Consider the following 262,522-nt stretch of genomic DNA (forward strand, 5'->3'; position numbering starts at 1 on the left):
ATGATTGTCAAAAAACTGCATGTACTAGAGGTATTAATCCATATTAGTCCTGCTGGCAAGGGCAGAGCACCACATCGTTCATCATCCTCTGATTATTGGTAAGAACAATTTGATTATATTGTTCCCTCTATTACCAATGTTCAGAGGTGAGCATCGGTACTGATGAAGCCAAAGTAGCACCATCTGTTCACAATGGGGAGATACCAGCAGGCTTGAAGAAACATCAAGGTTTGCAGAAGTACAAAAAAAAGTATTTTAAGAGGGAAGGGAAACTCCATTAGCCCTAATAGAGTTCCCCCCTTTTTTAGTCCCTGTGGGGGGCATATTGGGGGGGGAAAGCTGGGTGGAAAGATTTAAACCTTCCCCACCTATGCATAATGGTCCCAATCTGGATCAGGGGCCTGTGTGCTTTGTTGTTGTTGTTCAGTCGTTCAGTCGTGTTCGACTCTTCGTGACCCCATGGACCATAGCACGCCAGAATGTAAGAGCCATATTGGATCAGACCAAGGGTCCATCTAGTCTAGCATACTGTTTCCACAGTGGCCAACCAGACACCTGCGGGAAACCCACAAGGAGGACATGAGTGTGATGGCACCTTCCCACTCATGTTCCCCAGCAACTGGTAAACAGAGGCACTCCAATACTGGAGGTAGCATATAGCCAACGTAACTAGTAGCCATTGATAACCTTGTCCTCTATGAATTTGTCTAATCCCCTTTTGAAGCCATCCAAGTTGGTGGTTATCATTACAAGTTATGGTAGTGAATTCCATAGTTTAAATACGTGTTATTTGTTTAATTTGATTTTGGATATATTAGTAATGCTAGAGGGATCTGCAACAAAAAGTTGCAGTGTGGAATGTTCAGGGTTCCAGGGTTCCAGCCAACCATTCCCTCTTGCAGTTGTTCCATTCTGGTCCCCCTTGCCCCTCCCTGATGTTTTGTTATTCCACCCCCACCCCGCCAACAGGCAGTAAGCATTTTGTGTCCACTGGGTATGGTCAATCCTCATTGTCTCTTTTGAGGGATCTGCTCCAGACTGTCAGGAGAATTGCTTGGAGAAATAAACCCAGCAACATATGACCAAAATGTGCCCCAGTGTCATTTTAGCCAGTAGCTGCTGATGACATTTCAGTAATCACATTCATAAAACATATACAAAGCTGCCTTAAACAAAATCAGAGCATTGGTCTATCAAACCCAGTACTGTGTCCTCTGACTAGCAGCAATTATCCAGTCTCCTGTCATTTTCCCTCTCTAGTCTTGCTGTCAAAGACCTTTTTAACAAGAAATGCCAGTGTTTGAACCTGGTACATTTTGCTTGCAAAGCATGTGCTCTACCACTGATCTGTAGGCCCTCCCCAAAGTAATTTAACCCCCATGAACTCAGAGGTACTGCCCAAGAGAATGCACTGAGCTTAACACAGAGCCAGGCCTTCAGGCACAATAGCATACTTGTCCAGGCTATAGAAAATCCAGTATTTCTTCTTCATGGTCTCTGTGCATCACATATATGGGCTCTTTGCCTGCACAGAGCCTCAATTTGGGAAACTTCTATAGTTGAGGAATTTTAGTAGGAATGCCTCCCCACTGTCCCAGTGCGCATGTCCCTAGTGGGTTCCCGCTTATTCCCTCAGTTCTTCCTCATCCACCATTGTGGTAGCCTCGTGAGGGAACTTCCCCATGCTCAGCTTGGCTGAAAATGTCTTTTATTGTGCTGAGGTTTTGTTCTTTCACTGTGATCCAGTGATCGCCCAAGGGCACATGGCCCTCAGGGCACCATTTCGTAAGTATGTCTGTTGCAGGAGCAAGTTACCACTTATGGATGGACATTCACTCTGACTCTTTTGCCTGGAAGAGGGCACGTCATAGAATCTTGCCTGCATTGCTAGACATTTACAAAATGGGTTGGCAAAATTGGTTGGATCACCTAAGAGCCGTCTTCTGGAGGAGGTGCTGGAGGCTGTAGAGGAACCTAAAAAAAAACAATGGTTTAGCCCTCCCATATTCCTACTGAGGACATTTACATATGTTGAGCCAAAGCCTGTACAACTGTTGGGGTTGGAGCCCCCTCAGCATCTTGCTCAAATTTCGAGACATGAGCATCTGAGTGGACAGGACCCTCCCACACCAAGGTGGCCACTGACACTTTCATTGGCTAAAAAGCTCACCAAAAAGGCCTAAAACCTTGCCTCTGTCCCTTCTTCTGAACCTAAAAAGAAGAACCAGAGGAGTTCAAAAAAGTTGGTTTAGCACAGGCTTGATTGCAATCACTGGTTTCGATCACACCACCAACTCCTCCACCAATCCATGACCATTTCTCCTGATTGCAACTCCCGCTCTTCCACCAATGCTACTTTCTACAATACAGATGGCCATTTGGGTTCTGATGCAGAACATGGTTCTGATCGCATTGACATTGGAGGGTGAGAGCCAGGATGTCTCCCCAGTTGAGCCACCCACTTTGCTACCTCGTACAATCTCCATGGTATGGAAGATCCCAACACAGATGTCATGATTCACCAGACTCGGTCTTCTTGGTGGCTTCAGTTAGGAGGGGGCATGCCCCTAGACAGTATGAGCAGCCCTGGTGCTGCTCTAGATCCCCTTTCTCCAATTGGGATAGATATTCAGACTGGGAAATGCCATACAGGAGAGTTTGAAATTGGGAAAAGGATTGTACCGATCCGTATAGTTGTCACCAGTATTACCATTGGGCGGACTCCTATGATCAGGAGGCTCATTGATACCACCAACAGCCTTCGGCTACAGTGCCAAGACCACTGGATGAGGAGGGCACTTCCTTGCTCCTCTGACTATTACTTCCCAAGTCCTGCATCTATCTCTGGTGGCCCAAATGCTGCTACCATCTTCAACTCAAATACCTTCCTATCCAATTATAACTTCCCAACCTCCTCCAATGACAACAAAAACTCTGCTGCTGCCAGTCTCATCTGAACAGCAGCTGGTTCCACGACCTCTGCCAGTTCACTGAATGACTAAAGCCCCTTCTCCTTTAGTGGGCTCTTCACACTGGATGGGAGTGAGGGGAGAAGGGCCAACGTCCATCCGTTCTTCCAGGAGCATCCCTGTTCTCTGGTGCTGATGGTTATCAGTCAGACTTGACATCTCAGTCCTCTTTATACCCTTCTATTTTGTCTCTGGACACTGCAGTTGGGTCCCATGATGCAATTTATCTGTTGGAGGATCTCAGTGCTTTCTCGGACCAGATCATGTGGATAGCCCAGTCATTGGGGCTTGAAACACAACAATCACTGCCTAGTATTCAGGATCCTAGGTCTAATCAGTCACCCTAATTAGTTGAACCTAGTCCTGGCCCTGGGCACTGCAGCTGCTTTGAGCTAGCACATTTACAGGTGGTTACATCACGATGTGCCAACCAGGCTAAGTCCTTTACGATTAGTATTCATGCTTTGAAGGAAAATGACTTCTATAATTTAATTATTTTCTGTTGCAGATTAATTACCAGATGATGGATGATTACCACCCCAGGACAATCATACAATTGCAGCTATAATAACAGGAAGTATTATCATTGTGGCATATATTCTGCAAGTCTATAAAACTCCGATAGAAAGCATTTTGAAAAGGAAACTAAGAGGAAACAAAGTGGCATCAGTATCTGCACTTGTACTTGCTACAGTTTCTGAAAGTAGTGAAAAGTGACCATCAACAGCAATAACTATGTTTCATTTCATTTCATGTATTTAATTTCTATACCTCCCAATAGCTAAAGCAATCTGGATGGTTTACAAAGATTAAAACCCTTAAAAATACAATATTGCATGTAATATTGTATTTTTAAGAGAGCTTCATCTATTGGGAGGTATAAAAACGTAATAAATAAATAATATAAAAACCATTGATATAGAAACATATAAATAGACAGCAGACACACACATATAGCTAAACAATTTTAACAATCAACACTATGAAATCCCAGAACCTGATTAAAAACCTTATTGCACCCTGCTAAATGCCTGAGAGTGGAGGAAGGTCTTAATCTGGCACTGAAAAGAGAACAATGTTGGCACCAGGTGGGCCTCATTGGGGAGAGCATTCCATAATCGGGGGGCCACCACTGAGAAGGCCCTCTCCCTTGTCACCTTCTGAGCTTTCCTCGGAGGAGGCATCCAGAGAAGGACCTTAAATCACAAGCATAATATACAGGTAGATTCATGCTGGGAGAGGCATTTCACCAGGTACTGTGGTCCTGACTCATGTAAGGCTTTATAGGTCAAAACCAGCACCTTGACTCGGGCTTGGAAACATACAGGCAGCCAGTGGAAGCAGGTCAGAAATCAGTGTTATATGTTCAGACATTCTGGACTCTGCTGTCAATTGGGCCACTGCATTTTGTCCAAGCTGCAGCTTCTGAACCATCTTCAAAGGCAGCCCCATTATATTGCAGTAATCTAACTTGGAGGTTACTGGAGCATGGACAACTGAAGCCAGGTTATCCCTGTCCAGATAGGGGCACAGCTGGTCCACCAACTGAAGGTGGCAGAAGCCACTCTGTGGTACTGCAGCCACTTGAGCCTCAAGTGACAAAGATGGCTCCAGGGGAACCCACACACTAAGAACCTGCTCCTACATGGGGAGTGCAACCCCATTCAGAACAGGTTGAGCACCCTCCATCTGGTCAGAAGAACCACCCACTAACAGCATCTTGGTTTCGTCTGGATTGAGCTTCAGTTTATCAACCCTCATCCAGTCCATTGTCACAGACAGGCACCAATCTAGCACATCCACAGCCTCACCTCATGAAGATGAGAAGGAGAAATAAAGCTGTGTGCCATCAGCATACTGATGACAATGCACTCCAAAACTCCAGATGACCACACTCAACAGTTTCATGTACATATTAAATAGCATGGTGTCAAAACTGACCCCTGCAGAACCCCATACTGGAGAATCCATGGGGCTTAGCAATATCCCCCAAGCACCACCTTTTAGAGCTGACCATCCAAGTAAGGGTGAAACCACTGTAATGCACTCCCAATCCTCCCACTTCCAACTCAAACAATTGTCCCAGAAGGATACCATCTTTGATGGTATCGAAAGCCACCAAGAGATCAAGAAAAATCAACAAGGTCACAGTCCCTGTCTCCCTCCCTATATAGGTCATCATACAGGGTGACCAAGGCTGTTTCCATGCCAAAACCCAGCCTGAACCCTGACTGAAATGGATCCACATAATCATTCTCATCCTGAAGTGTCTGGAGCTAGTAAGCAACCACTTGCTCAATGGCTTCACCTTGGAAAGGAACATTTGCCACTGGCTTAAAGTTATTGAGATTTTCCAGGTCCAAGGAGAGTTTCTTCAGGAGTAATCTCACCACTCCTTCCTTCAGGTTGCCATGGAGACCATGAAATCCTGAGCTGTCCTGGACAAGGTGCACTTGGCATGAATGCTGACATCCTCAGAGCCAACAATCTGGAGGGACCTCAACAGCACAACAGACCACCTTCGTCAGCTCAGGTAGGGAGACTGTTGAGCAGCAGGGTGGGTGGTACACCAACAGAATCCCCAATCTGTCCCACTGGCCCAAGGTGCAAATACTCCAGACCAGTAGCCAGATGGACAGGGAGCCTGCAGAGGGAGATGGAATTCCAATAGATCACAGTAACCCCCCTCCCTTCCCGGCCCTCACATCTACCCTGACATTGAACCAAGTACCAAGTCTAACTCCTCTCTGCTCACCCACCCATGTCTCAGTTATGCATGCCAGATCAGTCACCTCATCCTATATTAAATCATGAATGAGAGAGGTCTTACATTGAACTGATCTGACATTTAAGAGCAGCATACGGGGCCCCAAGGGCAGGCTGATAAGGTGAACCACCAAATTTGTAGGTGGGGCTGGAACACAGCACAGCCATTAACTCTCTGGGCCATGTTCCCCTAACTTGGCTAGCTCTCTTCCCAAAGCCATACCTTCCTCTACCCATAAGCACACTAATTGGGGCCCCCATATCCTCACTCCCAGGTACATGACTGGATTTTAAACAGGGAAGACCTGCCCACCCATCAATCCGGTGTTAGAGGGGTGGCGGTAGCCCTGGCATCCCTCCCAAAGCAGCTCCCTGCAAAGGGCCTGGCAGATAAGAGCCTTCCTGGGAGACATATACAGCTGGCTCAAATCAGCAAGCAATCACTCAGGGAGAGTTTTTTCTCTCTTTTCCTTCAGCTCCAGCCAGGGGGTAACTTTTCTCAGGCAGCTAAACATAGTCCCTAGCAAGGTCAGTAAGATGGCAAGTTGGTTCACCTGCTGTGGAGAATATCCCGGCTGCTTTCCTCTGTTGGTCCAAGGCATGTTCCACTTTAGTTAGCAGTAATTTTATATACCAATATATGGGCAGCTCTTCCATCTTTACTTAACCAAAAATATTTGTAACCCTTTTGATAGAAAAATTGTTTTTCAGAAGATGTTAAGAAGTTTGCATGTCAGTGCAATTGTGCATGTTTATTCAGAAGTAAGTTTCTGTGGTTAATGAGGTGTACTCCCAGGGACCTCTTCATGGATCACTGCCTTGTTGTGGTGAAGGGGCTTGCGTAACTCAGTGAAGCCATAACCTATGCTGTGCAGGGCCACCCAAGACGGACAGGTCATGGCGGAGAGTTCTGACAAAATGTGGTCCACTGGAGAAGGAAATGGCAACCCACTCCAGTATTCTGGCCAAGAAAACCCCATGGAACGTATCACAAGGCTAAAAGAGATGACGCCGGAAGATGAGCCCCTCAGGTCGGAAGGTGTCCAATGTACTACTGGGGAAGAGCAGAGGGAATTTCCAAGTAGCGCCAGAAAGAGTGAAGTGGCTGGGCCAAAGCCGAAAGGACACTCAGCTGTGGATGTGTCTGGTGGTGAAAAGAAAATCCGATGCTGTAAAGAACAATATTCTTTAGGAACCTGGAATGTAAGATCAATGAAGCTGGAGGTGGTCAAACATGAGATGGCAAGATTGAACATCGGCATCTTGGGAATCAGCGAACTAAAATGGACAAGCATGGGTGAATTTAATTCAAGTGACCATTATATCTACTACTGTGGGCAAGAATCCCTTAGAAGAAATGGAGTAGCACTCATAGCCAATAAAAGGGTGGGAAAAGCAGTACTGGGGTACAATCTCAAAAATGATAGAATGATCTCAGTATGAATCCAAGGCAAACCATTCAACATCACAGTAATTCCAGTCTATGCCCCAACCACTGAGGCCAAAGAAGCTGAGGTTGATCGGTTCTATGAAGACTTACAACACCTGCTAGAACTAACACTAAAAAAAGATGTCCTTTTCATCATAGGGGATTGGAATGCCAAAGTAGGAAGTCAAGAAATAACTGGGATAACAGGCAAGCATGGCCTTGGTGTACAAAATGAAGCAGGACAAAAGCTAATAGAATTTTGCCAAGAGAACACGCTGATCATAGCAAACACTCTTTTCCAACAGCACAAGAGGCGACTCTACACATCGACATCACCAGATGGTCAGTATCGAAATCAGATTGATTATGTACTTTGCAGCCAAGGTTGGAGAAGCTCTATACAGTCAGCAAAAACAAGACCTGGAGCTGACTGTGGCTCAGATCATGAGCTTCTTATTGCAAAATTTTGGCTTAAATTGAAGAACATAGGGAAAACCACTAAACCATTCAGGTATGACCTAAATCATATCCCTTATGAATATACAGTGGAGGTGAGGAATAGATTTAAGGGATTAGACCTGATAGACAGAGTGCCTGAGGAACTATGGACGGAGGTCCATAACATTGTTCAGGAGGCAGCAACAAAATCCATCCCAAAGAAAAAGAAATGCAAGAAAGCCAAGTGGCTGTCTGATGAGGCTTTACAAGTAGCTCACGAAAGAAGGGAAGCGAAAAGCAAGGGAGAAAGGGGAAGATCTATCCAACTGAATGCAGAGTTCCAGAGAATAGCAAGGAGAGACAAGAAGGCCTTCTTAAATGAACAATGCAAAGAAATCGAGGAAAACAATAGAATGGGAAAGACTAGAGATCTCTTCAAGAAAATCGGAGATCTCAAGGGAACGTTTTGTGCAAAGACGGGCATGATAAAGGACAAAGAAGGCAGGGACCTAACAGAAGCAGATGAAATTAAGAAGAGGTGGAAAGAATATACAGAAGAACTATACAGGAAAGACCGTAATGTCCCTGATAGCCATGATAGTGCACTCACTGAACTTGAGCCGGAGAGTGAAGTCAAGTGGGCCTTAGGAAGCATTACTAACAACAAAGCTAGTGGAGATGACAGTATTCCAGCTGAGCTATTTAAAATCCTAGAAGATGATGCTGTTAAAGTGCTGCACTCAATATGCCAACAAATTTGGAACACTCAACAGTGGCCGCAAGACTAGAAAAGGTCAGTTTACATTCCAATTCCAAAGAAGGGCAATGCCAAAGAGTGTTCATACTACCGTACAATTGCGCTCATTTCACATGCCAGCAAGGTGATGCTCAAAATCCTACAAGCTAGGCTTGTATTGTTCACAGTATGTGAACCGAGAACTACTGGAAGTACAAGCTGGGTTTCAAAGAGGCAGAGGAACTAGAGATCAAATCGCCAACATTCAGTGGATCATGGAGAAAGCAAGAGAATTCCAGAAAAATGTCTATTTCTGCTTCATTGATTATGCTAAAGCCTTTGATTGTGTGGATCACAACAAACTGTGGCAAATTCTGAAAGAGATGGGAGTACGAGACCACCTTACCTGTCTCCTGAGAAACCTGTACGAGGGTCAAGAAGCAACAGTAAGAACCGGACATGGAACAACTGATTGGTTCAAAATTGTGAAAGGAGTACGACAAGGCTGTATATTGTTGCCCTGCTTATTTAACTTATATGCAGAGTACATCATGAAAAACGCCAGGCTGGATGAATCACAGGTCAGAATTAAGATTGCTGGGAGAATGATCAACAACCTCAGATACGCAGATGATACCACCCTAATGGCAGAAAGTGAAGAGGATCTAAAGAGCCTCTTGTTCAGGGTGAAAGAGGAGAGTGCAAAAGCTGGTTTGAAACGCAACATTAAAAAAATGAAGATCATGGCATCTGGCCCCATCACTTCCTGGCATATAGAAGGGGAAGAAATGGAAGCAGTGACAGATTTTACTTTCTTGGGCTCCAAGATCACCGCAGACGGTGACTGTAGCCATGAAATTAAAAGACGCTTGCTCCTTGGGAGGAAAGCTATGGCAACCCTAGACAGCATAGTAAGAAGCAGAGACATCACCTTGCCGACAAAGGTTCAGATAATCAAAGCTATGGTTTTCCCATTAGTAACATATGGCCGTGAGAGCTGGACTATAAGGAAGGCTAAGTGCCGAAGAATGGATGCTTTCAAATTCTGGTGCTGGAGAAGACTCTTACGAGTCCCCTGGACTGCAAGGAGGTCCAATCAGTCCATCCTAAAGGAAATCAACCCTGACTGCTCATTGGAAGGACAGATCCTGAAGCTGAAGCTCAAATATTTTGGCCACCTAATGCGAAGAGAAAACTCCCTGGAAAAGACCCTGATGTTGGGAAAGATTGAAGGCAAAAGGAGAAGGGGACGGCAGAGGATGAGATGGCTAGATAGCATCACCAATGCAATTAATATGAACCTGAGCACACTCCGGGAGAGAATGGAGGACAGGAAGGCCTGGCATGCTGTGGTCCATGGGGTCACGAAGAGTCGGACACGACTGAACAACAACAACAACTCCCAGTGAAGAGTGGAAAGGATTGCAGCCTTACAGTGAAATCCTATGCAAGTTTACTCAGATGTAAATCCCTCTGAATTCAATGGGGCTTACTCCCAGGTATGTAGATAAAGGATTGGATGAGGAATGCTGAGAGTTGTAGTTTTTAAAAATTATATTTATTTATTTTTATTTATTGCATTTCTATACCGCCCCATAGCCAAAGCTCTGGATGGTTTACAAAAACATTAAATACAATATAAAAAGTTTAAAAGCCATTTACAAAAAAGCACACAAAAGCACACAAACAATATACACAAACAACAAATAATTTTTGTTTAAGCATGCATAGGATTGTGCCCTTAGTCATGGTTAATCATCTTAAGTAGAACTTTATCTGGGTAGGATTGTAAAGTATTAATAAATATATGCCTATTTCTACCTTTATCTTTTATATGCTGGTTATTTCTCAATAAAAGGTTCTGCAGCATATTAAGACAAAATGCAAAAATGAATTTTCTTCTGTTAAAGTGCTGGAGAAAGCCACAAAGGTGACGGTGTTGTTGTTTTGTAATGTTTAATAGTGCTGCCGTTAAGTTGTAATTGAAGTCTTTACATTTTATCTTCATGGGAGGCAAGTGGACAGGGCCCTTTAAATCTCTGCCTAGAACTTTGCACATTTACACAGGTGGTGCTTCTAATGATCAGAAGGCATTTGTGCACCTTTTCTTCTTTAATGGATTTTCTGAGGTAAGAAAAAAGACAGAAGAAGTGGTGTGAAAACATAGCATGGTTGGCTGGATAATGTTGTGAGTTGTAGGACTTTTTTCTGTCTAAACGTGCATAGGATTGCGCCCCAAGTTCATCATGCATTTTAAGGTAACACCTTCAAGTGTTTTTCTGACTTGACTGAGATCTTAAAGCAGAGAAGAATGCATATCTAAAAAGGGCATGCCAGGTCTGAAAGACAACTTTCAATCATACAAGCATTTTCAAAATGTTGAGCCTTGGAGTACACTGCACACTGGACACTATACAGATATGATAGATGCAATGAATATTTTATACATTGCAAACCAGGCAGTGTTTGCTTTATTGATCAAGAAAAGTTACCAGGAAAATTGTTTTCTTCCAGGAAAGTGTATGTAGTACAATCTACAGGTAGTGGATTAGGACTGAAATCCTGATTCAAACTGATGGTTATGTCTGGGGGACTTGCTTGATTCAGTTCATTGCTGATAAAGGCCTACAGCCCAGATAAATAAATAATAATAATAATAATAATAATAATAATAATTGCTGATAAAGGCCTACAGCCCAGATAAATAAAACTATGGCAACAACCCTGCCAGAGTATGAAACTGATAAGGCCATTCAGAATCTTAGCCATTAGTATTCCTGGAAAAAGTTTTAGCAGATTTACACAAGATCTAAAAGAAGGCCCCTGCTGTTGTCCTGGTTTGTATGTAATTTTTAGAGCTATTCCCATTATAAGCTTGGCAGCTAACTACTGTGCAGGAGCCAAGCCATAGCCTTAGATAACTTGATAAGTCATGAAAAGGCATTATTTTATGTATATAGGGAAGGGTGGATAAAAATATACGATTTTAAAAATTAATTCAATTACAAAAATCAATTTCTTTTTAAAATAAAAGCTGAGTAATGTAAGTAAACATACTAAAACTTACACAATGAACTGGATCCAGAGATCCCATGAATGTGATTCTGCTCACAGAGTACTCCCACTCATTGAAGGGGGAGGGTATTTTTGTCAGGCCCCCTTTTCCTCTGCACCAACAAAAATCTCCTCCAAAGGACTGAAGGACCAGTACAGTATAGGACGTTACATGGTAGCTGTAAGGGAAATGGACAAAAACTGCTGGAGTGTCAGTGGATTGTAGCCTGTTCTGCAAACTCTGGTGTACCAGCACTCTAACACAGTCTTCTTCAACCTGGTGGCCTCCTCATGTGCTAGACTACAGCTCCTACCATTCCCCTCAGAAGAGCATGCTGGCTGGAGATAATGGGAGTTGTTATCCAACAAGCCATTACATATTATTTCACTTACTGCAGAATTTAACAAGAAATATAATTTGGTTAAAGCACTTAAGGCCAAAGGCAGAAGGCAGCTGAGAGGCTATAAAGATGACCCGCCATGCAGTGAGGGCAGGTTCAAGCAGAGGCATTTTGTATTCCGAGATTTCCACGAGATCTGTAAATGGCAGCAGAATATTTATTTATTTGTAGTATTTATACACTGCTGAATATAATGAAATATCTCAGTGGTTCACAGTATTAAAATGCAATATTAAAAACACAACGGTAAAACATAGCATTAAAAACACTACCAGCTACAGTAAAAAAAAAACAAGGAGCCGTAAAATGGAGTGACATAATTAATTTACAGCCCAAAGAAAGCCTGGGTGAAAAAGTGTGTTTTCAGGGGGCATTTAGAAGATGTTTTTAATAGGGAGAGTTTTTCAGATGGCAGGTGCCTCTACAAAGAAGGCCCACGCTCTGGGTACTTCATGGTGACATTCCGTTTGTTTTGGAATGATGAGCAAGGCCTCCTCTGCTGATCTTAAAGATCACCTGGGTATGTATAAGGGAAGGTGGCCTGCTAGGTATCCTGGTCCCAGGTTCTTTATAAGAGGGTTGAGTGAGAGAGGCCTATTGTATGCTGCACCACCCACCAAAGGAGGGTGCCATTTCAAGGCCACAAAAATGAGAGATGCTGCAAGGCTGGCTGTCAGAGATCTGTCCTTACACGTAGGCAGTAAGCATGAGCAGGGTTAGTTCCATCTTTCCAGGTTAGGAGGAGAGCATGTGACTGGAACATAAAACCACTAAGTTCGAGAAAAACCTTTTCTGCTTTCCCCCCAAAGTGAAACATTAAGTAGCTGGGAGGGAGTTCTTCTCTCTGCCCTATATGTCTATGGCAAGGGTGCACAACCTTTTTGGCCCTCAGGGCTGCATGTGATGCTGGCTCATGGGCCACATGCACACGCATCTGTGTGTACACATTTATACTTACAAACAGATGCATGCACCCCACATGTATGAGGATATCTGGGGGAGGGAGTAGAAAGTACAGGTGGCAGGGATTTTGATGGCAGTGGGGCATCTGGGGGGAGGGGACGGCACATGTTGTATACCCCTGGTCTATGATTTCTGAAGAGTGCATGTTCAGCACACAGTTTGATTATTTTTGAATCCTAGTACTCATCTTACTGAACAGCCACTATCCCAACCATGAATGATATTGTCAAAACATTTTCTGGAATGTTCCATGGCAAAAGTGGCCACAACTAGTGTTTTGTCAGAAATGCACTTTGGGGGTGGGGGGTATTTGTTAGAGTTGTGCTGAATAACCCAAACAGGCAGAGAGAGAGAGAGGGCAAAGGCATTTTGGTCTAAAACAAACAAAAGTATCCCAAAACAGTAACTATATAATTGCCTTCCTCCTATCACTGTGTTCGAACACTGATACATTTTTAGTATGAGACACGCTTCTCTGACCTCTGAGACCTAAAATTGCTCTTCTGTAACAGTCTCGAGGCACCTTAAAGACTAACGTATTTATTCTGGCATCTAGTCCATGAAAGCTTATGTCAGAATAAATTTGTTAGTCTATAAGGTGCCACAAGAGTTCTTGTTGTTTTTGCTGCCACAGATTAACATAACTACTGTCTGGATATTGCACTTTAGGAGAGTGTGTTAGTTAGAGATTACGGCGCAATCCTATGGCCACTAGACAGCAGCTAGATGGCCATAGGATTGTTCGGTTTCTGGGAACCGACCTTGGAGCCCACACTCAGAGGTCAGTTTCCAGAAAACCACCTCCCCTCCCCCTCCCCCGCTGCCTTGTAGGCAGTGTGGATTGTCCCCAGACTCCGTGCTCGGATGAGCAGCATGCAGTGGGGCAAAAAGAGGCGTTCCTGGGGGCAGGGAGTGCGGAAGTGCCAGTATGACACTTCCTATGCATTGTCTGGCCTCTTCCCCCCACTCCACTAAGGAGTCCCATGGCTAGACAGCTGAAATTGGCTGTCTAGCCACAAGTGCAGGGTGGCCAGACCGCAGAGGAGAAGGTCCCCTCCATGTTCTGCCCGCCCTGCATTGGATAGGCAGTTGCCTCCTTGTTCAGAGGTGGCTGTCAGGAGCGCCCTGGCAGCCTCTTTCAGTCTACTCCAATAGCTAACTCAAGACACAGACAAAAGGATTCTTTTCAAGGCTTTAATCCTTTTACAACTTAATGACTCTTTCAGATGCCAATCACCAGCGACTAAGCAAGGAACAGCAGAGTAGCCTATGCTCCAGGTTAGGCAGTTGGTCCCCGTTTGAAGGAGAAGCACGGGAAGATCCTGAACTTATGGGCTAGAGAGAGTTCCTCCCTCTTTCCCTTGGGTCCTCAGGACGCGACTGTTGCTTGCGTGCGAAACAAGCGCTACACCTCCTTTCCGCGCCCTCCAGCTGTCGTCGCTCCCAGTGTCGGCGTCCAGCAAGCCCCCCCACACACACTCTCTCGCTGCCAGGGTCACTATCTCAGGAATGCTGGCAGGAGGAATCTCTGCCAGCTGCTGCGCCTGTGAGAGATGACCGCGCTCCTCTCCCATGGATTGCTGTTCCTCCTCAGAATCAGAACTGCTCTGGGGTTCTATCGGCTCGGTTTCCACCCTGACAGCGGCCACCTATCTGACAGAATTGCTCCCTCTGATGTTGTTGCACAGAACATGCTACTCTTGCTTCCTCAGAGGATTCTCCAAGGGCCCTTCACATGTTTTGAATACATCGGTGCAAAGGGGGAAGTGTGCACATCATCATATACCAACACGCAGTTGTTTTATTTTATCATGTGTAGATGCTGGTAAAATAGGAACCTTTTAACCTATGTGGCAGCCAGACTTTTACCTCAGCCAGGGATATCCTTTGGCTGGTGTGCCTGGGGCTGTGCTTATTGTGTGAAAACAAAAACCAGCTGTTGAAATTGCAAGGCTACTACAGAATTGTGACTGAATGCTGAAACCTCAAGTGATCAAATGACTTGTTCAAACTGAGGCAGTGGGACTAAAGTTCAGTTTGGGTACCACAGCCTGAAGGGACCGTCTTGTCAATACACTTTTGGTAAGCAAGAACTGGCAGCAAGTCCCTGCCGCATGGACATATGGTAAAATAGACCCATCTGTGTTTTTTACACAACACTGTACTTGGTTTTTCACTACTTCTGTATACCACAAATGCCATGCGTGAAGTGTTCCTGATGGCTGAAATGGAAAATAAATGCTGAGGAGGGAACGTCATCTGTCCCCTTCATGGAACTCGGACTAGGTTCTCTGTTAAGAATTTCCAGAGGGGTAACCGCGTTAGGGCGTCTCTAAACCTCCAGTTTATTGCACATTCATGATTGGCCACTCACTGAATTATGTGGGTCCATTACATGACGCTGTCATCATCCAGTCATTATCCCACCATTTCCACCAACCTATCCCATGTTTTCCTCAAACAGAAAAAATGTGGTATTTTTCCAAATATATGCAAATGGAGTGCCGTGACCTCCCCAGGTATTTCTCCCCTAGCATGAATGAACTGCTGTGTGTTGGTGGCTGTTTTGGGTTGTTGGAGGTGTGGTCACGATGGTGAAGGTGATGACAACGGACTGCGGGGTGTCGCCTTCCCGTGCCTGCACCACTTTGGGTCCTTGCCATTTTCGGCCTGCAGTATTCTGAACAACGCAGCAAGTCAGCAGAGCGGCAGGTCGGCAGAGCAGTGTGTCAGCCTTCCGACCTGCCAGGATGCCCCCTGGGGTGCATTCCCAGCAAGTAAACAGCTGAGTAAATGGAAGAGATTGTCAAAAACACTGAACGGGGGGCAGGGAGATTGATGGGGGGACTGTCTGCGTGTCAGTCCCCATCCACCAGTAACGTACAAGGGGAGGGAAAGGGGCAGAAACCAGGGGAGCTGTTGCTATACCCCAAGTGCGTGTAATGCTTTTTTGTGGAAATGTGGCGATGCCTCTGAGCGGCATTACCACCCCCGTGAGAAGGAAAGAAATGAAAAATAACATGACCAGGACAGCCATCTAAAGAGAATGACCCAGTCCTGCAATGATACTGGATGGGGAAAGCACTAGGACTGATGTGGAATTCTCCGCCTGTGTGATGGAGCCCTTAGTCTGTTACAGCAAACCAACAGAAACCTGTGGTACCTTAAAGACCAAGGTTGCAATCCTATGCACGTTTAGACAGGAAAAGTCCTACAACTCCCAGCATTTCCCAGCTAGCCACGCAAGCTGGGGCATACTGGGAGTTGTAGGGCTTTTTTCTGTTTAAACATGCATAGCATTGCACCCTAACACATTCATTCTGGCATAAGCTTTCGTGGACACAGTCTACTTCAGATACATGAAGTGTTACCTCAAGTTGAGGTTATCTGCATCTGATGAAGTTGAGTGTCTAAAGGTGCGATCCTGTGCCCGCTAGTCAGCGGCTCGACGGCCAGAGGATAGGTCGGTTCCCGGGAACCGACCTTGGAGCCCACGATCCCAGGTTAGTTCCCCGAGAACCCGCCGCGGGCAGCGTGGATTGGCCCCATGCTCGTAAGAGCAGCGTGGAGCGGTGAAAACAGGGCATTCCCGGGGCCGGGCCAGGGAGGTTGGAAATGCCGTTATGACACATCCTATGTGCTGTCCGGACGCTGCTTCCATGCTCCAAGGCCCTGCGGCTAGATAGCCGAAATCGGCTGTCTATCCATGACAGCAGGGTGGGGGGAGCGAGGAGATCCGCTCCTCGCTGCTCCTTCCGCCCTGGACTGGATAGACGGTCACCCCCGGGGTCGGAGGTGACCGTCGATCTGCATACGATTGTTCCCTACGAACACTTACGCCAGAATAAACATGTTCGTGTTTTAAGTGCCACAAGACTCTTAAGGCACCATCCTATGTATGTTCAGACAGAGAAAAAGCCGTACAACTCCTAGCACGCCCCAGCCAGCACGGGAGTTGTAGGCCTTTTCCTCTGTCTAAGCATGATTGCGCGCTTGGGTGCTTCAGGCCCTCTGCAGACGGCCTCAGAAATGGCTCTTCCCCCGCGTGGAAGTGTTTTGTCCCCCCGCTGGAAAAGCGTCCCGCGCTTCCTCCCTAGCAGTCAGACAGGCGCGACGCGCGCCTTTTTGCACAGCTCCGAGGCGGCCGCCAGCCCAACCGGGCTGCTGGCCCTTTAAATGTGCGCGGCCGGCCCGTGCCGCCTTCGGCTGGGAGACCCCGCGCCCACCGTGAGAGGTGAAACCAAGATGGCGGCCGCGCAGTGACTGAGGCAGGGACGGAAGGACGCGAGCGGCCGGCGCGTCGGCCACCCAGCCCGCCCACGGAAGGGCCCCGCTCCTGGCCCGGTGCGCGGACGGGAGCCGGCGACGCGGAGCGGACGAGGGAGCTTGGGCTGAGCCTCAGCTGCGGCAAGAGGAGCGGGCGCAGGAAGAACATGGCGGCAGCGGAGTCGGGCTGGGAGTGCGGCCGTCGCTGCGCGTGAGGGGAGCTCATGGGGGAGACGGGGCGCTGAGACCGCCTGCGCGCCCGCCCCACAGAGCCCCGTCGCCTCTCCCCGCCCCCGCCCGAGCGGGCTGCGGCGGCGGCAGCGGCAGCGTCCCCCGCCCCCGGCTTAGGCCGCGGCCTTCTCTGGGAAGAAGGGGCGGCTCCGTCTCGGTCCCTTAGTCTGACCCGCGGAGAGCGACAGAAGAAGCGGCTTCGGGCCTGGCAGCTACTTGCACAATAGGGCCGGGTAGAGGACGAGCCGATCCCCTCTTCTTGTGGCTACCTCTGTCACCTTCGCTATCCCCATCTCCTCCTGTCACCCCTGATTTTCCCTCGGATTTTTCATTCACTTGGCAGTTTCACTTCTCATTTGGGGTGGGTGGTATTGATGTAACTAGCTATCCTTTCCACTTACCTTTCCTGTCACTGCACTATCTGCCGCTTTCTTTCCCCGGAGTACCCTGATCTGCCCCCTTATTCGTGCCAGTCTTCCTCAGTGGTGAATTCGGTCGTCCATTCTTTTTGCTTTTTGTCACCTATGTAAGTAGGCCTCTCTTTAGTTGCTCTGTCCCATTTTTACTCTATTCCCTCCCGTCTGCCCTCGTTGTTCTGTTGCTTTTTCTACAACTCTAGTATCGCTGCTTCCTGTTCTCTCGCATTCTGCGAAGCTGCTGCTACTGCTTCCCTGAAAAAGTTATCTGCTCCCATAGTACCATTGCTCCCATTTTGCATTGGCCCCCTTTTAGCAGTGGCAATAAAGAGAACTCTTTGGGGTATTGTGTGGGATTCTTACTCCCTTTTCTGCTCCCCCTTATTGAGGGGGGCAAAGCCCCCCATCACATCTCCGCTCGATCAACGATTATAGACATTTGTGGTGTGGCAAGAGGCAGGATGACTGATACCCGGAGGAGGGTGAAGGTTTATACTCTGAATGAAGATAGACAGTGGGACGATCGTGGCACTGGACATGTGTCCTCTGGCTATGTGGAAAGGCTGAAGGGCATGTCCCTGCTAGTCAGGGCAGAGAGTGATGGTAAGCATGTCTGAATGGGTGAACACGTGTACATCAGAGGTATTGAAATTTCAAGTTGTATAATAGGGTGTGTGGTGGTAGTTGCATCCAATAATTTATTTGAGAGTCTGAAGTCAGGTAAGGATTATTCTCCATGTGTTTTGTTGGCTGACAGGAGAGAACATTCCCACCATGTGCTGATGTTAGTTAAATAACAGTATTACGTTGTAAGTTCTGTCAGAATAACATAGTCCATAGATGGACATTGTTTTGATCACAGTCTCTTTGGATGTAATATCCAGGCTAGAGAAAATAGTGTTAATGACTGTATTTTGCATATAAACATATTTAAACATCTTAAGGTTTGTCCTACAAAATTTGTTTAGATGACTTCATAGGCTTAATTAATTTTGTAGCATTGTTGTCAAGTGTTCATATTGAGCATTAAAATGCAGGTTAGAAGGCCACGCCAAATAAATATTTCAGGAGTACTTCAAATTGATTGTGTCTCAGGCTTGCAACTTTCTACAAATTACTTTAAATAACTTAGGATGCCTTTCATATGTCATGGAAGACAACTGCAAAACTTTCATTAATTTTAATGAATGTAGATACAATCCTCTAGAATTAATCCTTGAGTTGTCTCACTCATCCTCATATTTTAACAGATGGTGAGTGTGGGAAGGCTATTTATTCACTTTCAATTTTTTGTCAGCATCCATTCTCTCTGTATATAATAGAGGAGATCAATAGTTTTAGCCTGTCAAACACATGTCAAATTACATTTACAAGCACATCTGTTTTAACATAAAACTTCTTCCATGACTGCCACAGTGACATACTTTGTGAAACTGCCATATGAAGTTGCTTTGGCTCTTGCAAATTAAACTTCAAGCTGACTTGTACAGTTAATACTGTCATTTGTCAAGATCTTTCTTTGATCTTTAACCATATAGCTATGTGTTTTATTATCATATTTCCAGTACTGGTTTAAACTTCACAGTGACCTTGTTTTAGGTTGCTGTGTAAAAACTTATTTTCCCTCTTCTTAAACCTACATACATACATACATAAAAATAAATGAAAGTTAGTTGTCTAGGTGACAAGAGATCAAACAACAAATCAGCAGAGCTGATTTATAGCCTGATCTCGCGCCTGTTTACTTGAAAGTAAGTTCTACTGGCATTAGGGAGACTTGCTTCTAAATGTGTGTACAAGATTTCAGTCTTACAGCCTGATCCTAACCATATTAACTCTGAATTAAAACCCATGGAGGGAGCAATCCTGTGGCCCCTAGACAGCATCGGAGGGCCATAGAATATTCCAGATTGCTTGATCTGAGGCCGGAGAGAGAAATTGGAGATCTGGCCCCCCTCCCCCTCACAGCCAGGGCCGAAAGAACCATGTTGGTTGGCCTCCGAGATCGACAACTCAACCTTGGAGAGGAGAGAAAGAGGGATGTTCGGGGGGAGGGGAGGAGACTGGGGAGGCGAGGGTACAAACTATCCTGAGCCTTTGCTAGCCTCCTTTCCTCCCTCTCTGAAATGCTGTTGCTCAACAGGCAAAAAAGCCCATCTAGTGAAAAATGCAGGGTGAGAGGATGGGGAGGCGAAGATTGCCTCCACTGCTCCTCCTCCTCTATATAGGATGCTCATAAGCCTCCGGATTTGGGGGCTTACAATGATCAAGGGCACAACCCATGGGATTGTGCCCTAATTTACTTCCAGGTAAACAGGCATAGGCTCATAGTGTTAACTGAGGGTGTTTAGCATTTGAATGGAACTTAATATTTTAGTAGAAGAATGCAGTTGGTGATGTGTTACTTGCACTGTCTGAATTTCTAAGTCCTTTTACCAAACTTTTAAAAGGTAGTAAAAACTAATTTATTTTTAAACTTCAAGCTTGTTAGTATAGAAATGTCAATGAAATGTCAATAGTTCTATGGAACACCTAACATTGTGGACGTTTTACTGATAGTATGTAAGTCAGGGCTTGTAACCTACCAAGATAAATACAGTCCATTAGCTGTATCTTGGATTGCGAGCTGCTTGACAACCCCTGGCAAGCAGCAGAAATAGGAAGCCCATTATGCCCCTGGTCAGATGCCATACATGGCTGGTGGGCTGAGGTTGGTTGGATGGCCATCAGTTGTACTCCTGACATTAGCATTCTGGAGTAGGCACATTGAAAACATCTGCCATAGATTAGATAGAGCTTTTCCAACTTGAAGGCGGATCCAACTTCAGATTTGCTTTATCTTTTGTGTTGCTGTTTTAATGTGTTATTGTACATCACCTTGAGTGTCATCAGTCAAAGAAGTGATAAATAACTTTAATAAATAAGTAGTCTTTGGTACTGGTATCTGCTTCTGTAGGGGGTAAAGACAAGCATACCACAAGGTATACTGGACCCAAGTGGGTCCTAAAAGAGGCAGACTTCCAAAACATGAATAAATACATTGTTTTCTGTATTTTGTAGCCATACTCTTTCTTTTTATTTTTTTAATCCATAGACCTTTATTCCTTCAGTTTAGGCTATTATGTTTGATAGTTTACATTGAGGAACAAATTGTTGAAACAGTGATTCTGTTCTACCTAAGAAAGGCATAGATTTAATATGTTGAATTTAATATGTTATTTTTGAGGGAGCAAAGGGCATAGGGTGCCCTTTGGGCAAGGATCCTGTGATGTTAAAGAACCCTTCTTTCTCGTATGCGTGCTCACATGCATATGCACCATGGTGCAAAAGCTGTTGTCATTCCACACTCCTGAGGAGTATGTAGGTACACTCCAACTGTGTGGGTGGAGCCAATTTCATAGGTCTTTTCTAAACAGTCTGCGTCTTTATGGGAAGTCACCAATCAGGTGGGAAAGATCCATGCAAACAGCCTCAGGCACAAAGTTGGAAAAGTCAGGCACTCCCCAGCAGCATGGGATTCACCATGTTGAATTGATTACCATAGTGCTGGCAAAGGGGTGATGAGGAGGAAAGGGTCTCATCTAGCTTTTATATATTAGCTAGAGGCTTAGTGGGCTTTAGAAATAACATAGTGCTAGCCATAATAGATCAGCCCAATAGCCATATGTTTGTATATATGTTTTGATATTGGCCAGAGCCAACTATTGCAAAGCGTGTTTAAAATGTATAGCCCAGACAAAGAAAGGCATTTGGCACTCTCCTCTGCAAGGATGGCCAGTTGATTCTTTGGGGGTGGGGAAACAGAACTGTCTGATTCTCCCCAACACAGAGACACAGATAGTTAGACTATAATAAAATTGGCATTAAGAAAAAAAACTGTTTTTCTATTGCCTTTTTCTACTGTGATACTCTGCCCATTTATAGCAATTTACAATGCAATCCTATACACATCTACTCAGAACTAAGTCCTGTTGAGTTCAGTGAAGCTTATTCCCAGGTAGGTGGGTACCGGATCACTGCCTAAGAGTATCACGGATACTGCTCCAGTCCCGTATATTTGAAATATATTCAATGGCAATTACTTTTACAGATTGTTGGGGCAGGGGTTCTCTCTGGTTAGGGAAAATAACATATTTCTTGGCTGCTTTTAAGCTGTTTGTTTCATTGTTCTTGTATTAAAAGAAGATAATAAAACATGTCTCTAACATAAGCCTATTTTTAATCTCTAGTGAAAATCTGTCAATTTCCCTAAATTTCAATGAACCTCCTTTATCTTTGTGCATTAAAGCAGCAGCCTTAGTGCACAGAACACAACTAAATACAATCTCACTGGTGAGGGTGTTAATTATTTGACCATTAACTTAGTGACATTTTCAGTATTTAATACTGAAAAACCTCCTACTAGTTGAGGTTTGGGAAAGAGATGAATTTAAAAGGTGCTTTTAGGTACCACATCAGTCTGTTCATTTGTTCAATGACTTAATCCTGGAAAATATTTCTGTCTACATGTGAATTCTTCACTGATATTGTAGAATGTGTTTTGCACAAGATAATAAAAAAGAGACTTCAAGTATATGTGATTGTGGGGAACAAAAACTGGGAAGCCTAACTTTTAAAAAATGTATCAAAGAAAAAGTTGGAGCCATACACTGCTTTCACAAAACGTAATAATGCTGTCCCATCTCCCACTCTCAAAGGTAATACCCCTATTCAAGATGTTTCAAGACCGTTGAACATTAAAATGTTTTTTCTCTTCAGCTTGTCCTAGGGGGTTTGTTTTCCCTGGCTTAACCCAATCACCTCTTCTTCCTAGTTGCTCAGCTCTCCAATTCCTTAGGTTGACCCACTGGTTTGATCAATTATAGATCTGTGCTGATGGGCAGGACAGAGTCTTATGGGGACAGTCTATTTCCCAAACTAGAACTGCTCATATTATCCATGTTATTTACCTAACTAGTCCATTCAAGCCCAAATCAGTGCCTTTAACTGAACGGGGTGGGGTGGGATTTCAGTGCCTTGTTGCATAAAAGCCTGGAAGCTTGATATTGGCACCTAGAAATTTGGCTAGGGATTAGAAATAGTTTTCCAGCCCTAATGTCCTGTACAAAATTGCCTTATCTCTGTAACAGTGGCTGGCTGGTTACCACAGTACAAAATGTTGGCATCTTTTCTGTTATCCCTCCTGAAGGCTTTAGAGGAGGCATGTTTTGTATATGTTGCTTTCACTTCTGGGATGTTTTTCACAGCATTTAATACCTTGAAACCTTTGTGTGGGGAAGTAAGTCTTCAGAATATTAACCTAGCAAAGGTTGCTTCACACATTCTAACCTTCAAAAAATCAATAGAACATTAACTTAGTACTTTAACTGATATAAAATGTTACATGATTTCAATACTTGACATCCCTAGAATACTATTTGCAGAATCAGTAGTGACTTTCTAAATTATTCTTCATAAACTCTTTCCTCCTCCTTTTCAGGTTCTCTTCTTCTGGAGTCCAAAATCAATCCAAATACTGCATACCAGAAGCAACAGGTAACAATCTATAATCAGTTATATTTCCCTGTGTAAGTAAGATTTTTGATGGAAAATTTAAGACATCGGGCCTTGTTCCTATGAGTACATCAGTTTCAAGGTGCTTTCAAGCTGACACTGCTTAAGCTCTTGCAACCTGGGTTGTGAACTGCTACTATGACCCCGCAAGTGTGTTTGTTTATGCTTCACTGGTTACGTTGTAACAATAACATGGTAATTGTTCACATCACCAGCTTAATTTCTCATGGTTTTGATACCACTATGGTTCTGATACCATAGAATCTTTTCATATGTAAAGATTTTAAAGGTCTTAGTCATCTGTACAATAGATGACTTGTGAGTTAGGTGCACTGCAGTGTAAATAGTTACAATGAAGTCTAGTGATGTTCACCAGAAACTTACCAGATCAATTGCCAATGGGCAGAATCCAACTACTTTCCCTCTGCTGACAGATGGCTTCCATCAGCAAAATGGGGAGGGCACAATTTTTAGCAATTCCCCCCCACCCCCAATCTGCTCCAGAGCATTTGGACTGTAGTTTGTTCTGACAAGGATGAGAAGAGCTTTGGCTATTGGGCGGTATCGAAATGTAAGTAAGAAATAAATAATAAATTGGTCTTAGTTAAACGTGAGGGGGAGAAAATACATCTTTGAATGCAAGGGGTGGAAGCTTAAAGTTTTCATTTGCAGTTTGAAAAAACTGCAATTTCCCATTGCATTGAAATAAGGGAAACTGGGCAGCTCCAGCCATAGTTAGTTCAAACAAATCAGTATTGCAGTTCTTTCCTGGTTTGTTTGAACCATAGTTTCCTGTATTTAGATGTAATGAGAAATTGCAGTTTGTTCAAAATTGTGACCAAAAGCTTGGAACGTCTTCCTCTTGCACATGAAGGAGGAGGGAAGGGTGGGGGGAGCATGCAAGTCAGAGGTTTTCATCTGCTCATCCTCATCACAACAAACCATGGTTTTAGCATGATGTCTAAACCAGGCCTGAGTGTTCATTCAGGCTATGGAAAAGTCCGATCCTGAGAAAAGTCCCAGAAACGCTTTAGAGAAAGGGAATTGTCTTCCTAATTACCTTCCTAATTAACGGATGGGGACTGAGTGTGGCATTGGATATCCAATCCTCTTCCAGAGTGGCAAAAGTATCTTTTAGTTAGCCTTTCTTGTGGTACTAGACAGAAACTGTGCTGGTTCCTTCAGCTATTCTTTGGTAAAGATCAATGCAGAGGGCATGCTGCAGTAAGTTCTTGGCCTTCCCTAGTCACTTATGATGAGGAGAATTATAATGCCATTACCCAAGTCTGTGATGTACACATTTGGAATATTGTATGCAGTACATTCACATACAAATTGTACAGCTTATTAGTGATATGGAAAAATGAATAAGGAAAAAAATGATAACCACTTGTCAAAATGGATATACAGCAGGTTTGACAACTATTATGTAGCATAATTTCCTATAAACCATGATATAACACAGAGACTGGGCTTGTACGATGGTGGAAGGAAAGTAAGTCATCATAGCTTGTTTTCACCCTGCGCATGCCAGTTGTATGCCATGTCATTACCATAATTACCCTCACCTGGCGCAGTTTGACATGTTTAAACCCAGTGAGGTTGCACAGCGGGTGGGTTTACAAACCACCCCACAACCCATGGCTTGTTCTAGGGTTGTGGAGTGGTTTATAACCCACCCCCATCACACAACTTCACTGGTGTCGGACTACATGGCAAACTGCACCCAGTGTGGGTAATTATGGTAATGACACGGCACACAACTGGCATGTGTGGGGTGGGAAAACGAGCACGGAGTGGGAAAATAAGCTATGATGGCTTATTTTCCTTCCCCAATCGTGCGAACCCAGTCAGAATTACCCTATGAAATTAATCGACTTGCCACAAAATGTTGTGATGGCATTGGTATAAATGACCTTTTTATATACAGGAACCATAGTTTGATCAGCAGCAACTGGATGCTACAAGTTAGAATTGTATGGGCATTGCCATTGTGCCATGCATGTGAATTTCCCTGCACCAACTTGTTAGATACTGACAATAGAGTATGGGAATTCTTAGGTTATGTTGTTTTGTTGATACCTCAAATGTAATCTAATATGCAGGTGAAACATTTTACTTTTTTCTCTGATTTTTTTGCATCAAGAAATTCATCTTCAGAATGTTCTAAAATGTTAAATATAGCTCAACTAAATATAACTTTGAACCTTTCAAGGACACGCTGATTGTGTGGTCTGAAGCAGAGAACTATGATTTGGCACTTAGCTTTCAAGAAAAGGCTGGATGTGATGAAATATGGGAAAAAATATGTCAGGTACGTTTTTTCTCTTGAATGTTTAAGCATAGTTCATGCTTGTTACTTTTCTCAAAAGTTTTGAACTTATTTAAGGAGCAATCCTATGCATGTTTAGACTGAAAAAAGTTCTAAACTCCCAGCATTCTCCAACCAGTCATGTGGCTGCGGAATACTGGGAGTTGTAGGACTTTTTTCTGTCTAAATATGCGTAGCATTGGGCCCTTAGTTTATGTAATGCATCTTCAGTGTTTGATGAAACTGAAAAATGTAATTGGATAAACTAAACAGGAGAGCAAGACATCTAAAACTCTTGCTTATAGAAAGTATGAAAAGAAAATAGTCCACTGTTATACATCACCGGACAGTAAGATAGTATTTTACTTATTTCTTTATTACATTTATATCCCACCTTCTTCCATCATGGAACTCAAGGTGGCTATATGTGGTTCCCAGGTAGTCTCCCCTCCAAGCACTGACCAGACCCAAACCTGCTTAGCTTCAGCAAGGTGGCTGCCTCATATGCCTTCAAACCATGCCATGGGACTTACAAGGCAGGAAGTGCTAAGAGAGCAATAGTAAAAAATATACACTTCACTTTTCAGTACCAAGATTATTTTCTTAGCTGTTTCCATATATGAATGGGGGACAGGGGCTGGGAAGATGGCCCAGTTCAGCTTGGAATGGAAGACATGATCAGAATGTGGGCAACTGTAAGCAGATGCCTGGGGTGGCTGTTTATTTTTTTTTTAATGTTAATATACCACATATCACCAGGATGGCTTCTAGGATGATTTACAAAAATTAAAACTAATACTCAAATAGAAATACAAAACATTCATAAGCAAACAGTAGGTAAAAAAAATAAAGCAATACTAAAAATGCTAAGAGCAGCATGTCTACAAAATGTTCTGGCACTACATAGTATTAGTGGCTGCACAGCAAAAGGCACGATTTAACTTTCAGTCTAGGGCAGTCTTCCCCAACCTAGTGTCCTCCAGATGTTTTGTGTTTCATCTTCCATTAGCCCTACCGCCATGGCTAATGATCAGGAATGCTGGTAGTTGTAGTCCAAAATATCTGGAGGTTGGGGAATGGCTGGTCTAGAGTAACAATGTCTGAAGATAACCCTGGTGCTTCTTGCATTGAGATGCTTAGCTGCCATAGTGTGGCTTTGTCTGTAGCTGAACACCCCACCCCACCCCATCATCCTCTTGCAGAAGTTTCTAATAACTGATAGTACGCAAACCTTAATCTTTGGTCCTGCCAATTCCCATGAATTAGTACAATTATTTTTTCTTGGTTTACAATTTTTGAGGCAAGTTTATGATAAAAATGCTCATACTTTTTTCATGGCTGAGTGTCTATATGGTAGTAGCCATCTGGCAGTTAAAGTCGAAGACGTACCTTCTAGTTTTTTCTCACTTTAATAGGTTCAAGGGAAAGACCCTTCAGTGGACATTACTCAGGATCTGGTGGATGAATCTGAAGAGGAACGCTTTGATGATATGTCATCCCCAGGTCTAGAGTTGCCATCTTGTGAATTAAGTCGACTAGAGGAAATAGCGGAACTTGTGGCATCTTCGCTGCCTTCCCCGTTGCGGCGTGAAAAACTTGCTCTAGCACTGGAAAATGAGGGCTACATTAAAAAGCTCCTAGAAATTTTTCATGTGTGTGAGGACTTGGAGAACATTGAAGGACTACACCATTTGTATGAAATTATTAAGGGAATCTTCCTTTTAAATAGAACTGCACTTTTTGAAGTCATGTTTTCTGAAGAATGTATAATGGATGTAATTGGATGCCTAGAATATGATCCTTCTTTATCACAGTCACGGAAACACAGGGAATTTCTGACAAAAACTGCAAAATTTAAAGAAGTTATTCCAATATCTGATCCGGAGCTAAAACAAAAGATACATCAGACATACAGAGTGCAATATATTCAAGATATGGTTCTTCCTACTCCTTCAGTATTTGAGGAAAACATGTTATCAACTCTTCATTCATTCATCTTCTTTAATAAAGTGGAAATAGTTGGTATGTTACAGGTAAGTCTAGGATTTTTTTCTTTAATCTGGGATGTTGTGAACATAGAATGTTGTCTCTAATTGGAGGTCCTTGTTTGGAGCCTTACTGTCAAACATAATAGAGTACTTCATGTGCCTGGAGAGCTTGGGATGCTGGGTCATAAGTGATTGTGGGTTCAAATAGAAATTGCTGTTATCAGTTACCCAGCGTAAAGGTTTCCATACAGAGGCTGACATGTCTTAAGGGATGCTCCCTGGGTACTCGTAAGCCTCCGCACTTGGAGGCTTACAAGTATCCAGTGCAGCGTGGGAGGCACCTTGTGCCTCCTGCTCTGCATTTAAGCTAGACAGGCATTTCTGCTGGTCTAGTAGAGGCTTCGGGGAGGGGGAGGGAAGGATGCTGGGGCGGCCATAGGATTTCTTGTATGGCTGCTGCCCTGGTCGCCTCCCGTCCCCAGGAACACCTCCTTTTCTCTATCTCCACTCTCCGTTTCGCAAGTGTGGAGAGGTATCCGGAGTGGGTCTCTCCATGTCGGCTATGAGGGGACAGGGAGAGAAGCACCGTTTCCCAGCTCCAAGCTTGGAGCCCTGTCGGAGCCAGGAAATCGAGCAAACCTATGTCCCCACAGATGCTGTCTAGGGGACATTGGATTACTCCCTAACCTACTTTGAAGTGTTTAGTGTGGTTCATACATACTGTATTCCATCTAATTTCCATGATTCCGGACTCTGCTTCTTGCAGGAATACATATGACATATGCTTCACAGTGGTGTCTTTTTGCAATCTGTAGTAAGAGGTACCAAATCTCCCCACAAAAGGAATTTTCCAAGGTTTTCCTTACTTTACTGCTCTCCACAAAATGGCCTTACTCCATACATATATTGTCTAAAACTACGTCATGCTATATTCTTTCACATGCCTCCCCATATTTCTAGACATGTGGCTATAATGAATGGGCTTCATAGTTTTTATCTTGGAGTCTCTGTGCATCACATTGATAGCTAAATTATTTGCTACAGTCTAAAAGGCCCATGCTTGTCAGTTAATTAAAACTATTTATATCCCACTTTTCAAAACAAACTTCAAAGCGGCTGAAGCACTATATGGTAAACTATATGATTTGTGCTGTTTGTTAAGCACATAATCACAACTTTCAAAAGTTAACAAGGAAAGTCACATGAGCATTTGTGAATGGTTCATCTGCTACCATCAGTAGATGTTGAAGACTGTATGGCCCAAGAAGCTAAAAGGAGGCAACTTCTTCCTTAGAAAGAATGGCAAATTTTTAATTGTTTTTGTGGCTTTTCTTAGTAAAAAGTAACGAAGTCCCTGTCATAGCAAGGGCAAGTATTCTTGCCGTGTCAGGAAAACCAACTATATGCCAAAGATTATGTTGTCTTTGCCTTATGCTGATCAGTACCAAGTCAGACAATTCCTAATCTAGATTTAGATTGGGGTTTTTAATTGTTTTGTAGTTTTGCAAAGGGCAATATAGTGTGGGGAAAGTATGGCTAATGGGTGAAAACTGACTGGATACTATGAGTGTGGAGTAGCTGGTCACATAGGATATTGAAGCTGTATTCCATAAATACTGGAGGCTTTTGAGGGTCATAGAATCATAGAATCATAGAATAGTAGGGTTGGAAGGGGCCTACAAGGCCATCGAGTCCAACCCCCTGCTCAATGCAGGAATCCAAGTCAGAGCATCCCTGACAAATGGCTGTCCAGCCTCGTCTTAAAGGCCTCCAGTGTGGGAGAGCCCACCACCTCCCCAGGTAATTGGTTCCATTGCCGTATTGCTCTGACACTCAGGAAGTTTTTCCTGATGTTCAGCCGGAATCTGGCTTCCTGTAACTTGAGCCCATTATTCCGTGTCCTGCACTCTGGGATGATCAAGAAGAGATCCTGGCCTTCCCCTCTGGGACAACCTTTCAAGTACTTGAAGAGTGCTATCATATCTCCCCTCAGTCTTCTCTTCTCAAGGCTAAACATGCCCAGTTCTTTCAGTCTCTCTTCATAGGGCTTTGTTTCCAGTCCCCTGATCATCTTTGTTGCCCTCCTTTGAACCCTCTCCAGCTTGTCTGCATCCTTCTTAAAGTGTGGTGCCCAGAACTGGACACAGTACTCCAGATGAGGCCTAACCAGTGCTGAGTAGAGGGGAACTAGTACTTCCCGGGATTTGGAAGCGATGCTTCTATTAATGCAGCCCAAAATAGCATTTGCCTTTTTTGCAGCCACATCACATTGTTGGCTCATATTCAGCTTGTGATCGACGACAATTCCAAGATCCTTCTCGCTCGTAGTGTGGTTGAGCCACGTATCCCCCATCTTGTAACTGTGCATTTGCATTTGGGTCTGTTGCATGTTTTCAAAATACTTAAGTAATCATATGGTTTAGGATAGGGACATTGCTAAGTCTTTAAAAGATATGGGGCCCAGGCCCATAGGCTTAATTGCCATGCGCAGGGGGCAGGATTTGAGGGGGAGTTACAGTGCCCAGGGAGGGTAGGGTTAACCCTTCCCTCCCTAACTGCAATCCCCCAGGAAATCCCCCTGGATTGGTAATTAAACATAGAAAAAACCTCCCATTGGCTTCAATGGAAGCACTTTTTTCTAAGCTTAATTGCCATGTGAGGGGGTTGGGGGTTGGGTGTGTGTGTGTTGTGGTATGTAGGGAGAGGAGAGTTAAGCCTTCCATTTCAAGCTGGAATTCCCTTTGAAAATCACCTCCTGTATGGCAATTAAACTGAGAAAAAAACCTTCCATTGGCACAAATGGACACCCAGGGCTCTGTGGAATAAACCCTTGGAAAATAGATTTGGGTCCAGGCCTAGGAAATGCCCCTGGTTTAGGAACTTGCTTTCTTTTTTACTTTAAATCTGTGATTCTTAGAATTTCACAAGAGCTGTCATTCTGCCAAATTCCATGCAAAATTCTGTGAGTATACAACCAGCCCTGAACATAGATAAGTTCAGACTGTCATTGTGAAACTTTGTGTAGAAAATTGGAAGTGGATCACCTGGCAAATGGGGTCTTGCCAATATTCTGTATTGAATCATAACTTCTATCATTTCTTAATACATGATTTATGGCATCTTCATTAACTTGATTGTGCTTTCTTTCTGATAGTGTAGAAAACTGGTATGGTATTGGGGGAAAAAAGCAATAAAACATACAGTGGAGTGTTTTATTTATCCAGCCATATGATTCAGTAGCAGGTTATTTGGAAATACTTTTGCTAGAGCATGGTTCTAAGAAACTTTTTCCATTAAGCTTAAATATGTTATATTGTATGGACTGATCCAGCTATTGTGTGCGTGTGATATATTCACACGCAGACACCCTCCTCCCAACAGTCTCTCTCCCTCTGTCCCTCCCTCTCTTTTACTTTCTCTGATTGGGTAACACAAGGGTATATCGGTACACTGTCCCATGAGATAGGCGCACCCTAATAGTAAGTTGTCTTTACAGTTCCTACTGTGCTCCTTATACTTGCCAGGGGTTGGCTAAGAGGAAGGAGCTAGCCAGATTGGCACTCTTTGTCCTCCATATATATAACCATGAGTACACTGCTGCATCGAGTACCTATCTTCTCCCTCCCAGTGCAGGAAGTAACAAATGTGTGTGGGGTGTTGGGATACTTCCTCTTCCTCCCCTTAGTACTGCTCCATGGCTAGTGTGCAGTGATGCAGCTGGTCTGGGATGACAGTGGTGCAGCCCTAGGCACATAAAACCTGGGAGCAGATGCAGGTACAAGCAGCAGGTACAGCTAGCTATTGTGTACACAGAGACCTCTGAATCTTGCCTTTTCACACACCTAACTGAGGACTGGATCCATGTGTGTCGGTGTGTGTGCCCTAGTTACTATGGTAATTTGCAGTAATGAAAAGGGGGAGAGTGTTAAATAAATTTTTGGGTATTGGAGAATCTTAACTAATGTATGACAGATGTTACAATATAACCAGCTGTCTTAAATTAGCCCCTAAACCTGCCTGTTTATCTTGGTGTGATTTAAAAATTATACCTCCAGCTCATGAACTATATCAAGTTAAAATAACTAGCAAGATTAATTACTTGGGAGACTTTTTTAGAAAGGTAGGATGTTTGGCCCTCAAATAATTTGGACTTAGTAACTTTTGGGGTTGTAGTGGATCCTTGCTCATTGTGGCTAGTAAAAGCATCCAGGGTAGGTTTAAATACCTGAACTTTGAGGATGTAAATGCCTCCTTGAGAGAAGTTGTGGTTCCTGCTTTCCTTAAGGAAACAGTAGCATGGTCCTTATTAAACCAACTTTAGACCCTCAGAACTTGGACTACTCTCTGGGCTCTAACCTGGTCTTTCTTGGGTAGTGGCATCTCCGCTCCAGGTGATTCTGAAGGAAAGTGATTACCTAGATTCATTCCAAACTGGATTCTGCCCTAGGTGTGGGAAGGAAAGAGCCTTGGTCACACTGGTGGATTACTTAAGTTGGGACTGGATGATGGGAGTCTTGGTCATACTCTTTGGGTTGCATTTGATCCCATTGATCATTATATCCTCCTATCCCAATTCTCTGGCCCGGGGTTTGGAAGCACAGTACTCAGTGGTTCTGCTCCTTCCTAGATGATTAGAAGGTAGTAGTGGGTAATTTCTGTCTTGCCCCATGGCCTTTGGATTATATGGTGCTACAGGGTTCCATCTTATCCCCAGCTACAGGGTTCCATCCCCAACATCTTTATGAGGCCACTAGGAGAAGTCTTCTAAAGGTTCAGGTTTCAATTTCATCAATATGCTGATGACACGCAGCTCTACTCTCTTTTCCATCCAAGGATTCCAGGGAGGCTGCGGAGTTCTTGAACAGGTGCCTGGAGTTAGTTCTGTAGTGGATAAGGGAGCCCAAGCTGAAACCTAATCCAGTAAGGCCATAGGGTTAGATGCTCTCTCCCCATTAGGGATGCACGCACACCTGTCCAATGTCTAATGAATATAAACCCTGCTTACCACTAGAGATGTAAAATTTCCAGAAATTTTGAAGCCATGGAAAAAGATGGAATTAGAGGGCGGGGGGAATAAGCAATACTTATTTTTTTTTAGCTCTCTCTATGGATCAGAAGTCACTTTGTTGCTTTGGTGCCCTCCAGATATTTTGGACTTCAGCTCCCATCAGCCTCAGGGAGCATGGCCAAGAGTTGGCAATGCTGGGCACTGTAGTCAGGAGCATCTGGAGGGCACCAGGTTGTGGGAGGTTGCTTTCAAAACATAAAGCAGCCTTTATGTTCCTAAAGTTACGTTATGTATAATTTGGTTTGCTGAAACATCATTATATTTAAAAACTTTTAATAGTAAACTCAGTTAGTAAATGTGTAATTATTGTCTGAATAAAATATACTTTAAAATTTAATATACCAAACATGATAATTTTATGAGCAAACCAAGTTATACACAGCATAGTTTAGGTTCCTCTTTTATGTCTGAGCAGAGGGAGCTTCAGCAAGTAGTCCCTGAAATGTATGAATCATCCTAGAAGCCAGAAGAAGCAGGAAGAACTGGCGACAGAGGAAGACTTGTGCATAGCATCTATTCCTGTTTGTAGGGACGTTTAAGGAAATTCTTAAACCTGTTCCTGTTTGTGGGATGGAGCTTAGGGAAATCTGATCTGAAGGGAAAGTTATTGAGATTTTATTTAGCTTGGAAAGATTTGGCGTAGGCATGGTAAGTAACCACATTTCATTTAAGAACCTTTAAACAACCTCAGCCTATTATTTGAAGAATGACATTTTATTCACGTTTGTAAATAATCTCCATTAATGAACATCTTTTTTTTTTTCATTTTGAAAGGTTGTCTCTCGTGGTAGTGTCAATCCCTTGCCTATTCCATAGGATCCAGGTTACTGAATTTATTTTAGGTAGAGATGGTTTATTCTAGTGGTAGAATTAAAAGGTTTTATAGCTGAAAGCATTCACTAGTGGTGATGTCTAATTGAGAATTTTATTAAAAGCTGTGGTAGTAAGTTCTATAGACCCAAGCCTCAAAGTTAATTAAAAAAAAAGAAAAGAAACCTAGGTGGGATAACCCACATACTGTTCCATCGCACCTGGTGATAGTGGTGGGATGACCTGCAGTGTTTTTTTCACATGTGGGTTTTAGATTAGAACTACATAAATTGGCTGCTACAGCATCTAACCAGAACAAGCCCAGAAACACAGGACTCTCTGGCACAAAACTCAAACTATCAAGAATGCACATTTTCTTCCATATTATGATATGGTGATTCTATTCACATGCTGGGAAACTGAGCATGTCTTGGAGCATCCCTAAATGGCTATCAGTAAAAGATACATTAGCGCAAGCATTGAAATAAGCAATGGAAGAAATAACTATGTTAGGAATCTTGTTGTTGTTCAGTCGTTCAGTCGTGTCCGACTCTTCGTGACCCCATGGACCATAGCACGCCAGGCCTTCCTGTCCTGCGCTCTCTCCCGGAGCGTGCTCAAGTTCATATTCATAGGAATCTTACAAAAAGCTAAAAAAAAAAAAATCCCCCCATGGCTTCATTATTTCCAGGCATTTTACATCTCTAGTCTTTTTATAAAAGTCTAGTTATTACATAGTTTTTAGAATTCATTTGTGGGGAGTAAAGGCTGTCTAACTATATAAACACCTTGTCTTAAATTCTAAAAGAAAATATTTCATAATCCAGAGCTGTTCAATTTTTCCAGTCGTTCAGAAAAAAACAAATGGTGCTTGAAAAAACAACAATGGGAAAAATGTCGTCCCCCCCCCCCCCGCCGCCTTTTTTCATTTTCCAGGGCCTTCACATCTCTACTTACCACATAAATGGGGGTGGGGAGGATTTCAGAACTAACATTCAGAACAGATGGAGTGAAAGGAGCAGGTACCTCACTAGAAATTATCTTGGTGATTATTGCAGAAGGTTTGTCTGGCAAGTAGAGCCAGTATTTGATACTAATATAAGTATCAAATACTGGGAGACTATAACTAGTTTTACTAGGGTGCTCAGGAAATAGCATGAGAATAAATATTGCTACACCATATGTTGAAAATAGCCATTTTCAAAACACTTCCGTATTTTGGGATTAATGAATGCAAGTAACAGAATAATTTTTAAAAAAATACTTCAGAAGTGTTTGTTATTATGAAACTTGTAGGTTTTTTAAAGTTCAACACATCACCATAACATTTTGTAATGTTACAAAAAACCAAGATTCAAATAAGATTCAATAAAACCAAGATTCATAATTTAAAAAAGAACAAGTGTATGATTCCTTTTAATCAAGAGTATGGTTCCTTTTAATCAAGAGTATGATTCCTTTTAATCAAAGGGGATATATGATTTTTCACATGTTGCAAAGGTTGGAATAAATAAATGGCACATTATAAGAAACCTACCAAAAGCTAAACTTGCTCTTTGAAAAAATTCAGAATGTAATGAATGACCTGTCTTTCCAGCCTGATAACAATCCTTGTAGAACTGCATGTGGGTGTGGTTCTTTTCATCACCTTCATTATTGCCTTCAATAATGTTGGAGATAATAATGTGATTATATTTACTAGAATAGGTGAAACATTCAAAATGGCCTCAAACAGGAGAGTTGATCAGGTAATGAAATATAATTTAACAAGGCCTGATGTAAAGTTTTATGCATGAGAAAGAATGAAATGCTGAGATTATAGTACAAAATGGGCAGGACAATCCTACTTGTAAATTCAGAGTGCTCCTATCTTGGAGCCTCTGATATAGCTTAAGCCCCAATTGGCTCATGCTGACAGGGCTGTCTTCTTGTTTGTGGGGTGTGGTTAACCTATTTCCCTCCCATTGCAAGCAATGGGAGGGAAAGTATTTACACCAGCTCCAGGGCTGGCATAAATAGCCTCCAAGTTGGGGACACCCCTGATCTATCAGCTTTTAACCTTTCCTGATGTTGGAACTCTGACATTGGTGAGGTAAGTGATGTGGAAATTTCTGTGTGCTGGATGGAGTATCTTCAGTCAGATCTCCTCTGAGGGAATCTCTCTCCCTCTCTTTCTCTCTCTGCCCTAGGAGGGGGAGATCCAGTATAACCCATTGCCTCCTAGGATGCCTTCCAGGGGCCATAGGATTACAACCAAGCTTAACTTCTTTTTTAAACAGAAGCTAGGACAAATATTTTAAATAAATGAACCTGTCGGTATGTGGTACTATGGTTCATGAGAGCCAAAGGTTTTTGCAGCTGTATTAATTGGAACATCACACTCATGGCTTGTGATGCAACATACAATTCAAGATTGGTATGGCTGCATTTGGAATAATGCAATTTTTGTGTGTACATTTCAAGGAATTATTTGGAAGACACCTGCAAAGATATGTACAGAAAGCAGATCATATTCCAAAAATATGAATATGTGAGCATAGCTATCCTAAAGGAAGTTAGAGGAAGTGTACTGATTGTTTTGCTAACATAAAAATATGTGAATAAACTTACAATCATATCCTCTTGACTGGCTACTTCCTAACTGTAACATGTATCTCCCCTGGTCCGTGTCTCATTTGGGACAGGCTTTTGATGTCTAGAGCTAAGCTGTGTAGTAACTGGTTTTATTATGATTCAGCATGATTTTAATTGATACGTTTTGTAAATATTGAGCCACTCAGTGTTAGGGGTGAGGGACAGGATAGGTTCAGAGGAGGATGTAAATACCTTGGTGGCAGAGACTTCTATGGTTGCTGTCTGTGGCTGTTCAGGTGAAAAAGTGTTCTTTATTTGTAAAACATGAACATTAAGTAAATAATTCCCAGTAACTTTCATTAGTACATGTTGCAGTATTGAACATTAAATCTACAAGGCATGTTAAGTGAGCAAGAAATTGTGAAATCACAGGGAAGAGGAATCATTTAGCATGACATGATTTCTGTGTTCGTTTCTGCAGGGCTTTTAACCTAGACTATGTAAATGCTTAGTTTGGGTGCTTGAAATATAGTGCAATGGATGACTTAAAATGTCTCAGTTGTGAGATATTTACTTAAACTGCTGCAGTTGAGCATTTTCATTTTTAAAATATTATCCTAGTGGCCAACTTAGCAGTATACTTGTATGATCTTGTGTTACTTTACTCATGTTTTTGACATGCAGTGATGATGATCTCTATATACGAAAGCGCGTATGTCACACAAATTGTGGTATGCATGCCTTTCTGTGCCACGAATACATGGATGGAGAAACTTATCCATGCAGTGGCTGCCTATCTGCACTCTTTCAGTGGAAAGGTAAGGGAGTTGTTGCACTGCACTTTAGACAGAGTGGTGTACATGCGTTTTCTACAAGAGATTTGTGAGAAGCAGTGCTATTCATATGTACCTGAAGTTGCCTAGAATTATGTGTGTCAGAAGAGTGGAATCGCAGTCCCTGGGCCTCCCAGGCCTACCCTTCTTCCATGTGTTGTATCTAAAGTTGGAGTGTGGTCTAGGAACACCGGAAGTGAACTTCCATAGTCCAAAATACATCGTGTGTTCCAAAATTACATCCAGAGTATGAACATAAGGAGAGAGGGAAAGGAGTGTGATCTCTCTTCCTGTTACACACTTTTATGCTTTTCTGCAGAGGTTATAAGATTTGTTACATAGGGTAATGGCTAGCCTCTGCATAGCCCTGTACATAGAACAGGAATTGATAAAACTCATAGAACCATTTTTTCCCTAGCTTTGACTTGATTTTAACTTGGTATTGATAGTTGAGCTTAAGGTAACATAGTTCTGAGGGATGGGCTAGGAAAAAGTGGTTTTAGATGGGAAACGTTATCAAAAGTGCATTTGCTGTTAAACTATGTAGATTTTTCAGATTGGCCATCAAGGCAATTCTTTCTGTGTAGTTTGCGAGTAAGTAGGTAAGTGAAATGTTGCTGATTGTGGGTGATAGCTCTGGCATCTAAAGTCAGTGGGAATTTGCACTTAAAGTGAGGCAAGATTTGCTTTATCATTGTTAAATACAGTGCATACCTGTGATGTACATCTTTGTCCCTTCAGCTGTTCCCATTTGCAATTGGAGCGTGAGTTGTAGAGGATATATTACAGATCTTTAGCTTTAATTTGTAGTTCTAAACAAAACGTGGGTGTTCTTTTTAATAGGAAGATGAAAGATTTTTGACAGACCTGTTTGCACAACTAACAGATGAAGCTACAGATGAGGAGAAAAGGCAAGAATTGGTAAGAATGTTTTAAAATGTGCTTTGTAAGGCAGTTGCTGCATTCTGTTTCTTGATAAATACAGCCCTTTTTCTGTGTTTCAGGTAAACTTCCTTAAAGAGTTTTGTGCATTTTCCCAAACATTACAACCCCAAAACAGAGATGCTTTTTTCAAAACGTTGTCTAATATGGGCATTCTTCCAGCACTAGAAGTCATCCTAGTAAGTTTCCAGAGTTTATTTTGAAACTTGCTCTGTTCAGCTTTCTATGGGTCCTCAGTATTCTAGTGATTAAATATTTGCAACTTTTTAATGTATCATTTTGGTCTAGTACTTTAGCTGCAGAAAATGTTTGATTACTTTTTTGGCTGATCATAGTCCAAGCAGGGAAATGGAAGAGGGTAGCACCTAAATACAGGAAAATAAAAACTGAGGCAAAGCCTCAAAAATGGTACAAAGATATGTAGGGAACTTTAATCACAGATTCAAAATACCCACTGCTTTTTAGTTTCAACCTTCCTCAGGCAAAGAATACAACTGAATAGAGTACTTCAGTAAGACATTTCACTAAAAGGTGAAACAATGAAATGTAGGTTTTAGACTGTGCTTTCCCACTATAGATACACAGTGTGTTTTTGTTTGACTTCAGGGTATGGATGATGCACAAGTGCGAAGTGCAGCTACTGATATATTCTCATATTTGGTTGAATATAATCCATCTATGGTACGAGAATTTGTCATGCAGGAAGCTCAGCAGAATGATGATGTAAGTAGGGGGCCTTTCATGCTCTTTTAAATTATATTTCCATTAATAATGAGTAACAAACGTCTTGTTGTACAAAATTGTTTTTAATTACTGAGGCATAGGGCAACACTAATGGCTGTGGAATTGTATAAATTTATGCCTTCCATTATTTTTACGTAACCTACAATTTTACCTAAATCACCTGCTGCAAACCGCAGTTTTCACACCAGGAGCTAGCCTTGGGAAAATATAGTCCCTCCCCCTCCCCTGCACACATTTTCCTCTTCCTTCCTTTATCAGCCTTAACTGTGGTTCATTGTTACATCAACACTGGCACTAACCATTGTTAATACTAACCAGGCTTTCTCTTCATCAATATTTGCAAATCCTATCTCTTAATTCCTGGTTAATTTGGGAATCCTACTTACCATTGACTGTCATTAGCATTGGCATGAATATAACACTAAAACAGTTTTGTAAATAAACCTGCAAAATTGTTTTAAAGAGGTTGTCAGAGGGGGAATACAGTACTCCTTTCCTCCTCCCCCTTTTATGAGTGAAAAGTGGGCTAGTAAAAATTTGCCTCCACGCCCAATATAGGGCTGCCAGAGGTATAGATGAAGTGCTCCATCCCTTCCTTTAGCAGTCTCCTTGGTTTCTGTGCTGGGTGTGGAGGAGGCAAAGCACCCTGCTCCATATCCAGCATAGATACACAAGGGACTGCCACAGAGAGATCTGTCTCTTCCACAGCTCATAGTCCATTCACATGTATATAATTCCTTGCTGGCTGTGGTGACCATGTGTGTGGTAAAATACAAGGCTGTACTAAAATAACATTAAAGCAATCAAGGGAGGGGGAGTCATCCCAGAGGAAGAGAGAGAAAGCCAGTATTACGTCAACACTGGACCATTGTCTTAGGACTGGTTCACATAGTTATTTGCCACCAATTATCCCTTTACATGATAAAGAAATAACTGCAAAATACGTCCTTAGCTACAGTTTGTGTGAAGAAATAAAGAGTGCAGTTTTTCTGTAACATGCAGTTCGGAGCATATTGTACTAGCAATTGTCTCATATCAACACAAATGGGCTTGTTCCAGTCTCTTACTCATTTTATTTTTATTTTACTTACTGCATTTCTATACTGTCCAATAGTCAAAAACTTCTGGGCAGTTCACCCAAAATATACAATATAAAAACAAAGCAATGTAAAACCCTTAACATTTAAAACAACAAAATAAAATCAGAGTAAAACAGTAGAAAGAACCAGCAGTGCAAAATCTAAAAAGCATTAACACTGTTTTAAAAAGCTAAAAAGCTGACTAAAAAGTTTGGGAGCATAAAAAGGTTTTCACCTGGCACTGAGCAGAGTACAATATAGACACCGAGTGAGCCTCTCTGGGGAGGGTATTTCAGAACTGGGGTGCCACCAGTGAAAAGGCCCTCTTAGTAGTCACTTCATTTTTTGGGTGCTCCTGGAGGAGGGCCACTGAAGATCATAGAATTATAGAATAGTAGGGTTGGAAGGGGCCTATAAGACCATCAAGTCCAACCCCATGCTCAGATTATTTTAGGGTTCATGCAGGTATATATGGGAGGAGATGATCCTTCAGGTACTCTGGCCCTGAGTTGTTTAGGGGTTTAAAGCTTAATTACCAGCACTTTGAATTGGGCCCAGAAGTGGACTGGAAGCCAGTGGCACTGGCATAATATGATTGTATAGGCCAGTTCCTGTTAACAGTCTTGCTGCCCTATTTTGTACCAGCTGACGTTTCCAGATCATTTTCAAAGGCAGCCTCACATATAACTCACTGCAGTAATCCAGTGAGATGTTATCATTGAATAACTGTCACTAGGCTACCTCTATCCAGAAAATTCTTAGTTGGTGTATCAGCCTAAACTGATAAAAGGTGCTCTGCGTGACCGAGACCACCTGTGCCTCCAGTGACAATACTGGATCCAAAAGCTTGTCTGGATTGAGTCTCAGCTTATATGCCCTCACTCCAGGCAGTAATTCAGAACATTCACTGCCTCACCTGGATTTGATGAAAAGTGGGGAGGGAGTTGGGTGTAATCTCAGGCCACATCTCCAGACAACCTCTCCCAGCGATTTCATGTAGATCGTGTTAAACAAGGGGATAAAACAGAGTTTTGTGGAACGACATAGCACAACTGCCAAGAGACAAAGTAATGATCACCCAACGACATCTTCTGGAAATGGCCATCTAACCATAACTGCTGCAGTGCAGTATCTCCAGCACCCAGCCCAGATGGCTTATCCAGAAGGATGCCATGGTTGGTGGTATCAAAAGCCACTGAAAGCTCCAAGGGAATCAACAGGGTTCTCATGACATGTTATGATAAGACATACGACACAACTGGGGTAAGGGTTAGGGTCAATAATGTAGTTACACCAAAGCATTCATTTTTATTTAAACCCAATTTTAGCAGTTTTATTTAAACCAAATTTTATCACTAATATGGGGCTGTCTCCAAAGGTGTGGAAACGTCCTTCCAGTCATGTAAAGTGGTCCCCAGAATTCTACTGACTTCCCCATCCCACTGAAGCCCCTGACCGCATCCTATGCTGCTCTAGAAGGTCCTCTGACTCTTGAGCTGGGGTTATTTTCCCCCGGGGTGGCTGAAGGGAGAAGAAAAGTCGCATGTTGCTTCTCTGGATTCAACGACTTATCTGTGCCTAAGCTTATAATAAATACTGGAATTTTAATACCTTGCCATTTTTACAAAATCAAATGTAAAACACTTTTCTATTTATTTCACCACCACCACCGCCACCCCAATTTTAGTGTATATCGCTTGTAATGGAGCTTCAGTGCATGACTTGGGTTCTGCACTTAATTAAGTGATTGTGGATCATCTGTCATGGCACTGCATGGTTTGATCTTCTCCATGTGCATGTCCCTCTTGCCTCCTTCACAGAGCAAGTACTGGAGAGAAACTATTGCAGCTGTTGCTCGGAACCTTGTCCTCTCTATTCTCTGAATGGGAGAAGGCGAGGAAACTTCATGCCAGGCCAGTGATGCTCCTATTAAGAACATCCTGCTAGTTTGTGCTCAGCAACAGGATGATGCAGAATATCTCTGCCTTTTTCGGAGTTGGATTTGTTGAGAAAATGCAGAGAAACTTGATGTATTATAACCTCGCTTACCTCTTCATAAGTAGGCAGCACTCTGGCAGTTCCCTACTCCTCAAGGGTAGTGATGTGTGCATTGGAATTTAAAAAATACAGTTACCCTATCTTTAAGTCTTTTGCCAGTATCCACATAGCTGCTTCAGATATACCCAAGGATGTGTATGTATCCTATGGGATTTTAGATATCCCATCCCCCCTCGGACAGCAGACTGTCCTGTGTCTTTTGAAATCCCCCCTCCCCCAGTTTCAGAAGTGCTTTACTATGCATCATGAGTGCCTGCTGTTACAGAAATACAAGTCCACAGCTCCATCTGATGCACAAATCCAAGCCTTTATCTGGAATTGCCTATTGGTGCATTGCCTCTTAATTGTGACTAACCTTTTTGGTGTTTTAATTCTATTTTTAAACCAGGATATCTTACTCATTAACCTCATCATAGAACACATGATTTGTGATACAGATCCTGAACTTGGAGGAGCAGTCCAGTTGATGGGTCTCTTGCGCACCTTGGTGGATCCAGAAAATATGCTAGCTACTGCCAATGTAAGCAAACATTTGTAGTTATATATATTTTCTGTTGTTAAAGCACTTAGGTTAATATGCATTAAGTATGATTTCACTTCTTTTTATTCCATAGAAAACAGAAAAGACAGAATTCTTGGGGTTCTTTTACAAACATTGTATGCATGTCCTGACTGCACCTTTATTGGCCAATACTACAGAAGAAAAACCTAGCAAAGGTGAGTGTTGCAGAATCTCTTGCACTGTGAGTTCATAACTAGAAAAATGACAGGTGGAACCTGTGTACAAGAAGGAGTTCTGTATCGCAAGGTCTGCTGCGGGCACATCACCCTGTTGCATCCCTATCAATAAAATCCAGATCACTTATTTTACGGGATGACGGGCAGGTTTTATCTTAACCACATAGGTGTTTCAAGTACAGCACTTTTTATCCCCCCATAATGGTGAATGACAATTATTCAGGTATATGTGGAAATTAAAAGGCTGTACTTAGGGACATAAATGGTATCTGGGCTTGCTCTGCTCCCTGCTGATGAGCTTTATTCCAGCCACTGGGAATCATCCCTTTACCTAAGTGCATAGCCCTGCTTCTAGAAAATGTGGTCTGGGCACAAGGCAGGTGGGAGGTCACTGGATGCTTGCATGGAAGGCACTTAAGTGTATGTGTCTTACTGTGCTATGGCTGATGATACAGCTACACAGCTTGCCTTCCATATGCACAAATGAGGTTGGATTTTTCTGTATTCATGTATATGCTCCTTGTAAAAGGCACCAAGCACTACAAGTATATCTTTCTCCACTAGTAAAAGAACTAAAGACATTCATGGAAAGAAAAACGTTAAAAGCTAAGTAGTGATTTATCTGTGGTAGTAGATTCAGCTGGCATGTCTACTTTGTATGCTCAACAAACAAGAGAAAATTAAATAGCTCAACCTGGCATTTCTTTTTATTATTTATGCTTGACTGTTGCAGGAAGTAAATTGGAAAATACATAAAAAGTGTATATTTGTGTTTATCAAAAACCATAAATAAAATGTGCATCAGCAAATATATTAATTGTTTTATTTTTAGATGACTTTCAGACAGCCCAGCTATTGGCCTTGATATTGGAGTTACTAACTTTCTGTGTAGAACATCATACGTATCATATAAAGAACTACATTATTAACAAGGATATCCTTCGAAGAGTGCTAGTTCTGATGGCTTCAAAGCATGCTTTCTTGGCCCTATGTGAGTATGACACAGTATCAAGATGTCTCATGAGATTTTTGCAGACCTAGCCACCCCTTTTTAAATTATGAAATAAAATATGAAAAAGCATGACCCGTTAGAAGCCTTATCTTGACCACCTTAATCTCCATGCTACCACTCTTTACTAAAGCAGAATGTTCTACAGAAGAAGAAGAAAAGTGTTGTAGAGTATTTTTAGATCTTCTGTCATCCTAGGTGGGCATTGACAGTAGTGCTTTGTTAAGCAGCAGTTCAAGCCATGCTGCAAAAAAAAAATAAAAATCAGTGTGAATATAAAAGGTTGAATACAATGAAATTTCCAGGAATGTACAGGAATTGGGTGTTTACCTGTAAACAGACAATATAGAGACTTACCTGGTGCTTCTGCGTGAGGCAGGCCTGGTAATGGGCTAAGCTCAGCCCTGCACATTCCTAAGGTGGTTATGTGGAGCTGCTGTCTGTCTGAACCAAGACATCTGACTTTTTTACTACTGTAATCTGTAATACAGTCACTTCTCTCTTTTTTATAATGTGTTATTGAGTGCTGCATCTTCTGCATAATACTGTGGTCATCCTTCATTGGTATATTCCCGGTTCTGACACATCTTCACTATCGCTGTTTCCTTTTTGATATGTTCTTGCATTGATTGAAATCAAATTGTGTCATCAAATGATTGGATTCCCCCTCCCACCTGCAGGCCCTTTGCCCTCCCAAAATTGCTCTGGAGGGTTGGGTGACTCTCCAGAGCAGATTTTAGGGGTGCATGGAGGGCTGCATGGTGGTGGAGAAGACAGGAAAATTCTGCTTACACAATGTTGAATGTTGCCCATTATATATATTTTTTTCTCATTCATGAGTTGTGAGAAACTTCAGGGATCATGACCCATGGACTGTTCTGTTAAAGTTGAAATCTTGAAGGTGTTTGTTTTTCAAAAGCAATGTGAAAATAGTTTTTAAATAATATTTTTTCTTCATTAGGTGCCCTGCGTTTTAAAAGAAAGATAATTGGTTTGAAAGATGAATTCTACAACCGCTATATAATGAAAAGTTTTTTGTTTGAACCGGTGGTCAAAGCATTTCTCAACAATGGATCCCGCTATAATCTGATGAACTCTGCTATTATAGAGATGTTTGAATTCATTAGAGTGGTGAGTGCCTCTTTCTAGAAAGAGGGTTGAAGCTGACACTGGCGGGGATGCCAAAGTGTCGAAACAGTATATTAAATCTGGGAGTATACAAGAAAGAGTTAAAAATACACATCTAAGTACCTTCTTAGAAAGAAATGGATAAAGAAACAAGAAAGAAGGTTTACAGAGCAAGATGAGAGGAAGCTCTGTACCTGTTCTTGGACATACTGAGTTGTAGGTAGTGATCCATCCAGGCAAAAATGAATACTGCTAGTAAGAGTTGATGGGTGTTTCCATCATAGTGATGGAATCATGAGAAGAGATACTGATCCTTATGGGGAGGAATTCATGGACAGTCTTACTCAGAATTAGGATTTAAGTAGGTCTATCCAGTAATACCTCACTAATACAGTGTGTCAGGATACTGAGATATTATTTTTGAATTTATAAATATATAAGGATGGAAAAATGGAAATCCACAAATTTTACAGGGAGCAGAAGGTTGTATCCAGTCCCCTACCACAAAATAGGATCCCCCAAACAATCCAAATCTAGATTGTGGGGTAAATAAGATGCAGCACATAGACATTAGTTTCAGTGAACACAGAAGAAAACCCTTCCCTGACATCCTGTAACAGTGTTTCTGTAACAGTGGACCACTGCTGAACAATAAGGAGAAAACTTTTTGGAGATGGAAACGTGCCCTGGAACTTGGCGCAACTTTTTTTAATGCAAACTTATAATCATTTTTTTAAAATGTAGCAACAGTTCTGAAACAGAAGTGTTTTGAGCAGAAGTGAAATTAACATGTTCTGGCTACTGTATTTGACTGGGCATCCTGCTCAAAGAGTAGAAGAGTATTTAACTGTGAGCTGATTCTGACAGTACACCACTGGCAATCTTTCACATGCACACACAATTCCTGATCACACAAGTGATCGCACAAGCTCACATGGGTAGCATGTCCCATCAAAATGAGATCACAGCACGTCTTCCATGAAATATAAAATTGCAAGTTGCAACTTTCAGTTCATGGAACAAAAGTGGCAATATTACAAGAGTTATAGAGCAAACATGCTTACCTTGGACTAAGACCACTGAACTTAGTGGGGTTGCTTCTACATAGACATGTATAGGATTGCACTTTTGCTTTTGTGTATCATCAGAACCAATTGAATTATAGGCCTTGCTCTGGCTTGGACCTACAGAATTTAAATGACATTTTCAGAACAATGTTCACACAAAGATTTTGTTCAAATAATAACTTTTCAGTCTGTTTACTATTTCTGTAACTACTAATAGCATTTAGCATTAACAGCACATCAGGGACTGACAGAAACATGTTCCTTCCTAAAAATAATTATTTTGACTTCCACTTACTGCATTTTCTGTTGTGACAGCCATATTTAACCTCATGGTGCTTAGCTAGGTGTATGAATGAAAGACTGACTGATCACTGAACAAACTAGATTAAATCCCTTACACTTTTGAGAATAAATCTTTATGGCTTTTCTATGCGTTTACCTTTTAACATTTTTAACTGGGAAAAATAACTTTATTTTCTAGGAAGACATAAAATCCTTAACAGCTCATGTAATTGAGAATTACTGGAAAGCACTAGAAGATGTAGATTATGTGCAGACATTCAAAGGTTTGAAATTGCGTTATGAACAACAAAGAGAAAGACAAGATAATCCCAAACTTGACAGGTTAGTGTACACTGAAATTGTTATTGGCTCTCTCATAAACAGTTTTCCTCTTGAGGAGAAACTAGTGGGGGAAAAATGAACAGTACAGTTTGGTTCTGTTGCTCAGATGTCTGCTTTTAATGGTCAGCTGACTTTTTTTTTTTTTTTAACGAAGAGCATAAGTGGGGCTGTAACAGCCATTGTACTTGGAAGGATCCTTTAATTTAAAAAGCACATTGGGATTATACATCGAATACACATTTCCATACAGTTGACGCAAATAAATTTTCTAAATGGATGTCTGTAACACAAATACGCATTTCCCAATGCCAAAAAAGCCATAAAGCCCTGGAACCTATTCTGTAATTCAGTGCTAGGTAGGGCTAAAATAGTGTACTATCGGCTTACAAGCTGGATAATGCAGGTGTAAGTTGTATCTGTATCAAAGTTGTCAGATCACCTGGAAGATTTTCTCTTGCATCCTTGATACTGCAGCTAAGACTCAGCAAGGGCAATGGGACTGCTTGTGAGTAAGTTTGTATAACTGCACCCCCATCAACTGTTAAGCACAACATCTTGACCAACTTCATTCTCATGAAGAATTCATTCTTTCAGACTGGTTCTGTTGATATCTCCAAGTCTAACTTCTGTGAAGAGGGCAACATCCCCACCCCTCACCACAGAAACAACAGCAACCAAGCATATGCATTGATACTTGGTATTTGTCCAAATATATACATGAATTCTTGCATTCATCCCTTTTGGTCATTGGTTAATGTTGGCCGAGAGGGTGTGCTTATGTTTGAAGGAGATGCTCACAATGGCACACAAGGTATCTGTGATAATAATGCCATCAATGAAGGAGCATGTCTAGCCTGTGCATCAAGGATTTATTGGAAACATGTTAAAATATCTCAAGTTTTTATTTTTTAAAAAATCTGAAATGTACATTGGGCCTGTTCGTACAACATGACAGCCCACCATGGCTTATTTAACCCACAGTGAGGCTGCAGGGTGTGTGCACCTGCCGTTTTGAATATGCAAGGGCTCAGTGGTTCTCATGGCATGCAAACCTGGTGAGCGTGGATTGTGTGAGGGTTAAACAACCCTCATAAAGTCCATGGTCTGTGTTAAGGTTATGCAAGGGTTGTTTAATCCTCGTGTAACCCATGCTCACCAGGTTTGCACAACACTACAACCCCCGAGTGGGGGCTGGATATGTAACTTCCTGCCCACGGGCACCACAGCTCATAATGGGTTAAATAACCCATGACAAGCTGCAGTGTGTTGTCCAAACCTAGTCATTGTGAAGCTCCATGTACTCTTATATTTTCTGCAATTAAATATTTTAAAAGGTGTAGTTTATTTTTTTTATTTATTACACTTCTATACTGCCAGACAGTTGTACTGATTTTCTCAGAAGTAGTCCCATTAACCTCAGTGTGTCTTAGGTGCTCTTTGTAGGCTGTGAAACAGTGTTCCTTGGGTGATTTGCAAACTTTGATATGCCTACAAATTTCACCTACAATATGCAGCTAGTGACCGGAAGTGCATTTATTTTTGCATGAATCTCCTGCACTAGGAAATCAGATCAGAGAGGAGAGAAATAAAAAGGCACAGAAACAGTGTCAGGCACATACATATATGCACACTCTTCATCTCATCTTGATGTACATGCGGTTTTAGCGTAATATTAAAACACGTACATATATAGTTATTTTTCTAGTGTGTTGCATTCTAAAAAAAACCCTTCCTTTTGGGGATTATATTATGTAGATGTGTGTGAGAAATCCAAGGGTTTCACTGCTTTTCTCTTTGTTTTTAAGCTCCCACCTTTTAAACAGTGTACACTTATAACCTACTTGAAAAAAATCCTTTTCCATAGCATGCGTTCCATCTTGAGAAATCATAGATATAGGAGGGACGCAAGGACCTTGGAAGACGAGGAAGAGATGTGGTTTAACACTGATGAAGATGATATAGAAGATGGAGAAGCAGTGGTGCCACCCTCTGACAAAAGTAAAAATGATGAAGACATTATGGATCCTATAAGTAAATTTATGGAAAGAAAAAAATGTAAGTAACTGAAAGAACACATTTCAAGTTTAAGAAGATTTACAGAGCAATCCTAACCAACAGATCTGGCTGGTGGGAGTTAGGATGGGGTGGACAAGCCCCTCCTCTGGTGTAGGGGACCTCCATCAGCAGAGAGAAGCATGTCCACCTGAGAGACCCAGTTGCATCCATGGAAAGCTTTCAACAGGAGGGAAACTGAAAATAAATCCAATACCACAGACAGGAAAACATTAAGTCTGACCTGGTTGGCGTGAGCCGGCAGGCTTTGGAAGCAGTAGAAGAGCCACTGCTCCACTCCACCCAACCATGACTCCATTTAGGATTGCTCTCTTAAGTCCAGTATTGGGGTAGCTTTCAATGCATACACATCTAGGTTTTAGATCAAAGGCCAGTGCAGAACTAACACTCATGATCTGTACCCATGATTAAGAGACTAGGCCATAGGATTTTTTCTCCAGAACAAATCCGTTCTTGTCCTCCTTTTGGCTTTTACCCTAGCTGTTGCTTACATTGGCACTACATTTAGTTATGATTAATGCTAACCTGGCTTTGTTGTTATAGCTTTAAACCCTACTTGAGAGAGTTGTGGCAGAGCAAATGCAGGTGCTCCTGGAGAATACTAGTTATCTAGATCCATTCCAGTCTGGGTTTCAATCTGATTATGGTACTTGGTCGCCCTGATGGATGACCTTTATCGAGGGAGGAATAGAGGGAGTGCAACCCTGTTAATAGAGGGAGGGAGGAATAGAGGGAGTGTTAACCCTGGTAACTATTCCTCGACCCCTTGGCAGTTAAGCTATGGGGTGCAGCAGGGTACCATCTCGTTCCCAATGTTGTTTAACAGCTATATGAAGCTGCTAGAGCAGTTATTAGGGGATTTGGAGCTAAATGCCATCACTGTGCTGATGATATGCAGCTCTGTCTCCCTGTGACATCTCAGGAGAGGATGTGCAAGTCCTGGATCATTGCCTAGACTCAGTAATGGGCTGGATGAGGGCCAGTAAAATGAAGCTGAATCCTGGCAAGATGGAAGCCCTGTGGGTGAGTGGTTTCCCAGGTCCGGGAGATAGGCTCATAGCCTGTTCTGGATGGGGTTGCACTCCTCCTGAGAGATCAGGTCCATAGTCTGGGGGTACTCCTAGACCCATCATTGTCGCTGGAGGCCCAAGTGGCCATGGTGGCTAGGTATGCCTTTTACCAGCTTCAGCTGGCTCGCCAGCTATGGCCTCTCCTGGGCAGGGATAGCTTGACCACGGTGGTACAGGCATTAGCAACCTCAAGACTGGATTACTGCAATGTGCTCTATGTGGGGCTGCCCTGAAAGCTGGAGCTAGTGCAGAATGCAGCAGCTTGGCTGTTGTCAGGAGCTGCCCCTTTCAGCATGTAACTCCTTTGCTGAGGGAACTGCTGTCTGTTCAATACTGGGCCAGGTTTAAGGGTCAATCCATCTTGCCCTTGGTCGGCCCCTGTTCCTTTTGCCTTCCACTTTCCCTAGCATCAGTATTTTCTCCAGGGTATCCTGTCTTCTCATTAGGTGGCCAAGGTACTTCAGTTTTGCCTTTAATATCATTCCCTCAAGTGAGCAGTCTGGTTTTATTTCCTGGAGTATGGACTGGTTTGCAGTCCAAGGCACTCTCAGAATTTTCTTCCAGCACCACAGTTCAAAAGCATCTATCTTCCTTCTCTCAGCCTTCCTTATGGTTCAGCTCTTGCAGCCATAGGTTACTACGAGGAATACCATTGCTTTAACTATGCGGACCTTTGTTGTCAGTGTGACGTCTCTGCTCTTCACTATTTTATCAAGATTTGTCATTGCTCTCCTCCCAAGAAGTAAACGTCTTCTGATTTCCTGGCTGAAGTCAGCATCTGCAGTAATCTTTGCACCTAGAAAGACAAAAGTCTGTCACCGCCTCCATGTTTTATCCCTCTATTTGCCAGTTATCAATCAAGCTGGTTGCCATAATGTTAGTTTTTTTTAGGTTTAACTGCAACCTAGCTTTTGCACGTTCTTCTTTCACCTTCATCATGAGGTTCCTCAGCTCCTCCTCGCTTTCAGCCATCAAAGTGGTATCATCTGCACATCTGAGATTGTTAATGTTTCTTCCAGTGATTTTAACTCCAGCCTTGGCTTCATCAAGCCCAGCACATCGCATGATGTGTTCTGCGTACAGGTTCAATAGGTAGGGTGAGAGTATACAGCCCTGCCGTACTCCTTTCCCAATCTTAAACCAGTCCGTTGTTCCGTGGTCTGTTCTTCCCGTTGCTACTTGGTCGTTATACAGTTTCCTCAGGAGGCAGACGAGATGACTTGGTATCCCCATACCACCAAGAACTTGCCACAATTTGTTACGATCCACACAAAAATTAACACAATTTGTTACGATCCATCTAAGTCAAAGGCTTTAGAATAGTCCATAAAACAGAAATAGATGTTTTTCTGAAACTCCCTGGCTTTCTCCATTATCCAGCGGATATTGGCAATTTGGTCTCTAGTTCCTCTGCCTTTTCTAAACTCAGCTTGTACATCTGGCAATTCTCGATCCATGAATTGCTGGAGTCTGCCTTGCAAGATCTTGAGCATTACCTTACTGGCATGTGAAATAATTGCCACTGTTCGATAGTTTGAACATTCTTTGGTGCTTCCCTTCTTTGGTATGGGGGTATAAGTTGATTTTTTCCAATCTGTTGGCCATTCTTGTGTTTTCCAAATTTGCTGGCATATGGCATGCATCACCTTGACAGCATCATCTTGCAAGATTTTAAACAGTTCAGCTGGGATACCGTCATCTCCTGCTGCCTTGTTATTAGCAATGCTTCTTAAGGCCCATTCAACCTCACTCTTCAGGATGTCTGGCTCTAGCTCACTGACCACACCGTCAAATCTATCCCTGATATTATTATCCTTCCTACACAGATCTTCCATATCTTCTTGCCACCTTTTCTTGACCTCTTCTGCTTCTGTTAGGTACTTGCCATCTTTGTTTTTGATCATACCCATTTTTGCCTGGAATTTACCTCCGATGTTTCTAATTTTCTGGAAGAGGTCTCTTCTCCTTCCTATTCTATTATCTTCTTCCGCTTCCGCGCATTGCTTGTTTAAAAATAATTCCTTATCTCTTCTGGCTAACTTCTGGAATGTTGCATTTAATTGGGCATATTTCCCCCTATCACTGTTGCCTTTTGCTTGCCTTCTTTCTTGGGCTGCTTCCAGTGTCTCAGCAGACAGCCATGTTGCCTTCTTGGTTGTCTTTTTCTTTAGGACGTTTTTTGTTGCCGCCTCCTGAACAACGTTGCGAACTTCTGTCCATAGTTCTTCCGGGACCCTATCTACTAAACCTAGTCCCTTAAATCTATTCTTTACCTCCACTGCATATTCATGAGGAATATTAGATCATATCTAACTGATCTGTGGGTCTTCCCTATTCTCTTTAGTCTGATTCTAAATTGTGCAATAAGAAGTTCGTGATCTGAACTACAGTCAGCTCTAGGTCTTGTTTTTACCGACTGCATAGATGTCCGCCACCTTTGGCTACAAAGGATGTAGTCGATCTGATTTCGGTGTCGACCGTCTGGTGAAGTCCATGTATAAAGTCATCTCTTAGGTTGTTGGAAGAGAGTGTTTGTTATGCACAGTGAGTTGCCTTGGCAAAATTCTATCAGCCTATGTCCTGCTTCATTTTGTTCTCCCAGACCACACTTGCCTGTAATTCCAGGTGTCGTTTGACTACCCACCTTAGCATTCCAGTCTCCTGTAATGAAAATAACATCTTATTTTGGTGTACTATCCAGTAGGTGCTGCAGATCCTCATAGAACTGATCTACTTCTGCTTCTTCAGCGTCTGTGGTTGGGGTGTATATTTGGATCACTGTGATGTTAAATGGCTTACCCTGAATTCGAATTGAGATCATTCTGTCATTTTTTGGATTGTATCCAAGCACTGCTTTAGCCACTTTATTATTACTTATGAAGGCTACTCCATTTCTTCTGTGGTCCTCTTGTCCACAGTAGTAGATCTGGTGGTCATTTGATGTGAAGTGGCCCATTCCAGTCCATTTCAGTTCACTGACACCCACAATGTCTATATTTAATCTTGACATCTCCCCAATAACCACATCCAATTTGCCCTGGCTCATAGATCTTACATTCCAGGTTCCTATGGTGCGTTGATCTTTAGAACATCGGATTTGTCATTCACCACCAGCACCGTTGGCCGCTAGCCCTCCTTTCGGCTTTGAGCTAGCTGCGTCATCACATCTGGGGCTAGTTGAACTTATCCTCTGTTCCTCCCCAATAGCATTTTGACCATCTTCCAACCTGGGAGTTCCATCTTCCGATGGTATACCGACATATCTCTGGTTGTACTGATCCATTTAGTTTTCATGGCAAGAATACTGGGGTGGGTTGCGTTTCCTTCCCCAGGGATCGTATTTAGTCTGACCTCTCTGCCATGACCTTCAAAGCCCTAAACAATTTGGGACTAGGATACCTGAGACAGCACCTTCTTCCTTACCAACCTGCCCGGTCACACTGAGGTCATCAGATGGCATGTCCTTGGTGGTTCCACATGGACCCACAGCCCGACTGGAGTCCACCAGGAAAAGAACCTTCAGTATGGTGGTCCCTTCCTGTGGAACTGCCTTTGGAGGTCAGGCAGGCACCAGAATTGTGTTGCTTCCGGGGCCTCCTGAAGACATTATTATTTCAAGAAGCCTTCATTGAGTGACCAGCTGCGGTTTATTAAATTCAGAATTTGTTTCTTTTAAAATGTTTTAATAGTTTTAATATGCTGTTTTATTCTTTTATCTCTGTTGTTCACCGCTTTGAAATCTTGTTATGTGGAGTGGTATATAAATACTGTAAATTAAAAAAAAAACATTAAAAAGTACTTTAAAATCCAGATGAACAGCAAACTATAAAGTGATAAAAGATTTCTATTGAAGCCAAAGTAAATGTGTCAATTTCCTTAAGGCAATTCAGTGAGGAAAACGTGGCAAGACTATTTGTTGTCCCTTTCGAATATTTGGGAAATAGCTAACACTACTAGGGTGCATAATGAAAGACGGTGAACCCAGCAGGATTGTAGAAGAGCGCCTGCAAAATTAATGCATGGTGCCTTGTGCATCAATTTGTGCATGGGTATTTGTAACTGTTATTAGACCTGGATTCAGTTGTCTTGTTTGTGTAAGCATTTATTTTCAGTATTTGTAAATAGTGTTTTCTGGGTGGCCTACAACAGTAAATCATTCAGATATGATATCAGTCAACAATCAAAACAATAAAAAGCATTGTCGATGGCCTTGTAGGCCCCTTCCAACCCAACTATTCTATGAAGCAATTAACAATTTCAGCAGCAGTGAATAACACAGTATAATATACAACAGCATCACTAGAAGTGCACAGATCTAAAAAGCCTGGTAAAATTTAAAAGGACTTCATGACGTCATCTGACACTGAAAAGTGTTTTAAAAAGATGTCAGGAAAGGTCTTCTGGGGAGGGCATTCCATAACCGGTGTGCTACCACCAAGAAGTCCTTTTCCCCAGTAGCGTGCATAGATTTGGACTGGCTTATGTGCTGTACAACTAACATAGGTACAGTAGCTGTCACCTTCATTTTCTTGTTGTTGTTCAGTCGTTCAGTCGTGTCCGACTCTTCATGACCCCATGGACCATAGCATGCCAGGCCTTCCTGTCCTGCGCTCTCTCCCGGAGTGTGCTCAGCCTTAGGTTCATATTCATTGCATCGGTGATGCTATGTAGCCATCTCATCCTCTGCCGTCCCCTTCTCCTTTTGCCTTCAGTCTTTCCCAGCATCAGGGTCTTTTCCAGAGAGTTTTCTCTTCGCATTAGGTGGCCAAAATATTGGAGCTTCAGCTTCAGGATCTGTCCTTCCAATGAGCACTCAGGGTTGATTTCCTTTAGGATGGACTGATTTGACCTCCTTGCAGTCCAGGGGACTCGTAAGAGTCTTCTCCAGCACCACAGTTCGAAAGCATCCATTCTTCGGCGCTCAGCCTTCCTTATAGTCCGGCTCTCACAGGCATACATTACTACAGGGAAAACCATAGCTTTGATTATACGGACCTTTGTCGGCAAGGTGATGTCTCTGCTTCTTACTATGCTGTCTAGGTTTGCCATAGCTTTCCTCCCAAGGAGCAAACGTCTTTTAATTTCATGGCTACAGTCACCGTCTGCGGTGATCTTGGAGCCCAAGAAAGTAAAATCTGTCACTGCTTCCATTTCTTCCCCTTCTATATGCCAGGAAGTGATGGGGCCAGATGCCATGATCTTAGTTTTTTTATTGTTGAGTTTCAAACCAGCTTTTGCACTCTCCTCTTTCACCCTCAACAAGAGGCTCTTGAGATCCTCTTCGCTTTCTGCCATTAGGGTGGTATCGTCTGCATATTGGAGGTTGTTGATAATTCTCCTGGCAATCTTAATTCCGACCTGTGATTCATCCAACCCGGCGTTTCTCATGATGTACTCTGCATATAAGTTAAATAAGCAGGGCGACAATATGCAGCCTTGTCATACTCCTTTCCCAATTTTGAACCACTCAGTTGTTCCATGTCTGGTTCTTACTGTCGCTTCTTGACCCTCGTACAGGTTTCTCAGGAGACAGGTAAGGTGGTCTGGTATTCCCATCACTTTAAGAATTTGCCACAGTTTGTTGTGATCCACACAATCAAAGGCTTTAGCATAGTCAATGAAGCAGAAATAGACGTTTTTCTGGAATTCTCTTGCTTTCTCCATGATGCAGCGAAAGTTGGCGATTTGATCTCTAGTTCCTCTGCCTCTTCGAAACCCAGCTTGTACTTCCGGTAGTTCTCGGTTCGCATACTGCTGAAGCCTAGCTTGTAGGATTTTGAGCATCACCTTGCTGGCATGTGAAATGAGCGCAATTGTACGGTAGTTTGAACACTCTTTGGCGTTGCCCTTCTTTGGAATTGGAATGTAAACTGACCTTTGCCAGTCTTGTGGCCATTGTTGAGTGTTCCAAATTTGTTGGCATATTGAGTGCAGCACTTCAACAGCATCATCTTTTAGGATTTTAAATAGCTCAGCTGGAAGACTGTCATCTCCGCTAGCTTTGTTGTTACTAATGTTTCCTAAGGCCCACTTGACTTCACTCTCGAGGATGTCCAGCTCAAGTTCAGTGACCGCACTATCATGGCTATCAGGGACATTAAGATCTTTCCTGTATAGTTCTTCTGTGTATTCTTTCCACCTCTTCTTAATCTCATCTGCTTCTGTTAGGTCCCTGCCTTCTTTGTCCTTTATCATGCCCGTCTTTGCACAAAACGTTCCCTTGAGATCTCCAATTTTCTTGAAGAGATCTCTAGTCTTTCCCATTCTATTGTTTTCCTCGATTTCTTTGCATTGTTCATTTAACAAGGCCTTCTTGTCTCTCCTTGCTATTCTCTGGAACTCTGCATTCAGTTGGATATATCTTCCCCTTCCTCCCTTGCTTTTCGCTTCCCTTCTTTCGTGAGCTACTTGTAAAGCCTCATCAGACAGCCACTTGGCTTTCTTGCACTTCTTTTTCTTTGGGATGGACTGAGTTGCTGCCTCCTGAACAATGTTACGGACCTCCATCCATAGTTCCTCAGGAACTCTGTCTATCAGGTCAAATCCCTTAAATCTATTCCACACCTCCACTGTATATTCATAAGGGATATGATTTAGGTCATCCCTGAATGGTTTAGTGGTTTGCCCTACGTTCTTCAATTTAAGCCGAAATTTTGCAACAAGAAGCTCATGATCTGAGCCACAGTCAGTTCCAGGTCTTGTTTTTACTGACTGTATAGAGCTTCTCCATCTTTGGCTGCAAAGGACATAATCAATCTGGTTTCGATATTGACCATCTGGTGATGTCCATGTGTAGAGTCGTCTCTTGTGCTGTTGGAAAAGAGTGTTTGCTATGATCAGCGTGTTCTCTTGGCAAAACTCTATTAGCTTTTGTCCTGCTTCATTTTGTACACCAAGGCCATGCCTGCCTGTTACCCCAGTGATTTCTTGACTTCCTACTTTAGCATTCCAATCCCCTATGATGAAGAGGACATCTTTTTTTAGTGTTAGTTCTAGAAGGTGTTGTAGGTCTTCATAGAACCGATCAACCTCAGCTTCTTCGGCATCAGTGGTTGGGGCATAGACTTGAATTACTGTGATGTTGAATGGTTTGCTTTGGATTCGTACTGAGATCATTCTATCGTTTTTAAGATTGTACCCCAGTACTGCTTTTCCCACCCTTTTGTTGACTATGAGCGCTACTCCATTTCTTCTAAGGGATTCTTGCCCACAGTAGTAGATATGATGGTCACCTGAATTAAATTCGCCCATGCCTGTCCATTTGAGTTCGCTGATTCCCAAGATGTCGATGTTCAATCTTGCCATCTCATGTTTGACCACCTCCAGCTTACCTTGATTCATTGATCTTACATTCCAGGTTCCTAAACAATATTGTTCTTTACAGCATTGGATTTTCTTTTCACCACCAGACACATCCACAGCTGAGTGTCCTTTCGGCTTTGGCCCAGCCGCTTCACTCTTTCTGGCGCTACTTGGAAATACCCTCTGTTCTTCCCCAGTAGCATATTGGACACCTTCCAACCTGAGGGGCTCATCTTCCGGCATCATCTCTTTTAGCCTTGTGATACGTTCCATGGGGTTTTCTTGGCCAGAATACTGGAGTGGGTTGCCATTTCCTTCTCCAGTGGACCACATTTTGTCAGAACTCTCTGCCATGACCTGTCCGTCTTGGGTGGCCCTGCACGGCATAGCTTATGGCTTCACTGAGTTACGCAAGCCCCTTCGCCACAACAAGGCAGTGATCCATGAAGGGGGAGTTTTCATTTTCTAGGAAGCAATAATAAAATGCCACTATAAAAAGCAGTAGTATGATAAGGTTAAACTTGCTTTTTGTGTCTTGAGCCTGCTGCTTTTACAGTAGAACTTTATTACATCAGTATTTGTTTTAAATTCCAGTTAAAGAAAGTGAAGAAAAGGAGGTCCTTCTGAAAACTAATATTTCAGGTCGCCAGAGCCCAAGTTTTAAACTTTCCTTCTCTAGTGGTACAAAGGCTAACCTCACCAGCCAGTCAACTGCAAGTAATTTGCCTGGGTCTCCTGGATCTCCAGGATCACCTGGGTCACCGGGATCTCCTGGATCAGTTTCTAAAAGCACATCACAGATGGCAGCTATAACTACCAAGGTACTGATTTCTCCTGAATCAAATCATGCTGTTATATCAAAACTGTATACCAGACAACCCATCCCTGAATTTGCCATAGGGATGACACAACAACCCACCCTGTGAATAAGCTACATGATATGGGTTGTTCGTGGAATAACCCGTAGTGTGCCTGACAGATGATTGGGCTCACAGAAGGTTGTTCTCCCCCTCCTTCCCTGTTGGTTGTCCAGCTGGTGTATCCCAGGGTCCTGCATGGTAGAACCCGTCTTGTCTGCCCATCCTGTCCCGTCCCCCTCCCTGCTCCGATTGCAACTCTTTTTCATTCAGCTTTTTAATGTTATTTTTGGGGGACCCTGAAATTTGCACAGATGGTGCCGTTACATTTTGTTTTGTTGGCCCCAGGAATTTGCACAAGTGGGGGCCGTATTTTTTTTGTCGGGTTTTCACACTTGCGCAAGTATACACTTAGGCTGTCAAATATATATAGCCTTGGTGTGTCAATGCCCTTGCATGTTTCAGCTGTCAAAAGCAGCAAAGTGCAGTATGAAACGTGCAAGGAAATTGACAAGATGAGACTGCAAACAGGCTAATTTGACAGCCGTTGACAGTGACAGTTTGGGACAAGGAGACCAGATCACCCACTTAGCAAGGTGATCCCCAAGGTTTTAAGTGTTGAACTGACACTTGTGGGTGCCCTGCTTCCATTCCACATTTCCCTCAGTCTCTAGCAAGTCCTTTTAAGAGAGATCTGCCCCCCTCTTTTCACCGTTCCCCTCTCTGCCATGGTTACTGCAAATGGGAGCTTGGCTGCCATCAAGCAAATGCTGCTATAATTTCAACACCAGGTTAAACTTATTCATTTGCCCAAGCATTTTAAAGTGTTTTGCCAATTTCTTTAGTTTGCTTTGCAATGTTTATGCATTTGATTTGATTTTCTGAGATACTGGTTTACAATTCTATTGTATTGTATTGCGGAATATTTTAGTGTTTAGGCCTTTTGTATGCTGTCGCATTATCCTAGGATGAAAGGCAGAATAAAATTACTTTTAATTAATTAATAAAGTTCCTGTGTGTTCCTTCAGATGTATTGTGCAAGCACAGCTGTTGTTCTTAAGCTGTTGGTGATAATTTAGTGTAGGTGGAGCATGGTAGAGTTGTGGGTGCTCATAATCTCAAAAACACCATGCTCCTTAATAGTTGATAATTCACCTAAATATCTCTTCATTGTAGTCACAATAAAAACATTTTGCACAATACAGGAGAAGAGACAACTTCATTAAATTATCATGACTTGATAATTCACTTTGAAAGACAAAACTCTCAAATAGCTACTGTTTGTAAATCTTTCTTTTTCTTTCATTTTTAGGGAGGACTAGTGGGGCTTGTAGATTATCCTGACGACGATGATGAGGATGATGAAGAAAGCCTACCTTTGTCACAGAAAGCAAAGCTAGAATCCTCATAATGACAGCTCTGAATATCAGTATCGGTTAGGTGATAAACTAGGTTTCCAGAGGGGGGGAAGTCCATAATTAAAAACTGAAATCTCTAGTGGATTACTGTGTATAACACAGATCAGTTTAAAAACATGTATTTCTGCTAATCAAGTGCCAATTTGAAGGAGCAGAAGAAGAGGAAATACTACACTTTATGGAAAAGACATGCCTTTGACCTCTCCAGCTTGGACCACGCATTGCCCTTTTCTCAGGGAAGGAAACGGAAAATATAAAGCCAACAGGGCAGGAGTTTTGGTAGTGGAATTCTGGATTGGCTGTTCAGTTATTACAATCAGAATGCTTTCTTGGACCATATACAAGACTTTGAAGAAAAGGCTCTTCTGCCATAATTCTTCACTAGCTAAGAATGCCAGCAGTTTCTTTGTATAAAGAGACCTGCCTTTGAAACCATACATTCTGAACATTTTAGTCAAGCTACAACAGGTTTTAAAAAAAGAAACTCGTTGGGGGAGGGCTGAACATAAGTTTCCTCTTTTTTTAATCTGTTCCCTTTTGCCCTATAAACTGCAGATTTTTGTTTGAAGGTGAGGGATTTGTTCATCCCTTGATTTAAAAAGATTGAATGGAATTCTAGATGTCACTTTTGTGTCATAATTTTATTTTTATTTTGCCCCGAGTGTATGCTTAGTTGTTGAGTATATATTTGGGACCATTAAAATTTTTTGATGTAATATAATCTCACTCTTGTGCTGGTACCTGTTTCACCTGTGTAATTCTGTTCTACATCACAATTCTTAATAAGTTTAGGATTTTATGGGAGATGGTATAGTTTTTATTGAAAAAGAACAAATTAATCTTGCCACAATGTGCATACAAAAGCAATACTATTTTGTGACTAAATATTTTATATTAAACTTTACATCATCAACTGTATTGAAACAATTCAGGGAAATAGGTTGGTTGTTTTTTAAAAAAATACTTTTAAGTAACCTATAAATATGAAATTAGTATTCCAAAGAGATTTTGAAATTTCTTAACTGGGAACTATGCTGGTACGTTTAAACCAAATTTGAAGTGGTTATTTAAGAATACAAATATACTGACACATTTGAGTTTTGAAAATAAAAAAAAATAAAGATGAAAGAATTACTGCATTAGTGGTATTTTTTAAAACTTCTGACTCCCTTTGGAATACCAGTTTTACTGTTGCAGATTATGCCGGGATTATGATATTTTTATGAGAATTCAGGTCATCAATCTAGTTCTTGAGAGAAAAATAGTCAGATATTCTACTGGTATAACAGTAGCTATCCTTTTGTCTGCTCAGTGTGAACTGGACTTATTTTAGTTCCCATAAAGTAAAGATTTTCCAGATATTTTTATTAGACGTGTGCAGAGAGGAAGACTACCCAGAATCTGATCCCTTATTTAATTTCCAGGGAGTCTTCTCAACCTAGTACAATTCTTTGGTTCAAATGTACCTCTCCTCCTTGCTGCAAGGAGAAAGGAACAAGTAGAGCAAGTTGTACAGCATTTATTTGAATTGCATTTATCCTGACCATCAAACCAAAATACCATCCTCTTTTCAGGGAAAGAGCAGCCTTCAAACCAGGGTTATAACCCAGTTCACTCATTACTTCTCTCCGTAGAGATGGAGACAGATGCTCTGGAGCCCAAGGTCCTTGGTGCTGAGACTTCTCCCCAGAAAGTTACAAATGTATTTTGTTATACCATTTCAGTTCTCAAGCACAGCTTGCATTGCATAAAACACTGTCCACGTTTAGGTTTTTAAAATTTACTAGTTGCTCACTTTGCTGGGTGTATCTGCTGTTCATTATAGAGATCTCTAATTATTCTACACCGTTTTAATTTCTTTTGTTTTTTTAAACACACTCCGCCTCAGTCAATAAAGGAAAAGTATAATGGGGGGAATGTAGGATGCCTTCAGTATAAAGTCAAACCTTTTTTTAGGCATTGTATAGCTGTCTATACTGCAATGAGAGCACAAGGATGTGTTAGGTTGCAACTGTCCTTTCTGTGCCACTAATAGCAGTGTCCTGTGTAGGAGACATCTGGATATGCTGCTACACAGCATCCATTTGATCCTAGTGTTATAATTCTTAGAACCTTACATGTTTCTCAAGTCTTCTTGGGAGAAATTACAACATCTTCAGTTATTCAAAACTGGTTTATGTTAGTAGTAATAGCCTGTCACTTTGCCGTGGGCATCCAGTGATTTTATATCCAAGCAGCACTTTCAGCCTAGCTTTCCAAGGTCCAAGTCCAGTGTTCTGCCTATCATGTTGCACTTTTCCTCTCAGCACTGCAGGCTTCTACAATGCCTACCCCAGTTGGCACCAATAGACGTTACAGCACTGTATACCATGGCTTAAGATTTGGTGGGGAAGAAAGGTAGATACTAGGAAAAACTTCCTGAGTTATGTAGCTCGGCATGGTGCAGGCTGCCAAGGGATGTAGTGGAATGGTTTTCCTTGGATATAAGGATTCAAGGAAAGAGGCTGGCATCTGGGAAATGCTGTAGGACTGACGTACAGGATGGAATTTGAATAGATGATATTGGTTAGCTAGGAGCCCACAATAAATTGGATATAGATCCACCTTCGTTTGAGATGGGTGAAGGTGTGGAGGACTTAAATCACATTAAATCAGTTCCTTAGGTGCATTATAGATACTCAGAATCTGAACTGAATTTCAACAAATGTCGTCCAGCATTGGTTGCACATGTATCCATCCTGGGAGGGTATGAGTCCTTATAGAAGAGCGTCTATAGGTAACGGGGAAATAGTTAAAATTTTGACTTCGAGAAGGGTTTGAGTGTGCCTGTTGCTACTCCGAGGGGGAATGCACATCCATCTGTTCCAGTGTTGAGACCACCCACCTACAAAAAGTGGAGCTGGGAAACTTACAGGTATGACCAAGCTATATTTTCCCTTTTTCATACCCTCAGAGATGGAGAATGAAGAACACTCTTGTTGAGATTACAAGTGTCAGTGAATTTGTTTTGTCTTACAATTTCCTGAAGACAATTGAATCAATTATATCTGTTAGATGCAGAGCTGGGTAGCTAAGAACCCAGGATGAAATCCTATGCTTCTGAAAATCTTGATGAAATTCAGCAGCTGTTATATCTCCATTATTAGGGCAACAGTCTAATTATATTTACTGTTTGTTTAATGGTAGTACAAGTACAACATGAAAACTCTGGTGGATGTGTTTGGCAGAGCAGTTCTATTACCTTCTTGACATTGGTTTGATGGATGGGTAGGAATAATTTTTTTCCTTGTGGTATGGCTCTGCGGTACAAGTTTTCAGCCAACTTTTTCCTCTGAGAATAACTGTGTGTGTGTGTGTGTGTGTGTGTGTGTGTGTAACCACTTGGTAACCTGGTATTGTTTGGCAAGTAGTGAGGACAATCCTACTACTCTACCAAACTTTCAGGATGAGCTCAGTCACCTGTATCACCATGCCACATGGTGAATAAAATCTATACCATACATCAGGTGTGGCTGTAAGGTCAAATTTATTTTACTTTAGAAAATGTCTACCCTGCCTTTTTCCCTCACAAAAGACCCCCAAGGCAGCTTTCAGATAAATATAAGTGCAATATAAAAGGGATGGAGGGAATAATCCTGTGGCCCCTAGACAGCATCTGAGGGGCCATAGGTATTTTGGATTTCCTGATCTGGAGTCTGAGACAGCGCTCTGTCCTCTGAGGGGGGAATTGGAGCTCGGCCCCCGCCTTTCTCCTTGCCTGCTGTTCTCTTGAGGTTGAGAGCTTGACCTCTGAGAAGGGGCTGTTTTGGTAGGTGGAAAGGGGAGGAGACCAGAGATGCCAGGATACAAGTTCTTCGTGATCCCTGTGCATCACACATATGGGCTTTGTGCCTGCATGGAGCCTCAATTTGGGGAAAAACTTCTATAGCTTAGGCATTTTAGGTGGGAACCCTGCCCTATCATCTCCTGCACATGGCCTTGTGGGTTCCTGCCTATTCCGTTAGTTCTCTTGACCATGGCAGCCTCGTTAGGGAGCTTCTCGTTGATCAGCTTATCTGATTGTTTTTTGGCATTTTGTTCTGTCTTACCTGACTTGCATATTTCTCTCTTGTCTTATTTTTATCACGATCTTCTGATCACCTGCAAGGGCATATGGCCCTCAGGGCTCCCGTCAGGAAGTGTGTGCAGTGCCTCTCCAGACTCCTTCCCTCACTCTTTGACACGCCCCAACTACATGGGCAAAAAAGCCCATCCAGCAAAAAATGCAGGGCGGAAGGATGGGGAGGCAAAGATCACCTTCGCTACTTCTCCCAACCTGCATAGGAGGGAGTTCAGGGGCTTACAACCATCAAGGCGCAACCCATAGGATTATGCCCTAAACTAAGTACAAATATGTTGAAAACTGGCCTGAAACTACTCAGTTTTCTGATCAAGTGCCGAAGTAGATGAATTTTTTTTTCTTCATTAATTGGCAGGGCAATACTGAATACCAGCTTGCCCAGTAGTTACCACCATGGTAAGTTACCACTTCATCATCTGTCTGAACTCACCATCTGCTGCTTTTGGGGTGTAATATTCCAGGATTCCTGAGAATTTTCATCTCCATTTTTATTAATTCACACATTTTAGGTGATCATGTATTGGAAGTTGTAATACTTTTGTTAACTTTTGTTCTATTAACTACACAAACCTTCAAGCTTGATTTTAAAAAATCTCAGTAAAATTACAATGTAGCCTCTACAGTTGATGATGTGGAGTTGTTTTTTTGTAGAGCTGCTCTAGTGACTAATATAAATATATTTCAAAATAAATAAATATAGTTTCTATAGCTTTTCCCTCCTTGTGAATAACCAAAGAACGAAATTTTTAATTCTCCTTCTGAGCATTGAAAATGGCATTGCTTGCCATCCTTCTACCTTTTCTTTGTCCTATCATTCTGTAAAGCCAGCCTATTCCTACCTTTCAAGAACTAACACTTTTAGACAACACATGAATGGAGGCACTTTGTTGATGGCTGGAACCGTTGCTGGGAGACAGTAGGAGAGAGAAGAATCACTCTGTTTACAGTTACAAAGTATATTTGAAAATGCCTTCACTTGGGACATTCCTCCCTCCCTCCAGTTTGTTTCAGAGTCGTTGCAAGATGGCAACAAGACGCCTGAGGAAATAGCAATATCAAGACATCTGTCTCTTCAAGTCTGAGTTGAAACTGCTTGGCTGAATCTTGCATGAAAGGAGTTTTTTCTTTAAAAAAAAATATTCGGGGCAATCCATTAGGTTGATTTTAATTCCAAAAATGTAAGGGAGGACTCTGCTGTTGTATTTTTAATTTATAGTTTTCACCAAACTAGAGAGACATTGCAACAATAAAACATAATCCTATACTTGTCTACTCAGAAAGAATCCCCCTTGTGTTTAAGTGGAACTTACTTCCAGGTATGTATGTGGAGGATTGCAGGCTAAGGCAAGAGGTAAATCCCAGTGAAGAAAGTGGGACTTAACTTCTGCCTAAACACGTTGCTTAACTAAGTCTCATGGTCCAGTTGGCACTGGCAGATGCCCTAGTGCAGCCTTCCTCAACATGGTGCTCTCCAGATGTGTTAGCTGTAACTCCCATAATCTCCAGCCAACACTGCCAAATACTGTGTATGGGGATGGCAGAAGTTGTAGTCCAACACATCTGGAAGGCACCAGGTTGTGGAAGGCTGTCCTAACAATGGAATGTTTGGTCCCCTGGTTTGTGAGCACCTCTCTCTCTCTCTGATTATATGGATCCATTGTTCGTAGCTTACATCATCTCTTTGTGTGTGTTGTGTGTTTCTTATATTTGTTTAAAGTATTTTTATCCTGCTTTTCAGGCAAAAACACCCCCCTGCCCCGAATGGCTTCCAATCAGTCAGCAAAAAAGACAGTCCCTGCCTGCAGGCTTATGTTCTTGATGGGTCCTGCATGATAGTTTGCTGTTGCATCCAGCTGAGCAGAGTTAGGTTCTTATATCTTTTAGGGCACAATCCTATGCACGTTTAGACAGAGAAAAGGCCTACAACTCCCAGCATGCCCCAGCCAGCTATGTTGGGTAGGCCTTTTCTAGGATCATAGGATTAAATTAATTAAAATTAATAAATGATCATTTGTTTCCCATGTTGCCCAACAATGTTAAAAACACAGAACAAAAGAGGAACTAAAATGGACAATAACAAAATAAAAATGAACAGCTAGCTGAAAACAGACAACACACAGTAGTGTAATGGGGCAAGAATCCAGCCACAGAATCAGCTGAAGGTTTGCCAAAACAAAAAGAAGCGTTGGCCTTTCTAGTCACAGTTTCCAAGAAATGCCTGCTTTTCAGCGGTGCCATTGCAGTAATTTCCATATCAGTTGTGCTAACTACATGTACATTTTGTTCTAAAACAAACTTCCAATTTGCCATGATCACCAGAGTTGATTTTCTTACTGTTCAATTTGTTGCAATATTTGAATAGCCACTAGGTGATGCAAACATTCTTAGATTGCAATATCAGTCATGATCAGTCACTGCACACACTTTTTCTGGCATTTGCCTCTCATAAGACAAATTACAGTGTTCAAAGTCTCATACTATCAGGCCTGTACAAACTGTACATATGTTAGAACTATACTTAACAGGAACATTGGGAAATGGTGTTATCTATCTAGTATATGCACTGAAAAAAAGGGGTATGGTCTAAAATTAAAGTAGGAAATAACGTAATGTTTAAAGAAGTTGCCAGGTGCAATACATAAATTGGGGGCAGTGTTAACTTGCAGTTGATTTACTCTTCCAGTGTCCTGCAAGTAGGTACCATTAGATGTTTTATAGTTCAAATTGTACCCTGTGAAGAGGAACAAACGTTTGTGCTAAACATTTTCCTACTATTCTGCTCTCCAATTCCTTTCTTCTGACGCATTGTCTACTAGAAGCACAAAAATTCATGCTAGGTTGATAGGAACTATTTGTTGGTATTGTATTAACTTGCAGAAGTGTGGACACTTCATTTCTCCATGAATTGTATTTAATTGCACTTTTCCATGAGGCTATATATAGGTTTCAGACAAAACACTCATCGGAGAGTAGCAAATAATTTCAAAATAAAAAATAATGGACATGCCTTGGTGCCTGGGGTAGCTCTTGAGAGTGTACTGATAACTTCCAAGCCATTATGAAAAATCAACACTTAAATTAGGACAAGGCCTGTTGGCCAAGTGCTCAACTGCAGTTTAAACAAGCATTTACAGCCCAGCCCTATTAATATTTCCTTGGAACTGTCAGTGTGTTCAGAAGAAAACATACATAGGATGCAACCTTCATCCTCTTGAAACTACATCACCTGAAGTCCAAGCACTCTGACATAACTGGTTCATGAAGGGGTGGAACTAGTGTTTAATAGTTTGAACTACCAATAGTCAACAAGTCATGTTACAGCATTTAGTGTTTTAGAGTGTAAAGCTATGCATGACTACTCAGAAGTAAGTTTCATTGTGTTCAGTGGGACTTACTTCTAGGTAACTGTGTTTAGGATTTCAGCCTTAGTATATTAAAATAACCTAGGGAGGTAGTGGGCTCTCCCACACTGGAGGCATTCAAGACAAGGCTGGACAGCCATCTGTCAGGGATGCTCTGACTTGGATTCCTGCATTGAGCAGGGGGTTGGACTCTATGGCCTTGTAGGCCCCTTCCAACCCGACTATTCTATGATTCTATAACTCCCCTCTTAATTGCTTCTCCCAGGGTTGTAGAAGATCAATTTATTAAGGTATACAGAAGAAAGGACAGAGGGTCACCCTTTAAGAAAGATAAGTTTTTCCAGTCGAATCTGTGGAGAATCTTGAAAAAGAGCCAGCAACTATTTTTTTTAAGCATGTCTAGAAGCATGAACTTAAGAAACATTTCACAATACATCATCACTATGCAATTTTATGTGCATCTCATAATTCTCCCAAGTATAAACTGTCCTGAGGTATGCATAAGTATAGAGGTGTATCTGAAATGCTGAGTCTGGCTGGCTCATCTTGGATTGTAGCAAAATGCTAAACTTGTTAACAATGGAGAACAGTGGAGATTCATATTTCCAGCAGTGTTGACTTAGTGAATTGTGTACACAGCCAAGACTATATAAACAGGAAGTGCTGGCATAAGACTTTAAGAGACTGATGAATAAAACTCTCCTGTTTCCGTAACAAATCGCCACCTGTTCAGGTACAGCTTTTTCATTCAGTTCAATTGGGTTGTAAGTGCCAAAGAGAGACAGAGAGAACCCATTTAGTACCACGTCATCAAAAACATAGTTTCTCTATTCAAGATCCACATGAATTTGAGTCTTTTTAACAGCACCTTTAAAAAAATTATAATTTAAACTGAATGACTGATACCACTGTTACGCTGATACGTATCTATTACCTGCCAGTATTGCTGTAACAATAAAAGCAACAATTTCAGATCCATTTTAATTTGCAGAGCTTGGTCACAGTAGTAAAGTCTGTAAATACTTGTAAAAGTCGGACTTAAGAAAATCCACAGGGGCTATCATATCTATTCAGGATAGGCTGATAAAGAAGGCTGCAAAAAGCAATAGCTTATAGAAAAGTAAGAAAAGCAGTTATGACAGAACAGGGGGGCTTTCAGACAGAAGGCTCCTATTGCTACCAAGCAGAAGGCATAGTACTGTGTAGCAATTCCATCCTTGTTTCCTTAATGGATTTCTGTGGTAAGAAAAAAGATGGTAGAAACAGTGGGAAAACATGGGAGGGTTATGAGTGGGAGGCCATATCTGGACCTCCTGTAAAATTCTGTGAATGAGGCAGGGCAATGGCAGTATAAAAACCCCTTCAGGAAGTACCCAAGGACGTTTCATCACAGAATAGTAAGGTTGGAAGAGGCCTACTCTTCTTCTGCTTTCCAGTTCCTTTCTTCTGATACATTGTCTACTAGAAGTCCCATTAGAAAACAAAGTACTGTGTATGATGGAAGACTGAGAATTGCAACCTAATTCTCTTGCAGAATTTCTTGCTTTGCAACAGTTTACACACACGTAGAGCTTTTCTGCACAAGGCATTTATTGTGCACTCATGATTCCTTAGTCATGACTCTTTACGGGTTCTTTAGATGATGTTATGATCCTCCAGTTTTGCTTCCATTTTTTAAGAGCACTTTCCTGGGGGCCTTTTAGAGCAGGGTAAGTGGGGTATTTCTGAAAGTAAAAAAAGAAGGTAGTTTCCTACTTGTATATTTGCACTATTCCAGTATAACACATTGCCAGCTAGAGGTTATGTAGCAGAGAAGCATGGAAGGAAAAGATCGTTGTGTAGAACTTAGATTGCATCTCTGTGACAAAACTGAAAGTAGATACAACATTTAACAGCTTCGTGTAGAAAAGCTCTTATTTATGAGAATGTCTACAAAGATGATTAACTTACCCCAGTGTGAGCTTTCACCCTGAGATAGCTTGGCCATCTGTTTTGCCTGCCAGTGATTAAGGATACCCTTCAGGTACAGATGTGTGATAAAATGATTGTCTAAAATCACTCTTAACAGCCACGTCCTACAGATGTTTACTTGGAAACTAGTTCCACTATGTTCAGTGGGGCTTTCTCCCTATGAAGGGTATTTAGGATTGCACTCTGAGGCTGCACTCCATCCTATGCATACTCTCTGGGTGTGTTCAATCCCTACTGAATTCACTGGGATTTACTTTCCAGTAAGCATGCATAGGATTTGATTGCATTTCACAACGATTTTAGTGCAACCTGCTTTTGGGCAAGTATGTTTTAGGCTTGCAGCCCTCAGGACAAAATACAATTTGATCCTCAATATTGGAGTTGTCAAAGGGTAAATTTACATGGCAACGGGATATCTATCATACTTTACAGATGTTATTTTGGTGCTGGAATTATATGAACTGCTCCTGAATGAGGTATAAGTGACCAGATAACTATAGACTACTTACAGACAGACAACTATAATCATAAAATGTCAGCCCTCATGGTGAGATTTCAACAAAGTGCACAACAGAAGAGCAAAATAACCAATAATCCTCTCTTTAGCAAGGTCTCTGAAATGGGCTCATGATTGATAGGCGATTTCGCAAACCAAAAGTACACGTGGCATTCTAGGAAGAACTTGAATAAACTACTTCTGGGGGTAGTAATTCCCTTTTTTCTTTTAAAAAAATCTCTTCTTGAAAACAAATTGAACTTTCAGCAGAACTGCTTGAGACTTGCATTGGAGGACAGGGTAGGAACTCATTTTCATCCACCATAATTTATGACTCTGAATTAGGAGTTGATTCAAATCCTGAGCTGTCATACAGAAATTCCCTTATCTCCCATAAGATACAGTCTACAGCTGTGTGTTCTTTCTTCAGTTGTTCGAAGTTTTGTATATTTTATTTGTTTGAGGTCTTCTTGTATCTATATACTTGAACAAAGAATAAATGTTTTTTAATGAACCCTAACAAAATTATTCCGTCGATTGGTTTTAGTTTTCTCATGTACAGATGAGGATACCTGGATACAGCGATAGTGCTTGAGTGCCCTGGGCCCCATTAGCTACTGATTTAAAATACTAAGGGGGCCGGGTTCCCTCCCCTCACCACTACTCAAGTTCCTCACTGCTGCATGGTTCTCTCTAGCATGGATGAGGATCGGCTGGTCTCCAATCTTCATTGCTTTGTTTACTCAAGCTGTCCATCCAGATCCACCCACGTTCAGTACTTGAATGGGGGGAGGGAAGCATGCCCCCCTTTTGCAATGGTCGCCATGGCTACTGTTTTTTAGAAGGCTACAGGACGGTGATTTGGTTTAAAACGGGAGGAGTCATGGGACGGGATCAGTTGCTTTCAGTAAGGGCTCCCCTCCCCCGCTCCACAATAATTTGAGCACTGGTTGAACATCCTCTGTTGAGGCTACCTTGATATGCTTACCAAGGTTGAATGACTCAGTTACAGGGGAGGAGGGACAGGAAGCCCTTTCGAAGTTTCTGAACAACAGTTTGTATGCACTGCAGCAGGTGCTGCTTTGCTTCTCCAATCTGAAAGTTTACCACACATTGCTAGTGTATCACTGTAATTAAGAGAATGTGCTATGAGATGGAAGGAAGTCCCTGGTTAGACTCAGTTAACTCATTAACTTGCTGGGTGGCTTTAGGCATGCTACAGTTTCTTGGCTCCACTCTCCCCACCTGTAGCACTGGGATAGAACAATAATAATAATCACTTACCTTATCTTGCAGGGAAGAGCAAGAAAATACGTTAAATGCTTTGAACACGCTCTAGCACTGGGGCAAGCAAAAGGTGCAGGGATCCTATCAAGCTCTTTAGAAGAGTCCTCTAATGCGGCTTTTGGCACCACTACAACCAAAGTATTGATGGCTTGGTACTGAATCCAGCTGGAACTCACGCTTCTCAATGGAAGGACTGCCTGTTTGAGTTTCCAAGGGGGTCACTGTCTTAGGGTGTTTCCAGATGAGGCTTTTATGCTACTATTGCCCTTCCTCAATCCTGGAATTTTATGAGAGGTCCAGCCAATGTCTTCCACTCAAAACCCTCCCATGGTTGCCCACTGTCTTTTTCAGTCTTTCTTCTTACCCAGAAAATCTGGCAAGCGGAAGAAGACTGAAGAGGTGCATAATGCCTTCTAATTGGTAGCACCAGGAACCCTCCATCTGGAAGCACCCTTAGGGGACAATCCTATGCACGTTTAGACAGGAAAAAAAGCCTACAACTCCCAGCATTCCTCAGCCAGCCATGCTGGCTGGGGAATGCTGGGAGTTGTAAGCTTTTTCTCTGTCTAAACATGGATAGGATTGCCCCCTTAGTCTGCTGCAGCCAAAACAACTGAAGGCACAGCCCTATAGGTTCTGTCCATGCAAAGTGGAAGCCCCCTGAACTTGGAGGCTTTCACATATCCAATGCCCTGCCAGGCTGAAGCCAGCAGGGCAGGAGGAACGGCAGGGGCAAACTTTGCCTCGACATCCTCCACTCATTGCTCTTTTTGCTAGATGGGCTTTTTTGCCCGCCTGGAGATGGTGCTTCAGAGGGGAAAGGGAAAGAGGCAGGAAGAGGCTCAGGACAGGTTGTATCCTGGCCTCTGTGGCCTCCTCCCCTCCCTGCCCACTGGGACACCCTCTTTCCCCTCTCTCTAAGGTCAATTTTCCGACCTTGGAGGCCAGCTGGTGCGGTTCTTTCCACGCTGGCTGTGAGGGGTTGGTGGGTCAGGTCTCCGACTCCTCCTTCCAAGGTCAGAGTACTGTCTCTGATCTCAGAAGGGGGATCCCCACTATCCTATGCGCCCCTCAGAAAATGTCTAGGGGCCGGAGGATTGCTGCCTTAATTCTGTGGTACTTTAAGGCCTAACAAAGGAATGACGGCATAAGCTTTTGTGGACTAGAGTCTACTTCAATCGGATGGAAGTCTGGTTCGAGCTTGGGTCTGACCCTTGTGTTAAGACCTACTATATAAGCGCAACCATTTATTTTTATTTAATTCACTGTTAGGATATAAACTGCGCATGTTGTTAGCTCTTGTTCGATAGCAAAAAATGCCTTGTTGGTCTTAAGCGATTGGAGAACGCCAGTGTGAACGGCAAAAGCAAAACAAGGGAAGAAAGCTTCTCCAAAGCGGCGGAGTTGTACTCTGCCTCCCCTCTCGTCCTTACTGAATTCCCATGACCCTGCGGGCTTTAATCCTGTATGAAGGGTCGCTTGCCCGGTCCCCTTTCTGCTTCGGATGTTTTTGGCACGAATTCATATTTAAACACAACAGGCAAAGCCGAATGCTGCAGTCATGCTAGCAAAGGCCATTAGCGCAGAAGACAAACATCTCGTGCAGCTCAAAAGACCCCCCCCCCCTTTCTGGGGACCTTCATCCGACTCGACTGTTTCTTTGCTCTGAAAACCAGGGCCCGCCGTTTCTCCGCCTCGCGCCAACTGAAGCAGCCTGCCCGGAATGTGCCCTTTCCTCCTCCTCTCGCCGTCCAGGAGCTTATCTGGACGGGTCGCCCCCCCGCCCTCTGGGGGTTGAGCGCCAGCCGAGCGTCGCGGTGAGCGCGATTTGCGCGCCAGGACTACGCTCGACACAGCCACACAGCTCTTCTCGGTTCAGACAGAGATCTCCCTAGCCGGCTTCCGCGCGTACTTGTGCGGAAGGAAAGACCCGCTTCCAACGGGACGGACTTCGCAAGGCGCCGCGTGCAGGGTCGCGTTTCCCGACCACGCGGGGCTCTCTCGGCTTCGCCAGCGCCGAACAAGTAATACCTTCGCAGCCCGATTAGGCCAGAGGCCACTTCCATTGGTCAGTTGCAACCCTTTCCCCCAGACACTCATTCGCAATCGGCGACGTCGATCAACGCGCCTGGGTGTTTTCTAGCGCCCCGCTCCGCTCCTCCTGCCTCCTCCCCCCCCCCGCCGGCGTCTGGCTCCAGCGTACGAGGGAGGGGCCCTTCCTGCTACAGGTAGCAGGGGTTGCACCGCCCGGGACTTCGCGGGGCTTTCGCGGAGGCGGCCTGAGCGCCCCACAGCCACCCGGCGGAGCTGGGGGCGCTGCGCGTGTCGCTGCCCCGAGCTTTGCTTCCGGGAAGGCAGAACACTTTCCGCGGCTCTTCTCCAAAGAGCCCCCCTTCGGGTCTGCCAAGCAGCTGCCAAGCTCCGAGAGAGGCGGCGGCGGCGGCGGCGGCGCCCGCTACAATCCGAGGGCAAGCAGACGGCCGGCCGCTCGAGTCGGATACCGCCGCCCCGTTGCTACCCATCAGCAGGTTGCTGGCGGGGGCGCGCGGGCCTCGAGGGCGCGGCGGCGGCGAGCGAGCGGAGCGCGCGGCCCGGGCGCAGCTGCGCGTCTCTCCGTCCCTCCCCACGCCAGCCTAGGGGAGGGGAAAGAGATGAGCCTCGCGCTGTTCCCCTGCTAGGCGACTCCTCGCGGGCCATGGGCTCCTCGCCTTTGTTCCCCGCGTGAGCCAGCCAGCCCTTGCCGAGCGCCCCCTTCTCGCCACCCGAGGCCAAGAGGAGCCTGCCCGGGGCAGCATGGATGTGACCATTTCCGAACTCCTGGAGCTCTTTCTGCAGAGCCCCTTGGTGACCTGGGTGAGTGCGCAAAGCGGCCGCGCGTTGTTGTCCCAGTTGCTGGGGACGGGGGGGGGGGGAGGCGGGCGGCTACCGAGCGCCTCGCTTGGGGAGGCAGTCGCGGGGGCGGGGAGGGAGAGCGAGCCCCCGGCGGGCTGCGCCTCGCGGAGCACCTGGAGGTCCCCCGGGAAAGGCGTGTTGTGTCGGGGGAGAGGCGCGGCGCGCGGGTTAGCAGGAGCTCCTGGGACGACAGGCAGCGCAAGGGTGCGCTTATGCCTTTGTCGGCGTCGCTTCGCTCTCGGCTTCCGCGTGGAGACGAGTTGGTGGAGTTGAATTGTGTGCGACGTGTTTGGGGAGAGGTATCTTCAGCGGAAGCCACTTAGAATAGATTTCTTGAAATCATACGTTGCAACAAGCGTGCCTGTTGCTAGGTTCGCCAGATCGAAATGTAAAAAAACCGCACACCAAACACACACACGCGCGCGCGCGCGCACACACACGCTGGCAACTCTGCTCTTGTTAGAAATGGTACGTCCATTCATTGTGTGTTGTGGAAAGGAGACATTTAGTATACGAGCTGTTGGCCTTCAGGAATGAAGATTCTCTTCTCTTTGAAAGGACGTGGCATCTTGATCCCAGCAAGGTGTCAGAAGTTGCTTAACGGAGTGAGGTGGGGGTGGGACATTCGTCCTTTAAATTAAAAGTGTATGTGCCCTGTAACTATTGAAGCTGCTTCAAAGATAACACTTGCCACACAGATGCTTCTGTGTAAGAAAAAAGTGTTCAAACCACATGTGGATCATGCATAACATTGGGTTACCATGGGTTACACACACACACACACACACACACACACCTCTTTTGCTTCAGTAAACACACTCTAGAAAGCCCTAATCTGCCATGGCTTTCTTCCCAGCTCATCCTGTACAGTCTGTGTCCACATGGTGAAATGGATGCATGTGTGTTATCGCCAAGCATGTGGTGATTTTCTTGTGGTTTGTGTGCGCCTTCCTATGCAGAAGTGCTATTCATGTGAGAAATTTTTTGCACTGTACACAGGTACAATTCCCAATACATATTCTTATCTGGGACAGGAATTTCCTAACAAAAGGCTAAGAAGATTCTGCTTATGTTGCAAGTTACCTTTTCTGAGGTTTGAAAGAACAAGTGGACCTTGTATCCAGAAGAGGAAAAGTTTCTGAGGTCGCCCTCAGGACCTATTTTTGTGTGTGTTTTTAAGACAAAAATTATATCCTGGCAAAACATTGCTCAAAATGGGAGGAGTTTGCAGAAATAACTGCAAAGAAAGGCAGTTGTTTTTTGTTTAATACACTTTAACAAGTGTTGTACGAAGAGTGCTCTTTTTTCCTTTCTTGCAACCTGGCATTAGCCATATGTTTGACTCCTGCTGAAATCAGTGGGACTAAAAAGTGCTTAACCTGGACCGGATTGTGCCACCATGTTTACAGTGTGGAAGGAAATGAAAGATAATCTAATGCGCCTTTCTGTCTTGAACAATATTTGTATCCAGATTTGTATCCAGATTAACCTAGGCTGGGTTTGCACATGCAACAGAATAAGGTGATAGACTATACTGTACTGCACTGCATCAGGCTGCAGGTGGGAGATCTGAATTTTTTAATGCTCCCCTAAATAAATTCCCTGTAAACAGAAAACTAGCACAGCAGGGAGAAGGCTAGATTAGAACTTCCCCTGATGCGTTGTTTACATGCAGTGAGTATTTACATAGAGCAAGATTCAGAAGTGATCTCTGACTATGTCATCATTCTCTTGTCTCATTCTGCTGCATGTATAGTTCAGGCCTCCATACCATCTGGAACGCAACCAGAAAGTAATAGGAGCAAGCCAAGCTTATTTATCATGGCTGTAGAAGGAGGACAACTTTTTGGTAATCTGGTGTTGTTTTGCTTATAGTGGCCAACAAGATTCTCAAGATTTAAAAACAACAACAACCCATATCCTTTAAAAACAAAACAGTGGGCAGCCTGGTGCCCTCCAGATGTTTTGGACTATAATTCCCATAATCCCTGGCCACTGGCATCCTGGCTATGGCTGTGGTCCAAAACATACGGAGGCACCAGGTTACCCAGCCTTAGATGTTGTCAGGCTTGCATGGAGAATCAAAATGGGGTTAAGTAAGGCCTTGGAAGAAGTCTAGATCTGTCCCAAATGCTTTTGAGATGGATTTATAGGAGAAAGGATGGTGGGTATTCTTCTTTAAAGTTAATGGACACTTTTTCACAGATCTTAATATAGTTTACTGGTATGATCGCAGGTGTCTTGGGCGAAGTAGGAAACTGTTTGTGTGTTTCATTTTTGAGTTCATTTTCTAAAATAGCTCTTTTTTCTGGCAGGTGAAAACATTTGGACCATTAGGGAATGGTAATGAAGAAAAGCTCGCACTGTACATGGATCTAGTAGATGGAGTCTTCCTGAACAAAATAATGTTGCAAGTGTGAGTTACAATTAAAGGAACAATTGGGGAAAATGAGTTGGTGTTATGTTATGCATGTAGATGTGGTAGAGTGAAAGTATTTGTACTGGAAATCAATGGCATTGACTGGATACCCTAGTTTCCAAGCTGGGTGGTGGTCATCTTAAGACAGGCCGCTTAACAAGATCAGCCTCGGATGGCCTTCTCTCTGTCCCATCAGCCAGGACAGCTAGACTGGTGGGGACGAGGGAGAGGGCCTTTTCTGTGGTGGCCCCCACTCTGTGGAACTCCCTCCCTAGGGAACTCCGTCATGCCCCCTCTTTAATGAGCTTCCGTCGTGCATTAAAAACGTGGTTGTTCAGGCAGGCATTTGGGGTGGGTTAGGGTATTTTAGAAAATGTTTTTATTGTAGAATTTTATTGTTTTAAATTGTTTTATTGTATGTTGTACATCGCCCAGAGTGGTGGGTGACCAGCCAGACGGGCGATTAATAAATTTAATCATCATCATCATCATCATCATCATTATCATCATCTTTTCCTCCTTTGAAAATGTAATCTTGGTTCAGCTCTGCCTCATGATTGTCACAGAAACAACCTTCCTTCTTTGCTGCTATTGACAGATTTTCAAAGCGTATGTTGAGGGTGCAATCCTATACATGTTGAGACAGAAAAAAATCCTACAGCGTTGGGAGTTCTGGGAACTTTTTCTGGCTCAACATGCATAGGATTGCACCGTAAATGTATTTTGGCCAAATCAAAAAGGAAATAGTATGTTGCAAATCCCACATTCTTGCATACTGATGGGTCTGAGGGGCACTTCCTTAAAAAAAAGTCAAGACAAGAAAAATTGATTCCATTGCTTAGCAGTAGAGTACTTGCTTTCATGCACATGGTCCCAGGTTCAAATCCTGCCACCTCCAGTGAAAGGATCTCAAGGAGCAGGGCTGGGAAAAATCTCTGCCTGAGACCTTGGAATTACCAATTGGTGTAGGCCCGCTTTACCTCAACCTGGGTCCCTCTAGGTGTTTTCGACTCCAACTCCCACCATTCCTGACTATTGGTCGTAGTGGCTGGGCTGATATGAATTAAAGGCCAAAACGTCTGGAAGGACCCAAGTTGGGGAAGGTCTGTGCAGACAGTACTACACTAGAAGGACCAGTGTTTGGTGTAAAGCAGTTTCCTAAATACATAAGACCAAAGAGATGCTTAGATGTTGAGAGTGGGGTGAGGTTGCCTTTAAAAAAAAATACTTTTTTTAATAATTCAGTTTAGGCACAGCACAACTCTTTTCTTTTTAAATGTGAAACTTTAATGTACTGTGTGTGCATTACTAGAAGCTGCACATGATAAATCTATGTACAAATTGAACTAAATCGGACAATTTTAGTGGCATATAGTTTATAAGCCATTCCAAACATGGAAGCCTCCAGAAAACAAGTTAACCTAAAATGATAATGGAGAGGAGGAGGGAGGAAACAGTGGTGTCTATGGGAAATTTTAATTTGTGCATAAGTAATCTCCCCCACTCTTCTTTTTTGAGCTCAGTTAAGCCTGACTTTGACCACATCCCTTCCCGTAGCAGAGTTTGTGACATGATGAAACAGACCTGTTTCATGTGTGCTTAATTTGAAACAAGACACATTTCAGAGAGGTCATCAAGGTAGAATACTTAGTTTTCTGAGGCTTGTGTTTCAAAAACATATAAAGTTGTCTTTATGCTCCTGCTATCATCCAACGTAATCGGGTGTAAATGTTCACAGATTTCCACAGATACAAAATTAGACAAATGTGAAGTGTTATAAAAGCAGTGACTGTTGGAGCGCCTCAGTAGAGCTAGTTTTCTTTTTTCCTTTATAGGGGCTTTCTTTTTCTTTATAGGCTACGTTGGCGATGTGCCAAGTTGTGCCTCAGGATCAGTGAAACTAAAACCTTTCTCCAGAAAGGATGGGTCTATTTAACAAACTAGAACGGTGGCATTTGTGTACATCCAGCCTAGCCTTGCACAAAGGTGGTCATGGCTACTGCCTGTGACCTCCCACTTTTCTGACTAGCTGTGTAGATTCTGCAAAGTATTTAGTGGTTGCAGAACCACTAAATGCTTTGCACTAAAAAATCACAGAAAGTTTCCCCCCCCACACTGTTGTTTTTGGCTTCACGGAGCTTTCAAAGGAGAAGAATGCAAATGTGTTTCCAATGCAGACTCATCAATTCTTCAGGCCTGGTGTAAAACTGTCCTTTAAGTGTTTGGCTCGGTACCTTCTTCTGCTGACTCTTGCCGAATCTGATCATATATTTTCTGACTTGTTGAGTTAATATAGGTTCCCTTGGCAGTTGATCACTCTCCTTACTTCCTGCTTCGAGCACTGATGCATTAAATAGCAAAGCCCCTTCTGTTAAATTGTCTGAATGCTTTTATATATTTTTCTTGCCAATCTTACATGATATTAAGTCTTCCCATTGTCCTGTTCAATGGAACTGGTAGAATGCAAATCACATGTTCATGTGACTTTACACCTAGATGCCATCTGGATGGGTGGATTTGGATTTTTATGTTTCCCTGTGATTGCAGTTAACTTCAAGATGCAGCAAAACTGTTTTACCAAAAACAGGATATAGAGAAGGTGATATTATTAGTAACGCTACTGTTATTGCTTTGCATAATGGCTGGTGCACTTTGGGTCTTGAAATTGGGTTCAGAAACTGCCTCTGCCATTGAGCAAGCTGTGCTTTCTTTTCATGGCTTCCCTCTCTGTAATATAGTTACAGAGTTCATCTGTAACTATAGTTCATTCATACTATACTGGGAAGTATTAAATTGGTTCCTGGTTTACCATTTTGGTTGGAAAGAGCCTAACAGAGTGACTGTGCTTGGACCTCTTGATGAGGTCTACAACTGTACATGGCTTGAACCAAGGTATCTTGGGTACTGAACCAAGGTATCTTGGGTACTGAACCAAGATATTGGCCTGATTCACACATAATGTTAACCCATGGTTTATTTAACCTGTGGTTTGTCACCTTACCCAGGGTTCGCCTGGCAGACAAACAAACTGTGGTTCTTGGGTTCTCTTTTTCCATCCTCTTCCTTCAGCCGTTCCCTCCCTGTATCCCAAATGCCTTTGGAATGATAACCCATTTAAATGATAACCCATTTAAACCCATGGTATAAACAACCCTGAGTTCATGACTCAACAACAAACCATGGGTTCTCTTTCTGGGTTGTTTGTGGTTAGCAATTCATGGTTTGTTAGCATGGCTGCGTTCAATAATCACATCTCAGAATTCAGCAACCCATACCATGGGTTAGCATTATTTGTGAACCAGGCCACTGGCTCTCAAGCTAAAATGGAATAAATGTTTTGATGGATGATCCAAATGTTGAGTATGTATCTCATTATGTTCTTTAAGTTGTTGTGTTACATAGGATTTAAGGTTGTACTTTATGTTTAAAAAAGCACAGTAGATGGCTTGTGCAGCATGAATTAATCTGGTAACCTTAGATCCTTGGGCTGTGGGTGGGTGGCAGAGCTGTGACTTGGTAGTTAGACAACTGGGCTGCTTGTCTGAAGATAGTGTGGATCTGATTGATGGACGTCTTTCCCTGCAGTACTCATAGCTTTTGTTATTTATGTTTTGAAATGTTGTGATTGATTGCTTTATTACAGCGATAGTCTGACTTTCCTTGAAGGAGCCTAAGGCTGTGTACATGATCATCTTCCTCTCCATTTTATTCTCACAACAACCCTGTGAGGTAGGTCAGGCTGAGAATCAGTGACTGGCCTAAAGTCACCCAGTAAGTTTAATGGCCAAATGGGGATTTGAACCCCAATCTCCTGAGTATCAGTCCAACACTCTTAACTGCATTATTGGAAGCCCCCTTAAGAGGGTTGCCATTAAACGCAGCCTATAGAAGTTTAAAATAAAAAGAGGTGGCTAGTTAGATGAGTTTCTTGTGTAAGCTCTAGGACAGGGGTGGGCAATTTGCAGGCCAAAATATCTGGAGGGACACAACTCCCATAAGCCCCCTAGCCAGCATAGCCAGTGTTGATGGATGATGGGAGTTATAGGCCAAAACATCCGGGGTGGGTGAGAAGTTGCTCATCCCTTCAATAGGAAAGCCTTCCTCAACCTTGGGTCTCCAGATGGACTACAACTCCCATCATCCCTAACCATTGGCCATGCTAACTGGGGTGATGGGAAGTGAAGTCCAAAAGCATTTGTATTTGCATCTGAAGACCCAAGACTGGAGAAGGCTTCCATAGGGATTGAGTAAACCTCAGTACCTCTGATGACCCCAGTAGCTCTAATGTACTTTGAGCAGAATGGAGGTGAGGAAGACGTAGCTGGTAGATACAGATTTAAAGTAATGTCTGTTTTGTCCCACACTTGAATATCTTTATCTCTTGCAGTTAGCTTAGGGAGTTATTTTAGCTCATTGATCTAACCTGCCAGAATCATTTTCTTCTGTACCAGAAGTTAACAGTTTTTTGTCCCTTTCCCCTTTGAGATGATTTTATGGGCTGGTTAGATAGGAGTGCAAATCATGGTTGGTCATGAGGTGCAGAAATTCTGTAATAATACTGAGCATGAGCTGGGCTTTTCCTGTGGATTGCCAAACTTTGACAATTGTTGCCCAGACTCCTGTCATCACATCTGAGCTTTTCGTTGATTTATGGTTGTTTTAATGTCCTACGAATTGGCTGAGTATAGTGGTTTTATGCTATATTTTTAGTTTGCTGTGATGGTTTATGTGGGGTTTTAAATGCTTGTAAATGATTAGGATTATTTATTTCTTAGGAAAAGTAGTTAATACATTTTATAATAACTATGGATTATTATTGGAGATAAATTCCAGGCAAAAATGGGTATGAGCAAAAACAAAGATGGCAAGGACCTAACAGAAGCAGAAGAGAGCAAGAAAAGGTGGCAAGAATATACGGAAGATCTGTACAGGAAGGATAATATCGGGGATAGATTTGATGGTGTGGTCAGTGAGCTGGAGCCAGACATTCTGAAGAATGAGGTTGAATGGGCCTTAAGAAGCATTGCTAATAACAAGGCAGCAGGAGATGACGGTATCCCAGCTGAACTGTTTAAAATCTTGCAAGATAATGCTGTCAAGGTGATGCATGCCATATGCCAGCAAATTTGGAAAACACAAGAATGGGCATCAGATTGGAAAAAAATCAACTTATGTCCCTATACCAAAAAAGGGAAACACTAAAGAATGTTCAAACTATCGAACAGTGGCACTTATTTCACATGCCAGTAAGGTAATGCTCAAGATCTTGCAAGATAGACTCCAGCAATTCATGGAACGAGAATTGCCAGATGTACAAGCTGGGTTTCGAAAAGGCAGAGGAACTAGAGACCAAATTGCCAATATCCGCTGGATAATGGAGAAAGCCAGGGAGTTTGATAAAAACATCTATTTCTATTTTATTGACTATTCTAAAGCCTTTAACTGTGTGGATCATAACAAATTGTGGCAAGTTCTTGGTGGTATGGGGATACCAAGTCATCTTGTCTGCCTCCTGAGGAATCTGTATAACGACCAAGTAGCAATGGTAAGAACAGACCACAGAACAACGGACTGGTTTAAGATTGGGAAAGGAGTACGGCAGGGCTGTATACTCTCACCCTACCTATTGAACCTGTACGCAGAACACATCATGCGATGTGCTGGGCTTGATGAAGCCAAGGCTGGAGTTAAAATCACTGGAAGAAACATTAACAATCTCAGATACGCAGATGATACCATGAGGAGGAGCTGAGGAACCTTATGACAAAGGTGAAAGAAGAAAGTGCAAAAGCTGGGTTGCAGTTAAACCTCAAAAAACCCAAGATTATGGCAACCAGCTTGATTGTTCACTGGCAAATGGAGGGAGAAAACGTGGAGGCGGTGACAGACTTTTGTCTTTCTAGGCGCAAAGATTACTGCAGACGCTGACTGCAGCCAGGAAATCAGAAGACGTTTACTTCTTGGGAGGAGAGCAATGACAAATCTTGATAAAATAGTTAAGAGCAGAGATATCACACTGACAACAAAGTGATCATTTTTGCATAGTGAAAGCAATGGTCTTCCCCGTAGTAACCTATGGCTGCGAGTGCTGGACCATAAGGAAGGCTGAGCGAAGGAAGATAGATGCTTTTGAACTGTGGTGCTGGAGGAAAATTCTGAGAGTGCCTTGGACTGCCAGAAGATCAAACCAGTCCATACTCCAGGAAATACAGCCAGACTGCTCACTTGAGGGAATGATGTTAAAGGCAAAACTGAAGTACTTTGGCCACATGAGAAGACAGGATACCCTGGAGAAGATGCTGATGCTAGGGAAAGTGGAAGGCAAAAGGAAGAGGGGCCGACCAAGGGCAAGATGGATGGATGATATTCTGGAGGTGATGGACTCGACCTTGGGGGAGCTGGGGTGGCAATGGCTGACAGGAAGCTCTGGTGTGGGCTGGTCCATGAAGTCACGAAGAGTTGGAAGCGACTGAACGAATAAACAACAAACATGGATTATTAAGCATATTTATCTAGCAAATAAATCTACTGAAATACCTGGCTCCGAGTAGATAAATAGGTGGAAGCAAACCTCCAGTTAGCCCCCATGATCTGCATTTGTTGTTGTTCAGTCGTGTCCGACTCTTCGTGACCCCATGGACCATAGCATGCCAGGCCTTCCTGTCCTCCGCTCTCTCCCGGAGCGTGCTCAAATCCATATTCATTGCATCAGTGATGCTATCTAGCCATCTCATCCTCTGCCGTCCCCTTCTCCTTTTGTCTTCAGTCTTTCCCAGCATCAGGGTCTTTTTCAGTGAGTTTTCTCTTCGCATTAGGTGGCCAAAATATGACCTGCACAATTAACATTAAAATTAGCTGGTTTGTTTCAGCAGACAATTCTCTAACCCTAGCTCAAATTCAAATTTATTTGCTGTTTTAGACTAGCCTTCCTCAACCTGGTTACCTCCGGATGTGTTGGACTGCAACATTCATCATCACCAGCCAGCATGGCTATTGGCTGTGCTTGCTGGGTGTGATAGGGGTTGTAGTACAATGCATCTGGGTAAAGCCTTTCAACATAAACAGACAAATATGTAGACAACACATTCTTACAGTATCTGTGCCAGGTAATACACAACCTTAGACTAATATCTTTATAGCAGAGTACATTAATCTGACAATTTTGATTTTAATAATATGGAACCTGTAACTCATATGAACCCATATGATGAATATTAGCCACATCTGTGATGTTGCACAAATAACTCTTCTACCTTCTGGTTAATCAGCAAGAGCCAGCGTAGTGTAGCGGTTGGAGTGTTGGACTAGGACTCGGGAGATCTAGGTTCTAGTCCCCAGTCAGCCATGAAGCTCGCTGGGTGACTCTGGGCCAGTCACTGACTCTCAGCCTAAACTACCTCACAGGGTTGTTGTGAATATAAAGTGGAGAGGACAAGGACCATATAAACTACTTTGGGTTTCTTGCAAGAGGAAAAAAGGTGGGATAGAAATATAATAATTAATGTAATAATAAATACTGTTGGGGATTGATATTAGCCATTTCCATTTATTTCATATCTCTTACTCCTTTCCTCAAGATGCAAGCAATTGCTGGCAACGCTTACATGGAAGCCACTATTCTGTTGTAGTCTATACACCTTTTCTGAGTACCATGGGTCTACTTTACTTGGCAGCAACCTATGTTGTCCATTTAAGATCAAACATTTTGCATTGTGTTCCTTCAGCATTGGTTGGAAATTCACACCTGTGCTGTAAAAACAAAACCTTCCTTTCTCTTACCTTTCCTCAATGTTGTATGTAGTTCAGTAAACAAGATTCTCAAGTTACTGGTGACAGCTTTGTCCTTCTTGCTTTATGCCTTGGAACAGCCTTCCCCAACCTGGTACTCACCAGATGTGTTGGACTGCTACTTCCATAGTTCCCAGCCAGCAATGGCCATGCTGGCTGGGAATGATGGGAGTTGCACTCCAATGCATCTGGAGGACACCAGGTTGGGGAAGGCAGCCTTAGAATTCCAAAGCACCAAGTGGGATTTCATGCTGAACTACTCTTAGAGTCTTTGTCTGCTCCCTCAAAATATTTCATCAAACCTGAAGATGAATTTGTGGCCCAGGAACTGAGGTGACTGTCGGTTAACATGGCTGGGAAATGATAGGTGTTTGTATATGGAGAAGTTATTCTTTTTCCTAAAACAGTAGAACTCATGGCCTCATGCTGAAACTGACTTCCAGTAGATTCAGAACAAGGAAAAGAAAGTTGTTCTTTACACCAGGCCTGGCATCAGCACAATGGAGCATTTGTTGGGGCCGTGCTCTCCAGCACGGCCCACCAGGGCTGACACCTTGTTGGTCCCATGCACGGCACCTGCTCCTACCTGGGCTTCCGGTGCTACTTAGAAACATAATAAGAGCCATGTGGGATCAGACCAAGGGTCCATCTAGTCCAGCATTCTGTTTACACAGTGGGCAACCAGCTGCCGAAGGGAAACCCACAAGCAGGGCATGAGTGCAGCAGCACCTTCTCGGCCATGTTCCCTAGCAACTGGTGTACACAGGCTTACTGCCTCTGATACTGGAGGCAGCACAGAGCCAACAGGACTAGTAGTCATTGATAGCCTTCTCTTCCATGAATTTGTCTAACTCCCTTTTAAAGCCATCCAGATTGGTGGCCATGCCTATGTCTTGTGGTAGCGAATTCCATAGTTCCAAGTACCTCATTGTGTGACGAAGTCTTTCCTTTTATCTGTCCTGAATCTCCCACCAATCATCTACATAGGATGACCGCAGGTTCTATTATTTGAGAAAAATGTATCCCTATCCACATTCTCCACTCCATGCATAATTTTGTACACCTCTATTATGTCTCCCCTTACTCAAAAGAAAATAGAGAGATTAGAGAAAAAACGTTAATTGGGTTTTTGCTGACAGCCGTGAGGCAATTAATTGCAAGTATTTGGAAGACAGCCCAGATTATGACAATACCCTTGTGGAGAAAGAAAATTTGGGACATAGCAATACATGAAAAGTTGACACAGAAGTTAAGAGTGCACAGAGGAACAAAGAAAGGAGACACCTTCAAGAAGGATTGTCAAAAATATATAGATTTTATGAAAAAATATTCAAATAGAATAACCTTGGTAGAAGCTTATAGAAATTTGTGAGACTCATGAGAAGATAATAAAGGAATGAAACAGGATGAATTAATAGATTACCTTGGAATAGAAATAGAAAATAAAGGAGGGGAGAAGAATAATCCCAAAACTGTTCAAGCTGGGGGAGGGATTTTGAATCAATATTGATGTGTTTTTGTAATTTTTTTTGAAAAATAAAAAAAATACCAAAAAAATATGTCTCCTCTTACTCTCCTTTTTTCCAAGCTAAACAATCCCAGCTGTTCTACCTTTCCTCATAGGAGAGTTGCTCCAGCCCCTTGATCATTTTAGTTGCCCTCGTCTGCACTTTTTCCAGCTCTACAATATCTTTCTTTTTTAGGTGCAGTGACCAGCGCTTTACACAGTATTCCAAGTGCGGTCGCACCTGCCAGCCATCCTCCTTCACTTGCTCACTCACCAGCTTACCCAGCAGTGGACTGTTAAAGCATCACTCCCAGGCGAGCCTGCAAGCACAAGGTTGGGAGCTGACCCCACGCCCTCATCCTTGCTTGTGGGCTTACCCATCAGCACTGCTGTACAGTTAGGTCATTTGTGGGAGCGACAGGGTGCCCAAGTGGCAGCACTGGAAGGTCAGCTGAGGGTAGCCTTCTCAGAGCCCCTCCCCCCCCCCCACAAAACCTGGGACTGCTTCACACAGTGCATAAATTAACCTGGAATTGGTAGCCGCAGGATGTGGTACTGAGCCACTAGCCTGGATGGCTTTAAAAGGATTTTGACAAATTCATGGGGGATGGGTGTGTGAAGGAGTGTTGTTAAAATGAGGCCTACCTGGGCATGGGCCACGGATCTTTTTGAGCTGTGCCCTGGTTCTTTTGAGCTGTCCTTATTGCCATTTTTTAACATTTTCCCATTGACTTGCATTGGAAAACAGAATCGGACATAACTTTCAGAGTTAGTATGATAAATACATGAAATCTGGAGAACTGGTAGCCCCTCTGGAGCTGATTGAACCTGCCCAATTTTGGGCAGTTAGGCCCAGTGGCTTTTGTGCTAGTCATAGGTAAAATTTGCTATTTTCAAGAAAGTCTGTCAAAGCAAAGAGCTATAATTTTTTTGTGCTTCCGTATAAACGTATAGCTTTTGGAGACCTGGCAGCCCCTATGGAGCTGACTGAACCTGCTAAATTTCGGGCAGTTGGGTCCAGTGGCTTTTGTGCTAGCCATGCATTCAGTTTCCTTTTCTCGAAGACTAAAAAAGTAAAAACACAGGGGATTAGAGATCCTAATCAGAAGGTGCTTAAGGTGAACATTAGGAGGTCACTATCCCTAATCTCTGGTGTAAGTTTTTTTAGGTTTAAAAAACTTCTCTCCCGCCACTTTTCTCTTCTTACATGCTCACTGTTGGGAGCTTGCTTGCAATGAAATTTTGAAGAGGGAGAAGGAAGGGAAGAAAGCGCTCCATGTGAAATACTGTTATTTCACACAGCATCTGATTTTACTGCCCCAAACTGGAACCTTTGCCTTCTGCAGAAGTTTAGTAACTTCAGTACAGCAGAGGATCCAGTCAGCCTCCACAAACTTCTTTTTCCCCTTCCCCTTTAATTTCTCCTAAATAGCTGTAGGATTCAAATTATTCCAAAAGGAGGATTATGTGGCATCATGATCGAGGACCTGCTGAGGCTTTTAAATAGGTTCTACAGTTTCAAAAAGCTCGAAGAAGCCCTCAGCCACCTCACCAAGTTAATTTAAGGATGTGCAGTACTTACAAACCCTCCACAGCCTCCTAAATTCCTCTGAAGTACTACCTCTCTGAAAGGAGCTACTTGGCTTAGCGGAGTCTCTCTACCCCCCCCCCCGAACATTTCCAATCACCAGTCTTCTTTTCTCTCTCCCTGCCCCCCTATCCTTTGTGTCTTTTCTTTATTCCACCAAGAGCATATCTTGGGGAATTCTTAAAGAGAATTCTCTTCGGTGGGAAAGAGAAGTTCTGAACTGTATTTGACTTTATACAAACAGACGAGGGCTTGTTTTTCTCCTTCTCACTCAAGCCTTTGAGAAAAGTGGGTTCACATGGTTGCAGAAGAAACAAATCTGGGGCTGTTTTGTTTTTCAGTTGCCATTAACCAGCAATAGGAAGGTCTGTAGCTCAGTGGTAGAGCACATGCTTGGTATGCAGAAGATCCCAGGTTCAATCCCCAGCATCTCCAGGTAGGACTACGAAAGAATCCTGCCTCAAACTCTGGAGAGCCACTGCTGCCAGTCAGTGTCAACGATACTTCGCTAAATGGATCCAGGGTCTGATTCAGCATAAGGCAGCTTCCTATGTTCCTATAAACAGAAAGCTTTAATAAAAATAAGAGTTTTTTGGTTTATTTTTTAAGTGGAGGGGAAATAAATATTGCTAATTTATTCAGTTCTTTGTATGCTTTCTCAGAGGTCCCATTATGTTTAATGAAGTTTACTCTCAGGAAAGTGTGCATAGGGTTCCTTTTTGCAGGGAGGTTTGCACCTTAATGTTCTGCATGTTTATTTAGTCCTGAGTTGTGAGCATGGTACTGCAAGCTTAATACAGTGCCCACCCAATTCCGTCTAATGAATTGACTACCCTTTCAGCTCAGTCTTGTGCATGTTTTGTCATTTATGGGTTTGTTTTTTTTGCATGAACTCTAGCTTCAGTGGTGAGGGAAAGGCACTTAGTATATGCTCAGAGTTTCTTCATAACTTAGTCCTAGTTTTGAAAACAGATTCATTGGCTGAATTCTGGCACAAATGAAGTTATGGGGAGGAAGATACAACGAGAGCTTGTGCATAACGAGGAGGTGGAGTTGCACAAAACAAGACATCTGTTTTTATGAAGAGTTGCTGGAGGATGGTAAGATGAGGAAGGGTGGTTTCATGGAGGTGAATAGAATTGGTAGGAGGAGAGTGTAAGTTCTCAGTGGTGAAAGAAAAGCATTCTGCACATGCTCAGAGGCACTCTATAATTAAGAACATAAGAGCTGTGCTGCATCAGGCCAAGGTTCATCTAGTCCAGCATTCTGTTCACACAATGGCCAACCAGATGCCCACAGGAAACCCATAAGCAGGACATGAGTGCAATAGCCCCTTCCCACCCATGGTCCCCTGCTACTAACATTGGTGAAATGTAAATAAGTTCTAGTCATTCTAAATTTGCATGCATGTATATCCTTCAGAAACTTTGCAGGTTTCTTGCCTGGGGGACACCTCTAATGACCTGCGCATTTTCATACAAATTTACCCAAAAGCTATTGAGGAAGAGGTGAATGGAAGGGAAAGCAAATCACTCCCTCCCCCAAATCGGAGAACTCCCCTTCCACATGAACCGCAGCACCTGTATTTCTGAAACTTTGCTGGTTTCTTACCTAGGGATAACTGTAGGCGGTCTGTAATTTTCAGAACAATGGGCCACAAGGAACATAGGGAAATAAGTATGTCCTCTTTTGGAGACCTCAAAATGTCAAGGCCACCTTTGCATAAAAACCCTTGTGGCGATCATTCTGAAATTTGGCAGACATGATCTCCTCTGATGGGGCAATGAATCCTGAAATTTTTATCCAATTCTTCCAACTAATAAAAATGTTGTTGGCAGTTCCCTTTAAAAGAAAATCAAAATATAAACCCTGCACCTATTTTTCAGACATTGGGCAGGTGGAATCCCCTTCTAGGGAGCTACTATGCCTGAAATTATCATCCAGTTCAGACCAAGAGAAAAAAGTTAGTTTTTTTTCTTAATTTCCCATGGTAGTCAATAGGAAGCATAAAGACTCATTTTTCCAAACATTGACTCAAGTTTGGTGATGAGCTGAAGTGGTCCGACTACACATTGGCCAGAGCAGAAGCGGGATGTTTTCCAAAACGCTGAATTGGGGTCTGAACTGACGTGTGTGTATGTCGTATATATGTAATCTATACGCATAACACACGCACACCCCACACGCATGTGTGCACACACACACACACACACACACTTATATATATTAGAGGTGCGCTTAGACTCGGATATATATATATATATATATATATATGCATGCATGCATGCATGCATGCATGCAAATCTGTGTTATGGGCCTGTGACCCAGATGTTTTAAGAACCTAGCAAGGCCCCTGGGTGTGTGAACTCTTATTAAGCATAATAGCAGAGAGTCATACTTCTTACAAAGAGGCATTGGTGTCCTCGTAGCAACCTGACTTCAGCTTTGTTTAGAAGCCATGAAGTTTAGTCATTTATCTCCAGTTGTCCTTGTTATGTGAGACCTACGTGGTTATTACTGGTTCTACCAGAAGAAGAAATTAACATATTTTGCCCATGCCAGAAACACAGGTATTGTTTGGGAACAGTTCCATCAACCCTGGGGAAAGGGAAATATTTATATGGTCACTCTAACCAATGAATGCCTTATGTCAGCCTTTCCCAACTGGGTTCTCTTCAGATGTATTAGACTGCAACTCCCATTATCCCCACCCAGCATGGTGGGAGGTGTAGTCCAACATGTCTGGAGGGTGCCAGGTTGCCAAAGGCTGGCATTATAACCTTTGTATGTGGTGGAGGAGGAAATGTAAGAATAGTTGTGAATCTTTGATGCTCTCTTACCTACAAGCAAAGGTCTGCAGGCAAAAGTATTAGTCTACAAGCAAAGGTATTAGCCATCTCTCCACTATCCTCTGGCTGTGCATTTCCCAGAGGTCTCTGTCTAGATGGTGTAAGAGAGAGTGTGCTGGATTTTTCTTTGGTCTGAGCTAGCCAGGCAATTGTTACGTACTCATCTGAGGTATATGGTTATCCAGCTCAGCCTGAACTAAAGAACAGCAGGCAAATAGATGCCTGTAAGGCAATCTGCTTCTATCCCTTCTGTATTTCATCGTCATGTCTCTTTTGTTAGTATCTGTCCTTAATATTTTATAAATAGCTCCCAGGTGGCAGGCTGGAAAGCCAAGCCTCCTTTATTGTTTCAGGGGAAGGGGCTGTCGTACTCTCCTGGTATAACAAGTTCAATTGTTTGTTTTTAGGAACTCTGTGTTTCTTTGATGTTGTTCACATGTAATGATGGTAAATCATGGGTTAATTAATTAATCCATTATTTGGAGCGATGTGTGCTGTGTGCAAACTGCTTCTGGTTTCCAGCAACATCCTATAAATGCCATATTAACCTGCAAACAACCCAAAGTGCCTGGGTTTCATTTCATTTATTATATTTCTACACCACCACATAGCTGAAGCTCTCTGGGGTTCAGTTGTCACTTGTCACGGCATTTGTAGGTTCACAGCTCACGGACAACACACATTCCCAGAATTCATCAACATTATGTGCAAACAGCCCCATAGCCTCCTTATTGGTCTTGTTAGACCAGTGAAATAGTTGTGAACTAATTAGAAGATGGGTGGTTATTGGCAAACACTGGTGAAAGTGAATGGGATGGCATCAAACATGCACAGCCATTCTTGCATTCCTTTGCCACTGCTCCCTGTATAAATTTCCTATGCGACTCTCTGGCTGGAGTGGCCATGGAAATGTTTTTCCATGATAATACTGGGAGTTTCATGTAACACCTGTTGTGTGGTATGGGTGATATGTATTAATTTATTCTCTGCTAGAGACAACAATAGCCATGTAGGTCCCACTTAACAAGGACAACTGGAGAGCAATGACTCAATGGTATAGCCTCTAAATAAGGCTGAAAGGAAGATACTATGTGGTCACCAGCTGCTCATCACCAGGTGAGAGAGACATATTTTCAGTGGCCCAAGACCAAACCACCATGAGTACAATATTACAGGCCAGACCTCAAACCACTCTTGCGGTTGGCACAATATGGCTTAACTGTTGCTACTCAATAAACGTACAGAAGAAGAAATTCTGAAATGGGTAAGATGATAAGCAAAGTATAATTTGAAAATACTGGGGTAGGTCGCTGTGTTAAGTGTTCTGGAGTTCCTAATGCAATAGAACAGCCTCCTCCAATCTAGTGCCCTCCAGATCTTTTGGACTACAACTCCCATCAGCATAGCCAATAGTTAGGGGTGATGGGAACTGTATTTCTGAAACGTATAAACTGCGCTTCATCCAAAAGGGGGATCCCAGGGTGGGGGTACACAACATTAAAAACAAACAAATCCATTATAAAAACTATAGAACTGCATATTAAATGCCAATTTAAACAGCAAATTAAAACAGCAACTCTTGAACCAGCAAACAAAACAAAAACACCACAATCAATTCAGTTTAAAGGTAAAATAAATGTTAAATTTGCAAAATTCTAAAACAATGAAATGCTTGGACAAAAAGAAATTTTTTAATTTGGCATCAAAAAGAAAGCAAAGCTTGAGCTGATATCTCCTCTGGGAAGGCATTTCAAAGTCAGGGCACCACTACAGAGAAGGCCCTCTCCTTTGTCATGCATAGTGTATGTCTCCCACTGATGGAATTCTGGGAACGGTCTCTTCTTAGTGCACAAGTAGGATAGTATGGGAGGAGGTGGTCCTTCAGTATTTAGGCCCCAAGCTGTTTAGGGCTTCAAACGTGATAATCAATAGTAAATAGGGAGTCAATGTAATTTCTTAAGGATCAGAGTAATATGGCTTTGTTGAAATGAACCAGTCACAATCCTAGTTCAATACATCTGGGGGGCACCAATGCAGTAGAATGTTGTTTCTCTGGGGAACCCAGAGGTTCCTTGGAAGCTTATCAGGGTTTCTCAGTGTGAAAATCGGTAACAGTGGACAAGCTGGTCTAATACTAGTGCTCCTCTCCCCCAGCAGTATGCAGCTACAGGACAGTATTGGGTTTGTTCTAGGTCCCACCTTGGTTCATGCGAGGCAGTGGTGGGAACAAAGAGTTACCGTTACTGCCCTGCATGAACTGAATTTGTGCCCTGTTTATTTTATTTTCTGTAGGATACTTACATCCTGCCTCTCAAATGCAAGTTCTCAAGATGGTTAGAACATGCACTGGAATCCTATATTCCACAGCTTTGGCTAAGGGGCGGTATAGAAATGCAATTAATAATAATAATAATAATAATAATAATAATAATAATAATAATGATGATGATGATGTTCCAGCCTTCCTCAGCAGATGGGTCAATGTGTGGAAAGGGTCCCCCGAAATAGCGTACAGACCTACTTGGAAGCTTACTGAAGCCTGGGTAGAAGCTTGTTGAACAAAAAACATTGCCGTATCTGTTTGATATTTCAGTTAATCTCTGCATTTTTAGCATAAAGTTGAGACATGGGCTTGTTTTTCCATCATATTCTTTCCAGGACTTTGCACTCTGATATAATTACAAGCAGTAGAACATCAGCCATAGGAAGTCATTTATCTTTCATGGTGGTAGTGTATCTGCAGTAGGTGCCAAACATTCTAAATCAGTAATTTTTTTTCCATTCCCCCCCTCCCTCTGACTCAGGGCAGTGAGTTAATGGGTGCTGGCTCTGTTTAATAGCCAAAAGAGCCCATTGATGCGCACACAATCTGGAAATGTGAATAACTCTTTGAAACATATTCTTTGCTTATCCAGCATTCCCCAGGTTTAGACCCTTCTTTTCGGCTTCTAGAATTCCAAGAGCGTACCTGACACACAACACAACAGGCTTCTAACCCTGAAGGTTTAGGTTGGGTTGAGTTTGTTGCTCAGAGTTCGGCAGGCAGACAGGCTGGGAGATAAATACCTGAAGTTCCGGTCTTCTAAAGTTGAGAGAAATGTGCGTGGCCTAATATTGTAGTCCACCAAGCACATGGCTATGTTTGTAAATTGCCAGAGGGTGTGTTCACATATCATTTGCACATGTGCAAATGGTGGTAAGTGGGCATTTTTATAAAAAATAGGCGTGAATACAAAGCTACCACACTTTCTCCTGTATTGATAGATTAGCACAGCCTCCCCAACCTGGGTCCCTCCAGATGTTTTGGTCTGCAAGTCCATTAATTCCCAGCCAGTCCAACACATCTGGATGGAACTAGACTGTGGAAGGTTGCATTAGCAGAAGCTATTAGTTATTTTCTGCTGTGGTGCAATGGCGGAACAAGTTGCCAGGTTAATTTCCCCCCAGAAGCAGTATAAGGCAACGGGAGGTCTTTCCCCCCTGGATCCCTGCCCTCATCTCTCCTTGTCTGCATCAGTGTTGCTTGCACTTTTTCCAGCATAACCTAGAGGTGGTTAATCCAGGGCAATCTCCTTTTCTCCCAGCCTGAGCAACTTTTCTATGCCAGACAAGAATGAAGCAGACAGGAACATATCCCACATCTGGCTTGCTGGTAAAGCCCTTTCTTTTCTCTCAGAAATAGGTCATCTTTAAGGTACAGGAAACAGGTTTACATTACACAGGTGCAGTTTCCCCCATCACTTTGATGGGAGAAACAACACCTGTGCAGCTCCTTCATTCCTGAGTATTTCTAAAAGGAACCATAGCCTGATATAATGTCAGTTCTAACAGCCTCAGGGCATCCTTTAGTGATCACCGCGTTTTCATTTATTTATTTATTTATTTATTTATTTACTTATTTAATATCCCACTTTTCCAGCAAAAATGACTAACAATCCAGATTAAAAACAGAATCTTGATTAAAACACAGTACAACAGCAAATAAATTGAAACACATCATGAAAAGAAATAAACAGTGCTAACCAATTTAAACATCCCTTCAGCAACAAACCAGTTTATATGCCAAAAGTCTGCCTGAATAAAAATATTTTTGCCTGCTGGTGGAAAGACAACAGAGAAGGGGCCAACCTAGACTCCCCAGCAGGGAGTTCTAGACACTGAGAGCGGCTGCCAAGAAGGCCCGTTCTTGCATCCACACCAAATGTGCCTCTGATGGTGGTGGGACCAAATTAGGCCTTGCCCCACTCATCTATGGCAACTGCCTCTCCATCCCTCTTCCTCCCCCCCCCGGCCCCCATCAAACTTGCCCAGAGTTAATAAAGCTACTATATCTGAGTGAAAAGGGAAGCTGCAAACTCTGAGCAGATGAGAATCAAGAGTCTAATTCTCTTGCTTCAAGGCCGAACCATGCCTTTTGTGACAGAGCCAATTTATCAGGCCGCAGGTCTCACAACCTAGAATCAAAACCCTTTTGGTAGTAATCTTTCCCAGACATCTTTGGAAGCCTCAAGCGTTTGCTTTTGCAGTCACCTGCTGTAATTTTACAAATTATTATTATGCATCTGATCTCTGGCTTGCAGTTGAATTGGATTAATCTTCTTGTAATGAGAGCTTTTCTTTTGTTTGTGAGCAGCTGAGTGGGCTTCTTGCTCAGTGTCTGCATACCTAACACATGCTGTTGAGGCGCTGTGCTGGGGAAGGGCAGTGGGCAAATTCCATTAGGTGGCAGACCAGGCCACAGCTGGCATTCTTCCCCTCCCTACACCTCAATTATGGACATGGCTTCTGAGCATATCTATGATCACTTGGTCCGCATACCCATGAAGAAAGCTGGAACTGTTTGTGTGGATGGAAAATGTGTTGTGTAAAAAAAAAAAAAAATGTGTAAATCAGCCCTAAATTGATAATTTGATTCTTGTGTGCTGGAATTGATGGACTTGGTGAGTAGCTTAGGGCAAGAAACTTCCTGATGTACAACTGAAGATAAGTGATCTCTCTTACTGCAGCCTTATGCAATTGAGGCTGTAAATACAGTAGAACAGCTTGCTAGTTCGCTTTAAGGTAAAAATGATTCCATGACTTAATTAAGACATATTTAAGTGGAGACTACTTAGGTGTCTGCCATTGTGACACCCTTCTGTGTCAGTACCTTTATTACATAACTGCTACTGCCATTCAGTGTTGTGCATAGTACATATAATTAGCTGGGGGCTGTACAGAACAGACAGTTTCCGCCTGGTCTACGCAGGAAGGAGAAAGAACCTTCCAGTAGAAGAATGGACTGTCCTCCCTGAAAGTGGGACACTAGCATGATTCTTATGTCCTATATTTGCGGCGCGGGGGTGGGGGGTGGGTTAGGAGTAGCAGGGAATTATTTGGTTGGTTGCTGATTTAAAAATAGCAGGCTAAACGAGTACAGTCCACACTAACAGCTCATTCTCCTGCACATGAAGACCCGGCCTTGCTGAGGAACATGAGCGGGATGGATTTATTTATATCCCACCTTTCTTCCATCATGGAACTCATTGTGGCTACATGCGGTTCCTAGGTGGTCTCCTCTTCAAGCACTGACCAGACCCAGACCTGCTTAGCTTCAGCAAGGTGGCTGTCTCGTGCCTTCAGACCATGCCTGGGACTGATGCAAGAGTTATTGCACTCATGTCCTGTTTGTGGGTTTTTCGTGGGCAGCTGGTTGGCCACTGTGTGAACAGAATGCTGGACTAGATGGACCTTTGATTTGATCCAGCAGGGCTCTTCTTATGTTACTAGCTTGGGTGACATAAGGGCCATCGTACAAGTTACGCAGAACTAAATGGTCAAATTTTGGACCATAAGACTTCAGTCTGCAGGTGGGAGGTTGCATTTTGGAATATCCCCTGTACATAGTGAAACTACCACCTTTTAGTCAGATATTTTAGTTCTCTGCATGCATGTGTGTAATATATATCTCTGAGGGGGAATATTTAGAAAATGCAATTCTGACCCCACAGTCTGAAGCAGAAGCCAGAATTCTAGCATTTCATTCTGTGCAACTTGTAGAATGACTTTGTGAGGGTGGAAGGAATTTATGGCAAGCTTTCAGAGTGAGATAGGGCATATTAAGTGGGAGCAAAGGAGATTTGAGGGGGTGCTCAGGAAAGAGCATGTTCCATTGGAGAATTCCTAAATCCCTTTAGCTTTTCTAAAACTCTGGTCTTCTTCTTATAGAGATCCACGGCCAACGAACCAGCGTGTCAATGAACATGTCAACAATGATATCAACCTCCGGATTCAGAACCTCACTATCCTGGTCAGAAATATCAAGACCTATTATCAGGTATATCTTTTGTACTTTTTATATTGGAGATACTAAAGCATATCAATTAGTGTGTGTGTGTGTGAGAGAGAGAGAGAGAGAGAGAGAGAGAGAGAGAGGCTTGCCACAAGAAATAAAGAAGCTGTATTTGCTGAAATATTTTAGTGAATGCTCTGTTCCTTGAAGTATGTTAGAGGTGTATGTATGTTTTAAGGGGAAGGTATATTTAATTCTATAAAACTGATCAAATTCCTATACACCACCTGTAGGAATAATGTTGGGTAGATTGTGCAAACTGTCTGTAGATAACAATGGAAATTACAGTGAATGTGCTGAAGTAAAAGTTACCTTCAAGCTATGCCTTTTGTGTGAAAAACGGTTGCCAGCAACATTGACGTATTGGCTTACTAAAGCCAAAGAATTCCATATCTTAGCATCCAGCGTTCATCAATAAGAAGTGATTTCCTGTGACACACTCTTCCTAGTTACATTACTTTCTCTGACTTGCATTCAGTGTGCAGTGCACATGAAACTGTACATAGGTGGGAGAAGAAATGCATTAATAGTAACTCAAGAACATGATCAGCCATGTGTGTCCTTAATGAAGCCTTTTGCTTTGTATAACTGGGTTACTGCTTCTCTTGAAAGACACATTCAAAATGAAGGTCATTCCTAAGCTTATGTTTAAAAAGAACGTATGGTTCCTATTCTGCAAGAATGCTTTGACAAAATAGATAATCTTTCAGATGTTTTCTATCAGAACTGAATGTCAAGCCTAAAATAAAATATATACAAGTAGCTTCTTCTAGTTGAAGGTGGCTTTGGCATACTAAAGTTAATAGTGCATCATCATGACATTTTCTTACTAAGTAGTGGGAAGCACTGGTCCTTACCTAACATTTTCCATCTACCTGAATGGGCACATCTAGAACTAGCAAGGTTATTTCATGGTTGGGCAGTTTTAGGCTCCCAGCACTTAAATTATCCAACAACATATAGTCGCATGAAACTGCTTCGAAAGGCATGGTTGGCTACTGCAATTCCATTTAATTTCATGTTGATCAATACTAGCACACAGACCTAAACTTGTGGGGAAATCCTGATTTTTCTATTGTCTGAAATAAAATCTAGTGGAAAACATGAACTGATTTGTGGAAGGTTAAATTGGTTTTAGTTCCAGTTATGACGTTTACTCCTTTGAGGATTTCTGACAGGTCTCTATGTTACCTGATTCAGCAGAATCTCAATACAATTGGAAACGGTTACAAATTTTTGCAGACGTTCGGCCAAGATGTGCAAGCTGCCTCTTACCTTCCAACAATACTAAACTTATGAAAGCTTTTGTTATTTTTTTAAGGCCCTGCTGTACTTTTATGTGAATTAATTTGATGGCCACAAAGGTGACATTGAATATAAATGGATTTGTGATTTGAGGCACAACGCTAGTCAGTTGCCATTAAAAGCTGTCCTCCAATCATTAACCTTGTTTATCTGTTGGACCGTAGGCTAAATCAGCAAAAAATAATGTATACTGTAGTCTGCAGAATTGATATGGCATTTTTAAAATATATATCAGCGCCTTAAAAAAGTTGCTGGAGATTCAAACATTCAAGTGATTAGTTCACAAAGGATCTCAAATCTACATCATTTGGAAATCTAATATTGTGCTCTATTATGTCCTTTTGGAAGGATTCCAGTGGCAGTGTTGATATGGGGCAGTGACTAACATTGTCATTTTGGTAACGCAAATTATGTTGCCTTAGCATTAGGGGCCACTAGTACAATGCCAATAGCATTATATAACAGGATTCCCTGGAAAACGTGTCATACAAATTAATGCTACTGGTGTTACACCAGAGGCCCCTTACACTAGTGCAATGTGATTTGCATTAGCAGAATGACATAGTTGAATATTGCCCTTAGCATTGTTCTTATAACTTTCATTTAAGTGCCATATTTTGGGTGTCATTTCTGCAGTCCACTGGCTTTCCAAACCTGCCATATTCTGGTTTGCCAGAACATTGTTTTTGGCAACGTGTATTATTTTACAGTTCTAGAAATCATGTCCTGTGCCTACAATTAAAACTTGGGTTGAAGGCCTTTTAGACGTGACAATTCAAGAATGGATTGTGTATTATAGGAGAGGCAAACAAAATAAACTTGATATAACTGGGAAGCCTTTTCTAGAATTGTTCTCTGCTTTAGTTTCACCCATGCACAAGAACTCCAGTTTTTCTTACCTTTTAATGTTTTAACATTATGTTAAAACTCTGTTTTTCTCAAAACTGATTTGTATTTTACTGAGGAATGATGATTGGGTAGGGGGATATAGAAGCATGCTTGCTAAATTGAAACATCTCAAAATTGTTCTATTCTCTTGTCTCTACTATCAAAGCTTTTGTTAATCTCCTGTTTAATATTCAGTGCAATACTATGAAATGGATAATATTATATGGTGGAAAAATTCAGTTGCAAATAGTGTTTGAAAAAATTATTGAATAAATTCTTTTTTTCAACAAACCAGTGAGCCAATCAACCTGCAGCTATTGATAGGCAAACAATAGGATGTTTTTAAAAAAACATTTGTGGTATACGTGATATGTTGAAGGCTTAATTTCTGAGTATTCTCAGCGATAATGCTTGAGTGTTCCATCAATGCAATAATTAGAGCAGCTTTGCTTGTGAAGTGCTTCCATTGTGTAGTGTCTGGGAACTAGCCTTTATTGTTCATCTGCAGTTTGCATATGTTGTAAATGTTCCCATACAACAGCAGAGGTTGGTTAGTTGATGTTCCTCTTGGAGATTCCCAGTAGACTATGCTCTCAGTTGAGTATAAATTAATTCTGGCTATTCAGTTGTGTTTTACTAGAAAGGTCAGACATGTTTCATTATTTCTTAGGTTGAGTAATTGAGAAAACAGGGGTAGATGCATGTGTTGTATCTACTCCTGAATCACACATGCTTTGTATTCACCGAGATATGCAAAAAAGAGGGTTTTTCCCTCCAGCACTTTACATGTGCCAAACAACAGTGGGTGTCCATGTTCATCATGAAGTAGAATAAATAGTCCACCTTAGAAGAGCAAGTATAGTGGGGTGGTACAGTCACAATGGCTATTTTTGCAGTGTAGATTACTGCAGAACTAATGTACCCTAAAGATATCAATATTTAGATCAAATGCAGAAGCTGTAACTTTTACCCAAGGTCATTCCTAACTGTTGTATGCCCACACTGACTATGGTACAGTTTGCATGTAATGGCAAATACTGGGTTAATTAATCATGCACAATTTGTCATGCATGAGCCGGAGTGAGCAAGCACACTGCTTCCCACATGCTCCTCTCCTCCATTTTTAATAATCTACGATCGGCCAGGTCGTAGGTTGTTAGCATGATATGCGAACCTAGAGGTTAACCCAGCAACACACCATGGGTTAACTGCTCAGTTGTTTAGACCCTGAACAACCCAGTGCTCCAACCCACATGTCACACTCACAGCTTGTGACCTGGCCAATCGTAGATTGCTGATCAAAAGCAGAGCTGAAGAGTGCGCGGGAGGCAGCGTGCTCATGCACGTGCGGACTGGGTCTGTGCCTGGCATGTTACATTCACGTTGGAGAAATGCTACAAGCGATATGCTATGTAAAAGTTTTTGGCAATTAATCACTGACCATCTCAGTAATTGCCTCCCTGCTTTTGAGGTAGATTACTACAGAGCCAAAGAGTTTGGAAGTTGCTGAAGGAAGGAGAAATAACTCTAAATCAGGCAGCCAACCTGTTCCAGCATCTCACCAGTTGCAGGCCGCTGAATTTATTTTTTATAGTCTCATAAATTCAGTTGTTGCTGTAAAGCAAATAGTAGACATCTTTATTTCATAAACGTAGGAGACCTAATAGCAAGACTGAGCATGTTTTTGTTTCTTTACATTCCCCTGTCTGTCTCCAAATGTTTAATTATGTTCCTGCTTTGTCAAGGTGGTGCTTTTGTCTCTGGAATAAGTTATATTCTCTCAGAGTGCAAATGAGGTCACTATCCAAAACAAATGTGTGTGTGTGTTGAGCAATATGGGTTTAGGAAGACCTGAAAAATGCTTCAGTTTGTGGTGAAACTAAACATAATTTTGTGCAGCATGTAAAACAGTTGTGCCATCTGGTCATTCTTGGAGAAATTACTTTGAAACCTCCTCTTTGGTCTTTAGTGGGTTTAAAAACAACAGCAACTCAAAGCTTTGGGAATGATATATTTTAAGCAATATCTCTAATAACAGGAGGTAGCCAGGTTACCAAGCAAAAATGTGATTGATTTAAATTGCAGCCTGGAAATGGGAAGGGAGGCTCCTGGAAAACAATAGAAATGGGGTTTGCTGCTTCCGCAAGGGAAGTGTGTGAAAATCAGAATACCACATTTTAGTGGTGGTGCATTTCCTTTATCCAGTTTGTTGCTAAATCACTGTTTTCTTGCAAGATTGTGTCTTGGAAAAAGCAAGTGTGGCACGTTTTAACTTTATTATTCTTTAGCAAATGAAATTGCAAAGGAGTCACTTCTTAGAATCGTCCTTTATTTTATCATCCTTATGCTTGTGCTCCTTAAGGGAACAGTATTAGTAAACTTCTGATTCCCCCCCTCACCCTGTCCGTCTAAAAATCAGATATTAATATATTCTGTAATAATCTTAGAGTATTTTCAAGATGCCAGGAGGACCAGCTGCTTTCTGCAGAGTTGGAGGCTAAAATTTAGGATACCTTTTTAAATATAGCACCCATAGGTATGGGGGATAATTTTTTACAGTTCACATTTTAATGCAAACTTACCTAATTTCACACTTCTGAACTGTTGGGCAAACCGAAATTCAGTTATCCTTTGAAATGTGCTCTTCTTTGAATTTTTCAATAGAGCTCTCAAATAAAAGAAGACTACAAAAATACATATATTAGTGAAAATAATTTTCAAAAATGCACTATATTAGGAAAATTGCTTGTAAAAATGTGTATATTAGGCAAAATTGTATGCAGAAATGCACATATTAGGAGAAATGTGCACAAAAATGCATATGAATTTTCAATAGAACATTTTTTAAAAGTACTGAAAGTTTAGGACAAACGGAACTTAAGACTGGAAAAATGGGTAATTGAGAGAGACTGAATTTGACAGACTCTTCCATCGCTACCCATATGCTTTGGTTATTCCTATGTGTGTTGGTCTTCACTATTGAGTTCTGTGGCCTGAAATTGTAATTTAGCTGTACTTTAACCTTCCAGGGATCTTGTGTGTGTGAGTGGGGGGAAGCTATCTGGTGGGGCGACCTCTTGGTACTGAGAGTTATAAGTGTTAAAACTAGATGTACGGTGCAGATAACTGTACCATGGTCTCAGACAAGAAACAAACATACAGTGTATAAAATGAGTGGCTTAAGCATTGTGGTCTCCCAGCAACCCTTATCTCATTAAAGACAGCTAATCTATTAACACTTAAGCGTGTGGTACAAAGAATACCAGTGAAGGATTAAAAAAGTTCGAACCCTTCTGCTTAGGGCAGGGGTATAAACTTCAATAAAAGCTTATTTATCTGTTTGGCTGTTGCTTGTAAGCCATTTTGAAGACTGTTGTGTGGAAGAGTGGTGCATACACTGTAAATATTTATTTTTATACAGAGCAATATTATCCAGATAATAGAAAGAGCTGATAGTCCAGGGATATAGACTTGGAATGCTAGTGCTTTATTTGTGCACAGGAGGAAAGGGGAGACAAAGAAGTAATATCCTTCCATGTTGGTTTCTAATGGTGCAGTCCTAAACACAACAGGAAGTTCCATTGTAGGCATGCACAGAATTGCACTGTAAATGAAGCCTAGGAATGTCTCCCACACTGGAGGCATTCAAGACGAGGCTAGACAGCCATCTGTCAGGGATGCTCTGACTTGGATTCCTGCATTGAGCAGGGGGTTGGACTCGATAGCCTTGTAGGCCCCTTCCAACCCTACTATTCTATGATTCTATGTTCTAGTTCTGACTGGGGCAGAAAGTCTGTGCCTGGACAGTAACATTCTAGATAGTGGTGGAAGCACTCATGACTGACTGTTCCTTTCATACACAAATATTCCCTACATTGAACACAAGATGTCATGGAGATTTCTAGGCTAGCCTTCTTGATATACCACCTTTCTATGTGGAAGGATATTTTTGTGTGTGTGGAAGAATGTTCAGTCATGAGCGCTCACCTACAGTTTGGAGTGGAACAATCCAGGCAGAGGTTTAGCGTCTCAACGAGAACTAAGCTGTTGATGCAAGCTCTGTAGTTTTGACCAAAAGTTTATCAGAAGATTCTTTTAGTGTCATTTCACTCTCGGTCTCAAAAAATGGTTAAGAGTAGTGCCTGTCCTCATAACCATTACAGTGCATGGTAGTGCAATAAAACCTAGTCCATGCTGAGTTGCTGCTGCTGCCTCAGCACATGTATTGAATTGCTTATGTCCATGTGCTGGATTTGGTTTTTGGTATACCACTGAGTAGGCTGTGGTTATGTTCCAAAAATTGAATCTAGCATGTGGATGCGTGGGTTGGATCCAGATTTAGTCATACTTAGAGTAGACCTATTGAAATCAATACAACAGCTAAATCATTACTAACTTCCCTTTGATTTCAATGAGTCTACTCTAAGTATGAGTAAGTCTGGATCCAACCCCATAAGTTTTTAATTCACTGGTGCAACATGGACTGAAGCGGCTTGATGTTGCCACAGGGCAGACTTTTTCTGCAGTTGCCACACAAGAGATCTTCATGAGAGTAGGCCCTATCAGTGTTAGTGAAATGACTATTTTGTGGGGTAAATGTCTTTCTTGAGTGTCTTTCTAGCTGCATATACACAGATTAGGATGCTATTTCATAATTGTGAGCTGAATTGCAGTGTATACATTCAAAGTTTTAAGGAGACTATTTTGATATGACCTGGGAGATCCTCATATTAGAAGATATGAGGATATGGAGTACCTGGTTTAGCTAATCTTGTTCCATGATATCTTGCCAATTGTTGATTGATTCCTAATACATATAGTGGACATTAGAAGTTCAAGAAATTATGTTACCAGGTGGTCCAGAAAAGTCAAATTTTAGTACAGAGTGTCTTGGTTTGAGCTGACCAAGCCAAGCAGCTGCTTGGATGGATTCAGATACCAATTTTTTCCCCTGGTCAATGACATTCTACTTAAGTTGTGTTTTAGAATTTGTTGGAAAAGACACTAGATACATTATGTGATTTGCAGTTAACATTGTGGGTGTTTACAGTTATTTATTTAAAGTGTTTTTATCCCATTCAGTCAAAAGGTTTCCCTGAGCAGCTTAAATGCAATCAGTAGAATAAGACAGTCCCTGCCCACAATCTAAAAAGACATGACCCATGAGGAAAATGTCATGAGGAGGGAAGAGGAATTATATTATATTTTCATGTAATTTACAGCACTGTGTGTTTTTAATGTGGCTCTGAAGTGGATGACACTCTTAAACTGTGTATTGGCAGTTCTTTAAAAACTTCATTTTTTTCCCAAGTGACTATATTAGGGAGGTAATATAGATCTACCTTACAGAGTTGTTATTGTTAGGACTGCAAAGATAACATGAACATTTTAAAATGTTGAACATTTTGAGCAAATGTTGAGCATTTGAACATTTTAAAAAGCTACATGCATTCTAAGTAATATTGTTTGCATGTATTTTTCTTACCCAACACATAGCTTTGTAATGGGGGAAGTTGAGCCATTAAATTTAGCCATGCCTTAACCTGGCTAATAATGAATTTATTCAACAGACCAAAATGGTTTCTGTGGAGCTATCACTGTCTGTCAGAGTTGCTGAATATGAGGTAATGCAATTTAATTGCAGCGAAGCACAGAAACAATATAAAAATAAACAACCTTCAGTCATCCATAGTTGAAACAAATGTGGATTAATGCATCAAAGATTGCCGTAGCGTCACTGGGAGTGGGCACAGCCTCCAATCTGTCATTACCAAGAGTCCTGTAGTGCTGAGACTATTTTGACACTCATTGGGTTAGAGGAAGGAAAAAGTCAGTTTGGGGTTAATGCTTGGGTTATTTGGAACAGCTGTGTTGTCATAAGACTTAAAAGGCTGTGCTCCCTTGGGAACCACAAGAATCCTTAACTAGAAAATGGAAGCAGGTGAATCTCTCTCTTATAGGAACCTGTTGGCTTATGGAAGCATAACATATCTGGCATATTCCAGATTTAAACAGCTCTTAAAAATCACCATACAAAATTAAGGTTAAAGTTGTTTGATCAAATAAAAGTTATTCCTATCCATACTGCGGTGGTGGGTGTTGGGCCCTAATTAGATCTTAATTTGCCCCAGAAATTAAACCTGGGGTCTGAATGAGAGGTTGCCTTTGGGTTGATGTTCTTCCTTCCCCTGTCCACCCCAAATGCTATAGGCAGAAGATTAGGGATTTCCCATATTCCTTTTGTACGTGAGATACCTGTTAGATGTTGCCAGAGAATAGCAACGTTCTAAAGATGGAATTCGGTCTGCAATCTGCTCATGTGGCTGGACTAGACGATTTTGATACAATACAAGCAAACTACTTTCTAACAAATGCATTTCTCAGAATATAAAAAGCTGCTTGTTTGCTCAAGCTGTTGTGGGATGTCCTGCTGAGGAAGAACATGGAGATGGAACTGTATGTATGCATGGATCTGTTTGCTCTTATGCTTGACTAGTACCCTAGGGCTCTGTGTGGTCCTCTAATCTTTTCATTGTGTTACACAGACACTTGCATCCAGAGGTGTGGCCCCTGATTTGTATGTGAAGCAGGTACAGAGGACAGTTGGTCCATGAAGCCCTGTTAGGTTTCTTCTTGCCTTGTGAAGAGGGCAGAGCCATGAATGACCGGAAAATGTGGATGAACCTGACTTGGCCATGATACTTGACATGGCACTGGAGAAGTGTGGCTTCCTTTCCAGAGACTTCCCAGTCTATTCCAAGGTTGAGCTAAGCTCCAGGAAAAGTGTAGGATGGGATGGGATCCAGATTGCATGAATACAAGAACTACAGTGTCAAAGAAACAATAATGAAGAGTCTTGTGGCACCTTAAAGACTAACACATTTTTTCTTTACGTTTAATTTAGTCCTTAAGGTGCCACAAGACTTTTTTGCTTTTGCTGCAACAGACTGACAGGGCTACTCAACTGGAAAGGGTCAAATCATTTATTTCCTGAATGTGTGAAAAGCACAGACTGTGGGTTTTAAGCTGTTGTCTAAGAGACTAGAGTCATGATTTGTAGCTATGGTTTATCTGAATGGTGCATGTGAATATCTCTGGCTTTTAGAAACAGAAGGTGAGGCTGATAGGAGACTTAAGACAAAGGGCTCTTCCTAGAAGGGCTGCTTGCACCTTTGTGTCTAATTTTTACCTTCCAATTTCAGAGACATTGGGGATGGGGGAATGGTTTTCTTAACTCGCTGTGGTTTCTTGTGCTGCTTCAAGTAGTAAGCTGTGTGATCACAGAGGCATCACAGGCCTTTTAGGCATCACTGCTGTCAATTTACCAGGAATTTATCATAATGCAGAGGATTTGAAGCTCTTAATAAATTCCTAAGTTCATGCTGCTTTGCTGAGACAGTTCTGAAAACCTACTCCAAACCTACCCCTCTTTCTCCTGCACGGAAGATTTCTGACAAAATGCTTGAAATGCGGCCAGTTTAGAGTGACAAAAAGCAAACATGGAGATGCCATATATTTTGTTGATGTATGACTTCTCTACATTTTAATCCAAATGTAGAAACACTCTATAAATGTTGTAACAATGAAGAACCAATCCAGAAGCAAACTACCTCTAGTCAGGGACGCTGCTGCAATGGCAGAAGGGGGCAGCCTCTCTCACCCCCGCAACCTGAGCCACCAGGCCTCTGTTCGGGTTTATTTTAAAATAAGTCTCCAGCCCTGTACATGGAGAGATTAAGAAAAATTACAGGCAGCATTGTACTCCATGGTTCAGTAAGAATGAAAAGTGTTACCACTTGGCAGGCAGCTGTGCTGATAATTTTAGTAATGTTACCAAAGATAATTAGGCTACTTGTATTTAGTTTTTTGTTGTTTTGAATAGTCTTATGATGATCCCAAAGAAAGGTACAATGAAAAATATCATTATAAACTACTATCACCACCACCACCATCATAAAACCTCTGGAGAAAGGCCTGGTCTGGGATGTTTTATAAAAACACAAAACCACCACCTAAAACTGGGTTTTCATTCTTCATACATCATCCTTCACCTAAAAGCAAATTGCATGCTTCTGAAATTGAGATCAAATTGAGATGGAGAGGTATAAGTTCTACCATCTAATGGTCACTGCATATATTCTATGAAATTAGTTGATGAACCATGTGGGTTGAATCCAATGTTAGTCTAAATTTAAGTTCTATCCTTGCAGTGGCCCTACTCTAGGTTTGACTAACTTTGGATACAACCCTCTATATCCACAGAGGAAGACTTGTGGTGTTTAACCCTGTGTATCCACCATTGGTACTAACTTTCCATAGGCATGGCTGACAAAGGCAAAGTTTATTCCACTTGTGTTAGGCTGTACACAGGATGCACTGCTGATTTCACAGCATGTGAAGTGGCCCTAACCTGGACATGCAGAATCCAGTATTTTGTCTTTCTGCATTTATCCTCTTTACCTGGAAGCCTGGTCATGCAAGGTGCCTCTTGAGCTCAACTCCTTCAGTTGCTTTGCTGCCAAGGGAGTTGAAGTGCAAAACTTAGTTGCTGAAACCTTTGCATAATTGATCTATTGTGTTCTTTGTGGTTGTATTGAGCAATTCCTGCTTTCTCCATCACCATTTGCTTTGGCTCTTTCACTTGACAGCCTGTTGAAGATTGCAATAGCATGTGAGTAACCCATCACAGATTATCAAAGCATTTGTTTTTAGTAACAAATTAAAAACCATCCTCATTGACTTATTCCGCTGGAGGTATCATGTGTGTCCTTTTTTGGTTGTTCTTCAGTCAAACAAACTCTACTTCTGATGAAAATATATTTGCATGTCATAATTGCTTGTAGTTACTAAGAGAGAGCTCCAAAATGATCTCTCCAAATGGGCATCCAAATGGCAAATAGGGTTCGATGTAAGCAAGCGTAAAGTGATACACGTGGAGAGGAAAAAATCCCAACCAAGTATAACCTGATGGGATCTGAGCTACAGGTGACTGATCAAGAAAGAGATCTTGGGGTTGTGGTGGACAGCTTGATGAAAATGTCAACTCATTGTGTGGCCACTGTAAAACTCCATGTTAGAAAAGGAATTGAGAATAAAACTGCCAATATCATACTGCCCTTATACAAATCTATGGTGTGACCACACTTGGAATACTGTGTACAGTTCTGGTCACCACAACTAAAAAAAAGATACTGTAGAGCTGGAAAAAGTGCAGAAAGGGCAACTAAAATGATCAAGGGGCTGGAGCATCTCCCCTATGAGAGAAGGTTACACCAGCTGGGGTTTTTTAGCTTGGAAAAAGGAGGGTAAGGGAGACATGATAGAGGCGTACAGAATTATGTATGGTGTGGAGAATGTGGATAGGAAGTCTTTTTTCTCCCTCTGACATAATACTAGAACCCAAGGTCACCCCATAAAGCTGATTGGTGGGAGATTCAGGACAGATAAAAGGATGTACTTCACACAGCACATAGTAAAACTATGGAATTCACTACCACAGGATGTAGTGATGGCCACCAACTTGGATTGCTTTAAAAGGGGGTTAGACAAATTCCTGGGGGGAAAGTCTATCAATGGCTTCTAGACTTGAGGGCCTTGTGCTTCCTCCAGTACCAGAGGCAGTATGCCTATGTACACCAGTTGTGGGGAACATGGGCAGGAGGGTACTGTTGCACTCGTGTCCTGCTTGTGGTTTCCTGAGCGACAGCTGGCTAGCCACTGTGTGAACAGAATGCTGGACTAGATGTACTCTTGGTCTGATCCAGCATGAATCATAGAATCATAGAACAGTAGGGTTGGAAGGGGCCTACAAGGCCATCAAGTCCAACCCCCTGCTCAATGCAGGAATCCAGGTCAGAGGATCCCTGACAGATGGCTGTCCAGCCTTGTCTTGAATGCCTCAGTGTGGGAGAACCCACTACTTCCTTAGGCAGCATGGTTCTTATGTTCTTAAGAAGAGTTGCCAATTTCCTACAAAAGTTAAGACATGGCGCTGAATTCATTCCTAGTCAGAATTCAGGCCTGATATCCTGGGTTGTCATTGAGGGAGATGGGTTTCCAGACTGGACACAAGATCCATTGGTTTTATACACCCAGAATGGCTTTCTGGTCTGGCCTGGAAACAGCATGGAAGGCAGAATCTTGTGAAACCTATAGAGGTCAACAGCCCAAGCAAGGTCTCTCTAGGCCTGCATAGAAGCCTCTTACATGGTGCTCAGTTGTTGGTATTGTTGGGCATGTCTGGAGGTTTCTGGAATCCATTCTCAATCTAGCCTAGATTTTTTTGGTTGATTAGAGGCTTAAGCTCCCCTTTCATTCCCCACTCCCGATATTCGGCATTAAGCTCAGTCCTTTATTTGTCGAACTAATGATCATGTGGACCAGAATGTCAATAAATACTTAAAAGGCACAGTGCTGTGTCAAAGCGTCTTTAATGAATTAATGCAATATACTACGTAGCTGTCATTTTTGCTGCCTTACATATTAGAGTAAATGACCCAATGCAAAAGAGCAGCTGTGCTGATGATAGGCATAATATAGAGTGACATAAAATATTCAGTAATGGTAGAGGGGCCCATCTTCTTGTTTGTGTGTTTATAAGAGCTCATTAAGCAGAAAATTGTTATCTACCACTTTATGATAGCCCCTGAGAAGGCCACAATAAAGCAGTAACAGCAGTTTCTCCCCTGTGTTTTGTATTTCAAAAGCGAATCCTTTTAGAAGATTTATTCAAAGCAGGTCTGTTCAAGTTGCTGTCCTAAAATGTGTGGCACAGGCCCTAAAGGCAAATAGGCAGAGGTATGGGAGGCAATGTGTATCTACTCTGAATAAACAACCATGCATTATCCTCATTAAGGAGGGCTTTTTTGTGTGTGTTGCACATGCGTGGGAGACATCCTGCTTGCGGTTAACAAAAGAATCCTCCCCCGCTGTGCATATTTCATGCTGCCTGTCATTGCCCTGCACGCAGGAAATTCAGAACCTGGTGGCCCTTGAAATAGTAACTTCAGCATTTGATGGGCATTTTAGCCAAGACAAAATGGTTTGTTTGTTTGTTTATGTGTTTAATGCACTACAGTTTATGCTGTAGCACCATAGTCATATTTCCTAAGTGGTTGAGCATCATCAGGGCCAATTCCAGTACACTCCCCTTAAGACTATACTGGTTTAGGGATGTGAAGGCTTGGGGGGGAAAGCAGATTAAATGTGTGGGAGGGAAGCTGAAAAATTCTAGAAAAGGCTTTTTTCCCTTCAAATTCTCCAAAAATCTTTAGAAAAAATATGTGTGGGAGGGATTGTTTGTTTGTTTTTCTAGGGTTTTGCCCATTTTTCCAGGCCCCCCCCCAGTGTTTACATCTCTACATTGACACTCTAATAACATGTATCTCTCACTAATGGAGGAAATATTAAGTATACAGATGAAACTTACAGCGGTGAATAACTTGAATTAAATAACTTTAAAACTTCTACTCATAGCCTGTGTCAATTTAATTTTTATTGATTCTCTGCTCCCCCCACTTTTATATGTCATCTTTCTGCCAGGACACACAAGGCACTGTATTGAAGTCTAATACACTCATACATCTGAAGGGCTGACACGCAGATGATGGAGAAAAATTATTTTGCTCCAAAGGGTAGGACAGAAACCAAATTTCAAGAAAATGAATTTACACTAAATGTTAGGAAAACATTGCTGGAAGTATGAGCTGTTCAACTGTGGAAGAGGTGCCTTGGAGGATGGTGGACTCCTTCCTTGCTTTGCTGGAGGTGTTAAAGCAGAGGCTGGGTGGCCACTTATCAGGGATGCTATAGTAATGGATCTCCTGCTTTGGCAGGGGGTTGGACTAGATGGCCTTTGCGGTTTCTTCCAACTCAGTGACTGGGTTCAGATAAGCCAAGGTGTCTGCGGACACCAGGTTGCATATACAAGCCCTGCTTGGAAGTTGTCATGTGCATACCTGGTGAGTGTGCGTTATGCAAGGGTTAAACAACCCTTGCATAACCTTAAAACACACCATGGGTTGGTTATGCAAAGGTTACTTAACCCTCACATAACCCATACCTGCCAGATTTGCATGATGCAACATCCACCAAATGGGGTTTACATATTCAAAATGGCGGTTGCACGTGGTGTGGCCTCATTGTGGGTTAAATGACCCACAGTGGGCTGCTGTGTTGTACAAACAGTCCCTATAATTCAAGGCATTGAATATTTTACCATTGAAATTAATGACATATCTATCTAATAGAGACAATACAAAAGAGATGGGGAAGGAAGAGAAAAATGAGCAAGTTCAGTTACCAATTCTTACCTAATGTTCCATAGCTGTTGTTATGACCAGGTCACATGGCCAATGAGGGAAACTATTCTGGAAGGGAAAGACCCCAATCGCATTTGGTTCCAGGTAGATGGAAGAGGACTCTTTGTCACCTCCCTCATATGCATTTAGGTGAAATATTTCGGAAGGCATGTGGTATGTTTGGTGAATCGGGCCTCTCTGAAAGGAAGCGCTTGGCAACCATGCTGGTGACTTACAGGCTAGTGCTGTGAGTGTTTCCTTGCAAGCAAATCTCACTAAATTCAGTGGTATTTACTTTCAAGTAAGTCCACATAGGATTGCAGCCTTCAGTAGCAAAATGGAAGCTGACTAAGGGTGCAATCCTATGCATGTTTAGACAGGAAAAGTAGGACTTTTTCTGTCTATTCATGCATAAGATTGCACCCTAATTTATTACGAGTGCTGAATTATTCCCCTCTCCTTGCAGTTGGTGGGAGCTCTCTGATATGTCTGTCACCAAAAGATTATTTTCATAGTGTTTTATGCTTTGTTAACCTCTGAATTGGGAGATGTCCTTTTTGTCCTACGTACGTAGAATGGCATTGCATGTTCGACCCACTTTGGTTTGAGAATATGGTCTTCTATATTAACATTGGGTGAGAATATAAGAAGAGTCATGCTGGATCAGACCAAGGCTCTATCTACCCTTCTAATACATGAATGATCAGATGGAAGTCTGATGCAGGTGAATGGTGGAGCAGTTTTTCTGTATGCAGAAGTCCACATTTCACTTGAGATGGAGCTGCTGCCCACAGGGACATCTTCACGTCAAATTGTAAGAACATAAGAAGAGCCATGCTGGATCATACCAAGTGTCCATCTAGTCCAGCATTCTGTTCACACAGTGGCCAATCAGCTGCCCAAGGGAAACCCACAAGAAGGACATGAGTGCAACAGCACCCTCCCACCCATGTTCCCCATCAACTGGTGTACATAGGTATACTGCCTCTGATACTGGAGGTAGCACAGAGCCATCAGGACTAATAGCCATTGATGGACTTCTCCTCCATGACTTTGTCCTATCCCCTTTAAATGACATGCAAATTGGTGGCCATCACTACATCTTGTGGTAGGAAATTCCATAGTTTGACTATGCGCTGTGTGAAGAAGTCTTTCCTTTTATCTGTCCTGAATCTCCCACCAGTCAGCTTCATGGGATGACCCCGGGTTCTAGTATTATGTCAGAGCGAGAAAAATGTCTCCCTATCCACTTTCTCCACACCATGCATAATTTTGTAAACCTCTGTCATATCTCCACTTACTTGCCTTTTTTCTAAGCTAAACAATCCCAGCTGTTGTAACTTTTCCTCATAGGGGAGTTGCTCCAGCCCCTTGATCATTTTGGTTGCGCTTTTCCCAACTCTACAGTATCCTTTTTTAGGTGTGGTGACCAGAGCTGTACACAGTATTCCAAGTGTGGTTGCACCATAGATTTGTATAAGGGCAGTATGATATTGGCAGTTTTATTCTCAATTCCTTTTCCTAATTATGCCTAACTCATTTAAAACATGTGATGGCTTCCTGCAGAATTTGCTTTTGTAATGGAATGAGCTAATTCCTATAGTTCTCTAGTTTCCCATCAACCTTTCATTAGAATCAACTAGTTCATGGCATTATCTGTGAAAGAACAGGTTTGACAAGGTAAAGTGACACCTTGGCCATGGTTATTCTTACTAAGTAATGCAGACAGACTTTATTAAAGTGATGTGAAGATCCTAAATAAAACCATCCCCTGTTCAAACATCTTAACTTAGCAGAGTTTCTTGAAACTTTTTCATACTGCAAGAAGGGTAGAGTGGTAGACTGTCTTAATTTAATATTTTCTGCCTTTTGACATATCTAAAATGCATGTGCTTTTCTGAACCTCCTGGTATAGTAGAGTGTTTTGATTTCTCTTTGAAAGTACCAGAGTTGCTCCCAATAAAGACTTAAAGTGACACATGTTGGTCAGGGCATTATCTTATTCTTATGTACACCTTTTGAGGCAATCTCCTGTTTTATGCCCACATTTCTTGCTTTCCTTCCTTTCCTCTGCTACTTGCATCTTTGCGTGTGTTTTTCCTTCTTAAATTCTGTATCTTTCAAAACTTCTATACGAAATAAAACTTGACTGGCATCATTCAAAAGGTGAAAATACTTTCGTAATAACAAAAAAAACTTTTAGGCATCATACGTTCAGCAAAATCGAGAGAGCTGGTAATGCTGCAAGTACAATACTTGGAAGCCTCAAAAACTGGCCTGGCAGGAGTATTCTGTTAATCTTTTGTGAATGTTAATGATTATATAGGGACACAGCCTGCCTCTGCGTCTGTGACAGACGGTGGGATGAAAGGATCTTACAGGTCTGAGCTGCACCTGTTAATATTTTTCTTGTCTTTTCATGGAAATTCCCAGATGTAGTATTAAATATCTGATGATTTCTAAGGTGTGTTAATGAAGAGATGCCCAGGAGGGGAGAATAATGGGTTCCTCCTCAGCAACCAAAATGTGTGTGTGTGGGGGGGAGGGGTTGAAGCCACAAACGCTTGATTGGTTTATTGGTTCTTATTGTGGGAAATGTTGGTACTAGTACATCAACAAGTATTTCTGTAATATAGGGCCACATGGGGGGGGGGAGAATAAAGCTCTGCAAGTTAGTTCATGTTAACTGAATTAGTTACATGTAAGATGCACGATAGGTTAAATAGATTACTTTAAATTGGGGTAATTGGTTGTGCTCACTACTCTCAGATTCTTAAGGGTTTGTGGCTTGGTGATGGCGTTTGAAAGCATCAAACCAGGGCCAGTGCTAAGAGTCGGCATCGTGGGGCACCTGTCACAGCTCAGCAGGAGGGCCCGCTGTCAGCGCCTCGAACCCTCTGGCTCTCGTGCTGCTCACCATCGCTGTTGCTGCCTGCTCACCTGCCCTCTTTGAGTGAGTGGGCAGTGTCAGTAGCAAGAGGAGAGAGAGGACCAGCCGCTCCCACTCAATGTACACTATCCCTCTGGCTGGCCATTCACACTGGGCCCAAATGAAGAAGGAAAATGAATGGGCAGCAGCAAGGAGGAGGGGGCCAATTCAGGAAGGAGGCCCTACTGAGGGCATGAGGTGCCCCCCCCAAACCTGAAGCCAACACAAATATTACTCTACTTATGCAAGTATCTGTCTATTAATTTCACACACGCACACACACATACACATACACATATTCTCTTCGTAGGTAGACAGGACGCTGCTCCAAGAAGTTTATAATCTGTATTGGAAGAGTTTGTTTTTGCAGACATATAGCATGTCAATTTTGCCATTAAGCCATCCACCGGTAAGGAGGTGGTTTTATTGGCTTCTTTATATTTTTTCTTATTTATGTATTATTGGCTCTTAAGATATTACAAAAATTAGGCTATTGTGTAAGCCATTTTGGGCTGCTTTTATTGGAAGAATTTGGGTATCAGCCCTTTAAATAAATTTAAATAACCATTATATTCATTATTAATGGTGCAATCCTATACATGTTTAGACCAAAAAAAAGCCTACAACTCCCAGCATTCCCCAGCCAGCCATGCTATTCTATCCCCCATGCTGTTCAACATCTATATGAAACTGCTGGGAGAGGTTATCCAGAGTTGTGGGCTGAGGTATCATCAATATGTGGATGACACCCAGCTCTGTCTCCCCTTTTCATCAAATCCTGGTGAGACAGTGGCAGTTCTGAATTGGTGTTTGGGCATAATAATGGGCTGGATGAGGGTCAATAAACTGAGACTCAATCCAGACAAGACAGAGGTACTGTTAGGGGGTGGTTCATCTGCCCAGCTAAGTGATGTTCACCCTGTTCTGGAGGGGGTTGCACTCCACCTAAACAATCAGGTTCATAGTTGGGGGTGCTCTTGGATCCAGTATTGTCACTAGAGGTGCAGGTGGACTCGGTGGCATGGAGCACCTTTTATCAACTTAGGCTGAAATGCCAACTATGTCCTTATCTAGACAGAGATAGCCTAGCTGCAGTTATCCATGCTCTGGTAACCTCTTGTCTGGATTACTGCAATGCATTATACTATGTGGGGCTGCCTTTGAAAATGGTCCGGAAAAGTCGGCTGGTCCAAAATAGGGCAGTGCGATTGTTAACGGGGGCTGGCCAATGCTATCATATTACACCAGTACTGTTCCATCTGTACTTTCTCCCAGTCCATTTCGGTCCTGATTCATAGTATTTGTATTAATAATCAAACCCTTAAACTGCTTGGGGCCAGGTTACCTGAAAGATCATTTCCTCCCTTGTATACCTGCTTGGACCCTAAGATCATCTTCAGCAGTCCTTCTCTGGGAGCCCCCGCCAAAGGAAGTAAGGTGGATGGCTGCTAAGAAGAGGGCCTTTTTTGTGGCACCCCGGTTGTGGAATGACCTTCCCAGAGTGGCTCACCTGGTACCTACATTTTGCTAGTTTCAGCACCAAGTGAAGACCTTATTTTCCCAGGGAATCCACAATCACCCAGGGATTTTAGTTTTTCAGTTTCTGTTGTTTTAAATCTGTTACTGTATTTTAAGTCTTTGCACTGCTCCTAGATTTTATTTTGGTTTTTATTTTTACTTTATACTCTCGGATTAAGCTTTTATAATGTATTTTATCATGCTGTGGGTTATGGTTTTAATTGTTGTGAACTGCCTAGAGAACTTCAGCTATTGGGTGGTATAGAAATGTAATAAGTAAAATAAATACATAAAATAGGAATGATGAGCTTTGTTTAAACAAGGAGCCTTGTATAATGCCAGCTTTGGGTGAATATATTACTTGCCATCTGATGTGTAGCACATCTAGTTTTCCCTCCAGTATACATGTGGGCCTTTGAGACTCAGGCACTCAAAGTGTGTTGAACAGATGGATTGAATTTTTAGTTGTCTGTCTGTAGTATTAAGTGACAGCCCTTTAGCATACCACACTTTTTATTGTTACCAGCCACTACAGAGAAACCACCGCTGACTGTTCGGAAGTAAAATCAAATACCAATCTAGAGTAATTTGTCTGGAGAGCGATATAAACATGAAGAGTTGCTCACACATGCTTGTGTGAGTGAGATGTTTAGGATAAATCAATACACTTCTTTTTAAAAATTTATTTCCAGCCAGTGATTAATTAGTAAAAGATGCTGCTGGCAATAAAAGTAGCAAGCTTGTGCTTTCACAATTGGATTTGTCTTTGTAGAACAGCAGATATCTGATTCAATGACATTTGGCAATGGGGTTTGGGAAAACAGGTAGATGTTTAAATGAAATTCTGGATTTGTAGAAGGTTTTGGCTTTAAGTTTGTATTTGTGTTTGCACGCCAAAGTGGAAAACCGTGAGTGCTTATCACATTTCAGAATTGATTTTCTTAGATTGATCTATAGAGGGGCTGTGGCTTGCATATGGTTTGCATGCAAAAGGTTCCAGGTTCAATCCCTGTCATGTCCAGGTAGGGCTAGGAAAGAATCCTATCTGGAAAGCTTCTGTCAGCCAGTGTCGACAATACTGGGTTAGATGGACTCAATGGCCTTATACTAAGGCAGCGTCCTATGTTCCTAGATAATGTGCAAATTTTAATTATGAAAATATATGGCATTGACTGCTAACATCTGAAGGTCTGTATCAGGATGTGTTTGTGTGTTGTTGTAACTTAAGAGCTTCTTACCTTGCAGCAGGGTGTAATCCTAAGGTGGTGCTTTAGCTGTATGTAAAACTTCAAGGAACATAGGAAAAGAAATGCACATTGCAGTTGCTTGCTGCATGGCCCATTTTAATAATAATAATGCTTTTTAATAGCACATTTCAAATATTCAGATCTGTCCACATTGAATATCTCTGTATCTGGTAAAATAGGCCGATTACTATTATTATCCCTACATTGTGGGCAGAGGGATGATAGGTGGGCCATAGCTCAGAGGTAGAGCACATGCTTTGCATGCAGAAGGTCCCAGGTTCAATCCCCGGCATCTCCAGGTAGGGCTGGGAAAGACCCCAGTTTGAATCTTTGGAGAGCTCTGCCGCCTGTTAGGGTAGACATTAGTTAGATGGACTGAATTAGTTGTCAAGGGCTCCTTGGAGGCCTCTCTCAGTCTAATCCAGTAGCCAAGTCCAGACACAGACAAAGGGATTCCTTTCAAAGCTTTATTCTTCTTTTACAACTTAACAACTCTACAGGTAGCAACTAGATCTGAGCAGCAGAGTACCTATGCCCTAAGTTGAAACAGTTGGTCCCCGTTTGAAAGGGAATTACTGGCAGACCCCTGAACTTAAGGACTAGGGAGAGTCCCTTCCCTTTTCCCTTGGATCCTCGGGGTGCAGCCGTTGTTTGCGCGCCAACCGGGCACTGCGCCTCCTTTCTGCGCCCTCCATCTTTCTGCGTCTGCGTCGCGCATCCACCAAGTCTGCTATCTCTGCTCGGTCACTCCCTGGACTGCTTTCTAATCTAGGAATGCTGGTGGGAGGAATCTCCGTCCGCTGTGGGCCCTGGGAAAGAGGAGCACGCTCCTCTCCCAGGAGCGACTGCTCTTCCTCAGAATCAGAACCACTCTGGGATTCTATGGGCTCAGTGTCCACCCTGACATCATCCCTGCTCCCATGAGGCCCTCCCTCCTGCTCCTCCCCTGGGGCCCCGGGCTTGTGGGGGTACAGCTGGTGGAAGTGCCTCAGCAGCAACGGAGCATGCACATTTTCTGCGGGTTCCCAGGATCGCTCATCAGGCCCGTACCCCTTCCAGTCCACCAGATATTGCAAGCGGCCACGAGAAAGGCGGGAGTCCAGAACCTCCGCGATCTCAAACTCCTCCTCCCCCTCCACCAGCACTGGCGGTGTGGGGGAGCCGACTGAGCGATGAGGGTCGCCAGAAACCAGGGGGGACAGCAAGGACCGATGAAAAACAGGATGGATCTTCATGGAGGGGGGGAGAGCCAGGCGAAAAGCAACAGGGTTAATCTGGGCCGTAACCTGGAAAGGCCCCGTGCGGCGAGGCGCGAGCTTCCTTGCGGGCGAGTGAGAGGGGAGGTATTGGGTGGACAACCAAACCCAGTCCCCCGGTTGCAGAGACGGACCCGGCTGGTGCCGCCGGTCTGCAGAGGCCTTGTAGGCTGTCTTGGCTTGCTCGAGGGAGTCCCGTAAGAGGTGGTGTACCGCTCGCAACTCCTCTAAAAAGTCCTGGGTCGCTGGCACCAAAGAGGGAGCTAGGGTGGACGGGAAGGCCTTGGGGGTGGTAACCAAAATTGGCAAAAAATGGAGTTTGGCGGGTGGAAGCATGGCAGGCATTGTTATAAGCAAATTCTGTGAGAGGCAGCAAGGAAAACCAGTCATCTTGCTGGTAATAGACGTAACAGCGCAGATATTGCTCCAGAGTCGCATTGGTGCGCTTGGTCTGACCGTCCATCTGTGGATGGTGGGCGGAGGAAAGACGGAGTGTCACATGGAGTAACGCCAGTAGCTCCCTCCAGAAATGGGCAGTGAATTGGGCCCCCCTATCGGAAATGAGATCCTCGGGCCATCCATGGAGGCGGAAAACATGCGCCACGAACAGCTCTGCCGTCTCCCTGGCTGTGGGCAACCCAGAGCAGGGGATGAAATGGGCCATCTTAGAAAACAAATCCACCACCACCAGAATAGTGGTCTTACCGTGTGAGGGAGGCAAGTCAGTGATGAAGTCAAGGGAGAGCAGTTTCCAAGGTCCTGAGGGGGTAGGCAGGGGGTGAAGCAAGCCTGTGGGCTTGCCTGAGGGGGCCTTCGCCCGCTGGCAGGTTGGGCAGGAGGCAACATAGGACTTGACGTCCTGACACACACGAGGCCACCAAAAATCCCTCGTCACTCCATGCAGGGTCTTGGAGACGCCAAAATGCCCAGCTGTGGGGGAGTCGTGGCACTGATGGAGGACCCTCTCGCGGAGGGGTCTAGAAGGCACATAGACCCGGCCGGAATGGTAAAGCAGGCCACCTCGCAAAGAGAAGGGGGTAGAGTGGGGGGGGCAGAGGCTAGCCCCAATTCCTCCACCTTTGTGCGAACAAAGGCATCCTGAGCCTGTGCAGAGAGAAGGAGCTCCTCCCAAGAATGAAGCATTGCAGCTGCCGCCAGGCCTTGGGGGGGAAGCCGGTCAGCCTCCTTCTTGTCAAACACATCCTGAAAAGCTGCATACTTCTCTGGGGGGATGATGGTAGCTGAGGGACTGCCAGAAGCAGAGAAGGAGGGGGGGAAGGGTTAATGCCTGGGCTGGGACTAGCACCTCCTCCGTGAGGCAATATGCTCCCGGCAGTAGGGAGATGCAAACTCCACTTGCCGAAGCCCCCAAGAAATCTGAGGGTTGTGCTTAGAGAGCCAGCAAAAACACAGCACGACTGGGTATAAGGGAACCTTAGCTAAGTGAAATTGAATCTGCTCAACGTGGGACTGGGTGCGCAGAGTGAGCAGAACTGTAATATGGGTCACCTCGCCTGAAGAGAGAGGACGCCCATCAGTGGTCTGCACTGAGAAGGGGGCAGGAAGGGGCAGGGTAGGAATCCTGTGGAAGCGGGCGAAGGTCTCATCCATGAAACTAGTCGTAGCCCCCGAGTCCACTAAAGCTAGGGCCTCCACCCCACCCCGCTGTGAGGAGCAGAGGTGAACATGCAACAGCAGATGGGAGGGGGGGTTGGGGAAGGCACCGGTGGGGAGCTGACCCCCACACTGGAGGCCCCCAACAAGCTTGGGGGGCAGTCTAGTCAAGCCTGGGGACGAGAAGGAGGAGGAGGGGGAAGGAGAGGAGGAGGAGGCAGCGGAGCCGTGGATTTAACTCGGCAGGTCTTGGCGAAATGCCCCAGGTTTCCACATCGAAAACATCGGCGCTCAGCTCACCGGCACTCAAGTTCCTCTGGCGGCAGTGAGACTCGTATAGCCCCCAGCTGCATCGGGGTCTCCTCCACCCCCAGCGCTGGAGTGGGGGGTGGGGGAGGAGGCAGGAAACATGGGGGAATGGGAGGAGGGAAATCCTGGCCCCCGGCGCCCCGCCGGGTCTGCCGGCGCCCCTCCAGCCGACTATCTATCTGAAGGCAGGTCTGGATGAGCTCCTCCAAAGTAGGCGGGCTGGGCATGCGCACCAACTCATCTAAGATCTCGTCATTCAAACCATCCAAAAACTGAGCCAGTAGCGCGGCATCATTCCATTGTAAATCCTGCATCAGCAAGCGAAAGGTTGTTGCGTAGCTGGAAACCGAGTCCTTGCCCTGCCGGAGGCGGCGAATCTCCTGAGAAGCCGTCTGCATGCGCAGGGGGTCACTGAAAAAACGTGACATGGCTGTCATGAAACCTTGATAGTCCCCGAGCAGGGAGTCATTAGCGAGCAGGAGTCCCGAAGCCCATTTAGCTGCCATGCATGACAGTAGGTTAATGATGAAACCCACACGAACCTGTTCCGTTTGGAAATCCTCAGGTCTAAGACGCATGTACAGCTCTGATTGGGCTCTGAAAATCTGAAAAAGTCCTTTCTCACCAGAAAACCTCTCTGGCAATGCCACCGGGCACTTGCGGCGTGGGGGAATCGGAGGTGGGGGGGTTGAAACGCTGCCTGTAGATTCTGCACGGCAGCCGTCAGTTGAGCCATCTGATCAGGGAGCATCTGGTTCTCTTGCGCCAGAGCTTGCAGCGCTGGGTTCTCGGCACCCTCCATAAGGCAATAGGAGAAGAGAGAGAGAGAGGAGAGAGAAAAAAAGAGGAAAGGGGACCAAGCTGTCAAGGGCTCCTTGGAGGCCTCTCTCAGTCTAATCCAGTAGCCAAGTCCAGACACAGACAAAGGGATACCTTTCAAAGCTTTATTCTTCTTTTACAACTTAACAACTCTACAGGTAGCAACTAGATCTGAGCAGCAGAGTACCTATGCCCTAAGTTGAAACAGTTGGTCCCCGTTTGAAAGGGAATTACTGGCAGACCCCTGAACTTAAGGACTAGGGAGAGTCCCTCCCCCTTTCCCTTGGATCCTCGGGGCGCAGCCATTGTTTGCGCGCCAACCGGGCACTGCGCCTCCTTTCTGCGCCCTCCATCTGGCGCCGCTCTCTGTGTCTGCGTCGCGCATCCACCAAGTCTGCTATCTCTGCTCGGTCACTCCCTGGACTGCTTTCTAATCTAGGAATGCTGGTGGGAGGAATCTCCGTCAGCTGTGGGCCCTGGGAAAGAGGAGCACGCTCCTCTCCCAGGAGCGACTGCTCTTCCTCAGAATCAGAACTACTCTGGGATTCTATGGGCTCAGTGTCCACCCTGACATTAGTATAGCAGCTTCCTACAATCCTGTGGTACTGAAACTGAGAAGCTTGCCTTCATATATTTTTTTCTAGGCACAATTAAAAATGGAAGTTTTGTCAAGTTTTTAGAAGTGGGGTGGGGGAGCATCTTGAAAGGGATTGTTTTCGTAGAAAATCTGCTGGAAGGGATTTCCCTTCTAGTGGATAGAGAGGGAACCCACTAGGGCATGTGAGTCTACTGCAAATCGCAGCCTCTAAACTGCACTTTGTTTAAAAAACCAAAAGACACATTGGTCTGGTTCACACAATCACCGTGGGCTAAACAAGCCATGATGTGTGCCGGGCGTCATTTGCCTAATCACCCACCCAGGCGCAGCTTGTTAGGTTGTTCGAACTTGGGTGGCATGGTTTATTGGAGTGGGAAACAACCCTCAAATAACCCAACAACATCCCATAGATTATTTGAGGGTTGTTTCCCCTTCCAACAAGCCAGGCTGCCCGGGTTCAGATGATACGACAAGCTGCGCCTGGACAGGCGATTAGTCAAATGCTGTCCGGCATGTGCCATGGCTTAAACAAACTGGTATGGCTTGTTTAACCCACAGTGATTGTGCGAACCAGGTCATTGTGTAGGATTACAGGTATGTTTTGTGTGGCCTCATGAACCTTATGATTTACAAGTACATCACATTAGACAGGACATAATTAAATTGATATATGCTGCCTCTATCGTATTTGCAGAGTGCTGTTCCAGGTTGCTGTTCCAAGTGGTCCAGAGCCTGGTTGGTCCAGTGGCTCTGGAACCGCTGGAGCGTTCTAAGGCCTCCTGTGAGGCCTTGGCAAGGCACTTTGCAGATAAAATTGATCAGATTAGGAGTGTTATTCTGTGCGCTGTGGATACAGTTAGCGAGCGAGAGGCGGTCTGTGGCAAACTGGTTTTGTGGGATCGGTTCCAGCTTCTTCCTTCTGATGAAGTGGACAAGGTGCTTTCATCTGTAAGGCTGACCACCTGCTTACTTGATCCTTGCCCATCTTGGCTCATTATGAGCTGCAGGGAGAGTCTGGGCGAGCGGATCAGGGTGGTGGTGAATGCCTCCCGGAGGAGGGAGTGATGTCATCAGCTCTCAAGGAGGCAGTGATAAGACCGCTCTTAAAGAAGCCCTCCTTGGATCTCCAAGTTTTGAACAACTTTCGCCCAGTTTCGAATCTGCCATTTTGGGGCAAGGTGATTGAGCAGGTGGTGGCGATGCAGTTGAAGGCACCAATTATCTAGATCCATTTCAGTCAGACTTCAGGCCTGGGCATGGGACAGAAATGGCCTTGGTCGCCTTGGTGGATGATATGAGGAGGGCTTTGGATAGGGGCGAATGCTCCTTCCTTGTTCTTTTCGACCTCTCAGCAGCTTTTGATACCGTTGCCCACGGTATCCTCCTGGGCCGCCTGGAAGGGTTGGGCATTGGAGACACCGTATTATGATGGTTCCATCAAGACTAGACAACTAGTCTCATCTAGACTACTGTAATGCATTCTACATGGGGTTACCCTTGAAGATGGTTCGGAAGCTGCAGCTGCTACAGAATGTGGCGGCTCGCCTGATTAAAGGCAGCCACTGGAGTGATGCTGAAGGAGTTGCACTGGTTACCGGTTGTTTTCCGATCCAAATTCAAGGTGTTGGTTTTGACCTTTAAAACCTTATATGGTTCCAGCCCAGCCTATCTCAAGGAGCGCCTCCAGCAGCACCAGACAGGCTGTTTAACAAGATCAGCCTCGGATGGCCTTCTCTCTGTTCCATCAGCCAGGACAGCTAGGCTGGTGAGGATGAAGGAGAGGGCCTTCTCTGTAGTGGCCCCCACTCTGTGGAACTCCCTCCCTAGGGAACTCCGCCATGCCCCCTCTTTAATGAGCTTCCACCATGCATTAAAAACGTGGTTGTTCAGGCAGGCTTTTGGGGTGGGTTAGGGTATTTTTAGAAATATGATGTTTTAATGTAAAATTGTATTGTTTTAAAACTGTTTGTATTGATGTACATCGCCCAGAGTGGCTGGGTGACCAGCCAGATGGGCGATTAAGAAATTTAATAAATAATAATAAAAAATATATAAGTGAAATAATTTATGGTCTACATGAAATAATTTATGGTAGAATAACTTCTTACACTTTGCTTTCTCCTCATTATGCCATTACTATATTTGTTGTTTTACAGTAATGTAAGGAAATAAGACAGGTTCCTGCCCCAAGGACTTATAGGAATGAAGACATAAATAAAAGGGAGAGGCTAGGGAATACGTTCAGCGTAACCTTAACCAGCGTACTTACTAACCCAGTTATTCATTGCATGCTTGAGCTTTTTGAATAAAGTGCAAAGATATAACCTGTTAGGTTTTTTAAACCACTTTCCTCCTTTAAAAAAAACTATGTTTGTATGTAGGTTTTGGGGTAGGGTGCTCATATTTAGCCAAGTAAGTAATGCCTGTCTGGAATTCTAACATCTGCTAGTATTTACACTTTTAGTGGTTTGCACACCACCACCTAAGACATTTTAACATCTTCATTTCTACTATTTCTAGCCTAGCCTTCCTCAACCTGGTGTCCTCCAGATGTTTTGGACCACAGCTCCCAAAATTCTTGACCATTGTCAATGCTGTCTGAGGCTGGTGGGAATTGCTGGGGGAGGGGGGGGGGAATACAGCATCTAGTCCTGCAAATATAGTGATGTTAAGAATAGTAGGGTAACATATGATTAGAGGTATAAGATAATTGGCCCTGCACTGGATTTCAGGAGCCATAGCTTAATGATAGAGCACATACTTTGTATGTTGAAGGCTGTAGGTTCAATCACAGCATCTACAAAGATCTCTGGGTTGAGCTAGATGAAATGTTGGGGAGCTATGATCCGATATAAGATTGTTTTCAAAAGAAGCTGCAGGAGAGGTGTGTGAATTTGATCAGAATGTGACACTTGAACAGTTTCCCCAGTATAATCCCCCTCCCCCGAAGCAGCTGTATCCCTTTTAAGGGAAAAGGTGCAAAAGTAAGTGCTTTCAGCTTCCCTCTTCTGCTTTTATGGTCCCAATAGCTTCGTCCATTGAGCAGTATAGAGATGTACTAAATAAATAAATGCAATTCTCCCCCATAGTTACTTTTTAAAAAAGCATAAAAATTAAAAAGGAAACCCGATCATGGATCTTCAATACCTCATCTCGATACATGGCTTGGGACCGCAGCATTTGATGGCGTGCCTCTCACATCATGAACCTACCCATATACTACATCATCTAAGGCCCTCATCTAGGTGCCTCCTCCGAGGGCAACAAGGGAGAGGGCCTTCTCAGTGGTGCCCCCCCAATTATGGAATGATTTCCCCGATGATTCCTGCCTGAGACCAACATTGTTATCTTTTTGGCACCAGGTTAAGGCCTTCCTGTTTTCTCAGGCATTTGGCAGCAGATGATGAGGTTTTAATCACGTCCTGGATTTTTCTTATTGTTGATTGTTTAAAAATGTCTTGGATACATGTGTGTGTCTATGTGTGCTGTTTGTTTATATGTTTGTATGTAAATGGTTTTTATAATGTATTTCTAATGGTTTTAATCTTTGTAAACCGCCCAGAGAGCATTGGCTATCGGGCAATATAGAAATATAATAAATGAAATCACATTTGGCCCTGAGATCTTTGTAGAAGGCCCTGGATTCAATCCCTGGCTCCAGCATACAAATATCTCTGTCTTGTTAGGCCCTAGAGTAGCAGGGCTGGGAAAGACCTGTGCATGAGATGCTGGAGAGATGTTAAGAGCCCTGCCAAAGGCCTATTCAGCATTCTGTTCCACAGTGGCTAACCGGGTGCCTATGGGAAGCCGACATGTAGGACATGAATACAAGAGCCTGCACTGAGCAGGGGGTTGGACTCGGTGGCCTTGTAGGGCCCTTCCAACCCTACTATTCTGCTTCTATGAGCCCCCTGTTGTGCCACATGTAATGGACAGTAGTGAATCAGATGGAATAATATTCCAAGATATAAGGCAGTCTTTATATCCTGTATATATGCAATTAAAATGTTAATTTTGAAACCAAAACTGATTCCACCCTATCAACAGCAGTTTCATCTTGTTGTTGTTGTTCAGTTGTTAAGTCGTGTCCAACGCTTCGTGACCCCATGGACCATAGCACGCCAGGCCTTCCTGTCCTCCGTTCTCTCCCGGAGCGTGCTCAAGTCCATATTCATTGCATCGGTGATGCTATCGAGCCATCTCATCCTCTGCCGTCCCCTTCTCCTTTTGCCTTCAATCTTTCCCAGCATCAGGGTCTTTTCCAGAGAGTTTTCTCTTTGCATTAGGTGGCCAAAATATTTGCGCTTCAGCTTCAGTATCTGTCCTTCCAATGAGCAGTCAGGGTTAATTTCCTTTAGGAAATTGACTGATTTGACCTCCTTGCAGTCCAGGGGACTCGTAAGAGTCTTCTCCAGCACCACAGTTCGAAAGCATCCATTCTTCGGCGCTCAGCCTTCCTTATAGTCCCGCTCTCACAGCCATACATTACTACTGGGAAAACTATAGCTTTGATTAGACGGACCTTTGTCAGCAAGGTGATGTCTCTGCTTCTTACTATGCTGTCTACGTTGGCCATAGCTTTCCTTCCAAGGAGCAAGCGTCTTTTAATTTCATGGCTACAGTCACCGTCTGCGGTGATCTTGGAGCCCAAGAAAGTAAAATCTGTCACTGCTTCCATTTCTTCCCCTTCTATATGCCAGGAAGTGATGGGGCCAGATGCCATGATCTTCGTTTTCTTAATGTTGAGTTTCAAATCAGCTTTTGCACTCTCCACTTTCACCTTCAACAAGAGGCTCTTGAGATCCTCTTCGCTTTCTGTCATTAGGGTGATATCGTTGGCGTATCTGAGGTTGTTGATAATTCTCCCGGCAATCTTAATTCCGACCTGTGATTCATCCAACCCGGCGTTTCTCATGATGTACTCTGCATATAAGTTAAATAAGCAGGTCGACAATATGCAGCCTTGTTATACTCCTTTCCCAATTTTGAACCAATCGGTTGTTCCATGTCTGGTTCTTACTGTTGCTTCTTGACCCTCGTACAGGTTTCTCAGGGGACAGGTAAGGTGGTCTGGTACCCCCATCTCTTTCAGAGTTTGCCAGAGTTTGTTGTGATCCACACCATCAAAGGCTTTAGCGTAGTCAATGAAGCAGAAATAGACGTTTTTCTGGAATTCTCTTGCTTTCTCCATGATCCAGCGAATGTTGGCGATTTGATCTCTAGTTCCTCTGCCTCTTCGAAACCCAGCTTGTACTTCCAGTAGTTCTCAGTTCACATACTGCTGAAGCCTAGCTTGTAGGATTTTGAGCATCACCTTGCTGGCATGTGAAATGAGCGCAATTGTACGGTAGTTTGAACACTCTTTGGCGTTGCCCTTCTTTGGAATTGGAATGTAAACTGACCTTTTCCAGTCTTGTGGCCACTGTTGAGTGTTCCAAATTTGCTGGCATATTGAGTGCAGCACTTTAACAGCATCATCTTTTAGGATTTTAAATCGCTCAGCTGGAATACTGTCATCTTCGCTAGCTTTGTTGTTAGTAATGCTTCCTAAGGCCCACTTGACTTCACACTCGAGGATGTCCGGCTCAAGTTCAGTGAGCGCACTATCATGGCTATCAGGGACATTAAGATCTTTCCTGTGTAGTTCTTCTGTGTATTCTTTCCACCTCTTCTTCATCTCATCTGCTTTTGTTAGGTCCCTGCCTTCTTTGTCCTTTATCATGCCCGTCTTTGCACATAGCGTTCCCTTGATATCTCCAATTTTCTTGAAAAGATCTCTAGTCTTTCCCATTCTATTGTTTTCCTCGATTTCTTTGCATTGTTCATTTAAGAAGGCCTTCTTGTCTCTCCTTGCTATTCTCTGGAACTCTGCATTCAGTTGGATATATCTTCCCCTTTCTCCCTTGCTTTTCGCTTCCCTTCTTTCCTCAGCTACTTGTAAAGCCTCATCAGACAGCCACTTGGCTTTCTTGCATTTCTTTTTCTTTGGGATGGATTTTGTTGCTGCCTCCTGAACAATGTTATGGACCTCCGTCCATAGTTCCTCAGGCACTCTGTCTATCAGGTCTAATCCCTGAAATCTATTCCTCACCTCCACTGTATATTCATAAGGAATATGATTTAGGTGATACCTGAATGGTTTAGTGGTTTTCCCGACGTTCTTCAATTTAAGCCGAAATTTTGCAAGAAGCAGCTCATGATCTGAGCCACAGTCAACTCCAGGTCTTGTTCTGACTGACTGTATAGAGCTTGTCCATCTTTGGCTGCAAAGTACATAATCAATCTGATTTTGATATTGACCATCTGGTGATGTCCATGTGTAGAGTCGCCTCTTGTGCTGTTGGAAAAGAGTGCTATGATCAGCATGTTCTCTTGGCAAAACTCTATTAGCCTTTGTCCTGCTTCATTTTGTACACCAAGGCTATGCTTGCCTGTTATCCCGGTTATTTCTTGACTTCCTACTTTGGCATTCCAATCCCCTGTGATGAAGAGGACCTCTTTTTTTAGTGTTAGTTCTACAAGGTGTTGTAGGTCTTGATAGAACCAATCAACCTCAGCTTCTTCGGCCTCAGTGGTTGGGGCATAGACTTGAATTACTTTGATGTTGAATGGTTTGCCTTGGATTTGTACTGAGATCATTCTATCATGTTTGAGATTGTACCCCAGTACTGCTTTTCCCACCCTTTTATTGACTATGAGTGCTACTCCATTTCTTCTAAGGGATTCTTGCCCACAGTAGTAGATATGATGGTCACCTGAATTAAATTCGCCCATGCTTGTCCATTTTAGTTCACTGATTCCCAAGATGTCGATGTTCAATCTTGCCATCTCATGTTTGACCACCTCCAGCTTACCTTGATTCATTGATCTGACATTCCAGGTTCCTAAACAATATTGTTCTTTACAGCTTTGGATTTTCTTTTCTCCACCATACACATTGACAGCTGAGTGTCCTTTTGGCTTTGACCCAGCCGCTTCACTCTTTCTGGCGCTACTTGGAAATTCCCTCTGCTCTTCCCCAGTAATATATTGGACACCTTCCGACCTGAGGGGCTCATCTTCTGGCATCATCTCTTTTAGCCTTGTGATACGTTCCATGGGGTTTTCTTGGCAAGAATACTGGAGTGGGTTGCCATTTCCTTCTCCAGTGGACCACATTTTGTCAGAACTCTCCACCATGACCTGTCCGTCTTGGGTGGCCCTGCATGGCATAGCTAATGGCTTCCCTGAGTTACGCAAGCCCCTTCGCCACAACAAGGCAGTGATCCACGAAGGGGAGTTTCATCTTACTACTGCAAAAACTAGCGATCTCATTCCCACCATTAATTACATGTGAGTAGCAAAAGACTGCTTGGCAATGTCAGCTGGGCAATTAACAAATGGAATTAAGTTGGCTAAGGCATTGAATTACAGTAGATAGCATCCTGTGAATTATTTATTTTGGACCCTTTATGTTGGCACAGGGTTGAAATGTAACTTTTATGCTTATTTTATGGTTTAAAAGGATACATTCTCAAAACTAACAGAAGACTTTGGGCTCTAATGTAATACAGGATGATACTGCATGTGTTATGTAGCTTTAAGGAATCAAGGTGGGGTTACTTGGATCTTGATAACTATGGTTAAAGTGTGAAGCTGAAATAAAGTGCATGTTTGTGGGTTTATGTCAGTGTTGCTTTTCAAGCTTTTTCTGCAGACTCAGTTGCTTCTGGATAACCAAATAGACTTGAAAATGAGTAGGGAGTTTATTTGCAACAGATGCCCGTGTAAAACATGATTGTGGTTTGGCTGCATATTCTTAAACTGACTTCTAGAATGCTGTAAGCAGGCTACATCTGAATAGAAGAATAAATGTTGGCATATAGGAGTAAGAGGACAACCCCTTTTTGATAACCTTTTAGAATCTTGGTGACTTCAGTGATAGCCATGGAGTGGGCTAAGGAAGCAGTGTGTGTGATTCTAAATAACCAGATGCATGTGTGGGTTTAAAAACACCAAATATGGATGTAATGCAGAACCAAATGGTGTGTAGTGAGAACATGTCCAATAATCCTTGGTTGAGGCCCTGAGGTATACAGTGAAATTTGTTAATGAATTATAACTCTGCGGTGTAATTATGCTCTAATTGTCTTTAGATAGCTCTCTTGTTTGGTATAGATACCTCAGGGCAGATACGGAGTTTCTGGACAGGCTTGTTGTTGCATATTCAGTTTTACTTAAATGTATGCCCACTTGCTCTCTTACATAGGAGTGTAAAGTAAATAAATGAGATGCAACAAAACAGGGCCTGCTGTAGGATTTTGTGGGCACTTGAACACCAGGACCGAGTTTGCATGTCACACTGCAATTCCAGAGTTGTTTACAACTTAGAGTTAGTTTTGCTGTTTTAAATCTGTGTTTTAAATTCCTGCACTGCTGCTAGGTTTTATTGTGGTTGTATTGTTATATTGTGATTTTAATGTTCTATATATTTTAAATTGTTTTATTGTGTGCCATTTGGTTTTAATTTTTGTGAACCACCCAGAGGGCTTCGGCTATTGGGTGGTATAGAAATGAAATAAATAAATAAAATAACCCAACAACAAATTGTGGGCAGTTGTTGGGTTAACCCTGGGTTGTTTAACCCACAAACAACCCAGAGTTTTCAGGTTTGTATGTCACGAAACAACCTAGGAATGGGTCATTCCTAGGTTGTTAATTGAAAACGGAAACAACAAGCGAACAGGAGGCAGTGCACTCATTGCTTCGCTCGTCCCTGGCAATTCCTGGGTTAAACAATTCAGGAATCACAGTGTGACTTGCACACCAGGTCAGGATGTCCATGACTCTTCCCCCAATCATGACTTCTGTGCCCCTTTCAATCTGTGGGTTCCTTTCAACTCTCTCACCATGTTTCCCCTGGGGAGACCAATGTGTGACTCTCTTGCATTCCTACTGATTATTTATTTACATTTTGTTTGGATGCTTACATCTCAGCTTTTAGGGAAAAGTCCTCAATGGCTTACAAGAATAAACATGAAAATCCCAGTCAATCACAATATACAAAGTTTAAGCCACATACTAATTTTCTTTTAAGGATGAATATAAGTTCGTGGTCATGAGATTAATGAAGTGCTGTACAGAACACACAAGAAAACAGGTCCAACCTGAATAGGCTTATGATATGAGACAGACAATAAGAGCAAAATTTGGAATACATTAAACTGTGTAAAGATAAGGGAAATATGAAAAAACTATAACCGCAACAATTTAAGCCATTGCCTGGCTTAAAACAACAAAGTCTTGTGGCTAGGGATGTATGAGAATTTAGTTTTCGCTAACAAAACATAAGAGCATGCCCTGTTTGAAGCCCTGAACACAATCGCAAGTATGTGTCCACTGAAAAGGTTGGCAGATTGCCAGATATGTGCTTGCATTTGATTTGTGCAACACTCCCCAGTTCGATTTTGTGCAAATTTCCCAATTTGTGCAAATTTCCCCAGCAGACTGAAAGCCCCGCTTCATACTTTGGAGCAAAGTGGCGCAAATTTGAGGAGGTTTGGGGAAATTTCCCATTCGATTGGTGCTCGATTTATGTAATTTTCCCATTCACACAGAGTGAGCAGTGATCACAAACGCAAACAGGACATGAGCTGAGCAGCGAGATAGCGTTTGGAGGATCCTAGCAATCTCTAACATTGCTTTTTCGCCCATCTCTGCTTGTGGCACTGTAAAGACCACCATAAACATTTAAGCTTATGCCATCATCCTATATACTGATTGCAAACTCATTATCTGAGTGTGGATCCTTTATGTAGCCAAAACGGCACTATGCATGTGCAAGAGGGGAGTATCGGCAGGCATGGGGAATTAATAATTAAAAAAATAAGGGAAATAACTCTGTGGGGTGGGGGAACCAAAAAACAACTCTGTGAGGACTGAGCATGCTCAATGGTCATGAGGTGGTGACTGGTGGACAGAAAATGGAGTGAGGGGAAGGAAAGGAATATCCTGGAAGATGGCACAGCTTGCTGGGATCCTGAACAGGAGCATTTCACACCGCTGGGTTGTTTTAATGTCCCACTTGCAGTTGCAAATGTATCTTTAAGGTGCCCTGTGACTCTGTTGATTTTCCTACAGCAGACTAACATGGCTACCTCTCTGGAGACTTAATTAGCATAAAAAGCTTGTGCTTACGGTTACATGTGGTCTCTAACTTTGGATGTGTTTTATGATAAAAATCTTTAAAAGTGATTTATGAATTGCTGTTAGTAGTGACTTTAATAGTTGTGATGGGAAGTTGATTAACACTAATTTTTGAATAGGTTAAGGAAGATTGTTACCATGTGTTGCCAATAAATAAACCACATTTATGGTTTAATCCATCATTTTGTGTTAATGATGTTTAACACATCCTTCAGGATGTAAGACCAGCGTTTTATGTAGTCCACTTTGCACCACATCAGCATAAGGAACTGCAACCAATTTGCATAGCTTTTCTTCCACCCTCTCTCCCAGCCCCCTCCCTCTTCCTAGAGCTAGTGCAAACAAACTCCCTTGCATACCACAATGGTTTTGTGCAGGGTGTGGGGGAAATAAACCCTGCAGTCCCTTTTTATGAGGCCTCTGATTACTGTTAACAGCCTTAATTGTTTGTAAGTCAAGGATTTCCTGTTCTTGCAGGTAACTGCAGAGTTCTCAGCAATGAATAGAAGCTAAACTCAGTGGGCCAGACAATGTAGCCGATTGGTGGCACTCCTATATGCTGTAGACGTTTTATCACTGACGGTGTACAAATGATTTTGGTAAAAAACAGACAATCTCCCATAATAACTTGAGTTATTTGCCAGTTACTGATGTGGTGCTCAATTTATGTATATTTCTGACTGGAATTATGTTGGTGGAATGCAAACAATATTCCAAGCACAGATTTATTTTTATTAAATCTTACTTTTTCTACATGTAAATACCATCACATTTTTCCAATTTAGATTTTTTCCTGGTTACTTTTCCTTCTTCACAGTCAATATTAAATTATTTACTTTACCATTACTTACAGAACCAGTAGGGTGAAGTGCTTAGTATTAGTAAGCCATGAAGCTTGCTAACCATTGGCCAGTCACTTAAAGCTTAAAGCCTGGGCTCCAACTCTGTGTTGTCTCTCCCAACAAGCCAGAGCCCCTAGTTCACATGCATTGCTAAACAACCCAGAGACTGAGGCCAAATTGGAAGGTTCAGCCTGGATTTCAGCTGTGTAAGTGCAGATTTCAGCCCCCCAAATGAAAAGAATTATAACTGCTTTCTGGACAGAATTGAAAAATACGTTTTTCTAATAGAAGAAATTGCTGTTGGTTCCCTGTATTCCGAGAAGCTTCTTGGAAATGGATTGACCATTTACTTCCTTGTACCATTGTTTTTTTAATCTATAAATACCTGAGGCATTATTTGCTCTGTGGATCCAAAGCCTATCTTTATAGACTGACTTTCTCATGGCAGTGCTGTTTCCGATTTAGCCCCTGAATGCAAGTTGTGCTGTGGAGTAGGGCTGCAGTTTACATTTTACATAACACCTGAAGAACCATCAAGTCCCTTCAACAAGTGATCCAGTATAATTTTTACTTGCCCATCTTTCTGTTCATGTGCTGTTCTACTTGTAGTATAGTAGCTCAGTAAAGAAGATAGGAGTAACTAAGAGACAAGATAATATATAAATAGCAGGGTGTTTATGAATAAATATGGTAGGTACACTAACATGCCACTTGGAATGGAAGGAGCGGATAATAACATTTGTTTTGGCCTTGATTTTATACCACCCTCGTATTCATGGTGATGAATGTGTGGTCTAGACACTTCTAAAGTATTATTATAATATTTATTTATTTATTACATTTCTATAAAGTAAAATAAAAATGACATTTTATCAGTAAATGTCAAATTACAGTTGGAACCATGTTTTGGACAGTAAAACTCGTGGTTGTTCTTGAGAATTAAATGTCAGAATTTCCCACCATTTAGCACTGTCCTCCTAAAATCTTTAGTAGTACCAGTAAGTGTAAATGTTAAGTGATAGACAGATAGACAGATAGATAGATAGATAGATAGATAGATAGATAGATAGATTTGTTGTTCAGTCGTTCAGTCGTGTCCGATTCTTCGTGACCCCATGGACCATAGCACGCCAGGCCTTCCTGTCCTGCGCTCTCTCCCAGAGCGTGCTCAAGTTCATATTCATTGCATCGGTGATGCTATCTAGCCATCTCATCCTCTGCCGTCCCCTTCTTTTGCCTTCAATCTTTCCCAGCATCAGGGTCTTTTCCAGAGAGTTTTCTCTTTGCATTAGGTGGCCAAAATATTTGAGCTTCAGCTTCAGGATCTGTCCTTCCAATGAGCACTCAGGGTTGATTTCCTTTAGGATTGACTGATTTGACCTCCTTGCAGTCCAGGGCACTCGTAAGAGTCTTCTCCAGCACCACAGTTCGAAAGCATCAGTTCTTCAGCGCTCAGCCTTCCTTATAGTCCAGCTCTCACAGCCATACATTACTACTGGGAAAACCATAGCTTTGATTAGACGGACCTTTGTCGGCAAGGTGATGTCTCTGCTTCTTACTATGCTGTCTAGGTTTGCCATAGCTTTCCTCCCAAGGAGCAAGCGTCTTTTAATTTCATGGCTACAGTCACCGTCTGCGGTGATCTTGGAGCCCAAGAAGGTAAAATCTGTCACTGCTTCCATTTCTTCCCCTTCTATATGCCAGGAAGTGATAGGGCCAGATGCCATGATCTTCATTTTTTTGATGTTGAGTTTCAAACCAGCTTTTGCACTCTCCTCTTTCACCCTCAACAAGAGGCTCTTTAGATCCTCTTCGCTTTCTGCCATTAGGGTGGTATCGTCCTCATATCGGAGGTTGTAGATAGATAATTTATTATGATCCAATATCAGCACAGATGTTAAGTGAAGTTCTGACATATTGTGTATCAAAAATAAGTTGAGTTAGCAGTAGAAACCCTTGGGCAGGAGGAGCAAAGCCATCATTCTATAATTTGTTGTTTTATACCATTCTTGTTATTCAGAAGCTCATTTATCTTGTGGCATTTAATAGGTCAAATGAAAACTGGGGTGTTGCCTGTATGCCCACTAAGTTATGTTTTCCTCTAACCTTTTGCTTGCTAGCCTGCCCTCTGGCCATTTAATCAATTTTCCCAATACTTATTCAAGGCTGAGACTGACTTTAAAGCAAGCCCGTTAACAAATGTTGCTTCCTTAACCCTCTGACTGGAATTGACCTTGACTAACCACATTTAAAGGGGGGGTACTCTCTGTTAGCTTGCCTCATGTCTCCTCTTCTCCCCCCCCCCCGCCCCCATACTTGGAATTGTTCTTATTTCATGGCTTATATAGTTATTTCTGTCTGGTTAAAAGATCTTATTTTGAAATCCAGAAATCTATAAAGCAAAGCTTGCATTTCCAGTGTTCATTATTTAGCTCCATTCAGATTCTCTTAAAACTACACAGATTCATGTGAGCGGAGCAGCTGAAAAATACGTTGTTATGCTCACCAAAATTGCTGCCAAGAAAAAGCATCTGCCAGCGTGGTTGCACCAGCTCATATGTTACTACCTCTGTGAGGCTGCAACCATAGGCCCTTTCTGTATGTTTGGATCATTTTAGAAAATGATCCATAAATGTCACTTTTAGGGAAAGTGACATTTATGGATATATGCCTAATTTTAGAAAATAATCCATAAATGTCACTTTTAGGGAAAGTGACATTTATGGATATATGCCTAATTTTGTCACTTTACATTCAGATAGCACTATGAGATCTTTAGATTCAGTAATGATGATAAAAGCACCTCTACAACTAGGCGTTGTGCACTGATTATATTAATGTACATTATAAGGTTCAATCGCTCTGCTGTCGTTCCAGTGGCAGGCAAAGACGGCTTTATTCAAATAGGCCTTTGGTGTGTAAGCGGGTCTGTGGAGGTGGATGATGTTTTTACTCTGATGTTGTTGTGTTTTTAGTTGTGTTTTAATGTATTCACTTGTTTTTGTCAGTGATTGTAAGCCACCTTGAGTGCTGTTTTTGGTAGAAATCAAATAAATAAGTAAGTAAATATGAACAGGAACAAACCCTGCCAGCAGGCTTACAATCTAAAAAGACAAGTCTGTAAAGCAAGGGTGGGCAACCATTGCTCTTGTTGAGGGCTCTGTTCTCTCACAGAGCTACAAGTTACTGGTGGGTGGGTCACCCCTTTTCTCTTTCTGCCTCCCACTTTTCTCTCTCCCTTCCTTCCTACCCAGCAGACTGCCAGGCAAGGAACAAATCACTTTTCCCAGAGATCTGAATTGGTAGCATGCAGAAGGCTTTTGAAATTATGCCTACTCCTTCCGTAATGGTGGGAGGAAGAAGAGGCAGTGACAATGATGTGGTTTGCACAATCACCGCAGCCCAGCATACCTTATTAGCCATGGTGGGTTGCAGTGCCCATGGGCACCAGGTTGGTTATTGAAGCTCCCATGCGTGGCTTCTCATTATGTGCAAACCTGGCGAGGTTGGGTTGTTGGGGTAGTTCACAAGCCACCCAGAACTACCATGGGCTGTTTTAGAGTTGCAGGTGGTTTGTGAACCACCTCAATAAACCACCCTCATTGGGTTCACACATAATGAGAACCTAAGGTGCACCCTGAATATTAAAAATTGTGGCAGCCACCATGATGAGAAGCCCCACAGGGAAATTCACCCATGGTGGCTTTTCATTATGTGCGTACCATGCCAATAAAAGGGGAGAGGTGCAGGGTGGCGGGGGGGGGGGGAGATAAGGGAGATAAAAGAGTGAAGAGATTATTAAAAATATATAGTTTATACTGGAACTTTATAAGAAAATGAAAGCCAATCTAGTTCAACCTTCCTACCTCCTCCACCCTTTGCACAGTGTAGCTTACCCAGAAGTGTCCCTGTTGAAACCATATGCCTTCTTTCAGTCTCACCTCTCTGCTAATGTCATTTATTTTATATGCAGATTATGGGGATCCAGTCCCCAAAACTAACAATGTGCAGATGTGCTCTGAGCCAAGTGATGCGTCTCATTTATGAGTTTTGATGCTGCCTCCAAGAACAACTGAATCATCCATGGGAGCAATCCTATGGACCCTAGAGAGCATCTGCAGGGCCACAGGATATTTTGGATTCCCAATCTGAGGCCAGAGATAGCGCTCCGACCACAGAGGGGGGAATTAGAGCTCCGAGCCTCCTCCCCCTTTCAGCCAGCACAGAAAGAACTGTGTCAGCTGCTCTCTGAGGTTGGGAGCTCGACCTTGGAGAAGGGGAGAAGGGGGCATTTTGTGGGGAGAGGAGGAGATTGGAGAGGCCAGGATATGAGCAAACCTGAGGCCTCTCCATATGCCTTCCCTCCCTGTCCAGAGTGCCCTAGTTAGACAGGCAAAAAAGCCCCTATCTATGGACAGATGCAAAGATCACTTCCGCCATTCCTCCTACCCTGTGTAGGAGACTCCAGGTTTGGGAGCTTATGATCAATGAGGGTGCAACCCATAGGATTGCACCCCTGAATTTCTCCTCCATGACTGTGGTTTGTTCCTCTAGGCAAGTAGCATTTAATAACTAGTGATGCAGTGCCTTCTTGGAAACTAACACTCATTTTTATTATTTTGTCTTTTTTCTTCTTTTTTTCAGGAGGTCCTCCAGCAACTTATCATAATGAGTTTGCCAAATGTCTTGATAGTTGGCAAAGATCCTCTGTCTGGTGAGTAGCCTTGCGACACCGTGTTACTCTGATATTTAAAATAAAAGCCTGATTATACGTAGCAGCTCTTGCAGCTCACCAGGCTGAAATTAGTTTGACATTGAGGATTAGAGGAGCAGAATAAGATAGATGGCATCTGGCTACCTCTTATGTTATCTAAACCAAAAAGCAGCACAGATCAAGAATAGGCATTTCCAGGCTATGCCAACCTTCCCCTGACCTGAGGCCCTCCAGACGTATTGGCCAATGGCCATGCTGGCTGGAAATCATTGAAATTGCAGTCCAGCACCCCTGGAGAACACCAGGTTGGGGAAGGTCTCTGCAGTTTTGCTGCCTCCATTGAACAACAGCACTAGAGACTGGTGCCCCAGAGTCGTGAAGGGAAGAACATGTTTTCCAGTGAGTCAGCGCTGTGACATTGCAGTCATCCAAAAGGTGAGAGCAAGAGACTGGAGTGTTGTGATTTCAGCTGTAGAGCCTTTCCCCTCTGCAGCCTATTTGCCAACAACAAGCTGGACTTTGTCATAAAAGTATGAAATTCTTGGCTATGCTGCTGACTAAGGGCAAGCCCCCATGGCAGCTTTGTGAACCATCTATATATTTTCTGTAGTGCTATACTGGACTTTATTATCAAGTACCTTTTCCTCTGCTTTGAAAACAGGAAGCTGCTTTTACCAGGCTACAGGGGTTTATATCTGGGGCTTGCCCCCTTGTGACATGGGCTTCCAACAACAAAAGCTGGATCAGTACAGTACCAGAACTTCTGTGTGCGTATCCTGCAGAGCTAGTCACTGAAAAATCAATGAGGGCTTTGTTTGGATGCATTCATTTTTACACAAGCACCACTGGAAATCCATAGCAGTGGTTTATTTTCGAGCTAGGGCAGCCTTCTTCAACTTGGTGCCCTCCAGAAATGTTGGACTGCAACTCGCATAATTCTGAGCCAGCATGTCCATTGGCTGGGAATTATGGGAGCTGCAGTCCTGTTGTCCCTGGAGTATATGAAACTGGCATATGTGTGTATAGGCAAAATAGCATGGGGTGGTGCTGGAGGAGCAGTTTATCAGTTAACCACTTGTTAGAGCATCCATTTTCAATAGCTTGTGAGGGACTCTTATCTAAGAGAGTTTCATAAAGCTGCTTTGCAAACAAAAAACGCCTTCGAAGACTTCTGGAGTTTGGGCAGGTTTAAAGGAGCCGGCAAATCTTAGTGATGAGCTGATGAGCAGCATCTTTAAAAATGGTTTGGCTTAATGTCCCTTTCAGGCCTCCCTGCTTTTCTCACCTAGCCGTAACTCCTTGGTGGGTGTGTTTTGCCACTTCTTCGTGTCTCCAGCAACTGCACTTCCTGTCCTTTCCAGACATGCTGTGGGTCAGTGCCCCTAGTAATGAACTATGTAGAGTACTTTTCTCCTGACAGTTAGTTGCTTTGAGGGTTCTGCCCTTCAGGGGCTTTCCTCAGCCTTTTGTTTTTCATTAGATACTGGCGGAGAGCCAACAAGAATGACAGTTAACTGTCAACTTTTATCTTTTTGTCCTCCCTTCCTTTTGAACTTTCCAAATTTGCTTTATTGGGGGTATTCTTCAACCTTGCACTCAATTATTTCATTGAATTGAAACTAGATGTTTCATATTAAGAATACATTCTTTTTCTTTTTCCTTTCAGAAGAATACTTTGTAGGGGGAGAAATCTGACCAAACATTCTTCTGCTGCTGCTTCTTCCTTGCACTTATACAGGGTATAAAGTCCTTAAACCAAGATCTACTTATACTCTAACCCAAGGCTGGGTGACATAACATTGCATTGATACATAAAAAACATGCATAAAACTGAATAGTTCAGAAATAGGATATAGATAATACAGAAAGGGATGCTTAAGCATGCACAGAGTGCCTTTCCTCAGCATTGGAAACGTTATTGATTGATTGCATTTATTGCATTTATATCCCACCTTTTTTCCTCCTTAAGGAACCCAAGGCGGCATACATAGTCCTCCTTCTCCTCCATTTTATCCTCACAACAACAACCCTGTGAGATAGGTTGGGCTGAGAGTCTTTGACTGGCCCAAAGTCACCCAGTGAGCTTCCATGGCCGAGTGGGGACTAGAACCCAGATCTCCTGACTCCCAGTCCAACACTCTAGCCACTACACCACACTGGCTCAGATATCCAATGTGGCTTCCAAAGAATCATGACCCCTAGAAATCTAGCATAATGTGATCTGATACAGAAGCATCTTTTGTCCTCGGGGCTTAGCCATTGCTCCTCCAGTGATGAGTACCTTGGCGGGGTGCTCATTCACTGTTGACCAGCGGGCCCATGAAAGAGCAGCTATCAAATGGGGGAAGACGACAAACCTAAAGAACATATATAAGGAAGAAAAGACTGAAGTAGGAAAGTAGGGAAAAGGTTGGCAATTAATTCATACCCATGTACTGATCTCCTCCTAAGAGGGACTGTAATTCTGAGCTGTGTCTGTGTATCCATTGTGGTGGAACCCCCTTTGTAAGGTATTCATTGAACTAATGCCCAAGTCCAAAGATCATTGTTGGGCTATAGCCAGGGCAATGGAACTGATGTCTCCTGGCATTCACATCTCTAAAAAGGGTTTGTTGTAATGCGTGTGTTTAATTTTGTGCCAACCGCAAGTATTTTTCCCCTTTTCCTCTCAAAAGTGTTGGCAGTTGCGTCAGTTTTACCATGCTAAAATTGATAGCGTTTGCCATGATGCTGAAATGATAGTAAGCAGTCGGCCAGGAAAGGAACCAAAGAGCCGGAAATGCAGACTGAGAGTATGGTTAGTGGCAGGGATCAGTCATCTTGTACTGATTAGAAAATCTATCTGTCCATCTGGTTGCTTGATTCTCTGTCTTACCTGTGGCTAAATCCCTGCTTGCTTAACTATACCCAATAGTATAATTTGCCCTGGCTAGAAAAAGGTGAGGGGGAGAAGTAACAAACTAGATAATAGAATGTGTGAGAGGAAGAAGTGTAATAACTATAAAGAAGGTCATCACCACCATCATCGTCAGAAAGAAGGAAGGTGGAGGATGTGGCAAGAGAGTCTGCCGATGTTGGCTTAATTGTATGAACTCGTTACTGCAGGATTTACTGCTTGGAGCAGGTTTGCCCTGTGTTACATTGCAGACTTACTTTGGAATGGAGGAGTCTTATGTGGGCATTCCCCAGTACGGACTTGCATGAAAAAAAAAAAAGAGCGTTCCAGCTGCTCAGAAGTTTCTGTTGGCATGCTAGGTCTAGGGACCAGTTGGAGCTATTGGTGGGAAGTGTTACATAGAAAAGACAAGGCCAGCCTTGCCATGCAGCAGAGTGAACCAACCTGCTTCAGGTGGCCCTGTGGTCAGAGTGGGTGGGGAGGTAGATGAAGGCAGCAACTGGTGTCTGATTGGTGCAGCAAGACTTCTTAAAGTGTTGGCTCTAGTGTAGGGTGGGGCTACTTGAGCTCCCCTTCAGGCAGCAAAATGTCTTGGCCTGCACAATGATAGTTGACAGGCTGAATGCATGGCTGTGTGTATGGTGTATATGCATATATGAGAGAGAGAGAGAGAGAGAGAGAGAGGCGCATATGAATGGGGACAGTGAGAGTGAATGGGCAATGAACACACGTGGTTTTACAAATAAAAATGCACCCGCACGTTTTTGTGGACTGCCTCATGTACAGAGACGTCAAGGGTGCAATCCTATGCATGTTTAGACAGAGAAAAAGCCTACAAATCCCAGCATGCTCCAGCCAGCATGCATGGAATTGCACCTTAAGTGATCTCTAGTTTCCTTCGGAACAAACAATGCTAAAGTAGCAATCTGGATGAATAAAATGTTTTAATTTTAGTCCATTGTTCCTCTTCCAAAATATTCCAGTGTTTCCAGCTTCTCTCCTATTTCCTCTTCCTCATTTTATTTCTTTACCTTTTTATCTTTTGTCCCTGCCTCCCACAACAATTCTGCCATCTGTTTCTCACCATCCCTTTCCTGTGTGCGTGTGGGGGGTCTTCTGCCCCTGTACTCTAGAGACGCTTCCAAAGGACAGGTTTGATTCTCTCAAGACCTAAAGGCCGTAGCCCACTTTAAGGAGCAGGTGGTCTTCTGTCAATCCCTCAGTTTAATGGCCAAGTGACCCAGCATGTCAGCAGCTGCCTTGGAATTTTCAGAAAAGAAGGGAAATGCCATTGTGTTACGTTTTTAAAAACTGATTGCCTTGTCTGAGGGCTGTTTGTTGAAACCTAGAAGTCCAAGAATTCTGTGGTGCTTTAAAGTCTCATTTTATTGTGGCATATGTTTTTTGTTGGCAAGATGAGCCTTACTTCATTGGATGTATGATGTGGATAGAGAAGGAGCTTGGTATGCATTCCTTGAAGTACCATGAAGCAAAGAAGCAAGTTAACAAGTGAAAACCTTAAATATAATTAATGCTGTTTTATGAATTTTTCATGCAAAACATAATCTAAATGTAAGCTGCTTTTTCTGGAACTTTAAAGCATGGATACTGAAGAATTACTCCAAGACCAAATGAAGGAAAACCTGTTTTGTTGTGTTTTTTGTATGAAACTGTCAGCAGAATAATTTAAACCATGGCATAACATGTCAGATTTGTTAACCGATTCCTTTTCTGCAGTGTTTCAGCCAAACTCTCCCTTGAATCTCTGTTTAACTACTACAACCTTAAGGCCTGAAAAAGATTTTAGGAGGAATCTTTCAGTTCCTGCAAGTTTCCTTTTTTAACAACATATCAGACAGTAAAAATAAAAATATACATTAAGTGTATGTTCCCACAACACAACCCCGCCCCCCAACATAGGCTCTCACTTCTGAAAGCTAACATCACAATAAACTGGTTAATCTTTTTAGGACTTTTTTTCTTTGTGTTGCAACAGACACGTGGATACTTCCTTGCATTTGGTTCAGACTTAGTTCCCAGTTTAGGTGAGTTTATGAGCTACATCTCATTAGGAAATGGCCACCTGCCTCTTTTCTCTGAGGCTGAGAACTTATTCTCCCGAGACTCTTGCCTGATACCTTCAAACAGCACATAATAGACACACAATTGTCATTTAATTATCAGTATGGTTTCACTATCTCAGCTGGACTCTGGAACATACATCACAGTGATGCAAATCTTAGACGTTAAAGGACAAGGCAAAGTATCTCTTGTGGCAAAGCCATTCCCAAGTGAGAGGATGCACTGTTTTATGGTCGGCATATGGTACAGCCTACAAGGGTGTTAGATCTAGCCGGGTCTGTCACTGAATCTTATTAATTAGCTTTTCTGTTTGCTTGTTTCTCGTCACATAAACGGGAGAGAGTGAACCTGTTAAGTTTATCCAGTGAGCATTAATGCAAGGGTAACCTGAAGAAACGATGGATATAGGACTAGACAAAAAACCTAGTGCTAAATAGGAAATAAAACCGTGGGCCTCAAACATTGTCCCATTACCATCAATGCTTTCGGGCAGCCTATGAATTTGTTAGAGAGAGAGAGTAGAGAGCATTGGACGTGGAACAGATCTCCCTTGTCTTCAAATCCCAGCTCAGACACAAAGCACAAATTTCAGAATGCACCTATGAACCATAAAATGCAGTTGGGACAAAAATACATTAAAAAGAATAATAACGATAAAAAATATTTTTAATTAAAAAATAGTAAGCTAGGCTTTCATCAGGTAGTAAGTCTGGGGGCACAGCCTTCGTTGTTATGTGATTGCTTTGATGATTATTATATTGATTTATTTGGTTATTTTATTATAGATTTAACTGTTTCTGATTTTTTTTTTTTTTAGAAAGACCTTACTACATGGGCAAAGTCATAACCATGATATGAGATGTGCAGAATGTGTTAAACCACTTGAATAGCTCCCCCACCCCTGCACAAAAAATCATGTACGCTATGCAGTTACGTGCACATCTACATGAAAAGTATATGGTCAAATATCTTTTAATACATTCTTGACATACTATATAATAGTATTTAAGTTGATGGAATTGTGTATTGTTCAAAATATATAGGACAAAAAGTTCTAGAAAAGCATAACCTAGATTTGATTTATTATGATTAAAAGATTGAGGTTATAATCCATTTAATCTGGATATTTAGTTAAGCTTGTTTCACTACTAAGTGTAATGAAACAAGCTCTGCAACATTCTCCCTTTCTAAGCGTACACAAAACATTGAAAGACCATAAGCAGAGTAGTGAATATGGATATGTTAGTGTACTTTTTCATTAGGGCTTGAGTACTACTGTTGAATGCAGAATCAGTGGCTTGGATTCTGAGAACTGTGAGTGAAAAGAAGCTAATGAAAGGAAACTTTCCCATCCGCTCCAGCCCTGTGGGCCAGGGCCGGTGTCATGGATAGGCATGGTTGAGCATTGCCAAGGGTTCAGACCCCAGCAGGGGCCCACTGACTGCTCTTCCTCCTCCTCACCATGACAACCTGCTTGTTCACCTGGACTCTGGTTCAGACAATTGCGGTAGTGAGAAGATGGAGCAGTAGATGCCACTGCTTGCTTACTGATTATCTGCATGTCAAGCAATTGGTAGCAATGATGAGAAAGAAGCAATAGCAGCTGGTGACAATGGCACTGAGAAGGTAGACTCACTGAGGGAAGGAGGCCCATTGAGGTTGTCTTGCATAAAGGCCCTCAAAAACCTGGAGCTGGCACTGCTCTGAGCCTCCCAGAAAAGTTTATCTGGATGGCCAGAGAATCCTTAAAAGTGGCATTGGATGGGGCACAGAGGGTTGGTGGGCGAGGGGAGAATTGCCCCAAATTGGGTAGAAGTAGCTTGTGTGGGTGGCCCTAGATTTCTTGTGTCCCCTTGAGGGCCAGAACAGTTTGTAGGACACCCAGATGAAGAGGCTTTATACTCTTATTATACCTCATGCCAATCATTCGGACCCAGAAGTAAGGATCCTGAATCCCTGACCCACATGTACATGCCTCCTTTAACCATGTGTTTGTTGTACCAAGGAGCCACAACTGGCCCAGGTTCCAATTTCTACAGTGGACATGGAGTTAAATAAAGGGATAAATGTGTGCTTCAAATATCCTGGTTTTAGCAGGGACAATACAAGAAAGTAACGTATAGCTGTTAAAAATCATAAAATGTGAAGTGGACCTAAGCACAGCAAAATGCATTCCTTTGTTTCTAGGCAAGACAGCTTTTGATGTGCAGTTTCCTCAACAGTTGGCAGGAGCAGATAATATCTTTAAAGGGTTGCCATGAACTTCATTGCACGTCTGCTGCATTTTTTATTTGCCTGTGATTGTTCCAACTAACGTCTAATAATAATTCTTTTGTACAGTCTTTGTGCATCAGTCATTTAAATGGGAGCTAGGGAGAGAGGAGGAGTTTTGCTTAAATTAAGGGTATAATCCTACTATACTAATCAAAACTTGCCATGGTTCTTTGGTGTAAGTGAAATAACTTAGTGCTGTGTGTTTTGTTTTTGTAAATTGTACACTACATTTTAAGGGATTTTTAAATTACTTTAATGTGCAGCTCTTTTTTCTTCATTTAAACTGTGGTTTATCTTTGTGTTAAAAGTAGTTGGAAATGAAGGTCAATCTGTTTGTTTGCATGGAGAACTTGACCTTTGGAAAGTAGGCATTGAGGAAACATTTTTTTTTAAATACTAGTAAAGGTGTGGATTGTAAAAGTGGGGGAGGAGGTGATGGCAACTGTAGTAATTGAATTGCAGTTGGATATAGACAGTTCAGCTATAAATTGCAACAAACTATCGAAATTTAACATGAAAGGCCCATTAAGGGTGTAGTCCTATTGATTGTGCCCTTGCCGCTTGGAAGGCCACAAACCCAGAGGCTTCCAAGTTTCCTGTGCCTTGTCAGGCTGGAGCCAGCAGGGCAAGAGGAGCAGCAGAGGTGATCTTCGCCTCTCCAACCTCTGATCTCCACTATTTTACTCGACAAGCTTCCTAGCCTGTCTAGTGAGGGAGGTTCGGAGGGGGAAGGAAGGAAGCTGGCAAAGGCTCAGGATAGCTCAGCCTCTCTAGTCCCCTCCCCTCCCCACCCACCAGAACTCCCCCTTTTCCCCCTCTCTGAGGTCGAGTTTCTGACCTCAGAGAGCCAACCAGCGTGTTTTTTTCCACACCAGCTGAGAGGGGGATTGGTCTAGGTTTGGATCTTCAAACCCACCCCCCTTTTGACTTCAGAGCTCTGTCTCTGACCTCAGAGCAGTTTCACAAGAAATCTTGTGGTACCTGGGATGCTCACCTAGGGACCATAGGATTGCTCCCTAATATTGTTTTAAATCATTTTTTTGAAGTTTGACTTGGAAAACCTGTTCAAAAGACTTAACACATTTTATATTGAAAAGGCACATGGATGAGTTTTTAAAATAAAATGGCTTTATCGCAATCTTGCTGAGACAGAATGTGAAGATGGCAGCATCCCTTTAGGGATCTTATTCCATTTAACATTAAAGGGACGACCCATTGGGTGGTTACTACAGTAGATATTCTCGTAGATAGCACCTTGTTCATGCATTTTATATCTGTATGCACACACCCTAACTTTAGTGGTCCAAGTGACTAAGCAGCTGAATAGATTTTCCCCATCTTCCATTATAAATGGGGGAATTTTTCAAACGTGGCTAGAAATTTTGTTGGGGGGAAAGTACAGTGCAGAAAGCTTATAAATTCATATGAAAAACTAACTATCTCAGTACAGTAGTAAAAAAATGTTTACATTCCAAGCACGTGTCAATCATCTCAGTATTTTTGTACCAGTTTTGTACCTTCCTGTAAGAGCAATGGGTAACAGCTATTACCTGCATGGGTTTTGTTCTTTGTTTTTTTGTATGTCCAAGTGAAAAAGGGTAGAGACGTGCCATTCCATACAGGCACCGGCACATAGAAGATCAGCATACACTCAGTTAGAGTCTTAGGGTGCATAAAAACAGTTTAAACAGAAAAAGGTCCTACAACTCCCAGCATTAGGTGGCTGGGGAATGCTGGGAATTGTAGGGCTTTTTCTGTCTAAATATGCATGGGATTGTGCCCTTATTCTGTTTCCCCTCCCCATGGCTTGCACCTTAGCACTGCAGGTGGGAAGCCTGTGTGAACCTCCAGGTCTTCATATCTCCATCCAGGCCTTCTTCTCACATGTGTGCAAGTTATCTAAGCTTGTAAATCATTCACTTCATCTACAGGCAAATTCTTTGCAAACTTAATTGTTCTTAATGCACCAAATGGTTTTTCCAGATCTGGGCCTGTAGGTCTTCATATTTGTTTCCCAAAAGAATAATTGAAGGATCATATAAGAAAATAAGTTCGGGGTAGTTGCTGTGAACTACCCAAGATGGACAGGTCATGGTGGAGAGTTCTGACAAAATGTGGTCCACTGGAGAAGGAAATGGCAATCCACTCCAGTATTCTGGCCAAGAAAACCCCATGGAACGTATCACAAGGCTAAATGATATGACGCTGGAAGATGAGCCCCTCAGGTCGGAAGGTGTCCAATACACTACTGGGGAAGAGCAGAGGGTATTTCCAAGTAGCGCCAGAAAGAGTGAAGCGGCTGGGCCAAAGCCGAAAGGACACTCAGCTGTGGATGTGTCTGGTGGTGAAAAGAAAATCCGATGCTGTAAAGAACAATATTGTTTAGGAACCTGGAATGTCAGATCAATGAATCAAGGTAAGCTGGAGGTGGTCAAACATGAGATTGCAAGATTGAACATCGACATCTTGGGAATCAGCGAACTAAAATGGACAGGCTTGGGCGAATTTAATTCAGGTGACCATCATACCTACTATTGTGGGCAAGAATCCCTTAGAAGAAATGGAGTAGCACTCATAGTCAACAAAAGGGTGGGAAAAGCAGTACTGGGGTACAATCTTAAAAATGATAGAATGATCTCAGTACGAATCCAAGGTAACCCATTCAGCATCACAGTAATTCAAGTCTATGCCCCAACCACTGATGCCGAAGAAGCTGAGGTTGATCGGTTCTATGAAGACCTACAACACCTTCTAGAATTAACACCGAAAAAAGATGTCCTTTTCATCATAGGGGATTGGAATGCTAAAGTAGGAAGTCAAGAAATCACCGGGATAACAGGCAGGCATGGCCTTGGTGTACAAAATGAAGCAGGACAAAAGCTAATAGAATTTTGCCAAGAGAACACGCTGATCATAGCAAACACTCTTTTCCAACAGCACAAGAGACTTTGCACATGGACATCACCAGATGGTCAATATCGAAATCAGATTGATTATGTCCTTTGCAGCCAAAGATGGAGAAGCTCCATACAGTCAGTCAAAACAAGACCTGGAGCTGACTGTGGCTCAGATCATGAGCTGCTTGTTGCAAAATTTCAGCTTAAATTGAAGAACGTAAGGAAAACCACTAAAGCATTCAGGTATGACCTAAATCATATCCCTTATGAATATACAGTGGAGGTGAGGAATAGATTTCAGGGATTAGACCTGATAGACAGGGTGCCTCAGGAACTATGGACGGAGGTCCGTAACATTGTTCAGGAGGCAGCAACTCAATCCATCCCAAAGAAAAAGAAATGCAAGAAAGCCAAGTGGCTGTCTGATGAGGCTTTACAAGTAGCTGAGGAAAGAAGGGAAGCGAAAAGCAAGGGAGAAAGGGGAAGATATATCCAACTGAATGCAGAGTTCCAGAGAATAGCAAGGAGAGACAAGAAGGCCTTGTTAAATGAACAATGCAAAGAAATCGAGGAAAACAATAGAATGGGAAAGACTAGAGATCTCTTCAAGAAAATTGGAGATCTCAAGGGAACGTTTTGTGCAAAGACGGGCATGATCAAGGACAAAGAAGGCAGGGACCTAACAGAAGCAGATGAGATGAAGAAAAGGTGGAAAGAATACACAGAAGAACTATACAGGAAAGATCTGAATGTCCCTGATAGCCATGATAGTGCGGTCACTGAACTTGAGCCGGACATCCTCGAGAGTGAAGTCAAGTGGGCCTTAGGAAACATTAGTAACAACAAAGCTAGCGGAGATGACAGTATTCCAGCTGAGCTATTTAAAATCCTAAAAGATGATGCTGTTGAAGTGCTGCACTCAATATGCCAACAAATTTGGAACACTCAACAATGGCCGCAAGACTGGCAAAGGTCAGTTTACATTCCAATTCCAAAGAAGGGCAACGCCAAAGAGTGTTCAAACTACCGCACAATTGCGCTCATTTCACATGCCAGCAAGGTGATGCTCAAAATCCTACAAGCTAGGCTTCAGCAGTATGCGAACCGAGAACTACCGGAAGTACAAGCGGGGTTTCGAAGAGGCAGAGGAACTAGAGATCAAATCGCCAACATTCGCTGGATCATGGAGAAAGCAAGAGAATTCCAGAAAAACGTCTATTTCTGCTTCATTGACTACGCTAAAGCCTTTGATGGTGAGGATCACAACAAACTGTGGCAAATTCTTAAAGTGATGGGAGTACCAGACCACCTTACCTGTCTCCTGAGAAACCTGTACGAGGGTCAAGAAGCAACAGTAAGAACCAGACATGGAACAACCGAGTGGTTCTAAATTGGGAAAGGAGTACGACAAGGCTGCATATTTTCACCCTGCTTATTTAACTTATATGCAGAGTACATCATGAGAAACGCCGGGTTGGATGAATCACAGGTCGGAATTAAGATTGCCGGGAGAATTATCAACAACCTCAGATATGCAGACGATACCACCCTAATGGCAGAAAGCGAAGAGGATCTCAAGAGCCTCTTGTTGAGGGTGAAAGGGGAGAGTGCAAAAGCTGGTTTGAAACTCAACATTAAAAAAACGAAGATCATGGCATCTGGCCCCATCACTTCCTGGCATATAGAAGGGGAAGAAATGGAAGCAGTGACAGATTTTACTTTCTTGGGCTCCAAGATCACCACAGACGGTGACTGTAGCCATGAAATTAAAAGACGCTTGCTCCTTGGAAGGAAAGCTATGGCAAACCTAGACAGCATAGTAAGAAGGAGAGACATCACCTTGCCGACAAAGGTCTGTCTAATCAAAGCTATGGTTTTCCCAGTAGTAATGTATGGCTGTGAGAGCTGGACTATAAGGAAGGCTGAGCGCTGAAGAATTGATGCTTTCGAACTGTGGTGCTGGAGAAGACTCTTACGAGTCCCCTGGACTGCAAGGAGGTCAAATCAGGCAATCCTAAAGGAAATCAACCCTGAGTGCTCATTGGAAGGACAGATACTGAAGCTGAAGCTCCAGTATTTTGGCCACCTAATGCAAAGAGAAAACTCTCTGGAAAAGACCCTGATGCCTGGAAAGACTGAAGGCAAAAGGAGAAGGGGACGGCAGAGGATGAGATGGCTAGATAGCATCACCGATGCAATGAATATGAACTTGAGCACGCTCCGGGAGAGAGCGCAGGACAGGAAGGCCTGGCGTGCTATGGTCCATGGGGTCACAAAGAGTCGGACACGACTGAACGACTGAACAACAACAAAGTTCCTGTGAATTAAAGGCTTCATATTGTGAAAGGTGCTTTCCTGGCCCTGATCCAGGAAAGCATTTAAGCAGATTAGATATCTGGTCCACAGCTATATGGCTGCTTATGTGCATGAATTAAGCAGATGCTTAAATTCATTGGGAGACTGAAAAGTATTTGGGACAAAAGAAAATCATTTACATATATACATGGCTATGGAACCTTTGCATTTTAGTGTTTTTCTTTAGATTAGGAAGAGACTTAAACTATTTCATTTATGTGAGTCATATTCTGACATTGTCAGCAGTTGAATTCAAGTCCCAGGTGGCCATGTAAATGAAAATTGCAGAACCAGAGGATGAAACTGATACAGTTACTTGCCTGGAAAACCCTTTCTGTTTCTTCTTTTCAGCTGCCTCGCTCCATTCTTGTTGATTGCCTTCATTATAGCTCTGATAAGATAGTGTTGTAGCTTTCAAGAGTCTAGATACACCCAGCAACCTAGGTAGGCAAAGTGTTGCGATGGGACTGGGTAAATTTCTGGATTCAAATCCCTACTAAGTCAAGAAGCTCAATGGGTGAGTTGAGCCTATCTCTCAGTCTAATAACCTATTATTAAAAGAATAGGAACAAAATGTGTTTGCAAGATTTGGAGTTTCAGCTTGGGAAGTGCCACTGTGATGATCAAAGCAGTCTTGACTTAGCCTAGTGGTAGACCACATGCTGTACATTCAGAAAGTCCTGGTTTCAATCCCTGGCACTTCCAGTTAAAAGAAACATGCAGAATAAGGATGGAAATGGCTATTATGTAAGATCTTGAAGAACCACTACCACTCAAAGTAAACTGGACTGCGTTAGACTATCCAGTGATTTGTCTCCTGCAAGACAGCTTTTATGTGTTCCAATCTCTTGGATTGAGCTTGGTCATTTGGTGAAGATCAAGATAATCAATCTCTTATGGTGCCTTGTTTTGTCATATGGACAAAGTGCAGTGGAACAGCAGTCACTTTAAATGCCCCGGAAGAGACTGTGTGTTTTGGCACTTTATTCTGAACCTTAACCTGGAGCAGACAACTGGTTTCTTAAACATGTTGGTAGTAACACATATGGCAATGCCCTGGGAAAAAAGGACTCATAAGATACACACTACTGAAAAAATAAGTACATACATTTGTACTGATCTGCATCAAGCCGATAAAAGTCATGATGATTATTTTAAAAAGAACTGCTGCGTTTACTATGCTTTGCCATCTAGTTTTCTGTGCTTTTAAAAGAATTCACAATGATGAGGTCTTGAGCATTTTCTTGGCAATTATGATAGCCAGAAACTATAAGCATACTGGCTTAAATTCTCAAACAGATAAGCAAAAATGCAAAGCAAAAATTGTCCTGTACGCCATGGTTGAAACTTAAGAGATATGCCACATCTTGAATAAAGCTATGCTACTGAGTTCATGTTGTACATAACTTAGAAATATCTGGCCTTTAAAAAAAATTAAAATCTTTGTAATTTCTATATTAACGGTCAGGTTTTGCCTCTTAGGTAAAAGTATGGATGAAATTAAAAAGCTGCTTCTGCTGGTGTTGGGTTGTGCTGTGCAGGTAAGTTTTCTACTAAACTACTACTTGAGTTATACTTAAAGTAACTTTTGGTGAGCACAATAAATTAATTGCCTATACCAATTGTATGACTAGCAAACTAGTTGTAGTTTGTGAATATTTTAATGCCAGTTTTTAATGTAAACATTTTGAAGGTGGATCAAACAATATAAATAAGCAGTGACAAAAAATAAAGTAATAAAATAAAACACAATTCAATAAAAGAAAGAAAACACCTGCAGCAATAAAATGTCTCCCAGTTTTAAGAAGTCAAAGCCTGGGAAAATAAAAGACTTTTGCCTGGTGCCAGAAGAAGAATAAAGTAGGTGCCAGATATGCATCTCTGTACAGAGAGTACCATAAATGAGGAGGCAGGATGTGCTAATTATATTGATGGTATATCATCAGTGTAGAGCTAACACTTTGATCATTGGCATGCATCTTTGCACCAACTAGAATGGAGGAAATGTTCAAGTTCTGTTGGCACCCACATCCTGAGCAGCAGCTTGGGTTCTGACTCAGGTGAAGAGGGGCTGGCCAGATCCATTAGACCAGCAACACTGAAGCCAGCAGTTGTTGCTTATTGGTTCAGTCGCTTCCGACTCTTCGTGACTTCATGGACCAGTCCACGCCAAAGCTTCCTGTCAGCTGTCGCCACCCCCAGCTCCCCCAAGGTCGAGTCTGTCACCTCCAGAATATCATCCATCCATCTTGCCCTTGGTCGCCTCCTCTTCCTTTTGCCTTCCACTTTCCCTAGCATCAGCATCTTCTCCAGGGTATCCTGTCTTCTCATGATGTGGCCAACGTACTTCAGTTTTGCCTTTAATAGCATTCCCTCAAGTGAGCAGTCTGGCTTTATTTCCTGGAGTATGGACTGTTTTGATCTTCTTGCAGTCCAAGGCACTCTCAGAATTTTCCTCCAACATCACAGTTCAAAAGCATCTATCTTTTGCCAGAGGTACCAGACACCAAACCAGGCCCCAGTATCATGACCAGGCCTGAGCTACAGCTTAAATCCATAGGATCAGGGGCTATTGAGCTAGGGACCTCTGAAGTCTGTACCCTTGGAGCCTGTGGCTCTTGTGGAGCCAGTCAGTCCACGCCAGGGACCTGCATTCCCATGACCCATCAACACAGGCAAACGTGTTTCTGTGCTGGCCATAGCAAGCCAGCAGAGCTTTGGATTTGGTGGTAGATCTGCCATGGAATTCCCCCCAGCCATTAGGTTTGTTTTTCCTGTTACACTAGTTTATTCTCTGATCTTGGAAGGCCAAGGCTTCTCCCCACATCAGTTCTTGTCTACAGGAACTCTTGTACCAAGAAGTAAAAGAAAAGGTTGTGTTCAAAAGGAGAGGTGTTTTTAGAAAGAAAGATCTAAACATTTGGTTTTCTTCCCCCAGAAGTTTTAAGCCATAATGATATATCCTTGTGTATATGCATGATTGCTCATTGTGTTTCAGTCAGGATTTCATTTTCCCTTCCGTTCATGGACCTTTAATATATGTTCCTGTGTGTGTGTGTGTGTGAGAGAGACAGAGAGAGAGAGAGAGATGTGCATGTGGAAGGTGTTGTAAGGTGTTTATTTATTTATTATTTATTATTGCATTTATACCCCGCCTTTTTTCCTCTTGCAAGGAACCCAAGGCGGCTTACATTACCCTCCTCCTCTCTATTTCATCCTCACAACAACAACCCTGTGAGGTGGGTTGGGCTGAGAGTCTGTGACTGGCCCAAAGTCACCCAGTGAGCTTCCATGGCCGAGTGGGGACTAGAACCCAGATCTCCCAGCTCCCAGTCCAGCACTCTTGCCACTACACCACACTGGCTCTGTTGTTGTAACTTTATGACTGCTCTGTGCCAGTTACAGTGAGTTATAGTTATATAGGGGTGTTCAGTGGGTTAGGTGGGAAGGGTGGTGGGTTAGATACAAAGGGGAAGAAGGAAGGATAGTTTGTTATTGTTAATTGAAAAATCAATAAATTTTACGTTAAAATTATTCTAGTAGCTCGATTAGAAGAACGATGTAGATACAAGCTTCATGTTCAGTCTTGAAACATACTATGGATGTTTCATCTTGGGTAGTTGCAAATGTTTTATTTAAAAGTATTTGAAAAGATAGTTACAACCTATCCTGAATAAGAGTGAAACCACTTGTTCCTTCTCCCTGTTAACACACAACCCCCTTTGTTCATCATTGCCTCTCTGTTGCTCAGTTTTAAAAAATGCATGACAGTTGTGATGCCCAGTAAACATTTATAGAAGTGATGTGCATTTTTTTGTTTTTGTTCATAGTGTGAAAGAAAAGAAGAATTCATTGAAAAGATAAAACAGCTAGATATTGAAACCCAGGCTGCAATTGTTTCACACATTCAAGAGGTAGGATTCTCAATTCCTTAGCCTTAAAGTTTTTCTCTCATGCTCCTATGGACTTTGCACTAATAGTTATTTATTTATTTATTTATAGTATTAGTAGGCGAAAGATTTATAAGATCTGAAGAGAAACCAAAGTATATTTAATAGATTTATATACCACTTATATACCACATATAAAAATATCTCTAAGCGTAATGTATCACTGGCCTTGTGAGCATGGGCAACCACAGGATTTTTTTCTGTGAGGGTGGGGGAAAGTATATTTAGACATAAGTAGCATCAGAGAGCAGGTCTATCATTTCCAATAGATCTGGTGACTGAGCATCAGCAAGGCCTGAACTTTGTCTCTACTGAGCTAGGTAGACCTGGACTCTGAGAAACGTAGATTTTGGGTCTATCCTTCCATTGTGTTTTTTAAAAAATGGGTAGACCTATTGTCTGTCACTAGCTAAAACTGGTACCCAGATTGTTTTTTCACCCATGACTGAAATCTTCCCTTCATCCTGGCTCCCATTGTCCTCTTCAACCTTTAGTTAATTGTGCTGCTACTACAGTCAACTTCACAGCCCCCCCCCCCATGTTTCCCTTATAATGTAATGTCTAGCTTGGCCCTGTGTTAGGACCATAAATGGAAAAATTGGAGGCACCAAATAAGCAGCAAAAACAACTAGTGCACCCTTGGGGTAGTAATACAGTGGTTGGACTACTATACCAGTCTTTGTTTATTGTTAGAGCAGGAACGTTTGTAGGTTAATTTGCAGATGCTTGTCCTTATAAAGCCATACAGTGATCATACACTGTAATTGGGGTTTGGTTTTTTGGTTGGTAAGCCCTTAGCTTACATGCTGCTTGCAGTAATGACACATTTGTACATTGCTTACCACACCGCTAAAATGAATTTGGATATGAAATGTAGTGGTATAAGTAGTAAAAGATAAACAAATAACATCTCCTGTAGGCTTTGTGAGTCTTGGTCATGTAGCGCCCCCCCTTTCTTATCCATTCCCATGTAGCACTAACTCTTCTAACTCTTGGCTAAGTCTCTTCTGTAAAAAAAACCTACATGCAATTATATAATACAGTATTACGTTAATGTACCAGGTGCCTTTCTCTCACCACTTAACTACTGCATCTTCTTCCAGGGTTTTAGATCTAAGGAAAAGGACTTTCAAGGGGAAATGGCAGGGCTCCCTTACAAGTTTGAGCCCTGGCATCTCTTCTTTTAAAAAATTAAGCACTTCTTGCATTATCTTTAACAATGTTTTGAGAACACAAGAGACATTAAAAAGAGTGCTTTGAAACTTTTAAAGCTTGATGATGATGACGATGATACCATTATACCTCTCTGATACTGCATCCTGGTGCTCCAGAGTAGAGCACTATTCCCTTTAATCCCTTGGGGAGTGGTTGTAAAAAAGAATGGAGGATCAAGTTTCTGATGGTCACCAAACTGCTTTTTCAAAAATCTGGAATGGAATCTCTTGGTTGTCATGCTTTTTGTCAGTTCCAATTTAAAGCATTTTCTGCATCCACAAGAGATAAAAACCTATGTGGAAGACAAAATTTTCAAGACCGGGAAGAATCGTTTGCTAAGGACAAAGTAGTCATACTGGTATGGCAGATGTTATGTTAGTTAATGCAGACATTACTGTGGAAGTCTACTGGAATGTGTTTATTTACTTAGCCTACAGTCCTAGGCATAATTCACTGGGAAGAGTCCTGTTAAGCTCTGTGGGATGTAAATAGGGATGCTGGAGAAATTCGAGATGGACTAAAATGAGCTCAGATTTCTAAAATTCCAACACGCAGAATCCGCTGTGGAGCGACCCCCTCAGGCAGAGTGGAGTCCATGGACTTCCAGATGATTTTTTTACTTTCCCAGAATTTATGCATATAAATTTGTAGGAAAATATGTCAGTTTGTGCTGAGGAAATGTTGAATGGAATGGGGGACAATACGCTAACTATTACGTACTAAGGTAAATTATGTAAATAATTATGTAATTATTTGCATATTTTTCCGCATGACAAAAAAAAAATATTCACATCCATCTGTGGGCAGACAATGGAAGGCACCTGACAATCCGTGAAACACAAACGGAGCGGATTTTACACAGTTCATACATCCCTAGATGTAAACCCTCTGGATTGACACTTCCAGGAACACTCTCTGGAAGCAGCAAGCTTACTTTTCAGGCAAAGCTTATGCAGAGCCAGAACTTACTTTTATCTTGTCATTGTCAAGTGACATCTGAATATCTACCAATCAACAATTCAAAATAGATTAATCTCTTGTTATGTTTTGTTTTCTTGATTTTAGGTAACCCACAATCAGGAGAATGTATTTGACTTACAGTGGCTAGAGCTTCCAGATATGGCTCCAGAAGAGCTAGAATCTCTCTCCAGAAATATGGTTTTCCATCTGAAGAGGCTGATTGATGAGAGGGATGAGTGCACAGAAGTACGGTTAATGTGTCTTAGTGGTTTTTTTAACTTTGTGTTTACTATAATACATTTTGTTTGAAGTATCAATTTGGACTTTCTTTCTTTATTAACATTTGCCCGTATACTGATTTACTCAACCAAGTATTGGTGAGTTAGGAGCCTGTTCTTGAAAAAATGTAAATTAAGGCTTTATCTTGCTCTGCCCCAGTCTAAATTGATGTCATGCAGGTAGTATTTAGTATTTCCATCTGCATGCCTATATAACATTAAGCAGCTAATCACAGTTTTCTGGTTTAAAGTGTGTGTTGAAAGACAGCCTTTTAAAAAGTGCACTTTTTTCTGTTTTTACTGTTTAAAACAAAATTTATTGTTTTAAATTGTTGTACACCTCCTTGATGGCTTTTTAGCACTTAAGGCACTATATACATGGAAATACACTACTATTAATAATAATATCATCTTTGTAAGGGGTTTGTTTTGCTCACTGTATTTGAGCCATTCTACACATGATATAGATGAGCTGGTTAGAATTTTGGAATATAGAGTTTTAGGCTGCAGGTAGAGGATAATATATTTTGAATGCTTTCCCAAGCAAAATGCTCACTGCATGTCATAAAGTACCATATCTGAGAGAACAGGGCCATATTTAACTTCTCTGGTGTGCTAGTTTACTGTAGACAGAGAGCATTTTATGTGTGAAGGTATGCAAAAAAAATGACCTTCCACCTACCTACAGCCTGAAATGGTATAGTCCATGGGAAGGGATCCAACTGTGTCTGACTGCTAGTGCTAGTGATGTTGCACTAGCGGAATAGCACTTACTAACACAACATGGTCCCCGGGAAAACCATTGTGCTTGCAAGCACTATTAACATTGTACAATGTTGTTTTCTGCTAGCATTAAGTAAATAGTGCTGGAGGCCGGACACCATTAGATCCTTCTCCATAATTCTACCAGCTCATTCCTTGTGATGTGTAGGCTTGGTCTAAGTTGCTGCTGACTCACCCGTCTCCATTATCTGTTTGCACTCTTGGGATTCAAGAGCCTTTCCTCTTGATTTCAACACATTTAAAAGCCCTCTTCCTGTTTTCTGCCAGATGTTAGGGGCCCAACTAAATGACCAGGTTCACGTGATTAACAACCCATGACTAACAAACCAAGGGTTCTTTGTCAGCATGTGGGAGCAAATAAGCTTGCTGGTTCTTGACCACTCAGCTGCTCTCACTTTGCTAAACAAACCAGGAACGTTCTTGGATTGTTCACCATGATGTTCCTGGGCTGTTCACCATGTCGTCCAAACCAAGAACTCTGGGTTGTTGAGGGAGAAACAACCCAGAGTTTAACCCATGGTTTGTTGGTCAATTAATGAACTGGGATGTTTAATAATCCGAACCAGGTCAATGTTTTGTAAACGTGGGTCTGTCCTGATCATATATAAAAAGGGGGATGGAAGGGCTGGTTTTAAGAATGAAAGGGTGTGTTGGTGAGGAGTGTGAAGCACTTGTTTATCTCTCTATTGCACTCATGCCCTAGTTGTGGGTTCCCTACAGGGGGCTGGTTGGGCACTTTGTGAACAGAATACTGGACTAGATGGACCTTTACTCTGATCCAGCATTCCTCTTCTTATGTCATTTCTCTCTCTTCTTACATCTCCACAGTCTGTTCTCTTTCTCTCTCGACCCCAGCACTTTTCTCCCAGTTGAGTTCACTTCTGGTATCTGAACTTGGCAAAGAGGAAAGTGCTGGGAAGAGAGGCTACATGGAGGTAAGTTGCAAGATTCCAGTCAGGGTTCTCTCCCCCCCAACCCAGATACATGTTTAGGGTAGACATGCAGATTTGTTGCTGTTGCATCAAATTGCAGCCTTGTGTAAGGGAAATAACAGGACTCTTCCACTCCCAGCTTGGTGCATTAGGGTAAAAATATGGAAGTGCAGGAAACCGTGCCAGAAAGGGTACCATGGAAATGGAATTTTGTTTGTATTTCTGTGCCGTATGTGCAGTCTGTCATGTGCTGGTTTCTGGCTGAGGAACCAGTAGGCTGTTCAGGGGAAAGCTATCAGCTGCTTCATTACATCAGAAAAGAGCCTTTGTGTGGACATGCCTTTTAAGGCTATTGCCCCATGCTATTATCAATGCATCTGAAGATTATTTTTTGTTCTGTTTTCATTAAAAGCTGAACTTTGAATACACTTCACTTTTCACTAACATAAATGTCCTTATAAGGAAGCATCATACTTTCTAGTAACTGAGCTAGAGCAATGGAAAGAAAAATAACAGAAATGTTCATTTCCTAACATCTCAGACTGAGATTAGGCTGCATCACCCTAAGAAAACGTCAAGAAATCATAAGGGTGTATTATGTCACCATAGTTCTCAAATTATATATATATAGCAAGCCTTCCTAACAACCATTTACAAAACCCCTCAATGAAAAATACCTCTGTGTAGGAATTAGCATGCATGGTCTTTTGTGGGTCATCCCTTCTGATAATTGTGCACACATCAACTTTGCTTCCTGCGGTACATGCACTAAGTTGACATAATTAGGCAAAGCTTTCTAGCATATGTGCCCACAGTGAAAAAGATGTGATAGGAGCATGCGATGAAATAGATGTGTGACCATTGATCATGCCATTTTATACACCAGTTTCATGCTACACAAGACACATTTTCTGTGCCTGCATTTTATAAAGTTTGAAGTGCCCCGAGTTCATTTGTAAAGAGCTTTGGCTGTTGGGCAGTATAGAAATGAAATGAAATGAGAATAAATACATAATAAAGGAGACAGAAGATCCTTTGTGCTTTTTCCTCCTTAGTCAGGATGAGTATCTGGCTGAGAGGAGAGGATTGACGTAGCATCTGAGCTGCAGTACCTCTCCTTTTTGAAACTTACCACTGGTTTCAAAATATTAGACTGGGGGTATGTACTGGAAGTGGCAAACTCTTTTTATATGCTGTACAGTTAGTTATTTCAAAGGGAAATAGCCAAGCCTAGGTCAATGTAACTGACATGAAAGCATATTCTTTCCCTGTATTCTTGCTGCCCTCTCCTTCCCCTCTCTCTAGTGTCTGTGCCAAATTTTAGGTTGCAAAGAAGGGGGGGCAACTTATCTCTTTATTGTAATTCTGTAAAGAACCATGCACATTGATAATACTAAATACATCCAGCTTCTTAAACTGGCTGCTGTATTAGATTATTGGTGGTTATGATCATAACTTGAGTTCTTTGTAACTCCTCTACAGACTTGATTTATGTGCTTGTGTCACCAAAATGTTCTGTGCCCAAATCTTTCCATATAGTCCATGTTTGCCTTTTGTAAAACAATCTGAGATCCTTATATGAAACTACATGTGGATGTATTCTTCACTCATAACATTTTGATTTTGGTTGTGTCTGTGTGTTTTGTCTCCAGCTAATTGTAGATCTCACTCAGGAGAGAGATTACCTGCAATCCCAACAGCCACCAAGTCCTCTAAAAACATCAAGCCCAGCTTCTTCCCCTAGTCCAGCCAGCCACCTCTCCAATGAGGACAAACAGCATCTGTCTGTGGAGCTTGCAGACACAAAGGCTAAACTAAGGAGGATCAGGCAGGAGCTGTAAGTACTGACACTAAGTCCCTAGTGCTGCTGGAGAATGATTGCCTCTTCATGTCCTTCATTAATGCCAGGTCCTTCAGTAAATTGATCTGTACTGGCAGCCCTACATTTGGAAATACATTCCTGAAAAAAATATGTAGAGTTGTTTTTTTAATAGTTTTGTAATATAATTTTTATTGTATTATACAAAATACAAAACTATGCAACAATTCCCTCCCTCCCCTCCCACCCCTAGATCAGGTTACAAAGTACAAAGTCCCTCAGGATGTATATTTGTATATCCTGAATCTCCCACCAGTCAGCTTCATGGGATGACCCCAGGTTCTAGTATAATGAGAGAGGGAGAACAATGTCTCCCTATCCACTTTCTCCACACCATACATACTTTTGTACACCTTTCTCATGTCTGCCCTTACTTGCCTTTTTTCTAAGCTTTGTTGTTGTTTATTTGGTCAGTTGCTTCCGACTTTTTGTGACTTCATGAACCAGCCCACGCCTGAGCTTCCTGTCAGCCGTCACCACCCCCAGCTCCCCCAAGGCTGAGTCTGTCACCTCCAGAATATCATCCATCCATCTTGCCCTTGGTCAGCCCCTCTTCCTTTTGCCTTCCACTTTCCCTAGCATCAGCATCTTCTCCAGGGTATCCTGTCTTCTCATGATGTGGCCAAAGTACTTCAGTTTTGCCTTTAAGATCATTCCCTCAGGTGAGCAGTCTGGCTTTATTTCCTGGAGTATGGACTGGTTTGATCTTCTTACAGTCCAAGGCACTCTCAGAATTTTCCTCCAGCACCACAGTTCAAAAGCATCTATCTTCCTTGGCTCAGCCTTCCTTATAGTCCAGCTCTCGCAGCCATAGGTTACTACGGGGAATACCATTGCTTTAACTATGCGGACCTTTGTTGTCAGTGTGATGTCTCTGCTCTTCACTATTTTATCAAGATTTGTCATTGCTGTCCTCCCAAGAAGAAAACGTCTTCTGATTTCCTGTCTGCAGTCAGCATCTGCAGTAATCTTTGCGCCTAGAAAGACAAAGTCTGTCATTGCCTCCATGTTTTCTCCCTCTATTTGCCAGTTATCAGTCAAGCTAGTTGCCATAATCTTGGTTTTTTTGAGGTTTAACTGCAACCCAGCTTTTGCACTTTCTTCTTTCACCTTCGTCATGAGGTTCCTCAGCTCCTCCTCGCTTTCAGCCATCAAAGTGGTATCATCTGCATATCGGAGATTGTTAATGTTTCTTCCAGCGATTTTAACTCCAGCCTTGGCTTCATCAAGCCCAGCACGTCGCATGATGTGTTCTGCGTACAGGTTGAATAGAGTATACAGGTGAGAGTATACAACCCTGCCGTACTCCTTTCCCAATCTTAAACCAGTCTGTTGTTCCGTGGTCTGGTCTTACTGTTGCTACTTGGTCGTTATACAGATTCCTCAGGAGGCAAACAAGATGACTTGGTATCCCCATACCACCAAGAACTTGCCACAATTTCTTATGATCCACACAGACAAAGGCTTTAGAATAGTCAATAAAACAGAAATAGATGTTTTTCTGAAACTCCCTGGCTTACTCCATTGTCCAGCGGATATTGGCAATTTGGTCTCGAGTTCCTCTGCCTTTTCTAAACCCAGCTTGTACATCTGGCACTTCTCGTTCCATGAATTGCTGGAGTCTACCTTGCAAGATCTTGAGCGTTACCTTACTGGCATGTGAAATAAGTGCCACTGTTCAATAGTTTGAACATTCTTTGGTGCTTCCCTTTTTTGGTATGGGGGTATAAGTTGATTTTTTCCAATCTGTTGGCTATTCTTGTGTTTTCCAAATTTGCTGGCATATGGCATGCATCACCTTGACAGCATCATCTTGCAAGATTTTAAACAGTTCAGCTGGGATACCGTCATCTCCTGCTGCCTTGTTATTAGCAATGCTTCCTAAGACCCATTCAACCTCACTCTTCAGGATGTCTGGCTCTAGCTCACTGACCACACCGTCAAATCTATCCCCGATATTATTATCCTTCCTACACAGATCTTCCATATATTCTTGCCACCTTTTCTTGCTCTCTTCTGCTTCTGTTAGGTCCTTGCCATCTTTGTTTTTGATCATACCCATTTTTGCCTGGAATTTACCTCCGATGTTTCTAATTTTCTGGAAGAGGTCTCTTGTCCTTCCTATTCTATTATCTTCTTCTGCTTCCACGCATTGCTTGTTTAAAAATAATTCCTTATCTCTTCTGGCTAACCTCTGGAATGTTGCATTTAATTGGGCATATGTCCCCCTATCACTGTTGCCTTTGCTTTCCTTCTTTCTTGGGCTGCTTCCAGTGTCTCAGCAGACAGCCATGTTGCCTTCTTGGTTGTCTTTTTCTTTGGGACGTTTTTTGTTGCCGCCTCCTGAACAATGTTGCGAACTTCTGTCCGTAGTTCTTCCGGGACCCTATCTACTAAACCTAGTCCCTTAAATCACCTCCACTGCATATTCATGAGGAATATTAGTAAGCTCATATCTAACTGATCTGTGGGTCTTCCCTATTCTCTTTGATCTGATTCTAAATTGTGCAATAAGAAGTTCGTGATCTGAACTACAGTCAGCTCCAGGTCTTGTGTTTACCGACTGTATAGATGTCCGCCACCTTTGGCTACAAAGGATGTAGTCAGTCTGATTTCGGTGTCGACCGTCTGGTGAAGTCCATGTATAAAGTCATCTCTGAGGTTGTTGGAAGAGAGTGTTATGCACAGTGAGTTGCCTTGGCAAAATTCTATCAGCCTATGTCCTGCTTCATTTTGTTCTCCCAGACCATGCTTGCCTGTAATTCCAGGTGTCGTTTGACTACCCACCTTAGCATTCCAGTCTCCTGTAATGAAAATAACATCTTTTTTTGGCGTACTATCCAGTAGGTGCTGCAGATCCTCATAGAACTGATCTACTTCTGCTTCTTCAGCATCTGTGGTTGGGGCGTATATTTGGATCACTGTGATGTTAAATAGCTTACCCTGAATTCGAATTGAGATCATTCTGTCATTTTTTGGATTGTATCCAAGCACTGCTTTAGCCACTTTATTATTACTTATGAAGGCTACTCCATTTCTTCTGTGGTCCTCTTGTCCACAGTAGTAGATCTGGTGGTCATTTGATGTGAAGTGGCCCATTCCAGTCCATTTCAGTTCACTGACACCCACAATGTCTATATTTAATCTTGACATCTCCCCAATAACCACATCCAATTTGCCCTGGCTCATAGATCTTACATTCCAGGTTCCTAAGGTGTGTTGATCTTTAGAACATCGGATTTGTCGTTCACCACCAGCACCATCGGCTGCTAGCCCTCCTTTCGGCTTTGAGCTAGCTGTGTCATCACATCTGGGGCTAGTTGAACTTATCCTCTGTTCCTCCCCAGTAGCATTTTGACCATCTTCCAACGTAGGAGTCCCATCTTCCGATGGTATACGGACATATCTCTGGTTGTACTGATCCATTTAGTTTTCATGGCAAGAATACTGGGGTGGGTTGCCGTTTCCTTCCCCAGGGATCGTATTTAGTCTGACCTCTCCGCCATGACCTTCCTGTCTTGGGTGTCCCTTCACGGTTTAGCTCATGATGTCATTGAGGTGCTCAAGCTCCAGCACCACGACAAGGTAATGATCTCCTTTGCTGAAGTTTCTAAGCTTAACAATCCCATACGTTGTAACCTTTCCTCACTCTACCCCAGCCCCTTGATCATTTTAGTTGCCCTCTTCTGCACTTTTTCCAATTCTAAAAAAAAAAGTGCAGAAGAGGGCAACTAAAATGATCAAGGGGCTGGGGTAGAGTGAGGAAAGGTTATAACGTATGGGATTGTTAAGCTTAGAAACTTCAGCAAAGGAGATCATTACCTTGTCGTGGTGGTGGAGCTTGAGCACCTCAATGACATCATGAGCTAAACCGTGAAGGGACACCCAAGACGGGAAGGTCATGGCGGAGAGGTCAGACTAAATACGATCCCTGGGGAAGGAAACGGCAACCCACCCCAGTATTCTTGCCATGAAAACTAAATGGATCAGTACAACCAGAGATATGTCGGTATACCATCGGAAGATGGGACTCCTACGTCGGAAGATGGTCAAAATGCTACTGGGGAGGAACAGAGTATCCTTTTTTAGGTGCGGTGACCAGAACTGTACATAGTATCCTAAGTGTGGTTGCACCATAGATTTGTATGAATCATCTCTCTCTCCCCCATAAGGCTTATGCTATGCTGTGATGTCCTCATGTGCATTTCCCCACCCCTGCCAGCAGCAGCCTGTGATTTGGAGTCTGACCATTCACATGTTAAGAAAGATGCATATCTTCACTCATTGTGCAGCTGTTTCTATACAGCTTTAGAAAACCAGGAAGAAGGTGTAACATCACGTAGCCTTATTTTGCCATGCCTCTTTTCTTGATATGTCTTGATTGTCTGTTTCAACCTATCCCTTCTACTCTCCTAATTTTTTGGCCACCGTTTGGGTCCAATTTAATGTTACTCGCACTTCATTATGTGACTTTTTCACATGCTTCTTTGTTGGCTGTGGATGTTAGCTCACTACTGGGAATATGAATATGCATGACAAAGAAATAACTTTTTACATAATTGGAGCTTGCTTTGTATTGGCATGTGGTGCTTGCTGATCTTGATACAACAAGCAACAAGAAAACTTGAATCATGCCATATTTCTCATTTTAGGCCTAGATATGTATCTTGCTAGGTTATTATTGATGGTTTCAGGGATTGGTGTGATAGCTTTTCACCAACTTGTATGAAATCTTCAGGGAAGAAAAATCAGAGCAACTTGTTGACACTAGACATGAAGTGGATGAGCTAGTCCTGGAACTGCAGAAAATAAAGCAGGAGGTAAGGCTATCTATTAAACCATAAAGAAGAAATATTACATTATATTGGAAGAAATTATCACTTTAAACCCTTTTTTACCACTCCTATTGGTGTATATATATACAAGCATTCAGGTTACTCAGTACCTCAGAAAGTACTTCTTCACGAAACACTGAATGCCAAAAAGTAACTGCGATAAGATGTGGTGATGGGCACTAGCTTAGACAGCTTTAAAGGGGAACAGACATATTCATGGGTGATAGGTCTATTAAGGGCTCAATCCTATGCATGTTTAGGCAGAAAAAGGCCTATAACTTCCGGCATGCCCCAGCCAGCATGGCTAGCTGGGCTATGCTGGGTATTATAGGCCGTTTTTCTGTCTAAACAGACATAGGATTGTGCCCTTAATGACCGTTAGTCATGGTAGCTATATAGCACCTCCATATCAGAGACAGTATACCCCAGGTTGCCAGTTGCTGTACAACAGCAAAGGGAGAAGGCTATTGCCTTCATGCCCTGCTTGTAAGCTTCACAGGGACATTTGGTTGGCCACTGTGTGCAGCAGGATGCTGGACTAGATCCACCTTTGGTCTGATCCAGTAGGACTGCAGAATAAGGCAGAAGGAAACAAAGCTATTGAAGAGTCTGGTGAAGAGTTTTGTGTAACTCAAATGCTTGCATATTGCAATATCAACACATGCCAGTAAATCTGAGATGTTAGAATTACAACATTTACTCTCATAATGTTTTCAGGAAGCATTGAACCAGCCTTTCCCAACCTGATACCTTCCAGAGGTGTTGAACTACAACTCTCATCATCCCCAGCCACTATGTATGGTTGCTAAGCAGTTATAGGCTGCATAAGTAACTCACTGGTGTGGCAATGGTTGTTGCATGTTTTAGCTTTGTTTTATGGGATTGAATGATTCTATTTAGCAATTGGTGTGTGTTGGTGACAGTATTGTTTCTCATTCATGTCATCCTTGCCATCAGTGAGCGCCCTACATCAATAAAGCAATTCAAAACTTTGCTATGCTGTTCTTATTTTACTCAGAACATTAACCTCATGACAGATGCCCGCTCTGCTCGGGCCTATAGAGATGAATTGGATTCCTTAAGAGAAAAAGCAAACAGAGTGGAGAGACTTGAAATGGAGTTGGTCCGGTGTAAAGAGAAACTGCATGATGTGGATTTCTACAAGGCACGAATGGAGGCAAGTCAAGGTTTTCATGAGGGTTGGGATGCTAGTCACCTTACCACCTATTTCAGGGGTGGGGTGGAAAGTAGATCTCCCAGCTCTTTGGGACAAAAGCCCCTGCCAGCATGGCCAGTGGTCAGGAATGTAAGTGATTTTATTTTGTTGTATTTTAAACCAAATTTATAACTGTTATGGTTTTTTTGGCTGTTTCCTTGGAACTCCAAGGTTGGTTTCTCCACTCTTGACTATCCTTGGGATTCCAAAATAAAAGCCAAGAAGGTAATCTCAGGGTATGGTCTGAAAGCATATGATGCAGCACCCTTGCTGAAGTTAAGCAGGTTTGGGGCTGGTCACTTCTTGGATGGGAGACAGCCTAGGAAACCTGATGTATATATAACTCCTTGATTTCCATGATGGAAGAAAGGCAAATATAAATGTAATTAATTAAATATTCACTCTCCAGAATATTATTCATTATAATGTTTAGGTATGTGTTCTAGGTTTTTCACACAATACACGTCAGCCCCTTAAAATAAATTTATATTCCTATTTGCAAATCATAAAAGCTTTATAACCATGGTTCTGTTTTATTGGTTTGTTCATTCACATTTTATGTATGTATGTATTTGAAACATTTTAACCCAGCCTTTCCACACATGCAGGTTTCTAAAAGATGGCTTACAACAAGTAATTAAACAATAGTACGAATTATCCCTCCGTCTCAGCTTCTTTCAAGATGATAACCGATAAGAGCTGATAATCCTTTTCCACCCCTAATAGTGCCCCCCTGAAATAGCTGCTAGGGGCCCCCAAGCCTTTTGGGTCAGTGGACATATTTGGAATGTTGAGAGAGTGTTGTGTGTACTCCCACAAAATGGCTGCCATGGGGGTGCTTCCCATTCACAAAATGGCAGAGGTGGGCTCTGAGCTCTAAAACACAAAACTACTCTTTTGAATACACTCTTTTTTCTGCTCCAACAGTTATTTTAGAGAAGATAAAATATGGAGGCTAAGAAATGTGGGACCAAGAGGTATTACTGGAAATAAAGATGGCACTGGAGGCTGGCACTTCACTTTGCAGCATGCCAGCCTCGCCATTATTTTTTTAATTTAAAAAAAAATTAAAAATAGAATAAAAATTGGGAGGGGCAGGGAACCTAGCAGGTGCCAAGGGAAGTGTCCACGTGCCCATTGGCATCACATTGGAGACTCCAGTGCTAGAGGAACCTGACAGCAAATGCCATTACAGCAGTCTTCTCTTCTGCCAGTCTGCAGATCTAAGTACTGCCCCAGCTACTGTTTTTTTCTTCTCAACAGTTCCAATCTGCAGCAATGGTTCCCGGGACAAGACAGCAACAATAATCATTTTGATCCAAACTGCAAGTTCTTAAAGCTGCAGCATAATAACCACCCTCCCCTCCAGAGATGACTGCCTGTAAAACCTGGCTACACAATGACATTTACATTTTATGTTTTCATTGTTATATTTAGAATCATGAAATTTATTTTTATTATTTTTTTTACTGTTGAGCATCTTAAGATTCCAAGGAACTCCTCCTGCCTGTAGAAGGTATATGGTGCTCACTTCCCACTCCAAAACTGAATGGCAAAAGGAGAAAGTTTCATTACCTTTCCATTCATATTTCGTTCATTTTGAGGAAGAAACAGAGTGCTGTTTGATTATTTTTCCATGGAACAGCAAGGTGTGTATGGTTTGTATTCTGGGCTACTGTATACACCAATGTGTATACACCAATGAAGTTATAGCCATAGTGATGCAGAGAAGAGCATTATTAATACATTTCCTCTGAGTAGGGGACTGCAGCCCATCTTAAATCTCCCACAAAATTCCTCTCCATTGTGTACTGTGCTGCTCCTGGAGACTGGATTCTTTCAGAAACTAGGGAATCTCTGCTTGAGTCTCTTTCTCCAAATATAAGACAAGAAAAGAAAAATGAGGTGGTGGTGGGGAATAAAAATGAATAGCTTTTAAAAACACACACATTTATGCTTTAACATTATACTTGATGGGTTTAAAAAATGCTAAACAGCTCCCCCTCCCACCTGAAAGCTATGCAAACTCATGTGAAAAAGCTTTTTAGTTACCTTCAAAAGAAGTTGTGATTAATGGCTTTTATTGTTTAAACAAGAGAATAAATCTTCATGCCTGCATTGTTTTGTTTTATTCCTTACTTAACACAAATATAATTTGTAACTAAGTGTCTTTTGAGGTCAATGCTGTAGGGAATATTTTCCTCTTCCAGGCTTTGACTTGCAGCTTCAGAGTTTTGTAGAGTAATTACTTCAATTAACATGTTGCTTTTAGAAAAAGCTTGAACAATGGGTTTGTTGTGTGAATGAGATGGGCAACCTAAAGCAGAATTTTTATTTGATCATGAGGATTTAAGAGAGTGATCTTATCTACAGGATCTGTCCATGGACAGGATAGACTTGCTACCAACCAACTGGGCTCCCATCTTTGCCTTAAGCGCATGATGGACAATCATGTAACAAGTAGCATGGAGGTGCAGAAGTGGGGACAGCTGCACCTGTTCGTTGTCTGTCTCATGTGCAACTTTCTCAGGCATGGTGTGGGCAGCTGAAGGAACAGAAAGGCTGGCTAACCAATTCCTCTCTGGCGCTGTCAGAATTCAGCAGTTCCTGCTATTCAATAAAAATGGCAACTGCTCTCATAATGGTTAGCAGATAGTGTATTCCCAGCCACCACCACCTCAGCTGTCTTGATGATGGGCTGGGGGGTAGGCAGGGGAGGGGAATGGGACACTGCAAGGGAACAGTAAATGCTCCACCACTGCATCTTGCCGTCAGGAAGTGGCACTGTGGTGATTGACAGAAGAGTTGTGAGAGATGGTGTGGGAGTAGGTGTTGGTGTTATTGCATTAGCTTTTGTGCTGTTGACTTTGCTGCTGAATATGAATAGCATCATGACTATATGGTACTAGTGTTAACCCTGGCATAGTGGGTGTCTGGTATAGTGGGAGCATAGGGTTGGCTTCCTGGCCGCAGTCCTAAGCTTGGTTGCTAGGAAGTAAATCTTCATTGAACTCAGCCATAGTTACATCGAACCAATGTTATTAGGATCAGGCTCTACATTTAAAAATTCAGTCAGCACCCCTGATCTCCCAGGCACTTGCTTCCACGGAGTTCCTTCTTCTCCTCCTCCTTCTCTGGCATGACTGTGAGGAAGAGATGGGAAGCTTTTGCGTCCATTTTTTATGAACTGCAGTTTGTCATTTGGTCCCAAACCTACAAACTGTGGTTAATCTTAAATATGGTTAAGTTATGAAGATGACTTGTTTCAACAAACCGTAGTTAAGGTTAGCCACAGTTTAAGGTCTGGATGCCATGCTAAACTGCAGCTGATCAAAAATAGAAGTGAAAGGTTCTGAGCCCTTCCTCACAGCTATGCTGGAGGAGTGGGGGGGAGCAGGGAAGTGTGGAAATCCAAGGCTTGCTGCAGCTCGTTCCTGTCACAATACCAGGGTTTAAACCCATGGTTTATTGTGAAGTCCTGAGTAGCCCACTAGGAAGTGCCATTCCTTGAAAGACTTTCAACTGATTAATGCTATGTAAAACAAGTATAAGGCTGCAGCCCTTTGCGCACTTAGTTGGGAATAAAACCCATTGGGACATGCTTCCAAATAAGTATGCACAGGGTGAGGATGTAAAGGCAAAACTGAACTTTATGCTGCAGGCCCCTTGTGTAATATTAGGCTGACTGCTTTTTCATCATTAACATGCCCTTATGAGGGGTACCAGGCCCATGCTGGCCTTGCAAATATGAGTCTGGGGGTGGGGGTGCACACAGCAAGGCACTTCTGCAAAACATCCCTTCTGAAGGGTGTCCAGCAGTGGAGAAGGCGCTATTGGGCTAATATTACATATGGGTACATATTGCACTGGTTACCAGTTGTTTTCTGGGCCAGATTCAAGGTGTTGGTTTTGACCTTTAAAACCCTATATGGTTCCGGCCCAGCCTATGTTAAGGAGCACCTCCAGCAACACCAGACAGCAACACCAAGATCAGCCTTGGATGGCCTTCTCTCTGTTCCATCAACCAGGACAGCTAGGCTGGTGAGGACGAAGGAGAGGGCCTTCTCTGTGGTGACCCCCATTCTGTGGAACTCCCTCCCTAGGGAACTCTGCCATGCACCCTCTTTAATGAGCTTCCACCATGCATTAAAAACGTGGCTGTTCAGGCAGGCATTTGGGGTGGGTTAGGGTATTTTTTTATGATGTTATTAATGTAGAATTTTATTGTTTTAACTGTTTTATTGTTGTACATCGCCCAGAGTGGCTGGGTGACCAGCCAGAGGGGTGATTAATACATTTAATAAATAAAGGAAGGAAGGAAGGAAGGCAGTCTGTAGTGTTACATGTAGTTTTATGCTATGTCATAGTAGTTTTGTCTTAAATCTCATAGGAATGAAATGTGGGGAGGATTATAATATTGTTTCATTCCAGTTAAAATTAACATTTCATTTGCTATCCAGTTGTAGCTTTAGAATACGGATTTTGCTGATCAAAGAACATTCCCTGCTCTGCAATATTTTTACACAATTTCAGTTTCACAAACGGCATGATTTTGTGATCTTGCTAAGTTGAACATCAGCTACAAAAATGTCTTTTATATCTAGTATATTGTTACTATCAATACTATCAGCATTGAGCGCTTTTTTGGTAGAAAGGCAGGGTATAAAATAAATATTAAAGTGGAGTATATTAAAATTAGCAGGCATTTGAAATCTTATCAAAATCACCTTCAACTTTCTATGTTACATTTTTTGTTATTTGCAGGAGCTTAGAGAAGACAACATCATATTGATTGAGACAAAGACAATGCTAGAAGAGCAGTTGATGATTGCCAGAGGTCGTGGTGATAAATTGCATGAACTTGAAAAGGAAAACTTGCAATTGAAATCCAAACTTCACGACATAGAACTGGTATGGTGTAGTGTCCTTAAATACCAATGGGATTTTCTTTTTAAACTAATTATTTTTCAAGAGGTGGGACAACACATGTCTATACCCCAGAAGAAGATAAACTCTTTTTGGAATAGAGTGAGAAGTCTGAAAATACTGAGACCAAACTGGTAACAATGTTGTGCAATTGCTGTAGTACACACAGGCATGACATGGGGGAAAGTGATAAAAATATACTAGTTTCTCGTTGTGGCATATTGCATGGAAGATACTTGTTTTCGAATTGTAGTATTAATAGATTGATATAAGGATGACATTTTTTCTCTTTCTAGGGTTGTCTGAGGGTTATTTAATCCTTGCATAATCTACGCCGCCCAGATTCACATGACATGACAAGCTACAGCACCCGCCTGCTGCAGCTTGCGTGTTCAGAATCGTGGCCGGCATGTACTGCAACCCACCGTGGCATAAATAAGCCACAATGGGCTGCAGTGGTGGTGTGAACACCCCTAATATGAGCTTTAGACTCAAAATATTGGTCTTGGCCAAAACATTTAAAAAAATTATTCTGGTGCTGTGAACTTTAGGACATCATATATAATTAACTAGGAGAACAAGTGACACTAGTATTATGATAAAGAATCTATACGCTGACTCTACTGCCCAAACTTGGAAAAAACACACAATTTGATGTCACTTCTCAATGAAAAAAATATTCTTGTTAAAACTATGTATCTCCTGTGTTGATTTATATTTTACAATGCCTTAAATGTTGTATAAAAACCCTTGGTGAATTAGATGAGAGAACATACATTGCAAAGCTGCTCTTGCTGGAAGTGTCACCTAAAGTACAGCATGTGAAAAGGCAGCACAAAAACTATATTTCTGATAGTAAATGCAACCAACTATAGGCACTAACAACCCAAAACAGGGTAGTGGTATGTCTCAAGCAAAAGGCAAGTAGAAATTTCCACCCAGACAAAACAAGATTTAATCTTGATGACAACCTGCAACCAATTCTGTGTCCTTTCTGATCAGGCAACAAGCAGTAGGGACTCTCAGAGGGCAGGGGGAAGATGGGTCATGGAGGATAGGTCTGTCAGTGGCTATTAGTCATGGTGATGCCTATATAGAACTTCCGTGTTCGTAAGAACATAAGAAGAGCCATGCTGGATTCATCTAGTTCAGCATTCTGCTCACACAGCGGCCAACCAGCTCCCCACGGGAAACCCACAAGCAGACATGAGTGCAACAGCGCCCTCCCGCCCATGTTCCCCCGCAACTAGTGTACGTAGGCATACGGCCTCTGATACTGGATACATACAGCCATCAGGACTAGTAGCCATTAATAGCCTTATCCTCCATGAATTGGTCCAATCCCCTTTTAAAGCCATCCAAATTGGTGGCCATCACTACATCTATTTTTACTATGTGTCATATGAGGAAGGACTTCCTTTTATCTGTCCTGAATCTCCCACCAGTCAGCTTCATGGATGAACCCGAGTTCTAGTATAATTACAGAGGGAGAACAATGTCCATACCATGCATAATTTTGTACACCTCTATTACATCTCCCCTTACTCACTTTAAGAGGCAGTAAGCTGTGAATTGGGGGCAAATGCCTTCATACTGTTGCCTTCATGCCCTGTTTGTGAGCTTCTGAGGCCACTTGGTTGACCACTGTGGGAATGGATGCTGAACTAGATGGATCTTTGGTCTGATCCAGCAGGGCTCTTCTTATGTTCTTGGGAGTGCCATGTTCTAATTCAGGGGTGGGCAGAAAGTAGATTTGGACTTCAGCTCCCAGCATTCTTGACCATTGGCCATGCTGGCAGGGGCTTCTGGGAGTTGAAGCCCAAAACATTTGGAGATCTACCCTTCTGGCCACCTCTTTTCCAAAAAATCAGAATTACTGTCCTGGCCTAAGCAATCATGATAGTTCAAACACTGCCATTCATTCACTAGTGTGTGGGGTGGTGTCCTGTGAGCCACATTTAGGCCCTGCCATAATTTTTCCATTCCTCTTCATTCCTCCATGTTCCAGATTGGTTGTGTGTTATACTGTTTTTTACACACTGGGAAAAGACATGCTACTCTAAACCTCTGCACCATTGTATACCCCCTAATTTCAAAATAGGAGCTGTGTTTGCCAGATTCTCCAGGTTGAGGGCTAAATATTCCTCCACTAACCTCCTTGGTGGGAGAGGGGCAATGATCCCATGGACAGTCTGGGGCTTCACCCCATGAGTAATTTGACTGGGGAGACCAACTAGAGTTCCTCATACACAAGAGGCTGAAGCTGTTGGCCGCCGTTGCCTTTAATACACAGTACCCTTTTTTGGTATAAATGTTAAGGATCCAAACCAGACTCTCGGTAGTTAATTATAAGCCAGCTATGCCTTCCTGTATGGCCCCTCCACCATTAGGACAGGGATACCGACAAAAAGAGAATTGAAGAGCTGCTGGAAGAGAACATGGTGCTGGAGATTGCGCAGAAGCAAAGCATGAATGAGTCTGTACACCTGGGCAGGGAACTGGAGCAGCTGTCGAAGAGCACAGATCTCTCAGATAGTAAGTAGCATGAGCTGGTTTACCGCTCTTAAAAAGTGACCACCTAACTATTATATTTCAATTCTGGTTTAGTAGCACAAATATGAAAGAGGTTCCCATAATAAGTACTAAATGTAGTACATTTGGAAGTCATTTTTTGTCCAGCTCTGATCAGACGTATCTCCTATTTCTTTCCCTTTTGAATTTTTAAAAACTTGGTCATCGAGCAGGATGAGACAGCCATACTCAAGTGGGGGATTTTGTGCATCTGTTAAAGGCCAGCAGGATGCCAATTATATAGCTCATTATTATTATTTTACTCGCTAGGGTGGGACACCATTTGGATCTTTTGCCTTGAGGCCCAAAATATCTTGGGCCTTGCTGCTTAAAAGTTCTTGTTGGAAGCTTATCTTGCCAGATTTTCCAGCTCTTTGCAGTGACACGTCCTGCTGCTGGCAGAAGCAGTGACTTGTTAATTAACAGCTGCAATAATTTTCTTAATGATGGATCTCCTTTGGATAATGGCTTAACAGAAATACCAGATATAAAACATCTATATCACTTATAAATCAAATAATTTCAGATGATTTAAAAATAGTTTGAATTTAAATGAGGGATGATGTATTTGCTGTTTATACCTAAAGTTTCTAACTTTTAATGTCATTAGTGACCTAGTGAGCTGATGTATATGTAATGCTGACTCCCTATTAACCACAGTTAGCAAATCAAGAATCAGCCTTGGAAAGAAACCTGTTTTATTAACTCTGCTTTATTGGCACCAATATTAAAGCTGACTAGTGTCCAGTTTGCAACTTGCTTCAAATGATAGTTTTCAGGTCCTGGTTTCAGGGAAACCCTGGTTGTCTTTAATTGTGATTCATGTCAGTGCGCATGAACTTCCTAAGACGAGAAGAAATTGCTATAGGGAAGGCAGGAGCTGTTGCAGGGAAGGGGTGCCCCTTCCTGGGGCTGGCGCCTAATTTGCTTACTGTGGTCATCTTTGTAACACTGTGAACGTTAACGTAATTGCAATGATAAGCACGCAGAATATTGAGACAAAACATTTTATTTATTATTTATTTGATATATACCCCACCTTTTTACCAAGGAGATGATATTCAAAGTGGCTGACAATAATAAAAAATGAAATTTAAAATAAAACTTTGTTAAAATGATCATAAAACAAAAACATTGAAAACACAATTAAAACCGTAACAGTAAAAAAATGAAAACAGCACCCAACCCAACAGACCAGCTTACGTGCCAAAGACCTACTTGAAGAAAAACATCTTTGCCTACCAGCAGAGGGACAGCAAAGAGGAAGCCAACTTAGTCTCTCTTGGCAGGGAATTCTAAAGCCTGAGAGCAGCCACCAAGAAGGCCCTACTCGTGTCCCACCAAATGTGCTTCTGATGGTGGCAGTACCGAGAGAGGGGCCTCCCCGGAAGATCTTAAAACCTGGGCAGGCTCTTATAGGAAAAGGGGGTCTTTCAGGTAGCCTTGCCCCAAGCCGTATAGGGCTATATAAGTCATACTTTGAATTGTGCCCAGAAAGAGAGTGGTTGCCAGTGAAGCTGTTGCAACAAGGGAGTTGCATGCTCCCTGTAACTGGCCCCGGTCAATAGTCTGGCTGCAGCATTCTGGACCAGCTGAAGTTTCCAAACAGTTTTCAAAGGCAGCCCCATGTAGAGCACATTACAGTAATCCAAATGGGATATAACTAAAGCGTATGTGACTGTGGCCAGACCAGTCATCTCTAGGACAGCCACAACTGGCACACTAGCCTCAGCTATGGAAACACTCTCTTGGGCACCACCAGAACCTGAGCATCCCAGTTCAGGGCCAAGTCCAGGAGCCTGAGCTCTTCAGAGCCAATCTGTGAGCCTGAGTCTTCAAGGCGAGTGTAACCCCATCCAGCAGAGCTCGAGACCCTATTCCCCGATCTGCCTTTAGAAGCACCCCAGTCTTGTCTGGACTAAGCTTCAATTTGTTCACCCTCATCCAGTTCATTACCAACACCAGACACTGATTTAGAACTAGAACTGCTTCCTTGATTTAGATGGGAAGGAGAGAAACATTCTGCATGAAGTTTGAAAATAAAAAGGTACACAATTCTCAAAACAGAAGTGATGCGGCTTGTGTTTTGAGAATAGTGTGCTTTTTATTTTTTATTCTCCTTGCTTTTAAAAGGATGGATATTTGCTAAGGTCAGGTGATGCATATTGGATTAACAATAGCTTTATCATCCTGGAAGTGGATCCATGTTTACAAACGTGTTACAGCTGGGTATTCTGAATGTTGTATTCCAACAGCAAGGAAATCTTTTGTCTTTGAACTGAATGAATGTGCATCGAGTCGCATCTTGAAGCTTGAAAAGGATAACCAGAGCTTGCAAAACATCATCCAGGAGCTCAGGGATGCATCTATAACCACTGAAGAGAATAGCCTTAAATTTGTGGAACTGCAAAATGAGAATCAACAGCTCGGCCAAAAGGTAATTACTAGAAAAAGTTAGTTGAGCTTCCGAGAGACTGTTTGGAAGCTGGCCTAAACTTTTTAAAAATCCTTGCATAATTCTGAACTTTGCTTCTGATCAGTGCTGTGAATTCAAGTGATGTTTTTAAGTGCTCATGTCACCCTCAACTTTTGTTTCTATTTCTGTAATGGCACTCTGCTGACTTCTTGGCTACACCAATATAAATGAGCAGCAATTCTTAACATTTTATATATACCAGACTTCATTCTGCACATGCTTTATATCAAGTGTCAGAAACCTGCAAGTTGTATTTTGCATAATTTTTGTGCAATTCATATTGAGCTATTTGAAAACAAATCTGAATATTTCTAGCTGCTGGTTTTAGCCTATAAAGCCTTACATGGCTTGGGGCCGCAATACCTGAAAGAGTGCCTCTCCTGGCATGAACCTGCCCCATATGCTGCACTCATCATCTAAGGCCCTCCTCCAGGTGCCTCCTCTGAGAGGAGCCTTCTCAGTGGCAGCCCCCCAATTGTAGAATGAACTCTCCAGCGAGGCCCACCTGGAGCCAACATTGTTATCTTTTCGGCACCAGGTTAAAGACCTTCCTCTGCTCCCAGGCATTTGGCAACGTATGATAGGTTTTTAATCAGGTCATGGGATATTGCTTAGATATGTGTATGTGTGTCTACTCTGTCTATATGTTTGTAGCTAAACTGTTTTTAAATTATGCATAATAGTGTATTTTGGGGTTTTTTAAATCTTTATGAAAAGCCCAGAGAGCTTTGCTCTTGAGTGGTATAGAAATGTAATAAATGAAATTAATGAAATGAATATATAGTGCATGTTCTTTAAGCCCTTTGCTCTTTATGGCATATGCACAGGGATTGGAATGTACCAGTTGTTTATTATTTGTAATACACTGTGATTAAAAAACACAAAGTAAAGATTGATTGACCTACAGAGAGTAAACTATCGGCCAGTTGAATCTCTGGTGTAATTCCATTTAAATGTTCACTAGGAGAGAACTGAGCCTACTATATTTTCTCAAGGTCTCTTCTATTTGCTCTTCTGGTCCACTTACTTCATTCCTGTCTTCTGTCCCATAATGCCAGTTTTTCTTCATCCCTCGTTATGACTGTCAGCTTATTTTGGGGCTGACATGCTGCCCCAAAACAAAATGACATGGTATGTCAATGAATTTCAGGTTATGAATTTCATGATAAAATAGCTCAGTTTTTTAACTTGCTTTTTAGTTACCTCTGATGAAGAGTGGTTATAACACATTGGAAACAAGTTAGATTTAGTTCCCAGGGGTTGCTGGCGGCAGGGGAAGCTGTCACTATTTTTTTTTTAAGCATACTGTGAATTGAGCCATTAGAGATTAGGTATTTCAAGAGGTACCCTTACTCCTTAAGAGCAAATAGAGATGTCCTAAATTCCATCTATGAGATGAGTGAGTTCTGTTGGGAGGCAGAACAAAGGGTAGGACTAATATCTTAACTGTGCCCCAGTGCTAATGACGTTGTGCTAGCATAAACAAAGGCTTGCTCAATGTAACAGCCAGGGAAATGGGAAAGTGGCAATTTGCCACCAAATTTTGACATTGCTGCCAAATTTCAGAGGCAAATTGCTACTTTTTCCTATTGCCCTAGCAAGCAATAGTTACGTTGCACAAGTCTTGGTTTAGTGCTGGCTCACGGTTGTATACCTCCCAATGTCTTTTCCATTGTATCCCCAAATATAGAGTTCTTTTCCTAGCAAACCTGACAGAGCTCAATCCTGTTGCCTTTTAGAACATTCCGGGGTGTTTTTTTTATTAAAGTAAGTATTTAGAAAGATCCTGAGAAGGTTCTGTAGTGTTGCTGTTGTTGTTGTTGTTGTTGTTATTAAATAATTTATATGCTGCCCGATATCAAAACTCTGAGAGGCTTACAATAACAGTAAAAGAATGGATCCATCAAAGGTCACATGAGTGGACATTTGCTCATGCAACAGGACTTATTATTTATTTATTTGATTTATGCTCTGCCTTTCTACCAAAGAATGGCACTCAAGACGGCTTACAAAACAATTTACAATAGATTAAAACAATAAAACACAATAAAAACATAATTACGGAATAAAAACAGCACCTACCCCGCAGGCCCACTTACAGGCCAAAGGCCTTCTTGAATAAAGCAGTCTTTGCCTGCTGTTGAAAGGATAGCAGAGAGGGAATTAACCTAGCCTCCCTTGGGAGGGAGTTCCACAGCATGGGAGAGGCCACTGAAAAGGCCCTCCCTCGTGTCGCCACCAAACGTGCCTCTGATGGTGGTGGTCTCGAAAGAAGGGCCCCTCTGGATGATCTTAAGGACTGGGCAGACTCATATGGGAGAAGGCAGCCTTTCAGGTAGCCTGGTCCCAAGCCATATAGAGCTCTATAGGTCATAACCAGCAGTTTGAATTCTGCCCAGAAACAGAAAGGTAGCCAGTGAAGCTGGCTGGATTGGGCCCATGCTCTCTCTCTCTCTCTCTCACCTCAAATTGCATTTTGGTGATTAATTCACAAGGAAGGAAGGCTGCAAAGAGTGTCCAAGATTGTAAGCCATTTGAACAGCTGCACATATTCCTCTGATTGCACCATTTCACCCTTCTCAAAGTGGTACGATATTGGTCACAGATCATGTGAGTCTACCATGACTCGCTACTTCTTTTTTGTCCTCCTCTTCTGCAAATGAATTGTATTCCGAGAACTCTAGAATTGTGGCTGACCAAGTGCTGCAAGGTGTCAGGGGTAGGGCAAAAAAGAAAGAAAGAATGTGCAAGCATGAGAAAGATGAGAGAAGATGCCAGCTGCTTGCAAGTGTAAGGCCAGCTGAAGAACAGCTATTAAAAATAAAAGTTCTTAGTCAATGACGTATTCCATTCTGCTAACCATGGTTCAGCGCAGAAGCTGCTCCAGTATGGTAACTGAATTTGGTCAGATAGCTGATCACTTGAATCCCTTCTTATATATTGTTACGCAGTGACTGCGGGTAATGGATTAATCATGTAACAGTAATACGTTGTTTTGGGTTTGGGTTTTCTTTTGTTTGTTTTTGCATCCTGACTTGTTCATTCCTGGAGACAATGAAAATTTGTGTTTTAGATACTCTTCTGCAGTACTAGAAGACTACTATGCTGAGGAACATCATTCTTGAATAGAATCATAGAATAGTAGGGTTGGAAGGAGCCTACAAGACCATCGAGTCCAACCCCCTGCTCAATGCAGGAATCCAAGTCAAAGCATCCCTGACAGGTGGCTCTCCTGCCTAATGCCTCCAGTGTGGGAGAGCCCACTACCTCCCTAGGTAGTTGGTTCCATTGTCGTATTGCTCTAACAGTCAGGACGTTTTTCCTGATGTTCAGCCGGAATCTCGCTTCCTGTCACTTGAGCCCATTATTCCGTGTTCTGCACTCTGGGAGGATCAAGAAGAGATCCTGGCCTTCCTCTCTGAGACACCGTTTCAAGTATTTGAAGAGTGCTATCCTATCTCCCCTCAGTCTTCTCTTCTCAAGGCTATACATGCCCAGTTCTTTCAATCTCCCTTCATAGGGCTTTGTTTCCAGTCCCCTGATCATCTTTGTTGCCCTTGTCTGAAACCTCTCCAGCTTGTCTGCATCCTTCTTAAAGCGTGGTGCCCAGAACTGCACACAGTAACCAGTGCTGAGTACAGGGCAACTAGTACTTCCGGGGATTTGGAAGCTATGCTTCTATTAATGCAGCCCAAAATAGCATTTGTCTTTTTTGTAGCCATATCCCATTGTTGGCTCGTATTCAGCTTGTGATCTACAACAATTTCAAGTTCCTTCTCGCTTGTAGTGTTGTTGAGCCATGCATCCCCCATCTTGTAACTGAGCATTTGGTTTCTTTTTCCTAGGTGCAGAACTTGGAATTTATCCCTATTACATTTCATTCTGTTGTTTTCAGCCCAGCTCTCCAGTCTATCAAGATCACTTTGAATTTTGTTTCTGTCTTCCAAGGTATTAGCTTTCCCACCCAATTTTATGTCATCTGCAAATTTGATCAGCATTCCCCGCACCACCTCCTCCAAGTCATTAATAAAAATGTTGAAGAGCACTGGGCCCAGGACCGAGCCCTACAGTGCCCCGCTCGTTACCTCTCCCCAGTTTGAGAAGTTCCCATTGATAAGCACTCTTTGAGTCTGATTCTGTAGCCAACTGTGGATCCACCAGATCGTTGTTTCATCCAGCCCACTTTGAGCTTGTTTGTTCATCAGGATATCATGGGGCACTTTGTCAAAAGCTTTGCTGAAGTCGGGGTATATTATGTCCACAGCATTCCCACAGTCCACAAGTGAGGTTACTTGGTCAAAAAATGAGATCAGATTCATCTGGCAGGATTTATTCTTGACAAATCCATGTTGGCTTCGAGTAATCATTGCATTGTTTTCAAGGTGCTTCCAGATGGATTGCTTTATCATCTGCTCCAGACTTTTCCCAAGGATTGATGTCAGACTGACTGGTCTGTAGTTCCCAGGTTCCTCCTTTTTACCCTTTTTGAAGATAGGGACCACATTAGCCCTCCTCCAGTCATCTGGTACTTCACCCGCCCTCCATGATTTCTCAAAGATAATAGACAGTGGTTCTGAGAGTTCTTCTGCCAGTTCCTTTATTACTCTAGGATGCAGTTCATCTGGCCCTGGAGATTTGAACTCATTCCTAGTAATTAGGTGTTCCTTGACCATATGCCTATCAATCTCAAGCTGCAATCCTGCCCCTTCAGCCTGTACTTTGCCTTTGCCAGGGGGGGTCATAGACCCTCTTTTGGAAGAAGACTGAGCCAAAGTAGGAATTGAACACTTCTGCCTTTTCTTTGTCATCTGTTATCATTTTGCCATCCTTATTTAATAGTTGAACCACCATTTCTTTCCTCTGTCTTTTATTATGCACATAGCTGAAGAAGGCTTTTTTGTTGCTTTTAGCATCCCTCGCTAACCTCAGCTCATTCTCAGCTTTAGCCTTCCTGATGTCACCTCTGCAGTTCTGTGCTACCTACCTGTACTTTTCCTTTGTTGCTTGGCCTTCCTTCCACTTCCTTTTTTGTTTTCAGGTCATCTCTAAGCTTTTTGTGAAGCCATATTGGCTTCTTCTGTTGTGGTCCACCTTTTTTTCTTGTTGGAATTGTTTGTAATTGTGCCTTTAGAATTTTCTTTTTTAAAAAACTCCCACCCATCGTGGACTCCTTTCCTTGTTAGAGTCTCTTGCCATGGGACCTTACTTATCATTGTTCTGAGTTTATTAAAATCAGGTTTCCTAAAATCCAGGGTATGCGTTTGGCTGAACTTGGCTTTTGCTTCCTTTAGAACCAAGAATTATTTATTATTTATTTATTCATTTCATTTCTATACCGCCCAATAGCCAAAGCTCTCTGGGACTCAAGTATAACGTGGTTGCTTTCCCCCAGAGTTCCTGTAACTGCTACTTTACCCACTAAGTCATCTCTGTTGGTTAGGATCAAGTCAAGGATAGTCAATCCTCTAGTTCCTTCCTCTACTTTCTGTAGGAGGAAGTTATTCACCACACAAGTCAGGAATTTCCTGGAGGGGCTATGTTCTGCAGAATTTGTCTCCCAACAAATATTACTACTACATCATGCTTCCTTGAAACACTGGCTATTTGCTTTTCAAAAGTTTCATCCTTGTATTCTCCTTGGTTGGGTGGCCGGTAGTAGACTCCGACCACCATGTTCCTTTTATTCTTTGCTCCATTTATTTTAACCCAGATGCTCTCGATGGGTCTTCCAAGCGCATCCTCTTGTATTTCTTTGCGGAGATATGTATTTTTAACATAGGGTGCAACCTCACCTCCCTTTCTGTTCCTCCTGTTCTTTTTGACGAACAAGTTATATCCTTTAATTGCTGTATTCCAGTCATGAGAGTCATCCCACCCAGTCACTCCACCAATAGCTGTAACTATCAAGTCATAATTTCCCTCCTGTATTAAGAGTACAAGTTCATTCTGTTTGTTTCCTATACTCTGGGCATTAGTATATAGACATCGAAGACAATGTCTGTATACTTCCTACATGTTTGTGAAGGCTATTATTGGGCACTATTAGAGCTGTTCTTTCCGTTGTGGTGCATGAGCCTTTGTCCATTGTTACCCCCAACTTTAGCTGCATCGAGAAAGAGCAATGCAGCTTTACAAAGGATTTTGGATATTTCATCACAACACAAGCAAAGAATTCTGTGTTCTTTGCAGTAGACTTTTAGGACATACTGCTAACTTATCGTTTAGCATTATGTGCACAAGCCTTGGGTGATACACTGCCCCTCCCCTCTCCTCCCACAGAGCTGCGAGGAAGAGATCAGAAATGTTCATCTCCACTTTTAAATTAAACAGAGTTCCTTGTTATGTCTCAGGGGAACTGTGGTTAGTTTAATCTATCGTTCTTGAACAAGCCAGGAACATAAACCATGGTTAATCTGAAAACACTTGCTTCGAAACTCCACCTCATGGCAACACTAAAGAGACGAAAGCATGTGAATCCAAGGCTTCTGCCAGGTTGCATACGTATAACGCTAAACCTTAGTTTATCATAATCTCGGAACCAGGCCATTTAGTGGATATGCATGAGCTTCAGCCTCCAAGTTTTTAAAATGGGAGAAACAAAGAGTGTTTTGGCACTTAAAGGCTAACACATTTATTATGGCATAAGCTTTTGTGGACTACAGTCCACTTCATCAGGCACATGAAGTGTTAACCTAAGTTGACGGGTATGGTGTGTATACACTTTAGAACCATGAGTATACATTACCAGCTTAAGATAACACTTCCTATATCTGATGACGTGGACTGTAGTCCACAAAAGCTTATGCCATAATAAATGTGTTAGTATTTAAGTGAACCAGACTTCTTGGTTTTGCGGCAGCAGACTAACACTGATACCTTGTGGAAATTGTAAAATGGGAATAATCATGACCTTGCAAGCCATTCAGATACGTCCTCAGAAGGTCATTGTCCATCCTTGGTTCCAGTCTTCCTTAACCTGATTTTTTTTCCCTTCTGGCCTCTCCCTCTATTTCTCTCCTCCCATTCTTCCCTCCTTCCTGCCATGCTTTCATAGCACAGTGTTTCATCTAGCCAACTAGAGAGAGAAATCCAGTGCTGTGCTGTTGTGAGCAGAGAAAAATCCATGACTGAGACCTTGAAGAGCTGCTGCCGGACAGATTAGACTGTACTGGACAAGACAGACGGGTGGTCTGACTCAGTATAAGACAGTTTCATTCATGTTCATATGAGTGACGCAGAACTCTCCATTAGATAGATCTTGGTAATTCACTGAGCAGTAGATGGTTTCAAGGCATCCAAAGATATATGATGTGTCTTTGAGAGTATCTGACTAATAGCTCTTGGTAATATTAACTTGCTTTTTTTTTTTTGCCTTGACTATAACAATATGTAAAGGTTACATAAAAAGTGCAAGTACTGAGCTACATTGCTTTAATTTTTCATCCCAAATGTCTTCGAGAGGAAACAAGTAGATTAAATAGACATTCCCATTTCATTTCTGGGCCCCTGGGAGACTCTTGTGAAAAGCAGTTATTGCCAGAAAAGCTTTCTGTTCCAGCCTTCAGCAGACATCTCCTTGGGGACCAATGAACTGTGTTGCTGTTACACTTCTAAAGGTCAAATGTTCTTATCTATGAATTGGGTAGGGCTGCCTTATCTAGACATTTCCTGTAATTTAGACTAATATGCGCTTGTAATCTGCCAACCAAGCTTCACTGATTTCTTTTTCTAATTGACCCATATGTTTCTCAAACAGTCTTGCCAAAGTGGTTGTGTTTGGGTGGGTGGTGAATTCATTCAGAAGTAAGGGCCAAATTGGACAAGTGCTGTGAACTGTCTAGCTTATTTTGTACACAAAGAATCATTTCAATAGGCTTGCTTGTATAGTAGGCAAATGTTGGATATTCTTTTGTGTAATTTCATGCATGACACTGAAAATGCATCTCTTACCACCACCACCACCACCACACACATGTACACTGGTTTAGAGATGATTCTCACTCACACACTCTCTCTCTGTAACCATCAAGCTGTTTTTTTTTCCTTCTGTTCTGGCCAGAGCATGGTGTTGGTTTATAAGCTTCATTTTAGCCTGACATTCCTTCAGGTCCCAGTTTGAGGACCCACTGTGGACTTGATCCTAACACATGCATCTTTCCTACATTTATAGTGATTGTTGATAGACTAAAGAAAGAATTGGCAATGTACAATTTGTTCTGTAGATTATCATAGCAATCAGAAGTAAGCACAAAAGAAAAGATTAGGATCACAGTGTGAGGGCGGAGGGGGGACACAAAATGCTAAAGCCAGCCTATCTCTCCCTCACCCACCCACCCACACACACAGGTCCTAATGTGATTTTCTTTCAAAAAACCATTCACGCAGTTTCTGTGTGCATGAGTGGTACTGCATCGAATTTGGCCCTTAGCCAATGGCCTCTACCGTATCTTGTGGAAACAGTTTTTATACATTAATTATGTTAAATGCATGAATGGCATCTTGCCTAGTTTGGTTGTTAGATGGATTTTAAAGGGAATTTGACAAATTCATGAAGGATAAATCCATCAATAGATAATAGCCATGATAGCCATGAATTGAAGCTCTATGTTCAAAGGCTGTATGCTACTGAATACCAGATGCTGAAGGGCAAACTGTGGTTTGTTCTTTCCTCCATGCATGGCTTCTGGGTCAAGAAGCATCTGGTTGGCTAGTGTTAGAACAGAGCAAGACTAGATTACTTCTGGATTGACTACAAGACTAGATTACTTCTGGATTGACTTCAAGACTAAATGATTTCTGCTGGGCTGCTCTTAACATTCTTATGGGATTTGTGATGTCTACACTACCGTATTTTCAGATTGTTCAACATAAAAATCCAGTTTCACAGGCCACACAATGTGATGATCATATATTTCAAAAACATTAAAATGTGATATGATTATCCTTATTGGAGCATAATTGTTGCTGTGAAATCTGAGACTGAGTGGGTTAAAATTTATATAACTATGATTTGGAACTTCAGAACAAGATTTGTGGTGGTTGACGAAGGAGGTTGAAGAAAGATGGTGTAATAGAGGTGTATAAAATGCAAGAAGAACTAGGGTTGACTGACTGTCTACATTTGACACAGCCATAGTTCAGTGGTACTTGAGCAAGACTTGGCCGTGAGAAGGAGATGAAAAGCTTTCACTTCATTTTTAATTGTAGTTTAGTGTTAGGCCTAGACCAGACAAACTGTGGTTAGTCTTGACTATATTTTATTAACACAAGCCAGTGTCAAACCATGGTTTATGAAGTTTACTTGTTTCAATAAAGCATAGTTAAGATTAACTGTAATTTAGGGTTTGGGTATGAAAGTAAAGTGTAGTTGGATCAAAAATGGAAGCAGAAGCTTCTGTTCACTTCCTTGCTGTGCTGGAGGAGAAGGGGAGCACATGACCCCAAGTCCCATTCATGTAACACTAAACTATAGTTTAACACTATGTCCAAACATAGCCATTGTGAAGAGAAGGGAAGAAATGCTTTGCTGCTCTAATGCTCTTGCTAGCCATTGAGATTACCTAAATTAGCTAGAAGCTTGGCTGATTGTACCAGATGGCAGCAGCTGTTCTCTTTTTAGTGCTTAACGTTTTGCAGCCACAAACCTTTTCCATTAATACTTCTATAAAATCTGTTTAACTGTACAGAAAAAATGAGAATTATTTTAATTACTGAATCCGGAAGGCTTTGGGCTTGATGTTGGCAAATAATCCAAAACATAATCAGATTGTTGTGTTCCTTACAACTATCATCTGAAATGGAAGCAGAATATAAAATAGTCAATTTGTAAAGCTGAGCACTTGTTTTGCCAAATCAAGCAGGTGGTGTTATGGCACATTGGGAATGCCGGAGAAGAGGAAGATTGTGCAATCAGAAATGTGCTGTTTTTTTCTTCCCTCTCTCTTTCCACCCCTTGTTTAAATTGTGCATTAATCGTTGGGAAATAAATTGCCAGGTTATCCCAGTTAGGATGGGAAGTATTCGCTAAGGATTTGTTTTTGTCAAAAGGTTAACAGTGGAGATGTAGAAAATGAATGAGAACTTGTTCTGTTAAAAGAAAAGAATTTACTTATTAATTTTTTTTAATTGTGAAGTCAGAAAAAGAATTATTCTATGACAAGTTTGTTCTTGAACCCAGAAGGTAATACTTGACATAACCCATTTAGAGCAAATGCCACAGTTCAGAATATTCCCTCCTCGCTGTTCTAGAAATACTACCATGGCTACAGTATCCTTTGATTCACATCAGAGCCACTGAATATGGTGGAAGCGAAACCTTTTCTCATTTTAAGACTGTAATATTTCTGTAACGTTACATAGTTTGGCAAAAGTAATTTGGCAAATTTAAAATATTTACTTTCTCGCAATGCCCTTATATGTGAGAAATATTTGTTCCAGGATTGCATATAATATATTGTGGTAATTTTCTCCATGCAGATCGAGAAGTTACAGAACCAGATTGAAAGAGAGAAGCAAAGTAACCAAGACTTGGAGACTTTAAGTGAGGAGCTCCTCAAAGACAAGGAAGAGCTTCAGGGCATGATGGAGACTTTGAAGGCTGACAGAGAGAGACAGGTGCAGAGACAGTCCTTGCAAATGTAATCCCAGGGGCATGTTTGGCTGGCTATTTAGAAAGACTTGTTGGCTGGCAAATGGAAAAGGGCATGAAAAATTGTTGCTGCTGGAAAATTAATTCAAGGGCTAAGGAAGATCAAAAAGATCAATTAATCTCTGCCCACATAAATACTTCGGGCATCCCCAGCCACTGGTTTCCTGCCCTTCAGGTGCCCTTGACTTTTGGAGCAAGGATGTTGTCGAGAGGATGCAGCTCGACTCTCAGTAGTGCTACAGGGGAAAACTGAGTTGCTTAAGCAGTTGCATGCAGATAAAATTTGAAAAGATGCTGCAAGAATTGCCACACCTTTCATGCTGCTGTTTTGAATACATAGGGTAAAATCCCATGTAAGTGCTACTTAGAGTAGACCCACTGAAATGAATGAGACTTAAGTTAGTTATGATTAACTTAAGTCCCATTCATTTCAATGGGTCTACTCTAAGTAGGACTTTGGATTTTGCCCATAGAAAGCCGCCTAATACCAAGTCAGGCTATAGGTTCACCTAACTCAGTACTGCTTACACTGGCAGGCAGCAACAATTCAGGATTTCAGACCGAAGTCTTTACCAGCCCTACCTAGCAATGGGAGGAATTGAATCTGGGGCCTTTTGCATGTAAATCATGTGCCGTACTGCTGAGGCTAATGCCTTTCACCACGTTGTGTGTGCTACAAGCTTGGTAGGCATCATCTATTCAATTTATTGTTAGTCTGGAGAAAGAAAAATGGAGGTTACCAGCCTGCCTTTAAAACTGACCTGGCCAACGGGATTTCTAAGTAACTTTGTATGGAACATGTAAGCAGAAAGCTCCTCTTTCCGATAATGTGTATCTGGTTCATGAAGTAGAGTAATCCTAACCTTTAAATGCACCTTCCGTAGAGAGTGGATTGCTGTAACAGTACACAGGAATTCCTTGTAGAATGACAAGACAGACATCCAAGGAAGACTGAAGTTAACAACTCCCAGGGTACTTTCTTAGACATGACATCTGTTTGAGTAGTATGAGTATCTGGACAGAATAAGAAGTGAATACAATTCAATTCATTCTTTATGAAGGTGGTGTAGAAATTGCCACACAAAAAAGCTTCCCTGAAGGATTCCTGACATGCTTTCTGGAATATCTGACATGAAATCCAACTCAGTGTGAAGGGATGTCTGCTGGTCCGGTCAAACCAACTCCCCCTCCCTAGCTTTAATCCTGGTTTGGGTGCCTGTCCTGTGGCTAGCACCAAACAGTAGGATGTGTCTCATAGTGCTGTGAGACTACACAAGACAGAGCAACAATTGACCCAGCCACACAATTTTTTATATTTGTGTACATCTTGCTGTAATGCAACTCACCAAGTTCTGTATCTCACCTGGTTGATCCAGATTTTGCTTTACATTATATGAAATATTCCGGAGTGCTTGCAGCTTTCTGGTATTTAATGGGCTCTCTTGTTTTTATTCTGAATGTAGATAAAAGACCTGGAAAAAGAAACTGACCATCTCAATCAAGTGGTTCTGTCTCTGAGGCAGAGGTGTCAAGTCAGTAGTGAGGCCAGAGTGAAAGACATTGAAGTGGAAAACAAAATACTTCATGAAACAGTTACAGAAACGAGTAGCAAGCTCAGCAAGCTGGAGTTTGAGAAGAAACAGTTGCAGAAGGACTTTGAGCAGGTTAAAGAAAAAGTGGAAAGAGTAGAAGAAATGGACAAAGAGCTTCATCGGCTGGAGAGAGAGAATGAGCAGCTCACAAAGAAAGTTGCAGCCATGAAAATTACTACAGAGAAAGTAGAGGTTCTTGAGCAAGAAAATGGGGATCTTGAAGGAGAGAACAGGAAGCTGAAAAAATCCCTAGATACCTTGCACAATGTTTCTGTCCGGCTGGAAAGCTTGGAAAAGGACAACAAAGAGCTAGATGAAGAGAACCTAGAACTTAGGAGAATGGTAGAGACTATGCGTTTTACCAGTGCAAAAATTACCCAGATTGAGGCTGAAAATAAAGAGCTGGAAAGGGAAAAAGAGGCTCTTAGGAAAAATGTAGAAATGTTAAAGATTCTGATCAAGAAATCAGAAAGGTTGGAGCTCAGTTACCAGAGTGTGAATGCAGAGAACCAAAGACTCCAGAAGATTCTAGAAAATAGCAGCAAGAAAATCCAGCAGTTGGAGAAGGAACTCCAGGGTGTTGAAAGTGAAAATCAAATACTTCAGAGAAAATTGGAGGAGCTGAGAGTCTCAAATAAGCAGATGGAGTGGTTGGAAAAGGAGAAGAAATTGTTAGAGCAAGAAGTGTCCCAACTGGATAAAGATAAGAAGATGTTGGAGAAGGAGACGAAAAGGCTTTGGCAGCAGGTGGCGCTGAAAGATGATAGTTTGGATGAGAACACTGTAAAACTAGCAGCAATGGAGAAGGAAAATAAAGTATTAGAAAGAGAACTTGCTAGATTCAGGGACTCGTCCAGTAAGATGAAAGAATTTGAAAAGGAGAATAAAGACCTCCTAAAGCAAGTTACCATTGATAAGAGAACACTAGCGACATTGAGAGAGGTAAGCAAAGTAATGTTAGTGCATATGTATTTCAGCATCTAGCATATATAGAACATTGTATGTAGGGGTGGACGAAAGTCACTTACCTGTCCTCGAAGCTTTTCGCGGTGGGGGGGAGGCGCTTCGTTGCTCCCCCGCGAAGTTCAGGCCGGGGGGGGGAGGCTTCCCACCTTGCCCGGCCGAAATTCAGGCCGGGGGGGAGGTTTCCCGCCTCGCCCGGCCGAAATTCAGGCCAGGGAGGAGGCGCCTCGCCTCGCCTGGCCGCGAACTAAACAGTTAAAAAACAAAACGCCCCCATGATAGGCTACGTGATGATTAACGTAGCCTATCACGGCTAGATCTGCAAAGTCAGCCGTGGTAGGCTACGTAAATCGTCACATAGCCTATCACGGGGGTGTTTTTGTTTTTTTTTCTTTTATTGGAATGGCGGCGGTGGCAGCCGGTCGAAAGATCGGCTGCCGCCCCCGCCCCGGACGAAGACCCGCTGAACCGCCGGCTGGACCCGCCGCCGGGAGGGACATTCGGCAAAGGTAAGTCCTGTCCCGGGGGGGGGGGTGCGGAGAATTTCTCCCCAAAACTTGTTCGGGGGGCCGAACACGTTGGCGCTCAGCCCCCCGAAGTTTCGGGGAGAAATTCTCCGCCATCCCTAATTGTATGTCCAATCCTGATCAAGAATTAGGGAGACACTGTGTGGCAATTAGGTGTATTACATTTTGATGTGGCCTGGAAAGAATGGTTGAATTCTCATGAAACTTTCTGTAGGTGATAGGTACAGTCCTCTGTGGCCCAAAATCATGGAGTTGAAGAGTCATATGAAAGCCACTGCCTTTAGTGCTTGCCTTCCTGATTTGTGACTCATAGAAGAGAGGGTCCTATTTCACAAGTACACAGAACAACAAAGTAGATTCAACAAAAATTCAGTAGATTCAGAAAAACATGTCTCAATTTATTAAGCTGAGAGATGCACAAGACATTTGCTCATGCACAAAGCACATGAGCCATGGTTAACCAGAAAGTCTCTAATTAACCATAGTTTCCCATTTCTGTCTGGACCACCTTGAAGGGGCTACATACCTGGGCAAAAGACTCAGGTGTATCTCAGCTTAATAAGTGGAGATAATGATAAACCGAATATAGCCTACTCTGCAAATATGGCAATACTTCATCCAGTGAGAAATCTATATTATCCTGCAATTTTCTAACCAGAGAAGTATCCTATTGCAGATGCTTGAGTGAAGTAATTGTGGAGCCATCCTATCTTATCCCAGATTCACAGAAAGAAAGATTTCATGAGAGTGCAGCTATGTTTTGAAGCCTTGGTAACACATTTTAATGTACATACTTACTCAGTTCTGTATCCCACTTTCTTCCATGGTACCCAAAGCAGCATACATAGGGGTTTCTAGACTGCTTTCTATCCAGGGATTGACAAGAACTGTGCCTAGGCCTGCTTAGCTTTAGCAAGGTTCAGCAAGTACCTTCAGAACATGTCCTACGTAGGAACCCAGGGCTTCCTGTCTGGCCCATGGCTGGCCCTACCATTATTCAGTCATGTGCCTGCATCAGGCAGTGGAGTGGGAAAGGGCGTCGAATTATTCTGCTGTCTCCACCTTGTATAAGATATGTAAGCCAGTCAAAATTCATACTGTCCATGAGACTTGGTATTCCCAGAGATCCAGTTGCTGGCCCTTCACAAATGTTCATTTGCCTTGAAAAGCCAAGGGCTGTTCACACATCATGATTTTCTTCACAAACATAACCTGTGTGGTGGCCAGGAAACTACATACTCACAATATGTGTGACGAATATCTAGACTGACATATATACACACAGCAAAATAAATAATTTGCATTTGTCTCATATTAACATTATACACATTGTGATCACATAGTTTTTTCTTTCCAGCAACAATATCTGTATAAGGACAGTCTTGTATGAAGCAGTCCTGAGGGCCTCCTAAATCTAGTATTGTTCTGTTTAAAAACCTTGTGTAATAATTGTTCTCACTTATGCTTACTTACAAATTGACCCTGTTTCTAGGATTTGGTTCTTGAGAAGTTAAAGAGCCAGAGGTTGTCTTGTGAGATGGACAAGCTGGACCAAGAACTGGAGAAGATTGGATTGAATAAGGAGCTGCTCCTACAAGACGACAATGGCAACAATGACAAGTGAGACGATAGTCTTTTTCTGATGGGCAGCGGAAGGATTTCCTTCACCTTTTGTCTTAATCTCTGTTCATTTCTCCTCTAGGGTCTAGGTAGTCTTGTCAACAGCTGTTTGTAGGTTTGGTAAGATTTCTCTAGGACCACTGATGCTGTTGTTTGTGCAGAGGGAACTGAATTGCCAAACAGTTGTTTCTTCAAGAAGCTTATGTAGATAAAAGAAAGTGCCCTGTCAAACCCAGAGGTGCTACACGGACATCTTGCAAGCCCTAGTAAATTAAAGGTGAAATTGTGACTTCACTGAAACTGATAGGAGCTTTTCATTTGACTTCAGTGATCCCACGGTTTTACCTAATATTATTGTTCAGTTGATTCTGTCATGTATTTTATCGATGCCACTTACTATTGAAACCATTTTCCACAAAGATTTGGACACCTGACATATGCAAATATTTCCGTAATGTAGCAGAGGGGTGTGTGTGTGCAAATATCTCCTCCCTCCAACACTTCCCATTGAAGAGATAATCCTCACTATCTCTTCCAACAACCTCAATCACCACCTGGTGGAAGGATTACACCTAGATGGTTATGAATGTCAGAGATAACGTGCTACTGTATCTACGGCAGCATGTACCTCGGAGTGCTGGATGCAAGTCTTTCTTCCCACCTCCCCCAGTGCAGCACCCTTTTGCATCTGCAGGTGCTTTATCCCTAATGTGATATTTCTAGTTCTGCAAATAAATATTTGCAGATGAAAAAAACAGGACACTGATAGAAGGCAAATGTTTTTTTGAGTTCCTTTCTAACATTTAGGAGGAATAGCTGAAAACTCTCAAATGGTTCTATTTGTACATTTTCCATTACTGACATGTTGTCATTGTTATCCCACAGGAAATATAAGATCTTGGAAAGCAAAACTGAATGTGCCCTGAAGACCACACTAGCTAATAAAGAAGAGAAAATTGTTTTATTGGAGGCCCAATTGCAAGAGTTCCTTAAATTAAATCAGCAGTTGCAGAATGAACTAAATACAGTAAGAAGAAAAGCCAGTAGGGGTGGCAGAGAGAGAAAAAGCAGGGGCAGAGAGAGAAAAAAGTCCACTGTCCACTTTTGACTCTGGCCCAGGGCCGGCCCTACCATTATTCAGGGTCATGTGCCTGCATCAGGCAGTGGAATGGGAAAGGGCGTCGAATTATTCTGCTGTCTCCACCCCATCCCTGCCAGGAGGGCCTGCCATTTCTTCCTACCACAGTTGGCCACGGCTTCAGCTGCCATCTGCCCACCCAGCCTATCTGCTTGGCCAACCTCTCCCTCACTTGCTTGGCCAGCCAGCTGGCCACTTGCTCCTGCCCGCCTAGTACTCCTGCCTTGTGCCCCAGCTGCCTGTGGGGCTCCTATGAGCTACCATGAAAGACTAGCTGTGATCAACCTCTCACAGGAGTGCACCAGACCTCTCACAATAGCTGGGCACAAGGCAGGAGCAGCGGCCAGGCCAGCAGGAGGGAGTGACCAGCTGAGCTAGTGGCCAAGCGAGTGGGGGAGAGGCCAGCCAGCAGGCTGGCCAGGCAAGCAGGGAGGGGGGAGGGCACACAGGAGCACAGGTGGCAGCAGCAAGAACTGTGGGTAGGCCGAGAGGGTGGGTGCGTGCCTCACTTGAGGCAGCAAGATACCTTGGGCCGTGCCTGCTCAGGCCCTACCCACCACTGGCCCCTACCTACCATACAGCCCCTAACAGATTACCCCTGTCAGAATGTGGCCCTCAATGGAAAGAAGGTTCCCCACCCCTGACTTAAATGAACAATCTTAATCACGTATTTTGGGATCTATCCATAAAGGGCTCTGGTTTTAGTTTTAGGCTAACTTAGTTCTATAGACAGTACAGTTGTATTCAGTGGCATATTTTACAAAGCCTTGTCTATATTTACAGATGAGGAAGAAGGATATTGAAGTTCTCAAGCAGAAGCAAGAAGATGGAATGCATATGCAGAATTCATTGAAACAGCCCAATGAAACCTTAGTTTCCATTCATCAGACAAAAGAAAAGTGGGAAAAGGAAGCAACAATAGAGCTTCTGAAAGTGAAAGACAGAGCTATAGACCTGGAAAGGAATGTAAGCTTTGTCCTTTCAAATACAGGCTTAACTGGATTTGCTTATATCCATTCTAGGTGACACAACATCTTCATTGGCTATTGTCTCTGTGGCTTTGAAAACTTGTGTGTACGAATTCAGTAAGAACACATTTTCCTATATAGAGTTTCTCTCTGTAGGAAAATCTTAATATATGAAGCATCCCTTACGGGTATAGATTTTCAGAAAATATTCTGTCATTGTATTTATCAGTCTATTATAAGACAGCATCTTCTCCCAGGTAGGGCTGGGGTGAATTTGCCCTAATAAAAAACAGGGTGAATGGCCTCTGTTCCTTTTGGGGAGGCCAATGGTTATTTATGCCAGTGGCTTTCAAACTTTTTCTGCCTTCAGGAAACCTTTTCTATGTTGACTGATCTGGCAAGGGACTCGTGCATTTATGGAGAATGCTGGAGCACGTTTTATGCTGTGCAAACTGTTCACACAAAGCTGTGGCCGGGCCTGTGGGATCTCACTGTTGCTCTATCCAGGGATAGAAAAAATGTTCTAGAACACAGCTTGAAAAACACTAATTCAAGGAAAAAGGGACAGAATTTCATTCCCATTGCTTTCTTGTTAGTAGTATGAAAAACAGGTGCAAGGCATAATTGTGACCATTAGTTCCTGCCTCCATCTGTAGCATGACTGTTATTTATTGTAGTAGTAGTATCAGCAAGTGCCTAATATTTTCTCAGTGCTTACAGATAATAAAACATAAGACAAGTGTCTGCCCGTAAGCTCTCAATCAGATAGACAAGATACAAAAGGGAAAGGGGATGAGGAGGGAAGAGGAAAACAAGCAGTGAAACAGTTTCTCTTTTACATAAGAAGAGCCATGCTGGATCAGACCAAGGGCCCATGTAGTCCTACATTCTGTTCGCACAGTGGCCAGCTAGCTGCCCATGGGAAATCCACAAGCAGGACATTAGTGCAACAGCACCCTCCCACCAGTTCCCCAGCAACTGGTCTACACAGGTATACTGCCTCTGGTACTGTAGGTAGCACATAGCCATCAGGACTAGTAGCCATTGATAGCCTTCTCCTCCAGGAATTTGTCTAACCTCCTTTTAAAGCCATCCAAATTGGTGGCCCTCACTGCATCTTGTGGAAGTGAATTCCATAGTTTGACTATGTGCTGTGTGAAGAAGTACTTCATTTGATCTGTCCTGAATCTCCCACCAGTCAGCTTCATGGGATGACCCCGGGTTCTAGTATTTTGAGAGAGGTAGAAAAATGTATCCCTTTCCACATTCTCCACACCACGCATAATTTTGTACACCTCTATCATGTCATTTTACTGCACAGTGGATGAGGCCAGGTTGGTCTCCCCTTTACTATGATCTTCTTCCTGGGAGGCAGCAGGTTCAGCCTCCCAGTTGTCCGTGGCACCATTGGCCAGTTTGAAATCTGTAATTTAAAGGTGCTCATGAACTATTTGCATTCGAGATACTTCAATTCAGAATATGTCGTAGTTTTTTTTTCCCCTCATGACATTTGAATTATGTTTCTCCCTCAGAATGCAGCCTTGCATGCAGAGAAGCAGCTTCTTAAAGAACAGCAAAGGCATTTGGAAACTCAGAACACCTCCTTCAACAATCAGATCCTGACACTACAAAAGCAAAATGTCTGTCTTCAAGAGCACAACACTGCAATGCAAACGCAAACAGCCAAGCTCCAGGTCAGGGAAATTCCTAGATGCCTCCATCATCAACTTTCTAGGTGGCTTATTTTGGAGTAGACATGAAATAGCAATTTTTCTAGCATTGGTTTCATTCTGAGTGTTGATTTGGGAGAAAATAAAGATGGCACCCTCCAAAAAATAATAGTGAAACTAATAGCTTAGTCATAGAATAGTATCATAGAATAGTAGGGTTGGAAGGGCCGTACAAGTTATTGATAAAAATAGAAAGTGGTTGGATTTTATGTTCTATTCAGGGTTTGGCGCGATTAAAAAAAAAGGAAAGCATCTTCAAAAATGTAATGTAATCCAAGAATGCAATTACAGTGTATGATAATCCTTTTCTCATGCTGGGTACCAAGGAGAATGTTCATCAACCTACAATACAGCCAGGATGATAGAACTGTTCTAAAAATGGTTTTAGAACTGAAAAAGGGCCTTGAAGATTTTATAGTGGAGCCTTTGGTTCAACCTTTTGCTAGTGAGGAAAGACCTCTGTTTCCCTTCACATGTATACTGCAGCCTACCACACACAGAACAAAAATGAGCATGCTGTCTTAGAGAAATTAATTGGCTTAACCAAACCATGCTATGGAAGATTGGGAGCTGGGATGAGAGAATGGAACCAGGTTTGGGAAATGGGTTTCTTTCCGTTAGCAAAAAAACTAATAAGCATATGATTTATTCTCACAAATGTTCTGGATATTATTATTCTACACACATGCACGCTCTATGTTTAGAAAACTTCCTGAACTCCAATTTAAGAGTCAAAGCAGGCATGCCATATGTGTGCCTATAAAACTGGATGGGTAGGGTGGGTGTACTTTTATCACTAAACGGAGCTCGTGGAGTATGGGAGTGACCCCCCCCCTCCACTGCTGTAATTCCACTTACCCACACACCCGCTCCCACCCAGTTCTGATACTGGAAGTGAACAAGCTGGGCAGAAAAGTCTTCAAGCCACAAAGCATGGGGATGTATGGTGGGGAAGGAGAGAGGGTTTTGCTCCCATTCCCCATGTTCTGGCTAATGATAAAAGGAGACTACACCAGCCCTGCTTTATAGCTAAACCAAGACACATGTGTTCTAGCAGAAACATAAGTGTCTGCTTTGGCCTTAATTTATTAATGGACTGTGTGCTTGCTTGTTTATATTTTGTTGAAATACAGGTACTTATTGGAAAAGGAAATATAAGATAGTAACCATCAACCCATACGCTTTATAATATTCCCCCAGTTTATGCTACTGCATTCCAATACATTTTTCTGTGTCCTTGAGAAAACTTTAGGTAGAGAACTCAACCCTAAATTCCCAGAGTGCCTCCTTGATGGCCCAGAACACTCTGCTCCAAAACCAGCAGCTGGCCAAGGAGAACGAGTACGACAGCCTGGTCAAGCACAAGGAGCAGCTCAAAGCCAAGTATGAGTCCCTCCTGCAAGACCATGAACACCTAACATTGCTGCATGAACGACAGTCTACGGAATATGAAACACTGATTAAACAGCACAGCTGCCTCAAAACGCTCCACAAAAATCTTGACCTGGAGCACAGAGATCTGGGAGAAAGGTAGGGCGTTCTTCCTGAGGCTTTCAGAAGAAATGGATTATTGGGTCAAAGCCACCCTGGGAATTTGTTGAAGGGGCAGGATACAAATCCTTACAGTAAAATAAGTAGGGTTCTCAACCTTTTTTTTTTTTAACAGCCTCTGCTCCTGTGCTTTCAGTAGCGGCTTGCTGTGCAGACATTAGCAGATGATGTTGTCTCCATAACATGAAAAGCTTCATCTCAGATTTCTGCAGATCAAGCTCCTATTTAGAAGCCCAACAGTAGGGCAGGCTGGCTTTATTTCCTGGTCAGTTGGCAAACCTACTCATGTTCCTTGTTTTGAATGAAATACATACATGCCAGATGTTTCTCCTATAGCTGTTGATGGTCTCAGAAACCAGGTATGTGTTTACATGACCACATAGGCCAAGGAAGCAACAATGATTGATGATTGCTTTTTTAAAAGCCCACTTTATTGTTGTGATAACCTACCTTGATTTTGGGCTACTGCCTCCATTTACTGTGCATTTAATTTAATATGAAAGCTCCTTCTGCGATGTTAGGGCTGAGACTAATTTTCACCTGTTTCAGTTTTTGTGTTGACACTCTAGCCTGTTTGGCAAGGCAGAGAAAGCCCTATTCAGGCAATATATCAGAATATGGATACTTGACTGTGGAAAAGAGGGATGGGGCTACAGATGCTGCCCCCCCATTGTCCCCATGCATATTGGGCCCCCCTCTTAAGTCCCTGATCTCTCCATGGTGACTGAAGTGGTCTGCAGGGGGCTAACACTTGAGGAGAACCCCTTGCGCAGTTGGGAACCCTGATAAAGCAGGGTTCACGGTTGCATGGAGGCTTCTACTTGACTTCAAGCAAATGCAAGTAGATACCCCATTCAGACTTGTCCACTCAACATGAGGAAGTCAGGGACTTTAAGGGTAGGGCTGACATGCACAGCCCCTTCCCTCTTATGCATGTTTATGTACCCTGTTCAGGCATAATGACTGAATAGGGCTAGAATCTTCTATTCAGTCAGTGGGTAAGTTATATGTAAAACTGATTTCCTCCCCACATGTTTATAGAATCACTCAGTTTATAGAATTTACATGATCATAGAATCACTCTGTCCATACAAGCAGTGTTCTGTCTTGTATGGGACTTGTCAGAGGGAAACATACGCAAGGACTGGCATCTAGAATAACTGGACTCTACTGTTCCAACCTTCATGAATATGTGTAGCCATTTTGTGAGGATTCTCAGTATGCAGCTCCAGGAAAAAATGTGTAGCATGGGCTGTCAGCTTGCCCCACCAGCAGCATGCTCCTCTTAGCCCTATGGTAAGTGGAGGTTGAATGGACATGGGAATGGTACTGTTGATTGCTAACAGATTCCCTTGTTCTTTCATGCCTTTCCTATACCACTTTTAGTGGATTCAGATGACCATTCTGTTCATGTGGTGATGAGTGATCACATGATAGCCTGATCATTTGAAGCTTTCAGCAGTTTTTCCTCACGGTAGACATTTGCCTCCAATTAATAATTGCTGTCAGTGCAAAGCATGCTGTGTGATGAGATTATCGGCCAGCTGTTAACAGATTTATACATTCGTTATCATGGTAGTAAAGAGATAGGCCCCTTTATTTTATGGCTGTTTGGGGGTAAAACAGTCTCTGCAAAGAAGATGTCTGAGAGTGTGCAGATTGAAAACTTGAGCGTGCAATGCAGCACGATTTAGATGAAGGGCTCTGAGATCTGAGCCCTCCACCCATCCAAAGTCCTGCAGGCAGGACAGGTGGAATGATGGAGGTGAAAACTTCGGCTCTCATCCTGTCCAGCTGATTTACCTTGCTGTGGGCAGGGACTGGTGACAGACAGGTTTGTGGATCCCTGTCTCTCTCCTCCCTGCCCTTCATCCCACCCCCTTTTCTCTAACAGCAACCTTGTAAGAAGAGCTGCCACGGAGCTTTCTGCAGTGGCTGGGGGGAGGATCCCTTTTTGTAGGTATGTCTACAGCCTTGTGGGGCAGGGGAAATCCATATCATCCGATGGTCCCTAGGACAACCTCCTGGGGACCATTGGATTGCTCTCTTCATGTACTAAATTTTAAATAAAGAGTAACTTGTATGTCAAGTTGTCAACATAAAGTAAACCCCAATCTCTTTCATATACTATAAATTATCTTGATATTGATGTACAGAAATTTTACTTATTTGAAATATTTATATCCTTCCCCTTTTCTGTAAAACTGGAGTGGTTTCCAACACACACACACTGTATATAGCTTAGATGCATAAAATATACCTTAATACATACAAGCCACATTGGCACAATGCAGCCAACTTGTGTCTCATTGATTGAATGGGAGAGAATTAAATGTGCTCAGAAATGCTTAACTTTGGTTGAATTGTACCTTATGTATTGTAAACCATTGGAATTTACTGATACAGAGAAAAGAGACTTATTTTCTGATTCATGTTTTTATAGTGAGAAGCATTAAGGGAAAATACCAGCCATTTTTACTTCTTTCTTGCAGATATAACAGCTTGATACAGCACAAAGCCGAATTGGAAGAGCTGGAGATGGTTTTAAAAACAGAAAAAGATGTTCTACAACAGGAAAAGAGAGCAAGCACAATAGTGTCTGCAGAGAACCAGAAACTGAGAGAAGAACTGGAAAGGTACCCCCTGTTCAGAAGTGATGTAGCCCTCTTTGCATATTTTTGGGAAAACATGGTTGATCCTATCTCACACCCGGGAATATATAAAATTTGTGCCCTAGCAGTTGAGCATCCTATACATGATATGCAAACAATGTCCACCCCCTTGGTGTGATCTGTCAGAACATCAATTCGCAGCATGCTGGGCTGTGTATGGCCCAGCATCAACAATATCATAGCTTTATTATTCAGTTGCTGTGTGTCCTCAAGCCATGGTTTTTTTTTCCTTCCTTCCTTCCTTCCTTCCTTCCTTCCTTCCTTCCTTCCATGTTTTGCACTTTCTAAGTGTTTGACCCATTTTTTCATTAGCAATGTGTACAAGCCCATATAGCCTGTTGCAGAACTCAGAGTCAGAGAGACCACGGAGTGAAGGAAAAAGAGATTCTTTATTTAACGCGCGGGCTTAAGGCTGGAATCATTTCCAAAGAGCCAGAAGCCCCGAAATACATCAGCACATTGTTTTTATAGACATTGTGACACATATGAAACGGCTCCTCCTCCCCCTCCCACGTGGGGTTGCAGTCCTCAACATTTCTTCTCTTAGCACCATTGTTTATAATCCAAGAACTGGGTTATAGGGTAGCCATGATAAGGAGAGAACAGAAGAGAACAGCAGAGAACAAGATATACAATTGTATGACCTTTGACAAGATAAGGAATTCCTGTGTCTCGTCAGCTTACAACAATATATTCAAGGGAGAAAGAGCTCAGCAAGAACATGAAGCATGAGACTGCATGAGGCTACTTAGTCTGACCCCCGATATGGCTGCTACATTCCCCCCTTAAATGCATAATTTCATTACAATTATAGCATTTCTGATAACTATACAAAGCTTTTTGTGACATACATATTATTTAGCCTCTTGTTGGGCTATTAGAGCGTAGAGGGCAGCAGTTTTACTAGCTGAGACATAAAACAGATTGGTTAAACAGCGCATAAGACAAGGAATGCAGAGACATTAACAGTATCTCTATGAACAGCACTGGTAGAATTAGGATGAACAATGCTTTCAAGCCAGCTAAGATTTGGAAGCCAAGGGGTTAACCAATTGAGCTAATTGTTTTGTCTTATTGTTTTGTTAGCTACTATATTGTGCAGCTTGTTGATCTGTTCATCTACAGCATTGCCATTATCAGTTAAGTTAAAACAACAGAGCTTTTGGTGTGTCTCACAACTTAAATGATGAAGAAGAAAGAGGTAATCTATACCAGCTCTATTTTCTAGAACTGCACCTCTTAGATCACGCAACTCTTTATTTAACAATGACAATGCTCGTGAGATGGCATTTATGCTTTAGGCTAAGCTGCAAGCTAACCGGTTGATCTCCAGACCATCAGCCAAGGCTAAACCTGGAACCCCAACCAGTGACATTGTTAAGGCCAATTTTTCTGAGTCAGAATATAACTGCACATGACTATTACAATTTTTAGTTAGTTGGAGTGCTCGAGGCTGCCGTCGACGGATTTTCTCGGGCCACAGGGGAAGAATTGGCACCAGTTTAATTGGCAGCTGAGGCTGAGGCCACATGGGTGGTTGTTAGACAAGTTGGCAGGAATGAATGACCAAGTGCGGGAACTACATGTCTAAAACCATCCATGAGGCGAAAGTATGTGGGCATCATTAAAAGATAAGTTTTGAATTTTATTACAGTGGAAGGGGGCCAGGGATAGCTTTGTATTTTCTGGAAAAGTTTTGACAATTAAGCATTCGTGCACACGTAGCAACGATGGGGGTGCGTAGAGTGAACACTGTAGGGGGTAGGATCTTTGCAACTACGCCCCAATTAGCATTTTGGGAATAAGTTAAACTTACACCATAAACTCTTAACATGGTATCTTTTTGAATTTTCCTAGGATGTCTACAGACAGGTATTAGGCAAGAGTTAATAAGCCTGTTTGCAGGTATATCTCTTGGCAAACAAAAATGTTTTACTCTCGTGATGTTAGCCAGGTGAAGCCAGTAATTATCAGCAAATCGCTGGGACAAACTTCTCTTTCTAGGGGCAGACCCCCCTTTTTGCACCTTATTAAGGAAACACAATGCAACACTACAACACGCATGTTTGATCTTCTTTGGGATCTGACCGTACGCCGGGCAGCTATTCACCTGGCAAGCTGCAGTAGGGTCTAGTCCCCTTCTTCAATTCTCCAGTTGCAGGTCTGACCGTACGCAGGGGGACAGTCTCCTGGGGTGTCCACAGTAAGGTCTAGCCTGAGTCTTCTTACTGCTTTTTCAGAATGATTTTTAAAGGATTTTCAGGATTTCTGTTTACAGTCTACTCTCCCCCTCTCACTCTCTTGACTCGTGTCCAATGTATCCAGGGTTTAACTCCATCTGCTTTCATAGCTGCGGGGGTGGAAAGTATGACAGTTCTCAGTCCTCTCCATCTGGGAGTCAAAGGGTTATTTTTCTCTCTTTAACTCATACTTTAACTCTTGGTTGGAAAGGATGAACTTCTGTGATGGGAATGGCTTATTTTCTAAGACAAAGCTACACTGGGCTTGAAAAACTTTGCTCAGTGTTTGGACTTTTTGTTTAAGGCTAACGTTTGCTTGCTCTTGATGCCGCTCCAGTGTCAATTATGAAGTCAATGTCACGGCCCCTCACAGTCAATGTCACGGCTCCTCTCAAGCTGTCTCCCTCTTCGCCCATTCTGGCCCCTTTGGTTTTCTCCTTTGTGTATTTGATTTATTTTATTTGGGCATTCATGCCACTAATGTCCATCTTGTTCACACTGGGCACACTGGTTCTTTTTTAAGAATCTTCTGCCTCTGCCGGGTCTTCTTCTTTTTTTCTTTCGTCCACGCCACGTCTTCTTGGGCCTCTGGGTTGAGGGAGGGGGGTATACTGGCGATAGGCATTTGAAAGACGCTCTAAGTATGCTCTGGGGCCTTGGTGGCACCTTGCAGCACTTTAGACACTTTGGTCATATTAACTGACTTCTTTATACCTGCCTTTACGGCTTTTAACAGCAGGGTTTGATACTGGGTGAGGCGCTCTAGCCCCACTTGTGTTTTGGGATTCCAGCGGGGGGGGGGTTACTTACAAGGATACTTTATTGGGTAACTTACAGCACACAGGCGTACTTATTGGTTGGATTATTCTCTGAACTATGAACTATTGGGCTTCTCTGAACCACGAACTATTGGGCTTCTCTGAACCACAAACTATTGGGCTAAATGGGTTTTATACCATACATGTTACCCATGAGGCAGCACAACACTAGCAAGCATTTTCAGCATAGGCTAGAAGTGTTTGGTTCTCAGGCACAGCTTCCTGTAAACAACTTTGCTTCCCAAAGTGCTTGATAACACTTTTATTCATTAGTATGGGAAGACAAATTTTTTTCTTTTTTTTTTCTTTCTTTTTCTTTGCTGATCTGTCTGTATTGCAGATCATGTTTCAAACTTTTTATATAAAACTTTCTGCTCCATGCACCAGCCCTGTCTCTTTATTTGTCTTTTTTAAGTTAAACTCACTTACTTAAACCTTTCTGCCTTACACTAGTCCCAATGACACACATTTAGGATAGGCTCTTCTTCTCCTTCTAGTTACATTTTCTTCATTTTAAAGAACTATTACATTATTGTGGCTACTTTACCCCAGGTAATAAGCTCCAGGCACAATCAGCTGCTTTTAATTTACCCTGGGGGCAACTATGGCCACACTTCTTTTCTACAGATGTTTTTTCTTTGCCTCTTGCCTTTTCTTTCTTCTTTTTTTTCTCCTTTCTCTATCTGTCTGCTACTTTCTCTATTTCCTTCTTTTCTACTTGCCTTTGTCTTTCTCTCCTTGTCATCCATTGGGAACCACACTTAGTATTATTTGGAGTTGCAACTAACACTAATCTGCAAATATCACATATATTTTATGATATTTAAGAAATCATAAAATATACACAACAAACTTTTTTTTTTGCAATTTAACACAATGAATGGAAAACACTTTTTGCATGGTAAGGCATGATGGAGCAGATCCAGCAATCATACTGCTCTTCTGGCTGAAAGCTCAGGGGCCATTAAAATCAAGGGACGGGCATACCCACACACGCAAAGAGTTCTAGGTCACCATTTTTGCATCGGCAACTCTATGCTGCATGAGTTCTGGCAGAAGGAAATCTAAAAGTCATAGATCAAACTCAGCCTGCTGTACACTGAGCTCACTACAAACATAGACACACGGTCCACAGCGATGAGAGTTCAAGTTTATCAAAAGCTTCACAGCACTGTCCATGGCAAGTCTTTGACAATTTAAAATTTTAGTCCATGTGCAGAGTGTCTCTAAAAAGCCCAGGTGATGATGGAGGCAATCAGAGAAGGCTCTGGGCAATGAAGATGCGATGTTTCCAGCAAAGGCTCTCCACTTTTGCATCAGTTTAAAAAGGGAAAGTGTGGCCCTACACCCCTTCTGACAGACAAGGGCCTTTAACTTTTTAGCAAGGCCTCTGTCTAAACAGAGCGGCACAGCTCAGCTCTCTAGCCGTGACGCTTTAACTTGGGCAACTCTTCTGTAAATTTTATTTTACTTCTGTCAGGTTCTCTCACAGACATTTTAAAAACTTACTCTTTTTTTTTTCTCTTCTAACCTGGTACACGAAAGCACTGAAACACTGAGTGCCAAAACTCAGGACGCTGGGGGGTGATGGGCATCGCCTTATACTTGCATTTTTCAGGCAGCCATTAATCTTCGGGGAGGCGGTGGGGTGATTTGCAGGACTTTAAAGGCAAGCTTCTTAGTTTGTTTGTATTTGTAAATCCTAAGCTCAAAACAGGACATGATGAGGTACAGGGCAGCCAAATTCTTGCTTTGGCACGGGCAACAAATAACTCAGGTCAGCTTTCTTCGCTGGGGTCTCAAACAGGAAAACAGTCTTAATTTAAAGTTGTAACATCACTGACAGCGTCAGCCAGCCAGCTACACAGATCTCATTGTTTTTTAAGACAGTTGCTCCAATATCTTCTTTTCTTCTCAATCAGGTTGGGTCTCCCAGCTTACACAGTTTATTGCAGCTTTTAGGAACATGGTAGTAGCGTGATTTTGGCTTGGCCAGGAACATGCTGTCTGGTTTCTCGGTCTCTTCAGCACACACACTTAGGCAGTGTAACACTGGACACTTAAATCAGTGAGATTTCTTCATTGCAGGGAATCCCAGGGCAAAAGCTTAATGGTTACGCTCTTCAGAAATCATATAGCCGATGGTCAGTAGCTACAGGCTCTGTGCAATTCTAACACAGTTCAAAGCTAAACACGGTTACCTTGACAGAGATCTTCAACATGGTCTTTCCGCTTCATTCTGCTTTGGGACAGTCTTATGGCACACTTTTCACTCAAAGAGGTGTCTAGCCTGTGCTCTGGGGGCTGATTCTTCACCTTTATTTTCTATTTTGCCTTCATCTTCTGGGTCTTCATTTTCAGTTTCCATTTCTTAGGGATTTCATCTCAATTAGGCGAGGTGATGATGTTGCACAACTCAGAACGTTGTGGGCAATTTTCCTGCCCCCCCCCTCTCGGCGCGCTAGGCTAACAGCTACTTCTTCGGCCTTACACTCTCACACTCCCACGCTTTGTTAAAAGCCAGACTGTCCTGCAACATTTTTCTAATTAACAGCCTCAGATCTTGTTCTTTTTTTCCTCTCAGCTCGACCTTGAGCTTTTTGCTGTTTTCCCTCTCTATTCTGAATCTTTTTAAAAAAACCTTTTTCCTTCTTTGTTTGACATACATCTCAAGGGGGTGCAAGGTTTGCTTCCCCCACCACCCATAGCCTCCCTCCTAAATTGAAGACAGACACAATTAGGGAATGGGAATTGGTCAGTGAGTAAGGGGTCTCACTGGCCGACACAAGAGGATTTTACACAACACGCACTTTGCTACTGGCCTGGGCACCCGGACGGTCAACGGTATGCGTCAGAAACCGCAGTAGCCACTCACACAATCATCAATCTCTCTACTGCATCCATATGTCCCTGCCACCCACTTTTCCCACTTTTTACCAGAGCGGAAAGCGGCTTCCCCAGCTTCCTCAGCTTCCTACTGAGTACTGGCGTGCTGGGTACTGGCGCCCACTCGGGGGTGTGATCAGGCCCCCCTTCTACCCGCAAGGAGTAGGTTCTTTTTGTATACGTATACCACCAACACTGACCTTCTTCATAAGGCGGGGCCCTCTTTTTTTCTGCCCAGTGGCCTTTCTCCCTAAAGGCGGGGCCCTCTTTTTCCCATATACTTGCCTTTCTCCTGAAGGCTTCCAATGTGGGTTTCAACTCAATTGCAGCTGTGATACAGGCAGGGCTCAAGTTCCTTCGTCCGCTTCCCAAGGTTCTCTTGCCGCTCGCTGCCGTTTGGGCGATCCCGGTGCAGGCTTTCTCCCATTCACTCGACAAAAAGGTTGGTGGTGCCAAGAAAGGGAGGCATGCGCCGAGCTCGTCTTCCCGGTGCGGCGATCAAGAGCAGGCAACTGCCACCTGTCTGGCTCAGAGCCTGCCACATCCAAGTCACGGCACCATTTATGTTGCAGAACTCAGAGTCAGAGAGACCACGGAGTGAAGGAAAAAGAGATTCTTTATTTAACGCGCGGGCTTAAGGCTGGAATCATTTCCAAAGAGCCAGAAGCCCCGAAATACATCAGCACATTGTTTTTATAGACATTGTGACACATATGAAACGGCTCCTCCTCCCCCTCCCACATGGGGTTGCAGTCCTCAACATTTCTTCTCTTAGCACCATTGTTTATAATCCAAGAACTGGGTTATAGGGTAGCCATGATAAGGAGAGAACAGAAGAGAACAGCAGAGAACAAGATATACAGTTGTATGACCTTTGACAAGATAAGGAATTCCTGTGTCTCGTCAGCTTACAACAATATATTCAAGGGAGAAAGAGCTCAGCAAGAACATGAAGCATGAGACTGCATGAGGCTACTTAGTCTGACCCCCGATATGGCTGCTACAGCCGAGAGATGACGTTTTGAAAGATGTACCATTATAGTATTTTCTATCTAATGTAGCTAAAGATGTCAGCATGTATCCTTCACCTTGTTGCATATTTTTCCATACCGAGATTCTGCTACCAACCCCAATGACAGCTAGAAGCTTCGAAACACTGGAAATGTTCTGTCACCTTGAGTGCCATTTTTGGGTGGAAAGGCGGGATACAAATCTAATTAATAAATATTAAATACCACAGGATTGCAGAATAATAGAAATTTTAGATAGTAAGACAGGCATAAAAATATTCCAGTACTGTTTTTTTAAACCACTCAAACACCACAGTAATGATTTTGGGTAGGACGTAATAGTTAGCATTTATTGTGTTAAAAGGAGGAGGGTTAAGCTACGTTCTTGCTTCAGAAAATGAACAAACCTTACTGTGGAAACTTTTAACCCTCTCAAATATTTTAATATTAGCAATGCTAATTTTGTGGCACTCATTTTTTTTTGTTAACAGAAAAAAGAGCAGCCTTTTCATTTAGCATTGCTAATAATGGTTCAAAAACTTGTTGATTTCTCAAAAACACTGAACTCCTGTTCATCAGCAAGAACAAGATTTTAGCTATTGTGCTTGTTGCAGGTTTAAATCCTTTGAAGACATTCACTCGCTTTAACACTGCTGTTTCAGATTTTCTTGGGGATGTGAGATGTTTTGCTTTTCCTATTTTAGAGTGAATTTCTTACACAGCAAGCTCAAGGTAGAGTATGAAGGGCTTCATATCCACACAAAAGAGTTGAAAACATCGTTGAATAATTCCCAACTAGAACTGAACCGTTGGCAAGCTCGCTATGATGAGCTGAAGGAACAGCACCAAAACATGGACATCTCCTTGACCAAACTGGACAACCACTGTGAGGTGAGATTTATGAAATGAAATGCAGGCAGTGACTGTAGGATCATTTCATCCATTCATAAACTCTGACTGGGTTTGCATGATGATAAGCCATGGTGGCTTATTCCACCCCCATCCCTTTAAAGTTCCCCCACCTAGTTTTGTAGGGGATGAACCAGGTTGGACCAAGCCACCCATCATGTCTAGTTTCATTCTCGTGAAAATGATAGATTTCAGCAGGAAATAATTCGGTTTGTGCATCTTAAGCGAAAAATGCTTAAGTGGGGATGGCTAGTTTTAGCAGGTTTGCCATTCACTGAACTAGTTGGCCAATGTAGGTGCTGAGCTAGGGTTTACAATAAACAAAGATCCCTAGCTCAGTATCTTTCTGTTGGTATTTCAAATGGTGTTAGTGATACACAGGCAAGTGCAGGCAAAGAAAATTCACCCGTGGTGTGTCTTAAATAGCTGCTTGCTCGACTAAAAGGAAACTTAGAAGAAGAGAATCATCATCTCCTAAGTCAGATCCAGATGCTGAGTCAGCAGAACCAAATGTTGCTGGAGCAGAACATGGAGAACAAGGAGCAGTACCATGAGGAACAGAAGCAATACATGTAAGAGAAGCACTCTCTTTATGTACTTTACAACACACTGTAGGTAAAAGCTAAAGTGGTACTCTGCTCCCAACATAATTACGTTGTAATGCATACAATGGAGAAGGCTCTTGATGATGACATGGCATATATACAGATAGCCTAAGAAAAAATTGCCAGCCTACCAAAAAACCCAAAACCACATTTTCCAAAGACTGTAGCACTTTAGAATTCTTGTTTATGTTTCTTACCCTTTTGGATACCCTACCGATCAAGACTGCTAAAGAGCTTAATCCTAATGTTAATTACTTCTGTTATGTGATAGGTACTGTCTCTCCAGATCTTGCCCTGACAGACACTGACTTTTCTTCTCCTGGAAAATTGTGATAGTTTAATTTATTAAATATAGCCAACTCCCTGTAAGTGTTAATGGGTTTTTCCCCTCCTTTGGATTTCAACAGTGATAAACTAAATGCCTTAAGGAGACACAAAGAAAAACTGGAGGAGAAAATAATGGATCAGTATAAGTTTCATGATCCAGCTCCGAAAAAGTAAGTTTTGTCAAGGTAAAATGGTACATGTGCAAAACAGTCATACGCAGAAAAATGTCCCTTATCTGTGTGAAGGCAACTTGTATACAATCCCTCTGTGAATAGAAAGATGGTGATTGATTTCCATCTCATTCCTACAGTTAAGAAATATTATTGAGGCTTGGCCAGTCCAGATTTGGGGAATTTTTGTCCCATGCTAATCAGTCATAATTTGGAGATACAAGCTGCATTCAAACAATCATTATCTTGACTTAATAAGCCAAGATAAGAGGAAGCATTGTGCTCGTATGTGCAGCTGCTTCACTCTTCCCTTTATGTGAGTGAACCAACCAGGAAGTCTTCAGTTAACTACAGTTTACTGTTTCATCCAAACTGGGAAACTGTGGTTAATGGCTTTGGAACAAGCCAAGATATGAAGCCATGTCTTGGCTACTTCCAAAGCCATTAACTATAGTTTCCAAGTTTGGATTGAAGAGAAAACTCTAGATTATGGTAGACTTTCTGCTAATGGCACTTTGGCACAACTCCTACTGAGTCATGAAACTCCTAGTTTATTTACTGATTTCTTGGCTCTAAGGCCATTTGCATTGCTATTTAATAGGGGAGATCAAGAAAATTAAGGAAAGTAGTGTACTATGTAAAAAAATTTAAAGAACAAAATGATTGCTGATCCTCTCTTTTTAAAATTTGCCAATAACAGGAAAAACCACTGGATAGGAGCTAGAGCCTTGGTTAAACTCATAAAGCCAAAGAAAGAGGCTGCAAGAGAACAACTGAAGTCTTCACCAGAGAACCCTCCATGGCACTCAGACAGCTCAGAGCCTGCAGGGTCACCATCTCCTTCAGAGCTGCCCAAGCAGCAGGAAAGTCTGGAGAACACCTCTGTAGAGTCCAACTCCACAGAAGGTAGAGAACATAATAATGGACCTGTGGGCAAAGGTAAGTGGTGCTGCACTTAATGTGTAGATAATCGGCTTAGAAGTTTCATGTTAGACAGATTGTGCTGGCAAAGTTTGCTAGCTAAGAAAAGATCCAGCCAAAGATGAGCATTTCCAAGTGCCATTGAAACCATGGGAAAGATTTGAAGCACAGACTTCGTTAATGGACAGGGAAAGATGCATTCTTGTGGGCATTTTAACAAAACCGGAAGTCGCCCACCTTGTGCAGACAAGGTGGAAATTGAGGGGATAGTGATGTTATGGTTCCACGCAGGTGATGAGCTCTTGCCTATTTGGTGACCCAAATGCAAGAGAAAAGGGTGTCATGCTAAGAAGATAGGCTTGGAAGTGTTCTCACCTTCCTTCAGTAAATATGGGACTAGGATCGCACCTGCTGGTCTCTACCTCTGCACATTCAGTGGAAAGTGTGAAAAGGAAGGTGCAGCTGCAAGTGCGCAGGGTCTGCATGTATAATTGGGAACCTTGATTACACAGGGTCCCCGGTTGTATGAAAAAGCCTAGGCATTCGCACACCTTCCACTTGAATGCATGGTGGCTAAGGCCAGAGCTAGCTAGGGATGTACAAACCCCCATTGGCCAGTCCGGGGGAGGGATCTGTGGAGGGGCAATTCCAGCTGCTCAGGGCCCCACAGAATCCTCTGGAGCTCAGCCGCATCTGCCAGAGTTGGCGGAGCGGCTCTCCAGCTCCCTATAAGATGCAGTACACTAACGGCAGCCGCCATTAGCCTATTGCAGGAAAAATACTGCCGCAAATGTCGTATTGTACGCCATTTGCGGCCATAAAGCACCGACTTTGACCTAAATTGCAGCTGTTATTTAGGTCAAAGTAAGTGCTTTGCTGCCACAATTGCGACAACCTAATGGCAGCTTCCATTAGCATATTGCGTCTTACAGGGAGTTGGAGAGCTGCTCTGCAGGAACTCCTCTGGACCTGAAGGTAAGCGCAGCCGCTCCACCACAGACTCCGGAGGTTGGATTTTTTGGAATCTGGCCCCATTTGGGTCTGAGGCAGAATTCTCCAGCATCCCTAGGGCAAACAGGCACCATCCCAAACACATGTGTACTTATTATGAGGAAGGAAAGTGAGAAAAGGGCAACTGTTTGGTGAAGGAAGCTAGTGGGGATTTCACCAGGAAAAGAACCAGAGTTCCCATGCAGCTGGATAGTTCTTTGTTCCTCCCACTAGCAGAAGCAGAAAAAAGTAAGCAGAACAGGACCATGCTAGGATTCAGGGGCCTTTTGAGAAGGGCGTACAGTGGAACCTTTTAACTTGTCTCAGGCATTCTAAGATGCTCTATACAAAGTGAGAATGGTCTTGTTGGGGCTGTGGGCCAGTCTTGGGTTCCAGCATGCCATTTTCTGGCATTCCCCCTAAAAAATAAGTGCATATTTATACAGGTTGCAATTATTATTATTATTATTATTATTATTATTTGCAGAGCATATTCGTTTTTTTTAGTGCAGAATACATTGAGGTTGCATCCATTGCTTATCAAACAGCTGAGTTGGAGCAGGGGTCAGTATACTGCTGATTAGCCATCTTCCTGCGCACTGAGATTTGCCAATGAACCCCATTACTGATTGCTATTAGTGGTGGATCCTAGGTCATTCTAAACAAGGAGCAGGGCTTTTTCTGTGGTAGCCCTGTTCTTTGGAACTCCATCCAGTTTGGAGGTTCATCAGGTACAGTCTGTCTTTGTGGGGCGGGGTATGTGTGTGAAACTTAACTTACTACTCTGCCACTAGCACTTAGATTAAGTAAAATTCCAAAATCTACAGCCAGGCAACACCTTTATTTAGGACCAAGCAAATAGGCACAAGATGGGCGGGCTTTTGAGATCTCCAGATCTTTTTGTCAGATAATATATGACAAGAAAGGGGCCGCGGTAGCTTAGTGGTTAAGACGCTGAACTGCAGACTGGAAGGTCGGCAGGCCAGGACAGCAGTTCGAGACCCAAGTGCTGTGTGACGGCGTGAGCTCCCGTCTTCAGTCCCAGCTTCTGCCAACCTAGCAGTTCGAAAGCAAGAAATTGCAAGTAGATAAATAGGTACCGCTTCGGCGGGAAAGGTACCAGCGTTCCGTGCACTTCGGTGTTCAGTCATGCCGGCCACATGACCACGGAAGCGTCTTCGGACAGCGCTGGCTCTTCGGCTTAGAAATGGAGATGAGCGCCACACCCTAGAGTCGGACACGACTGGTTGGGGACACCTTTACCTTTTTATATGACAAGAAGCAGCTTGGGTGGCAGAGAAAAGGAGAAGAAAAAAGTCCACATTGATGTTGAAGTCGGTTTAAGGTAAAATGAAGGAGGAAGCATAGACTTAAATGGACTACACTCTACTAGATGTCCTGCAGGCTTAAGGTTATTATACCTAGGACAGTTGGGATAAAGAAACATGTAATGGTTGATTCCACCATTCTTGAAAAAAAAAAATCAAGTTGTTACTTAGACTTGTCTCCAACCTTAGCTGAACCACAATGGTTAGACTTTCATTTACCCAGTTCACACATAAAGAAAACCCATGCGTTGTTTAAAGTTTTCTGAATGTATTACATTTTACTTTCATTGTGTTTCTAAATTAACTGTTCCATTTATGGGAGCTTTCCCCAAAGAAAAAAAAACCGTATAATTTGACACATGCACATCAAAGATGTAGTTTGACTTGATAACAGGAGAGGGAGCAAGTGGAAACGAAACAGCAGCACAGATTCAGAGTCTGGAAAATGGGAAGAATTGTTAGTGATACCACGAGATACATGATGTTGGATGGTGGTTGTTCCTTTTATATTCACCTATTTCTCCATTCATTATACTAAACTGTAACAGATAATTGATTTATAGAGGTAAAAGTAACTCCCATACAGTTCTTGAAAAAAAAATTATTAAAGGGCAGAAACAAATGTGAAATTGCTGTGACTACTCTCCCCTTAATTTTCTGTGCTGTACAAATATTTCTAGAAGAACTTGGTCATGAAGTACTACCAATGTGTGTAGCAACATATTGGATCTGGGAGAGATCAAAGGTGCGTGGTTTTGACCAAAGGAATCTTGAGGGGAAGTTACGCCTGGATCCCATTTGAAATTTATGGGAATTGAGTGCTTAACTGTGTGCTTAAGTCCCATTGAGTTCAAGGGTACTTTGAATCACTTCACAATTCATACAATTCTGTGAAGAAATTGATATGAAACCCTCCTATAGACCATAATGGATTATATCACACCAGGTGTTTTCTTTGCATATACACACTGTATACATGTTAAGAAGCTACAGCCCATTACCCTTCCCAGCAATGCTGTTTTAATGTTTTGATTGTAATTTTTGTATTGATAATGCTTTTATAATTTATTTGTGAAGTGCCCTAAAAACCTCGGTTCTATGAAATATTGTTTGTATTCCCTGCATATAAAAAATTGACTAAGAAATACAGGTTCAGATTGCTATAATGTGGTGCCGTTTTTAAACTGTAGTACCAAAAAACAGTAACAAAGTTGTCAATTATATGTATGAAGTTACAGTGTGTGTTTAATCCTAGATACTAGAAGCTGCTGACGTGCATTTTTCTTATCTAATTCCCTTACCTGATTTAGCAGCTGCTGTAGAAATAATTAGGCTTTCGTGTTTAGCTGGTGTCTCAGTTGTTTGAAATACATTTTAGTTATTTCTGTTTACTTTTTTTCTTCTTCTTTTTGGGATCTCTGGGTGATAACAATTAGCTGCTCAACGCAAAAAGATTGCCTTTATGAGAAGCACAAGCAAGCCTAAAGAAAAGTCTCCTAAGTCTCCATCGAATCATCAATCTCTCTCTAATCGCTTCTGGTTCTGGTCGTCTTCTGACATCCCATCCTCTTCTAATGAGCCACTTTCTTTCTCGGAAACAGGAGACCTCTAACACCTTCTCTTATCATTTATTTTCAATGCATTTCTGGTTTTTTTTAAAAAAAATCAAACCTATAACTTCTACACACACACACACACACCCACGTATGCTCAGCATATCACTGACACAAACTAAATCCAAGACCAGATCAAGTCAACATGGACTACATTTCCCCCTCAATAAGATGAAGGACCTTTATTGTACAACCTGGATCATTTCTTCAGTGCAGTACACTTTAATGAGACCCATGACATACAGTGCCCATATACTTGCAGTGCTATTGGCGATGGTGCACATCATAAGTAAGTGAACTAGCTTTGTGCTTCAGTAACGTTTTGCAGTCACCGATGTGCCTCATGTCCTGTCCAAATGTGGAAATGAACTGCTGTTGCTATGTTGCCAACAATGCATCTTCTTTAATATTCGTTTATTCCATATTAAAGACTCCCTATATCTAACAGAGCTTTTGCAGTACCCGTTATTCTCAATATGCTGTTTTCTATTTTGTGTTACTGTTGCAATGTATACATGGATAGAGAGACACCTACCACTGGTAGATAGTTTGACCTTGTAATCTCCCAAATAATTTGATACCTTAGCCCATGTCTCCCACTTGTAGAAAAAGCCAAGTGAGCAATATCATCAAAATGTGCAGTAAAACTGGTTTCAATACTAGTAAACAGCCACCGTTGGAATTCATATTGAACAAACACCATTGCAGCTGCCCTTAGCAAGCCAACATTAATCCCACGGGCACTGCATCAGAGTGAACTGTATCCATTTTGTATTCATCGTAGCAGGTAGTGTTGTTAAACTTCCTAAAATTGTTTTTTCCTCTACTTCTCCAGCTAGAGTACATTATAACATTTAGTGCATTATCATATAGCATGGAGTAGTTTGTGCTTTTTCTTTTCCTCTTCGAACTAATAGAGAGTATTATTTTCCTATCTTTTTAGTTTGACTTGGAAACCTTGGCTTGCAAGCTCCTATAGCTGTTTTTGGATGGATGGTTCCATGAGCCTTTAAAATGCGGGACACGTTAGATACCTTCTTCGCTGTTCAGCCTATGGCAGTGCATACATTCTGCCATCACACCATGCATTTACACAGAGATAACTTGTGATAATCAGCACTGCTTCTTGACACTTTCCTCAGACTTTCTTTGATTTACTTTGTAACTAATCTGTGTCTTTAGCACTAATTTTCTTTTTCTGTTGTATGTGCCAGCCATTTGTTACTTGTGCCACATCATATTTATTTTTCAGGAATTCAGTGCCATTGCTCATGGAGAATCATTGTAGAAAACAGTTGGAAACACAGAAGTTTGTTTCTCATCAGAGCTAATTTTTAAAGTGTTGGATCTGTCCATTTCTTCCCCTTGTTCCCTTGGTTGGCTTAAGGCATTAAAGACCCTGAATTATTTAATGCATTCTGCCTCATGACTGCAGAAATAATTTTGGCAAGTAATGGCTTAGGAAGCAGTTTAAAATGTATAAGTGAAAATCTCAGCCTAACTAATACCATGTTAAAAGCTATTGTATTGTAAAAGGAACTCCCTAAATATCATGAATTATTGCAAGAGCAACATGTTGTACTGGCCATCATAGGCCCAAATCCTGCTCTATTAACATCAGAAATTAATTACTTTTATTTTTAAATTGAAGGAGATGGGATTTGTGCGATCTGATCCTATGTAAGTTTACTTGAAATAAATCCCAGTGAGTTCAGTTGGGCTTACTCCCAAATAATTGTGCATTATTTGGTCTGCAGCATTAGAGGCATTGCATTGTCTCTTCCCTGATGTTTGTGTATGGCTCCTCCCTTTTCATAAGAAATGTAAAACACTCCTTTTCCTGTCACTCATGAGCCTGAGCTGGCATCTGGTTGCAAAAAAATGGATACAAATATATAATCTCCGATAAACCTTGATGATACAGCTTGCATGGTTGGTGCCTCTTTTGTGCCGTTGTTTTGTGCCGGCTTGCTGCATTTATAAGATAATGGGTAGATATGTGTCTAGCTCTGGTGTGCTAGAGACCAGATTATTTATTATTTATTCTCTCTCTCTCTTTGTTTTTCCATCTTTTTCTATTCATCGTTAGTGGATTCAAAGCCAAAGAGGTTTTCTCATTACGGAGGCAGCAGTGACCACGTTGAAAATGCAACAAACCCTGCTGTTAAGCAGTGCTGTGTGGAGCCAAGTTCCAGGACTTACTCTGCCTCAGCCACCTACTTGGCCACTTCAGGTTCTACTCCCACCTCTAGACAACAAAACAGACCCAAAGGTGTGTGGCATGTCAAATTTCGTCTATTTAGGAAGCACTTTCCATGTTCAAAAGAAAGAAAGGCCACAATGTGCAGGCGTTGCTTTCATTTCTGGCCTCCCTGGTCATGGAAGTTGCCATGTTTTCACCACATGAGTTCTTGACTGGCTTATGTGTTATACCAGTCAGTTGAATGCACCACTTGCATGGGAGGGGAGAAACAGCAAATCAGTTGAACACATAATGTGTGATTTGGCCTTCAGTTTGGCAGAATCCTTAAGGGCACAATCCTATGCATGTTTAGATAGAAAACAGTTCTACAGTTCCCAGCGTTCCCTAGCCAGCATGGGGTCATAGGAGTTTTTTTCCATCTAAACTTACATAGGATTGTGTTTTAAAGGACTTTCCTTAATCTAGGTACGTGATGGTTAGAAAGTATATTTAAAGACACACTGTTTGTAAGTACTTGGCATGTTCTGCAATTGACCCTAACATTAAAAAGCTGTATGTCAATCTTCCACAACCTGAGGCTCTCCAGATGTGTTGGACTACTGGCTGGGGATGATGGGAGTTCTAATCAAACACTTCTGGAGGGTGCCCGCTGGGGAAGCCTGCGGTATGATATGGAAGTCCTTTCCTCTACTTCAACTGCAGGTCAAGCATATCTCCAGTGGGTTGCCACCTCTAGTGCATTTATTTATCATTAATGTATATACTGCCCCATTTACCAAAAACCATCATCAGTTTACATTGGCCCTTGCACGCCGTTGGTGCTGTTTGGCGTAGAAGGAATTGTTCGGATAACATGTATTTGAAAGCCCCCCAGTTAAGTGTTAAGTGTTCCAAACAGCTCCCCTGCCCTATACTTCCATCCTAGTTCCTACTAGGATGTTGTACTCTTGAATCCCATGACCACTTACTATTTGGTCAGACTTGTCAGGTGCCATTAGACTGCGTGACTCCTCTTAAAATAGATGTCTATATATACAACAAACCTTCAAGCCTCCCTGAGTTGGCATATACCGTTTCTAAGGTTCAAAATCTTGACTAGAATATGTCTGCTGGTTTTATCAATCTGTGTTGAAGATCGCCTTCTTATATCTTAAATTCTTCCCTCCAGGCCATAATTCAGATGGTGATCTGTGTGAAAACTTCCCTGAGGTAGAGCTGTCAAACAAGCAGCACAGTAAGTTAATTGATGTATTCCTTAGATGCAGTATAGAAGATATTCTCTTGGAGCACAATGAGAGAATATTCTATTCTCCAGTGAATTACTCTAGAGTGAAAATGTTGCCTTTTTCTTTCTAATTTGATGCAGTTTGAGAGGTGGGACTCATTTTAGGCTCTTTAATGTCCCCTTGCCTATTTTCCCCCCAGTTTCCAGGCCAAACAGCTTAGAGAATAGTGAAAATGCATCCACAAGAAGCTCCCCTTTAAACTTGAAAGGTAAGATATTTTCAAAATATCTAGTGTATTGTAGTTTGATATAGTCACTTAAATAATACACTGGAATTTTAATAGACTGACTCCTAATCCCACTGGGAACGGCTTGCATTATTTCCTGTTCTGTATAGGGTTCAGCATGTGGTTGGTGTTAAAAACCAGTGCTTGAACATATCATAGAATTGTATAGAATAGTAGAGTTGGAAGGGGCCTATAAGACTATCAAGTCCAACCCCCTGGACCAAGTGTCCAGTGGTGCAGCTAGGACTCAACCTTGGGGCCAAAGCCCAGGGCCCCCAAGCCCAGCCCTCCACCAAATGAGCACCCATAGAGCGGCAAGGGAGGGGTGTAGCACTGTTAAGTCCAGGGTCTAAAATTTCTTAGGTACACCACTGCAAGTGTCCCTTGGTTTTTGGTAAGCACATTTTGGTAGTGTTCAAAGAAAGCTTTTCTTCATGAAGTAGAAGAAAGAGAGAGTTAACTTTGATATTTTTGTATCTCCTGACACAGGATCTTTTGACCGTATTCGTGGCAGATCAGAGAGTCTCAGCAGTGAAGAAATGGTGCTGAGTAAAGACACGCTTAGCTCATCCAGAGACGGCCTGTTTTGTCCCACCTCTTCTACTGTTGCGGGCTCAAACACTAAGCACAATACTTCCCTTATTAGGAATGGCTTGTTCTCAAATGATGTACCTCAGAAGAATAACCAAGCCCAGGTGCAGTCTGGTAGGCACCGATCTGCCTCTCCAGGCAGTGAGATGGTAACTTTGGAAGAATTCTTGGAAGAAAGTAACGGACTATCTCCCCTGAATGTAAGAACAAACTCCTGTCTGTGTGGGGATGGGAACTGATAAAATCAAGGGGAGAGTACAAAACTATGTACTATGACTTGTATCCAATGTTAGTCCTACTTAGAGTAGATGAATGGGACTTAATTTAAACTAACGTTGGATACAGCCTGGTGAGACTCTGGATAGTTTGACTACTGGGCAATTCTATGTGTAGGTCTGCTAAAAGGTTGTTGTTGTTTATTCATTCAGTCGCTTCCGACTTTCGTGACTTCATGGACCACCCCACGCCAGAGCTTCCTGTCAGCCATTGCCACCCCCAGCTCCCCTAAGGTTGAGTCCATCACCTCCAGAATATCATCCATCCATCTTGCCGTTGGTCAGCCCCTCTTCCTTTTGCCTTCCATTTCCCCTAGCATCAGCATCTTCTCCAGGGTATCCTGTCTTCTCATTATGTGGCCAAAGTACTTCAGTTTTGCCTTTAATATTATTCCCTCAAGTGAGCGGTCTGGCTTTATTTCCTGGAGTATGGACTGGTTTGATCTTCTTGCAGTCCAAGGCACTCTCAGAATTTTCCTCCAACACCACAGTTCAAAAGCATCTATCTTCCTTTGCTCAGCCCTCCTTATGGCCCAGCTTTCACAGCCTTAGGTTACTACGGGGAATGCCATTGCTTTAACTATGCGGACCTTTGTTGTCAGTGTGATGTCTCTGCTCTTCACTGTTTTATCAAGATGTGTCATTGCTCTCCTCCCAAGGAGTAAACGTCTTCTGATTTCCTGTCTGCAGTCAGCGTCTGCAGTAATCTTTGCGCCTAGAAAGACAGAGTCTGTCACTGCCTCCATGTTTTCTCCCTCTATTTGCCAGTGATCAATCAAGCTGGTTGCCATAATCTTGGGTTTTTTGAGGTTTAACTGCAAGCCAGCTTTTGCACTTTCTTCTTTCACCTTTGTCATAAGGTTCCTCAGCTCCTCCTTGCTTTCAGCCATCAAAGTGGTATCATCTGCATATCTGAGATTATTAATGTTTCTTCCAGCTTCCGGATTTTAACTCCGGCCTTGGATTCATCAAGTGCAGCACGTCGCATGATATGTTCTGCGTACAGGTTGAATAGGTAGGATGAGAGTATACAACCCTGCCGTACTCCTTTCCCAATCTTAAACCAGTCCGTTGTTCTGTGGTCTGTTCTTACCGTTGCTACTTGGTCGTTATACAGATTCCTCAGGAGGCAGACAAGATGACTTGGTATCCCCATACCAACAAGAACTTGCCACAAATTGTTATGATCCACACAGTCAAAGGCTTTAGAATAGTCAATAGAACAGAAATAGATGTTTTTCTGAAACTCCCTGGCTTTCTCCATTATCCAGCAGATATTGGCAATTTGGTCTCTAGTTCCTCTGCCTTTTCTAAACCCAGCTTGTACATCTGGCACTTCTCGTTCCATGAATTGCTGGAGTCTACCTTGCAAGATCTTGAGCGTTACCTTACTGGCATGTGAAATAAGTGCCACTGTTCGATAGTTTGAACATTCTTTAGTGTTTCATTTTTTCGGTATGGGGATATAAGTTGATTTTTTTCCAATCTGGTGGCCATTCTTGTGTTTTCCAAATTTGCGGGCATATGGCATGCATCACCTTGACAGCATCATCTTGCAAGATTTTAAACAGTTCAGCTGGGATACCATCATCTCCTGCTGCCTTGTTATTAGCAATGCTTCCTAAGGCCCATTCAACCTCACTCTTCAGGATGTCTGGCTCTAACTCACTGACCACACTGTCAAATCTATCCCCGATATTATTATCCTTCCTATACAGATCTTACATATATTCTTGCCACCTTTTCTTGCTCTCTTCTGCTTCTGTTAGGTCCTTGCCATCTTTGTTTTTGATCATACCCATTTTTGCCTGGAATTTACCACCGATGTTTCTAATTTTCTGGAAGAGGTCTCTTCTCCTTCCTATTCTATTATCTTCTTCCGCTTCCGCGCATTGCTTGTTTAAAAATAATTCCTTATCTCCTCTGGCTAACCTCTGGAATGTTGCATTTAATTGGGCATATCTCCCCCTTTCACTGTTGCCTTTTGCTTGCCTTCTTTCTTGGGCTGCTTCCAGTGTCTCAGCAGACAGCCATGTTGCCTTCTTGGTTATCTTTTTCTTTGGGACGTTTTTTGTTGTCGCCTCCTGAACAATGTTGCGAACTTCTGTCCATAGTTCTTCCGGGACCCTATCTACTAAATCTAGTCCCTTAAATCTATTCTTCGCCTCCACTGCATATTCATGAGAAATATTAGTGAGCTCATATCTAACTGATCTGTGGGTCTTCCCTATTCTCTTTAGTCTGATTCTAAATTGTGCAATAAGAAGTTCGTGATCTGAACTACAGTCAGCTCCAGGTCTTGTGTTTACTGACGGTATAGATGTCTGCCACCTTTGGCTACAAAGGATATAGTCAGTCTGATTTCAGTGTTGACCATCTGGTGAAGTCCATGTATAAAGTCGTCTCTTAGGCTGTTGGAAGAGAGTGTTTGTTATGCACAGTGAATTGTCTTGATAAAATTCTATCAGCCTATGTCCCGCTTCATTTTGTTCTCCCAGACCACGCTTGCCTTTAATTCCAGGTGTCGTTTGACTACCCACCTTAGCATTCCGGTCTCCTGTAATGAAAATAACATCTTTTTTTGGTGTACTATCCAGTAGGTGCTGCAGATCCTCATAGAACTGATCTACTTCTGCTAAAGTATTTAAAGCACTTTTGATCTACCAACTACTAAAAGGAGTGGACCTGAATTTCATTTGCTTTGATATGTGTGGTTGGATCTAGTGATAGAATTCATGCTGGTTAATATTAATTGGAAATACAGTGTGCATTCATTCCATTAGCAAAATACTGAACTTGATATTTGAGTTTCTGTAGAATTTCAGTTTATTTTCCCCCACAAGAAGCAATATTGTAACAAAATGAATAATGTGTGTAAATTACTGGCAGTAGAGCTGTATGATTAGGGGGAAATGTCTGTGGTCCCTTGAGGGGAAAAAAAAGCTAAATTCCCTGAACTCATTGTTTCCATTAGGCTAATATTTCCATTAGGCTAGGAACTGCCCATTTTTAATCAAAGCTTAGATTCTAGGATTGTGTGTGTATGAAACTACTGCTTTGAGTCGTCCTCCTCCTCCTTCTTCATGGCATGATTATTATTTCTTACCTATAGTGGATTGGCAGCTGAGAATAGCGTGAGCCCTTTCTTGTATCCACGGAACATTTTTCACATATTTTCTGTTAGGGACAGTTTAGCTGTCTTAAAAAAATCTACAGTTCTCTCCTTCTCTTAAGAGTTGGATAAAATTATCTCCAGCAAAACAAGGAAATATCCTTGCTAATTCCTGTTCCATCTTAAATTATTTTTTTAGGATGTCACCAACTGCCAGGTTATCCAGAATTCCATTTATGATTTGAAATTGAATTATGTTAATGTAAGGGGAGGGGGCTGGTTCACAGTTTTGGTGATTTCCGCATGAACACTTTAGGCCTATGCAGGCTCTGGGGCGAGGCAGCCATCTCATTAAGTTCAGCATGCAACTCGATACTGAAACCAGACTTTATGTAAGTTTTAGTTTTCTCTGTTAATAGTATCATAAAATTTGAAAACCAAGTGGCTTTACTGGGTCAGGTCGCTGCCCCGTGCAATGGAGGCTCACAAATCATGTGCTGCTTCATTGGTATTCATAGAAAAATATTGCAGCTCTAGGATACCACTTGGTTCTGAGTTTTACACAAGGCAATTCTAAGACCATGACTGCACCTGCACTGCTTTTTAAATTTTTTAAATCATTCTAGCTTTTAAAAATTTAATAAGGTAATGTTGTTATTACATTTATATCCCACTTTATTTCCTCCAAGGAACCCAAGTCAGCTTACATAAACCTCCTCCTCCTCCTCCCCATTTTATCCTCACAGCAATCCTGAGAGGTAGGTTAGGTTGACTGGTCCAGTGAGCTTCATGGCCAAATGTGGACTAGAATCTGGATCTCCAAAGTCCCAGTCCCACATTCTAACCACTACAGCACAATGGCTCTCATGCTGTCCCCTGGCTATACTCCTACCCCTCCCAAGACTTTTGCATTGTAGGGTGTGTTCATGTGCCCACTTGCAAGTAAATTTGCCCATGTCAGGGTGGAAACTGAGCCGATAGAACCCCAGAGCAGTTCTGATTCTGAGGAGGAACAGCAATCTGTGGGAGAGGAGCACGCTCATCTCTCACAGGCACAGCAGCTGGCAGAGATTCCTCCTGCCAGCATTCCTGAGATAGATAGTGACCCTGGCAGCGAGAGAGTGCAGGAGGGGGGCTTGCTGGACGCTGGACGCCGACACCGGGAGCAACGACAGCTGGAGGGCGCGGAAAGGAGGCATAGCGCTTGTTTGGCGCACAAGCAACGGTCACGTCACGAGGACCCAAGGGAAAGAGGGAGGAACTCTCTCTAGCCCATAAGTTCAGGGACTTCCCGTGATTCTCCTTCCAACGGGGATCAACTGCCTAACCTGGAGCATAGGCTACTCTGCTGTTCCTTGCTTAGTCGCTGGTGATTAGCATCTGAAAGAGTCGTTAAGTTGTAAAAGGATTAAAGCCTTGAAAAGAATCCTTTTGTCTGTGTCATGAGTTAGCTATTGGAGTAGACTGAAAGAGGCCACCAGGGCACTCCTGACAACCCATGGGTATGAACAGCAGTACACCTTTTGGAACAGCACATTACTGTGAGTACTTGTGAATCATCTTGCTCATAGACAGATCAGTGTGACAGCCCAATGAAGCTATTTTGCAATAGTAGGGTTGGAAGGGGCCTATAAGACCATTGAGTCCAGCCCCCTGCTCAATGCAGGAATCTAAGTCAAAGCATCCCTGATAGATGGCTGTCCAGCCTCGTCTTGAATTCCTCCAGTGTGGGTCAGCCCACCACATCCCCAGGTAATTGGTTCCATTGTTGTATTGCTCTAACAGTCAGGAAGTTTTTCCTGCTGTTCAGATGGAATCTGGCTTCCTGTCACTTGAGCCCATTATTCCGTGTCCCGCATTCTGGGATGATCGAGAAGAGATCCTGGCCTTCCTGTCTGGGACAACCTTTCAAGTACTTGAAGAATGCTGTCATATCTCCCCTCAGTTTTCTCTTCTCAAGGCTAAACATGGCCAGTTCTTGCAGTGTCTCCTTATAGGGCTTTGTTTCCAGTCCCCTGATCATCTTTGTTGCCCTCCTCTGAACCCTCTCCAGTTTGTCTGCGTCCTTCTTAAAGTGTGGTGCCCAGAACTGGACACAGTACTCCAGATGAGGCCTAACCAGTGCTGAGTAGAGGGGAACTAGTACTTCCCGGGATTTGGAAGCTATGCTTCTATTAATGCAGCCCAAAATAGCATTTGCTGTTTTTGCTGCCACACCACATTGTTGGTTCATATTCAGCTTGTGATCTACAACAATTCCGAGATCCTTCTTGTTGGTAGTATTGTTGAGCCAAGTATCCCCCTTCTTGTAACTGTGCATTTGGTTTCTTTTTCCTAGGTGCAGAACTCGGCATTTATCCCTATTACATTTTATTTTGTTGTTTTCTGCCCAGCACCCCAGCCTATCAAGATCACTTTGAATTCTGTTTCTGTCTTCCAGGGTATTAGCTATCCCACCCAATTTGGTGTCATCTGCAAATTTGATAAGCATTCCCTGCAGCTCCTCCTCCAAGTCATTAATAAAAATGTTGAAGAGCACTGGGCCCAGGCCTGAGCCATGTGGTACCCCGCTCACTACCTCTCCCCAGTTTGAGAAGATCCCATTGATAAGCACTCTTTGAGTCCGATTCTGAAGCCACCTGTGGATCCACCTGATAGTTGTTTCATCTAGCCCACTTTGAGCTAGTTTGCCAATCAGGATATCACGGGGCACATTGTCGAAAGCTTTGCTGGAGTCGGGGTATATTTGTGTGTGCATATGTTCCGTTTATGGTTTTATTAGCTTCAAGTTCTTTCATGTATTTATTTTTTAGGATGCATCCAGTAGAGATGACTTGCTGAGTGACTATTTCAGAAAAGCAAATGAGCCTCCATCTGTTGGAAGTCAGCTTCCTCAAGCCAATAGGAAAAAGGCAACCAAGACGCCTACCAGCTATGTTGCTCCAACCGTAAAGATGCCCAGCAGTAATGATGATGAAAGGTCAACTAAGCCAGGCCGTTTTGTCAAGCCAAACCTTAGGCCAACTGAGTCAGAGCTTCTGGCAAATTCCATAGGTTCCTACAAGCTAATTCATGCATCTGAAAATCAGGCCAGCAGGGGATCGAGGCAGATGGCACAGCCTCAGCAGTGCAGCAGCATGGGCAGGCAGAGCACATCACTGAACCGTGTATTCAGCCTGGCTTCATCGGACCTCCTCAGAGCCACTGGACCAGAGGTATACAGGCGCTATGATAGCCTCCCGAAGCCTGTGACTGCAGATATCGAAATGGGAAAGCACTCAGACAGCCAGACTCTCCAAGTCTCTTTAGCTGCCAGCTCTCAGGTCTCTCTGCGAGAGAGGCCACAGTCTGCAAAGGTGGTGGGCTCTTTGCAAAGTGTTGATTCTTGCTGTCGGCAGCTTGATGTTAGACGCCTCTCCCTAGCACCTCCAAAAGATGACCGGTTGCTCTTGCTCCCCCCGTTTTCTTACTCTCCCACCACATCTAAGGATGATGTGATCTCTCAGCCACAGGAACGAGCAAAAGGTGTGGAGCAGCACTATTCCGCTCCACAATATGCTTCATCTAAAATCAAATCTAAGCCAGCATTGCGGTCTGGGGAAGTGGCCACTGTGACTCCTGTCAGAGTTGTCTCTGGCAGCACAGATGGGAGCAATCCCCAAGCACCAGGCCCAAGCGACACCTCCTTTGCCAAAGGCCAGAGTCAGTCCCCCGAAAATAAAAACCTGGCAGGGGGCACTGAAGAAGCAAACAGAGGGGTCAGCTCCAAGAACCCGCCAACTTCACCAGATCCCCAGGGTGATCAGCAGACTGTTTGGTATGAATATGGCTGTGTGTGATGCTTTTTCCTCATTCCCCTCCCCCACATTCCCCAAGACATGTATAGTATGTGCTTCACTACTGAAAACTGGGTGACTTTGGGAGTTACGGTTTCTCTGAACACAGAGCCACCTGCGTATTGTCTCAACTGTCTTCTAGATGCTTACAGCATTGAAGAATAAAATGCATTGGTATAGCTGAGGTGAAAGGCATATTGCCAAATATGCTGCTCTGGTGCCTACAAGACCACATGAACAGCTTAAACATGCCCTCTTCTTCTTGCTCTCCCCCAAATCCAGGAATTAAGCTGAATTTTCAAAAACACAGAGGATTGTAGCCAATGTTAATCTTCTGGGACTGAAGTTGGACTAACATTGGATACAACCCAGGGTGCTCATTATTCTGCTTTTCTGTTCTCCCTCTGGCTGTGTAATTCTTAATTGGAAAATTAAGTAAGTGTGTGTGTGTGTGTGTGTGTGTGTGACTACTGAACTCAAGCCTTATTGAAAGTACAGCAGAACACCTCCCTCTTTTTAATTTTGCAATGTCAGGTTCTTTTTACTAATCTGTAAGTATCTTCTTGGGTCTGATGAAAGAGCTGCTGTTTAAAAGTAGGATGACTAAAAATTGATGGTTTCTGCCTCAATCCCTTGTCCTGGTGACTGTCAAAGTACATTGGAGGCCTGTTAAATGTCCTGTTCTTTTCTCTCTCTTTTTTTCTTTTTTTGCTGCACCTATGCTGTGGTGCAATAGAGGTGCTGCCTTTTTATAGATATAGATATATACTTAATGTTTTATGGAAAACACTGGAACTGATGCACCTTTAAATAGTGAATGTCTATGCACTAGACTGACATGTTTACTATTTCATACATTAAATTACTTCGTGGTTCTGCTGGGTGCCTAGAGAACAATCTGCTGTTCTGCTTGTCTCCTGATGTGTACAACTGCTTATATCCTAAATTATATATAGCAGATTCTTTTGATGATGATCATGGCTGCTGCAATCCTCAAACTAGTTTGGCCAATTGGAGCGTGTCTTATCAAGTAGTTGAGGATTTCAGTTCTAGCTTCTAACTTGATCTGTGTAGAAACCAAAATGCATTTATAATGCACAGGAAATAAATACTTTTTATTAAATCATATTTATGCCCATATGAAGCCTTTTACGCTTCATGAATTTCATTGACTGCTTATGTATATCTCATGAGTATGTGTGTTTTTGTTTTGCTTGTAAAGAGGCATATTCTTTAACAGGTTAACAGAATTGTAGAAATTCTCTTGATTTGTGACTTATTATAGTGAGAGAACACACAATCTGTAACAATTGCACACAACCAGTGACTAGTGTGTTTCATAGTGTGTAGCAATCACATTGTAAGAAGAACAAGATTGTCTATAATAAAGCCTTTTAAAAATACACATTTCTGTCGGTGCTACCATCATCTCCCAGGAGGATTGCATTAACATACATTTCCAAAAATGTTTCTGGTAGGATCTCACAGCTCAACAAAAGCCAACGTTAGGGAAAATATATACCTCTATGCAGGATTATTTAATACAAATTAATACAAATTGCATTATAACCATATAGCAGTAACAAGTATAACAATCAAAAAAATAAAAACCATAATATTTAAAATCTAATAAGAAAAAGTAGGCCAAACGCATTTCAACAATTTTCATCAGTGGCCTAAAACACACACCACTTGGCCTGAACTCTAGTACTTAAAGCTTTGGTTGGAGGACTGAATAAATCCATTCACACAACTTAAAAGTACGACCATCCTAGGAAAATAATGGTCTATTCAGTAATATGGTCATCAAGAAGGTGAACTACAGCTAACAATATAATTAAAATAGATAAGGTATCTTTCTCCTCCGCTTTCCTGAAACAATTTCAAGGCCCTGTATGAGTAGAAAATCACTATATACCATGCTAGCTTTCTTCCAAGGTTCCTTTCTGTTGCTATTAAAGAGCAGTTCAATTATCCTCTTCTTGTTTTAAACGTTAAGAACATGAGAAGAACCATGCTGGATCAGACCAAGGGTCCATCTAGTCCAGCATTCTGTTCACACAGTGGCCAACCAGCTGTCGATGGGAAACCCACAAGCAGGAGATGAGTGCAACAGCATCCTCCCTCCCATGTTCCCCAGCAACTGGTGTACAGCAGTGAGAAAAAGTTTGTGAACCCCTTAGGAATGTCACATATTTCCAACCTAAAGTGCTACTAGATCTTAATCTAAGCCCATAATCCTAGATAAAGGAACCCGATTAAACAAATGACACACATGATGCTTTTTCAACATTTATCCACAACTGATTCAACATTCAATATCCATGTGTGAAAAAGTACGTGAAGTTTTATGTTCAGTACCTGGTGGCACCCCCTTGAGCAGCAATTACTTCAAGTAAGCATTTCCTGTAACTGTTGGTCAGCCTCTTACAATGGTTTTGAGGAATTTTGGCCCATTCCTCCTTACAGAACTGCTTCAACTCAGTGACATTTGAGGGCTTCCTTGCATGCACAGCTTGCTTCAGGTCCTGCCACAACACTTGGATGGGGTTTAGGTCTGGACTTTGACTAGGCCATTCAAAAACACGGTATTTCTTCTTCTGCAGTCATTTTTTTGTAGATCTGCTTGTATGTTTAGGATCATTGTCTTGTTGCATGACCCACTTTCAGTTCAGCTTCAGCTCACAGACAGATAGCCTGACATTCTTCTCTGCAGTCTTCTGATACACGGCAGAACTCATGGTTGTGTCAATGATGGCAAGCCATCCTGGTCCTGAGGCAGCAAAGCAGGCCCAAATCATGACATTCCTACCACCATGCTTGATGGTTGGGATGAGGTTCTTCCGTTCGAGCGCGGTGTTTGTTTTTTTGCCAAATTTAATGTTTCTCATTGAGGCCAAAAAGTTCTACCTTTGACTCCTCTGTCCAGAGAACATTGTTCCAGAAGTCTTGGGGATCATCTGTTTGATCTTTAGTGACCTTCAGACAGGAAGCAATGTTCTTTTTAGAGAGCAGTGGTTTCCTCCTGACTATCCTTCCATGAATACCATTCTTGTTCAGTCTTTTTCTGATCACTGAGTCATGAAAACTCACATTAGCTAAGGCAAGAGTGGCCTGCAGATCCTTGGATGTTACTCTGGGGTTCTCTTTGACTTCCTGGAAGATGCGTTGGTTTGTTCTTGGAGAGATTTTGGTAGGACGACCACTCCTGGATAGAGTGATTGTGGTCTTGAACCTTCTCCATTTGTAGACTATCCGCTTGACAGTAGATTGGTGGAGCCCCAAATCCTTAGAAATGGGTTTGTAACCCTTTCTAGACTGATGAGCAGCAATAACTGCTTTTCTGAGGTCCTCAGATGTCTTTTATAGAATAGTAGGGTTGGAAGGGGCCTACAAGGCCATCGAGTCCAACCCCCTGCTCAATGCAGGAATCCAAGTCAGAGCATCCCTGACAGATGGCTGTCCAGCCTCATCTTGAATGCCTCCAGTGTGGGAGAGCCCACCACCTCCCTATATAATTGGTTCCATTGTCGTATTGCTCCAACAGTCAGGAAGTTTTTCCTGATGTTCAGCCCAACCCTGGGATGTTCTGGCTTCCTGTAACTTGAGCCCATTATTCCGTGTCCTGCACTCTGGGATGATCAAGAAGAGATCCTGGCCTTCTTCTCTGTGACAGCCTTTCAAGTACTTGAAGAGTGCTCTCATATCTCCCCTCAGTCTTTTGATTGTGGCATGACATGTTTCCACACAATCGTATGGTGAAGACCAAACTCACAAAGTTTCTGATCCGTTTATAGGGTGGGGTCTACCAAACCCGCCCCTGAAGATCTACATGATTACCTAAACACATGATTCTAATTATTCCCTTTAATTGAGCTGATGCAACCAGGGGTTCACTTAGTTTTGCACATACCCTAGCTCATAAATACTCATTGCTTGCCTAATTTATCCATTGTTTTATTTCACAAGACACATAATTGGTTAATATAACCCTATTGGATATTTAGAAAAGGACTGGTTTTGATTCATGAATGTTATGGTAAAACTATGGAATTTCCATAATTATAAGGGTTCACAAACCTTTCTCACCACTGTACATAGGTCTACTGCCTCTGATACTGGAGGTAGCATAGAGTCATCAGGACTAGTAGCCATTGATAGTTGGATTAGTTACTTTAGATACTTTAATAGTTGGATTAGTTTATAGTTGAATTAATTTTATCTTGCTCTTCTGCTGTGTACTTCATAAGCACACACAGAATTCTCTGCAGAGATGCTGATAGGGGAACAAGGGTAAGCAACAGAGATAGTAATACAGGCAGTGAGAGATTGAATTGAATTTAAAACTCCTACCAATTTTTCAAGATATTAATTCTAATGTTACTTTAAAAATGGGACATCAGACATGCAAAGAACTAGCAAGCAAAGAATCAGTTGTTTCAAATTTCATGTTGCTTACTTATTATTTCAGCACAGATGAGATTTTAAAAAAACAATACTGAAAGTCCTTTTCACATTTGAAGATGTTTAATTATAACAATGTTTATAGGTAGAAATGGAGCATTAGAGTTTGTCTTGATGAAAAGGGATATGGAATTAAATTACATAGCTGCAGTTCTATTTTATTTATTTGATGTCTATCCTACCCTATGATCCAGAGGAATCCCCCAAGGCACCTTACATAAAATACTTGGAGCTCCTTCTATCCTCTCAGGCAAATGACAGACCTCTTGCAGTAGCACATCCTCCCTTCATCCCATGAATACAAGTCTTTTCATAGTCCAAGGGCAGAGAGGAAATAGCCAAATGCAGCAATTTTTCATCTTCTTGATCCTTTAAAGTTAGTGAGAAAATTTAAAATAATTAACTTGACATAGATTCCAAAATGGGAACAATTTTATAGGCTGAACAAAATCTGTTGATATGAAGTCAGTATTTTAATAGTTAAACCTTTCTCCCTGTCACTTGTAGCATGTTGTTAGATGAAGGTTCCCCACCCTTTTCTCCATTGTTTTTTTTTTCTTCCCTCCAACACTCAACTGTTTTTTCCCGTGTTTACATTAACAGCCTTATCAATGGTAGCAGCACTTGGCAAGCCTCCTGCTTGTTAAATTAAACTTGGTGTGTAAGGTTTGCAAGTAAGACCCAAAGCAATAATCCCATGATGTGTATCTAAATATTAGGGAATTATTTTTCCAAGCTTAATAGTAGGGTGACCATGTATCTTAACTCACAAAGGGAAGTCCTCTATTTGAAGGCCTATCCATGCAAGTCCAGATAAAGAACCATCAGGAGGGAGAGCAGCAGGGGCCTTGAAGTTGCCCATCAACAGTTAGCCACCTGAGCAGCAGACCGCCCAACCATATAGATCACCTGATAATAGTCTTCCCCAGTAAGGTAAGATGCATTATATTTCTATTTGAACTATAGGAATTGTTTCTAAATTTGAATCTATGTATATGCAAATCTGTGTCCTCTTTTGTGTCTCTTGGTGATGCAGTTCCTCTTTTTTGGCAATGTGTAAGTGGCCACCCTGCCTGTGGTGCCTGAACCCTCCATAGTGTTACAGTTGAATATCCTGCTCTTGGAAAACCACAAAGAGATTCTATTTCCTATGTTCCTTTTCCCCAAAGAATAGTGTGTGTCATAGTCTAGGCATAAGAAAAACAGAGTGGCCTGGTCTTCTTCTAATGCAAACCCATGGTTTATTTAACCCAATGGGCTGGTTCACACATCACGATAAGCCACGCTGAAAATAAGCTACGGTGGGTTGGTTGTTCATTCACTAACCCACGTTATTCCCAACAGACGATCAGGCACTCTGCAGCATACCATGGCTTTTTTCCCCCTTAGTCCTCACACCCTCTCCCGGCAAATATCCCATGGGCCTTTGTGGCACAACCTCAGTATCCTACTCTGCTAAGGAGCGCAAATGTACTCATTAATGGAATAGAGTATTTTTGGTAGATTTTTTTTCATCTTTGGGGAGATTTGTGCAAATTTAGCTTTATTTTTTTAACTTTTGGGGTGAGTTGTAAAGCACAGTAGTTGCTGAAGTGCAGTAGTTACTGTATATTTCCCAAGACAAGGTCTGAAGGCATATGAGGCAGCCATCTTGCTAAAGCTAAGCAGGTCTGGGTCTGGTTAGTGCTTGGAGGGGAGACCACCTGGGAACCACATGTAGCCACCTTGAGTTCCACAATGGAAGAAAGGTGGAATATAAATGTAATAAATAAATAAAATTTGCACAAATCTCCACAAAAGTTTTTTTTAAATTAAATTTGCATAAATCCCCGAAGGTGAAAATAGTAACAATGCTATTTAGGGAGGCAATGAAGTGGAGGAGTAAATTAACAAGTGTCATGTATCGGAGGAGGGGTAGATGGCAGAGGGAGATGAAGGCAGAATGAGATCACAAGGAATGACTGGGTTTTTCACCACTAGGTGGCTCTGTAGCCCTTTTCAACAAGCCGTACATAACTAGGGATGTACGAAACTCCCCTTACCTGGCTCCGCTGGGTTCCACTGGGGGGGGGAGGCACTCCGTCCCTCCCCCCGGAATCCTGGCCGGCCGGCTCCACTCCGTGGGGATTCCGTGGAGCCGCCAGCCGGCTCCGCCAGCAGCCGGACATCTGGCCGCTGGCTAGCAGGGACGCAAATGGCGGTGGCTGTAGCCGCCGCCGTTTGCGTCTCTGTAGTCAGCTGTGATCGGCTACATAAAGACTTACGTAGCCTATCACGTCTGGCTTAAAAACAAACAACGCACGTACGCAAATGGCAGCGGCTACGGCCGCTGCCATTTGCGTTCCTTATTTTTGGCCGTCTTAGTCTACGTAAATATTTACGTAGACTAAGATGGCAAAAATGAGGGGGAATGCAAATAGTGTCCGCTACGCTATTTGCGTTCCCCTTATTTTTGCCGTCTTAGTCTACATAAATATTTACGTAGACAAAGATGGCCAAAAATAAGGAACACAAATGGCGGCGGCCATAGCCACTGCCATTTGTGTACACATTTTTTTTTTAAAGCCAGACGTGATAGGCTACGTAAGTCTTTACGTAGCCTATCACGTCTTGTAAAAAAACAACAACCCAGGGGTGGGTTGTAAAAAAAAAACAACCCAGGCCGTTCCGCCACAGATTTCGGGGGGCCGAATGCACGGGCATTCGGCCTCACCAATATCCGTGGCGGAATTCTCTGCCATCCCTATTAACGTAACATAACATGAGCCACTCTGACATGTTTACACATCATGAAAGGCCACTCTGAAAACAAGCCACCCTGAACAATCCAACAACAAACCATGGGTTCTCTTTCTGGGTTTAATGACCATTTGTTAGCACACCCATGTTCACACATTATGACAACCCAGAATTCAACAACTCATACCATAGGTTATTGTTATGTGTGAACTAAGTCAGTGTTTTGTGGCATCTTAAAGAGTAACAATGTTATTACGACATAAGTGTCTGTGGATTGTAATCTACTTCATCAGATATATTGTTATTCTATGTTACAGCTGTATATACACATGGTGGGAGGGGGGATTGTAAACAGTGAGATCAGAAGTAAATGAAAATATAGAAAGAACATACAGTGCAATCCCAAGCCATGTGTGTATATACCTGTAACTCAGGGCAACACGTCATACATCTGATGAAGTGGACTGCAGTTCACAAAAGCCTATGCCGTAACAAATGTGTTAGTTTTTAAGGTGCCACAACGCTCTTTGTTTTTCTTCTAACAAAGTAACACAGCTTGTTGTTCAGTCGTTCAGTCGTGTCCGACTCTTCGTGACCCCATGGACTATAGCACGCCAGGCCTTCCTGTCCTGCGCTCTCTCCCGGAGTGTCCTCAAGTTCATATTCATTGCATCGGTGATGCTATCGAGCCATCCCATCCTCTGCCGTCCCCTTCTCCTTTTGCCTTCAATCCTTCCCAGCATCAGGGCCTTTTCCAGTGACTTTTCTCTTTGCATTAGGTGGCCAAAATATTTGAGCTTCAGCTTCAGTATCTATCCTTCCAATGAGTAGTCAGGGTTGATTTCCTTTAGGATGGACTGATTTGACCTCCTTGCAGTCCAGGGGACTCGTAAGAGTCTTCTCCAGCACCACAGTTTGAAAGCATCGATTCTTCAGCACTCAGCCTTCCTTATAGTCCAGCTCTCACAGCCATACGTTACTACTGGGAAAACCATAGCTTTGATTATGCGGACCTTTGTCGGCAAGGTGATGTCTCTGCTTCTTACTATGCTGTCTAGGTTTGCCATAGCTTTCCTCCCAAGGAGCAAGCGACTTTTAATTTCATGGCTACAGTCACCGTCTGCGGTGATCTTGGAGCACAAGAAAATAAAATCTGTCACTGCTTCCATTTCTTCCCCTTCTATATGCCAGGAAGTGATGGGGCCAGATGCCATTATAGTTTTTTTAATGTTGAGTTTCAAACCAGCTTTTGCACTCTCCACTTTCACCCTCAACAAGATCCTCTTCGCTTTCTGCCATTAGGGAGGTATCGTCTGCGTATCTGAGGTTGTTGATAATTCTCCTGGCAATCTTAATTCTGACCTGTGATTCATCCAACCTGGCGTTTCTCATGATGTACTCTGCATATATGTTAAATAAGCAGGGCGACAATATGCAGCCTTGTCGTACTCCTTTCCCAATTTTGAACCAATCGGTTGTTCCATGACTGGTTCGTACTGTTGCTTCTTGACCCTCGTACAGGTTTCTCAGGAGACAGGTAAGGTGGTCTGGTACTCCCATCTCTTTAAGAATTTGCCACAGTTTGTTGTGATCCACACAATCAAAGGCTTTAGCGTAGTCAATGAAGCAGAAATAGACGTTTTTCTGGAATTCTCTTGCTTTCTCCATGATCCAGCGAATGTTGGCGATTTGATCTCTAGTTCCTCTGCCTCTTCGGAACCCAGCTTGTACTTCCGGTAGTTCTCGGTTCACATACTGCTGAAGCCTATCTTGTAGGATTTTGAGCATCACCTTGCTGGCATGTGAAATGAGCGCAATTGTACGGTAGTTTGAACACTCTTTGGCATTGCCCTTCTTAGGAATTGGAATGTAAACTGACCTTTTCCAGTCTTGTGGCCACTGTTGAGTGTTCCAAATGTGTTGGCATATTGAGTGCAGCACTTTAACAGCATCATCTTTTCGGATCTTAAATAGCTCAGCTGGAATACTGTCATCTCCGCTAGCTTTGTTATTAGTAATGCTTCCTAAGGCCCACTTGACTTCACTCTCTAGGATGTCCGGCTCAAGTTCAGTGACCGCACTATCATGGCTATCAGGGACATTCAGATCTTTCCTGTATAGTTCTTCTGTGTATTCTTTCCACCTTTTCTTCATCTCATCTGCTTCTGTTAGGTCCCTGCCTTCTTTGTCCTTTATCATTCCCGTCTTTGCACAAAACGTTCCCTTGAGATCTCTGATTTTCTTCAAGAGATCTCTAGTCTTTCCCATTCTATTGTTTTCTTCGATTACTTTGCATTGTTCATTTCAGAAGGCCTTCTTGTCTCTCTTTGCTATTCTCTGGAACTCTGCATTCAGTTGGATATATCTTCCCCTTTCTCCCTTGCTTTTCGCTTCCCTTCTTTCCTCAGCTACTTGTAAAGCCTCCTCAGACAGCCACTTGGCTTTCTTGCATTTCTTTTTCTTTGGGATGGATTGAGTTGCTGCCTCCTGAACAATGTTTCATTGTTTTTTCTTTGGGATGGATTGAGTTGCTGCCTCCTGAACAATTGTTTCATTCAGTGTATGCTTCCGTCCATAGTTCCTCAGGCACTCTGTCTAATTTTTCTGTCTAATCCCTGAAATCTATTCCTCACCTCCACTGTATATTCATAAGGGATATGATTTAGGTCATACCTGAATGGTTTAGTGGTTTTCCCTACGTTCTTCAATTTAAGCTGAAATTTTGCAATATGAAGCTCATGATCTGAGCCACAGTCAGCTCCAGGTCTTGTTTTTACTGACTGTATAGAGCATCTCCATCTTTGGCTGCAAAGGACATCATCAATCTGATTTCGATATTGACCATCTGGTGATGTCCATGTGTACAGTCACCTCTTGTGCTGTTGGAAAACAGTGTTTGCTATGATCAGTGTGTTCTCTTGGCAAAACTCTATTAGCCTTTGTCCCTCTTCATTTTGTACACTAAGGCCACGCTTGCCTGTTATCCCGGTGATTTCTTGACTTCCTACTTTAGCATTCCAATCCCCTATGATGAAGAGGACCTCTTTTTTTGGTGTTAGTTCTACAAGGTGCTGTAGGTCTTCATAGAACCAATCAACCTCAGCTTCTTCAGCATCTGTGGTTGGGGCATAGACTTGAATTACTGTGATGTTGAATGGTTTGCCTTGGATTCGTACTGAGATCATTCTGTCATGTTTGAGATTGTACCCCAGTACTGCTTTTCCCACCCTTTTATTGACTATGAGTGCTACTCCATTTCTTCTAAGGGATTCTTGCCCACAGTAGTAGATACAGTGGTCACCTGAATTAAATTCGCCCATGCTTTTCCATTTTAGTTCGCTGATTCCTAAGATGTCGATGTTCAATCTTGCCATCTCATGTTTGACCACCTCCAGCTTACCTTGATTCATTGACCTTACATTTCAGGTTCCTAAACAATATATTGTTCTTTACAGCATAGGATTTTCTTTTCACCACCAGACACATCTACAGCTGAGTGTCCTTTCGGCTTTGGCCCAGCCGCTTCACGCTTTCTGGAGCTACTTGGAAATACCTGTCAGGGTGGACACTGAGCCCATAGAATCCCAGAGTAGTTCTGATTCTGAGGTAGAGCAGCCGCTTCTGGGAGAGGAGCACGCTCATCCTTCCCAGGGCCACCAGCTGGCAGAGATTCCTCCCACCGGCATACCTGGCATAGATAGCAATCCCGGGAGTGAGAGAGTGTGGGAAGAAGACTTGCTGGACATGTGACGCCGATGCAGGAGGCAGCGCCAGATGGAGGGCGTGGAAAGGAGGCGTAGTGCCCAGTTGGCACACAAACAACGGTTGCGCCCAGAGGATCCAAGGGAAAAGGGGAGGGACTCTCCCTAGCCCATAAGTTCAGGGTCTGCCAGTGATTCTCCTTCAAACGGGGACCAACTGTTCCAACTTAGGGCATAGGTACTCTGCTGCTCATAGCTAGTTGCTAACAGTAGAGTTGTTAAGTTGTAAAAGTGGAATAAAGCTTTGAAAAGAATCCCTTTGTCTGTGTCTGGACTTGGCTACTGTATTAGACTGAAAGAGGCTGCCAAGGAGCCCTTGACAATACCCTCTGCTCTTCCCCAGTAGTATATTGGACACCTTCCGACCTGAGGGGCTCATGTTCCGGCGTCATCTCTTTTAGCCTTGTGATACGTTCCATGGGGTTTTCTTGGCAAGAATACTGGAATGGGTTGCCATTTCCTTCTCCAGTGGACCACATTTTGTCAGAACTCTCTGCCATGACCTGTCTGTCTTAGGTGGCCCTGCATGGCATAGCTTATGGCTTCACTGAGTTACGCAAGCCCCTTCACCACAAAAAGGCAGTGATCCATGAAGGGGAGTAACACAGCTACTCCTCTGGAAATTCTTGCAATTTTTGGCAAGTGTTCAGTACAATGAGACTACACTCGCTAAGATTTCCTCTTAATTTTTTTCTGGGTATATTTAAGGGTTCTCTTTCCACCTCCAAAACATACACACACTCAGGAAATGTTGTAGTCAACTCAGTAAAAGATACAATTTGTGTTATATAATGGGTCAAGAACCCCAACATACTGCCCTATGAGAAATCAAATTCTCAATTGATAATGAATTGTGCATATCAGTAATGTAAATTGCATTACAACCAAAATCAGATTAAATTTATACAGAATTGCAGAATGTCTAAAAGCCTTGCAGACAGCTTCTTTGTGCGCCTTGTACTACATAGTGAATTCATTGGTTGTTCAATGCTGTGCTTTGTGTATATCATTAAATTCTTCTGTCCTTGTGCCTTTTTTACATTCACACAGGCTTTTTTAGTATCTTAAGTATTTTAAACTCCGTGACTTTTAACAGTGCTTTTATCTGCTGGTTGTTTTGACTGTATTTATTCTACTTTGTTTTAAATCTCTGATAAAACGTGGTATATGGATGTGTTTAATAAATAATAAATGGGAAATCATAGAACTAGAGAAGTGTAACCAAAGTTATCAAGGAGATAGAACTGTCTGTGGGGAAAAGCTAAAGCATTTGGACTTTATCTAAGGCAGAACAACGGCAGAATGAGAACTTTATAAAGATCATGAATGGTGAGGAGAGATTGAATAGAGACTCTCTCTGTCTCTGTCTCTCTCTCTCCCTCTGTCTCTCTCTCTCTCTCACTCTCATTGCCCTGTCATTCTAGAATATTGGATCATCCAATAAAGTTGATAAGCAGAGAAAAAAAGTACTTCTGCATATAACGTACAGGTAACTTACAGAAGGCTTCAAAGAAGAATAGACACATTCATTTGTATTTACTATATTTATATGGCCACCCAATAAAATATGTTCTCTGGGCAGCTCACAAACAATTTAAATAATAAAATACAATATTAAAATATGATATCAAACACAGTAGTGTAAAAATTGTTCTTTCCAGTAGAAGAAAAAATAAAACGATAATGTGGGTATACAATAAAACACTAATCATAAGTGAAGAATCCCAGATGGTAAAAACATTAATTGTTCAAAGGCCTGGCTGAGAATAAAAAGGTCTTCATATGATGCTGGGCACCCCTCTCTGGGGAGGCTATTCCAAAGGTAGGGTGTCACCAACAAGAAAGCCCTCTATCACCTGCCTCACTTTTTCTGGAGTTGACCAGCCTTCCCCAACCTGATGTCCTCCAGATGTTTTGGACTACAACTCCCAGGATTCCTGACCATTGGCCATGCTGGCTAAGACTGGTGGGAGTTGAAGTTCAAAACATCTGGAGGGTGCCAGGTTGGGGAAGGCTGGAGTAGAGCCTCTGAAGAGGATCTTAAGGATCAGGTAGGCATATACAGGAGAAGCTGATGGTTCAGATAAGCTGGTCCCAAGCCATTAAGGGACATTAATAGATGATGCAGTGTATCAACACTATTATCCATGATGGCTAAGTGGCATCTTCAGGTTCAGAAGCAGCATGCAGCTAAACACCATTCGTTGGGGAGCAAATGGGGTTGCTTGTAGGTTTCATGTTGGCCAATAAGATGCCTCTGGGAGAAACAGGAGGCTGGACTGGTGGTCTGGTCCAGTGAGGCTCTTCTGTTCTTACTGATGATAATGACAAGAATAGCAGCTGAGTGTAGCATGATCTGCTGCTGCTGCCCCTCCTCCTCAGTCTTGCTGACAGCTCTCTGCTGGGAGGAGGTTAGTCAGCCAAGAGCCTCAGTCATGATCTAGAGAGGCAGAAGCTCTGTGCTACTCCACAGACAGGGAGTTTTCACAACTCCCCCCAAACATGGTGCTTCCGTACAGGTGAGCCTTTCCTCTTTTTATTATATTAGGAAATCGCAATGAACAATTGGTCAGTAGCAAATCGAAGACCATATATTTATTTGTATTTCTGGTTATCTTCACAAATATGGAATTCATTCAAGCTCTTATTTCTGAAAACGTTAAGAAGCTGGGGGTGAGTTTAACACAGCATCTGAATAACTGTGCTTGGCAATTAAAAGGAAAGAGCAATGATTGTGGATAGAGTTCTTTGAAAGAACTCAGTTTTGTTTTTTCTCACAAGAACATTAAATGTGGATGGCTAAGGTATTTAAACAGATCATGAGTAAGGACATGAAGTTACCTTGTGGTGTGCTCCTCTCCACTTGATCCAGATCTCCTGGAATGTAGGGATATGATCTACTAAGGCTCCAATCTTATGCACGCTTACCTGGGGCAAAGTCTCATTGAGCTCAGTAAGTCTTACATCTGACTAGACAAAATGGGATCACGTTGTAAATTCCTTGTTTAAAAGATGAGAGGTAGTTCCAGATTTAGACATTCTTAGAGGAGCTCTATTAAAATCAATAAGATTAAAGTTACTCATGACTAATTTAAGTCCCACTGATTCAGTGGATCTCCTTGAAGTCTGACTAAATCTGGATCCAACCTGGGAGGAACTACAAACCACATGAAAGTAGTTGCTACCAAACTACTGGCTGTTTTTCTAGCCTGAGGCAAATGCAGAATTTACTAACTCCAGGCAGGCCTGGCTCAGCTGGATAAAAATCAGCCCAGGGTGCCAGAAATTCAGAATTCAAGGGGGGGCTACCTGCTTTGAAAAATCATGAAGTTGGGGAAGCACATTTGTGTACATATGCATGTACACACACACACACACACACACACACACCATTCCAGAATCTTGGGGCAGGAAAGAGGAGTGCCTCACTCCCCAGTGTCTCAGTTGCCAAGTGCGGGCCCATTGCTCCATTTATTTATGGAGGATGAAAAAGGAGCTGTAATAGGGAAAACCTTGAGGAAAAAGCATAATTTCCTACAATTAAATAAGAAGCAGCATAATGGAAGCAGTTTTTTGTTAAATATTAGGAGAAACTTCCTAACAAAAAGTGCCATATGACAGTCTAATAGACTGCCTCAGGAGATTATGGGCTCCCAAACAGAGGCTGGACAGTCATCGGTCTGGGATGCTGTACTTGCAAGGTTTCTATATTGTGCAGGGGAATGAACCAGATGACCTCCAAGTCCCTTCTGACTCTAAAATTCTATGATACCAACATGAAAAGCAGGGTTAGCAAAAATAATTTACTTATTGTCACTTAGGGTAACAATATAGCCCTGACTCCAGATATTATTTCCACCCCGCACAGTTTGTCTGTATGGCTGTCCCACCTTTATGAGACTCACACACACTTTTTTCATTACATAGGAAAAATCCCAAGAAACCTTAAGGCTGGGAAATTTTAAAAATGTTCTTTCTTCATTTAGAACAGCAGCACAATCAGGTGGTTATGAATTAATTAAATATTTGCTGTTTATTTTAAAATGTTGATGGAGAGAAAAGGCTGTGCTCTGTCACCTTCAGTATTGACATGTCTGGTCTAAGATGTACGTAAGTATCTGAGCTATGTCTGTACAATCATTCTGGTGACATTTTACCACTTGGGAAACACCCTTCCTTGGCCAGTTTACCAAATTTCTTTCCTCATTTCAGTCAGACTCCTCCTTCAGGCCAATTCCCACCACAATACCCACAATGAGAGTCTGAGGCACGTATTTATTTGCAGTTTGTTCCACCAGGTCAGGAAGAGACCTTTGCCAACTCAATACTATATAAGCGCTGCCTGTTCTCCCTAGTTACAAATTCCTATTGTTTTCATCTCCTTTTGCTCCTGTCTAAGGGCTGCTTCAAATGTGACACATTTCCTATGACAAAAATACTTGCACATAAGAAATATTTACACAGATCTTGTACATGGAAAGAGTTCACCCATCAATTCTTGCTACATCCATATATGCTGTGGGTGCCGGGCAGCAGCCAATTAAGCTTCCCAGAGGGTCTGTGTACAGCAAAAGGTGTGTGCAATTGTCACATGTTATGTCAGGTAAAATAAGTACACTTAAGAGGGGAAGAGTAGCATCACAATGGCAGACTCCTCCCATCAGTTATCGTGCATTTATTATGTATATGGCAAACCCCTGGTACACAGCTGTATACACAGAGCTCTCTCTGCGCGTGCATGTCTGTGTGCGTGTGCATTTGTAAACCTTAACAGTGTTACTGTGACGTGTGTTTGTAAGGAAACTCCAAGAAGAAGTGTTATTTATTTATATTTGTTGAAAACATTTGTTTATCACCTTTTATAATCAATAATAAGTTCTCAATGTGGCTTACAAAAATTAAAACAAGGAAAACAACAATAAATACATACAAAACACCCAGCAAATTATTACAAGTCAGAGTTTAAATGAGAGGCGGACAGATTTCCAGGATTGTTATTTTTTACTAGAATCCAGAGATGCACCAACTGGAGCCTGGTGCCAAAGGGTTAGGCTTTGAATTAAAGACTTCTGCGCCCAGGAACTTGTCTGAGTACCAGAAGTGAACAGAGCCCCAGTCTTTCCACACAGAAATCCACTCTCAGTTCCTTCCCCTGCCCCCCCCCTCCAGCTTTTTTCATCTCAGTAGAATAATTTAGGATGGGGGAGAAGTCATTTTAGTGGTGCTATTCTTAAGCAACAGGGAGTCTGAAATCCTTGGTGATGCACTGCACATCGCCTGGAGGTCTACTACAAATTACACAGAGATCTCCCAGTTGAACCAGATCTACCTTCTACCCACTCCATTTAAAACTACTTAAGATAGTAAAGATTTTTTTTAATGGCTATGTGCATTTTTAAAAGGTTTTGCCTGAAAGATAGGTTTTGCCTGAAAGATGCCACCAGGCATACCTCCTTGGAGAGGACATTCCGTAGCTTGGAGTGCTACTACCACAAAAGCTGCCTCCCTTGTCAGGGCCAGCCCAAGACACTTTGCCACCAAAGATGGACCAGTAAATGCTGCCCATCTGTCCTTCCCTGCTCCACAGCATCCCAGATGGTGCAGTTACAGGGACTGCCACTCACTGCTGCTCTTCCTCTCGCCTTCCGCCCCACTGGTGCAGTCATCCTGCTTCCCATCGCCTCCCTCTGCCGAAGGATCCTCTGTTGTGACAGAGGGTTCTTCCTCAGATGGAGGCATTAGCTGGCAAGTTGCTGCCCTTGGAGCATTTTTCCTGCAGCAGCAAATACTGTTTCAAGTTTTACATTAAAGAAACTTTAAATCGGGGGTGGGAAACCTCAGGCCCAGGGGCCAAATTTGTCCTTCATAGGGAAGTATCCAATGTTAATCCTACATATAGTAGATCCATTGAAATGAATGGGGTATAAGTTAGTTGTTACTAATTTAAGTCACATTCATTTCAGTCTGCTCTATGGAGAACCAACATTGGAGATTACTCCTAGAGTCCCAAAATGGCCCGCCAGGGTTCCCCCAGGTGCCCATGCACCTTCCCTTAGGCCCACTCACTTTCCCCCAACCACTGATTATTTGTCATTTCCCAGCTTTTGTGCAGTTTCTTCCCCATTCTAAAAGGCTGACATTCCTCTCCTGCAGCTTAGTTACTGGCAATAAGTCCCCTGAGCTAAAATATGCTGGTATTTTTGGCACCACCACCTTTGCCTTTGACCCCACCCACAAACTGGAATGTGGCCTGCCGAGAGCTTCTCCAAAAATTGAATTCAGCCCTTGAGCTGAAAGAGGTTCTCTCCCCCACTGCCCCGTTTTAAATGGTTTTTGCCACTGTGACAAAATGGCACTCTCAGCCCAGCAGGGGTACCTGGGCCTTGGCTTTCTCCCTTGGGCAGGGGATGGACTGCTGATGGCAAGTGGGTGTATATGACTTGGTCAGCCTGTAGATGGCAGCAGCAGTGGGTAGATTAGATAGTGGCAGATCGCAGATGGCAGCTGTGGATGAGTGGGGCCCCCAATACACCACCCTTCCCAATACATTGCCTGTACCTTGTCTTAGGGATTGGCCTTCTTCCCCTATATCAAACCTCACATCAAATTCAGGTGATATTTGGATAAGGGCATCAGCTGATGACCATAGTGCGTGGGGGGTTGGAATAGGAGGAGGGCCTCCTTCAAGGGGTACCAAGGTATAACACATTGCCATAATACAGATGGAATGGTACCACAGCAAGGATAACTCTGGCCAGACTAGCTCTGTCCAAGAGAGGTCAGAGCTGGCACACCATGGGTTGGATTCAGATTTAGTTATACTTTGAGTAGACCCATTGAAATCAATTAGACTTAAGTTACTCAGGATTAATAAGCTCAATTGATTTCAATGGGTCTGCTCTAACGGTAACTAAAACAGGATCCAACTCCATGTATGTTGATCAGGGGTGGGTGCGGGAGGTCCGTGGACCATTTTGGCCCCCTGCACCCCCTCCCAGGACACACTGCACAAGGTGTCACATAGTGCACAGGGCATCCCCCCCCAAATTAAAAAGAACTCAGTTCGCCTCCAATATTTGGTGGCAAACTGCTCCATAGTACTTGGCATCACCAAGGGCACAGAAAAGAGTCCTACAGTTCCCAACATTCCCCAGCCAGCCATGCTGGGTGGGTATCCTGAGTGTTGTAGGACCTTTTTCTGTCTAAACATGCATAGGATTGTGCCCTAAAAGGGTTAAATTTAGCTTGTTTGCAAGCTAAATTTGACCATTTTACTGCTCGGTAGTTGCTTCCGAACACTAAAATGGTCAAAAATTAGCTTGCAAACAAGCTAAATTTGACTTGGTGCTCCAGTGCTAACGGCATCATTTTCCCCTCAGGATGTTTTATTTGCCTCTGCCAATTTCCAGGCGACCGAGGTACCGTGGGGGGTGGTAAAATGCTTTTCAAAGTGAGAATAAAAGACACATTTAAAATAAAGGAGCACAGATACAATACATGATCTAGTCAGCTTAAATTGAAGAGTTCAGAGTGGGGCCATAGGATTTGGTGATATTAAGGTCAGTAAAGCCCCCCTTTTGTCACATTCCGGAGACTGAGCCTAGCAGTTGCAAGTTCAAGAGTCCAAAAAGTAGTCAACACAAACAGATAAGGCAAAAGGCAAGGTCTCAACAGTCCTGTACCGTGTTTCCATGACAACAGAAGGATGAAGCAAACGATTCCGGTGTTTTCATGGAATCAGCATGGCTCCGCACAATACTCCACGAAGGACTGCACCACACCATTATAAGTCTCTGGCAGAAACATACTTCCAGGTGGGGGTGGGGATTGGAAGTGAACGTCATCAGACTGGCAGGGGCTACTCAACCAGTAAGAGAGGCTCCCCCTCCAGGCTCTACTCCCCTTAATGGCAATCTTGGGAACAAGGCTTGCTGACCACAGTAGGAGTTAATTCTGAGTAGACTTCCCAGACCAATGCCCCATTCTGCCCATTTTTTCCCCTTTCCCTCTAAATACCAGGCCACTGCATTAGCAGGCACCCCTGAATAAATGCGCTATTGCACGATAGCGCAAATGCGTGTTAGTGCTATTTTGTGATAGAGTGATAGCAAGATACTGACATAGAGGGTATGCGTATTGATGGAAGATCTGTGCAGTGGTGTTATAATTACATAGCGCCTTAGCAGGTAATACGAAAGTTGAACTACGAAGCTTGCAAAATGGGACTGAAGGACACAAAGGAATGTTAGCCATGGATCCTCCCCATGTGTAGTTCTGGGGAAGCGAGCTGTGAGATAAGCCTGATTTTCAGGCTGTAGTGGGAGTACTTGCTTGTCCACAATAGCACGCTTATATGCACTAGTGATCTAGTGCTTATTTTCAACGTTTTTTTAAAAGTTGGTCCCTCGGCATCCTGCTCCAAAAGGACATTGAAACTTCTGGAAGGCAGGGAGGGAAAGGGTTGGGTCAGTGAGGTCACAGGCAGGTGAGTGGCACACCCCCATGGGCAGGAGTATGATACCGACACAAGTGCCGGTGATGGAACACACCCCAACGGGACCATAACTGAGCCGAAGTAAAGAGGAAAAGTCAGACTATAACTAGTCTCAGAAGATAAACTCTTGCATGCCTGCTGGATGGCCATGGTATCATGTAAACTGTGTGACCTCTACACATAGCCAGGTTGGAGGTCACTGGTAGAAACACACCCCTGGACACAGGCAACAAGCTCCTAAGGCAACACAGCAGACAAGAAGCAGGCAGAAGGAGAGTCAGAGTTCAATACAGAAATACACCAGTGATCAGCCAAGGAAGCAGTCTGGAGTCAAGGCAAGAGAAGCTGGATTCAGGAAGTTCTGATCAACATTGTTTACAGCAACTCTTCCAGCTCCCAACTGCTGTTCAGAACCCTGGCCAGGATCCAGTTGCAGCTTGTTAGTAGCTTCTGAAAAGAGTCTTCTCACAAAGAGAGTGCCCTACTCCCAAAGAGTCCTCTGCTACAGTGGGGAACCTCTCCTGGGCTCAGGGAGTCTGGCCTGCCTCTTCAGTCTACTTCACTCGCAGGGGCTTAAGGGTCTCTCCTCTTCTGCTTCCAAAGTGGATCCCCCTCCTCCTGTGGAGGTAGGTCCTAGGTGGGCATTACTGAGGGCCCACATGCCTCAAGGCCCTCTGATCCTGGCGGGTCCTGAGCCTCGGCAGTTGGTGGGGGCTCTGGGTCTTCCTCTGAGGAGGAATTGTCCAGTGGGGACATGACACCTTTACCCTTTGATTCCTCATCCTCACAGCCCCTATAAACAGTGCTCTTTCTGCATCCAGAACAAACTGTTTCCACAATTCTGTGTTATCTATAGGATTATCTTTCTTGGATGTAAGCTTTCTGCTGTTTAGCATATGAAGTAGCTATGAATGGAAACCACAGTGCAGCTGATTTTGCTCTTAGGAGGAAAACGTTGCATTCTATAATTCTGTCTTATTGCGGGTGGCGAGATGTCCCTTTCAGTTTTCCATTGCCCTTTGCATGAGGTCTACAATAGATCTTTAAGGCTGATTCAGCTAAGGGTAGGAGTAGTCATGAAAATCCATTAGTCATGCATCCACTTCTGTTCTGTTAAGGAACAAACTTCTAGTGACACAAGAACAGCATACTCTTGATGGATTGTATCTGCATTTCAAGATATTATACTTAATATCTTCTTGAAAACTTTAAATGAGGAAATGTGACATACCACTAAGAAATGCTAGAGCATTTCAAGTCAAAACTTAGCAGTACTTCTTATTGACTGGGAAATTTCCTTGCCATATACACACACACAATGGGGACAGTGGGTTGGGGGATCCAGGGAAGTGATATCCCAAGTGATCCCTGAGGCAGCCTAATGGATTGACTGTCACCTAGCGAACCAGCACCATTGGTTGAAGACAGTGAGCCAGAACTCTTGGCCCTAAATTACTGGGAGCAGCAAAACAAGTTGGGAGGTGACTAGAATGCAAGCTGTGAGAGAATATGATCAAACATAAGAGCTCATTATCAAACTTACTCTGTGGTGGCAAGGATGATGAAAAAGTGACACTTCACCAACTATTGCATCCTTGGAAAGTCATCCAATAGAGCTTTTAGTTATCTGGGGATTTGGAGTGTGATGCCATGAATATACCAATAACAGCCAGCTCTGTTTCTATTTGTCATCTGAGTCAGGTGAAGCTGCGAAAGTGCTGAACTGGTCTCTGGAATCAGCGGTGGATAGGATGAGAGTTCTAAGAAACTGAAACTCAATCCTGATCAATATAGAAGTGCTGTGGGTAGATGGTTCCCAGGTTCAGAGAAATGGCATTCAGCCTGTTCTGACTGTGCTTGGACTCCCCCTGAAGGATCTGGGTTGCTGCTGGAAGTTACTCCTGGACCCAGCTTTGTCACTAGAAATAGCCTCAGTGGTATGGAGTACCTTTGCAGCTAACAAACAAGCAACGCTGGTAAGACTCTTGTGGACAGGGATAGTTACCCCATGTGGGGCTGCTTTTCATGAGGGTTCAGTAGCTTCAGCTGGTGCAGAATAACAGCCATCAGGATTTTGACTGGTGCAGCCTACTTGGACCATATCTTGCCAGTGTTTAAAAGAGTTCCACTGGTCTCTTGTGAACTTCCAGGCTCCTGGAAGCGCTAATACTAGCTTTTAAAACCCAAGATGGCTTGAGACCCAGGTACCTAAAGGAGCACTTCTCCTATACAATCCTGCCTGCACTCTTGGATCATCAACTGAGGCCCTTCGATTTCCCCCTTATTTTATTTTATTATTTATTACATTTCTACACCACCCTTCTCTCTTCTTAGAAGTGAAGCAGCTGACAATCATAGAAAAGGCCTTTTGGGCCATGATGCCCTGTCTATGGAATGCTATCTGTTAGGCACCAGGCAAAACTGTTTTTAATTGTCCCGGGATTTTAAATCACAGACATGTTAAAGTCTCACTGATTGCACTGTTATCCTGCTGGTTTGTTTTTGATCATGTGGTGTAACGGTTCTGATATTTTAATTATGTAAACTGCCTTAGAACCAACTCCAGAGAAGGACAATATATATGTATATTATACAAACAAACCAGAAGATGTTAAGGAAGAGCCATAGCGCAGTGGTAGAACTGATGCAAAAGGTCCCAGGTTCAATCACTGGAATCTCCAGGTAAGTCTGAATAAGATTCTTGTCTGAAATCTTGGTCAGCTCTAGATGGACCAATGGACTGATTCTTTCTGTGTAACTAACCAAATGCTATGGGAAGCATCTGACTGGACCTGCAGGCCAGATGGTTATCCTACCAAAAAGGAAAAACACACTTTCATATCTGCCTTCGTGCCCATCAACACAGGCCCCAAAGATGCATTCTGTATCTTCCAAGCCTTAAACTGCCTTGAGACCCCAGGCCGGGTTGACTTACTGCTGCCCTTCCAACCCCCCTGTCTCCCTAGCCCACCACTCTCTTTATTTATTTGAGTCCCACATGTAGCCTAGAGGCAATCATGGGACATGAAGATGGCAGTGGCTAGAGGCCCTCACTTTCCACTGACATGATCCCAGCTACTGGTAACTTAAAAAAATAAGGGGCAGGGGTAGGACACTCCTGTAGGTGCCCAGAAAGGTGTCTGGGAGTGCACTGGTACCTGTGGGCACCATGTTCTCTATCCCCAGTCTATGTAGTAATTGTTGTTGGCCTTGCTACCAAAGATCAATTAACTTGATTTGCCAGGAGGGGAATATGGCACCTTCAGCAGTCAAAGCAGAGGCTCCATCACTGAGTTATGACACTTCTGTCATTGCAAAGGTCTGGTGGGGAAGGGCCATGGTTCAGTGGCAGAGCACATGCTTTGCACACAGAAGGTGCCAGGTTCAATCCCAGCATCTCCAGGTAACTGGGAAAAGCCCCTGTCTGAAACCCTGGAGAGCCACTGCCAGTCAGCTTCGATAATGCTGGCCTAGACCAACGGTTGGATTCAGTGTAAGACATCTTCCTGTGTTCCTACCAACAGCAGTTTTGCCCTCACCTTTTGGTTCTCTCCTTACAGGGCCCAAACCAATGCTCTTCAACAATCTATTTCACAAGTAGGCAGCCCCCATTCCAATATCCCATTCGCTGTTTTAGCTATCTGAATAGATTTTCTGCTCTCTCTTCTCTGCAAAACCTGCTGTCCTGTGACATACGTATAGTCACCAGTTGCCTAGCTACAGACTGGTTGAACTAGTTGGTACTTGGCTAAATTACTGCAACACTGCCCCCCCCTTGCCACCTAGCAACTGGCCTGTGTGTGTGCTCATCCTTTGTGCTTGATTATCCCCTGGCAGTGTCTACATGCTCTCCTGATGAGTTGTTAGCCATGGCATGTGTGCTCAACCCTAGTCTGTCCAATGGCCGGCAATGGCTACTAGGAGGTTGATCGGTCAAACTGCCCAGGTTAATCCAAAAAGAAGAGACCCAAATAGAGGGCAGCCCACAACTTCATCACCACTAGGATGCCATGTGTCCTACTTTCTTCTATTTGAGGCCATTCTCCTATTTGAAAGGCTGTCAGAGGACAATCTTCAATCTGAAGGCATCTTGTATTTGAAGAGCTGTCCGGTCAAAGTCAAGTTTAAAGCTAACGAAACATATTAAGAAGGTCGACCAGGAATCTTGAAGTTGCCTATCAACCTGGACAGCAGATTAAGCACTGCTTTCCCACTGTTGTGAGATGTACTTCTATTTAAATTATAGGAATTATTTCTAAATTTGCATGCACACCTATACATTAGCATACAGAAATATTATGCAAATCACTGTCCTCTTTTTTCTGGTGACGTATTTCCTTTTGAGGAGGGCGATGCATAAGTCACCACCATAATCACAACCAATACTGGTACTCCACCAATCAAGCAGTTCTGGAAGGGGGCCAATTTCTTGTCTACATAAAATTGTCTGTTAAAGAGGTCTTGTCTATTATATTCTTGTTGATTGCTGCCAACAGGAGAGCCCAAATTCCAAACCAGTGGAAAATATAATTGAATATAACAGTCATAACCCTACAATAGAACAGGCCTTGCTGATCTTTTAGATTTCTTTGAGGATGTCAACAAACATGTCCAGCAGCTTCAGACATAGTATGGTGGTTGCCTTGAGAAAGTAATATCTGACATGGTACGTCTCCTTGACTGTGGCATTGGCAGTGCATTTTGCAGCAACCACAATAGCTAAATATGAATTTTCAGGGCTGGTGGGAATGCTCAATGATACAAACTTTCTAGCACCTGCTGTTGTCCTAAATGCAGCAGAATTGTATAATTTTGCAATGTGTATTGCAAGAACTGAGAGATCCAAAGCAAACTTTGCTACATCTCAGGGAAAGAAACCATCCACTATACCTGCCTGAGGAACTTGTATTTATTTTGAGCAGCAACAATTATATGGACAATATACAGAGAATGGATAAATACAGTCTAAATAAATTAGGGATGTTGGAGAAATCCACAATGGAACCAAATGAGTTCAGATTTTCACGAATCCAACAGGCGGATTCCACAGCAGACCAGCTTTTCCCCTGTCAGGCGGGTTCCATGGACTTGCAGACCAGTTTTCTAACTTTCCCGAGTTTTGCTCAAATTTTGTCATAGAAAAATATGCAAAATTAAAACAAACGGCCAAAATGCACATTTTCCCCCATAGGCTAAAGCGCGAAAATGTGCGTTTGGGGGGAATTTGTGCATTTTCATGTATACGAATTTGTGCAAATTTGGAAACAGAAACAATTCCAATTCCGTCAGTGAGCGGATGATGAAACGAAAGGCACCTGACAATCTGTGAAACACAGACAGAATTGATTTTATAGTCATCCCTAAATAAATACAGATAAATACATTTACCTGCCAACCATAAGCAGTCAAAGCCCAGAGGAATGAACAATGGCCCCTTAACACATGAAAACTATTCTCACCTTCTAAATCATGCAGACTGAACATAATGAGATGGGACGGGGATTGTGCCCACTGGTCCCATCCTGTAGCCTCTGCGTATTCAATGGAAGGTATGAACGGGGCTCCATATGCCCAGAATGGCATATCACTCAGGCTATCCTCATCATGTGCAAAAGCCTACTATTCGACCTAGGGATGTCAGAGAATTTTGCCATGAATCTCGGGGAGGCCGAATGCCAGTGCATTCGGCCCCCCGAAATCGGTGGCGAAATGGTCTGCCACCCCCCCCGGGACGGGACTTACCTTGTGCGAATGTCCCTGGCGGCGGCGGCGGCTCCGGCGGCGGTTCGGCGGTGGCGGTGGAGGCCGGTCTTCCGACTGGCTGCTGCCGCCGCCATTTCCAGTAAAAAAACAAAACAAAACAAAACCAAAAAAACGTGATAGGCTATGTAAACATTTACGTAGGCTATCACGGCTAGATTTTAAAAAAATACCGTGATAGGCTACGTAAATGTTTACGTAGCCTATCACGGCTGAGTAAAAAAAAACCCGTGAGTATGCAAATGGCGGCGCCCATGGGCGCCGCCATTTGCGTTCCTTATTTTGCCACGTGTAGTCTATGTAAACATTTACGTAGACTACGGCGAAAATAAGGGGAACGCAAATAGCATAGCGTCTACGCTATTTGCGTTCCCCTCATTTTCGCTGTAGTCTACGTAAATGTTTACGTACACTACACGTGCCAAAATAAGGAACGCAAATGGCGGCGCCCATGGGCGCCGCCATTTGCGTACGCATGGGTTTTTTTTTACTCAGCCATGATAGGCTACGTAAACATTTACGTAGCCTATCACAGCTGATTGCAGGGACACAAACAGCGGCGGCTACGGCCGCCACCATTTGCGTTCCCGGCCAGCCAGGATTTGCGGCGGGAAGGACGGGGCGCCTTCCCCCCAGCCAGAATTTCGGGGGGGGGGAGGGACGGGGCACCTCCCCCCCGGCCAGAATTTCAGGGGAGGGACGGAGTGCCTCCCCCCCACCGCGAATCAAATTTTGGGCAAGGTAAGTGACTTTCGTACACCCCTGATTCCACCTTGCAGCCACCTTTGGAGATGGCTAGTCCCAAGTAGGCTGCCAAGTGCTCCAAAAGGATCACTCTGCAGAGGCTGACAGGGCTAAACGAAACAAGATGGTGGAGAGCTGTGATTAGACTTCCCAACTCTTTACATCTTTATAAATCAGATGGGGAATAGAATTAGGATTGCGACTGTAGTGCAGGGGGACAGGAGGTTAATCCATTTTCCCAGGGAAAATCTGAAGCTCTGTTAGGGAAAGTGCATGGGTAACTCTGAGCAGATGATTCCTGCCCTGGGGCTGTTTTTAGGAGACCTTTAAAGAGACATCTGTCAACAGAATGCAGGAAAAGATTAAGCATAAATAGGTATAAAGCAATGCACACTGGGAGAAAAATCATCCAATATGTATACATGATGTGTATGTCTAAATAGACTGTAGCCACCTAGGAAAGCATTCTTAGAGTTGTAACAGAAAACTCATTGTAAAGTCAAAACATTTAATCAGCTTGCTGCAGCTGTGCAAAAGCCATATTTGGTGTTAGAGACTGAAATTGAAGCAGCAAATAATATAACACTTTTATAAAAAAAAAGGTACAGTGTGTCCATATTTAGACCATCACATCCAGTTCTGATAGATTTATATCAGAATGGTTATCTTAAAGCTGGCCAAGGCAGAGCATCTGGGTAGCTGCATTTGTCTAGGTCATAGTACTTAATGTCTGAATTCAGCAGCTTCTTTTCAGACTTTATTTTTAATTCAGCATCAGCTTTTTCTAGATTACCGCCTATTCCTTCAGGAGCACTTTCCTTCTGATGAAAGGCTTGAGTATGTGAGGTTTTTATCATGGTGAAAAGGATGTTAGTCGTCGGATGTTTGTTCATGAGCATAATCTCTTTTTTCTGGATGTCTTACTATAGTGCTTGTGTAGGTTGGCTGAGCTTCTGATAACTGCCAGGAAAGGGTGGGGCATGGGGGAGAGACATGTTGTACCAGAAGAAGGAACAAGTGGATTGATTTAATTTCTTAAACTCTCTAATGATGTGCATCTTACATTTTTATCTGATATAGCTTGCATCTTTGAGGCATTAAATCTCAGAGCCGATTGCTTATGTTTGTTAGAACAGTATTTTAGAATCAAGAGGGGCGGGGGGGGGGGATATACATGATCACCCATTGGCTTCTACACTAAAATTTACCTGGATTTTTGTGGCACTATCCAGAAAGATAACTAAACTAAATAGGAACAGTAATTAAATAATTACAAACTTAAATCCAACAGCCCAGTAATTGAGATGTATCATTGGATAGATTTGCCCAGTCTTTGAGATTTTCTGGGGAGCCCTAATTTCTGTCTTAACAGCATCTGAGGGTCATTGGGTGAAGCCTTATCTGGTGGGGACTTTTCAGTGGCTGCACCTGGGTTTTTGCATTCCCTTCTTAGGGAAGCCCATCTAGCTCCCGCACTGATGACTTTCTACCAACAGGCTTCTACTTTTTAATGTAGGATCAAACTACATGTGACATTAATTGCATAATGTATAGCTGAGCCTTATCTTTGTCTTTGCTTTAGAGTGAGATAGGCAACATGGTGCCCAAGGGCACCAATGCATCCCTGGACACCATTTTGGCACCCATAGGCACCCAGACACCTTTCTGGGCACCAACCCATCACCCTAACCCTCCCATTTTTTATTTAATTAACACATTTTCTTATGGGCAGCTGTGATTCCTGTGAAATAGGCTTCTGTTGGTGCTGAGAACTGGGTTCAAAGGAGTTGTTTAGTGTGTTGGGGCTCAGACCCCACCTCTGCTTTGTACCAAGAGCGGTTACTTGTCCTTTTGCCACACCTCCCGTGGTAGCCATTTAATGGTGGTTCCAAGGACAGTTTCTCAAATTGCCAAATGTGTCTGTGGCTGAAAAAGGTTGCCTACCCTAGGTTGCTTTAGAGTAATTGTGCATGGCCCCAATTCAGAGCAAGACCAGCACATATGGGGGCGAGGTGGTGATTACAGGATTAAACCTTCTCTGCATTACTCCCTGAAATTCCACCCTACCCCACTGCACAACAATTAAAAAAAGAAGAAAAATCTCCATCAATGCCCAGGAGTGCCCAGCCTAATGTCACTCCAGGGCCCTGCTGGGGCCTTGGCAGTTGCCCTGAGATGCCAGCTGCTGATGCCAGGCCTGCTATGAACAATCCAGTAGAGTTTTGCTCTGCTTTCCTGCCTATGTGCATCCCTCCTGACGACCTTTTGTTTTATGACTACCCCACCTGCCAATTTACCATGCTGTTTTCTCTCACCCAGACAGCTATGCTGCTACTATTTTCATCTCATTCACATCCTATTGCACCTCCTCTCCTTGACCAAAGCCACCTTCTTCCAATGTCCCATCTGAACCAGGATGCACAATTTCTTGTATTCCATTCCCTGAGACCCAAGACCAGTTTTGTGCCACGAGCAGTTGACTGGCTGGCATCTAAGGTAAATATGACACTTTCCCCAATAGACTAATTGTGTAGCCATCGAGAAGTCACTTAGAATGGTCTCTGTTCCTCATCTGTAAAATGGGAATAATAGCAACATGCCCTTCCAGAGTTGCACGGGCAAACACAATATGTTTAGCAATAATTCCATATACTCTGAGCTAAAATACCATACCTCTTGAGCAGCTGCAGTTCTGGCCCTGTTTGTTTAGGTAGAATTGGCAGGCATTGTTCACTTAAAGAGCTTTTTGTTTGTTTGTTTGCTAGCGATATTTGGACTTAATCCATGGTTCATGTTACAAATTGCCAGCAATGTTTCAGCCATTGGAGTAAAACTGAACTTAGAGAAAATTATTTGGTTGGACACAATAGCATCTGAGTCTAGAGTAAACAGACTGAGGGGAACTCATATTGAATACTTCATTTTCACATGACAGGTTAAAAATTGACTTAAAATTATTTCAATCTTTTCCGTTGTGAAGAACACACCTAAGCCATAATACCAAGTGGTCTATCTTTATTGCTCAGAGAATTTTTCCCTTGGTCATCTCCCAAATTAGCCATTATCATAGGGCTGGTTTAGAGATGTAGTGTCCCCTACCTCAGTACCTCAGGCCTACTTTCTCAAGATGGGGCCTTAACAAGAACTGGGTCTTTTACATATAGGCAAAGTACACAGAGGTGCTGGTTCACACAAATGGCACCAGAACACAACTCTAGCTGATCATGAGTCTGGCTACAGCCCTTCACTGTCAAGGTGAGTATTAAACACATCATTTATTATATCTGGGGTTTGATAATTTTATTCTCCGGAGATAAGTATTTTCTTTAAAACTTGCTCATCATCTCAGATGCCTTTGGATACACTGAGAAATAGGGTGGGATTACTAAAAACTAGGAAATGGATAACTAAAAAAGGGGACCAAAGAGGACACAGATTTGCATACAGTGTGCATATGATAAATTATATGTACAGATGCACAATTCGGAATAATTTCTATCGAAATACTATACGCCTCACCATAACGGGGAAGACTGTGACCAGGTGATCTGTGTGCCTGCTGCTCAGACTGCTGTTGAGGAGGTGATGGGCAACTTCATTGCCTTTGCTCTCTCTTCTAATGGTTCTTTATCTTTAAACCAGACTTTCCTGTGCAGGATACATGGCCACCCTGTTTAGAAATAGTATAAATAAAACACTTGTGTAGCAGCCACTGAAAATCTGAACCAGCCTATAGCTGATGACTTGCTAAAGATTATGCATAGGAGATTCTCTAACAGATTTGATGGAGTCATGACCCTGTCGTATTTGCACTACATCTTCCTCCATATCAGTATACATTATGCATGAGTCTTCTTTTGCTTAAATTGATTTTATGTCCATTTTATATGGCTTGTGGTGCGTGAACAGAACGGAATTTGTGTGTTGCATCAAGACTGGGCTTGGGGGAAGCTTCCTATCACAATAAGATAGTAAAAGAATTAGACACTCCCTAATCTTTCTAGTGTATTATTATTATTATATCCCACCTTTTCCCCAATACTAGGACTCAAGGCGGCTTTACAACATTAAAAATGTGTACAGTTAAAACATAGAAATATACAAAAGTTAAAAATATAATTAAATCATATTTTGGCCACCTAATGCGAAGAGAAAACTCTCTGGAAAAGACCCTGATGCTGGGAAAGACTGAAGGCAAAAGGAGAAGGGGACGGCAGAGGATGAGATGGCTAGACAGCATCACCGATGCAATGAATATGGACTTGAGCACACTCGGGGAGAGCGCGGAGGACAGGAAGGCCTGGCGTGCTATGGTCCATGGGGTCACAAAGAGTCGGACACGACTGAATGACAACAAATATTAAAATTGTATAAAATATCAGAATTTAAACAAAACACCCAACAACAATATAAAGAATAGTACCAATCCATCATATTCTCACAGGTCCAGACTATCGATCCCCAAAGGCCTGCTGGAACAAAAAGGGTTTTGCCTGCCAGCGGAAACATACCAAGGATGGTGCCACTCTCGCCTCCCTGGGAAGGGAATTCCAGAGCCTTGGGTCAGCCACCAAGAAGGACCTCTCCCGTGTTCCCCACAGGCGAGCCTGTGATGGTGGCGGAACTGAGAGAAGGGCTTCCCCTAAAGATCTCAGGACTCAAGCAGGCTCATAGGGGAGAATTTAGTCTTTCAGATAACCTGGACCTGAGCTGTATAGGGCTTTATAGGTCATGACCAGCACTTTGAATTGTGCCCGGAAACAGACTGGGCCAGTGGAGCTGTTTCAGAGGGGAGTTGTATGCTCCCTATAGCCAGCCTCAGTCAACAGTCTGAAAGGGAGGCATTTCTTTTAAGGCAGAGGCGAGCAACTTGGAGCCCCTAGCCTAATTTCAAATGCCCTCCACAAGTGATCAGTTCAGACCTCTGGCAAGAACAGTCTTCCCTCCCCCAGCAGCTCACTGGACAGAAAGGCAGAGAGGAAGACAAAGGATGAGAAGGTGTCTTAGAGAGAAAGAGAGAGCCTTTCGACACGAGGCAATTATTGGGTGCTCATGATTCCTTACTCACGCTTGTTTATGGACGCTTTAGTTGTGATCCTCCAGTTTCGCTTCTGTTTTTTGAAAGCACTTTCTCTATTTTTTTTTAGAACAAGGAAAATAGGGTGTTATTTTAGAACAGGGACAATGGCACTGTTTCTCCTTGTGTATTTGAGCTATTCTACTATAGCACAGCTCCACCTAGAGATTATGTAGCAGAAAAGCAGGTTGGTGTAGAGCTTGGGAGCATTTCTACACCAGCCTAAAATCTTGCATTTATAACAGGGCTTTCTGCTCCTGTTTTAAATGCAGGATCACAGCGGACTCCCTTTACACACGCTTCCTCCCCCCCTTTCACCTTCCTTTCCCCCCTTATCTGAGTCTTTCATATGTTTCATTATACAGCCACTAGATGGCACTATGGTCTAGCTCTTCTTGTTGCGGCTTTTCCTTTTTCATGACCGAACTCAAATGCTCTAATTTGATAGCTCATCATCTCCAAACTTTAAAAAAATGGAATAAAGGTCATTTCTTGTGGGAGCTGCCCTAGAGGTTGACAACGTCATCTAAAGGACCTGCAAACTTCTGTGAGTAACCAATCGCCAAAGCTGGATAAAAGCCCTGTATGAAGAAGCCCCTAATCTCAATTCTGAGATTAAACCGAAAGTAGATACAGTGATTAATAGCCCTGTGTAGAAAAGCTCTGTGTGTGTGTGTGAGAGAGAGAGGTGTGTGTGGGGGGATTACCCTACCCAGTTTTGGTTCTGGCCCTGCTGGCTTCAGTCCCACTCACCTTCCTTCACAGATTATCCCTGAGGGGATTCAGCCCTCCACAAAAATAAAAAAATATTCCTCATCCCTGCTTGAAAAAGGAGGTAGCCCAGCTAAACAGATTGACATGCCAACTGTAGAGACTGAAACCAGCCTATTTAATCCCTTTACAAGGAATCTTGAGGACTCATAGGAAAGAGAGGATATCCCTCTTCCAAATTCTCTATCTTTTATGTTACGGGCATGCCCTTTTTTGCCAGAATATCAGCTACTATGCAAACCTTCTGAGGCATAAATCAGACAAAGTAGAAGTTTTAAATATTTGGGTATTCTTTTCTACCTAAGGAAATTATGATGGTTCGGAGTTTGAAATTATCGATCACATTTATAAGCAGATACATAATTATGAGAAAGCAGCCTTATGAACAAGCCTTAAAGGAAAGACCAACAGAAAGAAATATAATGAGAAAAAGAAGAGATGCCGAGTTAACCATGAAACTTGCTGACAGATGTAACCTTAATAAAGAGGGTGTCAGAATTTAGAGCTAGATAAAACAATATAAATTCCTATTAACCTATAATAGTATGGCTACCAAATCTACAGCAGTTAATTAACTCTAGGGTGCTCATTTGGTGATGTACCAATTTCTGGCTCATCCTTTTAAGGAATGAAGCCACAAATTAAGGATTAACTATATTGACAATGAGATCATTTGGTTTAAATCTGGAGTTGTCCCAGCTAGCCCAAACATGTTTTGTGGGTCTGATTATCCCCTGCAGCTGCTTCCATAACTTTGGCAACTGTTCTTATGTTTTTATCCAAAAGCAGAGATTAAAGTCGTTTTTTTCTAGTCGGGTGGACATTGCTGCCTTTAACATGAGTCATCTTTTCTGTGCTGCACCTGGCATTTCCACAAAGTTTTCGTTACAAGCTGTTTGCCGGGTCAGCCCTGGTTAGTACTTGGATGGGAGACCGCCTGGGAATCAGGCTTCGTGCGCTGAGCAGGGGGTTGGACTCGATGGTCTTGTAGGCCCCTTCCAAGCCTATGATTCTATGATCTACTCTTTTTCATTAGCTGGTTTTATTTTCTGAAGGTGAGCTAAGAATTTGAATGCTTTATTTTGGCATCCATTTTGTCTGTGTCTATTCCTCAGAGCAAAAGCAATAGAAACATAGCTATCCTGAAGATAGCTGATTGGATTGTTTCCCCCTCCAACAAGCCATGCTGCCTGGGTTTGAATAACATGACAAGCCACTCCTGGGCAGTGATTATGGAAATTGCACCCGGCATGTGCCACGGTTTAAATAAGCAAGCACAGCTTATTTTGATTGTGCGAACTGCCCCATTGTCTCACAGTTTAACTTACCTTACACAGTAGTTGTGAGGATAAAGAAAGAAAAGAACCTTTTACACTGCTTTGAGGTCCTTGAAGGAAAGGTGAGATGTACTTGTAATAAAGACACTAAGTATATTATATTCCACTACTAAAGACAAAGTCCCAGAGAAGAGAACTTGCTGTTTTAGCATTCGTGTTTCCCTAAAACTGTTTCCCTAAAACCCAATAAACTCAACTTTCCAAAGGGGCATTGTTTTAAATGGCCTAATTTTTGTGTCCATTCTTTGCAGCTTAGCTGAGAGGAAGGGCAGGTTCACACATAACAAGAAGTCGCCATAGGTGAATTTCCCTGCGGAGCTTCTCGTTACACGTGACCCAGGTCGAAATGTGTGTGTGGGCATACGTTGGTGCTTTTGAGATATTTTTGTTTGGGCTTCTGTTCTTTTGGAGTCTGTAATACTTAACGGGCTGGTTCATATAGCTGGCTGGTTGAGGGCTTCTTAGTTACAAGTGCTACTGCCTGGCAGGATGGCCCTAAACACCCCTGGCCTATACAAGTAATGGGTTTAAACAATCCGGCTGGGCTTTAGTTAAAGTTTTTTGGACTTTTTCAGAATGGTGTTTTTAAGAAAGTGATTAAAACAAATCTTGAGAGGCTTTAAAAAAAACTTTATTATATTTATTGAAATTTTGCACAGAGCTGGAGTGTTGGACTTGAACAGGGGAGACAAGATTCAAATCCACAGTCAGGCATGAAGCTCACTCTCTATTGTTGTGCAATCCACTTTTTAACCTTCAGCCAGAGTCACAGAATTTTGCTGTGAAGATAAAATATGATAACTCCTTGTGTACTGTTCTGAGCTCCTTGGAGAAAGCATGGGATACAAATGTGATAAATAAGCGAAAGAAATAAGACACAGGCATAATTCAGATGTTTAACAGTACATAACAAATTCTGCTTCCTAAATATCAAGTGATTTGTGGATAAACTGCGTGGTGACAAAAATATGGATATTCTGTAGAACCACCACACAACCCTCATTTTGTTACTGCCCTTGTGGTTAACAGAGCAACTGCTGGTGGAAATCTTAGAGCAAACTTCCTGTTGACAAAAACACCTCAGTACCACCAGCACAGCTATATTAATGGACAAAGCTACAGTGGCCTCTAAGTCTGCAAATCAATGTTGTTAACTGTCCTTTGCTGCCTGAGACCTTAAAAAGATGACTCAGTTAAATGTATACGTGAGTGCCGTAAGACAGAGCTGAAGTGATAACATGTTTGTATGATTTCTGCTATAAAACTGTTAAGAAATTTGCAGACCTACATAATTTTTACACTGTATACATTTTTTATTCTGAAATAGTGAACTGAGCGGCTTTTCACGCCATCTTTTGATCTTGATATGTAAACTGGCCCTGTGGTGTTACAAACACAGTCTCTGAACACTCGCAGCCATTTCCTTGTACATTATTCAAGCGACGTATACTAAAATGGGTTTGGTGTGAGGTAACTTGTTGTCTGTATTGTCTTTGCTGAGGTGGTTCAGCTGTTGTTGGCTTGCGCCCAGTTCCCTTTTTAGCTGATTTCCTGTTTAACATTGGTTATTTAATTGCATGTTGGTGGTTGGGAGTGCAGCTTTCAACCATTGAACCTGTGCCTAGTAACATTCAGTTTTTCAAAAAAACTGGTTTCCTGACAGTGTAAGCGTTCTTAAACATTTCAATAATGTTCTTATTTGGAGGATTGAAATCATCACTAGAAACAAATAATATTTAATTAAAAAATGTTAGAATATTACATTTGTTAGTATCTACAATATACTATTTTCACCCCTCACCTATTTTATCCTCACAACAACCCTGAGAAGTAGGTTAGGCTGTGAGACAGTGTCTGGCCCAAGATTATGCAGTAAGATTCATTGCTGATTGGGGAGTTTGAACTCTTATCTCTCCAGCCAAAGTCCAGCACTAACCACTCTACCAGACTGGCTCTGAAAAATGAGTGGATTTTTTTTTTTTTTTACTACCGCTGTACTGAATGTCCTCAAATTTCCGTATTTGTTTGGAAAGAAGTTTAATGAGGTCAAACAAATTATTTTAAAAATAGTCATGGGCTGCTGCTTCTCAATGCCATTTTCTTTCTTCCTTCTTTGCGCTCATGGTCCTTTGCCTCTTTTGGCCACAGCACCATTTAATCCAATTGGCAATGATGATCTTAATGATTTTGTTTTGGGCTGCCTTTACACTAAAGAAAAAACCCGCAGTCCTCCCGTTGTGGAGCCTTTCCGCATTTACAGCAGGCTCCCAGAGGGCAACCACGTGATTGCTGAGAGGGGAAGTTTTTAATTTTCAAGGTTCCATGGAGTTCAATGAAACAGCGCCATCTAGTGGCTGTTTTACTATCATAACAATCTGACTTAAATAGATAGTTCATTATTTCCGGATGTTTTTGAGATGGAATAACCAGGAAATACCTCTGGATGTGCCCTGGAGGTTGATGACCTCATGAAAAGGACTTGTAAATGTCTGCGAGTGAGCAATCTCAATAGCAGGATAAAAGCTCTGTGTGACGAAGCCCTTGGAGAGTCTGTGATATCATCATGTCAGAGGGTCTATGAAAAACTATAATCTGTATCATATTAGGTTGTAATCCACTTCAAAACCAAGAGGGCTCTTTCCATTAACTTCAGTTGGGTGTGGATGGCACCCTTAGACTTAATAGGGAATTTATTTCGGTTGTACTCAAGAATTATCTGTTCAGCACTGTTCATAACTGTTTGAAGGAAAGTAGGGGAGAAGGGAATGATTAATGGAGCTGTACTACAGAGCTGTACCCTAAATATTTTTATAAGTTCCTAGAAAGTGTAGACCAGATAAGTTCCTTGAAAGTGTAGGCAACTTGGGGCCCTCGAGATGTTTTGGCCTACAACTCTTGCCATTCCTCACCATTGGCTATGCTGGCTAGGGTTGATGGGAACTGTAGGCCAAAACATCTGGAGGGCCCAGAGTTGCCCATCCCTGTAGTGCAGACAAATATATTGGCCTACAATTTATAGCCAGAATTTTCATATAAATAATAGGGTATCTAGGAAAAGGAAGCCAAACAGACGAGGGAAATTCGGAGTGCAACTAAGTTCAGTCCTCTGGTTGATGTAATGAGTAATAATGTGTCTCATTTAGGGGGGAAATTATACATTGATGACTAATTAGCCTATTGTTTATGTTTCATTTAAATATTGCAGTAGTGTTTAAATTTGTAGTTTTCAGAATAGCCTAGTTGTTACTTTTGGAAAAAATACACAATTATATTACTATTTTGCAATACATTAGGATTCAGATGCCAAATGTGCAGCTGTTCCTATGCATGGAAGATACCATACAACATAGAACAGGATTTCTCAAACTTTTGACCCCCAGGGCCCACGTAACAGAGCTGAAAATAACTGAGACCCACCAGTCACAAAATGCTGTTGCAGTGTTAGAGCCAGTCACAACAGATGGAGGCAGAGTTTGATATAATCAGCTGGTAATTGCTGATAATTGCTGATATCATTTTATATTAATATCTAGTTCCTCTTTGAAAACTGCTAAAAAAAAAATTGCCACAGCTATTTCCTTGTAGCAGGGAGTTCCATAATTCAGTTTTCCTCAAATTACAGACATTGGTTCTGGAAGTATAATTACTCAGCCTCCCCATTTTGGGAAGAATTTGCTGATTCAGAAGCTCTAACTTTGGGTTTCCAACAGGGAAATTGGGAAAGCAAGGCTATACATATTGGACAGGCAAAGGGTGCTCTTGTGCACTTACAAAGGAATGGGGAAAATAATAATAAATTATTATTTGTATTTGCGTACTTCTGACGCACCAAAAGTAAAAGAAGTGGCAAATGAAAAGGGGTAGTGATCAGAGTGTAGAGGGGGCTGGGACAAGGAGACAAGAAGGGTTCTGCCACAAAGGCACCTGGGATGCATGCCAGAGCCGGCTGGAGGACTGAGGGGAGAGAACCAGCCACAGCAAACCTGATTGTCTGTTGAGCATACTGCAGATAATTCTGCAAAAAAACACCCACCCACCATGGCTTATTTGCAGGGTGGCTTAGCCTGTTGTGTGAACCCAGCCAATGACTGGGATTGCATGATACGCCAACCCATCGTGCGTTGTTGTCTGGAACAACTCAGCATGGGTTAGCATTCTGTTAGAACCTGGACAGCTTCCCACAGCATGGGTTAATTTTTTGAAACAAGCCACGGCAACAACCTTGTTCTAGGGGTTGTTTTATTCGCAATGGGTTGGCATGTAATCTGAACCCAGGACAGTCAATCCATCATGGGTTGAGGGAAGCGGTGAGTGAGTCACTCGACAAGAGCAGTGAAAACCTCTGCCACTCTTCCCAGTCATGCGAGCGATCACGGCCAAGCCGCCTCAAGCCTCTGTCACCAATGGCAGCCCCTCTAAAGGTACCCAAACGACACTTTTTTGGAGGCTCTGTCACTGGTTTCCCGTCTTTTTTTTTTTTAATCGTTTTACTGCCATTTGTGCAAATGGACTTTTCTTTTTTCTTTTCTTGTTGGTCTTTCATTATAGCTGAACAGCACTATAGCACCATAAAGAAATTATAAGGGGGGGGGGGAGAGCAGCCAAGGAGAGTGGGGATGAAACTGACCAAGACATTGACAGAATGAGGAAAGCAGTTTGTCACACACCATGGCCTAGCATGTTGTGTGAACATGCCCTTTGTCTACTTCATCCCTTGGCATTGCTTGGAAAGCCCCTAGAAATCATACCCTTGACTGAAATCATAACAGGAGAATGTCTTATATGCAATCCTTTCGTATGATCAGAGTCCAGAATAGCCAGACCAGATAATAGTAGTAAACTTTGGTTCAGTCTTGTTAACTTGGAAAAATCAGCAATGGAATGGCTATACTTGATTACTTTCAGAAATAGTTTGGACCATCAGTCAGAGAGTTGGACTTGGATCTGGATTATTTTTTGAAACTACCATTTTTGCCTGGAATTAGTTGTGTGGCCTTGGGAAGTCAGCATTTTCCAGCTTCAGTTCTCCACCTGCAAAATGGGAATAATAGTAACCGAACTCAGTGCTCAGAGCAGAACATCAAAAATATTCTAAGGCGCATTGCAAAGTAAAAAGTACTGCATTATTTAAAAATACTAGTAATAATATTCTCACCTTATGGGATGGCTATGAGGCATACAGAGCATCCTGTTAGGATACACTTAGAAGAAAGTCCCACTGTGTTCGATGGGGCTTACTCCCAGATAAGCGTGCATACAGTTGCTGACATTTATAGAGGCACTAGTCAGAACATGGTACAGAATTAAACTATTATTGTGATATGTGATGAGCCAGTGTGGTGTAGTGGCAGGAGTGTTGGACTGGGAGCCGGGAGATTCTAGTCCCCACTCAGCCATGGAAGCTCACTGGGTGACTTTGGGCAGGTCACAGACTCCCAGCCCAACCTACCTCACAGGGTTGTTGTTGTGAGGATAAAACGGAGAGGAGGAGGATCATGTAAGCCGCCTTGGGTTCCTTGAAAGAGGAAAAAAGGCCGGATATAAATGGAATAAATAAATAAATAAATAAATAAATAAATAAATAAAATATGTAGTTTGTAATGTAGTATTCAGTCTGGATCTGTACCCTGGTATTAAACTGTGCTAGTATATGTTTTGATGGACAAGAGATGAAGTGGTGTAGCATTCTTACTCCTAATTGTCATTTCCTGACATTGGAACTTTAAAGAGTAAGCCAATGAGCTTATCTCCTTCCCCTCTGATGTGCTAAAGAATGAAGGAAACCTCCTTCAGAGAAACTATGTTGTTGCATCTCTTTGAACCAAAGGATTTACTTCCAAATAAGTGTGCTTGCTTGCTTTTTAATTTTTTAAAATAAAGCTAGATCTAAGGATGTTACAAGCGGTCTTTAGCTGATGCTGGCTGAAGTTCTTCAACTGACCTATTACCATATTGTAATATGAACTGCATCTTGGCTAGGAAGCTAGAGAAATGTATTTCTCTTTATTTGTTATGGAGCTTTTGCAATTAATCTACGATATACTTTC

General features: G+C 42.7%; 2 protein-coding genes across 2 annotated transcripts; both read left to right on the forward strand.

The window, feature by feature from the left end:
• The first annotated feature begins 16,980 nt into the window (after positions 1 to 16,980).
• Positions 16,981 to 59,636, forward strand: PPP4R3A (protein phosphatase 4 regulatory subunit 3A). Its single transcript, XM_084840709.1, has 15 exons — positions 16,981 to 18,272; positions 23,149 to 23,204; positions 25,438 to 25,536; positions 26,949 to 27,566; positions 37,650 to 37,727; positions 37,811 to 37,927; positions 38,355 to 38,471; positions 42,018 to 42,149; positions 42,244 to 42,346; positions 43,200 to 43,358; positions 44,338 to 44,507; positions 46,053 to 46,195; positions 48,060 to 48,250; positions 57,235 to 57,461; positions 58,810 to 59,636. Exons 1-15 carry the CDS (start codon positions 18,131 to 18,133, stop codon positions 58,906 to 58,908), a joined length of 2,451 nt encoding a protein of 816 aa, XP_084696835.1. The 5' UTR covers positions 16,981 to 18,130; the 3' UTR covers positions 58,909 to 59,636.
• Positions 59,637 to 72,347: 12,711 nt separating this feature from the next.
• Positions 72,348 to 224,919, forward strand: CCDC88C (coiled-coil and HOOK domain protein 88C). Its single transcript, XM_084840695.1, has 30 exons — positions 72,348 to 73,004; positions 75,359 to 75,459; positions 95,402 to 95,510; positions 135,979 to 136,048; positions 150,035 to 150,093; positions 152,383 to 152,466; positions 154,783 to 154,923; positions 158,323 to 158,507; positions 163,288 to 163,369; positions 164,403 to 164,561; positions 169,365 to 169,511; positions 171,917 to 172,061; positions 174,353 to 174,534; positions 185,050 to 185,187; positions 186,685 to 187,755; positions 189,796 to 189,923; positions 190,809 to 190,950; positions 191,845 to 192,027; positions 193,562 to 193,723; positions 195,012 to 195,289; positions 197,803 to 197,946; positions 205,641 to 205,827; positions 206,272 to 206,417; positions 206,858 to 206,947; positions 207,648 to 207,886; positions 213,889 to 214,071; positions 215,171 to 215,236; positions 215,428 to 215,496; positions 216,004 to 216,305; positions 222,306 to 224,919. Exons 1-30 carry the CDS (start codon positions 72,945 to 72,947, stop codon positions 223,329 to 223,331), a joined length of 6,078 nt encoding a protein of 2,025 aa, XP_084696821.1. The 5' UTR covers positions 72,348 to 72,944; the 3' UTR covers positions 223,332 to 224,919.
• Positions 224,920 to 262,522: the final 37,603 nt, after the last annotated feature.

This window comes from Heloderma suspectum, chromosome 1 (assembly GCF_057233095.1).
Source record: "Heloderma suspectum isolate Gila_16-S chromosome 1, 16-S_ref, whole genome shotgun sequence".
NCBI lineage: Eukaryota > Metazoa > Chordata > Lepidosauria > Squamata > Helodermatidae > Heloderma > Heloderma suspectum.

Bases quoted from the DNA above. Each gene is read 5' to 3' on its own strand.
- PPP4R3A (XM_084840709.1), top strand. From the start codon at position 18,131: ATGACTGATACCCGGAGGAGGGTGAAGGTTTATACTCTGAATGAAGAT. The intron at 37,928-38,354 runs GTAAGTTTCCAG...GTTTGACTTCAG, and splicing joins CAGCACTAGAAGTCATCCTA to GGTATGGATGATGCACAAGT. The intron at 38,472-42,017 runs GTAAGTAGGGGG...TTTTTAAACCAG, and splicing joins AAGCTCAGCAGAATGATGAT to GATATCTTACTCATTAACCT.
- CCDC88C (XM_084840695.1), top strand. From the start codon at position 72,945: ATGGATGTGACCATTTCCGAACTCCTGGAGCTCTTTCTGCAGAGCCCC. The intron at 152,467-154,782 runs GTAGGATTCTCA...TCTTGATTTTAG, and splicing joins TTGTTTCACACATTCAAGAG to GTAACCCACAATCAGGAGAA. The intron at 206,418-206,857 runs GTAAGAGAAGCA...GGATTTCAACAG, and splicing joins GAGGAACAGAAGCAATACAT to TGATAAACTAAATGCCTTAA.